Here is a 272,745-nt window from a genome sequence, read left to right as displayed (position 1 = left end):
CAGGGAAGTCCCTCTTAATTCCTTTTAGAAATGTTATACACAGTGTGGGCTTCCCTGATAGTTCAGCTGGTAAAGAATCCACCTGCAATGCAGGAGACCTGGGTTTGATTCCTGGGTTGGGAAGATCCCCTGGAGAAGGGAACAGGTTTCCCACTCCAGTATTCTTTTTTTTTTTTTTTTTCTCTCACTCCAGTATTCTGGCCTGGAGAATTCCATGCACTGTATAGTCCATGGGGTCGCAGAGAGTCGGACACAACTGAGCAACTTTCACTTTCACTTCTTTCATACACAGCATTGTGCTTATGACATAAATGCGATATAGATGGCAGAGTGAATAGAGAGGCACGTGGTTGTATTTTACCTAAAGGAATCCAATACCAATCATGTGCAGATTGGGACACATTAAAACGTGTACTTCATCTCTAGAGCAATCAGTGAAGGGCAGTATATGCAAAGACAGAGCTGGAAATCCAATAGGAAAATTATGGGATTTGAAGAAATATTGTGTTAACACAAAAGAAGGACTGGAAAGAGAAACCAAAAGGGATAAATAGTAAGTTAGTAGATCTAAATCTAACCTAACTGCAACTGAAATTCTGTGTAGATAGAATAAAACTCTAATTACAAGGTATGTACTATTGTACTAGATCAATGCAAAGAAATAGAGGAAAACAATAGAATGGGAAAGACTAGAGATCTCTTCAAGAAAATTAGAGCTACCAAGGGAACATCTCATGCAAAGATGGGCTCAATAAAAGATAGAAATGGTAATGGACCTAACAGAAGCAGAAGATATTAAGAAGAGGTAGCAAGAATACACAGAAGAACTGTACAAAAAAGATCTTCATGACCCAGATAATCATGATAGTGTGATCATTCACACTCACCTAGAGCCAGACATCCTGGAATGTAAGGTCAAGTGGGCCTTAGGAAGCATCGCTATGAACAAAGCTAGTGGAGGTGATGGAATTCCAGTTGAGCTATTTCAAATCCTAAAAGATGATGCTGTGAAAGTGCTGCACTCAATATGTCAGCAAATTTGGAAAACTCAGCCGTGGCCAAGGACTGGAAAAGATTAGTTTTCATTCCAATCCCAAAGAAAGGCAATGCCAAAGAATGCTCAAACTGCCACACAATTGCACTCATCTCACACGCTAGTAAAGTAATGCTCAAAATTCTCCAAGCCAAGCTTCAGCAATACATGAACCATGAGCTTCCAGATATTCAAGCTGGTTTTAGAAAAGGCAGAGGAACCAGAGATCAAATTGCCAACATCTGCTGGATCATTGAGAAAGCAAGAGAGTTCCAGAAAAACATCTACTTCTGCTTTATTGACTATGCCAAAACCTTTGACTGTGTGGATCACAATAAACTGTGGGAAATTCTGAAGAAGATGGGAATACCAGACCACTGACCTGCCTCTTGAGAAACCTGTATGCAGGTCAGGAAACAACAGTTAGAACTGGACATGGAACAACAGACTGGTTCCAAATAGGAAAAGGAGTATGTCAAGGCTGTATGTTGTCACCCTGCTTATTTAACTTATATGCAGAGTAGATCATGAGAAACGCTGGGCTGGATGAAGCACAAGCTGGTATCAAGATTCCCAGAGAAATATCAATAACCTCAGATATGCAGATGACACCACCCTTATGGCAGAAAGTGAAGAAGAACTAAAGAGCCTCTTGATGAAAGTGAAAGAGGAGAGTGAAAAATTTAGCTTAAAGCTCAACAGTCAGAAAACTAAGATCATGGCATCCAGTCCCATCACTTCATGGCAAATAGATGGGAGACAGTGGAAACAGTGGCTGATTTTATTTTGGGGGGCTCCAAAATCACTGCAGATGGTGATTGCAGCCATGAAATTAAAAGATGCTTACTCCTTGGAAGAAAAGTTATGACCAACCTAGATAGCATATTAAAAAGCAGAGACATTACTTTGCCAACAAAGGTCCATCTGGTCAAGGCTATGGTTTTTCCAGTGGTCATGTATGGATGTGAGAGTTGGACTATAAAGAAAGCTGAGCGCCAAAGAATTGATGCTTTTGAACTGGTGTTGAAGAAGACTCTTGAAAGTCCCTTGGACTGCAGGGAGATCCAACCAGTCCATCCTAAAGGAAATCAGTCCTGGGTGTTCATTGGAAGGACTGATGTTGAAGCTGAAACTCCAATACTTTGGCCACTTGATGTGAAGAGCTGACTCGTTTGAAAAGACCCTGATTCTGGGAAAGATTGAGGGCAGGAGGAGAAGGGGACGACGGAGGATGAGATGGTTGGATGGCATCACCAACTCAGTGGACATGGGTTTGGGTGGACTCTGGCAGTTGGTGATGGACAGGGAGGCCTGGTGTGCTGCGGTTCATGGGGTCGCAAAGAGTGGATGTGACTTGAGAGACAACTGAAGTGAACTAGATAAAAAAACAAGATTCAACTCTGTGCTATCTACAAGAGATGCACTTTATACACAAAAGCACAGATTGGCAGTAAGTAAAAGTGTGGAAAAGGAGATACAGACTGACCTCAGAGATACTGTGGGTTCAATTCCAGATCAACTGCAATAAGACAAATAACACAGTAAAGCAAATCATGGGAGGTTTTTTATTTCCCAGGGCATATAGAAGTGGTCTATACGGGGGGAAGGGTTAGTTAAGGAGTTTGGGAAGGTCATATACACACTGTTGTATTCAAAATGGATAACCAACAAGGGGGCTATCCTGGTGGCTCAGACGGTAAAGAATCTGCCTGCAATGCAGGAGACCTGGGTTTGATCCCTGAGTTGGGAAGATAACCTGGAGAAGGAAATGACAACCCACTCGAGTATTCTTTCGTGGAGAATCCCCGTGGACAGAGGAGTCTGGCGGACTACAGTCCATGGGTCGCAAAGAGTCGGACACGACTGAGCAACTAAGAACAGCACAGCCAGCAAGGACCGACCGTATAGCACACGGAACTCTGCTCGATGTTTTGTGCCAGCTTGGATGGGAGGGGGGTTTTGGGGAAGAACAGACATGTGTTTATGTATGACTGAGTCCGCACCTGTTTACCTGAAACTACCACAATATTGTTAATCAGATATATACCCCAATACAGAATAAAATGGCTTAAAGTTTGGGGGAAAGAAGTTGTATTTACACTGCACTAATCTATTAACTGTGCAATAGCATTATCTAAAATACAGTGTACATACCTTAATTTTGAAAATGCCTTATTGCCCCCCAAAATAAGCTAACAATCATCTGTCAATACTGTGTTGCCACAAACCCTCAATTTGTAAAAATTCCAATATCTGCAAAGCACAATAACGTGGGTACGCCTGTACCTTGCAAGCAGCCTAGGAAAGCTAGAGAGATTGTGTTTATATCACACAAAATAGACTTTAAGGCAAAGCATATTATTAGAGGCAAAGAGGGACAATTCTTACATCATCTTCCTGATGAAAGGGTCAGTTCATCAGGAAGACATAAAGTTGTAAGCGGTTATACACCTGAAAGCAGCTTCCCAACATGGGACGTGAAGTCTGATGACGAGAGGGCGGAGACAGGTCTGTAATTGCAGCTGGAGACTTGAACCCCCTGCTCACCAGACTGAGAACGGCTGGGTGTGTAAGTGACGCAGGACTCGCGGAAGAGGATTGGCAAGCCCACAGAGCCTGCGAGGGGCTGAGAACCCGGCCAGGAGGCCCTGCTGCTGGGAACTGCCCCCACCGACATCACAACCTAGAAGCACCTCCGTGGGGACCCCGCTGCCTTGGCTCCTGGGCAGCGACCCCCGCGGGCTGCACCCACCGCGGCCACTGAGGCCAACCCCCGGACTTGGAGCCACCTGGGCCCTGATACCTCCCCAGCCCTGGCTCATCCTGCCACCCGCCTCCAGCCTATCCCCTGAGCCCCCGACCCCCACCCCGAGCCTGTGCCCTGCCAGTGAGTTACTGAGACCGGAGTTTGGAGAGTCCAGCAGCGGGACGTGCTGAGGAGGGATTTCAGCCCAGGCCGGGTCCCTCCAGGGCCTCTGACCCGGGGGCCTCCCTCCCCACCACCCCCCTGTCAGGACGCGGTCCTCTGTGGGCCTCTAAGGCCCCCGTCTCTGGGACCTGGCTGTGAGGCCGGGTGGATGCAGCCTGGACGGGCAGAAACCTGAGTCTCCACGGCTGGCCAGGGAGGGCGTCTGCTTCCAGGGAGAGGTCCTGGCAGGAGGCGGAAGAAGGCGTCTAGAGGAGTCCCCGTGCGTTGTCCACCCTCTTCCCCCGAGGGCAGCTGTGCGGGGAACCCAGCCCCACGCCTGGGCAAGGGTTTGGATGGTAGTGGCATCAAGGTCTGGGGGAAGGAGCTGCCAGGACGGGGGCTTCGCCTCCATACCTGGGGGGAGGCTGGTTCTGGAAGGGCCCCCGGAAGGCAGTGCAGCAGCTCAGTGCTGGGTTGGGGGGGCAGCACCTGCTGGACATGGTTTCGGCAGAGACGCGGGCCCACCCGGCTCCCTGGGGAGGGACCTGAGGCCTACACGGTGGACACAGGCCTCCAAGGGGTTGCCTGGCTGTGGGGTGAACCCACCAAGATCTTGGGCTCCAGGAACTTCCAGAAGCACCCTTGGAGGCTCCATGTAGGGGGTGAGGAGGGGTGCACAGTGCCTTTGGGGCCCTTGCCATCCCCAAGACCCCCCCAGCAGGATGGGGGTGCAAAGTCCCCCAGAAGCCACTGTGGCGGCTCTCGGGGGGGGCCCAGGGACCCCAGGAGAAGTCTGGGGTGAATCTCTGCCCTGCCCTCAGCCCACCCTTGAGGGACATCAGCTGCGGGTGGCAGCCCCGAACGCTGAGGGGAGGGGCCGCTGGGGGAAGCCAAGTGCCCTTGTGCCGCTGTGCCCCCGAGGGCCCTCCATCCCTCCTGGACTGGCGGCCTTTGCAGCCTGGGCCCTGGGCGTGCAGGCGTGGGGCTGGGTCTCCAGGGCAGGGGGCTTCAGTGGAAGAGGGCGGATGGACCCTCTCCTCCTCCTTCCACCTGGACCTCTCCTGGGAAGTGGGCTGGGAGATCTGGCGGGGACTCAAGCCAAGGGGCCTGGCCAGTCAGGAGAGGGGGCGAGGGCTGGGTCCCGGGGAATGCCTGGGCCTCTCGGGGGTGTGCACCCCGCTGCCACCAGCAGGGCAGTGGCCTGTTGGGGTGTCCCAGGCCCCAGGTGAGGAGGCAGACAGTGAGAGCAGTCTCAAGGGGGTCCCTGAAAGATGGGCGCCGCCCAGGCCTGGTCCCTGAGCCTAGGCAGACGCTTCCTGACAGCCACCAAGCATACACGCCGTGCCCTGGGACAGAGCTAGCCCTGTCTGTCTGCTCAGGAGGCCTTGGCCGGGGCAGGGGAGGTGGTGAGGGCTGTTCTCTTGGTCCGCTCAGGACTGCAGGGGCCACCGTCTTCCTGGGGCCCAGACGGACCAGCTCGGTCACCTGAAGTGCCCGCTGGCAGGACGCCTTCTGTGAGGGCCAGGCCCTTCTGGGAGGCCTCGGGGGCAGGGGGCCACTGCTTCTCCCCGCCCCTCCAGCCTGTCTGTCCCTCTGCCCTGGCCAGGGTCTGCTGCAGACAGGGAGCCCACGCCTGCTGGCTGCAGCCTGGGAGTGTGCCCCCTGCTGCGGGCAGCTTGCCCGGTGCAGGGAGTGCCCCGCGTGACCGGCTGCGTGGGGACGCGTGTGTGTGCTGTGGGTGGATTTGCCACCTGGAGGGAGGGCGGCGGTCTTGTGGGGACAGGGCTGGGCTGTGGGCACCCTCTCAAAGCCCAGATTAGCCTTGCGAGTCATCAGCTTCTCCAGGGGGCACATGGGATTCTCCTGACTCCAAATCTGCACCTCCTGGTGATGGGCCAGGGGGCAGCACCCCAGCCCACGCCCTGCCCTGGCCGCATACCTGCCCCGGCTCCTAGGTGCCAGGCCACAGTGCTCCAAACCCAGGCCACGGAGCCAGGCATGCCCTCTGGCCACGCCGGGAATAGTCCTGGGGCGCGGTATTTTGAAGACATGAGCTGAACAGCAAAGACTGTGGGCTGGCCCTCCACTCTGGCGTCTGGCGCCCTGGCTGCTGTATTTTGGTGACCAAACCATTTTAGCCTCCAGAACGTGTTGCTTCCCAGAAGTTCTGGATGGGAACGCTGTCCAGCGGTAGCTTATTCTTATCAGTGGAGCGGGGACCCCAGGCAGGCTGGGTAGGTGCCGGCCCCGTCTCCTCTGCGCTGTGAATCATGCCCAGCTCGCATCCGCCTTTCCCACCCTGGCCGGGGAGACGTTGCCCACGGGGGACCAGGTCCTCCCTTGACCCCTGAGCCGGCTGGCAGGCTCAGCTGCCCGCTCCCTGCAGCCCCCCATTCCCATTCCCCTATGAGGACAGGCTCATGGTCCCTGAGGGCAGGTGAGGAGAGGCACCCTGAGAGTGCAGACGCCCCAGTCTCACACGGCCAGGGCCCCCAGCACTGGCTTCGCTTTGGAGCTGTGCTTGGCCCTCAAGCTGGAGGGCCTGTCCTGTCAGTGTTGTCTGTTGATTCTGGGTCTGCTCAGCCGCAAATATTCACGTATCACAAACCACGTTCCCTGCTGTTTGCCGGCTCATTCAGGCAAACCCCAGAACGTTTTGCCTGCACGCTTGCCCTGGATGGTGGACAGGGAGAGGGCCCGTTCTCTGCCCGTTCTGGGAAAACACGTGCCACTTACTAGGAACTGCCTGCTTCCAGGGCCCTGCAGGACGAGGGCCCCTGGGGATGGCCCGATCCCTGCTCCCTCGTCCCCCGTGCAGCTTGGCTCCCCGACCTGGGGTCCCGCCGCCAGGCTTCTTCTCTGCTGCAACCGGAGGGCGACCCCCCACCCCCACCCCGAGAGGTGCTGGCAGCCTGTGCCCACCACGCTGGGGCCTGTTCTCATCCTACCCCCTGCCGGGCGGCCAGGAGGAGTGGGTTCAGGGGCAAGGCCCCAGCTATTTGTAGCATCTCGGGCTCCGAGGCTGCTGTAAACACTGTCCCAGCCTCTCTGGGCCCCAGAGACCTCTCTGCCCGCAGCAGCACTCGGCCCTGCATCCCCCAGCTCCCGGGTCAGTGATGTCTTCTGCAGAGCTGGGCATCAGGGCCCAGCCAGCGTCTGGACCAGGCTGCACCTCAAGGCTGCAAGTGCCGCAGAGCCTGACCTGGAGTTGCTGTGAGAGGAGCAGGCTGGGACTTCCCTACCGAGCCAGCGGGTGAGGCTCTGTTTCCACTGAAGGTGGCACGGGCTCTATGCCTGGTCAGGGAAGTTCCACAGACCGCACACAAAAAATGTGGCTAAAAATAAACAAAATTAAAACCCATTAAAAAAAACACAATCTTCAAAAAAAAGGCAGAATGGTTTCCTTAGGAGCTCAGTGGTAAAGAATCCAGTTGCCAGTGCTGGGGACACAGGCTTGGTCCCTGCTCTCGAGCCCGGAGCCACGGCTGCTGAAGCCTGTGCTCCACGGCTAGAGAAACCACCGCAGTGAGATGCCCTCACGCTGCACCAAAGAGGAGCTCCTGCCGGACGCAACTCAAGAAACGCCCACACACAGCTACGAAGACCCAGCATGGCTGAAACTAATTAATCCATTAATTAATTAAAAAAAAAAAACTCAGGGCCCTGTGCGCCAGCTGCCCGCATCCCATGCTGCTAACCATTGCACCCGTGCACCGTGCCCGCCATAAGCAGCCGTGTTGGGCCTCCACAGGGACAGTGCTGGCTCTCACCCATTCTGCATACCCTCCTTGGCATGCTGGTGTGTCACGATTTATCGCAACAACCCAGGTGGCAACTGGTAGGTGCCAGTCCCGGGGGCTGGACCCAGGGGAGGGGGAGCAGTGAGGTGTGTGACTGCCCTGGGGTGAAAGTGAAAGACACTCAGTTGTGTCCGATTCTCTGTGACCCCATGGACTGTGTAGTCCACGGAATTCTCCAGGCTGGAATACTGGAGTGGGTAGCTGTTCCCTTCTCTAGGGGGTCTTCCTAACCCAGGGATCGAACCCAGCTCTCCCGCATTGCGGGCAGATTCTTTACCAGCTAAGCCACAAGGGAAGCCCAAGGATACTGGAGTGGGTAGCCTATCCCTTCTCCAGGAGATCTTCCCGACCCAGGAATCGAACTGGGGTCTCCTGCATTGCAGGCGGATTCTTTACCACCTGAGCTATCAGGGAAGCGCATCCCAAAGCCTCAGCGGCGCCTGCGTGGAGCAGGGCCCCTCCACTGCGGTCGGCTTTCTGAATGCCCAGAGCTGGCCGGAGCTGACCTCTCTGTGAGCTACTTACCCGCTGGCAACACCTTTCCCACTAATCGGCGCGTGTTCTCCTAGAGCGGGTAGGGGGAAGGGCCCTCTCCCTGTCCACGATCCAGGGGGCGAGCATGTAGGCAGGATGTTCTGGGGTTTGCTTGAATGAGCCGGCAAACAGCAGGGAACGTGGCTTGAGATACATGAATGTTTGTGGCTGTGCATACCTGGAATCAACAAATGATAATCAGCAAATCAACAAAAATTACACCAACAATCAACAAATAAGAATACACCAGGCATCCACAAATACCAAGAGTGAGCCTCCGCATTCCGGCATTCCTCAGCTTCCGTGTCTTGCCCTGGAGTTTGCAGGGCCCAGCACCCTGTGGTCACAGCCCAGGCCTTACCGGGCTCAGTTGTCCGAACTCCGGAGGTGGCCGTGCAGTATTTTATGCCCCCTTGTGGGTGAGAAGGTTGGGGCTCAGAGAGGTCCCGGGCCACAGTGAGTGCCTGGGAAGCAGAAGTTGAAAAAGAGCTTGAGAGCAAGCAGTTCTGTCTAGGGGATCCCGGGGGGTGGGGGGAGCCCACGGGCAGAGAGAAGGCCCTGTCGTCCCGGGGGCTCCCGGGGCCCAGGCTGCTGTGGACGCCCAGAAAGCGTGCGTCACACACCTCGGGATGGCTGGTCAGAAGGAGGGGAGGCTGGTTTTATCCAGTGGCTCCTGGTCCAGTTGGTTGAGGGTCACCCCTGGGGGGGTTAACACTGCAGCACTTTCTACTGGGAGGGGCAAGGTGGTCTTCCTGGCTTCTGAGAAACCTGTGACCCCTGGCGCCAGAGATCTGTGACCAGCTGGGGCGGGCCTGACACAGGACCTGGCCTCGCCCGGCACTGTCCACCGGGGCTGTGTAGAAACTGAGGTTCAGGACAGGGACACCCAGAAAACACGTCAGATCTGGGCCTTGGGGCCTGGCCCAGGTGGCCTGGAAAAGACGGCCATGACAATGACAAGGAGGTCTGCTCCTACAAATGCCCGGGGGGCTAAAGATCAGCAAAGCCCTTTGCTTTTCAGTACCAGGGCCCTGCAGAACTGGCTCTGCAGGGAGCTGCCTGCCCAGGACTCAGAGACCCCCTGAGACCTGGTCTCCCGTGAGCAGAAACAAGGAAGAGGCCACGGGTGACCTGCTCAGAGGAGGACAGACATCCCAGCGCAGCTCTAAAAGGGGCCAAACCGGGAGAGGAATCGGGGGGCTGGGGGGTCAGGGCTCCTGGAGGGCTCTGACGTGCAGTCACTGAGACCCCAGCAGCCCGTCGTGGGGTTGTTAGGGGCCAGGAAGACAGACCAAGCCCATCTCCAAGTGTCTGCTTTGATGCTGTGTGTACTTGCTGAGTCGGGAGCTTGCCCTTGAGCTCGGCTCACTGCTGGGGCCGCTGGTAATGTGCGCTCAGACCTCAGCTCCAGGGTTCAGGTGCTGTGTGACCCTGGCTGGGTTACTTCCCCTCTCTGGGCCTCATCGTTCTCCTCTCTAAAACAGAATTGATGCTAGCTCCTGTGGGGCGGCAGTGAGGATCAAGTGAGGTGATTCTGAGGTGCGCTCAGAGAGCTGGGCCCAGCAGCAGGGGAGGGGCAGCCTCTATTGTAATTATTTTATTATGATTAATGGTGTCCCCTGGGCAGAGGCTCTTCCTTCGCAGATGCACGTTAAGGCTTCTCTGGGACCCAGGCTCAGGGGCTCCCATGTCCCCTCCTGGTCCCTCACCACTCCCCTCCTTCCCCACGAGGGTCTGAATCGGGAAGAGCCACCTCGGCCAAGGCTGAGGCCACCACCGAGGACCACGTCTTCCTTCTCCAGGGACTGGGGGCAGGGCTGGAGGGTGGGGTGCGGGCTGAGGGGGGAGGGGAGTTGGGGTGCCCCAGGGTGTCGATGGGGTTGGGGGCCAGGGTAAGCAACCGGTGCACATCTAGGGTATGGGGACAGTTCTTTTTTTAAAAAAGTTTATTTGGCTGCTCCAGGTCCTAGTTGCAGCATGTGGAATCTAGTTCTCTGACCAGGGATGGGACCGAGGCCCCCGGCATTGGGAGCACGGAGTCCTAGCCACTGGACCACCAGGGAAGTCCCGGGAGGGTTCTTTTAACCCAGGGACAAATTAGGAAAATTGAGCATTCATGGTTTTTCTCCCAATTCAAGATGAAAATAACTTTACTGAGACCCACAGGCAAAAATCGTCCAGACAGATCTGAGATACTGTGGGTTCTGTTCCAGACCACAACCGTAACGCAAATGCCACCATGAAGGGACTCCCGTGAATTCCCTGGCTCCCCAGTGCATATAGAAGTTATGTTCACACTAGGGTGTAGTCTGTTAATATGGAGCAATAAATAGCATTATGTCTAAAAGAAGCACATGCCTTTATTAAAAAATACTTCACTGCTAAAAAGTTCTACACCATCGCCTGAGCCTGTGGGGAGTCACACTGAAGATCACTGAGCACAGGTCACCGAACAAATGATAATGGAAAGCCGGAACTATTCCGGAATTAGCGAAACTGTGACACAGACACACGAGGTGAGCAAATGCCGTTGGCAGAAGGGTGCCGACAGGCCTGCCCGAGGCAGAGTGGCCACAAACCTCGATTTGTAAAAAACGCAGCTTCTGCAAAGTGCAATCAATGAGGCGCGCCCCTCAGTTCAGTTCAGTTCAGTCGCTCAGTCATGAAAGTTATGACCAACCTAGACAGCATATTAAAAAGCAGAGACATTACTTTGCCAACAAAGGTCCATCTGGTCAAGGCTATGGTTTTTCCAGTGGTCATGCATGGATGTGAGACTTGGACTAGAGAGAAAGCTGAGTGCAGAAGAATTGATGCTTTTGAACCGTGGTGTTGGAGAAGACTCTTGAGAGTCCCTTGGACTGCAAGGAGATCCAATCAGTCCATCCTAATGGAGATCAGTCCTAGGTGTTCATTGGAAGGACTGATGCTGAGGCTGAAACTCCAATACTTTGGCCACCTGATGTGAAGAGCTGACTCATTTGAAAAGACCCTGATGCTGAGAGGGATTGGAGGCAGGAGAAGAAGTGGACGACAGAGGATGAGATGGCTGGATGGCATCACCAACTCTGGACATGAGTTTGAGTAATCTCCGGGAGTTGGTGATGGACAGGGAGGCCTGGCGTGCCGTGATTCATGGGGCTGCAAAGAGTCAGACAGGACTGAGTGACTGAACTGACCCCTTCCCCAGGGCTCTTTCAGAGCACCCAAAGGAAAGCGATCACTGCACACCAATCAGTTAGAGTGCATCCCTTTGCCGTGTGTGGGTCTACGATGTCTGCACTGAGAATGGAGCCTGCTCAGACCTCTGACCTTGTGTGGTTCACACACGGGGCTGCCCCAGAAAGGTTCCTGCTGTCCTTGTCCTGCTCTTGCTGGGAAGCGTTCAGCTCATGTGCTCATTTAACAGGGCGGTTTGGATCATGTGAGCATCACCCACAGACAACCTCTGGGTTCCTCCCTGCAGGCCCTCCCCTCCTCCAGGGATCTTCTCCCAGCCCCAGGCTCAGCCAGGCTTCACCTCCAAAAAGCCTCCAGGACCCTGGGCATTCCTGGAGGGCCTCATCCTGTCTGATTGGTGATTTTACCTCCGCTCGGGGCGGGGAAGTCATCTGGCGAAGGTCTCGGGTCTGTGTACTGCAGGGACCTGGGTGCTGATGGCCCCCCTCATGGCCCTGCCTGCACGGAGCCTGACCCCCACACGTCCTGGGAGGGACACCGCTGGAGGGACACGCTGTCCTGGAAACTCACTTTTCTGCTGTTCCCCAGCACCTGGCCCTGCCCAGCCCTTCTCGCACGGTCTGTGACTTCTCCTGAGCCCCCATTTCGGCGGGTGGCACCCCTGTCAATCCAGACACCCAAGCCCCTGTCCAGAACATCACCTGGCTCGCCAGCCCCCAGCCCGTCTGCCTCCAGCACCTCCCTAAACCCAGCCTTCTGCTCGCGGTCGTGTGCTGCCCCGAACCTGCTCCCTGATTCCATCTGCCCCGATCCCCTAGTCCAGCCTCCACGGGGCCCCAGGGACTCTCCAGGATGCCCATCAGCGTACATCCGACTGGGCCCATCCCTTCCTGGGGCTCCCTGGGCCAACCCCGCCTGTGCCCCCTCCAGCCCTTGCTCCTACCGGACCCCCTGCCTGGACCCCTCGGCCGGCTCACTCTGCTCAGGCCTCCCCTCCACGGGGGAGCCCCACTCGATGACCCCAGGCCCTGAGCCCTGGGCCCCCACCTGTGCTGACCTCACTGTGTGCGTGTTGGCTCCTTCCCCGCTAAAGCAAAGCCCTTTCAGGGTAATGCATGTGTGCTAAGTCACTTCAGTCGTGTCTGGCTCTCTGCGACCCCATGAACTGTAGCCCACCAGGCTCCTTTGTCCATGGGATTCTCCAGGCAAGAATACTGGAGTGGGTTGCCATGCCCTCCACCAGGGGATCTTCCCGACCTGAGGATCGAACCCGAGTCTCCTGCGGCTCCTGCCTTGGCAGGCGGATTCTTCACGGCTGAGCCACCAGGACCGTGTCTTATTTGCTTTTACGCATCCGCCCCCCAGAGGCAGACGCAGCCCCTGGCACTCGGCGTCCGGACTCCCTCTGTGAGCTCAGGAGCGGAGTGCCGCTCGGCGGCAGTTTCGGGAGGACTGGGCTGCGGGGCCGTGGGGGTGCGGGGAGGGCCCAGCCAGCAAACTGCACAGAAGCGGCAGCCCCTGGTTTTCCTATCAGGGCTCTGCGGGGTATCGCTGGCCCCAGGAATGAGAGCCTGAGTGGTCCAAGCTCTGGGCTTCTGGAGGTGATGAGCTGACTGGCATCCAGCGAGGTTAAATTCCATCTCCTAAAACTGCATTCTCAGAATATATATATAAACCCTTATTTCAGGATTGGCCAGTTGGCGTCAACATCTGATGTCGGCATGATTTTTTTGGGCCTGACTGTCTATCTTCAGGACGGTGGCATATTGGGAAGGTCACTAACTTGGCCAGTGTCCTTATGGACAACCCAGGACTGGAGAAGGAGAGAATGGATTTAGAAAGGCCAGGACTTTAAGCCAACTTCTCTGGGGACGGAGCACACAGAAGAGAGCTGGTGGCCCGAGAAGTCACTCGAGGACAGCCTAGAGCCAAACATGCCTTTTCATTTATTTTGATAGGTGGAATTTAGTTTTAATTATTTAAGAGAATACTTCATGAGATATTTTCAAAGAGAAATGAGATCTTAATAATCTAAGCTCTCATTACAGCCCTCAGCTATTAAATCTTTATAAATCTCTGCTGGAAGCTTGGAGAGGAGGCTCGGTTTTGGAGGCAGGAGCGAGCGGGGAGCAGGGGCTTGAACGTGGCCGAGGCTCACTGTCTCACCTGGGGCCTCAGGCTCAAGGGAGAGGGCTGCTCCGTGAGTGACATCGTGGGAGGGAGAAGGTCTGACGATCGCAACGGGTCACTGGGAGACGGAGACCGAGGTGCGGCCAGCTGGCCCGGCGGAGACCTGGACGGTCTCCCAGCGAGCTGGCTTCTTGCTCTTGCTGGAGCTAACTCCGTTCTAAAAGTGGGGAGTTCCAGTACCTCGGGGAGAAATTCAGTCTGAGTGATTTTTACCACCCTAAATTAAAGGATGAGTGTCCATGGGTGACGTCTGTCACTGAGGCCTCCTTCCCACGCTCCTGACTCTCCCCTCATCCTCTGAGGTGTTCAAGCTCACGGGAACCAGGCGAGGCCAGGGCTCACCAGGCCTTGGTCGACGAGTCTCCCTGCTGAGACGGAGCACCCGGCCGGGGCCCTGTGGGTGCATTTCCTGCATTGCAGGGCCCCTGTCTGCATGTCCAAGGCCCCCGGCCCTGAGCTCCAGCACCCTCGCTGCCCCACGGCTCCCTCGGGTCTCCCCAGGACATGGGACGGCAGCCTCAAACTGCCCACATCCAAGGTGGTGCCACCCGCCCTCCCCAGGCCCACTCTTTCTGTACCCCCGCCCTAGGCGCCCAGGCCAGAGCCCTCGAGGCCTCAGCGTCCACCTCGGCTTCTCCCTTGATGGTCAGGTGGTCACCAATCCCTGCTGCTGACAGAGCCTCAGCCCACCCCACATCAGCCCCGACCTCCCGCCTGCTCGCTGCAGACGCTCAGCTTTGCTGGCCCCAGGCCTGCTTGGTCACAGCGGCCCGCCCCCTGGCAGCCTCGGTTCACCCTCTGCCCAGAGATTCGAGCACCTGCCCCTCTTCTTTCATCGACCTGTGCCCGGAGCCCACAGGTAAGATGCAGAGCCGCTCTCAACCTTCCCACCACAGCTGGTGACGACCCCAGGGGTGTCCCTGCCACTCCCATGTCCAGAGTGCACGACACTGGTGTCTCTCCGCCCCAGCCCGTCTCGGGTCCACTGCCTGAAGACCCCTCCCCTCTTCCTGAGTCTGGATGGCCCCAGCTCGTCTGGGGAAGCAGTTGAACCATTGCTGCCTTTGTGGCGCCTAAGGAATCCAGCTCGTGTCACAGAATAAGTGAATGAATGAATGGGCTCTTCCCTGAAAGTGGCCCTTTGTTCCTCCTGTCACCCGCCACCATCACGGTGGAATCACAGCACACCTGTGAGAGGAAGGGGTTGGAAATCTTCCAGGCCTCTTGGTCAACAGGAGAAACTGAGGCAGAGGTGGAGCTGGCCCCCGCCTCCTGACTTCCAGGATGGACTGGGTCATGTGCTCTGTGCTACGCCAATCATTGGCTAGGAGAACCATGGGCTTAGCCAATCAGCAGTTACTCCTGAGGCAGCGGGGCAGAGCTTGGACTCCCGCAGAAAGGTGGGCTCTGTCAGGGAGGGTGGGCCCGTGGGCTCTGGGATACAGACCCCCTGGCTTGTTCTGCCAAAGGCTGTCACCAAAGCCACTTGTACCTTGTGGCAAAACTCTCAGGTTGGCTGTGCTCTGCCAGGGTCAAGGTCAGTCTGAGGTCCCTGAAGGAGGAGAAGGTTTTTTCTAGAAACTTATAGAAACTGGAAGGACCTCCATCGAGTGTTTCCTGAGGCCACCTTGTTTAAATGCCCTGATGTTCCCAAGCCCAGCTCCCCAGGTAGCTCCCTTCATCAGCTCGGCAGCTCCAGAGCTGGGGAGACGGGAGGGCAGAGGTCGAGATAAGTCACCCAAAGCTCCACAGTTGGTCAGTAGGGGAGCCGGGGCTGGACCCGGAGCTCACAGTGCCCACGCCCGTCCTGCAAAAGTCCTTTCTGAAAAATTGAATATAATTTGCATACCATACAATCCACTCTTTTGAAGTGTACAATTCAGTGGTTGTTGGTATATTTTGCAAGGTTGTGCAACCATCACCACACTCAATTTTAGAACAAGTTCATTACCCCCAGAAGAAACCACTCAGGCTTAGTGGTCGCCCCCTGTTTCCCTCCCTCCAGCCCCAGGCAACCACTGGTTTACTTTCTGTCTCTGTAGTTTGGCCGATTCTGGACATTTATATACTGGAATCCTACAGCATGTAGACCTTGGTGTCTGGCGTCTTCCACTTGACGTGGTGATGTCCAGGTTCATGCATGTAGAGCGAGTGTCAGTGTTTTGTTCCTTTCACCCGTGCCCCATGGCGTGGACACACCAGGCTGTGTTCATCCAGTCATCAGCTGACGGGCATGGGGTTGTCTCCGGCTTTTGGCTACCATGACTAATGCTGCTGAGAACAGAAGTTTTTATTCCTCTAGAGCAGAGACCCAGGAGTGGTGTCGTGGGTGAGAGTCCTTTTTCAGAGGTGGAAGCACATGGTCATTTAAGGGTTAGCGGGTGGGCTCAGAGTGTTCCGCGCACTAGAGTGGGAGTTAGGAGGTGGTGGTTTGGGCTGCGCCGTCTGGGGGCTCTGGAACCTTGGGCAGATCTCAGCCACCCGTGTTCTGGAGCGGATGCTCCCAGCCCTGCCCTGAGAGGGTACCTGCAGGCCCACTTCTTCCCCGATGCTGTGCTAGGGAGAGATGAAGGTGCCCGCCCGCAGAGGGTATAGAAGGCCGCAGAGGTGGACTTCTGCCCTGGCGTGGGCTCCCTCAACAGGCCCTTTGCTCCCAGAGACAGGAAGACCCTGCCCGCCTGCTGTGATCGGCACCACTTTCTCATTTGCACATTCATGTCTACACCGCTTTGCTCTGTGGTTTCCATTTAGACTTGCAAGTAAACCTTAGCTAATTCTCACAAAATAGCCGTGCTAAGCGCTGCCAGAATTCTAATTGTATTTACTAAATAGCTAATAAATATTTACTACAAATCTCATTGCTCCATAAAATTGAAGACTGCACCTTCTGCATACATTCTTGGCGGCAAGGCAGGGCTAGGGGAGAGAGGGAGAGAAGCTGAGAAGGGGAGGGAGAGGGCTTGACCTGTCTCCTTGTTATAGCATCACCGGAGTCCTTCGTTTGGGTTCTCGGTAATGAGATCTGATCACTCACCAGCGCCTTTGATCTGAGGTTGATCATTTGAGTCAGAAAGCAAGCTCTTACAATGGTTCATTTCAGTTGCAATTCCAAACCAGATCTCTTTGATTATGCATGGAAAGCTCACAAAATTTTCCACTGAGATGATTTTTGAATTAACTGAAAACTTAGCGGCTTCATAATTTTTGAATTGTAGATTTTCACCTCCCCTTCTTGGTCTCGTAAGTCCATCGCTGGGTCTTTTTAAATCTGAAATTTGCCATAGGCTGAGTCCTCGGAGAAAGATATATACCCTTGACATTTAAAAAAAATTAATGGAAAATCACTAAATCCCTTCAAATGCTACATTGAAATGTAGTTACAGCTCTTTCCTTGTGCCCAGTGAAAATCTAATCATAGCAAAATCTTAACGTTTAATATTGAAATCCTCATCCAAGAGACCCAAGAAACATTTTGCAAGGGGCAGCTTGGCATTTCCCAAACCTGCTGACAAAGCTCCCTGGGTCTAATTTGAAGCTGTGGCAACTAGAAAGATGACTCAGTGACCCTGACTTTTACCTGGATCCCAACTTTGGGGCCCCAGAGGTCAGAGACCTAAGGGCAAAAAGTATGGGCTTGGAGATCATTACTCTGGGAATTCCTTGAGGGCTTGTTCCTACATACCTCCTTAGTGCCCCCAAGCCTCTAACTTGGCCATGGGTTTCATTTATGGGGTGGTGGCCTCTGGCTGTGCAGTGAATAGCCTTGGTCTTTGACTCACTCTGCAGGTCAGTGTGAGTAGCATGCCAGAGTTAGAGGGCCAGGACCAGACCCAGGAGAAAATCCCTCTTTTTCTCCCTCCCTGCAACTATAGGGGGTTAGCAAGCCTTTAGGGAAGCTAGATTTCTGTAGTGGATGCTGCTGATGCCGGTATTAATCAGCTTTGATGTGTGGGAAACAACTGAGAAACTTAATCTCTTCAAATAATAAGCATTTATAGCATTAATAACAAGCATTTATAACATTATGATTCTATGAGTTGGCAATTTGGGCTGGGCTCAGCTGAGCAGTTCTACTGGTCTTGCCTGGGCTCACTCACGTGGCCCAGCTGAGGCTGCATGATTCGGGATGGCCTGACTCACGTTTCTGGCAGCTGAAGGCAGATGAAAGCTATTGGCTAGAATGCCTTGGTTCACTTCTATGTGGGTCCTTGGGAGTTAGCTTGGATTTGTTCACATAGTCTTGAGGTTCCAAGTGCCACAGGAGAGCATAAACCAATACACAAGCACTTTTTAAAAAAGGAGACAATGTGTTCTAATTTTTTTTTTTAATATTTTCTTAGCCATGCTACATGGCATGTGGGCTCTTAGTTCCCACAGGGGTCAGGAATTAACCCATGCCCCTTGCATTGGAAATGCAGAGTCTTAACCTCTATACCACCAGGAAGATCCCTACACAAGCACTTTTCAAACCTCTGCATGCATCATGTTTACTAATGTCTCATTGGCCAAAGCTAGTCTCATGGCCAAGCCCAGACTTAAGTAGTAGGGAACAGACTCCTCTTGATCGAAAGAGAAGGGCATGAATGCAGTGATAGGTGGAACTTGTAGCCATTCTGCAAACTACCACAGAGCCCCCAGGCCAGCTTCTCAGGGCCGGCACCTCGATTTCCCAGCTGCTGTGCACGCTGGCCAGGAATCCAGCCGCCTTCTCCTCCAGAGAAAGGCTTCAGCTCATGAGAGTCACACCCCCAGTTTATATCCCTCCTCTCTGCCTGGGTGAGGGTACAAAAGGCAGGCCCCCTTTCTGCAGGGAGCGGGTCGCTGTGGTGCGGTTTGTGCTCCCGAGCCCACCAGTCACCAGTCTGGGGTCAGACTTCACCTGACCCACACTTGTGCTGGGCTCCTTCCCCTTCCCTCCCACTCTCTCCTTCCTTCCCTCCCTTCATCTCAGGTTTTTATTGAGAACAGACCCTGTTTCAAAATTGGGAAAGGAATACTACAAAGCTGTATATTGTCACCCTTTTTATTTAACTTCTATGCAGAGTATATCATGCGAAATGCCAGACTGGATGAATTACAAGCTGGAATCAAGATTGCTGGGAGAAATACAAAGAACCTCAGATATGCAGATGATTCTACTCTAATGGCAGAAAGTGAAGGGGAACTAAAGAGCCTCTTGATGAAGGTGAAAGAGTAGAATGAAAAAACTAGCTTAAAACTCAGTATTCAAAAAACTAAGATCATGGTCCCATTTGGTCCCATCACTTCATGGTAAATGGATGGGGGAAAAGTGGAAGCAGTGACAGATTTCATTTTCTTGGGCTCCAAAATCACTGTGGATGGTGACTGCAGCCATGAAATTAAAATACTTGTTCCTTGGAAGAAAAGCTACGAAAAACCTAGACAGCATATTAAAAAGCAAAGACATCACTTTGCCAACAAAGGTCCCTCTAGTCAAAGCTATGGTTTTTCCAGTAGTCATGTAGGATGTGAGAGTTGGACCATAAAGAAGGCTGAGCATCAAAGAATTAATACTTTTGAACTGTGGTGTTGATGAAGACGCTTGAGAGTCCCTTGGACAGCATGGAGATCAAACCTGTCGATCCTAAAGGAGATCAACCCTGAATATTCATTGGAAGGACTGATGCAGAAGCTGAAGCTCTAATACTTTCATCACCTGATGTGACAAGCTGACTCTTGGAAAAGACCCTGATGCTGGAAAGGATTGAGGGCAGGAGAAGAAAGGAGCGACAGAGGATGAGATGGTTGGATGACATCTGACTCAGTGGACATGAGTTTGAGCAAACTCTGGGAGATGATGAAGGACAGGGAAGCCTGGCGTGCTGCAGTCCATGGGGTCGCAAAGAGTTGGAAACGACGGAGCGACGACAACAACTGACCACAAGCCCCCAGATCCCTCTCCGGTGCTGCTTCCAGGGAACCCTGCTGTGGCGAAGGCATTTCCAGGCTGGCCCAGTGATATTTCCCGTCCCACATGTGTTTCCACAGTGTGCCCTGGATGCTCTTCCTGTTGAGAGGTGGGGTCTGTGTCCCCTCCCCTGAAACTGGGTGGGCTGGTGACTTGCCTGGAATCGCAGGGAACGGCAAAAGTGGCCGTGTGTGACTTCCAGTGGAAGGTTATCAAGGGCCATGCAGGTCCTGCCTGCTGACTGCTCTTTTTTTTTTTTTTTTTTTGAGGCGTTTTGATTTATTACTCAAAAATGGTTCATTTTTTATTTAGCTTTCTGACTCTGTGCTTGTGCTTTCAATACTTTCACAACGATCTTCTGCTCTTCAATAAGGAAAGCACGCTTGATCCTGTCGCGGACACATTTAGCACACATGGAACCACCATAGGCTCGGCTGACATGTTTCTTCGTTTTAGACAACCTCATGAGAACTTTAGGTCTCACAGCACGAATGCCTCTAAGTCGGCCTGGGCACACACCACATGCGGATTTTGGTGCTTTCCCAACCTTCTTGGTGTAAAGGTAAACAATTCTATTACCAGGGGTTCGGGACAGCCTGGTTTTGTTGGAGGCTGTATTGTAGGACAGCCTACGGCGGTACGTTGCTGACTGCTCTTGATCGAAGCTCTCCTCCTGCCCAGCTGCTCCCAGGCTGCCGTGTTATGGGGAAGCCCAACCCTCCAGCCTCACCCTGCTCACCTCTGCCATCATCTGACTGTGCCTGAGAGAGACCCTACCCAGCTAAACCTTTCCTGGATTCCTGACCCACAGAAACCTTGAGAGATAATAAGATGATCGCTGTGGTCTAAGCTCCTATTTTTTAAAACTAAACTCTTTGTTTTGCTTTGGAGTATGATGGTTCAGATGGTAAAGAATCTGTCTGCAATGTAGGAGACTCAGGTGCAATCCCTGGGTTAGGAAGATCCCCTGGAGAAGAGAATGGGCTACCCACTCCAATATTCTTGCCTAGAGAATTCTGTGGACAGAGGAGCCTGGTGGGCTACGGTCCCTAGGTCACAAAAGTTGGACAGGACTGAAGCAACTAACATACAACACACACAGTCCATGAACAACGTTGCTAAGCCCCTACGTTTTGATCTAACTTTTGATGCACTGATCTTAGTGGAGAACACAGATAAGGAGGTGCTTCTCCAGGACTTGGGGTGTTGTGTCCAAATTCGTGTGTGTGTGGGTGGGGGGGTTGTTGCTATTTTGGTTTTTTGCTTGTTTTTGCAAAGAGATATTCAAGTTTTCTAGCGCCATTTGTTGTTCCATACCATGCAGTATGTGGGATCTTAGTTCCACAAACAGGGATCGAACCCATGCTCCCTGCCTTGGAAGTATTAATACATAGTCTTAACCCGTGGACCACCTGGCAAGTCCATGTGTGTGGCTTTTTTGTCTCATTTGTCTTTCTGCCCCCAGAGCCTCTCAATGCACTTGGCTCATGGCAGTGTCAGTAAATGTTGGTGAAAGTTTGTACACCTCAGGGCCCTCTGGTCTTTAGCCAGAAAGATCCTCCTAGTCTCCGGCAAGCCCTTCTGCCCCTCTAATGTCCTTTCCACTAGACGATGAGGAGAGGAACTTCCAGAACAGTAGGCGCCTCTGTGGTTGCCCAGCAGAGGGGATGGTGGTAAGGGCTGGTTAAAGATCTTCTCTGTCGGGAACTCTGGAAGCAGCCATTTCCAAAGGAACTGAAATTTGTCTGGACTTGCTCCACGCCTGCGGGGTGCCCTCCAGCCTGTTAGAATACATCTGCAGCCCTGGGAGGGAAGCTCTGCAAGACGGAAGGGCTTAGAGTCTTCAAGGACTAGGAGAGCCGGCAGGGCCAGGAAAGACGTGGATCCTGGGGTTGCGGCTTTCGGGGTGACAATGCAATCTAGAGCTGCTGGCATCTGTTCCCAGCCCACAAGGCTGCCTTCTCGTCAGCCTTTGCTTAACAGCTGGGGCTGGGACTGAGTGACACCCTTTACCACCCAGGAGGCAGAAAGTGGTGGACGGAGGAAGGGTCGGGGGAGAGAGGTGGGTGTGGGGGGACAGAGTCGGGGAGGGGAGGACAGGGAAAGGCGGTGGGAGATGGTGAGGGCAGGGCATTCAATAGGAAGGTGTGGTGAGGGGTTGTGAGTGGCAGAGAATGGCTTGGAAAAAATTCCAGTGCTTTTCAAAGGATGCTAACTAACTTCTACATGTGTAGCTAAATGATGCTACTGGATTTCGCCTGATTACAAAAGGTATCAGGAGTTGTACATTTAGAATGTCTTGTTTTTCTGGGCAAATGTCAGAGATGCTATTGCATTATTGGGGTTTCAGGTCTTTTGACAATATGGTACAGCTGGGTCCTTGTCCAGGGGCAAAAACCTTGGAAGACACAATTCTGAAGACAAATTTAGTGAGTTCATGGCTGCCCCGTGTCCAAGTCCATCCCAGGGGCGTCAAAGCTCAGGCAGAGTGAGGTTAAAAAGGAGGAGAGTGGGGGAGATGCCTTCCAAGACAGGCACCAGCCACGTTAGTGGGGCTCACAGGATGGGCAGCCGCAGTGCCCCCGGGCCCAGGGCTGGGCAGCTTTTGGGGGTTTACAGGTGGACCCAGCTTGGGCAAACCCCACTCCTCAACTGTCCAGTGAACATCATAGTGTCTGAATGGATGACAGAATAACTATAGAGATACATAAATGGATGTTATTTTTTACTGATCCTGGGGCAAAATCAGTCTCTTTTATCCTTAAAAATGGTGGGAAAAGGGGAATCAAGGCTCTGGACAAACTGGGGGGTTTTCCCTAATCCTTTCCTGATTTCTGTTTTCTTTGGGGAATCAACAGATGTCACGTCTGCCTGAGCCCGTCACCTAGCTAGCAACTTCGCCCAGACCCCTGCCTATTCAAATTACTTCCCGAGAGCGCGGGGTCAGAGCGAGGCCCCGGTCCGAGGGGCCTTTCCGGGGAGCCTGGAAGCAGCTGCCCAGGGCAGCCTGTGTGCCGGGCACAGTTTCTGCATTCGGAGTTGCAGCGTCAAGTGGTCCCTGTGAGGAGTAAACCCCCCAGGCGAGTGAGAGTGTCCGATTTTGGTTCCTTAACCATCTGTGGGGGAATTTTGTAGTTTGCCTCACACTCAAAAAGAAACAGCAAGGGAGGAAAGGCCATTTCCTGTCACACAGCCACCGGGGCAGGCGCCCCGGCTTCGGTGCCCGAGCGCCCCCCGCCCCCGCAGGCCTCGCTTCCACCGGGGCCTCTGGTCCCATGTGAACCCACTGACTTAAACCGGCGGGTGCCTATTATTATCGCCTGGAACAGCACCTGAGAGGTGCGGGGACAAGCCCCAGGGTCAGGAGAGAGCCCGGTGACCCAGCCCGCCCTGTCCCTCAGTCATGTCCTCAGGACCCCTTAAGCCAGCTCTGTGTCTCCTTGCCCCCTTCAGAAGGACAATACAGCTGGCGTCCTGCAAACTCTTGTTACACTGATAAAGCAGGCTTATTTAGGAAGCCTGTTAATTACAAAGCGAATTTTTACGTAAAGAAGCCCCAAGACTGTCATTTTAGGTATCAGCACATGGTACAGTTAGATTCCCCCTGCGAAATGAGCTTATTTGGGTCCACGCTGAAAAAGAGGGAAATTCACACTTGGTAGTTATGAAAAATCACCTACATTGCAAATCACTCATGGAAATTAGCATCTTAGAACAACTGGTTAGCTAGAGGTGTAAGAGGAACCTAAATTTATGAGTCTTCTGCTCTTTTTATCCCTGTTCCCCAGCACGGAGGAGATGTGACAATTACAGGACTATGTACATCCTTCTAACCTCCAGAAGTCCCACATCCCCACTCTGGAAGGACGGGCCGGACACATTCCTCCACCCACCAGGGGCTTCAGTTTATGCTTCTGGCCTTAAAACACCCCCTCAGTTTGGGAACTCTAGTTACTATTGACTTTGTCATCACAGATTTCAAGCGTGTCACAAGACTCATGTAAACTGGGCCGCCCCAGGCACAACCTGGGAAGAGAGAACGAAGTCAGAACTGGTCATCACGGCAGATCCCTGGAACCTGAAATCCACAGGGTTCTAGAGTGGATTCCTCATGGGCCTGGTTGGGAGAGGGTCTCGGGTTTCTCCTGAATCCACACTCAGTGGTGAGGCCAAAGGGGGGCCAAAGACCCCCCAGTCTCCAACAGCCCCAGGCCTACCCCCAATCCACATGTTAAATAAAGGACTCGTGCTTGTTACAGCAGTGAGGATTCAGAACAAGTCCCTCGGACGCTCCTCTAGACAGATGACCACACCATAAACCTTTCCTGTGTGGAGACCTGGAGTTGGCCCCAGTCCTGCGTCCATCCTCAGGCCAGAGTCCTACCTGGGGACTCAGTGATGAAGTGAAACGAGGTACATGGAGTGGACAGGAATGATTCAGCCTGGGGCAGGTGCCATGGCTCATTCATTCATTCATCCCTTCATTCATGCTTTGCTTCACTTAGTCACATGGTTTAAGGGCTGCCCAGGGCTTTCCACCAGGGAAAGAGCGAGGAAACCACTTTGGCCAAGTGGACCGAAGCCTCTGGCAGGGACATGGAGAAGTCACTTGTGGAGAAGTGGGCCCAGCGTCCTCCACTCAGGAATCTTCAGGAGGATGCAGGCCATTTGAACCGCACCGTCGTTTATTTTGCTTAATATAACAAACCTCATTAACTCAAACTCTACTAATTTTGAGTATTTCACCCAAAGCAGGTGGAAGTTCCAATTGGTAGGACACACAAAACAGATGTCAGCAGGTAACGAGGAAAATAACTTTTAAACAAGACATCCGAGTCGTGACTCCATTAGCAAGGGGGCGTTTCAAACGTTTGCTCCAGAACCCACAACAAGAAATAAGTTTTACCTCAAGACAGCCCAGCTTAGTTGTGTATACCCATGCAGAACAAAAAACCAAAGTTCACAAAACTACACTGATTCTAGTCACTCACACCTAGTAAGCGTGAAGCGTTTTGCTATTTCCTATTTTTATTTTATTTCATTTTTTTAACAAGATACTGGTCACACCCACTCAACTGATTTTTCAACCAATTAATAGATTGCAAACTACAGTTTGAAAAACACCACTTCTCCAGTAAAGGGGCAGGAGCAATTCTGACAGCTTGTTGTATCCACTGTGTGGGTCTGAGGACCAGTCCCTCAGAAAATCCTTTTCAGGGAACTGACAAGGAAGTTTGTCATCAGTTTAACATCACACAAAGGCCTGGCAAAGTGTGATGGGAAAGCATTAATAACATCCTTGAAAAACAGTGGAGCATTTGATCTTTATTCATGGCAACTGATCATGGACACCTGAAATTAAAACAATCCCTCCGGCTCCGGGAAAGCCGGGTGCATCCTTTATGTGTAATAAAAGCAACAGCATCAGAAATACAGTCCCTGCCTCCCTTCCGGGCACCATGGTCCCTCCCAGGGACACGCTGGCCGCAGGGTCCCTACTGGCACCAGCCGCCTTCTCAGAGCCCCCTGGGGTCGGGCAGGCCGTCATATTTCCGCTCTGCAAAAGGGGAAACCCAGGGCCAGGGAGGTGAAGTGCTTTCCTAACATCAGTTAGTCATGAGTTGAGTTCTGCTTTTTCGATTCCTGGTCTTGAATTCTCCTGCTTGAGTGAATTCATCCCATTCACCTTTCCAAAGGAGCTCATCACTAGGATATCTGGGGAGCCCGTCCCTGGCTTCTTCCCACTGTGTCGGGCCAGGGGGCATTTGGAGGCGCACTGTGGTAAGTCCCGGAGACAAATCTTTGATCTAGAATCCCCACAGCTGGCTCTGACCCAAAGGAAGAGGCAGTAAATCCTGTAGCTAGCTGGGGGGAGCGTTCTGGGCCAAGGCCCTGGGCTGAATCAGCCTGGGTCCACAAGGATCCCTGGAGACTAGTGTGGGGGGAGCAGGTAAGCACAGGCAGCCAGGGGCCCAAGGTGAAAACCACGGGACTCGGCCACGGAGAGCCGCCCTGCAGAGGCTGCTCTGTGGGGACAGCTGGGCTGCGGCTGAGGCCTTGGCTCCAGGCAATGGGCCATGGGTTCTCGCCCCCATCTGAGAGCAAGCCCAGCCTCGCCGTGCTGGCTGCCAGAAAAGGGCCCACTCCTTTTCTTTGGCTTTGAAGGTGGGAGGTGCCTAGTAGTTTCCTAGTGTGTGGTCATATTTCTTCGGAAGAGTCCCGGATGTGGGTCACTGGGTCCAGGGCTCCCCTCCCCCTCCAGGGCTCCAGTTGCGGACTCACACCTGTGTGCACCTTCGTCAGAGCTGAATGTCCTCGGCTGTGACCTTGTTCACCCCACAGCCAAATCATGCCCCGCTGTTTGCATTTGCCAGGTGCTGAAGGACAATGAAATAAGATCAGATATAGGACTTGTTTGGATAGAACGCGTTATCCATCAACCTTCACAGTGGCCCCCACCTCAGAGCAAGACCCAAGTCCTGTTGATGACCCCCACATGGCCCTGCCTCCTCACCCCCCCTCACCCCCATCCTCTGTGACTTTCTCCTTCTCACTGGCTCAGGCCACACTAGTCTCCCCAGGCCTTGCTGACCTCGGGATGTCTGCCTACGCTGTCCCCTCTGCCTGGATGCTTTTCCCACTCATATTCACAGGGCTCCCTCTCTGCCCTGAGGCCTGCACTCAGACGGCCCCTGATCCCCCAGGCCCCCTGGCCACTTGCTCCAGGCCTCCTTCTTCCCCTCCTGGCCACTTGCTCCAGGCCTCCTTCTTCCCCTCCTCGGCTCTGGCTGTCGCAACTCCTGTTACAGATTTCACTTGTGATTTGTTTGCTCAGTCTCCACCTGCTAGAAGGTAAACTCCCAAAGGACAAGCATGTAATTGGTTTCATGCTAGAAGAGAGCCGAGCACAGGTCACGCTCAGCAAGCAGGTCTTGACCACACAAACAGAAGGACCAGGCGGAGGTGGAACAAGCTGTCCTGATCCAGCAGCGTGTGACATTTCAGGCTTGCCGTCACCAGCCTTGAGAGATGCCTTTATTCCTAGGGAGATGGTGTATTGCATTTCTGACGGTTTAGAATCCTTGTACTTTTCAGACCGTTTATCTCATTAATCCAAGACTTGATTGGGACCCAGTCATCTTCTCCCTCCTCATTTCTAATGTGTGTGGGGGGAGCACCGCTCGCTGTGGAGCTGCCGGGGTGGGATGAGCTGGGTACCCCGAGGGGGTGGCTCCAGGAACCGCTGGGTTTTGTTTGCTGAGCGGGGTCTGCCAGCTAAGGCCAGAGCTTTGTTGTTGGGGGGGGGGCTGGTGGAACACAGAGGCTATGAGGAGCCCCCCAACCCGGGATGGAGCAGAGGGACGGTGATCACAAAGACAGGTGGAGCCTCTGATTGGGACTTAAGGCAGGCATCGTGATTTTCGTGGGTTTTGGGACTTTGCTGTGTGAGCTTGATACAGACCCTCTTCCCTGTCTTCCATGAGGCCTGAAGTAAAAAAAAATCCTTTTTCTTGGTGGAGTTGAGTCTATTTTTCAGAAGTGATGTATGAGAGTGGGGTTCCAATCAAGGCTGCCTGTGGGAGGCTGGCCTTATCTGGGACTCATGTTCTCCTGAATGACTAGGGGAAAGAGCCAGAGATGGTGGTGGTGGTGTGTGTGCAGGCGTGCACACAAATCCCAAAACAGATTTCCCTAAAATGAGGACAATTTCATCTCCCCAAGAGGCCCAGAGAATTGAGAGAAAATTAAAACCTTCTGTGGCCAGTTACCCAAACCTCCCACCTTGCCTTCCCTTTGTCTCATCACTTGCACGAAACCCACGGCTGTGTTTGCATACCCCACTTAGGCCTCCTGGGCCTCTCCAGGCCCCATTTCCTCTGCATTTGTTTTTGGCAGTCCTTGTCCAGCGAAGGGGCACTGGCAGCCTGCTTCTTCGCTGGTGCACCTCTGGTGTTAGCCAGGGCCTACCTGAAGGACAGGACTGGGCAGGAAGGGGGGGACTGGAGTCCTCGGCTTTGCAGCCCCACATTGCAGAGCACATGTGTGATAGAGCAGGAAGAAGAGGGTCCCTTCCCACAATGACCACCCCCAAACCCTGGGCCACTTCCACCATCTTCAGCAGCTCGTTTAATCTAATGTAGTGTTTTCAAACTTCAGGCCATGAACCCATGTTGAGTTGGGACAGTGAAAACCAGCATTAATAAATAAATAGAATGAAATAGAAAATATCAGAATACATCATGTTTGAGATGAAGCATCTGCTACATATGTGTATATATGTGTATATATAAATGCACACATGTTACACACAACGGGTTTGTAACATGAATTGCATTCAAAAGTTTGAAAGACACTTGTCTGAACAATTTAACGGTTTTTATTTTGCCAGGTGCCCAGGCGTTTGAGTGGGAGAAGCTGCCAGCACATTTGAGTCCAGTCAGACCCACCGGCCACCAGCCTTTGAGTGGGGAGCTGTCCCTTGCGGGTCTGACTGTCCGGGAGAGTCTGATGAAACCCCTTTAGAACCCTGACACCAACCAGTGGACACTTTCCCCTTTTCTCTGAAGAAAAACAGGAATGGCTTCTGAGCCATTGTACTTAAGTGAGTCACTCCGATATCCTGTGTGCACTGCTCCCAGAAATGCAGCAAACAGAACATGTAATGCTACATAAATTCCTGCGAGAAATTTCTTTGTCCAGAAATGGTGTCAGCTTGTTGTTCCACGTTGCCATAGGGAACAGCGAGCTCAGCCCTTGAAATGCAGTGAGGAGCGCTGTGATTGGCCAGCGTCGCTGTCCGTCACTGCTGCCCGGCGGCCGTAACTGCGGAGGACAGAACGCTCGCCCCCCAAAGCGGTTTCCTGCTTCGAGGCAAACTTTGCGCTGCAGGCCCCTCCAACTCCCCAAAGCAGCGGGTCCAGAACTGCTCAGACGCTTGGAGAAGAGAAAGAAGCGGGGAGAAGACAGGGGCAGGTCCTCACTGCCCAGCAGGGGGCTCAACCACGGCCGTACCTGTCTTCATCCTGCATTGCCGCTTGGCACCGCTTTGGTGGAGAACACACAGAGTTGTCCAAAACCCCTCTGACGGGTCTTTGAAACTTCAACCTTGTTGTCTGTGTTAAAAGAACCAAAAAACGGTCCAGTCTAGAGAATTTCTGGCAAAGTCCTAGAAAGACCCCAATATAGTGTGAGGGAGGAGGTGGGAGTGCGGCCCGAGCCGGCCTGGGGGAGCTGAGAGATGAGCAGATACACAGAGGCCTTGGAGCCCCGGGCCTGGCCTGAGGAGCCGCAGCTGCCATTAAGGCTTCTGACAGGCAAGCAGGGACACCCAAGGCTCCGGAGTAGAAGGGAATGCTCCCCTTGCCGCCGAGAGGGGAGCTCCTCTGGTAACTGAGGTTCCAGTCAGAGCCCAGCGGTCTGTGCGCAGGGCTGGCCGAGGCTGACCCGCCACCTCAACATGGTTGCTGGGGGGATGACAGCCATCTTGGGTTCTCCGGGCTGAACTCGGGGAGCTGTGCCCTCTCAGCGAGTGGCCCGAGCAGGGGCCCTGCTGCCGTCTGAGAGTCTAGAGAGCGCACCTCTGCGGCTGGAGAACAAGCACACACCGGCGGGCTGATGGCGCCAGAGCCGGGGTTCCAGCAGCCTGACCAGACTGTCGAGGGTTCTGGAGCGTTCCACAGAGGAAGCCTCTGGAGGAGATGCTGAACTTCTTGCCTTTATTCGACGAGTCACTGGAGAAGTATAAGAAGGGAGACTGGCTTAAGCTGGTGACACTGGTCTCGGCTCTGTCTGGAGATCTCTATGAACCTTCTGAGGAAGAGAAAACGGGGGAGACCATTCTGTCCCCTCCGTGTTGACCGTCAACTGATGCAGAAATGGCCTTGCTCTTTGGTTGGACTGGAGCCTCACGCATAGACAGGCCCTCCGCTGTGCCCTGTCTTGCCAGGCCCAAGCAGGTCGAACTCTCCTAGAAGACTTTGGGGAATCATCGATGGCTTTGCGGGGGGTGCAGAGAGCCGAGGCCTGTGGAGAAGCGGGTGCCCCAGAAGGCCTGGAGTCTAGGGCGGGGAGGGGGTTCACAGGGCTGTAGGCTCTGTCGTGGGGTCCCCAGGCCAGCAGGGCGCTCTGGGAACGTGTGGCAGACTGGCCACGCTGTTCACACTCGATCCAGACACAACTTCCTGAGTGTGGGAGGGGCCCCGGCAGCAAGGAAAGGCCAAAGGGTTAGGAGCCCCCCCTCAATGGGCTCCCTCAGCCCCAACACCTGGTCCTGTGTAGGAGAGGGAGCGGTGTGGAGGAGCGAGTGTGTATATGTGAGTGTGCACAGGCGCGACGGCGCATGGCTGTCGGCGAGTGTGTGAATGCACGTACATGTGTGAGCGCATGAGATCATGTCTGTGGCCAAGTGTGTCCTGGAGTGCGTGTGAACTGTGTGTCTGCGAGCGTCTGTATGTCTTGTGAGCATGTGTGTCTGAGCATGTGTAAAAACGCGAGTTGGCTGTGTGTCGGTGACTGTGAGTAGTTGGGTGAGCCTGTGTGCTCAATGTGTGTCGGTGTGAGTGAGGGTGGTCGCGCTGGTGAAACGCGTGACGCCATGGCTCCCGACCCTAAGGGGACCTGCACCTTTCGGGCCCCCACGCGGCTTGCGTGGCTTTTCGACCCGGAAAGGGGGGGACGCCCGGGGCTGGGGCTGCGAGGCGCCGGGGGCCGGGCGCGCGCGCGCGCGCGGGGGCGGGGCGGCGCTGGGGGCGGCCGAGCCCGCCCCCGCCCGCGCCGCGGCGCCGTTGCTAAGGCCGGGCGGCGGGCGCCGGGGGGAGGGCCTTAGCGACGGGCGGCGGGCGCGCGCGAGGCCGGGCGGGGGCGCGCGGGGCGGCGGCGCGGGGAGCCGGCCGCTCTCGCGGGCTCCCGCGGCTCCCACGCGCGCGCGCGCTCGCGGGCCGGCGGCGGGGGCGGGGCGCGCGCGCGCTAGGGCGCGCTCCGGCGGCCGGCGGGGATTTCCAGCGCGCGAGAGGAAGTGCCTGCGAGAGGGTGCGTGAGGGCGAGGGAGCGCGGCGCGGCGCGGCCGCCGCGTGCGCGAGCCGGGTTGCAGCCCAGCAGGGACTTTCCAGCCGGCGGCGGCGGCGGCGGCCGCCGGCCCTTCCCCGCCCCCCGACATGGGGCTGCCCGGGGAGCAGGACGCTGCGGACCGCGGCGGAGGACGGGCTCGGCGCTGCTGAGCCGGCCGGGCGGCGCGGACGCGGGTAAGGGGCCTGGCGGGCGGCGGGCGGCTCCATCCCCGGCGGTTCCATCCCGCGCCCCGGGCGGCGGGCGGCGGGCGGCGGGCGGGCCCGGGGTCGGTCGGCGCGGGGCCGGGGCGGCGCAGGCCCGGCGCCCGGCGGCGAGTGCCCGATGCGGCGCCGTCTCGCCCCCGCCCCAGCCCGCGCCCGCCCGCCCCCCGGACGCCTCAACTTCGGGAAACTTTGTCCTCCGGCCCGGCCCGGCCGGGCCGAGGGCCCCGCGGGCCGGGGTTCCCGCAGCTTTTCAGGAAACGGGGCGCCGAGGCCGCTTGGAAACGTGACCCCCCACCCCCCACCCCCGGGGTGGCGAGAGATCAGCATCTCCGGCGAGCCTGTGTGTTTTGTGGGGTGAGGAGCGGACCGTTTCGGGTGTCTCCATAGCCGAACGTGTTCACCCCGGGTTGGCTTGGGTTCTTTTTTTTTTTTTTTAAGCCATTATTTAAAAGTTTATACTGAGTCATTCCTCTGCAGATGAACCTCTGACTGATTCATAACCGAAGAGCTGCAGTGGCCTCGGAGGCAGGCGGGTACTGGGATCCAGCTTGGGGCGAAAGGCACACATTCCGCCTTGGGTTAATTGCTCACGCACACTTTGCCACGTTTTCACCCTGTTTGGGGACATCTATTTAATATTTAGGCCTTTAGAAAGAATCTCGTGTGGAAAAAGAATTCTTTACCTTTCTCTTGAAAACATAGCAACAAAATGGAAATGGATGGAGTGTTGTGGACGTGCTTTGAAATCTAAGAAGCCTTCATATAATTGTCCGTTGAAGGAAGAAATTTTATTTCATGGTTTTCGTTTTAAGCTGTGAATTAGTTTTCAGAATGAGATGAGGGTGTGTGTGTGTGATATATTCATTTATTTTTGTGGATTCATAAAGGCTGTGTTGAGCGTTGTTGCCGCTTGTTAATTTACATTCACAGCATACAACTGAGGAGAAGCCATAATTTTTTCTTTCTTTTTTTTTTTTCCTTAGCATTTCCTTAGCATTTTGGAAATGTTGTGTGTTCTGTAATCTTGCATTTGTATATAAAATCCTTATCTAAAGAAATGACCAAGTGGACCATCAGTTGGTGCTAAAATCTTCTGTCTTTCACATCTTTGAAAATGGCCTGTTCAAAAGACTGCATCATGTGTAGGATGTCTGGCAAAATAGTGTACGTTCGTTTTTCAAACGAAAGGAAGTGTTTGCTTTTTCACCATTGTGTGGTGACAGTATATACATACTGAAAATTAGTTCAAGACGAAAAATTTTTTGGCCAAAACAAAAATAAGCCTTATTAGTGGGAAAACCCTCAAATGTACAAGATTGGAAATCTGGTGAGTAGGTGCTCAGGACAGAAACCTTGACAGACCTCGGATTCCAGCACCACTAGTCAAAACCAGACCTTATCAGGGATGAGGTTTAAGATGTAAGGTGTCTCTCCCAGACGCCATCTGTTCCAGCTGTCACAATGCAGAAGCCTTGGAAGCAGAGAGCTGGCAGGGAGAATTCCAGCATTTTTCTTTTTTTTTCCTAAGACGTTCATGTGAATTTTTCTGTGAGGGAGAAGAAAACCAGTTATTTTTCTTGGATGCTGTCCATTCATTTTGGAACTAATAAGATGGCCTCACTCATTGTAAAGAAGGGTGTAAAGATATTCCACTGGAGACAAGCAGTAGCAGCTGGCCCGTTGTTTCTGTTAATACAATCAAAATATTCCTACTCTTGTTTGTGTCTTGAAGAGAGTCCTTAGTTTAACTGAAACATTTGAGCTGCTTCTAGCTGTTTTCCCCTGTGTTTGGGGTTTTGATTCCGTAAAGACCCCTACTAGAATCCCTTTAATTTTTCGCTGTGCAAAGCGGGAAGGACCTTGGTGGGGGCTGGGGGGGCGGAGGTTTGTCCGGATAGATATGCTAATACGCTGAAGGACAAGAATGATTTATCACTCTTTTTGATGATGTTAAAGCTGTACTTTAAGAAAAACTGTCACTGTGGTGTTGCAAGTCTGGGCTAGCTCAAGCAAACAAAGGAAATTGCGTTAAATTTGCCCGTCTCTATTTTCTCATCTCTGTAGAGCAAGACTCTACAAACAGCAAGTGATCTAACCTATCAAATATTATGCAATAGTTGAGTTTCCTTGTAATGGTCAATTTACGAACTGTTAACTAAGCAGAGGAGACCTCATATGGCCAGGGCCTCTGTGTCAATCCAATGGAATCCGGACCCCCCGCATGCTTCTTTACAAGTGTTCTGTGAGGAAGGAAAATTATTATTTTGCTGGTGGAGGAGAGTCACCATACTGACTTGAGATACAGAGAGAAACTGGGGGAAGAGCTCCAAAGTGAGAAAGAAGGCGGTGAGGCCAGTGGTTTTGGAAGCTGCCCAGAGAGAGGCAGTCGAGGCCTGAATGTGGAGACGATGCTCCAACCTGCTTTGGGTGGAGGGAGTGAAGCCAGCAAGAGGGGCCCCGACGCCTGTGGGCAGGAGGGCGGTCGAGAGGCGAATGGGGACAGGGTGGCTCGGTCCATCGCAGCAGGGTCTGGGTCCATAGCTGCTCATGGAGTAGGGGACAGTGCAGCTCTCAACAGAAAAGGAAAAACAATGTAAGAAAACATTATGTGTGCCCCTGTAATGTCTAGTATTCATAATTTAAAAATACAAAATGTTTTTCTCACTTTATAGGGCCTTCATTGACTGCGGTCTGCCCAACACAGTGAGGGGTGGGGGACTGACCACTCTAGGAAGGAGAAGGTGAGGTTTTTGTCATCAAGCATCAAAACCTCCTTTTGGGCCAGAATTGCTTGTCTCTCTGTGCAGAGTTGTTGGGGGTGAGGCTGGCAGGTGGTGAGATGTCATAAATGCAGGTGACTGTTGTGGGTTTCTGTCAACTCCAGAAATGAGGTTGGAATCCCTTGCTGAGTTCTGTACTCTGCAGGATAAGTAGATCATTGGCTGGAATGGGGGAGTCTTATTCTCCTTGAATTTGGCGTTCAGTGAGTGTGCCTTGACTTCCTATAATGCTCTGGTTCCAGTGCTGGGATGAGGGAGTTGCAGCACTTGCCTTTGAGAGTGTGGTTTCAGCCCCTGTGCGTGGTGGAGGAAGATGCCGGAAACCAGTGGTGTTTGACCAGGTAGCACCAGGACTGAAGCTTATGCCCGGAAGGGAGAGGGAAAAGGAAGATTTCACCATCCTGCCTTCAGGAAGTTGGCCGCTCAGCTAGAGAGTGCAGTCCCACTGGGAAGAGGCTAGAAACGTCCTGCAGAGTAGACTGAAGTGGATGAGCGGATTGTGCAGAGGGCTGGAAGGATGGTGGGAATTCAGGGAAGGGGCAGACAGCTCCTGGCTGGCGGGGGAGTCAGGGAAGGCTTCTGGGAAGTGGGTGTTGAGACCGAGTGCCAATAAGGCAGGTGCCATGGGCCCACCCTGAGATTGGCAGGAAGAGGACTTCTCCCTGCCCCACTTTGTTTTGGGAAGATGGCATCTGATGGTGTGCCGGTCCTGTTGCTTCATGCCAGTAGACACGGTCTTAGTGATGCTGGTGGTCAGTGGGTTTCCGGTTGTAATGATTCCCATGCTGTCCCCTGGCCCCTGCCAGACCCTTTGTGACCAAGAGGTCTGCCCTGCGGTGGGCCAGGTCTGGGGTGGGGGACAGAGCGGTGGTCCCTGACCTGGACGGCCACACTTGGCTGTCCCTGCCGTTTCTCACTGTAGGTGGATAGTCTCAAAAGGTGGTGGGGAGGGGAATAAGTGTTGGAACGCCCCTTCCCCGGGGGACGCCCCCAAACCCGCTGCTCTGTCATCCATGCTGAAATGACCTAAATCTCTTTAATTCTCAAGAACTAAAAAAGCTCCCTGTAAGTTCATTTCATGGTTTACTTTTTTGTAAGGTTTACTCCATGCTGATGTATAACTCCACGTTTTCTTGTTTGTTTTTGGCTGCAGTGCGCTGCTTGTGGGATCTTAGTTTGCCATCTTGGAATTGAACCTGGGCCCTAGGCAGTGAGAGTGCAGAGTCCTAACCACTGGACCATCAGGGAATTCCTGACTGCATGTTTTTTTTTTTTTAATGGAGGTTACTTCGTAACTTCTCATGAGGCCATTCTACCAAGAAAGATATCATGCCTGCTGTTCTGGTATCCTAATTTCTTTTCCAATTAAAACACCAATTCTGTGGCAAGAACCATAATTATATTTATTGGAAACTTGGTTTCTTTGAATGGAGAGAAAAGCTAAATTCATTAATCGATTGGGATAAAGTAACCTTCGGGACGACAGAAGCATCAAAAATACTAAAACGTTAGTTTCCAGGAGTCAAAATTGTAGTGAAGGTTTTCAGTGACTGACTGTACCCTGGAAGGTTAATGTCCAGTAGAAGACCTGCATACACTTGAAGTGGTGGGGTGCTGGTTAGACCCCCCTTCTCCCCGCCCAGGGCCTGGCACATGGTTGACTGATGCTCCGTCAGTGTTTGTGTCAGGAATCTGCAAGTTTGGGAAGGAAGAGGGACGTAACAGATGCTTGCCTGGTGGCTCCGTGTGGTTTGGCATATGTGTCTGCAGGTGGGGGTGCCCTGTGGCTGCGTCTCTGGACTGTGCCCCCTCCACCCCCAGTTCTGATAGCGCTTAGCTCCCAGGTTTGTTGTGTGAGGGGGCTTTTAAGATAGGGGTCTTCATCCAGCATCTTAACTTTCCTGGGTGCTTTGAATGACTTAAAGAGAAACGCAAGGAAATCTGTTCTCCTGAGTCCTGCCTTGCCCAGTAATGCCCGGGAGTCACAACTTTATTCTGGAAATTAAATTCTGTCTTTTTTGGATTAATATAGCCTGGTGTTTGAAATGTTATTATGGGGTAAATTAAGTGTTCTGGTTTCAGAAGGCTTTTCTCTGTGGGAAAGGCGTGGTTTTAGTCCAGTATGTCTCAAACCCTTGATAGGAGTCCAAGCCCATTAAGTTTTATCTTAAAATTTAATAGGAATTTTACACTGTACTCAGTTATATGTCTGTTTTTTCTTTTGCCGTAAACACACTTTGCCCCCTTCAGTTGTTGAGTGCATTGGATTCTCCAGAAGATGCATTGTGTTCATCCTTGACTCCCCCAGGGTTGGTAAGGGGTCCCCTGGCATTCCTGCCATGTGTCCTAGGGGCCATCCACCTTCTGGCTTGAGAAGTGTGGGCATGGTGGAAGGCACCAGCTTTAAAGATTGGAATCCCAGTCCTGCCTTTTTGCACACCAGCAGAACGACCCAGAGTGGCTTCTGGGCCTCTCTGAATTAGTGTCTCCATCTGTAAAATGGGATGAACAGCAGCAGGCACAGACTTGCTTCTTATGAAAGAAATGGACAAGAGAACCTTTTATTGATGTTAATTTTTATAGTAATGGACTGAGATCTAATAGAGGAAGAGGGTTGAGACCTTAGAATGTGTCAGCCCTAAACTAACGCGTCAGACGCACGTGGAGAGATGTCTGAGAGAAGTTCCCTCCTTTTATACTGGGAGGCAGCTGGCTGAGAGTGTTTGGGTAAGGAGGGCTCCCAAGTCAGTCCATTATCTGGCAGGCCGGCAAGGTTCACCCAGGGTAGAGGTGCTTTTTTTTCCTCCCTTGCCCCCTGCAGTCTTCATTTCCCCAAGATTGGCCCCAGGGAAGCTGCTTGGCCTCTATCCAATTTGGGATAATTGAAAATTAATCAAGTCACATTTTTGGGGGAGAACTTAGCCAGGAGCTGGGCTAGTTTGCCAGCGCTAACGAGTGAAGTGAGACGTGGTGTGGGCACTGTCCTCAGGGAGCTTCTGCCGGAGGAGTGGCCCGGCTGCAGCACCGCGTGGTGGCTCTGCGGCGGAGGGGCCGGGGCGCCTGGGCAGAGGTGGCCAGCAAGGGTGAGGGGGCGGGCCTCAGAGCCCGCGGGGCCCTCTGTGGCTGCCGAGCAGGCTGCCGGCCTCAGAAGGAAAGAGGCTGCCTTCGGGCGCCGCCTTGGTGCCAGCCTGGCTCTGGAGGGCAGACTTGTCCCCATTTTACAGGTGGGGAAAAGGAAGAGCCTCAGGCCTGCTGGACTCCAGAGTCGGTGTTTTCACCACTCCGCTCTGTGGTCAGTTTAGGCTGAATTTACAATCCGTTTTTAGATCTTGTTCTTATTCTAGACTTTGTAGTTTTGCTTTCAGATTCTAGATGTTTGGCATCGTGTGTTTTTCCAGCATATGCGTTTCACATGGCCCTTCCTCTCCTCCAGCATCTGTTCTGCCTGTATGGATTCTCTTCCTGCTGGTGCTCCGTCCCTTCTCTCCCTTTCATTCTCCTACAGCAGCGACCCTGCGTTCCATGTCCTTTTAATAAGATCAGTGAGGGCATTCTTCACTCTGTGGTTCTTGCCGAGAAGCGGTCCCAAACTTGATTTACTAATGTGTTTTCTTTCCCCTTTCTCTCTTAATTTACATTTAAACCGGAAGTCTAGTAATAATGATAGTATGTAGTCATTACATCTTTACAGGCTTTTACAAATGTTAGCTTGTTAGTGGTGAACAAGTCCCGGAGGCTTGGTCACTCTATAGAGCTGGTTACAGCCCAACATGGACAGATTCCACCCATTCATGTGGAATTTAATTATAACTGCGGATTGCTTATGGGAATATGAGTTAAAGACAAAGAAACCTCCACAGTTAGCAAGGAAGTGATGTCACTGGTATTTTGTTGAAGATTTTATGTGGCTCTTAAGCTAGAACCACTGTAAAGTTTTGAACATGAAACTGGTGATGACTGAGGGGCGGGGGCATGTTTCGTAGCCATCTGTACCTGCCAGGGGGAGGGCTGTGTACACGGGGTCACAGCTGGACCCTGAGGTCTCAAGGTCAGGTTCCTCAAGCGACAAGGGGTAGGTCCTCTTTGTCCTCATGCCAGGTTAGAGGCAGTGGGGTTAAGGCAGTGTGTGGAAGAGGTAGCAAGGGCCTGATGTTTCTGGGGAAGCCTGCCCTGCCTTCTCTAGCTTCAGGGAGGTTCTGGTGCATCTGGGATGGGTCTCTAGTGTTGTGATGACAAACTTCTTGAGGACAGGGCCGCTTCATCATATTTTCACAGTCTGGCCCAAAATGTTCTCAGGCCATCTCAGATGGGATGAATTTACATGTGGAAGGAGTTTGGGCCTGAAGTCAGACCCAGTTTGAATTCTGGTCCTTCCTTTAGGTCAGTGTGATAGTAAGTTATTTATCCTTTCTGAATCTCAGTTTTCTCATCTATGAAGGGGTGATTTGTGAGGACTGAAAGTGAGAATGTGAGTGGATGTGGGGACCTGGCAGGTTGTGAGTGGGAATTCCTTCCCTGCATGATTTCCTAAAGGGAGAACATGCTTGTTAACAAGGTGAACAGTACGCTGTCTTGGGAGTGGGCCTGGCCCTGGAAGGCAGGTAGGGGTAGAAGAAGCACATTATTGGACTGTAAAGAAATTATTTTTAACAAAGAATAAAATATCTGGAAACTAAAAATCACTATTTGCACAAAAAGGAATGTCTATAGATAGGCCCTCAGTTTTTTAGCAATTTTTACATATGATTTTTTTGATAAATTTAAAACTATATTTTAATACATTATTTTCTTCCATTATTTAGCATAATAATGTTAAAATTGTTCCAGTCTCTGTTCAAATGTCACCTCTTCTAGGTTTTCCCTCAACACCCTAGTTAAGATGGCCCCTGCTTCACTCTCTAGTCACTTACCTTGCATTTTTAATTTTTGTCCATCACCTTAACCCATTTCCTAGAAGAGTGCCTGGAGTATGTTAGATACTCAGGTGTTTGTGTGAGTTGATCAGTGGTTCAACCAAATTTTCTTTCATTGAGGCAAAATTCATATAACATTCAATTAACTATTTTGAAGTGTACAGTTCAATGGTATATAGTGTATTCACAATTTTGTGCAACCGCAGGGCTTGCTCTAGTTTCAGAACTTTTCTATCACCCTGTAAAACATTCTCTACTCAATAAGTAATCATTCCCTATCCCCCCTTTTCTTCTAACCCTAATAGCTTCTAATCTACTTTCCATGGCTATAGACTTGCTTGTTTTGAATATGTCATATAAAAAGGACCGTACAGCCCCTTACCTTTTGTGTCTAGCTTCTGTCACGTAGCATAATGTTTTTGGGGTACATCCATGTTGTAGTACTTACCAGTATTCTGTTCTTTTTTCATGGTTGAATAGTATTCCATTTATGTATATATCAGTTTATTTATCCATTTATCCACTGTTGGATGTCTGGGTTTTTTACCTTTTGGCTATTATGAGTCATATATATATATGTGTGTGTGTGTGTGTGTATACACACACACACACAGATACATGTTTTTGTGTGGACATAGTGTTTTCATTTCTCTCGGGTAATATACCTAGGAGTGGAATTGCTAGGCCATATGGTCATTCTGTGTCTAACTTGTCCCCACCTGCAATGTACTAGGGTTCCAATTTCTGCACATCTTTGTCAACATTTGCCTTTTTTTTTTTTGATTCAAGCTATTTTAGTGGATGTAAAATGGTATCTCATGGTGGTTATGTATTTCCTTAATGACCAATGATATTGAACATCTTTTCATTGTATATCTGCTTTGAAACAACATGTCTTCAAGTCCTTTGCCCTTGTTTTAACTGAGTTGTCTCTTTTGTTGTTGAGTTGTAGGAGTTCTTCGTATGTTTTGGGTATTTAACTCTTAATGGATTTATGATTGACAAATATTTTTCCTATTCTGTTGGTTGTTCTTTCACATTCTTGATAATGTCCTTTGATGCACAAAAGGTTTTAATTTTTATGAATTCCACTTTATTTTGTTGTTGTTTTTCCTTTTGCTTTTGGTATCAAAACTGAAAATTCATTGCCAAATCTGAAGTCATGAAGATTTACCCATATATTTTATAGTTTCAGTTCTTACATTTAGATCTTTGGTCCATTTTGAGTTAATTTTTATAAATGATGTAGGAGTCCCACTTCATCTTTTGCATTTGCTTATCCGGTTGTCCTACTACCATTTTTTGAAGAGACTTTTCTTTCCCCATTGGATGGTCTTGGCACCTTTGTTGGAGATAAATTATCATATGTGTTTGCATTTATTTCTGGACTCTCGGTTCTATTCCATTGATCTGTATGTCTGTCCTTATGCCAGCAGCACACCATTTTGATTATCTTAGCTTTTTGAAAAGTTTTGAAGTAGTAAGTTTGAGAAGTGTGAGTCTTCCAGCTTTATTTTTCTTTTTCAATATTGCTTTGACTACTTGGCACCACTTATAGCTCCATATTAATTTGAGGATCAGTTTTTCTCTTTCTTCAAAAAGGTCATTGGAATTTTGACAGGGATTGCATTAAATCTGCCTTGGGGAATTGCCATGTAGTACTGAGTCTCCCAATTCATGACTGTGAGATGTCTTTAATTTCTTTCAGTAAGATTTTATAATTTCAATATATAAATTTTTTGCTTCCTTGGTTAAATTTATACCTGGGTGTTGTATTCTTTTGGATGTTATTATAAACGGAATTCTTTAATTTTCTTTTTGAATTGTGCTGGTTTATAAAAACACAACTGATTTTTGTGTGTTGATAATATGCCTTGCTGAATTTAGTTATTACCTCTATTAGTTTTTTTGGTAGATTACATGGGATTTTCTACATATATAGTGATGTCATTGGCAAATAGAGATACTTTGTTTCTTTCTTTGCAATGTTGATACCTTTTATTTCTTTTTATTTCTTTTTCTTGCCTCATTGCTCTGGCTAGGAGTTCTCCTGCAGTTTGAATAGCAGAGGTGAAAGCAGACATCCTTGTCTTGTTCCTGACCTTAGGGGAAAACTTTTCAATGTGATTATGAAGTTATGTGTGGTTTAAAAAAAAAAAAAAAATAAGTGCCCTTTGTCATGTTAAGGAAGTTCCCTTAAATTCCTATCATACTGGTTATTTTGTGATGAAAGGTTGTTGAGTTTTGTCAGATGCTTTCTGTGTGTCTGTGGTTTCCCCCTTTCCTTCTGTTAAGGTGGTATGCTCCATTAGTTGATTTTTGTGTGTTGAACCTCCCTTGCTTTCCTAGGATATGTCTCACCCTGTCATGGTGCATAATCCTCTTAATGTGTTGTTAGATTTGGTTTGCTACTGTTTTGTTGAGAATTTTCTCATCTGTGTTTATATAGAATATTGGTCCTTCATTTTCTTTATTTGTATCTTTGGCTTTGGTATCAAGGTATCAGCTGCATTTTGACTGTACATTGTGTTTCTTCAGACTTTTGAAACCTGTCTTCAGTAGTGCGTAGAAAATTCTAGGAGGGTTTGAAGCAGACAGGAAAGCTCTCTGATGATGATCATACTGTATACCTCCTTGCTTTCCAACACGAGGCTTCCCAGTGGCTAATAGCTAGCAAAATCCTGGCTGACATTACCACCTTAATGCTATGTCAACCCTGGAGAATGGAGGAAGGGACTCTATTCCTGATGCCAGTGCCAGAGATTCTGTTATTTCCTGAAAAAACCACAGATTGTTCTAGATAATGATTGCTGAGTCACAGACCATCCTAAGCATCTGTTACCTAAAACAGTGATTTGTTATTGTTAATAGATAGTATGGTTCTGTGGGTTGGTCAGGCAGGGCTTAGCTGGATGATTCTTCTGCTCTATGTTAACTGCAGCATTAACTGAAGCTACTCACTGGAATTTATCTGCTCTCTGATCTGATCTGGAGGGTCCAAAATGGCAATGCTCACCTGTGTGGATGGTTAGAAGGCCAGGCCTAGTGGTCCCTCGCTCTCCACGTGGTGTCAGGGCCTCGTCAGGTGACCTCTCTGCTAGGGTGGTTGGACTTCTTCGACGGCAGCCAAGGATTCCTGGAGTGACTGCCGTAGGAGAGGAGGTGGGCTGACAGAGCGGCGCAGCGTTGCTCTTGCTGTGTCTGTTAGTTGAAGACCCCACAGCGTACTCCCACACTGAGGAGAGGGGACATAGAGCCTGCCTCTTGATGAGAGCTGTGGCAGGGAACTTGTGACCTTCTTTAATCCATTATATGTATGGTGGTTAGATTCTGCGGTGCTGTCAACAATACACGTATTGTGTATACTTTCTAAGAGAGGCTGTTGTGGGCTAAAATGGAAATTCCAGCTGTTGTGTGTTACCCTTTTTGGTGAGAAAATGCATTCTGTGTTCCGAACCAAGAATTCACGAATGGACACATCCATTCATAAAATGGTAATTGCCTATATAAAATGTGTGATTTATATTTATTCGGGCATCCTCGATCATCTCGTCAGAAGTTTCTCAGGTATAATTTTGGATCTGTGAAATTTCCCTCCTATTAGTTCATTTTAAAAAGTTACTTAAAATCTTCACTTTCATTTTGAAGAGTATTACAATTCTCTGTTTTTAAAATTTCATCAAGAATATATTAGTAAGCCTATATCCCAGATTTCCTTTTCTTCACTCTAGATCATTCTGGTAGGCATCTGTTAGAATAAACTTAGGGCTGTTTGTGTGTAAAAGTATGGGATAATTTGACAGCCTGTGCAGAGGTGTGTCTGCATTGGTTCTAACTAGAAGTCTCGTTTTCTGTGAATCTGCCTTCTCTGCCCATCTCAGCAGATGATTGCAACACTGTTTGAGTTGGGGCAAATGTGATGAGGTCAGAGAGGACGGAAGAAGTGGATTTAAATCATGGAACAAGGAATCTGCAGTTTTGGTTCCAGTGAAGCCACCCAATATCGAGATAATAGGGGTGCAGAGGGGTGGAGCTGTGTCCCACATGTGCCCTCTGCTTGCGCCTGCACAGAGAGCCCTGCCTGCCCAGTGCTGCCTTGGCAGAGTCCCGGCCCAGAGGTGGTGCCACAGAACCGCCCAGGTTCGTGTTTCCCAAGCGTGGCTTGCCTGTGTTCCCAAATGCCCACCACTCCCAGGTATCTAACCTTTGTCCAGAGTGGGGTGAGTGTCCAGTCACCTCCTTTATGTGGTGGATACACTGAAGTGACTAATGCATGGGATTTCAGGGAGTCCTGGGAGCTTCCGGACACCTCCCATCAAGCCTGATGTAAGAACCTCTGGTCTAGATGATCTGAGGCCTCTTATAGTAAAGTTTTATGTAAATACATGTGTGCTCATTCAGTCATGTCCAATTCTTTGTGACTCCCCTAGACCTTAGCCCACCAGACTCCTTTGTCTATGGAATTTTCCAGGCAAGAACACTGGAGTGGGGTAGCCATTTCCTGCTGCAGGGGATCTTCCCAACCCAGAGATCAGATTCTCCTCTCTGCAGCTCTTGGATTGGCAGGCAGGTTCTTTACCACTACTGCCACCTGGGAAGCCCATAAACACACACACATATACATATGTGTATACACACACTGCATACATACATATGTGCACACACACATACACATACATGTACGTACACCCATATGTATACATGCACCCATATTATACATAAACAGATACACACACACACACGCCCACACACACATTCATACTCATCAGGCTCCTCTGTCCATGGAGAATTCTCCAGACAAGAATTCTGGGGTGGGTAAACATTCCCTTCTCCAGGGGATCTTCCTGGCCCAGGGATTGAACCCAGGTCTGATCTCCTGAATTGCAGGCAGATTCTTTACTCTCTGAGCCACCAGGGAAGCCCCAAAACAAAATCCAGATCTTCAGGTCAGCAATCTCAGTTCTAAACAACTTTCCAAGACTGCCCCTTGTTATCATTTAGTCACTAAGTCATGTCTGACTCTTTGAGTCCTTATGGACTGTAGCTTGCCATGGGATTTCTCAGGCAGAAATACTGGAGTGGGTTGCCATTTCCTCCTCCAGGAGATCTTTGTGACCCAGGGATCGAACCTGTATCTTCTGTGTTGGCAGATGGATTCTTTACCTGCCAATGTAGGTACACTATACAGGTAACTCTTTACTGAGTCACCAAGGAAGCCCCCTCCCCCAGCACACACACACACACACACACACACATATAATTTTCTGGGTGTGGGCTTCCCATTCCTTATTCTTGGGGGGATGGTTCTTTCGATACTACTTACTTTTTTCATTCATTATTACCTGTAGGAGTCTGTACCAGAATGCGGTGACTGTGGCCCAGGGGTGGCCAACATAGGGGCTAAAGAAGGGTAATGAGACGAGTGGACTGGGGAAGATGAGGGGTCAGGAGGGCAGTGGCATTCACAGTGAAAGGTAGGACTCTGACAGTTTTGACATTGTGTTCCTCTGAGTATAACACTGCAGGTGTAAAAGTTTCTCAATTACACGAAGTGATGGGAAGCATGGAGGCCACCTGTTGGTGAACCAGGGTCTGGAGAAGTGGGGGTCAGAGGTAGGGGCCTCCCACCAGTGGAAGCCCTGCTGCAGGTGGACAAGATTCAGGCAGGTGTCGGGACCCGCGCACAGGACCCACGTCTTTGTGGCCTCCGGCAGCTTATGTTTACCCTTTGCAGCCTCTGTTTCCGTTCATGCTAGACAGGAATAGTGGTGACAGGAGTGGTGGTTGTGATAATGGAATAGTAAGCCTTAAAAAAGGAATTCACCAGAGACAGGAAATGCGGTATTTAAGGCTAAAGGAGCATGCAAGTTTCAGCCCAGGAGAGAGAGTAGAGGAGGTGCCCAGCAGACACTCACTGTTTGAGCACATGTTTATCTGCTGGGCGCTTGGCTGAGTTCAGTGCTGTGTGTGTGTGTGAAGAGTATAAGGGAAAACATTTAAATGAACACTGACCAGATTTTGTTCAGCTCAGCAAACTTTTTAAAAGAAATTTTATTGAAGTATAGTTGATTTACAGTGACGTATTAGTTTCAGGTATATAGCAGTGATTCAGTTATTTATATACACATAAACATTTTCCCTCACAGGTTATTATAAAATATTGAGTATAGTCCCCTGTGTTGAACAGGAGATCTCTGTTGTTTATCTATTTCATATACAATAGTGTGTTATGTGTTAACCCCAACCTCTTAACTTATTCCTCTCTCACCGTTTCCCCTTTGGAAACCATGAATTTGTTTTGTATGTCTATTGGTCTATTTCTGTTTTGTAAATAAGTTAATTTGTATTTTTTTTAAGATTCTACAGATAAGTGATATTATATGATATTTGTCTTTTTTCTGTATTGCTTACTTTGCTTAGTATAATAATACCTAGGTCCGTCCATGTTGCTGCAAATGGCGTTATTTCATTCCTTTTTTATGGTTGAGTAGTATGCCACTGCTTGGAGAAGGCAATGGCACCCCACTCCAGTGCTCTTGCCTGGAAAATCACGTGGACGGAGGAGCCTGCTGGGCTGCAGTCCATGGGGTCGCTAAGAGTCCGACTCAACTGAGCGACTTCACTTTCACTTTTCACTTTCATGCATTGGAGAAGGAAATGGCAACCCACTCCAGTGTTCTTGCCTGGAGAATCCCAGGGAAGAGGGAGCCTAGTGGGCTGCCGTCTATGGGGTCGCACAGAGTCAGACACGACTGAAGCGACTTAGCAGCAGCAGCAGCAGCAGTATGCCACTGCTTAGTATATACACACACACACCGTATTTTCTTTATCCGTTCATCTGTTGATGGGCGTTTAGGTTGCCTCCATGCCTTGGGTATTGTAAGTAGTGCTGCTGTGAACATTGGGGTGCGTGCATCTTTTTGGATTATAGTTTTCTCCAGATAAATGCCCAGAAATGGGATTGCAGGATCAGATGGCAGCTCTTAGTTTTAGTTTTTAAGGACCCTCCATACTGTTCTCTGGACTTCCCTGACAGCTCAGTTGGTAAAGAATCCGCCTGCAGTGCAGGAGACCCCGCTTCGATTCCTGGGTCAGGAAGATCTGCTGGAGCAGGGATAGGCTACCCGCTCCAGTATACTTGGACTTGCCTTGTGGCTCAGCTGGTAAAGAATCTGCCTGCAATGTGGGAGACCTGGATTCAATCCCTGTGTTGGGAAGATCCCCTGGAGAAGGGAAAGGCTACCCACTCCAGTATTCTGGCCTGGAGAATTCCAGGGATGGTATAGTCTGTGGAGTTGTGAGAGTTGGACACGACTGAGCCACTTCCACTTTCACTTTTCACACTGTCCTCCATGGTGGCTGCACGGTTTACATTTCCACTAGTAGTGTAGCAGGGTTCCTTTTTCTCCATTCTTTTAGATGATGGCCAGAAAGTCTCCAGACTTTTTGGTGATGGCCATTCTGACCAATGTGAGGTTTGGTTTGCATTTCTCTAATAATTAGCGATGTTGAGCATTTTTCATGTGCCTGTTTGCCATCTGTATATCTTTGGAGAAATGTCTAGGTCTTCTGCCCATTTTTAGATTGAGTTGTTTTTATTTTTTATATTGAGTTGTTTGAGCTATTTGTATATTTTAGAAATTAATCTCTGTTGGTCACATTGTTTGCAAATATCTCCTCCCAGTCTGTAGGTTGTCTTTTTGTTTTGCTTATGGTTTCCTTTGCTGTGTAAAGGCTTTAAGATTAATTAGGTCCCATTTGTTATTTTTTGCTTTATTTCCATTACTCTAGGAGATGGATCTGAAAAGATATTGCCACAATTTTATGTCTAAGAGTGTTCAGTCTACGTTTTCCTGTTGGAGTTTTATAGTATCTGGTCTTTATTTAGGTCTTCAATCCATTTTTTAAAGACTTTTCCTGTTTTGTTTTTTTTTTTAATTTATTTTATTTATGCCTGTGCTGTGCACAGGCTCTCTTTAGTTGCAGCGAGTAGAGGTATTCTCCAGTTGTGGTGCACAGGTTTCTCACTGTGGGGGCTTCTTGTTGCAGAGCGCGGGCTCTGGAGCGCAGGCTTCAGTCGCTGGCAGTGTTGGGCTCAGTTGCCCCGGCACACGGGCTCTGGAGCGCGGGCTTCAGTCGCTGGCAGTGTTGGGCTCAGTTGTCCCAGCACACGGGCTCTGGAGTGTGGGCTCAGCTGTGAGGCATGGGCCTGGCTGCCCCCCCGGCGTCTGGGGTTTTCTCAAACCAGGGATCAAACCGGTGTCCCCTGCACTGGCAGGCCGATTTTAGACCACGGGGCCACCAGGAAAGCCTGATCTTTCTTCTATTTTGAGTTTATTTTTGTAGATGATGTTAGAGAATGTTTTAATTTCATTCTTTTACGTGTTACTGTCTAGTTTTCCCAGCACCACTTGTTGAAGAGACTGTCGTTTCTCCAGTGTACATCCTTCCCTCCCTTGTTGTGGATTAATTGACCACAGGTGCATAGGTTTATTTCTGGGATGTCTGTCCTGTCTCATTGATCTATGTTTTTCTTGGTACAGTATTGTTTTGAGTACTGTAGCTTTGTAGTATAATCTGAAGTTAGGGAGGCTCCATTCTTCCAGCTCCCTTTTTCTTTCTCAGGACGGCTTTGGCTATTTCAGGGTCTTCTGTGTTTCCACACAAATCAAAATTTTTTCTTTTTTTTGGTTCTAGTTCTGTGAAAAATGCCATTTGGTAATTTGATTGTGTTGGCTCTCTGGATTGCCTTGAGTAGTATAGGCATTTTAACCATTTTCACTCTTCTAATCTAAGAACACAGTGTATCTTTCGATTTATTTGCATCATCTTCAGTTTCTTTCATCAGTGTCTTACAGTTTTCAGAGTACAGATCTTTTGCCTCCTTAGATAGGTTTTTCCCCCTAGATATTTTATTCTTTTTGATGCCACGGTAAATGGGGTTGTTTCCTTAATTTCTCTTCATTAGTATATAAGAAATGCAGTTGATTTACGTGTATTGATTTTGTGTACTGCAACTATACTGAATTCATTCATGAACTCTAATAGTTTTTGGTGATGTCTTTAGGATTTTCTATGTATAGTATCATGTTATCTGCAAAGAGTGACAGTTTTGCTTCTTCTTCTCCAGTTTGAATTCCTTTTATTTCCATTTCTTCTCTGACTGCTTTCGCTAGGACTTCCAAAACTCTGTTGAACAAAAGTGGTGAGAGTGGGCATCCTTGTTTTGTTCCCGATCTTAGAGGAAATACTATCAGCCTTTCACCACTGAGTATGATATTAACTGTGGTTTTGTCACATATAGTCTTTATTATGTTGAGGTATGTTCCCTCTCTGCCTACTTTCTGGAGTCAGCAAACTTTTATAAAGCACTTCATGAATGCCAGTCATGCTGTTACATGCTAGGGGTGTGTGTGCATATAAATATATGTGTGTGTGTTTGTATAAATAACTGAGACACTCTTGTTCTCGAGAAACTCAGACTGCTCATTTAAACCTGGGACTTTACACTTTATGCAAGAGGCATGTGTTAGCTCAGGCTGTCCTAACAAAGTACAGGCTGTCCTAACAAAGTATCATAAATTGTGTGGCTTAAGCAATAGGAATTTATTTCTCACAGTTCTGGACGTTGGACATCCAGTTCAGTTTCAGGTGAAGTTCCTGTTGCTGGCGTGCAGGTGTGTCATCTTTTCACTACGTCCTACATGTAGGGAGACAGACAGGAAGCAGGCTGTCTGGTATCTGCTCTTATTTGGCCCCTGATTATTTCCCAGAGGCCCGTCTCCAAATGCTGTCACATTAGGAGTTAGAGTTGTTGTTGTTCAGTCGCTCAGTTGTGTCCGATTCTTTGTGACGCCATGGACTGCAGCATACCAGGCCTCCTTGTCCTTCACGGTCTCCTGGAGCTTGCTCAAACTCATGTCCATCTAGTCGGTGATGCCATCCAACCATCTCATCCTCTGTCATCCCCTTTTCCTCCTGCCTTCAATCTTCCCCAGCATCAGGGTCTTTTCCAGTGAATCGGCTCCTTACATCAGGTGGCCAGAGTACTGGATCTTCAGCTTCAGCATCAGTCCTTCCAATGAGTATTAAGGATCGATTTCTTTTAGGATTAGAGTTTTCCTTTAGGGGTTAGAGTTGCAACATATGAATTTTGAGGGGGCATAATTCAGTCCATAGCCTTCTCTTCTGGACCCCAAAATTCATGTTTCCTGACATGTAAAATATATTCATTCCATTCCAACAGCCACAAAAACCTTAAGCTCGGAAGTCTAAAGTCCAAGGTGTTATGTATTGGATTAGTCACAAAGTTTGTTCGCGTTGTTAGATGATATGGAAAAACCTGAGTGAACTTTTTGTTTAGTCTGATAGATATCCTCTAAATAACATGTGGGTGAGTTGGGAGGTGTGATCCATCTTGAGCAGAATTCCTCTCCACCTGTGAACCCAGATGAGCTGTGTGCTTCCGACATACAACGTTGGGACAGGCGTCCCAGCATTCCCCTTTGAGAAGATACAGTGCGGAGAGAAGGAAGCAGGGACAGCCCCAGGCATGTCCACAGAGTCACAGGCAGATTCATTTGATCTTGAGCCTCGAGAGTCATCCTCTCTGGTTTGACGCCCTGCTTCCTGGACTCACAGGCGTGGAGGTCGCAGTGGGCAGCTGCCGTCTGGCCTGTTGAAACACAGGTGCTGGCCAGCCTTCTCTGAGACTGAGGAGGCAGCCCTGATGCCGTCTTGTGCGGCCCAAAAGCCATGCAACAGAAGTAAAAGGGGGTGAATGACAGGATGGGTCAGTAAGTCAGGGAGCAGAATAGGATTCTTGTTTTGTTTCTACAAGGACTTTTACCAGATGAGCCTCTCCAGCGAACTGGCAGCAGGACGGTGAGCAGGCTGGAGTGTGTCCATGTCCCGTCGCGAGTGGCCTGAGTCTGCGTGTGGAAGGTGACCGCCGACTTGGGATTTGGGAAATGGAATTGGGTTTGAGGTGGCCTTGGGGGCAGACACGTGTGACGGAGGCTCTTCAGGGGCCTCCTCATGATGGGCGCCTTCAGCGGGAGCTGGCCTCCCTGGCGGTGGGAAGAGCAGGCTGCCCGCACTCCGACGTCCCTCTCAGTCAGAGGTTCGGGAACATAGCACGATGTCTAGTCTGATGGGTGTGTGCGGGTCTCTCCCCGGTCACCAGTTCGTGCCCGTGGTGTCGCAGCCGCCTAAGCGTCCGAACCTCTATCCTCATCACCTTCTGCTGTTCGTCCCCCTGGCGGGTAGGCAGCAGCCACGTCTTGATTCTGAACCGACGTGTGGTTTCCCCGTGACTCCTGCCTTCTGTGGTGTGTCTAGGGTCTCACTGGTTTCGGGGGAGGGAAGACCCCTGATCCACAGAGCCCGGTGAGGCTGGACTATTCCATCCATCCCTGAAGAACTTCATAATGTGTCCTGCTTGTCCCTGGAAGCGTCCCAGGCCCCTCTGATGGGCAGTGGGGACTCGTCAGCCGCACTCCTGACGACAGCAGGCTGCCTTCTCGGAGGCTTGCGTTCTCAGTGACTCTGAGTCCCAGCTGTGCATTAGAACTGTTAGAAGGGACGGCAAACGTGGGGGCCACCTCAGACTGCTTCGCCCTCTCAAGGCCCCGGACATCAGATTTCCCGGGCATCTTTAAAGGGCCCCCAGCAGGGCTGAGAGCCTGTGGTGTAGTCAGAAGGCGCGCTTCTCTCTCCTCAGAGGACGGGTCCTGGTCCTTGGAAAGGCCGGATCCCAGGCCTGCCTCACACCTGTGAGTCCCAGGGGTGTCTCGGGGCGCTCAGGTGAAGCGCAGGCTTTGGGGCCGAGTGGACTTGAGCGGGCCCCCTGACGGGGACGGCACAGCGGCCCCTGGTGCCTCGGCCACAGTTCTGAAGCCGCAGAGCGCTGAAAACACACTGCTTTTGTCACAGGTTTGGTGCCAAAACCTGGCCTGAACTGATGTGATGCTTTTTATAATCTTTATAAATATGAAGTATTTTTAAGTATGAATATTCCTGTTCAGACTGTTCATGTGTGTTCTTAGAGCTGCCATCCCAGACTTCAGTGGGAGTGTTATGTAATGTATAATACATACACTGTTTCCTTTCTGAAATCCAGACAGTTCTGAACTCTGACACACATCTGAGTTCTGAACTCTGAAACATTTCTGGCCTCAGTTTGGGGTAAGGACTTGTGGAGCTGTAGAGACTCTGAATATAGGTGGTCATAGCCGGTGAATACAGATCATGTTAACATGTGAGTATGTGTGTAAAACTCCCCGCCACAAGCAGGCGTTCTGCAGACTTAGCTGTTAGTGCTCTTGCAATTCCTCCATCCGTGGGTTTACACTTTCCCCATTTGGTTCCTTTGTTTTCCCAGCACCTTTATATTTGTTATGCCAGACTTTATTCTTCAGGTAATTCAATATTTTCTACAAATCAGAAGTAAATTGAATCTGCAACTGTGTATCCATCATCTATTCTGTACATGTATCTGGGCTCTATGTCCCAGGAGAGTAAAAGTGCGTGTATAACATGGTCCCTGCTGGCAGAAGGCTTAGAAATTAGTCCTGGAAATAGGAAACATGGGAAAGTTTTTTTTTTTAAGGCACCTACGTGATCAGATTTCCAGCCAAGGGGAGAAGGTGTGTTAGGAGGAGCCTTTGTAGAAGGGGGTTCCTGTTGGGGATGAGAGACCTGAGGGCTTCAGGATGAGGGGTCCTCCCCTAGTGGCATGTGCCACGTGATGGCGAAGGGCGTGGACCCAGGTGCTAGCTGGCTCCCACGGTGGCTGCGGGCCGTCTCCGTCTCTCTCAGCCTGTCCTGTCGTTTGTGAAGCATCTGACCACAAATACCAGTCTTGACTTGGAGGAGGTGACCCTGTGAAATTGGCTGAATGTTCAGATATAGTAGTATGTTAACTTCTGTGCCTTTATAAACACTCCCTGACCCCTGCCCCCACACTGATTTTTCTCTCTGGAGATTTAGAACCTTGGGTACTCGGGTGTGTATCAGGATGCCTTCGATTGGTGACCGTCGCAGGCTAGGAACACAGGCGGGCCATTTTCAGTTCACAGTGGCAGATATTGAGTATTGGCGTGTCCCAGCCTTCCCACTGGGAGGCCCCCAGCGCCAGGAGAGACGCGCACCCTTCAGAGGGCTGAGGTGCGGCCCACGCTCTAAAACAGCGTGTTTGCCACACGGGGTTTTTGTGGTCTGTTTTTTTTCTGAAATCCGTGTGAATTTTGCATTTACCTATATATGTTCTAATATTACACACCTCTAAAAAATCTTTCTGTGTATCAAAACTGACCCTCTAGACAAGAAAATGTGCCCATGTTTCCTTGGCCCCCTCGCACGCCCCTGCGCTTTGACAGGCAAGACCTCCCTTGGACAGAGCAGTCTGTGTTGAGACTGACTTGTCTTTAATCCGTACATTTCTTGTCTTCAGTTTTCTTTCCTTTGGACCCTTAAGGGATTGTTTGTTCTCCACGTATATTTGGTGTCTTTTGCTCTAGATAATTTAGGTAATTGGCAACCAGTTTTGAGCTTACTAAAAATTTTGATCTGGGTACCAGCATCCCCAGTCGCCTCAGGGGGCATGTTGAGAAACACACTGGATGCTTGCTTTTGTGTGTGAGTGTTCTTTTAAGATGGGAGGGAAAAGTTAAAACCTCAAAACCCTGTGGTAAACTGATGTGGGAATCTGATACTACAAATGCCTCCGGTGATTTAAAGTAAGACTTACTAACCTTTATAGAGAGCAGTGAGCGTGAAGGCAGTGACAGGGAGAGCGGACACCCATGAGAGGCTGTCTCTGCCCTCAGTCTGTGGGTCCCAGGGTGCTCGCAGCCCCCCTTGAGGAGCGCCTCACCCCTGGGCTGCAGACAGCCCTCCTCGGGGTCCGTGCGGCAGGACCTGGAGTGAGAACCGCGGCTCCCCCTCCGGGCTGACGAGCAGGGAGCCACCCGTGTGCACGCTGACAAGCTTCCACCCGCTATGCACGGTGAGGAGACAGCTCCCCGGGGGCCGTGTTCCGGCGTGTGCCTAGAGGGCCTTGGGCACGTGGGCATCCTCCTCGGGGAACCTTCGTTGTGGGGAAGTGGACAGGCTTGTGCTGAGCTCTTCGGAGGAAGCAGGGGGCAGCCCTTCCAAAGATTCTCACGTTCAGAGTCAGACTGCCCCCAACAGAGGACTTGTTGGCCTCTTGTTGATGTCATGGTTCAGAATCTCACCAGGATGGGTGGGTGGGTGTGTGTGTGTGTGTGTGTGTGTGGGTGTGTGTGGGTGTGTGTGTGGGTGTGTGTGTAAAGATGGAATTTGGGTCAGTTTTTTTTTTTTGGGGGGGTCAGTTTTTAAGAGAGCGGTTAAAGCTTAGAATTTTTTCCCCATTTCCTTGGTTATGTCAGTAATATGGAAAAGACTATTCAGGATGGAAAGTCATTCTGAGCTGGGGAAGGGGTCTGCAGTTTTGTCCCCAGGGGACACTGGGTAGGGCTGGAGATTCACCAGGGGGTGGTGGGTGGGGGCGTGTTGCTGTCTCGCGGGCACGGGGCAGGGTGCTGCGGCCTTCTCCAGCTTCCAGGGCATCTCCGCAGCAGACCCTGGGCCCGGAGCATCAGTGCTGCCGAAGGCGAGGGTGTGTGATAATCAGCAGCGGGGAGGAAGCCCGGTGTCCTTCATGTCAGCCTGGATAAACCCTTTCACGATGCCCTAGTTTACACTGAAACTTTGGCCATCAGGATGGGAATTTTTTGGTAGCTATCATTAGAAAAATAAAAGAATTTTCCCACTGTGGTTCCCAAGTTCCCCAAATTCGTGTCTTTGACCCGTAGCTCTCTTTGAGCTTTAGACCGGCCCCACGTGTTGATTTCACAGATGTTGCTTGGGTCCGTGTGTACCAGGTACCTCTGAGCGCAGGCAGCGCCCCGTTGTCCTGAGGCCTGTGCCGTGAGGACCTAGAGGGACGTCCACCGGTGGGTTCCGGGGAGAGAGGGTTGGCGGGGTGAGGGGAGACCCAGAGCGGGGCACCTTGAGCAGCTGGGTGACCCGCGCCTGCCGGAGAAGGAGGGGGCACGTTGTCTGCGAGCCCCGAGCGGGCGTGGCCACACACACCTGAGGCTGCCTGTTTTCACCTGGTCCTCGAGAGAACTCTCGACTCCTTCCCGCCTCCCAGCAGCTGCTCCAGCCAGGAGACGGGAGCGGGCCTTGATGCCTCTCGTCCCCTCGCAGGCGCTCAGTCCTGCATCCTGGTTATCTGTACCTCCCGGGTCCCCTGCCCGGGCCGGGTCTCTTGCTGACGCTGGCGGCCCCTGACTAGTTCGCCTCTCCCTGGGTCACTCTGGGCCCTGCTCCGAACAGTGGGCAGAGAGGTCATTTAGAAACCCAGGCTGCCTCCTGCCCTTCACTGAAAACCCTCCAGTGGCTTCCCACTGCTGTCCAGAAAGTCAGCTTCCCACTCACCAGGCACTGAACCGTCCTCTTTGGCTGAGTCCAGACGGTCTGGCGTCCTGTGGACCTCTTCCCACACGAACCTGCCTGGCCAGGCCACGTCCATCCTCCCCTGCACCCTGCCTGCCCTGCCCGCGTCTTCCTCGCTCCTCCTCGCAGGGCACGCGCCGTGCCCCTGCGCCCTGCCTGGGCTCCTGCCGCCTTGTTTTCGTCCTGGCAGCGCTTCGTCCCCCACGTCAGAGGTTTTCAGGTGAGAAGTCGCTCACCTGCCGCGTTCACGGGGAGGAGGAGTGGGTGACTCCCGGGAGCCACCCCCCTCCTGCGGAGCTGGGGGTTTTGCAGAGGGGATTTTTCCCTCCCCTTTTGGAGAACTAACGGTTGCGGCAGTGGTGTGCGGGGCGGCGGTGCCCGCCTCCCGGGGGTGCTCTGACCCCTGTGGCTGGCTTATATCCCACCGTCCTCACAGCACAGGGAGATGGCCCGCGTGGACTTTGTTGCTGGCTTCTGAAGTAAAGCATGGTGAGCTAGCAGGCCTTGCCTGCTCCAGAAAAAGGAAATGGCAAGCTGGTGCCACAGCATGCCACAGTGCTCCAGCATGCAGACAGCTGCTGGGAGGAAGGCCGGTCATCTCCGGGTCTGCTCTGCTGGGCCCCAGCTGGGTCTGAAGAAGGGAAGGCTTGTTTTGTTAGAAAGAATACCCTCTTCAGGCGTTCCCAGCCGAGTCACGGTGTGTGTAACTGGTTCGGGTTTTCGGAAGAGCAGGATGTGGGAAGTGGGCACAGAGGGGCCAGTTGGCCCTGTCCCCTCTGCCACAGGCTGCGGGTGGAGAATTCACAAGTTTCCAAGGGGAAAGCTGAGTACGAAAGAAGGCCCGAGCTAGTCAGGAGCTAGAGGGATTCCCAGCCTCTGAGAAGGGAAACGGCAGAGAAGTTATGTAAAATGATTTCCTGCTCAGAGATGCTTCTGCGCCTGTCTGGCAGGTGGACCCCGGACACAGAGCTATTTTATAAGAAGTAATAAGCTGGAGATGCTGAAGGTCCAGTTTCCTAATGAGGCAGAGAGACATCCTCTAACACCTGATAGTTTCTAGAAGAATTCAAGTCCTGGTCTCAATTTGCATTGTTCTGAGCTTGTTGATAAGATTGAGGATTACATATCTCCTGGAAGCAGAGTGTGTATACCACAGGAGGATTATTTTTAGGTTTTATAATAAAATCTTTCACAGCACAGAATTTTAAAGACCTGTGTGGACAGAAGCAGATCTTTGAAGGTAAACCTCAGTTTGGCTTAGTAGTTCATCTCATTGAAATGAAACCAAGGAGGTTCACCACGTCTCCCTCCAGGCAGTCTTCACGTGTTGAAGCGGCTCAGCAGAACTCTCCTATACCAAAAACAAGTTCTTTAGCTACTTGTGATGGAAGATGCTGAAATAAGCAATTTAAAATTCAGCGTAGTCTGTTCAGAAGGGATCATTTTAAAAGGTTCCTGGACAGAGCCCCTCCGTGTGTGAGTATTTTACAGCAGGGCCGTGGGTGATCGAAGTAGACTGTTCTCGCCCCTGAGGAGCGGGGCGGCCTGGGGGTCACGGTGCTGAGAACCGCGGTTGGGAAACGACAGGCTTAAAGATGGTTTTTAGGCTGTTGAGAGATTGTAAAAATAAGCAAAGAAGAGTATGTGCCAGAAACAGCCTAAAATAGTGGCCCACGAAGCCTAAAATATGTATTATCTGGCCTTTACAGAGAATGTAGAGTTTGCTGACTCTTGGTTTAAGGGTCAGGAAATGCTGTACAAGGACTAAAATTTGAGCAGACATTTTATAGGATAAATAACATTTTGATTTTTAAGGTGGCAGCGGTGCGGTGCTGCAGGAGGGCCAAAGGGGAGAGAAGAGACAGGGTGGGGAGCACAGGTACCCCGAAACACACACAGCGTAGGTGGAGCCTGGGCTTGGGACCTAAGGAGGGGGCACGTCTTAAATAGCAGCAAGCTTGAACTTGATACTGACGTGACTTGTGAGCCCTCAGAAGCTTTTGAGTAGGAGAATGTTGATGTCATGATTAGACTTAATTGTAAGAAATTGAAATAGTAGTCCTTTTTTTTCCCCCCCCTGAGTCATGCTCTCAAACTGTGAAAGAGTTCTTCAGAAGTGATTGTACTGCTTAACAGGCCTCTGACTTGATGGCGGTCAATGCGCCCTCGGGTCCAGCATTCCTGGTCGATGTGATTTTCATGCTTGTTTACGTTTCCTGATCAGCAGCAGACACGGGTGAGGTCTCAGCGATCATGACTGAGGAACTTGAACGAGTCTCTAGAAAGGTGGAAAAATTCTTGCTGAAGTCCATAATTGTGCTTCCACTGTTAAACCTCTGCATGGAGAATTTCGGTTTTGTGTACTCTGTCATTCCACCCAGGTGTGTATTCTCTGAGCGGTGGAAAGTAGAAGAGATGCTCTGAGGAGGGCGGACACACTGGAGTCCCCGTGAAGGACTGGCTCTGAAGGCAGAGCCTTGACAGTCTCCTGTTTCCAGAGGGCGTCTCCCAAGACAAAGCTGGGTGGAGACAGCCTAAGTTTATAAGAACATGCACCCACAGAAAAATGCATGAAGATGAAAATAGAGAAAGTAAAATTTGTCATCATCCCCCACTGTTGACATTCAGGTGTGCCGCCTCTGAGCCCCTTTTCAGGATGTGTGCCCCTCAGTCGCATTGACTCACCCCCGTGTGTCCCCTGCCTGGCTCCCTGCAGGGGCGCACAGTGTGGCCCGCTGGTCGGAGGCAGTGCTGTGTTTCTGTGGTTCTCGCTGGAGCCTCCTCGCTGCTTGCTCTCGGTGGTTCTCTTCTGAGCAAAGGAGAGGCTCTCCTGACTGATTCTGAGCCCTCACTGACGGGGAGCCATTGGTGTGTAGACTGTTTTTTGCAGAAATCAGAACCCTGGTCTCTTGAGTATGAAGCTGGTGAAGGCCTGCCTTCTAACATCTGGATTCTCGGCGTCATCCAGAGTTGCTCAAGATGGGCTGACTTTGTAAAGAGATACTGTTCCAGCGAAATAGATGTTGCTTTTCTGAACCAAACTCTTCAGAAAGGTCTGTTTGCACTAGGGTCATCCCTGGGGAGTCCTGATGGCGAGTCCTGGGAAAGCAAGGCCCCAACACCCCCTCCTCCCCAGGCTCGTCCATCCGGAGCCTCCTCTGCACCATGTCCCCAAGACCTGCCATGGTCTTGGGATGCAGCCATCACCTTGGTGGGGCTGTGTGACCCAGTCTGCCCATGTTAGGACCCCTTGTCTGGGAGATTTGCCCCGCTGGAGCTAATAGTGCACACACACGGATCCCTGTGGACTTCAGAGGGGTTCATCCACACTGCCAGCCTCTGCTTACACTCACTGCTTTGCTGAGCTCCCAAGAGCCACACTGCCCCCATACCAGGACGTCAGTGCTTGAAAGAGTGGTGTGGGGTGTGTGTGTGTGTTTTGTTTTTTTCAAGAAAAAAGCCAGTGTAGTCATGGTAGAATACTTAGAAAAAGCAAATATTTCCCATCACCTCCCCACTGTTACTATTTTGATATGTAGTATGTGGTCCTTCGCACTGGGTATCGTTCATGGAGTCAAAGTTCATTCATGTTGTAGCACGTAACAGCAATTCATATTTGTAGGCAGATAATATTCCGTTGCATGGACAGACCACATTTGCTTATACATTCATTATGTTGATGGACACTGGGTCGTTTCCCCTTTTGGGGAAAATTATTATTAGTTTTATAATAAATAATGCTACCATGAACAATCCTATAAAAGTTTTTGTGAGAACCTAAGTTTTTGTATCTGTTGTAAACAAAGCTGGTAACTCTATGTGTAACATTTTGAAAGACTGCAAGACTGTTTTTCCAAGTAGCTGGGACATTTTCCTTTCCCGTCAGGAGTGTATGCAAGTTCCACTTTCCGTGCCTCTTTACCAGACACTGTTACTGTCCATCGTTTTTATTTTAGACATCCTAGTGGGTGTGAAATGATAGCTCATTTTGGTTTTGGTTTGCACTTCTCTAAGGACTAGTTATGCTAAGCATCCTTTTGTGTGTTTCGTGACCATTTAGATAACTTCCTTGGAAAAATGTCTATTCATATTCTTTGTCCATTTCTAAAGTTGGGTTGTCTTTTTGTCCTTGCCTATGAGTCCTTTATGTAATCTGAGTACAGTTCCTTTATTAGAAATATGGTTTGTAACTTATTTTCTCCATTCTGTAATGTGTCTTCTCACTTTCTCGATGGTGTCCTTTGATGCACAGATATTTTTAGCTTTGATGACATCTAGTTTATTGGTTTTTTCCTTTGGTTGCTTGTGCTTTTGGTTATGCTTAGGCAAATTGTTGCCTAATCCAAGATCAGAAAGATCTATTCCTGTTTTCTTCTCAGAGTTATATAGTTTTAGCTCTTACCTTTAGCCATTTTGAGTCAATTTTTGTGTTTGGTGTGAGGTAGGGGTCTAGCTTCATTCTTTTGCAGCTAGACATCCATTTGTCTGTTAGTTGTAAAAACGGTTCTTTTCCCCATCAAATGGTTTTGGTACCCCTGTCAAAATTAATAAAGGCTTATTTCTGACTCTAAATTCTTTGCTGTTGATCTTTATGTCTGTCCTTACGTCAATACTGTGTTGATTACTTAGCTTGATAGTAAGTGTTAAAATTGGGAATAATCCTCCAAATTTGTTCTTGTTTTTCAAGATTGTTTTGTCTGTTCTGAGTCCCTTGCATTCCCTCATGCATTTTAGGATCAATTTCTGCACCATGTAACTTTCTCTGTTTCACTTATTAAATCGTGAGCATTTTCCTTTTTCCTAGTCTAAACTTGGGCTAACGCAAGCCCTGACCCACGTGTGGCTGGTGAGCACGTGGAATGTGGCCAGTTCAGACTGAGGTGAGCTCTGAGTGTAGCCTGTGAAGAGTTAGTGTGGGGGAAAGCCACAACATAGCTCATGAGTAATTGTTTATATCGAGTACATATTGAAACAAATTTTATATTGGGTTAGATAATATTTATTACCTAAGTTGACCTATTTCTTTTTACCTTTCCAATGTGGCTACTAGTAGATTTAAAATTATGTGGTTCTCATGTTTAGGTTAGACGGAAGTGTTTTTTACTAGAAGGGCATCCTATTTGATAGGATGCACGATTACATGGTTGTGTCAGTTTTCTTGTTTCAGTTCTTGGTGGTTTGAACACTTAGGCTATTTCCAGTTTTCTCCACTTTACACAGTGTTGTGATAGTTGACCATGTAGCTAGGTCTGAATTCACAAGGAGGACTTTGGAAGTGTGTTTGCTGCACTGCTAAATCAGGGGCATGCAAACTCTTGTGCTAAAGTGTTGAGTGAGTGAGTGAATGTTTCGTATCAACAAAAAAAACAATCTTTCAAAATAAGACTACAGACAGATTCAATGAACGTTGACTGAGCACCCCTGCTGTGAGTTGGCTTCTGTCCCAAGAGTGGGAACACAGTGGTGACTGAGCCCCCTTGAAGCTGGTCTTCTAAAGGGGGAAGGGACAGTCATCCACCCGGAGGCTGTATCGGGCTGGTGGAGAGTGGCCGAGGAGGACGGAGCAGCAGGCTTACGTAGCCGGCGTGTGGCAGGGGCGTCCGGGAAGCCGTTCTGAGCAGGTAGCGGTTACGTAGGGACTGGAACAGAAGCACGGAAGGGAGTTATGTGAAGATCTGGGAGAGGACCGCTTTTAGGTAGAGGGGTCAAAGTTCAAAGACCTTGCATTGGGAATATGTGTGTTCAGGAAACAGCAAGGAGGCCAGGGGGGCTGGACCTTGGGGAGAAGTGTGGTTGGATTGGGAATATACTTGGAGCTGAGGGTCTTTGCCGGTGGAACAGGTATGGGGCGTGTGAGGGAGGGCCAGCTTTTATGACCTGAGTACTTGTGTGGGGCCTTTTTTTCCTGAGTCAGGGATTGCTGGAGGTGGGTCCGAGGGCAGGGGGCTCACGTGGAGATGCTGAGTTGGTAATGAGATGGACCAGCCTGGAAGTCACAGGGGAGGTGGGACTGGAGTCAGGAAAGCTACCGGACATCAGGCAGGCTGAGTGAGCGCCGCGCACTGGACTTGGGAACCTGGAGGTCTTTGAGGACTTCTACCCGAGCGGTGTCGGTCAGCTGCCCTAGGGTGGCAGGTACAGGGTTTTAAGGGAGGATGGGTTGTGTGTACTGACAGCTCCTTGAAAAGTTTGCTGTCTGTGAACAGCATGATGGAGGTGGGGAGCTGGGGCTAGACAGCCTCTTCCCCCCTACCCTGCTCACCCTGACTGGTGGGAGTGGTCCCGGAGAGAGGCTGAGACACAGGGGCTGGGGTCCAGGACCAGGGTGGAGGGTGGGCTTCTTGACTGGCTCCGGAGAAAAGGCTGAGTAGCCTGGCAGGCCTTCCATTCCGCTGGGGGAGGATGAAGAAAGTTCAGATTGCCAGTGTTTCCAACAGCTGAGAGTGATGAGGAGGGGAAGGGCATGGTAGGAGTTGCTGTGGGGTTAGATGTAAAATTTGCACGAATTTTTAATATGAAACCTCAAACTTCACTTCAAAATGCTTACCCTCGGGGTTCTCTCTCCTGTGCCTTGGGGTGTATTTTGGTGGAAAAGTCTGAGAAGCCACTTCATTATGGTATTCTATTGTTATGTTGTTAAATCTCACCCAAGTGAGCATTTAACCTTAAAGAGTCTGAGATCCACTTACCCATTTTGTTATCCTTTATAGAGCTTTTGCAACTGCTCCAAATCTCCCTGTTTGTGCATCTTAATGGTTGCTTGGCAGGCGCTTGGCTGTGCGTGGGGGAAGCCGCGGGGCGTCTGTCGGAAGCGCCACCCTCGGCTCTGCCCCTTCCCAGGTGAGGACCGGGAGGAAAGCAGGCCCAGCGGCGCCACACCCACCAGATTTAGTGAACCTTTTTCCTGTTTCTGCGAAACGGTTAAGGACGGCCCGGAGCGGCTTTTAATTCTGGCAGAGTGGTTTCGGGGAGCTGAGGGCAGTGCAGCTGCCAGCCTTTTAAGGGACTTAGTCGCGTGGCCTGCTTTCCTTCCTTCCGATACAGTTTGAGTATAATTAAATCCCCCTCCCGCAGTGGCGGCTCAGGCGGTGAAGAATCTGCCTGCAATGCAGCAGATACGGGTTCAGTTCCTGGGTTGGGAAGGTCCTCTGGAGAAGGGCACAGCAACCCACTCCAGTGTTCTTGCCTGGAGAATCCTGTGGACAGAGGAGCATGGAGGGCCACGGTTCATGGGGGTGGCAAAGAGTCAGACACACTGGGTGGCTAAAACTTGCCCTGTCCCGCCATTTCGGTTCTTCAGCCTCCTCAGCAGAAAGTGCTGTGAGCAGTGGGGTTCACTTCCCGGACGGGAGCCTGTGGGGCGTTCTCCTCCCGCTTTGTGTTGACAGATGAGATGGCCGGGGCTTAGAGGGAGCTTGATTTGTAACTGGAACGTTCATGTGCATGACTGGGTCTCCGGGCCCTTGCCTCCCAGTTCTCCCGACCTCCTGGGGACCTGCTCCTCCCTGAGCAGGGGCCTGCCCTGCCCCGCGAGGTGCCTCTGCAGAGTCTCCGCCGCGGCCGCCGTCTCCTGACCGCGGCTGGCATCTCTTCGCCAGGTGTGACTCGCTCTTTCCTCGCTGGTCTCCCCGTGGGGCTCTGAGCTCTATGAAGGCAGGGACTGCAGCCTCGTGTTCAGCTGGTGTGTCCAGCCTCTGCCAAGGGGTCTGCCAAGCTTGTGCCCAGAGAGTGCGCCCAAGAGACAAGCGTGTGTGTGAATCCAGACTTTGAGTCCAGATTGCTGCTGTCTCCTGGCCATCCACGGGGGCGCTCGAGTCACTGCAGCCAAGGCTGGTCCTGTCATCCTTTAATAACCCTTCATGAGTCTTGGGGGCCAAGGTGTTTGGGAATTTGGAATTTTTGAGGTTTTCGGGTAGAATGAGTGAGTGGGCCACACACTGTAGAACGTCCTAGGTAGTAAGTACCTTGTCATCAGGCAGTAAGAGCTTTGCAGCAGGTGTGTGACTGTTCCAGGTGAGTGGGGCGGACACCATGCCATGGCGTGTTGTAAACATGTTTTCAGAGCTTCCGGGATTTCGGGGCTCGGGTGAGGGATTGTGGGCCAGTTTGGGTGCATGTCTGATTTCTGGGCATTGGTGCTGGAAAGAAGGAAGACGGCCCCAGCCCTCCTGTGGTATGCTGGGAGGAGCACACGGGGAGGGTGCCTCTGGTGGTCACGGGGTTTGCTGTCCCCACCCGCCTCCCTTGCTTCAGGAAGCGTGTCCCCAGGGAGCTGGCTCCAGGGCACTGGATGGCAGTGCAGGTGTGTCGGTGCCAGGCTTGTAGACAGTGGCTGTCCTGTGTCCTCCTTCACTGTCTCCTGGAGTTTGCTCAAGCTCATATCCACTGAGTCGGTGATGCCATCCCATCCTCTCTCATCCCTTTCTCCTCCTGCCTTCAGTCTTTCCCAGCATCAGGGTCTTTTCCGATGAGTCAGCTCTTTGCATCAGGTGGGCAGAGTATTGGAGCTCCAGAATCAGTCCTTCCAATGAATATTCAGTGTTGATTTCCTCTGGGGTGGATTGGTTTTGACCTCCTTGCTGTCCAAGGGGCTCGGCCGTCCTCACCCGCACCACAGTCTGGAAGCGTCAGTTCTTCACCGCTCGGCTTCCTGGTGGCTGATCTCTCACATTCATACATGACTACTGGAAAAACCATAGCTTTGACTTTTCAACATTGAGTGGATTTAATAGGTGTTTTCTGACTTTTAAAATATGAGTATAGTTTTTCTTTACTGTTTTTAAGATGCATTTTTGACATAAATGGAACTCTTTAATGTAAAAAACTACCTGCTTTTTGGTATGGTGCTTGCATTTTGAAAAAAATGTTTAATTGCTAGGCTGCAGGAAAGGCTGCCCTTTTTTGTTAGAAAATGAAAACCCAATACTGAAATATGTCTCAAAATGTATATTTCAGGCATTTGAAACAGATATGGGGTCCAAAAGTTTATTCCTGAAGCAGATGTCACTTTGTGTTATTTCTGACAGTTTTCTGTGGTCTTTGATAAATTATGTAGATTGTATTAACTCTCATCTGAACATGTGTATTAAAGATTAGCCTTTCCAAAGATTTAGAATTATTTTTGTCCAAGGCACTGGACTTAAGATTTAATGAAAAAAAAAAAAAAGATTTAATGAGCCATGACACTGAATCAGAAACACGCTTTAAGTCTTTTAGATTTTATAAGAGAGATTGTAGTTTTCAAAAAGACTTGTCAGAACGATAAGAATAGAGTTTGTATTGTAAAATCTTCCTTCAAGACACGTTCTGGGGTTTTATGAGTGATTAATGTTGGCATTACCCAGAGTTTTGTGGTCAGTATTTGCAAGTAATTTACTTAACAGGGTTTTAAAGAGACTCCTCCTCATGTTTTATAATTACCCTTTTGGGGGGACTAACCTGTAACATAAAAAATATCTGGTGGTGTTATGTTTGCTACAGAGGTATTATGTTTATAGACTTGGAAATATTTGATTTCTTAGGGTGTGTGTATAGATAGATTATGTAGTTTAAAATGTTTGCATCTGTATTGCATGTATAAACAGATCAGTTTCCCAGTGTGGCCTTTAGAGTATCATAGAAGACTGAGGGGTTTTTAAAAGGTCAGAATAGAAAAGTTGTGTGTGTTTTAATTGCTTATGTGTTTTTTCCTCCTGGGATTGTTAAAAGAACACAACAGTGACCGTACCATGTGAGAAAATGTTAAATGTATGCAACACTATGTATAAGATTTTCCACAGAAGTTTTTATTCACGGTGAGGCACACTGGGAAGGCTCCATTAATTCACTCATTAGATGGTATCATAATTCTGGAAAAACCACTTCACCATAGGGGTGTTTACAAAAACTGAAGCCTCCTATGCCGGGTTTTGACATTGCTTAGCTATTTAGGTAGCAAGCGACGCAGCGTCAAAACCAATTTCAAACTACCTATGTTGTCAGCATGCAGATTTTCTTTATTCAGTACTTAAAGTATGGATTTACCAATCTGAGTAATTTGAAATGCATACAGTAGCGTTAAAAAAAAAATTAGATCTACCAAACCGAAAATGTGTGTATATCTGAGTTAGTTTCTTTTCTTGATTTTGGTTAAGTTAACAAAAGAATCATCACATCTGTAATTTCTGGTAACTTAATGAGAACATGCTGAACTTTTGGGTCACGATAAATTTTCCCATTATGTAAAATATTTTACACACCGGTTGACTCATTGTGAATTGTGAGCAGACATGATTCTCTTCCTGCGGAAAATAGAAACACATATTATCGTAATGACGGTTTCAGCCAATGACAGAACTGCTCAGATGGCGTGTTGCCTTCTGTTGACTGGGTTGTGGAGGACGTTCAGGTGGACACACAGCAACGGGAGTGAGTGGGAACGGTTTGCTGCGTGTAGAGGAAATAGTCTTTCTGTAAATCTGTTATTTTATACATAAGCTTGTTTTTGTTTTTACGAGTTTCATGTTCAGTTAGTGCATGTGTTTTCTTTGCCTGTATTGACTTGAACTTTCATAAATATTTCTGGGTGTTAAAAACCCCAGTGCTCATATTTATTTCATAGCGGAAAAAACTAATGAGTGCTTTTTGGTGATGGTGGTGGGGTGCCTAGTTTCCCTAATTAGCATCCTCCCTTGTGTTTAAAAGTGCTACATTTGCATGTAGGTGTGATTTCTATTTTACATTAAAGCTCAAATCAATTTACTTGTTACAAAACTGTTGGACTCTGAGATTTGGGGGAGAAAGAGTTACCAAAAACAGTTGTGAGTTCTGAACAGTGAGAAGCTTATTCACTACTATTTGGAAGGGGCACCCCCAGAATAATGCATTTTAGTGGGGGGCAAAATGAAGACTCATAACATTTTCCCTGTTACATTTCTTTTAGATGGAGAGCTGAATCTCAGTAAGGGAGGCCGACTGTCAGACATGTGGCCTTGTGCTCGATTGCGCAGCCACACACCGCGCAGTTCACCCGCTCCAAGCGTCCAGTCCAGCGGTGCTTAGTATATTCACAGAGCCGTGTGGCCATTGCCCGCTGTGGACATTTCATGGGACCTGGAGCACACAACATGTGGTCTTTTGTGTCTGGCTTCTTGCTTGCAGCATCATGTGTTCAGGATTCACCCGTATTGCGCTGTGTGTGGGTAGGCTGCTCCTTTTCGTGGCTGGACCGTGCACCTGTGTGTTGGGGCGGTGTTCGTTCAGCCCGCTGGTGCCTCTGTGCCGCGTTGCCTTTCTGGCAGTCGTGAGCAGCGTGCCCCGGAACACCCACCTGCAGGCGCTGGTGAGGTGGACGTCCTTGTGTCTCGGGTGCAGACCTGGAGGTGTTGGCATCAGCTGGGGATGCCTCTCTGCCGTGCTGTCCAAGTTCCCATTTAAATGTGAAAGGAGCTGTGCTGCTTCTAACTGGGGCCTCCCTGCCCGTTGTCGGTGACCTGTTGGCTCCTGTGTCATGTTTGAAGCCCCTTCTTTCCTGAGATCACATCACATCTGACACTCACCAAGTAAGTGTCGCCGAAGACTTTCTGCAGCTAATTAAGTCTGTTCCGCTTCTAAGCCAACTAACCCTTACCTGTGTTTTATACTTTTCTTGTTTTCTTCCCCCCGCTTTTCTTGAGGGACGCCCTTTGTTCTCTGGCCCCGGCTGCCACGGGGTGGCTGAGTGAGTGGTTTGTGTGTTTCCCCTTCAGGCAGCATACGCTCACTCCTTTGGCTCTTTTCAGGGTACCTTTGGTAACTGGGTTGTCTATTTTGAAGTAATAAACACCTTAAGGTAGTCGGGATGCTCTTGAGCATTTTGGCAAGTGTCCAAATGAGACCTGCAGGGAAGTTTTCATAATTTGTATGGAGTTCATGTAAATGTACGTTAACAGCATTAGCTAATTGCCTGAGTAGGTTGTGAATGTCATCACTGCTGTTTAGTAAAGGAGCAGGTTCTGTGTGGTCATTTCCGTGAATGGAGAGAGCCCTTCAGGTCTCTCATCATGTATTTGAACTGAGTTAAGCTTGGAGAAATGATCGAGTGCTTTGTGGATGCAGGCTTTATTTTTTTAACGGTTGTGTCTACGTTTTGAGAAGCCTATGCTTTCAGCAACTTTTCACGTGTGTTATAGCGGTGAATCGAATCAACACTAAGGTTCATAGGACAAGCCTTTTTCTGTCGGCAGGAAGTTCCAGAATCAGAAGGAGCGAGCAGTCGGTTAGGGGGACTGTGTCAGAGGGAGATGGGGCGCCCTTCCTGCCCTGCCCCAGCTCCAGGCTGAGAGGCGGTGGGCTGTCTGCCCGGCGCCCAGTCGTGCACCTGACATTGCTCCTCGTGTCGGAGCCTGGCTGCCCGCTCAGTGGATGGAGGAGACAGCAGGAAGCCGCTCCACGGGTAGGTGGGGGCCTGGCTTGCCACCCTTGGTGTTCAGGCAGTGACCCTGGCAGGCGGTCCTGTGTGGTCCCGTGGCCTGCTCCCCCCTCCTCCCCTGGGCCTGGAGGCACCGTCTCCCCCAGGGCACTGCCCTGAAAGCGCTCTCGGTGCTGGACTGGGGGCCTGGGTCTCAGCCCCGGGCAGCTTCCCCGGCCCGTCTTGAGGTATTGCTTGTTCCAGGAGGCACAGAGTGTTGAGGTGAGACCCCTGCCCCCTCCTCCAGACCCTCCTGGGAGAGCCCGCTCGAGCCAGAGCGCTGGGTTCTGGTGGTCAGACAGTGGTGCGGCTGCAGACAGCAGCCTTGATCCCCGATCTGAAAGGCAGCATCTAGGGGAGAGTCTGTGGGGAGCTCCCAACTGTGCCCGGAGACGTTTGATGGAAGTTCCTCCGAGTCCATTAAACCACTCCAGTGAGTGTCTGTAAAGTGTAGTGTTCCCACGCTGCCTCTCTCTGCCTTCCCTTCTGATCAGCCACCTCGTGCTGTGAGTTATCCAGCCAGTCAGAGCTGACTCGAGGTGATCTGGTTTGATCCAGGATATTCATTTATTCACACCACACCTTCCTGGGGAGAGATGGGGTGGGAAGGCTGTGGTGTTTCCATAAACTTGCTCCCTCCCGCTTCCCGGAGTGAAGCCCCTGGAAGCACCCTCTTCCCCAGGGGGAGCCCCTGGACCCGTGGGGTGACACTGGGGCTCCCACCTGGGCGGTGGCTGACATCCTCTGGGCCTTGGGCAGAGGTGACGCAGGGGGCATCTCCCGATGTGGGGCCAGGGGTCTGTCCTGGACCCCCCGCCCCCGCGCACCAGTGATGCTGGGCCCTACGGGCACTCAGCCTCATTTTCTCATGGTGTGGTCACTTCCAGGGCAGATGGGAGCCCAGAGGAAGGGCCTTGCTGCTTGCGGTGGGAAGGGAGTGGAGTGGTGAGGGCTTCCTGGAGGAGAGTCCAGAGCTGGAGGCATGAGGGGAGCCAGGTGGGCAGGGAAGGCAGAGCAGGACCCCCACCCGGGAGAAGAGTGGATGTCTGCTGGCAACCACGGGCCGCTTCGTGTCCCTGGAGGAGGGACACCTGCCCTTGGGCCCCGGCTCAGCGTGGGGCTCGGTGGGGAGCGGCTGGAGCCAGGGCAGACAGCTGGCGTCTCCGAGGGGTGGCAGCGTGGGGAGCCTGGCGCAGGGCCCCCACTCGGTTCGGTCTCAGCCCCCAGCGCTTGGTGGCCAGGCGCTCAGGGTGACCGTGTGCTTCAGGACCGGGTGCCTGGGTGTCTTTCAGGCATTGGTGGTGGCGGTGAGGGTCCCATGGGCTTCAGGGCAGAGACCGCTTTCGCTGGGGGTCACAGATGTGTGTGTGCACTGCACTCTTTTGAGGGCATGCCGCCCTCGTCTCCCCTTTCTCCCGGAGGTGCGTGTCTGTCAGCTGTGAGGCGTTCCTTGTCACGGAGCCTTGTCCTGGACCCCGGGCCGCCTCCAGCCCGGTCCCCCTCCAGCCCGGTCCCCCTCCAGCCCGCCCTCCCGCCCCCCAGCCCCCATGCCAGGATGACCTGGCTTGTGGGTGTCAGCCCCGGCGGGCCCTCGCCAGCAGGATGGTGGCTGTTCACAGACAGCGCGTGGTTAAGGCTCACGGGGTAAACCGAACGAAGCAGCGAAAGTTAAAGGTCACTTGGTAAGCGCGCCACTATTTTCAGTGTCTTCCGAGGCTGGCTGTGTGGTCGCAGTTCAGTCTCTCAAGGGCTCTGTCGGAGGCGGTAGCTGGGCGCTGAGGGTGGTTGCTGCCACCCGGGCACCCGCAGCGCCCGCACCTCCCGGCCTGAGTCCTCTGGCCTCCCGGGGCTCCCCTCAGGCACCGGGGCTGCAGGAGGCAGCGGAGGTGCAGGTTCTCACCGGGGCGCTTGGGCAGTGAAGACGGCGTGTCGCCAAGCGCGTTTCGTTCCTCTCCGCGTTTCCACCCAGCGCAGCACATGGTCAGAGCCGTTCCCCAGTGAAAGCCGCGAGCTCGCCAGCCTGCAGGAAACAGGTTGGAAATCTAGAAATGCTCTCCGCACCCCCCCACCACCCCAGGTTTTTGCAACATTTATTTTTTAAAAGATCTTTAGAAAATCTTTCTGATTCAGAAGGCAGCTTCCTGTGCTGGGGAGTCTCTCTCCGGCGTTCCTGCTTCTGAGCTTGGTGACTTGCTTCAGAAAGACTGCAATGCAGCGGCTACCAAAGTGCCTGTTAATATGGCAGCAACCGGCGGGGAGGTCTTCGGCCCCCCTCCACAGCCACTGCCCGCGGCCTGCAGTCTGAAGGAGGAGGCGGAGAAGGCGATGCCCCCCTGGACGTAGCCGGCCAGTGGTGAGGACGGAGGTGGGTTTTGTGGGCACTGTGGCCAGCACAGGCCTGTCCTGCAGCAGGTCTGTGAAGTTACTGATGCAGTGGGCTGCTGGGGGGCGTGCGGCTGGAGATGCCTCTGCAGTCTGCACGGCGGTTTTGCTTCCTTCTCTCTGCTCACGGTGTATCATGAGAAGGTAAGGGACTTTGTAAACCATGCATGATATGTATTTTAAATATTTATCAGTATCCCCGATGAAGGCAAAGAATTATGATTGAGTAGATGTCTTCTGAACCTGAGAGAGAAAAACTTTGGTTTCTTATTAAGGACAGTGTGAACAGCCACCTTATTTGTGTTGACAGATGTGCTCGAAATGAATCATAAAAGATGTTGTTTAAAGGGATCTCTTTTCTTTGCTTTGCTAATAGCCACGGTCGAATTTCAGGGATGTAGCTATGGATGTAATGTGCTGTATCTTTAATGTAAGGAGCGACAAGACAGTTCCATTGATCTGGCGTGGAATGTTTTGTTTTACAGAATCACAGCTGTCCGGTGCTGGATGGTGAGGTCTGGGGTCCTTGGTTCTCGTGGACCTTCAGTGGAGCATCTCCGTGTGTGCAGCCCCGTCCCATCCTGGGGCCAGCTGGATCTCCCTCCAGCTGTTCCTCTTTGTTTATCTAAGAGGCAGGCTGAGAGTCAGAACTCAGGTTTATTTTGCTTTGAATTGGTGGCCCCAAACTGTATTAAATGCATTATGGGTGGTAATTTATATGTGCAGCGGCCAAGAAATATAATGTCAGGGTTGCCATGGTGACTGCATGCATTCCGGAAAGCTTATGAATGGGTTCTGAACCTTCTGGCATTTTAAGTGAGATGTTCCAGCCGAGAGCCTGCATTCACGATGAGTGTAAATGAACGCAGCCTCCCCGGAGCCGCGCGTCCCCCTCTCTGTTACCAGAGCTGTCCTCCGGCTCCAGTCTTCCTCTGCCTTCATCGCCTCGGTCTCTTGGTTCCTGGTGACAGACTCAGGCTGAGAGATGGTTTTCCGACTTGCATGCATGTGTGTGCAGTGTCCTGTGCCTCGGCTTGCCGGTGGGCAGCGTGGCATGGGCTGGCTGTCCTGAAGGCCCCCAGCGTGGTGGCCGCCCCGTGTGCAGGTGCGGGCCTGCGTGCTATGTCCACCCGAGGCGCTCTCCAGCGACGCCACGGGGCTCCGGGAGCGCCCGGCTCCAGGGAGGCGGCCCCATCTGCTTCTGCTTCCTGGATGTCCCAGAGGTTAGTTTTGGAGAGGGAGGCCCCAGTTAGAAAGACCCGCGTTCAATATGCCAAGCTTGTGAAAATAATAAGCGCAGGCCTGATATGCCTAGTATCTTCATTGCTGGTTTTGGAAGTGTGTGCAGCCTGTTTGTTTGAACATCAGTTCCCCTGTGCATTGAAACTCTACTGATATCTTGACTGCATGGGACTGAAATGCCTGTTTGCTCCTATTTTGTGAAAGGAGTCTAGACAGCCTGCTGCCCGGGGGGCTGGGGTCTGAGGCAGCCTCGGGGCAAGGACGGCTCTTGAGAGAGGTGCTGGGTTCCTGGAGGACACTTCACCCTCCTCCTCGCTGTTGACAGACATTCGGGCCGTATAGTTTAAACTTTAATCCTGAAGGAGACGTGACCTTCCAGGCTCCTGCCGCTGGGTGTACGGCCCGCGGTGCCTGGTTAGGAGTCGGCACCTCACAGCCCTTCACCTCCCAGGGGGGGAGACTGAGGCCCAGGCAGGTGAGGCCGCTTGGTCAGGGTCCCAGGGCAGGGCACAGCAGCTCGGGGACCAGAGACCTGCTCGCTGTCCTCCTGAGGCTCCTTTGCTGACCGTAGAGGTGTGCTCTCGGGCCGCTGTTTCCGCTTTCCTTTTTTATCCAAGGAGACTGCCCATAGTGACTGGAGTAGTGCGCTCCAGTTTTCAGTTGTGAATATTCCTGCCTCCCCTCCTCCTCTCCTCCACCGTTCATTGAGCACGGTGTGCTGGAGGCTTCAGGGGTGGGGTGGAGGAGGGCGCAGCTCTGCCCCCAGACCACGTGGCATCCTGAGGGACCAGTGCCCTGTGCGTGGGGCATGCGGCCTGTGGGCCCAGAGGAATTCTGCCTCCACAGCGGCACTCTTCCTGTCTGAGGTGTTTTCCAGAGAAGCTTACGGCCCAGTGGTCACCAAGGGTGAACCTGAATCATCACCTGTTGGATCAAGGTCGCAATACTGTGTTCCCTGGGGCAGAACGACCTAGCAATATTGGGTGCAGCCTCACAGTTGCACCTTGTTACAGGTAATAAGAGGCTCAGCTCACGAGGCGTGAAGTACACCTTGATAGAGTCCTGGCGGCTCAGATGGTCAGGAACCCGCCTGCAAAAATGCAGGAGACCTGGGTTTGATCCCTGGGTTGGGAAGATCCCCTGGAGAAAGGAATGGCAACCCACTCCAGTGTTCTTGCCTGGAGAATCCCATGGACGGAGGAGCCTGGTGGGCTACAGTCCATGTGGTTGCAAAGAATCGGACGTGACTGAACGACTGACACATCATCATCGTGTTAGATGCTGGTTAACCCAGACTTTTTTTTTAAAAAAGATTTTGGTCACCTCACCTGGCATGCGAAGTCTTAGTTCCTGGACCAAGGATCAAAGCCACACCCCCTGCATTAGAAACTCAGAGTCTTAACCAGTGGACTTCCAGGGAAGTCCCCCAACCCAGATTTTTAATTTGCTGGTCTTCCAGAAGATTGAGATTGTATTACAGACTGTGTTTCCCTAAGTGGCCGCAGTGGCACCTCCCATCCTGCAGACGGTCTCACAGTGGGACTTTGGCCGGGAGGTGGGTCTCTGTTCCTTCTCTGTGACCCTGGGCCAGGTGTGTGACCCACCTCACCCACTGGTATGGCAGAAGTGATGCTGCGTGACTTCCAAACTAGGTTTTAAAAACATGGTTCAGTTTTTGCCTGGCTTCTCTTTGGGGACACTTGCTATGGGGAAAGCCAGCTCGTGCAGGAAGAGCACGTGCAAGGCCCTAAAGGAGCCGTTCTGAGGCCCCAGTCAGCAGCCTCCCGGCAGGCGAGAAACATCCTGGCAGGTGACTCTGCATTCTGCTCTTCTCACTTCTCAGCCAAGACCCCAGACACCGTGGAGCAGAGCTGTGCCGTCAGCGCTGTGCCTGGTCCAGATCCGCAGCCCACAGAGGCTGAGATGGGTGGAGGTTTAGGCTACTCTGTTTGGGGTGGTTTATCAAATCCCTTATGATTATGCAGTGGAGGTGATGAATAGATTCAAGGGATTAGATCTAACAGACAGAGTGCCTGAAGAACTATGGATGGAGGTTTGTAACATTGTATAGGAGGTGGTGACCAAAACCATCCCCGAGAAAAAGAAATGCAACAAGGTGAAGCAGTAGTCTGGGGAAGCTTTACAGATAGCTGAGGAAAGAAGAGTGAAAGGGAAAGGAGAAAAGGATATTCCCAACTGAGTGCAGAGTTCAGAGAATAGCAAGGAGAGATAAGAAAGTCTTCTTAAGTGAACAATGCAAAGTAATAGAGGAAAACAATAGAATTGGAAAGACTACAGATCTCTTCCGGAGAAGGCAATGGCACCCCACTCCAGTACTCTTGTCTGGAAAATCCCATGGACGGAGGAGCCTGGTAGGCTGCAGTCCATGGGGTCGCAAAGAGTCGGACACGACTGAGCGACTTCACTTTCACTTTTCGTTTTCATGCATTGGAGAAGGAAATGGCAGCCCACTCCAGTGTTCTTGCCTGGAGAATCCCAGGGACGGGGGAGCCTGGTGGGCTGCCGTCTATGGGGTCGCAGAGAGTCAGGCGCGACTGAAGCGACTTAGTAGCAATAGCAGCGGAGATCTCGTCAAGAAAATTGCAGATATCAAGAGAACATCTCATGCAAGGATGGGCAGAATAAAGGACAGAAATGGCAAGGACCTGACAGAAGCAGGAGAGATGAAGAAGAGGCGGCGAGAATACACAGGAGAACTGTACAGAAAAGGCCTTAGTGACCTGGATCACCATGGTGGTGTGATCACTCGCGCAGAACCAGACATCCTGGAGCGCAAAGTCAAGGGGGCCTTAGGAAGCTTTGCTACAAACAAAGCTAGTGGAGGTGGTGGAATTCCGGCTGAGCTGTTTCAGATCCTAAAAGATGATGCTGTGAAAGTGCTGCACTTAATATGCCAGCAAATTTGGAAAACTCAGCAGTGGCCACAGGACTGGAAAAGGCCAGTTTTCATTCTGGTCCCAAAGAAGGATGCCAAAGATTGTTCAAACTACTGCACACTTGTGCTCATTTCACATGCAAATAAGGTTATACTAAAAATCTTTCACTCTAGTCTTCAGCATTACATGAAGCTAGAACTTCCAGATGTTCAAGCTGGATTTAGGAAAGGCAGAGGAACCAGAGGTCAAATTGCCAACATCCATTGGATCATAGAAAAAGCAAGGGAATTCAGAAAAATACCTACTTCTGCTTCATTGACTGCGCTAAAGTATTTGACTGTGTGGATCCCAACAAACTGTGGAAAGTTCTTAAAGATATGGGGATACTTCATTGCCTTACTTGCCTCTTGAGAAAACTGTATGTGGATCAAGAAGCAACAGTTTGAACCAGACTGTCTCAAAATTGGGAAAGGAGTATGACAATGCTGGATATGGTCATCCTGCTTATTTATCTTATATGCAGAGTACATCATGAGAAATACCAGGCCGAATGAATCCCAAGCTGGAATCAAGATTGCTTGGAGAAATATCAACCTCAGATATGCAGATGATAACCATGGTAATGACAGAAAGTGAAGAGAAACTAAATAACCTCTTGGTGAAGGTGAAAGAGAAAAGTGAAAAGGCTGGCTTAAAACTCAGCATTGTGAAACTAAGATCATGGCATCTGATCCCATCACTTCATGGCAAATAGAAAGGGAAAAAGTGGAAGCAGTGACAGATTTTCTTTTCTTGGGCTCCAAGATCTCTGTGGAAGGTGACTGCAGCCATGAAATAAAAAGCATTTGCTCCTTGGATGGAAAGCTGTGACAAACCTAGATAGTGTATTAAAAAGCAGAGACATCACTCTGCTGACAAAAGATCCAAAAAGTCAAAGCTATAGTTTTTCCAGTAGTCTTGTATGGATGTGAGAGTTAGACCATAAAGAAGGCTGAGCCCAAAGAATTGATGCTTTTAGACTGTGGTACTGGAGAAGATTCTTGAGAGTCCCTTGGACAGCAAGGAAATCAAACTAGTCAATCCTAAAGGAAATCAACCCCAAATATCTGTTGGAAGAACTGATGCTGAAGCTCTAATACTTTGGCCACATGATGCAAAGAGCCAGCTCATTGGAAAAGGCCCTGATGCTGGTAATGATTGAGGACAGGAGGAGAAGGTGGTGGGGACCACAGAGGATGAGATGGTTAGATAACAGCACCGACTCACTGGACATGGGTTTGAGCCGACTCTGGGTGGTAGCAGAGAACAGAGGAGCCTGGTGGGCTGCCGTCCGTGGGGTCCCAGAGAGTCGGATACGACTGAGCAACTGAACAGCAGCGTTACGAAGCCCAGTTACTGTAGTCTGCACGGTTTCCATTCACCAGGATTAGATATGGTGTTTTGTTACATGCTAGATGTAGAAAAATTAAGAAATTGCTGTTTTTTAAAAAAATAATTAGCTATAGAAAAAATTTTAATAACAGCTTTTGGGAGATAATTTGCATAATGTAAGCTCTACCCTCTTCTAGCGCACAGTTCAGTAGTTTTCTCTATATTCCCAGTTGTTCATTCAGAGCAATTTTATCACCTCAAAATGATAATCAGACTCTTAACCTCATTTATTTAGCAGACAAATCCAAGCGGAAGATTAGACTTCCTGTGTGTTGTGTTAAGCTGTGGTGCTGCGCGTCCAGGACCTACTGGGTTCTCAGGCCGTGTTTACTGATACGCGTGTGTGCTCCGTTGCCCGGTCCTGTCCAACTCTGCAGCCCTGTGGGCTGTAGGCTGCCACGCTCCTGTGCCCATGGAATCTCTCAGGCAAAAATACTGGAGTGGGTTGCCATTGCTTACTCCAGGGGCTCTTCCCAGCCCAGGGCTGGAACCCGTGTCCCCTGCGGCTCCTGCATTGGCAGGCGGATGCTCTGCCGCTGGCTTCACCTGGCTTGTCCATGTGTGAATTCACATGGAAGGGTGGGGACATTAACCTGGCGGATTGAGCTGGGTTTGGCTGCAGCACTTTGAGCATCTGTTATGTACAGGGGTTCACACTGGATCTCTGGTGAGAGGGTGCCTGAAACTGGGTGTTCATGGAGAGGGGGTTAAGGAAAGTGCTGGAGACTGTGCTGCTGAAGGGTGGGGCATCTCTGGACGTGTCCCTGACAAGGGAGAAGGAATGTGGTGTTTGCCGGGTGGGGGCAGATTCAGACCACATTGTGCCTGCACCTGCCTCCTCCACGAGTACCACACGTGCTCATGGCCCGCGGTGGGCTGTAGGCACTGCTGTTCCCGCCCCACGGGCACATGCAGAAGCTGACCACCTGGGCGGAAGCCAGGACACAGCCCAGAGAGGGCAGGGCTGCTGACAACCCAGACCAGGGGTCAGCACACTTTTTATAGTAAATGTTTTAGGCTTTGGGGGCCAGCCCGACGCCTCCGCTGTTGGAGGCGATGAGTAAACCAAGGAGCATGGCTGAGTTCCAGCAAAACTAGTTGCAGGATGGCGGACCAACGCCTGCCTGCCCGCGCCTGCAGGAATCCGTCGGCGCCACCTGCTGGGTCGCTGGCGCTGCCCGTCTCCTGCCCAGGCTATGGGGCTGTTGGGGCTGTGGGTTCTCAGTGCCCGGCTGCTGCCCCAGCCCAGAGCCCTCAGCAAGGCAGCCTCCACCTCTTGCAGGTTGGAGCAGGAGCTCAGCAGTGTCTGACTAGCTGTGGAGCCCCTGGAAAGTGATAGGGCTGTCGGCTTTGGGGGTGGTGGGCGAAGATGACAAGCAGTTAGGACGGGGGGCAGGTCCCGTGGTTTCTGGACCCCGTTGCTTAGTGGGCACGCGGTGGAACGTGGGGAAATCTGGGGCGGTGAGGAGGTTAGCATGCGGACTGCAGAGATTTCCGCCAGAACCAGGGGGTCACTCACAGAACTGAGGTTAAATTACCTGTCAGAGGAACTGTGTCAGGAGCCTTTGAAGTAACCTTTCAGGTGGAGAACAATTCTGCTTTTTAGATCTTGGGAGATGCTGGTTTTTGTTGTTGTTTTAATGGAATCATGTAATCTAAATGCCTTAGCTAAGAGTCTGATTAATCAGGCCTCAGCACTTCCTGGTGATCCAGTGGGTAAAAACTCTGCACTTCCACTGCGGGGGGCGTAAGTTTGAGCCTTCATCTCGGATCTAAGATTCCAAATGCCATATGGTCAAAAAAAGAGTCTAAAATAATAATCAGGTCTCTAAAGCAAGTACCTTAGTGAACTGCAAGGTGTTCAGTTCCCCAGGAGTTTAGATGAGATGAAGCCCCAGGGAGAAAAGCCAGCATGCTTTTGGACTGTTGGCCTCTGTTCACGTCCTCCTTACGAGTATCAGAGTACGTGTGTCGGGCACCTGTGTGATAAGCCTGCGGTGGATCCCACAGCATGATCTCATTAAAGCTGTTCTTTGGTTTAGAAGAATAAAAATTACTTTAATTGAAGGAGGGAAGGTATCTTGGCAAGTCAAAAAAAAAAGATATTCAGTTAAAAATGATAAAGTTTCATAGCCCAGCCTGTGTTTATTTGTTGCCGTTGTTTAGTTGCCCAATCGTCTCTGACTCGGTGACACCATGGACTGTGGCCCGCCAGACTCTTCTGCCCATGAGGTTTCCCAGGCAAGAATCCTGGAGTGGGTTGCCGTTTCTACCTCCGGAATCTTCCCAACCCAGGGATAGAAGCTGCATTTCCTGCATTGGCAGGCGGATTCTTTACCTCTGAGCCACATGGGAACTTCCTTCATGTTACAAAATGGCATTTTACAAAATTCATTAATTAGGGTTATTTTGCAGGGGTCTTCAGATCCTCGTCAGCACAAGTACCCCTTTCACACACTTCCCCTGTAGCCTGTGGTCAGCGGTAGGACATCTGAGACAAGGTGACTCCTGTCTTCTGAGAGACTCCACTGTTGTACCTTAACTGTGTCCCTGAACTCCCAGCTTACAGAGGAGGGGTTAGTCAGGATGGGGCTTGGGCTTGCCGCGCCCTGAAGACACGCCTTTGATACGCTGGGGGATTGAGACATCGATTGTGAAATGTTAAAACCTCAGGACAGGATTTTGTTCCTTCTTTCCCCCCAGCCCTCTGTTTCACTGAAACCCACCCCAGGGTGCCAAGGGGTGTGTCTGAGCCCTGGCCTCTGGGCCCCCATCCTGCCTCCCCCCCAGCCATAGGTCTTGTTGCCCAGGGTATTGGAATCTTTCTTAGCCTGGAACCTCAAGTCCAAACCCACAGTTCCTAGAACATTGCTTTCCTTTTTGTTCTGCCTCGAACTTGGAGAATGTCTAGTAGCACTGGACAGTTTTGTCATTCATCACCAGGAGTAGTGTGGCTTGTTACACAGATTTGTTTTCTACATTCAGATTTGCTCCACTAAAAGTTCTGTTTATGCTATTAACTTAGAACAGGGCTTCTGTTATGAGTTGTTGAAAAACAGCTCCTATATCACTTTTAATAAAGATACTTTTGAAATGTAATTTAATGCATGAAAGTGAATTACTCTGGAGGTTTTAGTTTGTCCCTTGGAAAAGAATGTGAGAAGAAAAGTATCTATCTTTTTTTTTTTGGACATGCAGCATGGCTTGTGGGATCTTAGTTTCTGACCAGGGATTGAATCTGGGCCCTCAGGAGTGAAAGCACAGAGTCCTCACCACTGGACTGCCAGGAAATTCCCAAAAAGTATCTTTCCAATGAACATATTTTCTAAGCTCTGGCCAGCCACTCTTTCAGTTAATATTTGTTAGTATTTATCAAGCACTAATATTTGTTAATATAGTATATTATTATATTTGTATATGTACATACATCCTTGTGCTAAATATGTTAGTGTATATGTTTATGTACATATTATACCCTTAATATATGTATAAATATATATACACTAATTATATATACATACACACACTCATTAAAATCACGCAGAAGTATAGCAAAATGTTTGATGCCCTAGGATGATCATGGGATTTTTTTTTTTTCCCTATAAAACCAGAAACTGAGTTGATGTTCCACATGAGCCGCTTTGAGAATTTTAGAAATCGTGAATTTCTTCCGCTCCTTCAGATGAGGCACGCCCGCACCCGAGCAGGTGGTGTCCCCGACGTCACCGTGTGCCTCCCTTGGGCAGTTCTCACGTTGCTCGTGTCCAATCCCCCCGCGGGCAGCTCTGGAAAGCGGGCCCTCTGCTCCTTGCCCACTGCTCCTCGTGCTGAGCCTGCCCCACCCTGGGCACTTGGATGCTCGTGGAATTCCAGGGGAGACTGGGTCCCGGAGTCCTCCTCCTCCAAGGTGGTTGTGCTCTGTACCCATCTTGCCTTTGTGGGGCTGTCTTGGAGGTTTTCAAGTGTTTTCTGTCTGATTCAGCCAAGAAATCTTTTTTCCTATTACCAGCTTCCTATTTTTTCAAGTCTTTGAGTAGTTCTGTTTTCTTCCTCCTCCAAGGATGTGGAAACTGCTAAGAATAGACGACTCTGTGTGGGTTCTTCCTCCTCTCCTCTCCCTCAGGTTCTTCTTCATGTAGGTGGACCAGTGGATTGTAGGGGGGGCAGAGGTGGAGGGATCCTCCAGTTCAGTGATTAAGAGTCTTTAGGAGGATAGGGTAGTTTTGAGAAACTAGTAAAACCTGTCCTGGTGCTTTCTATACTGTATAGGAAATTCTCTTTCATTTTTCTCATGACAGATGCCAGATGGTGGGAAGGGACCGGTCATTCAAGAATATCTATCCGGCACCTGTGAGAATGGCCCCTGGGGTCACACAGGCCTCGCTTTTGCCCCATCTGCCCTGGACCACATGGGACCCGGGGGCTGGGTGCAGGGTGTGGGGCTGGCGCGGTGGGGCCCCTGTGTGGACATGTTTGCCCCCTGCCCTCCGTCAGGGCTTGGCTTGCTGGGTCCCATCTGTCCTGGCGTCGCTGAGCAGCACTGCTCTAACCTGCGAATCAAGATTTATTTTCATTTTATTCTGATGGAAAATTTTATTAATGTAAACATTTTGTTCGTATCAAAAGTGTGGACAGAGTTATTTTGTGTTCAAAATATTGATTAATTTGGGGGAAAACCTGAGAGATTTGATGTTGCGTAACAAACCTCTATTCAGAGTCACTGAGGAAACCGCGGTGAATCATAACTCTATTAAGCAAAAGCCAGCTTTGCAGAATGCAGTTTACCTGAGAGACCGAGCAGGTGAAAATTCCAGGGCGACTTGACAAGGTTTCACACTTCTGCATAATTCCAAATTAAAATAACGTAAACAGGCAGATGCCGCTTTGGAAACTTTGCACTGGGGGGGTCTAGCAATCTTAGCGACTGGGGTTGCATTTGATTAGGAAGTGTATTTATTCTAGAGGCTTTATGTAGGGTGAAGAATATTAAATTAAAAGTGATCACAGATATACTACACTAAATATTGATATCATAAATTTTCAACACGACTGTATAAAAATATTTCAGACTTTGTATATTTTAAGACTAAAGTGAGTATAGAGTGGTAATGGATGTTCATTTACCATTTTAGGGCAGTAAGAAGACTTCAGAGAAACTCATGACAATGTCAGAAACAAAACCAAACTCACCATTGCCTTATAGTTCCAAACCTTGGCTTGTTTCACCCAAGGGCAGTTTTAACTAACTCTGTTACCCGGTAGCATGGGGTAGTCATTTTACTCTTAGCTAGCTCCCTTCCTCCTTCTTGTTCAAATCTATTTGGATAATGGTTTTCAAAAGTAAGCAAAGTAATTCTATTCAGTTTTTATATTAATGTAGCTAGAAACTAAGCAAACAATTATTTAAATAATGTGAGAAAATTCTCTTTAGCCTAGGCAAGGTCTCAGCATCTTCCTTGAAGTCAGAACTAGCCTTGCTTGGTTCAGCTAAAGGTGCTTTTTTTTAGTCCATCTGGTCGTGAATGCCATATGTTAGTTGTAAGAGAATAAATAAACCCAGGGATGTCAGTGCTGACATTCTAAACAATGAAAAAAGATGCTTGGTTTTAAAAAGAGCAAATGCTTCCATTAGGTATTACTGACGTCTTGGGAATTTTGAGGTGTGTGTTTTGCTTCTTGCAGAGCCATCATGGCAAGCTCGCATGGAGGGAGCACTGGTCCTGATACCAGGCTTTAGTCCTGGTGACTCTGAACTTTGGACAGCTTGCTAAATGCCATTCTTTTAGTTCCTCAGTAGACCAAGGAATTTGGACTGTATTACATTTTACAGATAATTTGAGTATGCAAATAGCAAATCCGATTTTCTGGTATAAATCTGTATGGATTCCCATGACAACCTGAGTCAACTGCTATCCGGTGACAGACACGCAGGTGAAGAAGAGGGGCCCCGTTGTGCGTGGGGCTGGGTCTCTGCCGGGCCAGGCTGGGCGGGGGCAAGCGTGCCAGGGGGTGACTCTCCATAGGCCAGATCAGGACACATGGGGAGAGAAGGGTGTGAGGCGCTTCGTGAGTTTGAATTGTGTTGAGTTGTTACATTTATTTGAGTTTCATGAGTTCTAGACTGTTTCTTCAGAAAAATTAAAACTTTCCATTTCACAGTTTTTGATTCTTCACCAAATTTAACGCCATAATATTTTCAAAAACATCTTCCTTTTATTGGAGTAGAGTTGATTTCCAGTGTTGTGTTAGTTCGGGTGCCCAGCAAAGTGACTCAGTTGTCCGTGTACACGTTTATTCCTTTTCCGTACAGATCGTCACAGAAGGCCGAGCAGCGCCCCCTGCGCTGTTCAGCGGGTCCTTGTTGGTCACCTGTGTTTCATGGCGGCGGTGGCCCGTGTCCGTCCTCAGCTCCGCCACGTCTCCCCTTTGGGAACCACAGTTTGTGTTCAGTATCTGTAAGTCCGCGTCTGTTTCGTAGATAAGTTCATTTGTATCTTTTTCTTAAAACTAGATTCCACATACAAGTAATATCATATGATATGTGTCTTTGTCTGACTTACCTCACTTACTGCAGTGATCTCTAGATCCATAGTTTTTGCTGGCATAATGTTTTAAATTAAGAAAAGAAACTCTTTTGGAGGACATATCCCCAGAAAAAACAAACCATAATTCAAAAAGGCACACGAGCCTTAATGTTCACTTCAACACTGTTTATAATAACCAGGGTATGGAAACACCCTAAATGTCCATCAACAGAGGAGCGGATAAAGATGGGGGGGGTGTGTGTGTGTGTGTGCGTACACACACACACACACAATGGAATATTTCTCAGCCATTAAAAAGAACAAAACTGGGTCATTTATAGAGACATAATGGACCTAGAGACAGTCATTGTCATACAGAGTGACGTAAGTCAGAAAGAAAAAAACAGATGTCATTTATTCACACATATATGTGGAATCTGTAAAAAGCCTGTATAAACCATCTTATTCACAAGGCAGAGATGGAGACACAGATGCAGAGAAGAGACGAGTGGATACCAGGGGGAACAGGGGTGGCAGGAACCGGGAGACGGGCATTGACACATACACACTGCTGGTACGATGCCGGAAATACTGATAGCTAGCTAGCGAGGACCTGCTGTGTAGCGCGGGGAGCTCCCAGGGCGCTGTGGTGAGCTGGCTGGGCAGGGCCTCCAAGGAGAAGAGGTCATGTATGTAAGGGAGGTGTGGCCGAGCCACTTTTCTGTAATGGGAGAAACTAGCACCGCATCGTAAAGCAGCTACTCCAGTAAAAATCTTTTAAAAAGAAAAATGCTCATTTTGGTCGTCGCACTTAAAGGCATGTTTTTGCACCTGTGCCTTAGAAAGTTACATAAATCCTGTGTAGAAACTGGACTCTGTGTAGAGGTTCTTTACTTGGCACATGGATGGGGCGGTCTTCTGTCTGCCCAGTGCTTTTCTGCCCCATTCACTGTAGAGGCGCCAGAGCTGGGAATCCTCGGGAAATGAGCCGGCTGGTTTCCGAAGGACGGTGCTGCCACAGCACCAGGACAGGAATTTGGCTGGTTGATTTGCTTTTAGTTGAATTCGTGTATTCAGAGGCTGGACTCCTGCTTTCACCAATCAATACATTGACTCGGGAGCACTTGCTGTGGGTGGTTGCTGTGTTATGTGTCATAATGCAGATGTGTTGACTCGATGTTATATAATTATGATATTGTTTTGTAATCTCATTGTCTGTGTGCATATATATTATTTAATGATAAGTGTTTATATTCTTACACTGTGTTCCTCTCTACAACATGGATATGTATGGGAACTGTTCACAGAAGACTGCAGTTGCAGATAGAGGTAATTAGAGCAGAATGGCTCTTCACATTGCAGCATTTTCTGTTCCTGAGAAAGAAAGCATTGAAACCCTTGTAGTCGTAACACATGAGTATGATTCTGCTTGGCAAGAGGCTTGTTCCTGGAGTTGTCCATTCCCCCTTTGATGGAATAACAGACATCAGGTTTACTGCCCACCAGGATTGGGCTGGAGGCTTCCCAGGTGGCGCTAAGTAGTAAAGAACCACTTGCCCATTACAGGCAGTGTAGGAAACGCTGGTTTGACCCCTGGATTGGGAAGATCACCTGGAGGAAGCCATGGCAACCTGCTCCAGTATTGTTGCCTGAAGAACCCCATGAACAGAGGAGCCCGGTGGGCTGCAGCCCACGGGGCCGAGAAGAGTCACACAGCAGGAGGGCTGAGGAGAGTGAGGCCTCAGGTGCAGAATTTCAGGATGCCCGGAAAACTCAGTAATTGAGATTAGTAACATTTTAATGCAATACTTTGAGAAAATCGAATCTGATGCAAAAAAAAAAAAAAATCCATGATGGAAAAAAGTCAAATTTTAAATAGACAGGGTCAGTATTAATTTTTCCTTTTGCTTCAGCTCCAGTATGGCTTGGCTTCACACTATTACTGATACTATCCTTATTTAAATTTTTTATATTTTGCTTCATATAGATTTTTTGCATTAATTTTGATTTTACCCCTATTACTGAGTGTTTTGTCACTCCCTAAAAATTTGTACCTGAGGCAAGTGCTTCACTAACCTCACCCTGGTCCCAGAGCTGACTTTCACCTTAACAAACTTGAAAACCGGACACAATGTATGGAGCAACAGTTTTCAGACATTGGTTAACAGGAAGGTTAGGATTGTGTTCTCTGAAATAACAAACAAATGGAAGCAAATGGAATGAACCCTGTAAGTATTCTAGCTTATTCTCTAGGGCTAGGAGTAAACAAACTTTTTAAAATAAAGGGCCAGTTAGTGAATCTCTAGGCTTTGCAGACCAGATGGTCTCTATCACAACCCCATTCAACTCTGCTATTGTCTGTGGCTGCTTTCGTACCAGTTATGTAAATGAGTGGCCATGGATGTGTTCAAATAAAACTTTATTCATAAAAACAGCAACATGCATAAAATTATAACTAACACAGAGTAAACCTTAATAAATATGAATTTACTTTTTTTCCAAGAGAAGTATATTAAAAAAAAAAACAGCAGCAAGTTGGATTTAATCCTCGGGCTATAGTTTGCCAGTCCTGGTCTAGAGACAGTTTCTGCATTGCAGGTCAGGGAGAGAGAAACCACACAGAGCCCCCTAGCCTTACTGGAGACAAAACAGGTCAGAGTTGGGGGAGGAGAGGCAGCTGGGATTTGAGGGGCAACGTGTAAGAGAGTAGAGAGCTACTTAGTGAACCCCAGGGGTCTGCAGAAGGATCCCCACCCCCAGGATTTGGGCTGAGTGTCGGTCTACACCTGCCCCAGAGAAAGCCCCTCAGAGCCAGGAAGAGAAGCCCCAGAGAGGAGTGGACGTCACCCGTGCTGGGATGGTTTGTGTTCCCACTTCGGTGGTGTGTCAGGCCCTTTTAAAGCGTGGTTTTTAATCTTTGCGAGGGTGGATTCAGAACAGCTCTTTGGTTTAGGGCATCAGAAGGGTATCACTGTAGCAATGGGGCTGAATTAGTCAAGGACTGAAAGACCACTACACACCTGCCCTACCTGATTCCAGGTAACTTAACTGCATTTCCAGAACAAAGCCCCAGCTGTACTTAAAATGATGCTGTAAAATCCAGCACCCAACAATGTAAAAAAGTTTCAGTGTCCAGCATCTAATAAAAATTACCAGGCATGCAGAGAAGCAAGAAAGTATGATAGTAACCAGGAGGAAAATCAATCAGTAGAAAGCTGTGAGATTAGCAGACAAAGACAGTAAAGTAACTGTTATAAATAAGTTGTACAACTCCTGAGGAAAACAGTCATGAGTGACAGATGTGAGACAGACTGCACAGGACTGCAGAGGCGAGTAACACAGAGACCAAGAGCAAGCTGGCAGTGCAGAAGCAGAGATCAGTGGACTTCAAGACATAGCAATAGGAATTATCCAAAGTATGGTGCAAAGGATGAAGAAGAGCCACAGAGCGTTAGTGACATGTGGGACAAAACCAACTGACCCGTGTAACTAGAGTTCCAGAAGAAGAGGAAGGAATGGAAACAGTATTTGAAGACACAGTGGCTGAAGAATGTCCACATTTGATGAAAACTGCAAACCGTGAAGCTCACAAACTCCAAATAGAGTAAACAAAGAAAATCATACCAAGGTCCACACAGTCCAGTTGCTGAAAAATCAGTGATGAAGAGAAAAAAGTCCTAAAAAGCAGCAAGAAGACATGTTACAGAGGGACAAAAATAACATCAGTGACTTCTCATCAGAACCTGTTGCCAGCCAGCAGACAACAGTGCTGTGTTTAAAGTACCAAAAGGAAGAAACCTGTTAGTTTATCATTCTGTACCCAGTGAAAATATCTTTCAAAGTGAAAGTGAAATAAAAATTTCTGGACCAAGAAATGCTGGCAGGATTTATTGCCAGCTGAAGTGTACTACAAGAAATTTTAAAGGAAGTTCAAGTAGTAGGAAGATGATAGCAGATGGAAATTTTTACCCAAGGGAATGGGAAGAATTGGAAATAGTCCATGGATTGGTGAATATTCACACTTTAATCTTTTTTTTTAGGATATTTAAAGCAAAATTAACAGTGTATTTTAGAACTTACAATACTTGTAGAGGGAAATAACTGACAATAGGAGCACAAAGTTTGGGAGCGAAGAAATGAAAGTGCAATACACTGTGTCTCAAGTGGTATTATTTGAAGGTAAACTGATAAAGATGCATATTTTATCCAGAAAGATCTCTTGTCTGTAGGGGGAAAAAAAAACATTAATTATCACTGAAAGTGAAAGAAAGTCGCTCAGTCGTGTCCAACTCTTTGAGACCCTATGGATAGTCCATGGAATTCTCCAGGCCAGAATACTGGAGTGGGTACCCTTTCCCTTCTCCAGGGCATCTTCCCAACCCAGGGATTGAACCCAGGTCTCCCACATTGCAGGTGGATTCTTTACCAGCTGAGCCCCAAGGGAAGCATTAGATGGATGTGAAAGAGGACATTATTACAGATCCTATAGATGTTGAAAGGGTAATAAGGAGTATTGTGAATAATATTATGCTAATAAATTTGACAGCCTCAATAAAATGAACAAGCCCCTTGAAAAACATAAACCACCAGATTTACTCAAGAGCAAATGTATAACCTGTGTAACTATATTAAAGAAGTTGAATTTGTAGTTAAAATCCTTACAATCTGACAAAGACTCTTTCAGCAGACAGAAGGGGAGGGAATGCTTTTTGTCTCCTTCTGTGAGGCCAGCACTGCCCTGGAAGCAAAAGCAAACAGAGACATTATAGGAGAGGAAAACCACCAAGCAGTGTTTGTCATACTTTACATCCTCCTGAAAGTGAAGTCGCTTATTCGTGTCCGACTCTTTGCGACCCCATGGACTGTAGCCTACCACGACGCTCTGTTCATGGGATTTTCCAGGCAAGAGTACTGGAGTGGACTGCCATTTCCTTCTCCAGAGAATTAGCAAATAGAACCAACTTGGCAATATATAAAAAGGATATTATGTAATAATCAAGAAAAGTTTATCTCAGGAAATAAAGGTTGTTTTAACATTAGAAAGTCAATCAGTGTAACCCACCATAGTCATGGACCAAAAGGAGAAAAGGGAGAATGAGGCCAAGAGATGGGGGTGTGGGAAACATGAAGGGAAGGCAGGATAATTGCATACAACATTAATCATGACAGAAGCACATACACATACATGTATACAAATTCTACAACAGTAGAATTTAAGTTAGAAACTATGATAGATGGAGTTAATGTTTCAAGGCTCTTGGTGTCCAAGAGAAGGATAAATGTATTAACACTGGACTTTGAAAAGAACCTGTACATTAGAATATCTAAAGCAATTACTATAGAGTAGAATCAGTATGTAACTTGCAGACTACTGGGGGACTAGGATGATAACAAGTAATCCAAAAGAAGCAAATAGAAATTAAAAGAAAGTTAAATCTAAATGTGAATAATTGTTTCCAAGGTAAGTGGAATTAAACGTTCCAAGGAAAGTTATGACCAACCTAGACAGCATATTAAAAAGCAGAGACATTACTTTGCCAACAAAGTTCCATCTAGTCAAAGCTGTGGTTTTTCCAGTGGTCATGTATGGATGTGAGGTTGGACCATAAAGAAAACTGAGTGCCGAAGAGAACTGTGGTGTTGGAGAAGATGCTTGAGAGTCCCTTGGACTGCAAGGAGATCAAACCAGTCCATCCTAAAGGAGATCAGTCCTGGGTGTTCATTGGAAGGACTGATGTTGAAGCTGAAACTCCAATACTTTGGCCACCTGATGGGAAGAGCTGATTTATTTGAAAAGACCCTGATGCTGGGAAAGATTGAGGGCAGGAGGAGAAGGGGATGACAGAGGATGAGATGGTTGGATGGCATCACTGACTCAATGGACATGGGTTTAGGTAAACTCCGGGAGTTGGTGATGGACAGGGAGGCCTGACGTGCTGCGGTTCATGGGGTCGCAAAGAGTCAGACACGACTGAGTGACTGAACTGAATTAAAAGAAAAAGATATCAAATTAGGTTTTTAAAAAACTCAACTGTATTTTGTTTATAAGAGACCCACCTAAAATATGACGATTAAGAGATGTTGAAAGAAAAATGAAAAAAAAAAACAAAACAAAACAAAACCGAAACTGCGAACTGTAGCCAAAAGCAAGATTGTGTAGTGTCAGAGAAAACACAGTTGAAAGCAACAATTAGTTCTGGAGATGGTGTCATTTCACTTAATACAGTTGGCAGCTGGCTCCTTTAACAAAGCAGTCGGTAAGTTTAAGCAAATTCATGTGTTGCATGAAGTTCAGTACACATAGTCCTGGTTGGCAGGTGTTTTTTCGATGGTCGTTTGGGGATTCAGCTGCTTTCCCTGTCTCTGCCATCTCCTGAGGCCCAGGATACTCTGCAGGCGCCTCTTGTGTGGGGTGGAAGGAGTGAATCACACAGCTGTTCATTGCACCTGGGCTGGAGGGCGGTGTACATTAGGATTGCATCCCGTTAGGCGGAGCCCAGGTCATACACCAGACTTCACTACAGGGGAGGCTGTGCCCAGGAGGTAGAAGAAATAAATCTGGTCAACATGTAGTCTCTGCCGCAGTTTGTAATGATAATAGGTTCAATTCAAAGGGAAGTCATGATAATTCTAAATGTGGACAAGCCATAATATGACTTCAGAATATCCAAAGTAGAGATTGCCATAAGTACAGGAGGGGAAAAAATAGACAAATCTACAGTTACAGTAGAGATTTCGGCACTTTTCAGTAATGGATAGAATAAGCAGGCCAAAAAAAAAAAAAAAAAATCCTGTAAGCACAGATGTTTTACGTAGGATCAATACCTTTGGTCTAATGTACATATAAGTAACACTCCATCCAAAACTGCACCGTATACAAGGGGTTAGCTCTGGTAGACTCAGAGTGCCTGAGGCAGTGACCAAAATCATGCCCAAGAAAAAGAAACGTAAGAAGGTGAAATGGTTGTCTGAAGAGGCCTTACAAATAGCTGAGAAAAGAAGAGAAGCGAAAGGCAAAGGAGAAAGGGAAAGATATACCTATCTGAATGCAGAGTTCTCAAAGAATAGCAAAGAGAGATAAGAAAACCTTCCTAAGTGAACAATGCAAAGAACTAGAGGAAAACAATAGAATGGGAAAGACTAGAGATCTCTTCAAGAAATTTAGAGATACCAAGGGAACATTTCATGCAAAGATGGGCACAGTAAAGGACAGAAACAGTAAGGGCCTAACAGAAGCAGAAGAGATTAATAAGAGGTGGCAAGAATACACAGAAGAACTTACAAAAAAGATCTTTATGACGCAGATAACCACGATGGTGTGATCACTCACCTAGAGCCAGACATTCTGGAATGCGAAGACAAGTGGGCCTTAGGAAGCATTAGTGTGAACAAAGCTAGTGGAGGTGATGGAATTCCAGCTGAGCTGTTTCAAATCCTAAAAGATGATGCTGTGAACGTGTAGCACTCAATATGCCAGCAAATTTGGAAGACTCATCAGTGGCCACAGGACTGGAAAAGATCAGTTTTCATTCCAATCCCAAAGGAGGACAATGCCAAAGAATGTTCAAACTACTGCACAATTGCGCTCATTTCACATGCAAATAAGGTAATGTTCAAAATCCTTCAAGCTATTCTTCAGCAGTACATGAACCGAGAACTTCCAGATGTGCAAGCTGGATTTAGAAAAGGCAGAGGAACCAGAGATCAAATTGCCAGCATCCGTTGGACCATAGAAAAAGGAAAGGAATTCCAGAAAAACATCTACTTCTGCTTCATTGACTCTGCTGAAGCCTTTACTGTGCGGATCACAAAAAACTGTGGAGAATTCTTCAAGAGGTGGGAATACCAGACCACCTTACCTGCCTCCTAAGAAACTTGTATGCAGGACAAGAAGCAACAGTTAGAACTGGACGTGGAACAATGGACTGGTTCCAGATTGGGAAAGGAGTATGTCAAGGCTGTGTATTGTCACCCCATGCAGAGTGAATGAATCACAAGCTAGAATCAAAATTATTGGGAAAAATATCAACAGTGTCATATAGCAGATGATAACAACTCTAAAGAGCCTCTTGAAGAAAGTGAAAGAGGAGAGTGAAAAATTAGGCTTAAAACTTAACATTCAGTAAATTAAGATCATGGCATCTGGTCCCATCACTTCATGGCAAATAGATGTGAAAAAAGTGGAAGCAGTGCCAGATTTTATTTTCTTGGGCTCCAGAATCACAGGGACAGTGACTATAGCCATGAAATTAAAAGAAGCTTGCTTCTTGGAAGAAAAGCTATGAAAACCTAGATAACATGTTAAAAAGCACAGACATTACTTTGCTGCCAAAGCACCATATAGTCAAACTGTGGTTTTTCCAATAGCCATGTATGGATGTGAGTGTTGGACCTTAGGAAAGCTGAGTGCCAAAGAATTGATGCTTTTGAACTGTGATGTTGGATAAGACTCTCGAGAGTCCCTTGGGCTCCCAAGAAGATCAAACCAGTCAGTCCTAAAGGAAATCAACCCTGAATATTCATTGGAAGGACAGATGCTGAAGCTGAAGCTCCAGTACTTTGGCCACATAACGTGAAGAGCCAACTTACTGGAAAAGACCTAATCCTGGGAAAGATTGAGGGCAGGAAAAGAAGGGGATGACAGAGTATGAGATGGTTGGATGGCATCATCGACTCAGTGAACATGAGTTTGAGCAAATTCTGGGAGATGGTGAAGGACAGGGAAGCCTGGTGTGCTGTAGTTCATGGGATCTCAGAGTTGGACCTGACTTAGTAAGTGAACAACAAACAGCAGCAGTTATAGTAGAGATTTCAATACATGTCTCACTAATTGATAGATTTAGAAGAAACTCTGTAAGCACAGATCAATAGGATCAATACCCTTGGTCTAATGTACACATAAATAATATTCTATCCAAAACCTGCATCATATACTTTATTTTCAGGCACACATAGACATTTATAAAAATTACCCTAGACTGGGAGCCTTTCTGGTGGTCTCGAGGCTAAGACTTTGAGCTCCCAGTGCAGCGTCGCTGATGTAGTTCAGTCGCTCAGTTGTGTCTGACTCTTTGAGACCCCATGGACTGCAGCATGCCAGGCCTCCCTGTCCTCCACTGTCTCCCGCAGTTTGTTCAAATTCATGTCCATTGAGTCATTGATGCTATCTAACCATCTCATCCTCTGCCCGCCCCCTTCTCCTTTTGCCTTCAGTCTTTCCCAGCATCAGGGTCTTTTCCAGTGAGTCAGCTCTTTGCATCAGGTGACCAAAGTGTTGGAGCTTCAGCAACAGTCATGATTTGAAATAGCATCATGCCAGTAAACTTGAAAATTAGATGAGATAAACAAATTCCTTGGAAAATGTAAGTTTCTAAAAGTAGCTACAGAAGAAATTTCTGTAACCACTAAAAAAATAGAATCAGTAATTAAGATTTTTAGGCACAGATGGCTTCATTGTTAAATTCCACCAGACTTTCAAAGAAGAAATAATTCCAGTTCTACCCAAATACTTTCTCAGAATAAACCAGGGAACACTTCCTAGTTTATTTTATGAGGTTATCATAACTTTGTTACTAAAATCCAGCAGGGATGGTATGACTAGTGTGTTCGTAGCAGACAAGGACAAATACTTTACAGCTATTGATTTTTCATTCTCTTGCCAAAGAAACATTCAGAGTTAACTTGCCTTTTGGCGAGAACTACAGTTTGAGTGATAAATCATTTTGATTTATAAAATGTGATTGAAAAAATATTAAGGTTGTGTGTGTATGTACACATGTTGCCTTAATTGACCTGTGTGGCTTACTGAGTAGATTAAAACCCATGTTTTATAATGACTGATCATATCAGTGCGGGCTCTTTTGGATGTAACTGGACCTTAGCTGTTAACAGCAAAGGGGGATTTATTGGTCACCTAATTAAGAAACCTCAGGCAGGGCTGACTGCAGCTGGGTCAGTTTCCCTGGTATCTGCCTCAGAGAGCCTCTTGACGCCCATGTGCTGATGTTCAAGTTCTTTAGGAAAGAGGGAGAACCTCTTTAAGTCCCAGAGGAGGAAGAAAAGACTTGATTCATTTTGACTCGGGTTTTGTGTGCTCACAGAGATGAACCAACTCTGGCCAGGAATAGGGTGCGCTTACTGGCCAGACACACACACACACACACACACACACACACATCCCTTTGTCACACACACACACACACACACACACACACACCCCCCCCCATACCCATCCCTTTGTGCCTGGGGGTTGTAACCAGTATCTCTGGAAGCTGCTGGACTGAGAGCGTGGGGTCTCAGCTGGTCAGAAATTGGAGCGCAGTAACACCTGGAAAAGTGCACGAGTGTTTGGTTTCAAAATTATATCTCGCAGCAGTTGTCAGATGTAAAATCTCATATGAGTTTTCCTTCAAAATAATTATGAAATTCTACATAATAAAGAATTCTTAGGACCCCAGGATGGAGCCATCCAGTTACCAAGAATTAGCGAGTCTGACAAGTTTTGAAAACCTTGAGCAATGGAAACTCTCATACCCTTCTTGCGGTAGTGTAGATGACTGCAACTGCTGTGGGAAGTACTTTGTTTAGCTTTATGTAGTGCAGTTGAATACACACTTAACCTCACAGTCTAGTAGTCACTCTTGCATGTATATATGCGCTAGATGTATATATATGCCCAAATGCTTAAGAAATCTGTGCCAGAAAGATCTTAGGAGTGCTTGTGTTGGCTCCAAAGCAGAAACCGAATGGGTAAGTAAACGATGGTATGTTGCACAGTGGAATAATACACAGTAGTGAAAGTAAACAGCAGGGCCAGCAACAACAATGGAGCAAAACCAAAGCAAGACAAAAGGATATACACGACTTGATCATGTTTATGTAAAATTCAGGAGCTGGCAAAAATAAACCGTCAGAGCAACATGCCTCGGGGCAAGCTAAAGAAAAGCACAGGAATGATAACAGTGAGTTAGAGTGATACTTACAGGGGAGGGGAAGGGTTGGGGTCAGAGAAAGGCACCCAGCTTTTTGGGGATTCCAATAGTGCCCCATTCTGTGGCCTGGGTGGTAGTTGGGCTTTTGTTTGTGTAATAACCTTATGAAACTCTACATACATGTTTCCTGTGCTATACTATATATATAATATTTCATGATAAACGTGATTTTTTAAAATAAGGTATCTGAAGTTATCCAGCCTTTGTAATTTATGTTCACCGCAAAAAATGGAGAAAATCCAAAGCATATGTTTATATAGAATGGTTAAAAATGTTTCCTTCTTAAGCTTCTTACTTTATCACGTTTTAGAAATTTCCATTTTTGAAATTCTGTTTTTTAAAAGCTTTAAAAAATTTTCCACATGTGAGTTAACCACGTGTCATTCTTACTTCCCAGGTGAGGGACTCCACTACATTATCTGAAGAAGGATAAAGTTGACTCTGCTTTGCTTCTTTCTTTATTGAAGTCTCTTCCTGCCTGGTCAAGCTCAGATATATCCTCTTGCAGCACACGACACACAGGTATGTCACTGGAAATTTCTATCTGTGTAGGTTTTTCTTCTCCAGCTGTTCCCGGTGTGCCTTTGCATGACAGTGAAGTAATTAAATTCAGAAACTTCCTGAGCTTACTCATTTTCGGCATTAGCAGGTGTATCTGAGTGTCTTCTGGATACGTGGCAGCGTATTTGGGTGTGTGCCTCTGACTTCTTTTCTTTTAAACCAGCATTAAGCTCTGTAAGTCACAGACATGGTCCCTGATGGCTCAGCGGTGGTTGCTGAGATTGGAAACCGGGGTTGGCGGCGTGCCTCTGCGCCTCTCCCGGGAGGGTGCCGCTGCAGGAGAGGCGCTGCGCGTGGAGGCCTGCCCAGCCGAGGGTTGCATCTTTGATACAGGAACTGCATACTCCTTCACCGTCTTTCTCTGGGAGTTTGAAAGGAAACAAAACACCTTCTGTCTTAATCTCTTAATTTGTGATTGAGTGGCATTTTATTCTTGAAATTAAGAACTCTTTCATATGTTAGAATGTTAACGTGAATGTAAAATAGGTTTGAAATGTTTGCATCCAAAGTGAGATTTAAATACACAGCTATTTTTTATAACATTCAGAAGCATCAAGAAAACTGGTATTTAAAATTTTATTCATAATCACAGTACCATTCAGTTTTCCCCAATAGTCTCAGTTTTTTTTTAGTTTGAAACAGGGTCCAAACAATTACGTTTAGCTAATCTGCCTCCCAAGTCTCTGTCAATCAGCTGATTGCTCCACCCCATCCCTTTTCTTCCTGGCATTTTCTATGTCGTTGTTCTGTAGTCAGGGGTGTCCCTGTTTACATGGAACATGTTCTTTTCTGTCCTTTTATTTCCTGGAGGTGGGAAGTGGATCTAGAGGTTCGAGCGGCTCAGCCTTTGAGCGCGTGCGCTTGGAGGTGGCAGTACGTGCGTCTGCTCTGGTCCTAGTGGCGCTCGGCACCTGGACTCATGGTCATTAGAGGTTGTAGATGATGATGGTAAAAGTCTCATCCTTTACTTTGCCTTGATTCACTGAAATCCTATTTGGTTTCGTTAAGGGACAGTTCAGATAGAAGCAGTAGGACGAATGCCTGATTCTTTCTCTTTATGGGTTCTCAAAACAATGAGACAGTCTCATAGCCACTTCACAAGTGACCAGGGAAGAAGTGTCAGTATAAATTCGTGAATTTAAATGTATGTGACCTGTTTTAAAACACAGTAGTTATTCTAATAGATGCTAGGATTGTGCCACTTTTGCGGTGGAGCCTCTTCAAGTTGACTCTTGTCCTTTGCTCTCTGAAATGGTAAGAGCTTGTTGATTCGTTGTGTACTTTTTCACCCCAGACCTGGAACTGGCTGTTTCTCTCAGCAGCTCTGGCTCCCTCCTGTAGAACATGGTGTCTTGAGACCACAACCTGTACACTCGGGATCGTTGTTGCTGCAGGGCTGGTTACTGTCCTGGACCTTTTTGGTGGACGGCCAAAGTATTTTCAGAAATCTAGCTCCCTTTCCTGAGCTTTATAGCCTGTTTCTTCTCTCTTCCACAGGTAATTTTTTTTAATTGTTGGTTTATCTACTGTAATATGGGCTTCCCTTGTAGCTCAGTAGGTAAAGAATCTTCCTGCAGTGCAGGAGACCTGAGTGCGATCCCTGGGTTGGGAAGATCCCCTGGAGAAGGAAATGGTAATCCACTCCAGCATTCTTGCCTGGAAAATCTCATGGACAGAGGAGCCTGGTGGGCTGCAGTCCATGGCGTCGCAGAGTCGGGCACAACTGAGCGACGACTTAACACTTACTTACTGTAATGTAAGTACTTGTGTGTGTCTGTGCCCACAGCCCTCTTTCTTAAAATATAGTAGTGTATGGTACAAGCTTTTCTCCATATTTTTTGAAATTTAGCAGCATATCATGAGCTTGCAGCATAGCAAGATTCTCTTCACCTGTTTTAATGTATAGTATTCCATGTTGGTTATTAAATTATAGAAGAAGACTAACTTAAAAATATGTTGGCATTATTCAGTATGTGTTTCTCCTGCATATAAACGTCATCCATTTGTCTAGTTGCAGATTTCCCAGTAATTTTGGGACCTGGCAAGTACGTTGCTAATCTTGGCCTGGTTTTCCTTATGGGTAAACTAAAAGACTTGGATTAGAAACTCAGAGTGTTATTTTAGCTGAAAGAGACTGCAGATGAGAAAACTGTACCTAAGAGCATCTCATTAGCCACGGAGTGAGCACCCTATAACCAGGGTTGTGATAGTGCTGTGGAATTGGCAGGTATTGTTGAGTGAGTGATTGTGTGTCAGAATCAGGGAGGCAAGGGCAGGTCTGCCGTGGGAAGCTAGCCGGGTGACGGCGTCGCTCCCCAAGATGAGAGCGGGTTGTCTCTGAGTAGGTTGAGGCCTGCTGAACAGCCATGGCAAGCGCCGAAGACAGCAGATTCCGTCTGGGCTGCCCTGACCACGGGGCTCCCATGCAGCTGAGGGGGAGTGGGTTGTCCAGGAGCTCCGCGGTGGGGCTCGGAGCGGGGACTCGTCTGTGTGGGTCTGATCGCCCAGCAGGACAGAGAAGGGGCCTGGATCAGCACCTGAACAGCTCCCGCCTCTACACCACCGGTGGCAAAGGGGAGCTGGTGAAGGAGAGCTAAGAGCTACTGACTTCTGGCATCTCATGCTGTATGCTCCGAGTGATTTAGATATTGTAATCCACTCCTGAATGGCGCCACGTTTTATGCTTTTCACTGATTTCCTAGTAAAGTCGGTGCTTCAAGAAAGTGCGCCTTCTCACAGCCTGCAGCCCCAGAGCCTCCAGGCCGGGCATGGCTCGGGGCAGCCTGTCTGGGAAAGGTGCTGCCTGCTCTGAGTCGCTGTCAGGCGGACGGAGCCCTCAGCTCCTTCCTGTCCAGATGGCTGGGCTCTGGCCCTGGTCCAGGAGCAGCCAGAGTTGAATGAACCCTTGTTTAACATCCTGAGTCATTTGAACCAAGTGATATGGCAGTGCTAGGTCTCAAGCAGCTATTGTTTTCCTAAAGAATTTAAGACCAAGTTGCGTATTATGGTTTGATCAGGTTCCTTTCCAGCCGTCTGCCTGCGTCAGTCTCTCTCCCTCCCTCTCTCCTGCGCGGGGCTTTTTCATGTGCGATGAGGAGCGGCCTGTTTGTTTGGGTAAGAGTCCAGGCCCCTCTGTGCTTTCCCAGTGAGTTAGCCACAGGCGGCCCTGAGCAGAGTGTCTGGCGTCAGGTGTCCTGAGCAGTCAGCGTGCCGAAATGTCTGCATAACTGTGGACTGCCAGAGCACTTTCTTATCAACAGGGCACACCTGTCTGCCTGTGGCTTTCTCCCTTCCTTGGCCTCGCGTGGATGATGTTTTAATCTCCCTCCTGGGCTTGACATGGAGCTGGTTTTCCTGCATCTCTGTTGTTTAGCACTTTCTTGCTGGCAGGAGCCATTTTCTTTGTTTATCTGATGCTTCCCTTTTTTGGTTTTCCCCGGGCTTTCCAGCCCTTGGAACACCCTTTTGTCAGCAGATGTGCATTTGTTTCCAATTTCTAATCTCCCAAGTGTAGCTCAACTTAAACCACAAAAGCAAGGAACATAAAATAAATTATCAGCGTTACAGAGATGTCGAGCAAAGTGAAGAGAACCAGTCTGGCTCTTCACCGTGTTTCTGAGTACAGGTACACCTCAACTTGGCCAGCAAAGGTCCATATAGTCAAAGCTATGGTTTTCCCAGTGGTCATGTATAGATGTGAGAGTTGGATCGTAAGGGAAGCTGAGCGCTGAAGAAGTGATGCTTTTGAACTATGGTTTTAGAGAAGACTCTTGAGAGTCCCTTGGACAGCAAGGAGATCAAACCAGTCAATCCTAAAGGAAATGAGTCCTGAATATTCACTGAAAGGACAGATGCCGAAGCTGAAACTCCAGTACTTTGGCCACCTGATGCGAAGAGCCGACTCATTGGAAAAGACCCTGATGCTGGGAAAGATTGAAGTCAGGAGGAGAAAACAACAACAGAGGATGAGATGGTTGGATGGCATCACCAACTCTATGGACATGAGTTTGAGCAAGCTCCAGGAGTTGGTGATGGACAGGGAAGCCTGGGGTGCTGCAGTCCATGGGGTTGCAAAGAGTCAGACACGACTGAACAATTGAACTGACTGAGTGATGCCGCAACTGAGTGAGGAGCTGGTTAGAAGCTAAAACTTTATGAAACCGATTTCTCAAATAGAGACTTTTTTCATTTGGATAAAAATATGGCCTCAAAATGCAGTAAGTTCATACCTAAACACATAGCAAGCAGTAAATAATATAGTAACAGAGCAGTAATTCTGCTCCGTTGGAAGCTGCAGCATTGGAATTCTGGCCCTGTGCACACCGGGCCCCGCATTCCCTGCCCACCTCCCTGCAGTGGGGGCCCAGGATGCCCATGCCCAGGCCGCTGCTTCCTGGGGCTCCGGTCCTGCCTCCTGTCAGGGTCCTCTGAGCGCACGGACGTGGGGGCCGCTCTCGAGCCCACACTTGCCTTCACGGTCGCTCCCACGCTGTCTCCACCTGGCATGTCTGCTGTTCCTGTTGGGCAGAACGTTCCTCTGTGTGTGGGAGCAGACATCCTCTTTCCAGACCTGACACTGGGATGAGGCCGGGAAGGTGATACGACGACTGGGCCCAGGGTCCCACCTCCCCGTGACCCCATGTGCTCACTGGAGCCGTGTGCTTCCCGCCTGGGGGTGTGGGGTCCCACCTCCCCGTGACCCCGTGTGCTCACTGGAGCCGTGTGCTTCCCGCCTGGGGGTGTGGGGTCCCACCTCCCCGTGACCCCGTGTGCTCACTGGAGCCGTGTGCTTCCCGCCTGGGGGTGTGGGGTCCCACCTCCCCGTGACCCCGTGTGCTCACTGGAGCCGTGTGCTTCCCGCCTGGGGGTGTTGGGTCCCGCTTCCCCGTGACCCCGTGTGCTCACTGGAGCTGTGTGCTTCCCGTCTGGGGGTTGCAGCCCCTGAGTCGCTTTCCCAGGTCGGGCTGCCACCACCAGTCTGCAGGTCCCTGAAAGCCGCCTCCACCATCTCTTTGAGGCCTTTGACTGAGTCTGCATCATTTTTCTTCATCAGCACAATCATTGTTTTAAGTGTAATTTTTGTTAACCTGTAATTGTCACATCTAAACTTTAGGATTAAGGGGAAATTTACTCTTTCAGCCATCTTGGACCCGGTGGAGGCCTGCTGGGAACGGGACTTCTAAAACGACAAATATGTCTGGAAGGCTGTGGTCCAAGGCCATCTTTGCTGGCTATAAACGGGGTCTACGGACCCAAAGGGAACACACTGCTGTCCCGAAAATTGGAGGTGTATATGCTCGAGATGAAACTGAATTCTATCTAGGCAAGAGATGTGCTTATGTATACAAAGCAAAGAACAACACAGTAACTCCTGGTGGAAAACCTAACAAAACCAGAGTGATCTGGGGAAAGATAACTCGAGCTCATGGAAACAGTGGCATGGTTCATGCCAAATTCCGAAGTAACCTTCCTGCTAAGGCCATTGGACACAGAATCCGTGTGATGCTGTACCCTTCGAGGATTTAAACTTCTTGAAAATAAATAAAAGTGTGGATTTGTAAAAAAAAAGGGGAAATTTAACTATTTTATACCCACGTATAAGTAAGTGAAATAAAGGTATTTAAGTCAGGAACTCTAGTCAAAGGTTTCCACAAGTCCCCCATTTTAGAAGCTTCCAGAGATGGGTCTTTGCTTACTCACCAATGCTTCTGGTGGTCAGCCTCTGCATGGGGCACACGTGGGCTTCCTGGCCACCCCCAGGTGGGTGTGAATGAACAGATATAGTTGTAGGTGAGAAATGACCATCACAGGTATTTTAGATAAAATTAGCAAGTGAATTTTGTATGCTCGGTTTAGAGAGTGATAGTCAGAACCAAGGAGCTTCTTTACCAGTGGCTTTTAGTTCGGGGGTCTCTGAGCATAGTGTTTGCTGCTGCACTTAGAGCAGGTGTTGTTCCAGCCGAAGATCAAGATGGGGTTCTGCTGTTTTCTTTGCCAGGGTCGGTGTGGAGTGGTTATGAAGCTCAGTGATGAAGAAAGAAATCAGAGTGTCTGAGCTCTTTAGACTGCATACTTTTCATAAAAACTTTTTTTAAACAGTTTTTTATTATGGAAAATGTCATTTAAACCATTCAAAATGTACAGTTCAGTGGGTTTTATTTAGTATATTCACAGTGTTGTACAGCCATCATCACTGTCTGTTTCTAGAACATTTTCATCCCAAGAAGAAACTCCTCTCGGTCTCTGTGTTACTCTCCTCTCGTCTCAGCCCCTGTCAACCACGTCTCTACCCTCTGTCTCCATGGATTTGCTTGTCCTGGACATTGCACACAAATGGAATCATGTGATATGTGGCCTTTTGCTCCTGGCTTCTGTTAATTTAGCATGATGCTTTCAACATTTATCCATGCTGTATTACGTGTCGGTGCTTTATTTTTTTATGGCTAAATAATAGTGCATCATATAGGCATATATACATTTTGTGTATCCAGTCATCTCTTGACAGACATTTGGACTGAATAGTTTTGTCTATTTTGAATATTGCTGCTGTGAACATTCACGCGCAAGTCTTTGTGTAAACGTATGTTTTTCACTTCTTTTGGGTATATACACAAGAGTAGAATTGCTGGGTCATATGGTAACTCAACTTTTTTTTTTTTTCATTTATTTTTATTAGTTGGAGGCTAATTACTTTACAATATTGTAGTGGGTTTTGTCATACATTGTCATGAATCAGCCATGGATTTACATGTATTCCCCATCCCAATCCCCCCTCCCACCTCCCTCTCTACGCGATCCCTCTGAGTCTTCCCAGTGCACCAGGCCTGAGCACTTGTCTCATGCATCCAACCTGGGCTGGTGGTCTGTTTCACCCTAGATAATATACATGTTTCGATGCTGTTCTCTTGAAACATCCCACCCTCGCCTTCTCCCACAGAGTCCAAAAGTCTGTTCTGTACATCTGTGTCTCTTTTTCTGTTTTGCATATAGGATTATCATTACCATCTTTCTAAATTCCATATATATGTGTTAGTATGCTGTAATGTTCTTTATCTTTCTGGCTTACTTCATTCTGTATAATAGGCTCCAGTTTCATCCATCTCATTACAACTGATTCAAATGAATTCTTTTTAATGGCTGAGTAATATTCCATGGTGTATAAAAATATGGAACACTTCATGAATTTGCGTGTCATCCTTGCCCAGGGGCCATGCTAATCTTCTCTGTATCGTTCCAATTTTAGTATATGTGCTGCCAAAGCAAGCAACTATGTTTAACTTTTTTGAGGAACTGCCAAATTGTTATCTACAGATGATGAACCATTTTATTATATTCAGCAATATATGAGGGTTCCAATTTCTTCATATTCCTCACCAACACTTGAAGTTTTCCTTTTTTTAAAAAATTACAGCCACGCTAATAGCTGTGAAGTAGTATCTCATGTTGGTTTGTTTTTTTAATGGTAGTTTTTAAAAATTGACATGAAATTGACAGAACGTAAAACTAACCATTTTAAAGTGAGCAATTCACTCGCATATAGTACATTCACAGGTTTTAACCACAGCCTCCCTCTGGTCCCAGACATTCTCATTACCTCAGAAGGAAACCCTGAAGGCATTAAGCTGGTAATCCTCGTTGTCCTTCTCCTCATCTGCTAGGCAGCTACCAATCTGCTTTTCTGTCTCTGGATTTGCCTATTCTGTATGTTTCGTATAAATGGAATCATGTAGTATGTGACCTTTTCTTTTTGACGTCTTGCACTTAGCATAATATTTTCCAGGTTCATCCATGTTGTGACCTGTATCATCATCACTTGATTTCTTTTTATGGCTAATATTTATACTCCCCACCCCCCATTTTGTTTATCTGTTCATCTGTTGATGCACATTTGGGTTGTTTCTGCCTTTTGAGTACTGTGAATGGTGCTACTGTAAACATGTCTGTACATAAGTTGATTTGAGTACCTGTTTCAGTTGTTTGGGGGATACACCTAAGAATGCAATTGCTGGGTCATATTGGCAATTCTGTGTTTAACTTTTTGAGAAACTGAAAATGTTTTCCAAAAAACACCAATGCATTTTGTTTCCACCAGCAATATATGAGGGCATCAGTTTCTCTGCATTGTCAACAATGCTTGTTGTTTTACCTTTTAAAAAATCGTGGCCATCCTGGTGGGCTTGAAGTGATAGCTTACTGTGGTTTTGGTTTATAATTCTCTAGTGACTCATGGTCGGAGAACGCACTGGCGCCCCACTCCAGGACTCTTGCCTGGAGAATCCCAGGGACGGGGGAGCCTGGTAAGCTGCAGTCCACAGGGATGCTAAGAGTCCAGCACAACTGAGCGACTTCACTTTCACTTTTCACTTCATGCATTGGAGAAGGAAATGGCACCCCACTCCAGTGTTCTTGCCTGGAGAATCCCAGGGACGGGGGATCCTGGTGGGCTGCCGTCTATGGGGTCGCACAGAGTCAGACACGACTGAAGCAACTTAGCAGCAGCAGTGACTCATGGTGTTGAAGATCTTTCCATGTGCTTATTGGCTGTTTCTGTGTTTTTCTTGGAGAAATGTTTGTTCACATCCTTTGCCCATTTTTTAATTGAGTTGTTTGTCTTTTTGTTGTTGAGCTGTAAGAGTTCTTTGTATATTCTGAATATTAGACTCTTATACATGGTTTGCAGATTTTGTTCTTTGTTGTTTAGTCGCTAAGTCGTGTCTGACTGTTTGCAACCCCATGAACAGCAGTCCACCAGGCTTCCCTGTCCTTCACTCTCCCAGAGTTTGCTCATACTCAAGTCCATTCAGTCGGTGATGCCATTCAACCATCTCATCCTCTGTCGTCCCCTTTTCCTCCTGCCCTCAGTCGTTGCCAGCATCAGGGTCTTTTCCAGTGAGTTGACTCTTCGCATCAGGTGGCCAAAGTGTTGGAGCTTCAGCTTCAGCATCAGTCCTTCCAATGAATAGTCAGCATTGATTTCCTTTAGGATGGACTGGTTTGATCTCCTTGCTGTCCAAGGGACTGTCTTCTATAGCATCACAGTTCAAAAGCATCTGTTCTTCAGCACTCAGCCTTCCTTAAGGTCCAGCTCTCACATCTGTACATGACTACTGGAAAAAACACAGCTTTGACCATGTGGACCTTTGTCAGCAAAGTGATGTCTCTGCTTTTTAATGTGCTGTCTAGGTTTGTTATAGCTTTTCTTCTGAGGAGCAAGCATCTTTTAATTTCATGGCTGTAGTCCCCATCTTTAGTCATTTTGGAGCCCAAGGAAATAAATAACTTTCTCCCATTTTTTTTTGCATTTTTGGATTCTTGATAGTGTCCTTTTATATACAAAGTTTTCAAATTTTGTGAGGCCAGTTTATCTTATTTTTCTTCATTGCTTGTGCTTTTGGGGTCCTAAGAATCCTTTCCCAGATCCAGCATCATGAAAATCTGTCCCTATGTTTTCTTCTAAACCTTATGGTGTTGCATGCATGCTAAGTCACTTCAGTCATGTCCGACTCTTTGCAACCGTATGGACTGTAGCCCAACAGGCTACTCTGTCCCTGGAATTCTCCAGGCAAGAATACTGGAGTGGGTTCCATGACCTCCTCCAGTAGACCTTCCTGACCCAGGGATCAAACCTGCATCTCTTAGATCTCCTGCATTGGCAGGTGGGTTCTTTACCACTAGCGCCACCTGGGAAGCCCTTTACAGTGTTAGTTCTTATATTTTAGTTGTTCATCCATTTTAAGTTCGTTCGCATGTATGGAGTGAGGCAGGGGTCTAAGTTCATTCTTCAACTTTGTTTTTCTTTTTCAGTACTGTTTTGGCTCTTTGGGGTCCCTTTTGCAGTTCCATGTGAATTTTTTAAAATTTACTTTTAAGTGAAGGATAATTGCTTTACAGAATTTTAGGATCAGATTTCTCATTTCTGTAAAAGGCCACTGGAATTTTGATAGAGATTGCATTGAATCTGTAGATTGCTTTGGGTAGTATGTTTGTTATGGTTCTCTAGAGAAACAGAATCAATATGGTGTGTGTGTGTGTGTGTATGTGCGTGTGTAAAGAGATAGTTATTCTAAGGAATTGGGCCTCACACACTTATGGAGGCAGGCCAGTCCCAAAATCTGCAGTTTAAGTTGGCAACTACAAGAGCCAGTGGCTTAGTTCCAGCCTCAGTCAAAAGGCCCAAAATCAAGAGGGCTAATGTTTTAGTTCAGTTCAGTTCAGTCACTCAGTCATGTCCGACTCTTTGCAACCCTATGGACTACAGCACACCAGGCTTCCCTGTCCATCACCAACTCCTGGAGCTTGGTCAAACTCATGTCCATCAAGTTGGTGATACCATTCAACCATCTCATCCTCTGTCGTCCCCTTCTCCTCCTGCCTTCAGTCTTTCCCAGCATCAGGGTCTTTTCCAATGAGTCACTTCTTCACATCTGGTGGCCAAAGTATTGGCGCTTCAGCATCAGTCCTGCCAGTGAAGATTCAGGACTGATCTCCTTTAGGATGGACTGTTTTGATCTCCTTGCAGTCCAAGGGACTCTCAAGAGTCTTCTTCAACACCACAGTTCAAAAGCATCAATTCTTCCACGCTCAGCTTTCTCTATGGTCCAACTCTCACATCCATACATGACTACTGGAAAAACCGTAGCTTTGACTAGACAGACCTTTATCGGTAATGTCTCTGCTTTTTATCGGTTGTCTAGATTGGTCATAACTTTTCTTCCAAGGAGCAAGCGTCTTTTAATTTCATGACTGTAGTCACCACCTACATTGATTTTGGAGCCCCCAAAAATAAAGTCTGTCACTGTTTCCACTGTTTTCGCATCTATTTGCCATGAAGTGATGGGACAGAATTCCACATTCTTCATTTTTTGAATGTTGAGTTTTCAGCTGACGTTTTCACTCTCCTCTTTCACCTTCATCAAGAGGCTCTTAGTTCCTCTTTGTTTTCTGCCATAAGGGTGGTGTCATCTGCATATCTGAGGTTATTGATATTTCTCCCAGCAATCTTGATTACAGCTTGTGTTTCATCCAGTCCGGCATTTCTCATGATGTACTCTGCATAAAAGTTGAATAAGCAGGGTGACAATATACAGCCTTGACGTACTCCTTTCCCGATTTGGAACCAGTCCATTGTTCCATGTCCAGTTCTAACTGTTGCTTCTTGTCCTGCATACAGATTTCTCAGGAGGCAGGTCAGGTGGTCTGGTATTCCCATCTTTTAAAGAATTTTCCATAGTTTGTTGTGATCCACACAGTCAAGGCTTTGGTGTAGTCAATAAAGCAGAAGTAGATGTTTTTCTGGAACTCTCTTGCTTTTCCTGTGATCCAGCAGATGTTGGCAATTTGATCTCTGGTTCCTCTGCCTTTTCTAAATCCAGCTTGAACATCTGAAAGTTCATGGTTCACATAATATTGAAGCCTGGCTTGGAGAATTTTGAGCATTACTTTGCTAGTGTGTGAGATGATTGCAATTGTGCAGTAGTTTGAACATACTTTGGCATTGCCTTTCTTTGGGATTGGATTGAAAACTGATCTTTTCCAGTCCTGTGGCCCCTGCTGAGTTTTCCAAATTTGCTAGCATATTGAGTGCAGCACTTTCACAGCATGATCTTTTAAGATTTGAAATGCTGAACTGGAATTCCATCACCTTCACTAACTTTATTCGTAGTGATGCTTCCTAAGGCCCACTTGACTTCCCATTCCAGGATGTCTCGCTCTAGGTGAGTGATCTCACCATCATGGTTATCTGGGTCATGAAGATCTTTTTTGTACAGTTCTTCTGTGTATTCTTGCTACCTCTTTTTAATATCTTCTGCTTCTGTTAGGTCCATACTGTTTCTGCCTTTATTGTGCCAATCTTTGCATGAAGTGTTCCCTTTCGTGCAGAACGTACAGGAAGGGTGTGGTTTCTATCCAAAACCCAGGCTTCAGATCCAGGAAGAGCTGATATTTCAGTTTTAGTTTGAAGGCAAGAAAAAAAGCCAGTGTGTCAATTTGAAGACCGGCACAGAGACTCCTCCTTACTTGGGGGAAGGGCAGACTTTTTTGTTCTATTTAGGCATTTAATTGAATGAGGCTCCACATTAGGGAGGGCAGTCTGCTTTATTCAGTTTACCAATTTAAATGTTAATCTCTTCCAATGCCCTCACAGGAACACCTAGAATAATATTTGATCAGATATCTAGGCACCTTGTGACCTCAACAAGTTGACACATAAAATTAGCCATCAGAAGTAGTATTGCCATTATAATAATATTGTCTTCCAGTCCATGTACATAGATTTGTTTTGGAGCAGACAAATATCGTAACATTTAATGGTGTATTCTTTCTTTCAGCAATTGTGAACAAGTCTTTCACATATTGGTTAAATTTATTCCTAGGTAATTGATTCTTCTGGATGCTATCGTAAATGGAGTTGCTTTCTAAATCAGATTGTTGCTGTTGTATAGAAACAGAAATGATATTTCTTTGTTGGCATTTGTACCCTGCAACTTCGGTGAATTCTTTTATTAGTTCTAGGTACTTTCTTGTGAAGTCTTTGGGATTTTCTATGCCTAGGATCATATCATCTGTGAATAGAGCTGGTTTTATTTCTTTCTTTCTAATTTGGATGCCTTTCGTTTCATTTTCTTGCCTAATTGCTCTGGATAAAATTTCCGTATAATATTGAGTAACAGTGGTGAAAGCTTGCATCCTTCCCTTCTTCCTGATCTTTCACCATTAAACGTGGGTTTTTCACAAATACCTTTTATCCTTTATAATGTAAAGGAAAAGTGAAAATGAAAGTGTTAGTTGCTCAGTCATTTCCGACTATTTACGGCCCCATGAACTGTAGCCTGCCAGACTCCTCTGTCCATGGAATTCTCCAGCCATTCCCTTCTCTATTCCCTTCTTTGACTCAGGAATCAGATCCAGGTCTCCTGCATTGCAGGTGGATTCTTTTACCATCTGAGCCACCAGGAAAGCCCCATGTCAAGGAAGTTCCCTCTTATTCCTGGTTTCTAAGGATTGTTCTAATGAAAGGGTGTTTAATTTTGTCCACTTCTTTTTCTACACCAGTTGAGATGATCATGTGTATTTTACCCTTGTTCTATTACTGTGGCATATTACATTGATTGATTTTCTTATACTGAACCACTCTTACCTTCCTGGGACAAATCCTACTTGATCGTGGTGTAGAATACATTTAATGTGCTTTAGGGCTTAGTTTTCTAGTATTTTGTTTAGTCTTCTTCATTTTTGAAACATTTTGTGGGGGCAGGGACAGAGGATTCCTAGTTGATATTTTTTTCTTTCAGCCATTCAAATATATTATCCCATTGTCCTCTGTCCTCTATTTTTTCTGATGAGATGTCAACTGTTGATCTTATTGAGAAAGTCCTTTTATGTAAGGAGTCATTTCTCTTGCTGCTTTCAAAAATTTCCTTCTTTCTTCCAGCAGTTCAATGATAATGTGTATTAGTATAGATCTCTTTGAGTTTAACCTACACAGAGTTTGTTGAGTTTCCTAAATGTGCAAATTAATATTTTTCATCAGAAATAGGAAATCCTTGTCCATTACCTTTTAAAATATTCTTTTCACCTTTTTGTCTCCCTCCTCTCCTTTCTGGGACTCCCAGAATAATGTATATGTTGGTATGATTGATAGTGCCCCATAAGTCTCCAAGCTCTTTGCATTTATTATTTTTTCCTTCTGTTACTTAGACTGGATAAACTCAATTGTCTTGTCTTCAAATCTCAATTGACCTGTCTTCAAGTTCTCTAATTCTTTCTTCTGTCTACTCAGTTCTTCTGTTGAGCCCCTTTATTGAATTTTTCTTTTCCATTATTGTGCTTTTTCACTCCAGGATCTCTGTTTGGTTCTTTTTAAACTTTATTGATTTTTATTGATATTTTCTATTTCATGAGATATTGCTCAGATGGTTTCTTTTACTTTTTTGGACATGGTTCCCTTTATGTCTTTGAATGCGTGTACAATTTTAAGTCTAATGTCTGGGTTTCCTCCTAGACAGTTTCTATTACTTGCTTTTTTTTTTTTCCCTGTATATGGGCCATGCTTCCTTATTTCTTGCCCGACTTACAATTTTTTTGTTGAAAACGGACATTTTGAATATTACAATATGGCAAATATGGAAATGAGCTTCTCCCCAGTGTTTCTTGCCACTTGTTTTAGTTACTGTTTGCATAAATGACTCTTTTGAGCTGATTTTGTAAAGTCCGTATTCTTTATCACGTGCAGTCACTGAAGTCTCTGTTCCACCAGTGTAGTAGTCAGCTAAGAATCACACAGAGATTTTCTTAAGTGCCTGGAACCAGAATTATCTCTGAATTTCTTCATCCAGGGTATGTGTGAGTGTCAGGGTATGTTTTGAGCACCCAGCCAGGCAGTTGACAAGTTTGGCTTAGCATCACTTCCTGCTTGTACAGAACCTGAAGGTCAGCTGGAGGTGAGAGTTCAGGGTCTTCTCGGAACTCTCCTGAGCGTGCACACAGCCCGGAGCATGTGCATGGCCTTCAGGGATCCCGGTAACACGTGGAGCTCTCCAGAGCCCTCGTTTCCCAGCATTTCCTGTCAGTCTTTTGGTTTGTCTCTCGTTTTCTTCTCTTACTGGTTGGCCCAGGCAGCAGTGCCTCATCCATTTGCCTGTGAGTGTTTTTAGGACAGCACCCCAGCCCCACTGTGGCTGCCTCAGCGCTGGGAGAGTCCTGAGCCTACTGAGGTCAAGCCGTTGGAGCAGGTCTTCTGGGGGGCCACCAGAGAGGTGGTAACTGCTCCTGAAACTTTGCACGTGAGTCTGCTCCCCTCCGCCCGCCCCCAGCCTCCAGCCAGTCCCCGCATGCTCCCCTCCGCCCGCCCCCAGCCTCCAGCCAGTCCCAGCATGCTCCCCTCCGCCCGCCCCAGCCTCCAGCCAGTCCCCGCGTGCTCCCCTCCGCCCGCCCCCAGCCTCCAGCCCGTCCCTGCATGCTCCCCTCCGCCCGCCCCCAGCCTCCAGCCAGTCCCAGCATTCTCCCCTCCGCCCGCCCCCAGCCTCCAGCCAGTCCCCGCATGCTCCCCTCCGCCCGCCCCCAGCCTCCAGCCAGTCCCGTGCTGGGACTGCAGGCTCTGTCTTCAGGCCCCTGCCTCCTGGGGAGGGAGCCAGGGCTAGGGAAAGCGTGGCAGAGCTCACTGTCCTCACCGAGATACAGCAGGTTTCTGTTGATTAAGCATCCCTCTGATTGCTATAAGCTTTCTGTTTAGTTTTTAGAGTTCCACACAGGTTGTTTCTGACAGATCTCGCCATCTGTCTTCTTGCTTTTATTGAAGGATGGACTTTTAGAGTTATGTACTCAGCCGTCTTCACTGACATCACTCAACGTCTGTTCTTAACCTGGCGGCCAATTTTGAATTTCCCTCATTTATGTCCACCCTACCTGATTTCAGAAAGGAGTTAAGTTGGCTTTCAATGGTGAACAGTATGAGAGATAAATTTTCATTAATATTTGTGTCCTCCCTTGTTGCCTTTGAAAACTTTAGTCCTGCAGATAGGCGTTTTATTTCCTTTGGTGATCTTGTGGTTTTCATCCCCCCTGCTACAGAGATGGGAGGGCACCTGAAGTAGATTCACTTTGGTGGTTCTGCCTGACCTTGTGTGACAGGTCACACGAGGGTGACACACCCACGGGCATCCAGCTTTAGCAGTGCTCACTCTCACTACCATCTACCTCTGGGCTGGTTGTGGAAAATTTGCCTCCAGTGATGGTCTCCCTAAATCCAAAAACTTCCTTTTCCTCAGGACACAGTCGGTGGATAATTGTCTTAAGACTTAAAGATATCATCCTATTGTCTTAGTTGTTTTAGGAGGTGGTTAGGTGATTTGTATGCTTTAAATCAGAACTGGCTTCTTATAGTGACCTTGATCCTTGGTGGAGTCTGGGACCAGTAAACCTGGGAGGGTCCATTCATCCACCAGTCCTGGCCCAGGGAGGACTGTGGGCCAGCTGAGGCCCACATCGGCCATCTCACCAATAGAGCAGGGCGTGGGCTTGCCCACTGGGCCCTTCTTGGGGTCCATGTAATTTCTTAAACAAGCTCTTGTTTAGGTAGAATATTTCCCTTGAGTAATGTGAGTCTAGTCAGCATAGCTGGTGGCTCGTTATTTGAGCAGAATATCCTTTTTTTGGAAATGATTCTGTGATAGAAGTAGAACTGCTTTTGTTTGGTTCCCTATATATTAGGTTGTCCTTTTCCATCAGCATCACCCGTAAGCTCATCTGAATATTTTTAAAAGGCCAAGAGGTACAGATAAAGATATTCTTTAAAAGGATACATTTGACTACATTAAAATTAAGAACTTCACTTCATTAAAATGCAGAAAGTTAAAGTGAAGCCACAACCTAAGGGGAAAACATATACATATAACTAACAAAAGTAGCAGTCAGAACATATGAATCACCCCTACAAATCAATATTTTAAAAGACCAATAACCCAATTAAAAAATTCAGACACAGGCATTTCAACAGAAGGAAAAGCACAAGTGGCCAGTGAGCATATGAAAATATGCTAAACCTATTTAATTATCAGAGTAAGGAAGAAAAGGGACCCCCATACCTGCTAGATTGGTGGAAATTAAGCTGTCTAATGATGCCCAGTGTTGGTGAGAGGGTGGGTTAGCAAAGCTTGTGAACTGGCTGTGCCTACACCCTGCAGACCAGCCGTTCCTGTGAACTCTAGATGTGGAGTTCAGGGCAGCAGTTGGCAAATTCTTCTCTAAAGGCTGAAGTGGTAAATATTCCAGGCTTTGTGGGCAATGTTTAAGGTCTTGTCACATACTTGCCTTTGTTTCATTTGTTCGTTTGACTCTTTAAGAACGTAAAAAGCGTGTTAAGCTTGAGAGCCTAGCAGAAACAGGCTACTGACCATATATGACCCGCAGGCTACAGTTGCTTAAACCTAGTCCTGTGATCTCGAGTGTATACCCTAGAGAAAGTTCCCCAGGACAGATGCTCTAGGATGTTCACAACAGAGTGTCCATACTAGCAGAAAATACAGGCAGTGTGATAAAAAGATAGGTACACTGTGGAATATTATATTGTAGTAAAAATGAATGAAGCATGTCTACTACACACAGCACACGTGGCGTAACACTGATATGACCCTGATGGCAGAGGACTGCATATGGTTTATCATTTTTATGAGGTTAAAAAGAGGCGAAAATGTTTTGTTTAAGAAGAAAAATGTGTGATAGTAAGAGTGAGTACAAAGATAAGTACAGAGTTGAGGCTGACGTTGGCTTTTGGAGCGAGGCAGGGGATGGCTGAGGTGGGGGGCACGGGGCGATGGTGACTGTCATGTGGGTGCTGGGTTCTGGGGCTTTGTTGATGCTGTATTCTTAACCTTGTGTGAATATTGCACAGAATCGTTTTTATGTATCTGGTACACACAGTACATTTTCTTGAAAGACAGAGAAGGGTGTCAGCCAGGGAGGACTTAGAGCCCACCCCGCTGCTGTCCGTGAAGTGGCCCTTGTGTACCGGCGTTGTACTGAGTTGACCAGCTGGGAAGGAGGAGGCAGGTGGCCTGCAGGTGTTGGACAGTGGCCGCCAGCATGGCCTGCCAGAGCCGTGAAGAGACGCGCCAGGGTACAGCCCACTCCGTTCCGTGGCAACCGCGAGCTTGCCGGCCCGAGCACACCCTGCCCCTTCCCCAGCGATGGTCTTGGCGCCCTTGTCCGAAACCAGCTGGCCATAAATGTGAGCATTTCTGTCTGGACTCTTGGTTCTGCTTCATTGACTGTCTGTCTGTCCTTCTTACCACTACTACAGTATCCTGATTCATCTGTAGTAAGTTTTGAAATAAGGAAGTGTGAGTCTTCCGACTTGGTTCTTTTTCAGGATTGTTTTGTCTATTCTGAGTCCCTCATATTTCAATGTGAATTTTAGGTTCAGCTTATTAATTTCTGCAAGAAAAGCCCCAGCTAGGACTCAGTGTGGGTCGGGACGGGTTTGTAGGTCAGGCTGAGTAGCAGGGCCACCTGAGCCACATTGAGGGTTCCAGTCCGCAAGCATGGAAGCTTTCCGCTTAGGGTAAGAAGCAGTGTTCTGTCATTTTCAGAATATATTTATTTTTGATACTCTTATAATCGGATTGCTTTCTCAATTTCATTTTTGAATTGTTCACTGCTAGTGTATAGAAATGCAGCTGGACTTTATATGTTGATATCAAGCTCCGGGAGATGGTGACGGACAGGGAATCCTGGTGTGCTGCGGCCCACGGGGTCTCAAAGAGTCGGACACAGCTGACTGACTGAGCTATTATATCCTGCAGCTTTACTGAGCAAGTTTATTAGTTCAGCTTGTTTTTAGTTGGTTCCTTAGTATGTCCTATGCACAGGATTATGTCATCTGAAAATGGAAATAGTTTTACTTCTTCTTTCCAGTCTGGAAGCTGTTTGTTTCTTTTTTTTCTTGCCTAATTGCTGAGCAAGGGCTTTTTGACAAGGCTTTAAGCTGTCCAGAGTGAGGAAGGAGCTGATCCCTGTGGACTCCCCAACCCGGCGGGAGGAGAGTGTGTCTTCTGGGTGTAGTGCTGCAGTTTGCAGAGGGATCCTGCATGTAATACCTCAGTGATGCCTGAAAATGCCAGAGAATTAGGGGCGCCATCTGCTTTTCACGGGAAGGGAAAAACTGAGGCTTCAAGGATGAAAGCTGTGCCTGAGGACCTGCCTCAGGGCAGGAGCACCAGGCCTGCCTTCCCACCCAGGCCACTCCCAGCTCCTGCCTGTCCGACCCTGCCCAGAGCCCCCAGGACCTGGCCGCCCGCCACACCCACCCAGCCGTGCTGGTCTGTGTGTCTCTGCCTTTTCCCCCACCAGAACTGGGATCGTCCTGCCCCAGGCCCCGCTCAGGAAGCCCGTCTCCCCAGCACAGGGTGCAGGCCTCCCAGTCTGAGGGTCTGCAGCCTCTGCGAGCTCTCGGGGTGCTGCTCGCTCCTGCCGCTGTCACCCCCGCTGACCCCCGAGTGCCCGCCTTCCTCGTGACTCCCGCAGAGCTCCCGAGGGGCGGGGGCAGTCCCCTCACCCGCTCGCCCTGACAGGCGAGGCACAGTGCCGTGTATGCTGGAGGTCCCCAGGTACCTACTGGGATGAGACGCGGTTGGTCCGACAGCCCCCGCAGAGCCGCTCACCCGAGGCCTCTCCCGCCCGGTGGGAGGCCAGTGGTGTGCCGTCCTGCATGGTCTGGCCGCGCCTGCCGGCGGCTCTTCAGGACACGAGCACCCGTGGGAGAAGCTGAGACTTGCCCACACACGGCCAGCAGGGCCTCCAGAAAACACGGCTGAGGCCGAAATAAAGTCAGAGCTTCAGCGTTGGAGCAGAACCGGCTGTTGTCCTCTAAAACAATGTTTGTTTAACAGTTTACTAACCACTGGAGGAAGTATCCAATGGACAACCTTTTTAGAAAGATACTGGGCAGTGATTGTATATGGACATAAGTCTGAGCAAACTCAGGGAGATAGTGAAGGACAGGGGAGCCTGGCATGCTGCAGTTCATGGGGTCACAAGGAGTCGGACATGACTTTAACAACCGAATAACGGTGTATTTTAAAACTGACGTGATCTTTGACCCAGCAGCCGTGTTTCTGTGTCCTTGGCTCAGTGCAGAGACGCGTTCAGGAGTGTTCTCTGCAGGTCATGTATAGCATCAGCTGAAACCAGCCTCGCTGTCCGTGAGCAGCACTGGGGAACCCCACGTGGAGTGCCGTGTGGCCCTCCCCCGTGATGCGGTGCCTATTTACAGGCCACTGTGGAGAAATGCCCGGGATGCGTTGCTGGTGCTGACAGCAGAGCCGTAGGCTAGTCTGCATGTGTTGCACACGCAGCGTGGTTTGTGTGGAGGAAGGAGGAGACGCGTTCCCTCCACGTGCGTGTGCTGATTCTGGGTGTTTGCACGCTCGCACGGATACCAGCAGAGCGTCTGCCCCTGGGCCCCCTGGTCTTCTCTGCGAGCGTGTGCTCTTACAGAGAAATCTTCCCGAGGCCCTTCCCCAGCATAGGGCACAGCCACTTCTTACAACGTCACACATTAACCAAACCTAAATGGAACTGGCTTAAACACTTACTTTGAAATGTTCTTTGTTTAGATTTTAAATTGAAATGTTATTCACATACCATAGAGTCCGCCCCCTTTAAAGCGTACGGTTCACTGGTTTTTAGTCTCTACACAGAATGTGCAGTCACCCAGGAAGCCTGATTCCCATTAGTAGGTGCCCACTCCTCCCACCCCTGCCGACTGAGAACCTGCTCTGGGGCTCTGGGATTTGCCTCTTCTGGACGTCGTGTTCAGATTGTCTCCTCTGACCTCACTTGCGAATATTCAAGGAGGGCCGATGCTTTTCCCGTCTGTGCTGCGCAGGCGCATTCTTTCCCCTCCATCCCTGGAAGCTCGTTACCCAGCCAGCAGCTCAGCTCAGGAATGGGCCGTGCATGTGGTGGGGGGGGCCCTGGGCAGGGTTTTGAGGGGCCCTTAGGGTGTGTGGCACAGGTGCCCGGTCAGCACCCCACATTCCAGGGGAGTCCTGACAGGCCTGCACTCTGCCTTTCAGGACAGGCTGCAAGGAGCTTCTCCTCATGTGCTTGTGATTCTGGGCGTGTGTGCACTTGTCTTCAGTTCAGTTCAGTCGCTCAGTCGTGCCTAACTCTTTGTGACTCCATGAATCGCAGCACGCCAGGCCTCCCTGTCCATCACCAACTCCCGGAGTTTACTCAAACTCATGTCCATCAAGTCAGTGATGCCATCCAGCCATCTCATTCTCGGTCGTCCCTCTCTCCTCCTGCCCCCAGTTCCTCCCAGCATCAGAGTCTTTTCCAAGTCAACTCTTGGCATCAGGTGGCCAAAGTATTGGAGTTTCAGCTTCAGCATCAGTCCTTCCAATGAACACCCAGGACTGATCTCCTTTAGGATGGACTGGTTGGATCTCCTTGCAGTCCAAGGGACTCTCAAGAGTCTTCTCCAACACCACAGTTCAAAAGCGTCAATTCTTCCGTGCTCAGCTTTCTTCACAGTCCAACTCTCACATCCATACATGACCACTGGAAAAACCATAGCCTTGACTAGACGGGCCTTTGTTGGCAAAGTAATGTCTCTGCTTTATAATATGCTATCTAGGTTGGTCATAACGTTCCTTCCAAGGAGTAAACGTCTTTTAATTTCATGGCTGCAGTCACCATCTGCAGTGATTTTGGAGCCCAAAAAAATAAAGTCTGACACTGTTTCCACTGTTTCCCCATCTATTTGCCATGAAGTGATAGGACCAGATGCCATGATCTTAGTTTTCTGAATGTTGAGCTTTAAGCTAACTTTTTCACTCTCCTCTTTCACTTTCATCAAAAGGCTTTTTAGTTCCTTTTCACTTTCTGCCATAAGGGTGGTGTCATCTGCATATCTGAGGTTATTGATATTTCTTGATTCCAGCTTGTGCTTCTTCCAGCCCAGTGTTTCTCATGATGTACTCTGCATAAAAGTTAAATAAGCAGGGTGACAATATACAGCCTTGACATACTCCTTTTCCTATCTGGAACCAGTCTGTTTTTCCATGTCCAGTTCTAACTGTTGCTTCCTGACCTGCATACAGGTTTTTCAAGAGGCAGGTCAGGTGGTCTGGTATTCCCATCTCTTTCAGAATTTCCCACAGTTTATTGTGATCCACACAGTCAAAGACTTTGGCGTAGTCAATAAAATAGAAATATATGTTTTTCTGGAACTCTCTTGTTTTTTCAGTGATCCAGTGGATGTTGACAATTTGATCTCTGGTTCCTCTGCCTTTTCTAAAACCAGCTTGAACATCTGGAAGTTCATGGTTCACATACTGTTGAAGCCTGGCTTGGAGAATTTTGAGCATTACTTTGCTAGCATGTGAGATGAGTGCAATTGTGCAGTAGCTTGAACATTCTTTGGCATTGCCTTTCTTTGGGATTGGAATGAAAAGTGACTATTTCCAGTCCTGTGGCCCCTGCTGAGTTTTCCAAATTTGCTAGCATATTGAGTCCAGCACTTTCACAGCATCATCTTTCAGGATTTGAAATAGCTCAACTGGAATTCCATCACCTCCACTAGCTTTGTTCGTGGTGATGCTTTCTAAGGCCCACTTGACTTCACATTCTAGGATGTCTGGCTCTAGGTGAGTGATCACACCATTGTGATTATCTGGGTCGTGAAGATCTTTTTAGTATAGTTCGTCTGTGTATTCTTGCCACCTCCTCTTAATATCTTCTGCTTCTGTTAGGTCCATACCATTTCTGTCCTTTATCGAACCCATCTTTGCATGAAATGTTACCTTGGTATCTCTAATTTTCTTGAAGAGATCTGTTGTCTTTCCCATTCTGTTGTTTTCCTCTATTTCTTTGCATTGATCGCTGAGGAAGGCTTTCTTATCTCTCCTGGCTATTCTTTGGGACGCTGCAATCAAATGGGAATAGCTTTCCTTTTCTCCTTTGCTTTTTGCTTTTCTTCTTTTCACAGCTATTTTTAAGGCCTCCTCAGACAGCCATTTTGCTTTTTTGCATTTCTTTTCCATGGGGATGGTCTTGATCCCTGTCTCCTGTACAGTGTCACGGACCTCTGTCCATAGTTCATCAGGCTCTCTGTCTATCAGATCTAGTCCCTTAAATCTATTTCTCACTTCCACTGTATAGTCATAAGGGATTTGATTTAGGTCATACCTGAATGGTCTAGTGGTTTTCCCTGCTTTTTTCAATTTAAGTCTGAATTTGGCAATAAGGAGTTCATGATCTGAGAGTCAGCTCCCGGTCTTGTTTTTGCTGACTGTATAGAGCTTCTCCATCTTTGGCTGCAAAGAACATAATCAATCTGATTTCAGTGTTGACCATCTGGTGATGTCCATGTGTAGAGTCTTCTCTTGTGTTGTTGGAAGAGGGTGTTTGCTATGACCAGTGTGCTCTCTTGGCAAGACTCAATGAGCCTTTGCCCTGCTTCATTCTGTACTCCAAGGCCAAATTTGCCTGTTACTCCAAGTGTGTCTTGACTTTCTACTTTTGCATTCCGGGCCCCTATAATGAAAAGGACATCTTTTTTAGGTGTTAGTTCTAAAAGGTCTTGTAGGTCTTCATCGAACCATTCAACTTCAGCTTCTTCAGCGTTATTGATTGGTGCATAGGCTTGGATTATTGTGATATTGAATGGTTTGCCTTGGAAACGAAGAGAGATCATTCTGTCGTTTTTGAGATTGCATCCAAGTACTGCATTTCAGACTCTTTTGTTGACCATGATGGCTACTCCATTTCTTTTAAGGGATTCCTGCCCACGGTAGTAGATATAATGGTCATCTGAATTAAATTCACCCATTCCAGTCCATTTCAGTTTGCTGATTCCTAGAATGTCGACGTTCACTCTTGCCATCTCCTGTTTGACCACTTTGAATTTGCCTTGAGTCATGGACCTAACATTCCAGGTTCCTATGCAATATTGCTCTTTACAGCATCGGACCTTGCTTCTATCACCAGTCACATCCACAACTGTTTGTTGTTTTTGCTTTGGCTCCATCTCTTCATTTCTGGAGTAATTTCTTTACTGATCTCCAGTAGCATATTGGGCACCTACCGACCTGGGGAGTTCATCTTTCAGTATCCTATCATTTTGCCTTTTCATACTGTTCACTTGTCTTAAGCAGCCTGTAAAAACCAAGGATCCAAACCTGTGTTCTTCACTTGTCTGTACAGAGGACATGTGACCTCTACCTAGTTATAGGTAAACCAACAGTTATTGTTCGTCATTAGCTTCATCCTGAGTTGTCTCATATTTGAAATAGGAATTCACAACCAAAGAGTCAAACGTGTCTCACTGAGAACTGTTTATCTACGGAACACACGTTCCTCAGGCATTATAGAATAAAATACTAAACCACAGTTGCAAGTAGCGTCTGATCTAAGCAAAGGTTTTCAAGGCATGAAGCTATGAGATCAGTTCTGAAAACTGAAGTTTTTCTTTCTTTTTTCTGGCTTCACAGAAATACAGTTTGCTGTGAGTGGCCCAGACCTCACCTTTCCCTCTGTTAACTCAGCAGATGTGTAATGAGAACCTTTTACCTCGGGCCCCAGTGATTCCAGGTGCCCAGGGTTTGTTCAACAAAGCAGATCCAAACCCATGCCCTACCTCAGGGAGTGAGGCAATAAATAAACCATAGGCAGCAGTCTTGGGAGGGTGGACCGCAGGGGGTGGGCAGTGAGTGGGCTGACCAGGGTGGGTTCTGTGAGAAGGCGGGAGGCGTGTGGAGAGGAGGGCGGCGGAGCTGGGGTCAGCATTTGCAGGAGGGCAGGGCGGGGGACCCGTGGCAGCAGACCGACTCCTGGTTGACCCGTTTCCCAGACAGGCACCTTCCTACTTAGCATCTTGACAAACAGGATTCTGATCAGTGAATTGGTGAGCAAAGGGTTGCTGGTCTTTTTGGGTCACTTTGAAATCTTTTTTTTTTTTTTTTTGGTGTCACAAAATAGACGTCACAGGAGGCTCCCGCGCTTTGCACAGTAGTGTGTGTTTTGTTAAAAGTAACCCCCGTGTGGCTGGAACACGGGTCATGTGCCTGTCATGGGCACTGCCTCCTGTGTGGTTCCTGCACGTCCCGGCAGTGGGTACGCCTCCCTTCGGCCCTGTACAGGGGTGGGAAGAGGTGACCTGAGGAGTGAGGCTCGGGCAGCGTGGCCTCTGCCCCCGGCCCACCCAGGTGCCCTGGGCCCAGGGGTGCAGTGTGCCCCATTCCTGCAGAACCCGCGTCCGGCCCGGCCTAGCTGGCCGGGGGCCTTGGGCTGAGGGGGGCCGGGGGGTGGGTGGGTGGATGCCTAGCACCTCATAAGGAGAAGGCATTTGGCCCTGATTTGTGTCAGTAGCAGAAATAGATGGATTGAGCAGGAGCACAGCTGGTCTTGAGAGACCGGTGAGTTTTGAATGGAGCTCCGTTGTGTCTCCAGGCACCTCCTACTTTGCCAGGACGGGGCCTCGAAGGTGGGGACCAGACACGCATCACCGTGTGGTTGGCCAGTCCCAGAGTCCCCGCCGGCATCCAGTCCCAGGCACTGGGTCCCGCACACCCAGGGCGGCCTCCGAGGCTGCGGGGCGGGCTCGAGAACGGGGCTGGGCAGCCCGCCCAGGGGAGGTGGCGGCTGGGTGGCAGGAGCCGCACCATCAGAATGGTCTGTAGAATGTGAAGTGATGCAGAGCCTCATCTGCATTTTAAATGAAAGAGCCTTAACAATGCAGTCTGCACCTCGCAGCAGGTCCCCGGGTGGGGACCTGGGTGCTGGGGTGGGAGGCCCGCAGGGAGCCTCGGCCCCACCGCCCGGCGTCCCCGCTCTGATGGACCCCCTTCTCCTAGGATGGAGCCCAGTAAGAAGCTGGACGCGGCCGGTGCCCTGCCCGCCAACCCCCCGCTGAAGCTGCACGCGGAGCGCGGAGCCGGGCCGGCCGCACTGGCCCCCGAGCAGGGCGGCTACAAGGAGCGCTTCGTGAAGGCCGTGGAGGACAAGTACAAGTGTGAGAAGTGCCGCCTGGTGCTTTGCAGCCCCAAGCAGACCGAGTGCGGGCACCGCTTCTGTGAGACCTGCATGGGCGCCCTGCTCAGGTGGGTGCCGCAGACTCAGGGCGCCAGGCCTCTCCCCTGGGGCCCCATTTTGCTGGAGGCGCTCACGTTCTGGGGAGGAGCCACCCCGTCCACCACCGATGGTGGTGCCCTTCGGGGCGAGGATGGGGGTGTGCAAGGGGCTCGGGATGTGGGGGGCAGGGCCTCGGTAAGGACAGGACGCCCTGGAGCTGAGTGTCAAGGAGCTGCAGCCGCCCTTGCAGGCCTGTCCTCGTGAACTGACGCCACTCAAACCCCCTGCGTCAGGGAGGCTGGGGTTGTACAGCAGAGTGAGCGGGTTCATCCCACAGCTCTTGCCCGGCGGGGTGCTGGGCACCGTGCTCAGCCTGGGCCCCGCTGGCGGGCGGGAGCCGGAAGGCAGCCTCCCTCCCCAGGCCCCCTCTGGGGACGTGCGGCTGAGCTCACGTCTTGTTCCCCCAGACTGAGGACTCAGCTCTGGAACGAGCTTCGTGACGGCGCCCAGCCCCAGGGCGCCCGCTCTCCCTGCGGGGCGGCCCCTGTGGGCCGGGGCAGGCTGGGACAGGGTCTCTTTTAGTGTCCTCCTCTGCTCCTGGCGCTCCTCCTGCTCCGCATTTGGCAGGTGTCAGGGGATCCCGCCCACGGCGGAGCGGCGCCTAAGGACTCTGAACTCATGAGTCCAATGATTAAAACAGGTGAGCACAGGCTCCAGGCTTCATGCTGGTGAAGTCTGGATGAGCGAGCTGTCATTTTAAAGCCTGTTATTCGGGTCCCCCTGCCCACTTGCCTGCTGGTCCTGGAGCCTCCAGGGTGCCCCCAGGCCTGGACGCCAGGTGCCCTCAGGCTGTTGAGGGCGGGGGCCCTGGAAGGAAGGAGCACTCAAAATTAGTTTTTTATTTTTAATCTCTCGGAGGTGGTTTCCAGCACAGGATGGGGGTGAACGAATCAAGTCCAAAAAAGGGCAGCTAGGGAGCAGTGGCTCGTGTCCTGAGTTGGGGGACAAGAATCATGTAGGAGACTCGTGGTCTCTGGAGACAGGCTCAGCTTTCGATTCCCACAGGACTCAAGTCCGTGGAACTCCCATCAGCTTTTCAGCAGCTGTGAAGGAGACAGCCTGTGGATCCAGCACTGTTCAGAGGCCCTCCTGGGAGCTGGGGACACTCACGCCGTAGAGCACCTCCGCGGGGAGCTGCTTTTGGTTTCTGAAATGAAATTTCACTTTTAATTGAAAGGGACTTTCCAAAAGGGACTGATCTAAGCCGTTCTTCTAAAAAACTTCCTTATGAAAAATCACTACTAAAAAAGAATCTTAGCCCTTTTCTCCCATTTAGACCCTATTTAAGCCAAACTCATCCTGGCATTCTGAAGCTGCGCCGAGCTCTGCACAGCAGACACAACCCCAAAGCGTTCCCAGTGCTCCCAGAGAAGGTGCTCGCCCTCTAACACATTTACTGTGTCTCTCCCCTCAGCTCCTCCAGCCCGAAATGTACTGCTTGTCAAGAAGTCATCATCAAAGACAAGGTATTCCTGGTTTTTCATAAGCTGTTTGGTCACCGTGTTGCGCTGGGGGTGCCTGCCCTGAGGCTTGCGTCTCGCATGCTGGCTCTTGAGTTTCCTTGGCTCTGACTGCTGGCGGAGCAGGGTTGAGCACCCTGACACACCCAGCAAACACGCTGGGCCTGCGCTTCAGCCCCCGGGCCCGGCTGCTCCCCGGGTCGGTCACGATTTCGCCTTCCAAGGCCCCGGTGGGGGATGTGCGCCGTCACCTCGGGCCCTCCCCCCAGATGGCTGCTCTCAGCCTCCTGACGGCGCTGGTCTGCGGGCCCCATCGAGTGTGCTCTCCCCCTGCCTCCACACAGCATCTCGAAGTCATTAGACACGTGTGCTTTCAGCCCTCCCCTCCCCTGCGTGGCCGAGGGTGCCTCAGAGCTCGCGAGGGCCCTGCAGCCCAGCACCCAGGGGCCCGGGCCCTTCTCACCGACTGTGTGGTCCTCTGCATCTTGCCAAGCCCTCCTGGGCACACTTCTCGTTTGAAACCACTCGTTCTTGAAGTACTTAAAAGATCAATAAAAATGTGTGGTTCTGATATTCTGAGTAATGAACCTAACCATTAAATTGTACAGTGAAGTTCTCACTCGGGCTTTCCCGTGGCCTTTGCTGTCCAGCGGCACTGGTGAGCGTGGGGCTTGCTGGTGATGGGGGCCCGAGGGCTGCCAGGGTGGGCCCCAGCGTCACCTGCTCCAAACAGGTCAGAGACAGAATTGTCTGAAATTCGCATACCTGTGCCTCCTCAGCATTTACCTGCCCAGCAGTAGGGAGGGGATTGTTTGGAAGAAACACAGGTCACGAGCTCTACCCCTTGTCTTAGCACAGCAACCTGTTGGTGTGTATCTAACCAATGGGACAAGCTGCCCCAGTAGCTCAGTGGTGAAGCACCCCCCTGCCAGTACAGGAGAAGTGGTTTCGATCCTTGGGTCAGGAAGACCCCGTGGAGGAGGAAATGGCAACCCACCCTGGTATCCTTGGCCTGGGAAGTGCCTATGGACAAAGGAGCCTGGTGGGCTACAGTCCATGGGGTCACAAGAGTCAGACACAGCTGAGCAACTAAATAACAGCAAACCAATGTGACTGAGAGCGGAGGTTGAAACGACAGGCTGAGATCAACTTTTTAGTGCCTCGTTTCATCATTCAGAGTTGTTATCCCCATTTTTCAGTGGCATTGATAGCTGAAAAACAATTCTGGAATTTGATGAAGAATCGTGAGTGAGACTGAATAAGCCAGGAATCCTCATGGGGCGCTGTCGGTCTGGTTGGGCCGTGGGAGACTGACCTCAGCGGCTGGGCAGGTCACTGAGGTTGGCACTGCCCCAGGGCCTCCACTTCCCCATCTGTAAAGTGGTGCGAGCTCTTTCTCAGCCCTGAAGTTCTGTGCTTCTACTGTTCTTATGTTTTCAATCCGTGTTTTCTCCTCCTTAAGTTATGAAGTTGTGTTGGGCACTCAGTTGTGTCCGACTCTTTGTGACCCCATGGACTGCAGCCCACCAGGCTCCTCTGTCTGTGGAGGTCTCCAGGCAAGAGCACTGGAGTGGATTGCCATTCCCCTCTCCAGGGGGTCTTCCCAGCCCAGAGATCCAACTCGGGTCTTCTGCACTGCAGGCAGATTCTTTACCATCTGAGCCGCTAGGGGACCAAAGTTAAACTCAAGTGATTTAAGAAACTTAGGGAATTCCCTGGTGATCCAGCAGTTAAGGCTCCGTGCTTCTGCGGACATGGACCCGGGTTCAGTCCCTGGTCAGAGAACTAAGATCCCACAAGCCGTGAGGGGCGGCCCAAAGAAGAGAAAAGAAACTTAATGGCACAGAAGGATCACTTTCTGTGATCACACGATTTCTTACTGGTTAAAAATACCTGTTCTGTTGACTCAACATCTTAAATTATGGCCTTTTAAAAAAAAGTCATGTTTACCTAAGATTAGATTTGGTTCCAGATTAATTTATTTTTAACTCTTAGCAGCTGTTGATTCTATTTCTTTGCTTGTGAAGTCAAGAAAGGTCTGTTGAGCTCTCTGGTTTTCTGCTGTTACAGAGCATTAGTGCGTGGGAGTTTCTTAGAAGTGCCTGAGTACTTGGATGGTGTAACTTGTATTGTTAGAAGGAGGGAGAGTACTTGTTTTCTAAGGGAAAAAGAAAATTAACGGAAGGTTTTCATTTTCAAAGGAGAACATTTTCATTGTTGGATTAACTATATCTTTGCAACATGTTTTTAAAAGTTTCTTAAATAGCAAGCTAATGCCTTCTTTTTGGTGAAAAATGAGTTAGTTACAAGTGATACAGCTTTCAGAGCAGGAACCAAGATAAATGTTGCACAAACTGCCTGCAGCTCATTGTCTTTTCTGGTTGTTTCTCTGTTCCCCCAGCAAGGATCTAGCAAGGCCTCGACCTGTAGCGCCCGCCCCCACTGCCCCGTTCCTCCACGGGAGCTTCCACTCCCAGCAAGGCTGGAGCCTGGGAGTATCCAGGATCCAAGTGTGAACTCGGTCCTGGTGTGGGCTTGTCTTGAGAATGTCAGAGTCCATCTAAAACGTTTGGATGCTCCAGTGATCTTCAGTTGTTCAGTATAATTTGCTTTCTTTGGGTTTATCCATTAAAAGCTGGTAGTTAAGGTTGTATCATGTAAACTGTGTCTCTTGAGGGGGATGGCTCCTTCATTCTCACTTAGACGTTAAAACGGCCCTTAGTGCTTTCTGAGCCCTCTTCAGGGATGTGCTCATGACTTTTTAGAGTGGTTTTGCCTTGTCTAAAGTAGCAGCATGTGGAGATTAAGAAATCTTAATCCTCTAAAATAGCTATCTTTCAATTTCAGGTGTTTAAGGATAATTGCTGCAAGAGGGAGATTCTGGCCCTCCAGATATTCTGTCGGAACGAGGGCCGGGGCTGTGCAGAGCAGCTGGCCCTGGGGCACCTGCTGGTGAGTGCGGCGAGATGTCCAGAAACACCGGTCCCCGGTCAGCACGGCGGAGCCCCTGAGACCGTGTCTGCGTTCATCTTTCAGATACAGCCAAGTAGGGAAGCAGGCAGAGCTGCTTGGGTGCGAGTGTTATTTCTGTGGCGTCACAGACAGGAATGCCCGTTGGTTTCTGAGCGCCCTGCCGTATTTAGAGTAGAGAGAAATCTGAATTGAATGTTAATTATAGAAGGCCCGTTTAAACCTTCTCCTTTTTATAACCATAAAATTCCATGTAACTTTTTTTTAAATTACTATCATATTTAATCCTGGAAGGATATTTGAATTAGAACAAAACGAAGTCCTTGGTGGATAACTATTTATTTATCCAGGAGGAAAGGCTAATTGACTGAGTTCTTCAAAAGCAGCATGGTTTGAGTAATCACTCAGTGGAATATGGAGTTCAGCACCTCTTGATATGTTCCTCAGTCTCCTCTGAGAGGAACTGGTGGAGCAGCAGATGGAGACGCTTGTGTAGGATTTGACTGCACAGAGGCTAGAGTTGGTATTTCAGACTGGAGGTCTGCCTATGAAGAGCTCCAAACGAACTGTCTGCCTTCCAGGTTCATCTGAAGAATGACTGCCAGTTTGAGGAGCTTTCGTGTGTCCGTGCAGACTGCAAAGAGAAAGTCCTGAGGAAAGACCTGCGCGACCACGTGGAGAAGGCCTGCAAATACCGCGAGGCCACGTGCGGCCACTGCAAGAACCAGGTCCCGATGATCACGCTGCAGGTGCGTGTTCTCTCGCTCCCGCCGTGCGCTCCGTCCAGATGCCGCTGGTCCACACAGTGCAGTGTTCTCTCGCTCCCGCCGTGCGCTCCGTCCAGATGCCGCTGGTCACACAGTAGCTGGCCAGATGACTGTTCTCAGAAATAGAGAGAAAAGATAGGCAGAACTAGCAGTTTTCATCTGACTTTATTTCAGAGCTAAGCTGTATTTGTTTTGCCCATTTTGATTTATGCAATTAGCATTTGCCGTTGCCTTGATCGACTGTTATTTGGGGTGTCAAAAAAAAAAAAAGCATGAATACTGATTACTCAAAAAAAGGTAGAATTTTCCACTTGTCCCAGGGAATAGCCTCAAAATCTTGTTGGATCACTTAACCATTCTACGGCTCTGAGACTATAACCGTCACTCCAGCAGGGTGATTTATCCCGCAGCATTGAAGTACAGCTGTCTCTCTTGGAGAGAGAGGAGAAGTTAACATTTTTTCGTGCCTCCCTTGTTTCCGCACAGTTTTATATTGTGCGTATGTTAGAATCAGATCACTTCTGTGTAAATTAAAGAGAAGCAGATGTTGGGATGGAGGACAAGCGTCCAAAAGAGTCAGCAGTGTGGACACTGTCGAATATTTGCTTGTTGAGTACATATTTACTGCATACCTACTGTGTGCTGGGCACTGTTCTCGGGGCTGGGGGTTCAGGGTGACCTCATCTTCCAGTGGGAAGAGCTCATCAGTACGATAAAGATGGGAGGTGGGGTGGTGAGGGCAGGCCCCTCCGAGGCTGTTGGGATGATGCAGGAAGAGCGTCAGGGCAGAGGGAGCAGCCACGGGCAGCTCTGGCTCTGAGATGGAGTGAACTCGGCAGCTGGATTTCAGGGCCTGCCTTGGACAGGGCAGGGGTGAAGTGGGAAGTTGATGGGAGCAGACTAGAGGTGGGGGTCTGGGCAGTTCTGAGCGAGGGGCAGACGTGGTCAGCATTACGCAGAGCCAGTGGGATTAGCCAGTGGCTTGAGCATGGAGTGTGAGTTGAGCGGATGCCCAGCGCTTATAACTAGAGCAGGGGATGCTGAGGTATGGCTCAGAGGGTGAGGGCAGGCTCTGGGGAGGAGGGAGTGGTCTGGGCCACAGGGTGTGTTAATAGGTGGTCCTAGCAGCCCAGGGCCTGGAGCGAGTAGAGAGCAGGGCCAGTCAAGGCCAGAGGCCTGGGCGCATAGTGCTTACAGCCTGCAAAGCAAGGGGGGGGGGGGGTCATCCAGTGGAGGGGCGGCCAGCCCGGGAGGGCCCCAATTGTGATTCCCTCGAGGGTGACGTCTCAGAGGGAGACAGGGGGCGTGGTGGGGCGGGTGGGCGGTGCTGCTGGGGGTGGAGCCAGGGGCGGGGCTGGGCTTCTGAACCCAGCAGGCCAGTGACTGGTGGGTCGACAGACAGAGGGACCGTGGACAGGCAGCCAGGCCTGAGGACCACATCTCATTCCTGGCAGATGTTCGGGAGCACAAACTGACCCCGATTTAGAAACAGTTGTCTTTGTTTTTCTGTATGAAGTGAGAGTAATCACTGTAACCTCCACTTTACCTTCTTTGTTTAACTTTTCTGTGCCTGTGACTTTCTTCCATCGTGAAGTCTGTTTCCTGTGTGATTGTTGTTTCTGGTTATTAATAACCTTTAAGTGCCCTCCCCTTTGGAAAATAGCAGTAGTATTTTTCATAATTGAATAATTTCTTCAGTAATTAAATTCGAGTGAAGGCAACATGTACCCAATGAGCAATCCCCCTGACCTTACACATATCACTGTGTTGCTATCAAAGTTATACTTGGCTTCTTGCAAAAATCAATTACCTTTATTTGCAGAATAGAATTCAGAAATTAATTTTCATTTGAGAAAGAATTGTAGAGCATGTGAGTTAAACAGCTTGTCAGTAGCCGACTCTGAGCTTCGGTCAAGCCTGCGAAGAGGTGGATTTTGGAATAACAGCATTGCTCGTGGAGTCGTGAAATGCTTGTTGAATACCCACGGGGCACCAAACCCCAAGCTAGTGGCCCAGGACACACAAGAGAACAAATCACAGTCTCTCCCGTTCACTGCACCGTCTGGCGGGGGAGACAGCCAGTCACACAACTGTGTGAATGCTGGTGTGGGAAGGGCCGGTCCACCTAGCCGGACAGGGTCCATGAGGCTGTGGGGAGGGAGTGGCGTCTGCCCTGATCGAAGAGGAGACAGAGACAGCAGGTGCAGAGGTGCAAAGCAGTGCTTACAAGTTTGGGACCTGAGTTGTCCGAGTAAATATTCCTCATAAATCTTCCCGCCCTTCAGTGATGGAGATGTCCTGGCGTGTCCTCAGGGTATGGACCCTGCAATGCATCTCGGGGCAGATCTTACTTTCTGTCCTCTTGCGATCACTGTGGGGAGCACACCTGCTTGGGGGCAGGCTGGTGCACCCCGCTCTGGGCCCCGGGGCCCCGGCGCCAGCAGGCAGCCACACCTGTACTTCCTCCCCCGCCAGGAAAGGGCCCCCATCTTGTCGGCAGTGGCGGAATTCGACTCCCAAGTCTTAATCTTTCAACTCTCCTACAGCCTCGTCCTCTCAGACCTTAAGTCTGTTTTTAAAAAGCGCAGTTGTTTAACTTGGGCCCGAAGCCCCAGGTCATCCTGACTTTCCTCCTCATCCTGCATTCTGTGGTGTGACAAGTACATCAAGTGTTGATAAAGTGTAGACTGATAAAGCACAGAGACACTCAAGTTCCTATGAGCAGTTCTTTTCTATCTTTAAACCATGGTGTTGGCGTGTCAGGTCTTTTTTAGTTTGTTTTTTTAATCTGTTTGCATAAAGCATCAGAAAAAAAACTCTTCCATTTAGCCCAGAGATTATAGAGTATCATTCTCTTTGAGCAGTTCTGTTAATTTGTGAAAAGTCAAGAATTATAAAGGGTGGCCAAGGGTCACCTCTTAACTCATTACATCTGCAGAGACCCTCTTTCCAAACAAGGTCACATTCTGAGGTCCGGGGGGTATCCCCCGGGGTCACTGTTCGACCCGCTGCAGTGGGCAAAGCTATAAATGGCAAGTCACAGAAAATAGAAATGCTTAAGATAAAGAGCATGCTAATAGCTACACATCAAAGAATTGCAAGTCACACCATTGCGTTTTTCACCCATCACTGTTGGAGATGGGAAGGTTTGACAGAACTGGCAAAACCCCTGAAGTCCCATCGCTTACCCTCCGATAGCCAGGAAAGCCTGTTTTGATCGTCCTTGCTCAGGTCTGCAGTGCACGTGAAGCTCCTCACGGGCCTGGCGTGCAGGCCCCAGCCTCTCACCCCACGGCCCCCTGCCTGCCTCCTCAGCGCACAGCCCCTCCCCTGCGTCGGCTCAGTGCTGCCCCTGTGACCCCAGCCCCAGGCACTCTCCTCGCACCCCTGCCACGGGGTGACGGTCTGTCCATCCCCGCTTCTCGCTGTCCTGGGCCAGGCTGACCCAAGGCCAGGGCAGGCCCGGCCCGGTGAATGAGGCTGGGGTCACGGGCAGCTTTGGGAGGGAGGCATGGCATCTGGAGCACTGGCCACGTGCGTTCTCCAGGCCCGCGACTGACTCCATCCTTACCACTGCCCCCTGAGGGAGGACTGGTCACTCCCCGCCTACGGATGACGCTGTCTGGCCGAGGCGTCCCACTGAAAGACGCGTGAAGCCTTGACTCGGCACCAGGGAACTCCTAGGGTGAGGGGGTCCCCTCGCGGGAGGTGCTGGTCAGGCTCAGTCCAGCCAAGAGCTTTCCGATGAGCTCGAGACAGCCATGGGCTTGCCCGCTGCAGGTGCTGGAGGCTCTGGGGGCCTCCGGGGCCACACTCGGAAGCAGAGGGGTCCTGTCCACACGGCCCGCCTGCCAGGCTGAGCCAGACCGGGGACTGCAGGCGGCAGGACGACTGGCCTCTGGGCCAGAGAAGCGTCCTTGTGGGCGCCGTGTCCTTGGCCCGCACTCCTGCCGGTCAGACGGCATGTGCCTAGGGCTGCCCGATGCAGCATGCCAGCAGAACCAGAGTGTCCTTGGGCCCGAGGGGAGCCCACCATCTCTCCTCCTGCCGAGTGCTGCCCTCTGAAGCCTGGCCCCACAGTCGTGTTTCATGGCAGCTCTGGATCTGCCTGTGCGGCCTGTCACGTGTCTCGAGGTGCTGTCTCCAGGCCCGCTCGGGCTTGCTGGCCTCGGGAGCTCTGGCCTGTGTTTTGCTGGTGGCAGGTGTAACAGACGGGTGCCAGCAGGTGCCCGTGGCACTGAGTTCGGCAATGGCCATCACCCAGGCTCTGTGTTGAAATCTGTGCTGTCCAGAGAAGGGCTTCACTGGAACATACCTATGTTGCCCTTGCATTAAAGGAAATCCAGGCATGCTCTCAGCACAGTCATTTAAACTCCTGGGGATCACACTGTTTTCAGGCTCTGGAGAAGCATCATTTCCAGACTCCAAGCTGAGAAGCCAGAGGGGAAGTGTCCGCCCCAGCCATCAGAGGCTGGGCCCCGGCGTCCACCCCCGTGTGAGCGAGCTTGCCAGGCACAGGTGGCGGGGCGGCGTCGGGCTGATGCCGGGGACGCGGCTGGAGGGCACGCAGGTGGAGGGCACAGGCGGGCTGGGGCGGGGCCCATGGCCGGAGGAGCGCTGTCCTAGAGTGGCCCCTCGTGAGTCGCTCCGACCAGTCAGCTCTGGGGTGCTCTGGTGAGTGCCTGCCTTCTCGGCACTCACGCTTCTGTAACAGAGCAACCCATCCAGGTGTGATGGGAGCCTTGGGACCCGAGGACATGACTGTGGACAGAGAGCTTCCCTTGGGGCCTCATGGGGACGCCGGCGGCTTCTGAAGGAAGGCGAGTCGTGTGTTTCCGAGTTGGCAACGGTTTCTCTTTCTCCTCCAGAAACACGAAGACACGGAGTGTCCCTGCGTGGTGGTGTCCTGCCCACACAAGTGCAGCGTCCAGACCCTTCTGAGGAGCGAGGTGAGGGGTGTGGCTGGGCCCCTGGAGGAGCTGGGGGTCCTTCGGGTCCCCATTTCCCCCTTGACGCCGAGGCCCCAAGGTCGTCACAGATCATGGTGGTGATAGCGTAGGACGATGAAAAAACTCATGCTATTCTTGGAAATCAGATATTTCAGAAACAAGCAGTTAAAAGCTACAGAGTGGTGAATTCAGAGCAAAAATATCAGTAAGAACTGAGAAAATGGGGATATTTGTAGTGCGAGCAGGGGCGCCCCTTTTTAGGTTTAAATCTGTAGAGTAGGAATGACTCTACGAGCGGCTCAGGGAGATCAGTTAACTGAGAGATGCTCATGAGCTGTTTCGGCCACACAGGCTGTGTGCGGTCTGCCCTGGGGTGAGAGGGTGGCGGGTGGCAGGCAGTGGGGAGGCGCCTGGACGGTGGACTGGCGGACCTGGACTGTCCCTGAGGCAGGTGGACTCTGCGGTCGCCTTGTCTGACCAGGGTATATCCAGCTGCTGTTCTGGGAGCCGTGGGGGCGCCCATGGGCTTCGGGGTGCCTGCAGCCCTGGTCCCCACGCCCAGCGCCCTCGGGCCTGGGCGCTCTGGCCTGAGGAACCTGCTTACCTCAACCCTTCTCAGCCGCCTGGGATTTGACATCGGGACACTGCGGGGGTCGGGGAGGTCGGTCTCTCCCATCCCTGAGGCCAGGGACACGGGCGCGGGAGGACCCCGGACCCCCTCTCACCGAGGTGCCCCGTCCTGGACGTCCCTGCTGGGCAGGGGCTGGTCTCGCCAGGTGTGACGGTGGTCCCCGGGCCCCTGGCCATGCCTCAGAGAACAGCGAGGGCACTGTCTCCACAGCTGGGAAGTCCCTCTGATAAAGTGAACCTACGAAGAGGCTGCTGTGGAAATAACTTCTAGCATTCCATATACTTTCCTCAGTGTTGACCCACGCAGGGCTATCTATATTAGGAACAAAACTGTCTCCATTTGCCTTTAAGTTATCTTTATTTTTAAAAATCTTTAAACCTGCATTGATCTCGGGTTTCCGGTGAAAGGTGCCATTTTATGGATGGTTCTTGCTCTAGCCCCGAGCTCCCCTAAATTCTGTAGGTCTCTGAGACTGATGATGATGAAGCCAATTTAGGGGAAGTACAACCCTGAGCTTATAGTTGTAGAAAATAGCGCTAAACTCGATATGTCCCCAATTTTAACATTAGACGTGTTCGCTGGTTGGATTTACAACTGTACTGATGGCAGTGAAAAAAGTTTTGCGATTTCCAAACTGACGTCCCTGCACACACGGCTGCCTGTTGAATTTCTGTACCTGTCACCTGCCACATGCCTCCTGGCTGCTTCCTGCAGGTGCAGCCACCACCACCCCGCCCCGGCCCGGCCCTTCTTCCGGGTTGGCCTTGGCAGCGGGCAGGTGGGCCCCTCGGGCCTGTCCTGTAACTGGCACGGCCAGCAGCCTGGCCATGCTGTGAGCCTCTCCCTGTCGTCCTGAGTACGGACCTGGCAGGAGGGGACTTTGTCCCAGAGAACAGAAGAGAAGGCATTGAACCCACCTGCGCCCACCAGAGCAAGTCCTACAAGCGCTGGCTCCCGGGAGGACACGCTCCCGGGCCCCGTGCACCGTGCTCACAAACCGCTCTGCTGGTTCAGGGTCTGATCGTTTTTCTGTAAAGATCTGTCCCTTGAGTTTCCAATAAAGAAAGAGATTATCTTTAAAATTGTATCCGCCTAATGCAAAACGCCGTGTCTCTAAAATGCAGATGTTTCCATTTCCTCCTCTCCTGAGGGGCGCCCTGAGCAGTGTGTGTTTGACAGTTAGCCGACGTTGAAGCGGAGCACGGGCTTCCTCCGGGCCAGACAAGCTCCGCCCCGTCCCTCGTAGCTGTCCTCCGTGAGGTGGAGTGGAGCTTGTTAAGATCCATGTTGTTAAGATGACTCAGGGGTCTCTGAGAAGCCACGTGAATTTCTGGCCAAACTGAGGGAGGAGAGTCTTTTCAGAAGGAGAGTCCCCTCTCAGTTGTCGTGAGCATGGGGGGCTGGGGGCCCCTGTGTGCGCTTCCCTGGAGAGAGACCCTACTTCTGTGTACTGTATAGGAGGTGTGTGGCCCAGCTACATCGGAATGCTTTCTATTTTTTTGTGTTTCATGCAGTTTTTTTGTTTATAGTCTTTAAATGTGCTTTTCAGTTTATGTTTTTTTTTTCCTTTTTAAAATTCTGCAGACAGCATGTCACAAAAGTTCTAAAAAAAGCCGCAAGTGTAAGAAATGTTACAGTAAATGTATTTCTGTATATTGGTGTATATATGTGTATACACGTGATGATGCTGTATATTTACTGGGTAGAAGTCTAGGAAGCAGGTGGTGTAAACACACCTGTGGCCGATAAGCCCCGTTCATAATAGTGGAACCCAGATGCTACCTGTGCCCTTGATATGTTTGAACATTTTCATGCAAACGTTTGTGCCACAACTCACGTCTCTTTCCCGTTGCAGTTGAGTGCACACTTGTCAGAGTGTGTCAATGCCCCCAGCACCTGTAGTTTTAAGCGCTATGGCTGCATTTTTCAGGTCAGTATCCAACATTCGTCCTTCCCAGTCGCTGACATTCCTCCATGAGAGAAAGTTAACTGTGTTGACATTTTAACATGCAAGCTCTGGCTTTCCGTTTTGTTACGGCACCGAGTTGCCAGCTTCACACGGGTGGCAAACCGTGTGCGGCAGCCGTGGGGGCCGCTTCTCAGGCTGGGGGTGTCGTGAGCCTTCAGGTGGACGCCTGTGCTGCGGGGGAGTTAATGCCTCAGCAGAAGGATCCCATTCAAACCGGCAGGACCGACGTGGGGTGGGGTTTCTAGGTAGCCTGTGGCACCGCGGACATGGTTTCAACAGCGTGTGCACCAGTGCACCGCGGTGAGGGTTGCACACGCGTGTGTCCGTAGTGTGTCCCGTGTACATGCCACACCTCCCGGATTGCCGGGCGGAGAGGAGGCTCTTCCACTGCCACGCCTGTGCCGTGAGAAATCTGTTCCTGGTTTTTTTGTTTTTTTAACACACCTGAGATTGCTGGTGGATTTGAACTAGTTTTCATTTAAATGTGTATCTTGATTTTAGAACTATCAAAGGTCAGTATATACTCCAGTTGAAGCATTTTATATTTGATTTTTATGTATTACCAGTACATTATTGTGAAGTCAGTACAGGGATATTAGCATCTCAGCATTTTCTTAGAAAGTGATTTTTTTTTTTTTAACACACCTGAGATTGCTAGTGAATTTGAACTAGTTTTCATTTAAATGTATATCTTGATTTTAGAACTATCAAAGGGCAGTATATACTTCAATTAAAGCACTTCATATTTTATTTTTATGTATTATCAATACATTATTATGGAATCAGTGCAGAGATACTGGCATCTCAGATTTTCTTAGAAAGTAAAAAGCCTGGGAGTGAGGATGAAGGTAGCTTTCCCTCTGCTCTTCTCTTAAGGAGACAGCCCTCACTGCTGTTATGTCGTATGTACTTATATATCATTCATTCTGTGTATGTATATATATATGTTGATATATAGCAATACTTGTATGAACATATATATATGAATATTCTATGTACAGAGTATATGTTTTGGAGATCATCAAAATGCGTTCCATGGCTTTTAAAGTTTCCAGAATCAAAAACAAATTGCATTCTTATACCATTTATCTTCTTAGATATGTGAAGTGCTATTCACATGCTCATCATTGACTCCGAGATGGTCTACATCTTATGTACTCTGTAGATTGTTTATGTTCTGTACGTAACTTTCTAAGTATACTTAGAATAGATAGGGACAGTGCATTTTCTGATACTAGTATTTCACTAGTAAGTTAATATCTTAATAGATTACTTAGAATCCTACTTTGACTACACATTCACTAGATTATTGTAGCACCATCTAGCTACGACTTGCAGATGTCTCAACGTTTTCCATTTATATTTTAGTGCAGAAAACTTACTAAGGAACAAAAGGGATATGTCTGAAATGTAGTTTCTCAATGTTGGAGGTCTGAAGCGTAGGTAAATTGAAGGGTCAGTGAAGCACACGGCCTTGAGGCAGTGGGTGCGGAATTGCAGTGCTCGTCCTTGAGCCGCGCGATCCCTCTCGGCGCAGCCCCCTCACCTGCACATGGTAGATCAGGGGTCCCTGAGCGCAGCCCTTGGAGGCTGGTGATGCCCTGTGAGCCTTCCCCGCTTCAGTCCCCCCTTCATGTGCGGTGCTGGCGTGAGGTCATCTCAGGGTCGGAGCCTCTGACCTAGGGAGGCTGGCTGACCGCGTCTCCTCTTTGTTCTCAGGGGACAAACCAGCAGATCAAGGCCCACGAGGCCAGCTCCGCCGTGCAGCATGTCAACCTGCTGAAGGAGTGGAGCAACTCCCTGGAGAAGAAGGTATGTCCCGCCGTTCCCAGCCTCTGCTGGCTTCTAACAACTTCTTCCTGTTGTGTGAAGAAGAAAGCCTTCTTTTTATTTAGTAATGGGTTTTGGATAAAAGAAACAGCATGAAGTGTCAAAAAAGTAAATTCTTCTCAAGCAATCTTGAGTTTATAAATGCAGGTGTGTGGTTTTGCTGGCTTGCTCTTTGTTTTTTAGTTGCCAAGTGTGTATAAAGTGCTTTTTAAAAAACTCACATGGTGATTCTCTTAGTGTTGAGTTAGAACAGGGATTGTCACTTCCAGTGTCCACCCCCCAACCCTGTCTTTTTGTAAATAAAGCTTTATTGAAACGGGGCCACGCGCACTCACTTCCCTATTGCCCACGGCTGCTTTCAGACCAGGACGGCCGCGTTGATGCGGAGACCGTGTGGACCGCACAGCCCCCGAATACTACTCTGGTTGTTTACAGAAAGTCTGCCAGCCCCAGTCTGGAAGGGTACCAGTGTCGGGTGTGTGACCCTCTGAGAGGCAGGAGGAAAGGGCGTGTCCACATCACCAGTGTTACTGTTGTCCGGTTTTGTTTTTGGCTGTGCCGGGTCTTCACTGCAGTGCATAGGCTTAGCTGCCCCACAGCATGTGGGATCTTACTTCCCCGACCAGGGATACCGGGGTTACAGTTGATTGTGGAAGTCTGGGGGGCCACACAGCCCCTCCCCAGACACACCTGCTCTCCTGGGCGTCTCCTCAAAGCCCCACTATGGGGTCTGCACTCCCCTCCTTATTAGCAGGCGCCTGCCCACAGAACACTACTTCGGGCAGGGGGGTTGGTGGGGGGGATTGTTCTGTGGTGCTCAAATTTCCAGGCCTGCTTTCCCAAAAAAAGGATGAAAACCTCCAAGGCTTGACAGAGAAGAAGGTTATAGATCTCCCACTGTGGCTTGTGGCTTGTATACAAAAATAAGAACTTAGTTTGGTATTCAGCAAACACGTGTTGAGAACGTGTGATGGGAGGGAGCTGGAATGAGTTTCGGCAGCCCTGGGAGTTGATGTTTGCTTTCTAAAGGTTTGTCAAGATTTTAATATCTTGTTTTGAGTGTTAAACCCAAGCAATTTAAAATGTAAATGTCTTGACGGAGTGTAAAGTTTTAAATCAAAAGATGTTTATTAAATAGGACATTAAATATTTTTTAGTATAAATGCTCAAGCTGGAGCTGAGAAAGGCTTTGGGTGCTGTGTGCACACACGCGTGGGGCAGGAGGAGCCTTCTGTTTGACCGTGAAATAGAATCTGTGTCACATGAATGATTTATAACTTTCCCATGAGCACATATTTGCTCTGAGTTCAGCGACGGTTTACCTATGAATCCTTTTTTCTCCTCTTTTTGAAGAAGGCGTTTCTGCATTTTCAAACTATAGGCGTAGATCGCAGGGCTTTTGGTCTCTCACAGATACGGCTTCTCATTTATCTAAAAGGTTCTCCCTTTCCTGTAAAGTGTATTGGTTTTGTCCCAGCTGTGCTGGTTACATAACCTCGGGCTGGGGGTGTGCTCACCCCCTCGGTTGTAGGCGGGGCTGTCAGGAGGGCTCCCGGGATGCAGGAGGGGGAGATGGGGGTCATCCTGTCCTGCGCCCTCCTGCCCTGCCACCCCAGCACCCTGAGGGCATCCTCTTGGTACCGTTGGAAACCCCGGGACCCGGCTACACGGCCCACACCCCCTCCCCGGCGGTCCTCCCCCTTGCACAGCCGGGGGGAGGGCAGATTTGAAACGTCTGCTCCCGTGGCTTTGCTCAGGGGTGACCCCCTCCCTGAGCCCACCCCCCACTAGGGACAGCCAGGCCTCCGCCCTGAGCATCCTTCCTGTGTCCGTGAGAAGCTGGCATCTCTTCTCTGGGCCCAAGAGCAAACCTGGACAATGGAGATGTTTGTGTTTTCTTCAAGTGGGAATTTGTTTCTCATCATAGAACTATTCAGTTGGATCTTGAGTTATCTTGTTCATCTAGGGTAGAAAATAGAGCATTTGAGTTGATTCGGAAAGACCAATTATTACATGCACAGTCCAACTAAAAAAAAAAAAGAACAACAAAACTGTTTTATAAAGTCCGGACCTGAAAACACCCATCCTACATTTTAGGAAAGCTTAAGTCACAAGGAAGTCTTAGGGTGCCCCCGACAGGCGGGGGTGGAGGGTGTGCCCGGGGAGGAGGGTCTCGGGGGGACCCTGCTTGGTCTGCTGCGTGGGTTCTGGGAAGCACAGCTGCCGGTGGGCTCCCTCTGCCTGCAGTGTCACCTGGTGGGCGGGTGAAAGCGGGGATCTGCTGGCACCCAGGGGCTGGCATCCTTGATTAAAATATGTAAATAAAGGAAACTAAGTTGAAGGGCAATCCCTCTATAAAGACATCAAGAGTGTGATGTGGCGGACTCCCCTGGGGGCTCAGTGCAGGGGAAACAGCTTCAATCCCTGGGTCGGGAAGACCCCACGTGCCACGGAGCAGCTCAGCCTGCGCGCCCTGGAGCCGGTGCTCAGCAGCATCAGAGCCGCTGCAGTGGGAGGCCGGAGCCCAGGCACTGTGTCCATCTCCAGCGGAGTGAAGGAGTTGTAACTTTAGAAAAAGCAAAGTACCGCTGCCAGCCACCCATGCCCCAGGCTGGATGCTGCAGGCTGGTCCTGTGTGGGAGGCCGAGGCCAGTGAGACAGCATAGTTTAGGAAAGAGAGTGCATTTGTGCTGAGTGAAACCCTAGAGGAGTTGAAATATATATTGCAGGTTTTGTATTCTTTTGTAAATACATTTGTTATAAATAAAACAGACTGAGACAGCACCCGAAAGGTATTGCCTCCAGGCAGGACGCTAACTTTGGGCTGGTGGTTCCTCAGAGGGACGAGGTCAGGAATCCAGAAGTCACTTGAGATGCCCGTGAGCTGTCGCGTGGCCGGGTGGTCCTCAGGTGCTGGCAGTATTAGGGGGCACCTCTGAGAGGAGCCTCGGTGGAACGCACCATCTTCCGGGCCGGGAGAGGGCGATGGGGGGGGGGCCCAGGGCTTGTGGGCGGAGATGGCCTTTGGCAGAGGGAGCCCTTCCGAGGATTGAAGTGCCCTGGAGTCTCCTGCTTGGCAGGGTGGGTTCTTTAACCACTGAGCCCCCAGGGCCGTCCAGAGTGCCCCTTGTGGAAGCATTGTGAGAAGAGGCCTTATAGAGTCGTCCTTGAATTCCTCACCACAGGGCTTTTAAGTCCTGTGTAAATTGGTTCTTGGGAGCTGATTATTTTTCAGAAAGGAACTTTGAAAATGTCAAAGGTGGGCTTGGACCTGCCCCCAGCAGGCCCTTCCTGGACCGCCGTGGTCTCCCGGCATCCCATCCCCTGGTGCCCCTTCCATCCCCCCAATACCACCATCCCCTGGCACCCCCACTTCCCCCGACACCCCCTTCCCCCGGAATCCCCATCCCCTGATGCCCCCAGTTCCCACAACACTCCTGTCCCCCAGAACCCCCATCCTCTGGCACCCCCAGTTCCCCCGACACCCGTCCCCCAGAACCCCCATCCCCTGGCACCCCCAGCTCCCCCAACACCTCCGTCCCCCAGAACCCCCATCCCCTGGCACCCCCAGCTCCTTCAACATCTCGTCCCCCAGAACCCCTCTCCCCTGGTGCCCCCAGTTTCCCCGACACCCCTGTCCCCCGGAGCCCCCATCCCCTGGCAATCCCAGTTCCCCCAACACCCCTGTCCCCCGGAACCCCCTTTCACCATCTGCATCCCCTCTCTGTGGGGTGGCAGGCTGCCCCAAGGACTCCCTGCGGCACATGTGAGACCCTCCCCTTCCTGCTCCCTCATTCTGCAGAGAGCTTCTCATAGGATGGCGAGTGGCCCACTGGTGGCTGTGAAATAATTTAGTGGGTTGCAACTAGCATTTTTAAAAGTAAAATAGAATAAAATAGAAAGTGCCAGGTACGTTATAGTTGATTAGGACAGGTTTGGTTTTGTGATCCTGTTTTTAGGAATAGGCTTATGTGTTCATGGTACATAGCGAGGAGGTGAGGTGCAGGGAGGGGTTTCCCAGTGTTTGCTCATCAGAGTGTGAAAGCCACTCTGATAAAAGATTTATTTGTTTTCAGCAAAATCTTTAGAAAGCGTCCTGCTTATTCTGAAAGGCACTCAGCCCATCTTACTTGACTCCTAGGAAAGGTTCTGAGAACTGCGGTTCGTGTCCCTGTTGAACAGCCAGGACCCCCTTTCCCATGGGGAGGAGCTTGTTCCTGGAACTCCTCCCAGTGAGCGGACAGAGGCCTGTATTGCCAACATTTCATTACTTGTGTTAGAGTTGTTAATTCATGTTAAGGCCATGGTGTTTGCTTAATTGGAGGCTTTCTTTTTTCAGGTTTCCTTGCTGCAGAACGAAAGTGTAGAAAAAAACAAGAGCATACAGAGTTTGCACAACCAGATATGTAGCTTCGAGATTGAAATTGAGAGACAGAAGGAAATGCTTCGAAATAATGAATCCAAAATACTGCATTTACAGGTAAGAAGTGTAAGACTGTGGCTGGGTTGGAGGGAATGCGTCCGTGTTCTCCACCAGGACTTGCGCAGGGAGACGTCCGAGCCAAAGCCCTGACCTTGGTCCACAGGCCAGCTTGTTTCTCTTGCTTAAGTGAAACTTGGGGAAGTGGCCTGGGTTCGCGGGGTGGCCTCAGTTCACAGGAAGGCACGGGTTCGTGGGGCGCCCTGGGTTCACGGGTGACCTCGGTTCACAGGGCAGCCTGGGTCCACAGCTGGCCTGGAAGGCTGCAGGCACCCCTCCTGCCTGTTCCTGGAGGCCCAGCCCCATCCCCTCTCTCCTGTGCCTTTGCTTCATTGTTAGTGAAATAAGACCAAAGCCTAGGTTTTTTAAAATTAGCTTTTTATGAGTATTATTTAAGATTTCATGTTGTTCCTGAGTAACTGTGTAGTTTCACTTCCTAAAGTGAACTGAAGCCAAACTGTTCTGTTCTGAATCTTCCAATGACACAGGTACTCACATCACTTTATCTCACCATAGTGACCCAAAGGTACCTCCACCCCAAACACGGAAGCCCACGCCTAAACACGCCCGATCAGATTGTGGCTCCTTGTCTCTGTAACGCACTCGGGCTTCCATCAGGTACTTGCTGTAGGTTATTCTTCCAGACACTGTCCTCACATCGGCGACTCGGGTGTGCGTTCAGGGTCGTAGTTCCTGTGTGCATCACACACTCCAGGCGAGAGTCACTCCTGCACGGCCAGAACGGTCTTCCAGCGCGTGTGCCCAGGGTTTCCCTAAATTACCTAGAAGATACAATATTTCCAATAGCTCAGAGTCGCAGCATCTTTGAGATCATCTTGCCTCCCATCTTATCGTCGAGGTTATTTATAATGCTTTGAATTGCATAGGGACTTATTAAATTAATTTCATTTGTATTAAACTTGGTGGTTGTCCAGAGACGAGAAAAAGCACAACGAAACATTAGGTTATAGTAGAAGAGGTGCCAGGCGCAGGTATTGAATCAAGCCAGAAAAGCACGATGCCACGTGAAGCAGCATCAGGGCTCCTGCGGGAGGCCCCCCGCGTGCCGCCGCTAGCCCGGAGGCGCTGCTCAGCACGCCGGGACCGAGGCCGGCGTCCCGTGAGCAGGGCCCGCGTGCACAGGCTGGCAGAGGTGCGCGGGAGGGCCGAGGAGGCGACGTAGTGTTTGAAATGATGTTAAGCCTGTCAGCAACTGAAGGAAGGGTGAGTAGGCAGGGGTTTGTTTTTCTTTAAATTTAGTTCTTATTTTAATGTAATGGTTTCCAAAGTTTTTCTATTGAAGTGTAGTTGATTTACGATGTTGTGTTAGCTGCCGCTGTATTGCAGGGTGACTCAGTCATACACACATATGTCGTCGTTCAGCCGCTCAGTCCTGTCCGACTCTTTGCAGCCCCCATGGACTGCAGCACCCAGGCTTCCCTGTCCTTCGCCATCTCCCGGACCTTGCTCAAACTCATGTCCATTGAGTCAGTGATGCCATCCAACCATCTCATCCTCTGTCGCCCCCATCTCCTCCTGCCTTCAATCTTTCCCAGCATCAGGGTCTTTTCCAATGAGTCAGCTCTTAGCGTCAGGTGGCCACAATATTGAAACTTCAGCTTAAGCATCAGCCCTTCCAGTGAATGTTCAGGGTTGATTTCCTTTAGGATTGACTGGTTTGATCTCCTTACAGTCCAAGGGACTCTCAAGAGTCTTTCCCAGGGCTTCATCTGCAGATCCCTGCCATCCCCACGCAAGTAAAGGCACCTGTGAGTCTTTTGAACTCTTCTTCAGAAAGCTGAAGCTGATGGTAGTTTAAGTGATAGCCACGTGTCTCCTCCAGCCAAACGCACTTTGAAACAACCTGACTCTGTTTGCAAAGACAAATCAAAATCACGAACTACTGGTCAGCGAGAAGAATGGAACATATCAAGTGGACAGGCCAGGTTAACTTCTCAGCCTGGTGCTACATTACCAAACGGACATAGTAGCTTATCCCTTCGAAGCCATCCCCATCGAGGGGAAAAGAAAGGAGATGGGGACCTTTCTTGTATAAATGGTGACATGGAAGTCAGAAAAAGCTGTCGTTCCAGGAAAAACAGATTTGAAAGTGTGAACCAGAGTTTGTTATTTGATCAACTGGTAAATAGTACTGCTGAAGCTGTACTACAGGAAATGGACAACATAAACATCAGACGGAATCGTCGATCAGGAGAAGTAGAACGGCTTCGAATGTGGACAGATACAGAATTTGAAAACATGGATATGTATTCAAGAGTGAAAAGGCGAAGAAAGTCACTGAGAAGAAATAGTTACGGGATACAAAATCATCATGAAGTCTCTACTGAGGGTGAAGAAGAAGAATCTCAAGAGGAAGATGGAGATATAGAGGCTGAAGAAGCAGAAGGAGAAGAGAATGATAGGCCATATAATCTGAGACAAAGAAAAACAGTGGATCGATACCAAGCACCTCCAATAGTACCAGCTCATCAAAAAAAGAGGGAAAATACCCTTTTTGATATTCACAGATCTCCAGCAAGGAGAAGTCATATCAGGAGAAAGAAGCATGCTATTCACAGTAGTGACACAACTTCTTCTGATGAAGAACGATTTGAAAGAAGGAAATCAAAGAGCATGGCAAGAGCCAGAAATCGGTGTTTGCCTATGAACTTAAGAGCAGAAGATTTGGCTAGTGGTATTCTCCGAGAACGTGTTAAAGTGGGTGCAAGCTTGGCTGATGTTGATCCAATGAATATTGATAAGTCAGTGCGGTTTGATAGCATAGGTGGATTGAGTCATCATATTCATGCACTAAAGGAAATGGTAGTATTCCCACTTTTATATCCAGAAATTTTTGAAAAATTTAAAATTCAGCCTCCAAGAGGCTGTTTGTTTTATGGTCCTCCTGGCACAGGTAAAACCTTGGTTGCCAGAGCATTAGCTAACGAGTGCAGTCAGGGAGACAAAAAGGTGGCTTTTTTTATGCGAAAAGGAGCGGATTGTCTGAGTAAGTGGGTTGGCGAATCTGAGCGGCAGCTTAGGCTTCTTTTTGATCAGGCATATTTGATGAGACCTTCTATAATATTTTTTGATGAAATAGATGGATTAGCTCCAGTTCGCTCTAGCAGGCAAGATCAGATCCACAGCTCTATAGTGTCAACCCTCCTTGCTCTTATGGATGGATTAGACAATAGGGGTGAAATTGTTGTTATTGGTGCTACAAATAGACTTGATTCTATAGATCCTGCTCTTAGGAGACCTGGTCGTTTTGACAGAGAATTTCTTTTCAACCTTCCGGATCAAAAGGCAAGAAAACACATTTTACAGATCCATACCAGGGACTGGAATCCAAAATTGTCGGATGCTTTTTTAGGTGAATTGGCTGAAAAATGTGTTGGGACCTCCATCTCCGAAGCAGCATACCTCAACTTTTGAACCACAAAGACCTCGACATCTTCTGGCTATTGCGGAGCTGATATTAAGGCCCTGTGCACTGAAGCTGCCCTGATTGCCCTGCGGAGGCGTTATCCTCAGATCTATGCTAGCAGTCATAAACTGCAGCTAGATGTTTCCTCAATCGTGCTCAATGCCCAAGATTTTTACCATGCAATGCAGAATATTGTGCCTGCTTCCCAGCGTGCTGTCATGTCTTCGGGACATGCACTGTCTCCCATCATAAAACCACTGCTGGAAAGAAGCTTCAACAACATCCTAGCTGTCCTGCAAAAAGTGTTTCCTCATGCTGAGATTAGCCAGAGTGACAAGAAAGAAGATATAGAAACTTTGATTTTAGATGACAGTGAAGATGAGAATGCTTTATCAATTTTCGAGACAAGTTGTCACTCAGGATCACCAAAGAAACCGTCATCGGCTGCTGCTGTACATAAACCTTACCTTCATTTTACAAGGTCACCATATCATCAGCCAACCTCTTACAGGCCAAGATTATTGCTGTCTGGAGAACGAGGCTCAGGTCAAACTTCTCACCTTGCTCCAGCACTTTTGCACACTCTAGAAAAGTTCTCTGTGCATAGACTAGATCTCCCAGCACTTTATTCAGTTAGTGCCAAAACACCTGAAGAGTCATGTGCACAGGTAGGTTTGCACTGTATCAGAGTATTTCCAGCTTTCTTATTATTTATATCACAATAGTCTTTGATAGATAAATTTTTCTCAAAGAACAGTAATGTAAATATTAACTTTTTGTTGGTTGCTAGCATTATAATGTTAAGGCAGAGGATCCTTTTGGTTTTTTAAAATGAGATCAGTTTTTCCCATGATACTTCATTTTTTTCTGAAATTTTAATAATCCTATTTCTTGTATTAAAGCTCTATTAAACAGTATAGAAAGGGAACCTCTTTTTGCCTTTTTTTGACCCTTTTTACAGGGACTCTTTAAACTTCTGTCTGTACTTAAGAGCCTTATCACAGTAAGGGAGATAATATCAAGTTTGCGAAAGCCAAGATTTAAAATTAGTTTAGAAAACTGATAGCAATTTTAAAATTATATATATTTGTTTTAATAAAAAAAAAAAAAAAAAAAAAGAGTCTTTCCCAGCACCACCATTGGAAAGCATAAATTCTCTAGCACTCAGCCTTTTTTACGGTCCAACTCTCACATCCATACATGACGACTGGAAAAAACTCTCACATCCATACACTCTTTTTATGGCTGTGTAGTATTCCATTGTATGTATGAAGCAGTAGGTTCATTTATAACCAAAAAAAAGAAGAGAGAGAGAGTCCATAATGAGGTCGTGGATGCACTCCCCCACCGTTTCCACAGAGCCTGGCTCAGCCCTGCACCTCAGTCCTCACCTCAGAGCCTTCCAGCCGCCGGGGGAGGGTCACTGGCTGGACCCCAGCTCAGGATGCCGCCTGCCTGGCGGCCATTGAGCGCGGCCGCCTAGCCGCTCTCTCCGCGGCGGGCTGGACGTTCTCCCCGCCTCCTGTCCCGACTCTGGCTCCTCCTCAGACGGCAGGGTAGACGCCCCCTCCTCCAGGGAGCCTTTCCCCAGCCTGTGCCTCGGACCACCTGCTGGTGATAGGCCTGTAGCTCTCTGTGTCGTGTCCTCCCCGTCTGAATCCTGCGGACAGGCCTGGAAGGAGTCCACACGGAGGGCAGCGTCCTGACAGCCCCGGGCCAGGCAGGCAGAGGGGCTTATAGAAGTGGAACCAAAGAGTGTGTGTGTTCCCATCCTGGGAAGGGTAGTTTCTTAATACTTTACTTGTGAAGAACATTTCTCTTTTGTTTTCTTGCATGCCACGCGGCACGTGGGATCTTGGCTCCCTGACAGGGGTTGAACCTGTGCCCCGGCACTGGAAGCACACGGTCTTAACCACTGGACTGCTGGGGAAGTCCCTTTCTCCTTAAACAGTTGGATGACGTGGTGGTCCCCCAGTCAGCGGGTCCCACCCTGTCCCTGGGCCCCTTGCTGAGCCCAGAACCCACCCATGTCAGCCGAGTGACTGGCGGCGATGTAAGCACCAAGGGGCCCGAGCGCGCGACGGAAGGGCTGGCGCCCTGTGAGCAGGTCTCCTGACGAGGGTGTACGTATGTTGTGAGCGGTCTGTGCACGTGTCTCAGCTCCTGAGCCCTTTTCTCTAATAAAACCCTCACCTGCATTTAAGGTCTGTGTTTATAGAGACCCTGCGGCAGCTGGGCAGAGGCAGCTCGTCAACCATGAGGTGTTCGCTGCATCCTCCAGGGAAGGCGGGGCTAGGTCCGTGTGCTGCCCTCACCCACAGCCTCCACCCAGCCAAGGGGCTGCTTGACAGCCGCGCGTTCCCCTTGCTGTAGGTGGGGCGTGTGTGTGTGTGCACATTCCCCTTGCTGTGAGAGGAGCGCCTTCTAGGTCGTGGGTGGGCCTTGTCTATATGTATGTGTGCACATGTGCGTGTGCCTGTGGATCCCATGTCCCCTCCTGCTGGGGCCCGTGTGTGTGTATGTGTGCACGCACACACGTGTGCCTGCGGCCCCGTGTCCCCTCCTGCCCAGGCCCGTGTGTGTGTATGTGTGTGCACCTGTGGTCCTGTGTCCCTCCTGCCCGGCTCCGCCCGCTGACTCCTCGCCCCTGGTGTGTAGTGGGGGCGTTGCGGTCGCTTCTGTCCGCAGAGCACCTCGTGGCCTCAGGCCGCTGTCCCGCGCGGTCCCCGATGCGGGGCTCGGACGTGAGGAGCAGCTGGCCTCGGCCACCCCGCTCCACCCCACGCTCACCCTGGGCTCCAGCCACCCCTCGGAGCCGTGCTGACCATCTAGGTTTCCGTCAGCGCCCTCCGGCCTCATGATCACCCCTGTCAGCCTGGGTGGTCGCTTTGTCACTTGAGCGGGTGGAGAGCAGTCATTCATCGTGGCTGTGAGTGTTCCCACGTGTCAACAGCACTGTCCCCAGAAAACAGACTTTGTGAGCCAGCCATGCCTCTCGCCATGTGTGTTAAAATGAAGTGGTCGCAGTGTGGAAAGACGTGTTCTTTAGAGAAGTCATCCTCCCTTTTTAGATGTTAGCTGATATCAGGGTTTCTTGGAAAGAAGAGGAAGATTAACGCTGTACTTTTACCCAGAAAAGTAACCCATACTTACATGTTTGTTCCTTCACGGCTATTAAGAGCCAGCAAAGGCGCTGAAACCTCGAGGTTTAAAAATAGGGCCCCAAAAGGAGAAGTGATCTCGGCAGGCCCCCGGGGCTCCCCCTGCTCAGCCCGTGACCTCAGGGGTGGCCCCCCCGCCCCACAGCTCCAGGGGCTAAGCCGCCCCCCTTCAGGTGCTCTGTTTCAAAAACGCAGATTGTTTTCGAGGTGAAAACCCTTCAGGTCCTGGCTTCATCTACAAGTGGGCAGGCCAGACCTGCTGATGACCCCCCCAGTTCAGCCCCAGGCCCCCCTCCAGTGATGGCTACAGGTGTGCTGGTCATGTGCTTCTGGAAAAGGGGGTTTCTGTGTGATTTAAATCAAGCCTCACTGTCGACAGCCACGTGTTTGTGAGCAGAGCTCCTCTGCCACGGAGGCACAGGGCACTGGGCACCGAGCGCATCGAGGGAGAGACCCCCTCCCCCCATGGGCACCGGCCTCTTGGCTTCACCCGGGGCCCCAGGACCCACCACCCACCGGGGTTCTGTCCTGCTGGGGGGAGGGTTCTCTCTGCAGCAGGGGCAGTGCAGGGACCCAGGAGTTCTGGTTTTCCCAGCAGCTGCAGAGACAGCGGCCCCTCCGGCCCTGGAGGCTCACAGTTCCACCCCTGCTGGTCACTTGACCTTTCATGGGACAGAGGCCCTCACAGACCCAGCTAAGACGCTGGGAGAGAGGGACATGGGGGTTGTGTGCCCTGCAGCTGGGCCTAGGGTCTGGGTCCCTGAGGGCCCGTGGGCCTGAGCGGAGGCACCCTGTGGGGGCTGGCAGGGGTCTGCAGAGGCGCGGTGCTCACAGCAGGTCCTAACCGTGTTCTGCCTTTCTGACACTTTGATTTGGAAGCGAGTCATCGACAGCCAAGCAGAGAAACTGAAGGAGCTCGACAAGGAGATCCGGCCCTTCCGGCAGAACTGGGAGGAGGCCGACAGTATGAAGAGCAGCGTGGAGTCCCTCCAGAACCGGGTGACCGAGCTGGAGAGCGTGGACAAGAGCGCGGGGCAGGCAGCGCGCAACACAGGTGAGCTCTCGGGTCCCAGGCTGGTGCTGGGGCCGACTGTGCGGGAGAGCGGGGCGGGCCTGCGGGGTGACCAGCTTCCTGCGCCAGGCGCGGGGGGCAAGGGCAGACGCCGGCGGAGCGGGCCTGCGGGTGGAGGTGCGGGAATGCTCAGGAAGGCCAGGGGACAGAAGGCAACCAGCAGGTGGCGCGAGACCCGGCCAGCCCGGCAGCGTGGCTGATGCCTAGAAGCCGCCAGGCCGTTGGGGCAGGGAGGGGGGTTGCTGAGGGAGCATCTTAAAACCGCCTGAGCAGGATTAACTGGGAGGAGCGCGATTACGGGGATGCATGTGGGGCCGGATTAAGCCGGCCAAAGACGCCGTGCGGAGAGCGGAGCAGCTTCAATTCCGGGGGGATCGCCCCAAGCTGGGGAGCCGGGGGCAGCAGGCCGGTGCTCCGGGGTGTCCCCGCCCCGCAGGCTGAGGCTGGGGGTCTGGGGCGTGCGTCTCTGCCCCCCCCCCCCCCCCCGCGGGCGTGGGCGCCCCCACCCCGCGGGCCGGCCTCCGTGGGTCACGTGCGCGCGCCCGCCGTGTCTCCCGCCAGGCCTGCTGGAGTCGCAGCTGAGCCGGCACGACCAGATGCTGAGCGTGCACGACATCCGCCTGGCCGACATGGACCTGCGCTTCCAGGTCCTGGAGACCGCCAGCTACAACGGCGTGCTCATCTGGAAGATCCGCGACTACAAGCGGCGGAAGCAGGAGGCCGTGATGGGCAAGACGCTGTCGCTGTACAGCCAGCCCTTCTACACGGGCTACTTCGGCTACAAGATGTGCGCCAGGGTCTACCTGAACGGGGACGGCATGGGCAAGGGCACGCACCTGTCGCTCTTCTTCGTCATCATGCGCGGCGAGTACGACGCGCTGCTGCCCTGGCCCTTCAAGCAGAAAGTGACGCTCATGCTGATGGACCAGGGGTCCTCGCGGCGGCACCTGGGGGACGCGTTCAAGCCGGACCCCAACAGCAGCAGCTTCAAGAAGCCCACCGGGGAGATGAACATCGCCTCCGGGTGCCCTGTCTTCGTGGCCCAGACCGTGCTGGAGAACGGGACGTACATCAAAGACGACACCATTTTTATCAAAGTCATAGTGGATACTTCGGACCTGCCGGACCCCTGACGCGTCCCCGGGGAGGCGGATCGAGCAGAAGGCAACTCCTCCGGGGGGTTTGAACCGGCCGTCTCCGCTGAGGTCCTCGCGCTCAGAAAAGGACCTTGGGGGACGGAGGAAGCGGCAGAAGGCGGCTGCGGGCCGGCGGGAGGAGCCACGCGTGAGGCCACACCCAACACGTTTTGTAATAGACTAGCAACACTTCACTCTGGAGAATTATTTATCCTTCGACGAGATAAATACTGCTGTCAGAGAAGGTTTTCATTTTTAAAGATCTAGTTAATTAAGGTGGAAAACATATATGCTAAAGAAAAGAACCATGAATTTTTTTTTTCTTCCTTTAAACTTGAACACCAAAAAAAGAACATACCACACCACACACACACACACACACACACACACACACACACACACACACACCTGGGGATAGCTGGACATGTCAGCATGTTAAGAAGAATTTATGAAATAATAATGCAATTCTGATATATTCATTCTAAAATTCAAGAGTGCAATCTTGTTTCAAATATAGTATATTGTCTATTTTTAAGGCCTCATCTGGTCTCTGTTTTAATAATTTGTTTGTCAGAAGACCCTGAAGTATACCTAGGTCTTTTTTGAAAGTCTCTAAATTCAGAATCATTTTTTAATTTAAAGTTCTAAGATAATTGTTACTGCAAACATTTTATTTTAAAACGTTGATAGACTGATATTTCTTGGAAGAAAATGTAAAATATCAAACACTGGTTATCACTTGTGATAGGAAAGAGAATATTCAATCTGTTGTTATTTCTCGTTAGAAATGTAAACCTTCAATATCTGTCGTAGTTAATGACACTACTTCAAAATTACTATGAAAGGAAAATTGCTCATGGATGCTGTGCATCATTTTCAGATTTATAATTGTTTTCACCCTAAAATAGGGCATTAGTTGAACTTTGGAGTTCTAAACAAAATCCTGTAGGTTTTTAAAATTCTGCCCCATGTGTTCAGACACGCTCTCTCTTGCTGACAACACCGACTTCCGTGTCCAGTGTCGGGGGGGTGGGCAGGCGACTTCGCGCTGACGGCGGCCACAGCAGAAAACGTGTTCCCCATCCAGTCATAACTGCTGCATTCGCTCCAGCCTTTGCGTAGAGATGGTGGCATCCTGTACACGTGCCTTAGATGTGACTTGCTGCTTCTCAACCCCAGCTTTGTGTTCCCCGTGATTCCAGAAGGCGATGGTTCAGCCAGACTCTCTCTTGACCACTAACTAGACCTTTGCCTGCTCGGGGGGCCCTCCCACAGCCCCGTCCGCCGGGCCCCCAGGAGCCTCCGCCGCTTCGTCATCCCAGATTCCAAATCTCGGGCCCACGGGTGCAGGCAGTGCCGGGCAGGAGCTGCGCCTCCGTGTCCCAGGCGCGGGCGCCCCCACGCCCGCCGCGGGGCCCTCTGAGCATTCCAGAGACCGCTACCCCGGGCCGCAGAGCTGGGCCACAGGCGTCCCAGGGCCATCCTCTGGCAGGAAGGGCGGCCCCGGGGCCCGTTGTCCGGCCCGTGCCCGCCTGGGGCGCCTCTCACCCCGTTTCCCTTCTCTCAATGGTCCAACTGTGAAGAGCGGGCCTGCCCTGCGCCCCTGCTATGCACCCCGCTCCATGGGTGCTCTTATACTGATGGGTGCTACACGTGACGGGTGCTTCTTAGGCGAAACCAACGTGTGTGAGCCGCGCATCTGTGCCCGCGTCCAAAAGACGCGCCCACGGCGGGCCAGCCGGGCCGCGCGCCCCAGACTGCCTGCCGCGGGCTGCCGGCGGCCGCGGGGGCGGCCAGGGGTGCCCGGCGGCCCCGCGTCTCTGGTGCTGCCGACCGCCCTGGGTGTGCCTTCGCCCCAGTGCCTGCTGGAAGCACCTCCTCTCCACCGCGTCCCCGGGCTTCCATAAGTGACCTCATGGGTTCCCAGCACCCGCCCGCACACCCGCCGGCAGTTACCACTCTGTCGTCTTCATCTCCGTGTCTTTCCCTCCCCGCCCCCACCCAACCCCGCATTGCTTTGAGGACGGATTGGCGTCCTCGGTCCCGCCCCCGGGTCCTCACGGAGGAGGGGCTCCTGCAGTTGCTGTGGGACCACCGCTCCCTCGAAGGTGCCTGGACCCCCGGGGGAAGGGGGCCGCCTGGAGGCCCCCACCTGGCCTCCAGAGGGTGTTCCGGGAGGCCAGAGGTGACCGATGGGGACCGCCTGCCACTTCCTCCTGCTCCACTAGAAGGACGGACAATACTGACATAAGCAGCATCTCGGTCTGTTATAAAACAGTTCTTTCCTCGCCCTGGGTGGGGAGCCTGTTGGTAGCACCCCAGAAGCATCTGGCTGGGGAGCGGGGGGGCGCTTTCCAGGAGCTCCGTCTAGTGGGAGATGCCCCTCACCCCCACCCCGGGAGCCGTGGGACCCAGCTCACTGTGCCCGGGGCGGACGCTGGGACGTGGTGGGAGCTTCAGGCCGCGGTGACAGTCAGCGGGAACCCGCAGCCACGCGGGGGGGGGCAGCCCTCTCACGCTCCATCTGATGTTGGGCGCCCTCCGCCCGCCCCCTGGGCCCTGGTGACAAGGGGTGGGTGTGGGACGCGGCACGCGGGTGCGTTTTTCACATTAACTCAGTGACGAGTTCCCCACGGAACCAGCCGTTCCAGTGCTGTAGAAGAACCACGGTGAGTCCCACGCAGGGTCACCCCGCCTGCGTCCCGGCCCGTTGCCTGGCGTGGAAACGGAGACCCGCCTGGGCCTCTGTCACAGGTTTTGTCGGCCAGGTGTATCAGTGGCACGGAGATAGCAGGGACTCCTGTGAATTGTTCACAGGCCCACCCCACGGGAGGGCGGCACGGTCACTGCAGGTGGACGAGGAGGGCCGCCGTCCACCCACCAGCCCTGGAGCCCCGCTGCCAGCTGAGCAGGCAGCTCCCGGCCGGGCGGCCCCCCTTGCCCTCCAGTCGCACCCTCCATCCTGGAGGTGGGCTCCACCAGGCCCTCAGGTGGCGGCAGGGGGCCCACGTGGCCACCCTAGCTAGGAAGGGGCAGCCGGTCTCTGGACAGCTCGTCTCCCACAGGGTCCCCAGCCGCCTGGGGGCCCGCGTCCTCGTCGACCCCCCAGCACTCGGTGTCGAGGGGACGGTCTCCCGTGCCAGGCCTGGCATCCAGCCTGCAGCCTGTGAGCAGCCGGCTGAACCCTTAAACACAGCAGGCGCAGGCCCCCGAGTGTGCCCCAGGGGCACACACCTCCAGCCACCCAGGCCCGCTGCACCTCCCCCCCCCCCCCCCCGCGCTCGGAGGGGCAACCGTCACCCCAAGCTGGGCGCGATCTAGCCCCAGCGTCTCCGCCCGTCCTCGTGGCACGGGCTGGGGACCAGGAGCCTCGTGGGGCTCAGCCACACCTCCGCCCTCCGAAACCCACCCCTCTGCTGGTGCTGACCACCAGGGCTGGAAAGGGCTCGGGCAGAGCTGGAAACCCCGCTTGGTAACTTCTAGTCCAGACCGTCACTGACCGGGCCGCTGAGAAGGGCTGGGGGAATCCAGGCGCTCCTTTGTTCTGTGACCTGATGTTGGGTTGGGGGGGTCCGTCACCGTCTGCTGCTCAGCCCAAGACCATGGTTCTGCCTTCTGTTCGCAAATCTCGATAGCTCTGTTTCTTCCAAAGTAGATCATGTCCCCGCCCGAGGGTCCAGGTCGGACGGGGTCAGCTCGGGGCTGCAGCAAGGCAGCTGGCCCGGCCGTCTCTGCTGGCGGTCGGGCGGCGCTGGTTGCTCCCAGGGAGCTGGGGGTGGAGGTGTTTTCTGCTGGCCTCGATGAGCCGGGGCGCGGGGGGTCGGCCCCATCAGCAGAGGCCAGAGTGAGTGGCCCGAAGCAGGGCTCGCATTTCATTTCTGCTGCTGCTGCTGTGTCTAGTCTGTCTGTGAACTCGCAGCTAAAGAGGTGGAGTCCAGGATGGCTGCACCACTCCTGCAGTTAGTGGTGATCCGTTCCCAACCAGTCCCCTTAGACCAGTAAGATAACTTCCACAGCAAACTCAACGACTTAATTGGTAAACACAAAAAGCTGGCATCATTTTCCAGGATTTCTATGAGAATTACCTGTAGAGTTAACAGAGTCTGTGGTCAAGAAAGTGTACATCCACATAGACACTTTTGAGAATCGGTTCGTTCTCTGATGGCACACCTCTGCGTTCAGTTCTCTTACCCAAAACAAAGACCAAAGAAGGCCAATCTCTCGTGTGACTCTGTATTTTTAATCTGCCTGTTTTAAAAAAATTTAAAAAAAATTTGCGTCTGTACAACCGCTCGCTGTGAGGACCCATCTTGACAGTCCAAGTGATTGTGACCAGTGATCACGTCCCGTGTTCTTCTGCTCTTCTGAGAAAAAAAACACAAAAGGACCGTGTAAGTTATTGCCCAGCAATAATCATGTTGTTAACTGTGGGTCAACAACATGTCTGACTTCCTGATAGCATTATTATGTTTGATATTTTTGTTTACTGTATATCGTGTGTGGTTTTATTTGGTATTTATTTGTGTTTTGAGGTCTTGCAACGTTTTTGTGTTCCTGATGCTAATAACTGAAGTTTGTAAGAGTGTAGAATGCCCAACTTTGAAATGCTGAAACTGTCTCATTAGAGGAAAATAAACCTGATTGAGGAGTCTCGGTTTCTTTCTCAGCTCACTCACGCAGGCCCAGCACCACGGGGCCAGCCTCCCCGGGTGGTCACGGGGGTCCAGCCCTGGCGCAGGAAGCCCTGCTCCTCCCACGAGGCTCCCCCTGAGTCAGCAGGTGTGGGGGCTGCCTTGCAGCACCCCAGGCACAGAGCAAAGGCCCCAGCTCCGCCCAGCCCTCCCCACCACCCCTGCTCCTCCGTCACCCCACAGCCGTGTGACCCCCCGAACCCACCCTGCGCTCTGCCGTCTCCACGTGGCTGGCTTGTGGGGCACCGGGGCCTCACGGGGGTGCTTCCAGGTGAGGACTGGTGGCCTCTGCACCCCCCTCCACGCAGCATCAGTGCTGCCCCGGCGGCGGCCCGCGGCCCATGTCCCCGCAGAGCTCCAGCGGGCTGGGGGCCGCGTCCGGAGCCTGGGTCACTCCATCAGACGCTGGAGGTTGAGGGGAAGCTGAGAGGGGGCCGAACCCCGCGCCCAGCCTTGTTCCTGAGCAGCCGCAGGACCGCAGGCGGGGCCTCAGAGGGCAGAGCTCAGAGACCCGGGATCTGAGGACCGCAGGGCAGCTGGCCCCAGGCGGGGGTTCAGGGCTGCGGGCAGGGCCCCCGCTCCGGGCACCGCTGTTCCATCTGCTCCCAGACATTCGTGAGGCCGCAGGAGACCCAGGGCAGGGGCGCGGGGGAGGGGGGGCACGCTCCTCAGTGGGGCCCACACCCCTGGGCAGAAGCGCCTCGCGGCAGGCAACCTTGGCCCACTGGACGGGGTGGGCGGCCGGGACACGGGCTCCATCATTCAGCGGCTAGTCCTCCCGCCACCAACCCGGGCGGGCACGGGGCCCCCCGACCCCCTGCCGAGTCTGGAGCCTGGTCACCTGTACTCGGCCGTCGGGTCCACTGGCCTCTCGCAGCCCGGCCAGTCCCCGGGGTGGCTCCCCTCGGCCCAGCGGCCCGTGGTGTTTCCCCTGACGGAGGCCGCGGGGTCAGGCGACAAGGTAACCCGCGCTGGAGGGGGCGGGCAGGCGGGACAGTGCGGGCCCCTGAGCGACCCTTGCCAGAACCCTCCCCAAGGTGGGGGGCCCAGCGACCCGCTGGGGGCGTCTCCCGGGTGTCGTCTGCCCGGCGCCCGCGGGTGGAGAAGGGGCGGGCTGGCCAGACTTAGGCCCTCCCGGGGCGCCCCCACACGCCCCCCGCCCCCTGAGCTGTAAGCAGGCAGGGGAGGAAACGGGCCAGCTGACCCGCCGGCCCACAGCACTCACACCGGGCACAGCCTGCGTCCGCGCCTCCGTCTGAGCCTGTCCCCCGCCCCCCCGCCATGGCTGAGCCGCCAGCCGCCCACCGGGGCCCCCGGCTGGCAGGTGACCAGCTCAGCCCCTTCCAAGCCAGCCGGAGACCCTGGTTCACTCCCTCCTGCGCTCCCCCACGTGCACGCGGAGCCCCGCCCACCTCCGCGCCTCCTGCCTCAGGCCCTTCGCACCTGCTGTTTCCACCCAGGTGCGGCTGGCTAGCCGCCCCTCACAGAGGCCCTGCCCCTGCAGGCCTGGCGCCAAGCCAGGTGTGGATGAAGGAGCGGCCCACCGAGAGGCCCAGAGGTTAGAGGGAGGCTGCGGGCCACAGGGAGGAGTTTCCCAGGGCTCAGAAGCCCTGGGCTGGCAGGACTGAGCGGACCGCAAGGCCTGGGAGGTGCCTGGCCGGCCTCGGGGGAGGGCCAGCCTTCCCTCCCCCTCGTGAATATTTTGGAGGTCTGGTGTTTCAGGCGTTCCCGGCAGTGTGACAAAGCCCCGGGAGCCCCACGGGGCAGCGGTGAGTGACAGACGCTGACAGTGGGTGTGTGTGTGGCCAGGGTCGGGGGGTGGCCCTGTGCAGACACCTGAGAGAAGGGGGCCCTGCAGATGGGGGTCGTCCTCACCCCTCCCTCCCGGATCCAGGAACCGAACCGTGCAAGCCTGAGCCTCGGGCCCTCCAGAGGGACACTAAGGCCCAGAGAGGTGCAGGAATCCGCCCAAGGTCACACAGCTAGGCAAGGACAAAAATGCCGAGAAGGAGCGGGGGAACTGGCCTGGGGGTGGATCCGTGCCCACGGAGTCGCGGTGCGGGGGGAGCCTGCGGCCCATGGCTGCAGGCAGGGGGGCCACCCCCACCCTGGGGGCAGCAGGACAGTGGCTCGCGGCGGCCTCAGCCAAGGGGCGCTGCGGGGGCTGCTGCAGCCACGGGACTGGCGCTCAGCCGGAAACCGGACCCTCCGAGGGCGCCTGTGGCCTAGCCGGGGCGGGGGCGCTCCAGCTCTGCCTGGGGAAGGTGGCCAGAGAGGGCAGTCAAGCCAAGACAGAGCCGGGCAGACTCGGGGACCCTGGACCCGCCGGTGCCCGACGCAGCTGCGCGTGAACCGCCTAGTCCTGGAAGAAGCTCCTCCGGATGTGCCTTTTTCTCACTTCCGTTGGAGTGCTGACCAATCGGAAAGCACGTGCACACCTCGGTGCGTGCACGTGTCCGGGGCCTGTGCAGCCGCAGGCTTCCGGTGACCACGGGTCACCCGCACTGGGGTCCAGCCCCTCCTTGCCGCGGCCTTGCTGCTGGGTCATCCCGGGGACCCTGTGGCGGCTCTGGGTCAGGGCCGGTGCCTGCCTGCTGCCTCGCCGTGGGCACCTCTCCGGGCTGGCCTCCGACATCTGGACCCTGCCCTGCCTCCGCTCAGGATGGCGTGTTGGGCAACAGACGCTCCTAGCCCGAGCCCCGCAGCCCCGGCTCCTCCTGTGCTGCCCCTGTCAGTCCGACCCGAAACTGCAGCTGTGACCTCATACTTACAGTCCGGCCCCACGTCTTGCAGGAAGCCTGCCTTGACTGCTGTGGAGGATGGAGCTTCCCGTCAGCCCTACAGGTGACCAAAGTCAAACTCAGGACCACAAAGACCCACCTTCCCCATCCCAGGCTGGACTGGGGGCCAACCCGTCAGGCAGACCCTGCAGCGCTGAGCTCCGAGTGCCCATCCCACCCAGGAGAAAGGGTGGGACAAGCTGGGGGGCTTGCTCCCTCCCTCCCAGTCAGAGAAGTCCCTGTCCCATGGCAGAAAGTGATCTGAGTGCCCCCAGCGGTGGGCTCCATCCTTGGACGAAATACCTCGTGCCAGGGAGAGGCAGAGACCAGTCAGAGAGAAAAGCCCTCAGGACAGCAGGTCTGCAGGTGAGGGTGGCCTAGAGACAGGCAGGGGGAGTCGCTACCCTTCACCCCTTCACTCCGCCTACACACCCACCTCCGCAGTCTACCCTTTGACCCGTCCTTGCATATTATTCATCAACCACCAGGGCATCCTGAAGCCAGGGGCCCCACCATTCCTTTCCCTTCCATCAACCATAACCAATCAGGCATCATGTGTTGGTCTCCCACCATCCACCGATCACCCCATTCATCTCGCCATTCATTCACAGCCCGTCCCCTAACAATCACTTCACCATCCACCCGGTCACCCATAAACCCGCCGTCCAGTTTACCAAGCCCCATCCATCTGCCCATCCACTCCCTCTCTGTCATCCCATCATCTTTCCACATCCCCCATCCTCCACCCATTCACCCACCCTGCACTCATTCACTCTGCTCACCTGTCCACCCACCCATCCATTTATATCTGGTCATCACTCTGTTCACATCCAGCCAGCCACCACCATTCTACTGAACACCCAGGTTCATTCACCTGCATCCCATTTGCCATTCATTTATCTGCCATCAATTCATTCATCCACCATTCAGCTCATTTACCATCCATTTCCATCCTATCACCATAAAAATACCCACAAACTTTTTTTCATCATTCAGGTATGACCTAAATCAAATCCCACTATACAGGGGAAGTGACTGATTGAAGGAATTATATATATATATATTGTTTTAATATATGTATAAAATATACATTTATATATGTATAAAATATACAATATAATATATATTGTATATTTATATATATTTATAAATATATATAAAATTATATTTATATATAGATATTATATATTTATATATTATATATTATACATTAATATATAATGTTTATATGTGTATAATACACAAATATATATTATATTCTATATATTACATATATATTATATTCTATATTAAAAATAGAATATAATATAAAATAGATATAATATATAAATATATAATGTATATAATATATATTTTTAATATATAATATATATCATATATACTATATATATGTACATATACATGTATTACATATAATGTATATACATATACATATATATTGTATATAGATAATTATATAAATATATATAAAAATATATAATATATATAATATATATAAATATATATATTATAAATGTATAAATATATATTATAAATATAATATATATAATAAATATATAACATATATATATATATATATATATAATATATATATATAATATATATTATATATAATATATATAATATATATAATATAATATTTAATATAAATAATATTATATATTTAATATAATTTAATATAATTATATATAAATATATATATATTATATATATTATATATATATATAATATATAAATTTTATAAAAAATATATAATATATATATAAAATATATATAAATATATAAAAATATATAAAATATATATATATAAATATAAAATATATATATAATATATAAAATATATATAATATATATATAATATATATATTATATATATAATATATATATATATATAATATATATAATATATATATATATAATTATGTATAATATAATATAAATTATATATTATAATATAAATTATGTATTATAATATAATGTATAATATATATTAAATAACAATATATAATTATATGATATATATTATATTATATATTTATAATATATCAAATATTCTATATATTATATATTATATATAATAATGTATTAATTATATATAATATATATAATATATTGAGGATTGGAATGAAATTATATATTTATGAAAATATATTATGAAATATATTATAAAAATACATTATGAAAATATATAAATGAAATTATATATAATATATAGAATATTCATATTCAATTCATATTATTCATATATGAATATTATATTCATATAATATGAATATTCATATTCAATTTATATTATTCAATATTCATATTCTAATTATATGATAAATAATATATATGATATAAATAATATATACTGTGTGATATATAATATATAATATGTATGTAATATATATGTATATATATTACATATATTTATGTATTATATACATATAATATACAATGTATTTTTATTTTATATACTGTATATAGTATGTATATCATATATATATCATATATATTATATGTTATTATATAGGTTATATATATACATATAGATATTATATATAGAGAGAGAGAGAGAGAAAGAGATTCAAGGAATTAGATCTAATAGACAGAGTGCCTGAAGAACTATGGACGGAGGTTCGTGACATTGTACAGGAGGCAGTGATGAAGACCATCTGCAAGAAAAAGAAATGTAAAAAGGCAAAATGGTTGTCTGAGGAGGCCTTCCTTACAAATAGCTGTGAATAGAACAGAGATGAAAGGCAAAGGAGAAAAGGAAAGATACACCCATATGAATGCAGAGTTCCAAAGAATAGCAAGGAGAGATAAGAAAGCCTTCCTCAGCAATCAGTGTAAAGCAATAGAGGAAAACAAAGAATGGGAAGGACCAGAGATCTCTTCAAGAAAATTAGAGATACCAAGGGAGCATTTTATGCAAAGATGGGCAAAATAAAGGACAGATATGATAGGGACATAACAGAAGCAGAAGATATTAAGAAGAGGTGGTAAGATTACACAGAGGAACTATACAAAAAAGATCTTCACGACCCAGATAATCACGATGGTGTGATCACTCACCTAGAGCCAGACATCCTGGATGTGAAGTCAAGTGGGCCTTAGGAAGCATCACTACGAACAAAGCTAGTAGAGGTGATGGAATTCCAGTTGAGCTATTTCAATTCCTAAAAGCTGATTCTGTGAAAGTGTTGCACTCAATATGTCAGCAAATTTGGAAAACTCAGCAGTGGCCACAGGACTGGAAAAGGTCAGTTTTCATTCCAACCCCAAAGAAAGTCAATGCCAAAGAAACTTCAAACTACCACACAATTGCCCTCATTTCACACGCTAGCAAAGTCATGCTCAAAATTCTCCAAGCCAAGCTTCAACAGTACGTGAACTGAGAACTTCCAGATGTTCAAGCTGGATTTAGAAAAGGCAGAGGAACCAGAGATCAAATTGCCAACATCCGAGAAAGCAAGAGAGTTCCAGAAAAACATCTATTTCTGCTTTACTGACTATGCCAAAGCCTTTGTGTGGATCACAGCAGACTGTGGAGAATTCTTAAAGAGATGTGAATACCAGACCACCTGACCTGCCTCTTGAGAAACCTGTATGCAGGTCAAGAAGCAACAGTTAGAACTGGACATGGAACAACGGACTGGTTCCAGATAGGAAAAGGAGTACGTCAAGGCTGTATATTGTCACCCTGCTTATTTAACTTATATGCAGGGTACATCATGAGAAACGCTGGGCTGGATGAAGCACAAGTGGAATCAAGATTGCCGGCAGAAATATCAATAACCTCAGATATGCAGATGACACCACCCTTATGGCAGAAAGTGAAGAAGAACTGAAGAGCCTCTTGATGAAAGTGGAAGAGGAGAGTGAAAAAGTTGGCTTAAAGCTCAACATTCAGAAAACTAAGATCATGGCATCTGGTCCTATCACTTCATGGCAAATAGATGGGGAAACAGTGGAAACAGTGCCAGACTTTATTTTTGGGGGCTCCAAAATCACTGCAGATGGTGACTGCAGCCGTGAAATTAAAAGACGCTTGCTCCTTGGAAGGAAAGTTATGACCAACCTAGACAGCATATTATAAAGCAGAGACATTACTTTGCCAACAAAGGTCCATCTAATCAAAGCTATGGTTTTTCTAGTAATCATGTATGGATGTGAGAGTTGGACCATAGAGAAAGCTGAGCGTGGAAGAATTGATGCTTTTGAACTGTGGTGTTAAAGAAGACTCTTGAGAGCCCCTTGGACTGCAAGGAGATCCAACCAGTCCATCCTAAAGGAGATCAGTCCTGAATATTCATTGGAAGAACTGATGTTCAAGCTGAAACTCCAACACTTTGGCCACCTGATGCCAAGAATTGACTCATCTGAAAAGACTCTGATGCTGGGAAAGATTGAAGGTGGGAGGAGAAGGGGACGACAGAGGATGAGATGGTTGGATGGCATCACCGATTCGATGGACATGAGTTTGAGTAAACTCTGGGAGTTGGTGATTGACAGGGAGGCCTGGCTGTAGTCCATGGGGTTGCAGAGTTGGACACAACTGAGCGACTGAACTGAACTGAATTGATCCAGGTCAACGAGCCATCCATACATAGACACATCCATTTAACACTGACAGTTTATTTTTCACCCACCAACCATTCATTTATCCAATCACCATTCTACCTTCCACCCTTCCACTATTCTTCATCCAGCGACCATCCACCATCCATCACCTATCTTCCAGTCTACTCTATCCATCCATCCACCATCTGTGACCATCCATTTAGCCATCCATCACCCGTGAACAGCGATCTGCATTCACCTGCCACTCTTCACATCTGTTCACCACCAACCACTGAGCCTCTGTCCACCATCCACCATCTAGTCATTCATGCACCTCTCTACCTTCCAACACTCATCAATCACACACCACTCATTCTCCACCCACTATCACTCCATTACTGTCCACTCATTCATTCACTCACCATTTCCCATCAGTCCATTCCTCATCCATCCAGCAGCCAGCACAATACCATCCACCACTCACCATGCATCCAGGGTCACCTGCCCACCATCCTCCACACACCAGACACCAGGTACCGGCCGTCTGCCACCATCCACAGTCCACCAGCCTAGGAGGCAGGAGGGCCCTGCCTGGACCCGGCCAACGCAGGCAGCTGGGTGCAGCCCCAGCTGCATCTGGGGCAGGGAGGCGCCCCGCCCCCAACGCACCGTTTCCTTGGGAAGTGGTCCCCACAAGCCCCCTTTCTGAGCGCCCAAGGTCCTCAGGTCCTGGAGCTGGGTGTGTGGGAGGGGCCCAGGAGTCGCTGCGGGCGGGTCGGAGGTGAATGTGTAAGCCTCCCGGCCGCCCCCACCCCGCCCGGTCACGTGGGCCCCGCGGGGCAAAGTCTCAGGGTCCGAGACACCGAAGGCCGGCGGGATGGGCGCGCCGGGCCGGGTCCTGTTGTGGCTGCAGCTGTTGGGTAAGGGAGTGGGGGTTGCGCTGGGGGCCCGACGCACCCGGAGACCCATGTCCCCGAGGGGCGCGCGGCGGGAGCGTGGTGGGCTGCGAAACCCGGCCGGCCGCCGGGCCCCTCCTCGCGCAGCGCCCGCGGGGCCGAGCGGGGGGCTCCTCGGAGCCCCCGGGCCAGAGCGATGGCCGGCCGCGCCCGCCCCCCGCCGGAAGCTGCCGCCGCCCCGCCCGCCCCCCACCCCCCAGCCCCAGGGCGCTTCTGACCCCCGCGTGGCCCCTAGGCCGGGGCGTGTCCTCGAAGCGGCCCCCGACTCCCCGGAGCTTGTAAGAACTGCAGCCCGGTCCCCGGGCCCCTCTCTGAGACCCTGGCGACCCCTCCAGACGCAGCTCCCAGACAGAGCCGGCCTGCCGCCCGCCCTCCGCCCCGGACCCCAGTTCCTTCCACTGGGCCGAGGCCTCCCTGCCCGATGGCCTCTGTCCCGTGGTCGCCACCATCCTGGCAGGGTGAACTGGGGGCGGGCGAGGAGGCGATCTGCGGGGGCGGAGTCCCTGAGGAAGGCGCGTTTCTACGGGCTGTGCAGATTCAGTAGAAGGTGGGGAGCCCGCGGCCAGGCTCCCGCAGGGTCTGGTCCCACGCCTGGACCCTCCAGCTCCAGGTCTCTCTGGATAAGGTCGTCCTTCCTGGGCACGGGGGGTTCCGGGCGGGAACCCCATTGCTCAGCCGTCCCCTCCCCAGCCCTGACTCGGGCCGCCGACAAAGTCTGGGTTCCCAACACCAACTTTGACGATGCCACCAACTGGAGCCAGAACCGGACCCCATGCGCAGGCGCTGCTGTTGAGTTCCCCGCGGACAAGGTGCCTGACCCCACTCCTGGGGCCGTGAGGGGGTCCCCGCGTGGTCCAGGCCCCAGGAGCCCAGTGAGGGGGGCACTCGCTGACGTCCCTTCTGCCTGCAGACGGTGTCGGTCCTGGTGCGGGAAGGTCACAGCATCTCAGACATGGTGAGCAGGGCTGGGAATGGACCCCGGGTAAGAAGGGGGCCCGCGGGTCCTGTCCTGGCAAACTTGACGCCTCTTTCTTGCTTCCTGACTGGCATCCACCTGGGGGGTGGACCCTACAATCTGCCGGCCCTTAGCCTGTGGAGGGGTTTCTGGAAGGGTGGGGAACCACATGGGAGGGGACACTGGCCCCACAGTCGCAGCCCAGGCTGTGCCCAGCCTCAGAAGGGGTGTGGCGGGCACCCCCTGTCCCTCCTGCCCCTGCCTCTGGGCCCAGTCGCCCAGGAGTCTGTCCTCGATAAGGTTTGCCCCAGGGAAACCCCCTCCCTGCCCCCCCCCAAAGCCTTTCCCGGGCCTGTGCATCAGAACTCAGGGGACCTTTTTCTCAAACTGATTCACAGTGTGAGTTCCAGGGTGGGGTCCTCACCCGGAGGCCACTGGACTCTGTGGGTGAGTGGGGGCCGCCGGTGGCCTAGGAGGCCTGGGCACCACTCACTCTGCTGCCCAGATGCAGGGTCTGTGTGCTCCTTATTTCCACCTGGAGGCACCACCTGTAGGCGGCTCGGTTAATTGATGGTTTTCGAAAGCGGCACCAATTCTGGGAGCCTGGCCCCACTGGGGACAGGGCAGGAGAGTTAGAGACCCCAGCCCTCACCTGCAGCCCGGGAAGGGGGCCTCGGGCAGGATGTGCTGGTTCCTATAGATCCCAGGTCCAGACACCCTTCCCACGCGTCCAACCCAAAGACTAAGGTGTGGAGGGGGCAGTGAGGGGGGCCTAATAGCTGCACCCAGGAGCCCCCACAGCTCTGGAGGCCGTGGCAACCAGACAGGGGCCTGGAGAAGGCGGGGGGGGGGGGGGCGCCTGGAACTGGCGGGAACCCGTGTATAGAGGAGCCAGCTGGAGAGGGGGGTGCTGGGACCTGGAGGTCCCTTCTGGCCGTCTTAGTTGCCTTGATGATCTCCTTGGAGAGTGCTTGGGGATTTCAAAGGAGACAACAGTCATGCATTCATTCATTCTTCACTCCCTCTTTCTGCCCTTTCCTTCCCCTGGCCCAGCCAGCCCTCTTTGTCCCCACACGTCTGTACCCCTTGCACCGCCCCGTGGGGCGCCCCCCTCACTTCCCCTGCCCATGCTCTGCCTCGAGAGGGCAGCCCTGGGAGGTCCTGGCTGGGAACAGCCCAGGGGCACAGAGACGGGCCCGAAAGCACCCAGTGTGGCCTGAGGGCCCTCCCCCAGCCCCGCCGTGGGGCCCCAGTCCAGCTACTGAGATGCCGCCTGTTAGGGGGCACAGCAACTCAGGCATTTAATTTGCATTTCTCTCGGTGAGGGACGAGGGCTTCCCTGCTGGCTCAGGCGGTAAAGCATCTGCCTGCAATCCAAGAGACCAGGGTTCAATCCCTGGTTCAGGAAGATCCACTGGAGGTGGAAATGGCAGCCCACTCCAGTGTTCTTGCCTGGAGAATCCCAGGGAAGGAGGAGGCTGACGGGCTACAGTCCGTGGGGTCGCAAACAGTCAGACACAACTTAGTCACTAGCACTTTGACTTTTCACTTTGGTTTGGAACTTCTCTCCCTGGGATTTTTCTCTTCCTGAACACCTCCCCTCCCATTTCTGGGCAGATTGCCCAGGAATCTATTATTTTCTACCCATTAATTGTCGAGTTACTGCAAATGTCTTCTCACTATGGACTTTGCCTGTGTTTCCCTTTGCTGATACGAAGCCCCTGTTATTAATCTATCAGATGCAAGACCGGTTGCTTTATACCTGTTTTCCGTTTTGTTTAAGCATCTCTTCCCTGCTTCTCAGTCACAACCATAATCAACCATAGATTATGTCTGTCCGCTCATGGTTTTCCCATCAGGGGCACATGTCTGAGTTGGACACTAACTAGGGAACCAGCTATATTCTTCTCCTTGGATCAAGCCTGGTTTCTGATGTCCTCCTCCAACCACCAGCCTTGCCCCTTGCTTTGCGGCACTGGGGTCACTGTTCACCAGCTGCCCAAGGTGTGGTGGGGGTTCTCTTCCAGCTTTGCCTGCAGTTCCTTTGGTCTTTCAGCCTGTTCTTCTGCCAGCACCACAGTGTCCCCACTCTGAGGCTCTGTGAGTTGTCTTAAAACCCATTGGGTCAATTTCCCCTGCCTCTCCTCCACTCTGAGAGGTCAACCCTCAGAGGACCCAGGTGGAAACCACCCACCCTGCACCTTCTTCACCCTTCTGGTTCAAGGTTGACTAGTTCTTTGTGGATCTGACTGTTGCAGAGAAATCAAGGAGTAGGTTTATCAGGTAACATCACCACCACCCAAACCCTGGAATTTGATTGGGAATGAATGACAACTTTATATATGCAAGTCATCCACTTGAGAGCATGGATTTTTCTCTTCAAATATTTGAGGTCATTGGCCATAGAACTCTTTACTAGAGTCTTAAAATGGTGCACATAGAGGTTTTGTGTTCAGTTCAGTCGCTTAGTCGTGTCCAACTCTTTGTGACCCCATGAATCGCAGCACGCCAGGCCTCCCTGTCCATCACTAACTAGTTTACTCAAACCCATGCCCATCGAGTCGGTGATGCCATCCAGCCATCTCATCCTCTGTTGTCCCCTTCTCCTCCTGCCCCCAATCCCTCCCAGCATCAGGGTCTTTTCCAACGAGTCAACTCTTGGCATGAGGTGGCCAAAGTATTGGAGTTTCAGCTTCAGCATCAGTCCTTCCAATGAACACCCAGGACTGATCTCCTTTAGGATGGACTGGTTGGGTCTCCTTGCAGTCCAAGGGACTCAAGAGTCTTCTCCAACACCACAGTTTAAAAGCATCAATTCTTCGGCGCTCAGCTTTCCTCACAGTCCAACCCTCACATCCATACATGACCACTGGAAAAACCATAGCCTTGACTAGATGGACCTCTGTTGAGGTTTTGTGTAGTAATGACTGATTTATAAATCCTTTATATAGTTTGGTTCCTATTGTGAATGGTGCCCTATTTTTAAGAATGATATTGTCTATGTGGTTATCTTTGTAAATAATGACCATTGTTCCTCTTCCTTTCCAGTCAGTCCCACCTCCTTTTATTTCTTTTTCTTTCCTTATATCATTGTCCAGGACATCTACCCCTGTGTTAAACAAAAGTGACAAAAGCAGGCATTCTTGTCTTGTTCCAGCATCAAAGAGAAGACATGTCAAGTTTCTCCACTATGTGTAATGTTTGCTGTAGGGTTTTGTAGATGACTTTAATTGTGGAAATTCTAATCTATTGCTAGTTGGCAGGCAGCTTTTTGAACAGTCATAAATGGGTTGTTGAACTTCCCAGTTGTTTTTTTTTTCTTACATTGACTGAGATGTAGCCCCCCGTCCTGTAGCCTATTAATGGGGTTTTCTGAGGCAGAACCGTCCTTGTGAGACGTACGTCTTCCTGGCACCTTCCTTCAGGTGCAGGTCTAAGCGCGCCCCTTCGACACTTGCCTTCCCTGTCATGCTGGTTTTGGTGGCACGAGACTCTCCACCGCCATCTGCTGGGACACCGTCATACACACTGCAGAGAACGTGGGATGGGGGCTTTTCTCATCCCTTCCTCCTTCCTGCGTTCTTGGGACGTGATACATTATTGGATCCAATCAGCTAATATTTTCTTTAGAATCCGCACATTTTTGTTTGTAAGTCAGCTGAGCCTATAATTTTTTTTTCACTTCGTCGTCCATTTGGTTTGGGTTTATTTATTGTTGGTTGCCACGGGTCTTTGTTGCCGAGTGGACTTTCTCTTGTTGCAAGGGGGGGCTCCTCCTCGTTGTGGTGTGTGGGCTTCTTGTCGCAGTGGCTTCTCGTGTGGAGCCCAGGCTCCAGGAGCTGTGGTGCGTGGGCTTAGCTGCTCCGTGGCATGTGGAGTCTCCCCCAACCAGGAATCGAACCTGTGTTCCCTGCACTGGCACGTGGATTCTTACCCACTGTACCACCAGGGAAGTGCCTCGATTTGGTTTTGGAATGAAGATTACAGTGGCCTCATAAAATGGACTGGTGATTTTTCACTCTTTTTCTGTTTTCCAGAACAACTTCGGGAAGAAGAAATTAAGTTTTCCTTGGAGGTTTAGTAGAGCTCACCTATAAAACCCTTGGTTGGACTGGGAATTTGGGGAATAGGAGGTCTTTGACTGACATTTAAAATTCTTTAATGCTTACTTGTCCGTTCAAATTCCCTATTGCCTCTTGCATCAATTTTGATATTTTAAACTTTCCTAGAAATTGGTATATTTCATCTAGGTTTTTGGAAGTCTTACTGATTTGTTAACCTTTTCAGTATCTGTATTTTCCATTGAACAAGTGAGGTCTTTATGTCCATGACCTTGCGGTCTCTCCCTCCCCCAACACATTTTAGTCCTTGATTTAAACATTTATTAAGAGACAGCAATAAGTATTTTTGTTATTTCATCATGAAAGTATTTCACAAAAGTATTTCATCACCCTCGTTCCCATTTCTCTTCTTAGCATCTAGATTCTTTCCTTACTTCCTCCAAAGCATGTTTTCAGGGTAGGTCTCTGTGTGGCAATCCTTCTGAAGTCTTTCAGGCTTAGAGATCATTTTATTATCCTTTAATATATGACACACTACTCCGGGGGGCAGAACCATGTCCAGGGCAGTGCCTGTTCTGCAGACTTGGGATGTCTTCAGGCAGCCTGTTCTGCTGTCTGCATGCGTTGTTGCTGAGAAACCCAATCCTTGAATGTTTATCCTTCCTGGGTGATTTCTTTCCCTCTGCCGCTTTTACAGTGTTCTCTTTGTCTTTGATATTCACAAACATAGCATTCTGTGATTTTTCCTTATTTGGCATTCAATGAGACCTTTCCTTTTTAAAATATTTTTTCTTTTTTACATACATAACTGGCAGTGCTGTGTGTGTTAGTTCCTTGACCGGGGACTGGACCCCAGCCCCTATATTGGAAGCAGGCTTAACCACTGGACTGCCAGGGAAGTACCCAGTGAGACCTTTCAACCCGAGGTTTCCCAGCGTTGCTCAGATGCGGAGAATTCCTCCTCACCGTTTCTTGAGACGCGCCCTGCCCTTGTATCTGAAGGCTGGTGCGCGTGTCGAGCTCCCACCGCTCCTGGTTTCTCTCTCGCGCGCTTTCCTGCTGTCTTTCAGCTGTGGCATTCATCGTGTATTATTTACACTTCCCGCTTTGGTTCGGTTGAAAACCAAGTTCTTGTTGGAGCGTCACACTGCGGACACCCGCCGCCCCTCTCGAGGCGCCTGCGCCCCTCGGTCCCCAGGATTCGGCCCTGGCGCCTGCGGGGGGCTCTGCCTGGCTGGCACGGGACTCACCCCCAGCCGCGGACGAGGCTGGCCAGTGACCTCCACTCTGCCCGGCGTCAGCCTGCCGAGCAGGCCCAGTGCCTGGGGGGCTGAAGAGCGGACCCTGTGGAGCAAGCTGGGGCCTCTCCCCCGAGTTGTTAAGCGTCGGGGACCCCCACACCGAGCAGCCCCCCTCACCTTCCGCCCCGACCCCACGGTGGGGTGGGGTCCCCGGGCTGGGCGTGGGGCGGCGGGCGGTGCCCCCCTCCGCGCCTTCACTCGGCCTCTGGGCGTCTGTGGAGAAGGAGCTGCCCGCGCTGGAGGGAGGCGCGCGGCTCCACGGCCCCACCGCCCCGGTTCCCGCTTCCCCAGCCGCACCTCTGCCCTCCCTCACGGTCAGGGCTGCTCCAGGGGCCCCGGCGGCTTGGCTTTGTGGAGCCGACGCGCCCTTGAATTGCAGCTTCTCGGGGGAACGGCGGCCCTGACGAGAGCCACGCTGCCGCAAAGTAGCCCCTCCCTCGGCCAGCGGACCCTCAGCCGGGGTGAGGTGCCCCCGGCCCCGACCTCAGCGGCCCAGTCGGCGGCCTAGACTCTCCCGCCCACGGGGACGGGGCTCGGGGGTGGGCGCACAGCCGGACCCTCCAGTGCCCACCCGCCGCCTCAGCCCGTGCCTCCCGCAGCTCTTGCCGCTGGACGGGGAATTCGTCCTGGCCTCGGGAGCTGGATTCGGCGCCGCGGACGCCGGCTCGCGCCCGGACTGTGGCACAGGTGAGGGGGTCGCGCCGGGGGGCGCGGCCGGCCGGGAGGGCGCGTTCCCGGCGGAGCTCAGCGTTGCGCGCTCGCCCAGGCGCCCGCGCGCGTTTCCTCGACCCCGACCGCTTCCTGTGGCTCGACCCGCTCCTGTGGCGCCCCGGGGACGCGGCGAGCGGCCTCTTCTCCGTGGACGCCGAGCGCGTGCCCTGCCTCCACGACGACGTCGTCTTTCCGTCCGACGCCTCCTTCCGGGTGGGCCTGGGCCCGGGCGCCGGCACCGTGCGCGTCCGCAGCGTCCAGGCGCTGGGCCAGGTGGGGAGGGCGCGCGGGGGGGCGGGCGCGGGTCTCCCCGGAGCGCCTCCTATCCTGCTAGCCTGGTCGGTTCCGGGCGCTCAGACGCGGTCTCGTGCTCCGGCCGGTTCCCGGGCTCACCCGGCCACCTGCAGACGCTCGAGCGCGAGGAAGACCTGGCGGCTTTCCTGGCGTCCCGCGCGGGCCGCCTGCGCTTCCACGGGCCGGGCGCTCTGAGCGTGGATCCCGAGGCCTGCACGGACCCGTCGGGCTGCGTCTGCGGCAACGCCGAGGTGAGGGCGGCCCGCCGCGGGGCGGCTGGAGTGGCGGGAGGTCGGGGCTGTACCGCCGCGCCCCGCCGTCTCGCCCGCTCTCTCCCCGGGCGCGCGGCGCTCTCTCCTGGTCTGCCCCTCGCCCTCACCCCAGCTCCCCGTTTCCAGGCGCAGCCGTGGATCTGCGCCGCGCTACTTCAATCCCTGGGTGGCGGCTGCCCCCAGGCCGCCTGCCTGGAGCCCCTCCGGCCCGAAGGGCAATGCTGCGACCTCTGCGGTGAGCGCCCCGCCACGCCCCTCAGAGCTGGGGCGGCGCGGCCACCCGGCCTCGCCCCAGCCTGTTTCCTTGCCGGGCTCGGACCTACGGGGCTGACTCCTTCTTCCCTTCCTGCTGCAGGAGCTGTCGTTTCGCTGACCCACGGCCCTGCCTTTGACCTGCAGCGGTACCGGGCGCGGCTGCTGCACGCCTTCCTGTCTCTGGTACTGCGGCCGCGACCCCAGCCCGGCCCCCACCCTTCCGCCGCCGGGGTCTGGGAACACCCCCTCCGCCTCCTCCTTGATGCGTTCGCTCTCCGCCTGCAAAGCGCTTGTCCCTGCCCGCTTCGTCCCCTCAGGTCCGAGGGACGGAGTCCCCGGGCCAACTCTGTTCCCCTCCAGCCCCAGTACCAAGGGCTGCAAGTGGCCGTGTCCAAGGTCCCGCGGCCGCCCAGGCTCCGCGAAGCCTCAGGCGCGAAGGCGGACACAGAGATCCAGGTGGTGCTGGTGGAGGCCGGGCCCGAGATCGGCAGCGTGGGGCGCCTGGCCCGGGCCCTCCTGGCGGACATCGCGGAGCACGGTAACCGCGGCGCCCCTTTCCCAGTTCCCGCCCCGGTCTCGTCCCGCCCCGGGATTCTGAGCCGGCGCCCTCCGTTGCAGGCGAGGCCCTCGGAATCCTCTCGGCGACTGCTCGAGAGTCTGGCGCGCCTGTCTGGGGCGGCTCGGCGGCGGGGCTGAACGCGCCGGCGCGCGCGGGGCTGGCGGGCGGCTTGGCGGCCGCCGGGCTCCTGGTGCTGCTGGCGCTGCTGGCGGGGGCGCTGCTGCTGCGCCGCGAGGGGAGGCTCAGGTTCGCGGGGCTCGGGGACGCGGGGCGGGGGCTCGGGGCTCGGGTGTGTCGGGCTCACACTCGTCCCTGCTCCAGGTGGAGGAGGCGCGACGAGGCGGCCCCCGCGCGGGCCGGGGCGCCGCTGGGCTTCCACAACCCTGTGTTCTACGCGGCGGACTCCGCGGAGGCGGTGAGGGGCGCCCGGGGTCGGGGGTGCGCGACCTCTTCGCGATCGGGCTCCCTGACTCTGCGCTCCCGCAGCTCCCGACCCCGAAGTCGGACCAAAGGAGCTCCAGCCGCAGCTACTTCCTTAATCCGCTGTTTGACGAAGCGGAGGCCGAGGCCTGAGCGGCCGCGTGACCGACCCGTCGCACCCCGACCCCAGCCCCATCCAGGGGGCATCGCGGGCCCCGCGGGATCCCCCACCTTCTGCTGGCCTAGCCCAATAAAGCGATTTTTTGCACCTGCTGTCAGCGTGGACACCTCGCGCATATCCTGCGCCTGTCTGCCCCTGCCTGGTCGGAGATGGGAGGGCCAGGTCGGATGGTGAGGGGTGGTCCTCAGAGCCCGGTCCCACTGGTGCCTAGCCACCCAGGGCAGTCCTGGGTGTGCCTGTAGGCTGGGGCGGGCCGAGGCTTCCGGCCTGAGAAGGCCCTCCCAGAGCCAGGACGGCTTGCAGTGTTCCGGAGGAGCCCAGAAAGAAGCCCTTACTGGGGGAGGGGGGTTCGGGGGCTGCGCAGAAGAGGGTGGCGGAGCCGGCTGCCAGCTGCTCAGGCCCAGGTTGAGTGGGCTGCACCAGGGCCAGATAGTTGGGCCTGGACTTCCGTGGGGCTAGGGTGCCCAGCGGGTTGGCCCAGCAGCACAGTGGGTCTGTCCCCTCTGCAGGCGGGGGCAGAGCTGCCCGCTTACCGTGTTCGAGAGTGGCTGCATGCTGGCGTGTGTCCTGCGGGAGGGGGCTCTTTGGTGTTGGAGGCCTTGAGGCCAGGACTGGCCCACGCCCCCCTCCTGTGGGCAGCTGAGGTCCGCGGTGGGTGAGGGCTGAGCCGCTCTGGGTAGGACCGTGACTTGGTAGGTAATGACGGGCCGGCAGTGGGACGGTGATGTGTGTGTGAGATTGTACGGACAGTGTGACCAGCTTGAACTGTCAGGGAGACACCTCCGTGCCCAGCATTGGGAACACCCGCCCCCAGGGTGACTGCTGGTGACCTGCTGACGGTGAATTCACTCTTACGCTCCCATCTCTGTGCTTCGCGGCCAGCACCTTGTGAAGCTCGGCCACATCGTGGGTGGTGGTTACTCTTGGTGCTATTACAATAGCTAGTATTTCATTTAAGAATGGCTCACACTTGAGCACCTGTTTCAGACCAGAAACAGGTGCTCCTGTGGGTCAGACGTCTGGGTGGGTGGGGCAGGGTGGGGGGCAATACCCCACGCCCTCTCTGACCCCACTGCCCACCACCTGCTCACTGTGGGCCTGCACTTGCATTTTCTAGGTGCTGGACGTTGCCTCGGGGCATCTGCCTGTACCTTGTGTAGGGACGGCGGGGGGGAGGCGGTTCGCGGGGCTCCTGCTCCCCCTGGGGCAGTGGTGGGCCACTGGCCGCACTGACTGGCAGAGCTGCAGGGGGCCCGGGATGCTCCCCAGGAACTGTGTGCCAGCTCTCTGCATCCTGTCCATCCTCAGCGCCCCCTGCCTGCATGTCACCAAGAGCTTATTGCGGGTCAGTGTACCCAGCCCGCCACAGGCTCCTGGGTCCCCAGAGCCCCTGAGTGCCATGTGCTCACCCTACCTCCTCGTGAGCGCCCCCTCCTGGGGATGGTCAGGCAGTCCTGTTTTCTCTCTCTGAAGCCTAGCAGGGACACTGGCCAGACAGCCCCTCCCTCCAGCCAGAAGCCCACCCCAATCCGGGGCGTCCCCGAAGGCCCCCCGGGACCTGGGCAGGCGACAGGTCCTGGCCTCCAGCTCCTGCCATGTGGACTCCGACCCCCCACCACTGCAAGGCAAGATGGTTCTTCCAGCACAGGGGGCCTTCTGGTGCACCAGCTGACTACAAGTCCATTCAGACAAACCACCGAGAACTTTAAAACTGCCGTCTTCTGCTTTATTGACAGGTAAATTGTTCAAAAATGTTCTCACGATTCAATAATTACAAAGACTCAGACTTACATTAAAAAAGTAAAAACCAGAACCCCCAGCAGGTGCCAGCCCCCGCAGAAGGCCCGGGGGGCGGGCAGGCAGGTGCTGGGTGTGTGGCACGCACGGGCAGGCCGTGCTGCCCACGTCACTCAGCACTGACTCACGGCAAACGCACGTCTTCCACAGCGTGGCGAGGACGTCGGCTGGCAGGGGCAGAGGGAAGCCTGCCGGCGGCTCCCGGCAAGCTTTCAGAGACAGGCCGCGCCGGGAGGGGAGGCAGAAGCGCGCGGGGTGCTGGGGGTGGAGTGTGGCGGCGTCTACACCATCCAGTAGAGGGCACGAATCGCAGGGCTCCATGCGGGGCGGGGTGCCCCTGGCGCGGCCTCTTGGCCCGTGGGCACGGGGCCCAGCACCCGCCACCCGCTGGCTTCAGGGCCGGAGGCTGAGCTGTGGAAGCGAGCAGGACGCAGAGCACGGCTGACTTCACAGTAGTAGAGACGTGACACGTGTGGTTGTGACGGGAACGGGCTGACCCGAGAGGGCGTCTGTCCACGGCTACAAGGTCGGCAGGAGGACTTCCACCTCCATGTATGGGCTAAATGAACGAAAAGGCCACGAACTAACCTCCACGTTTCCTGTCTTCAAGACTCTAGTGACACTGGGAATGATATACAACTTCCTACCATGCTCCTAAGCGCCTAGGAAACGGCTTCAGGGAACAGGGCCGGACACGGCCCCAAGGCCGTCCTGAGCTGCCTGCATCCATGGGGGCCGCGGCCGGCCCTGGAGGGCGGGAGGGGCCGGAGGCATCCTTCATGTGCAAACAAGCTGTGTCGCCTCACAGCTGTGCAGAGGGTGATCTGGTCTACCGCCAGACAGTGCGGCACGGAACTGATTGTTATTATAATAAAGCATTTTCTTCATCTCCATATCTACACATCGAGTCCACATTTCCTTGGACAACACTGGAGGCTCAGCTCAGTCTTGGCACTGACACTGCAGACCACCTGGGCCCCCGGCCCTGTGGCGGGAGCCGGCGGCTTCAGGCATCGCAGGACGGCTGCTCCAGGCCTTCGAGGGGCAGCTGGCTCCTGTGGGGGGAGTTGGGGCTTGGTGGGCCGCTGGGGTTGGAGCTGTTGGATGGAGTTGAGTGTTTGGTGGAATCTGAATCGGGCTGTGAAGACAGAATGGGGAGGGCGTGAGAACCACCGCGGAGGGGAGCTGTCTGGGCCGGGCGTCTCCTTCCGAGTTACCGCGACACTCTCTACAGGCTTGTCACGTGGTCCCTGCAGGAGATCACAAACCAAGGCCCACCACCCCCGAGACTCGTGTAACTATTACCAAAAGGAGTAACTGCCATGAAGAACCCAGGCAGTGCTGCGACCAAGTGGGCCAAGGTCACAGACGTGCGGCTCTTTCAGGGAATAATAGGAACTTTCTCCACATGACACCCAGTGGTGAAAGGCAAAGCTCCCCATTCAGAGCAGGAACAAGGCCAGGTTGCTGCCGTCACTGCTGCTCAATACCATGCTACAAGGTCCAGCCACTGGGTGAGTAGAGACCGCATCCACCAGGGAAAGGAAGAAGTAAAAGCATCTCTGCTCACAGCTGACCCAACTCTAGGGATAAAAACACTAAAGCGCTTAACGAATTCAGTAAAGCTGCAGAATGCAAGGTCATCACAAAAATCAGTTCTGCTTCTAAATACCAGCAATAAGCAATCTGAAAAAGAAACTAAGAAAACAATTCCATTTACAATAGCATCCAAAAGGATAAAATATATCCAAGAACAAATTTAACCAGAGACGAAAGATCTGTATACTACGACTATAAACACTGCTGAAAAAAATTTAAAAAGACCACCTGAATAAATCGAAAGGCATCGCATGTTCATGGATTGGAAGACTACTGTTAAGATGGCATCAACTGTGATCAACCTTCAGATTCAATGCAATCGTTACCAAAATTCTAACAGACTTTTTGGGGCAGGCACAGAACTGGAAAAGCCAATCCTCAAATTCACATAGAACTGCAGAAGACCCAGAAGAGTCAAAAGAAAACTGCCTAAGAAAAAGCTGGAGGCATCACACTTCCCAAACTCACTGCTTCACAATGTACTGCTGGGACTTCCCTGGTGGTCTGGGGGTTAAGAACTCGTCTGCCAACTCAGGGGACATGAGTTCAATGCCTGGTCAGGAAACTAAGATCTCACATGCCGCGGGCCAACTAAGCCCATGCTCCACAGCAGAAGCCACTGCGATAGGGACTGCATACCATGACGAGAGAGCAGCCCCCACTCACTCACTAGAGACAGCTGGGCAGCAACCAAGACCCAGCGCAGCCACAAATAAGTCAGTCTGAAGGAGAAGCTAAGAAACTGTCCTCAAAATGGGGAACGAACAGATGTGTTGCGCTCCCGCAGGTTCCAGGTGCTGCAGCAGACGCTCCAGGAATAGCAGCATGTAGACAGAAGCAGGCAGCAAACACTGACGGGCAACCGGACAGGATGGAGGGAAGGAGGCGGCGCCATGTGCTTCAGAGGGAAAGCGGCTCAGATCCTCGCCCGCACACGCCAAGACACACTCTCACACCCCTCAGAACACGGTGAACAGAAAGGAAAAGCCTCCCAGGTTCTCAAAGAGAATTTGTCTTAATTGAAAAAGACTGTACAAGAACTAAAAATTTCTACATGTTATAGTTCTATATGACAACACCCTTACAATTAAAGACAAAATTAAAATGTCAGTGATACTGGGAAAAGTACTTGCAGCAGGTAACACCCACAATCTATGAAGAGTTAGGAGGAGACAGTCCCTCAAGAGCAGCCGGGTGAAGGGTGCAGAGGTGGACTTGGAAATGGCTGACCACACGCCTCGAGTTCTGGGCATGCCAGGAAGGTGAGGGACTCTTGGTGGAGCCCTGTTTCTGCCGTCACTGCGGCAGCCCTACGCCCCCGGCCTCCCATCACAGGAGTGCTGCCGGGGCCCAGCCCTCGGCACGCGGCCTCCTGCTCCCCCCCCACCACACGGGGGGACTGAGGACACTGCCATCTGGAGTGGGACCCCCGAGAACACCCGTAGTGACCCCCAACACTGATCCCACAGGGCTGCTGGAGGTGGAGAGAGGGCAGGACACACGAGGCCACTTGTGCACCTCCTGGGGTTCCAGCCATGTCTGTGAGACTACGCGGAAACGTCTCGACATAAGCAGCCTCCCTGCATGCTCCACACATCCGGCCGCCCGCCCAGGCAGTGCCCAGGAGGAGCCCTTGGCCGCACCATCCTCAGCGAGGCCAGGGGGCCAGGCCACTGGCAGCCGGGCCTGAAGGAGGCCTCAGTCTCTCGAGGCCACGACGCAGCGGGGAGAACCCTCGTCCTTCTCCAACAGACTCACAGACTCGGAGCCCGTGTCCTCCCGCTCTGGGCACAGCCCGAGCAGCCCAGAGAGGGAGGTTCTGGGGGGTTGGGGGCTGCGGAGGCCTGAGGTGGCCGCTCCAGGGCAGACGGAGCCTCAAGCCTGGGGGGCTTCCGCCTTCACCAGGTGAACCTCACCTCTTTGTCAAAGTCCTGGTCAGGGTCAGACATACTCCTTAGCGGCATAGCCACTCCAGGTTCAGATCCCCCTGCAAAGTGAAGATGGCCGTCACCCTAGGGGAAATAGTCGCAAGCAGAGCTGCAAGCCCTGGCCCCGTTTCCAGGCGCCACTGTGGCCCCTACCTGACGAAGGCCAAGAGACGTAGGGCTTGTTCCTGGGCGGAGGCGGGCGGGATAGGTTGGCGGGGGCCAGGCCCGGCCTCTCCTCCTGTGTGGGGGGCACGGCACTCTGCGCAGAGAGGAGTGTGTCAGCTCAGGAACACGCACCAGCTGCCCGGGGCGGGTAGCTAGGCCCCGGGCAGAGCGCACGGGCCACGTGCAGAGCCTGCAGCAGCACCAGGCGGGGGCCCTGGGCCTCGGTGGGGAAACTGTTGGGAAGGCCCTCTGGACAGCCGCGTCGGTCAGCTTTGCCCCAAGAACTGGCAGTGAGTGAGGGCCAAGCATGCTACCTGCCCTTACTGCGCTGTTTTGGCAGTCATTTTTGACAGCGATTTCCTCGTGACGCGGTAACAGACGGCCAGACCCTCAGGGCGCGTGGGGAGGGGAGCGGCGGGGCGGCCGGGGCTCACCAGAGGCAGGTCCATGAGCACCTGCATGCCGTCGCCCGGGCCCATGTGGGCCACGTGGTTGAAGTTGGTGGGGTTGGAGATCATCTTGGACCGCAGCTCCGGGTCTCGGAGCATCTCTCTGCAGAGGGAGGCGGCGGGGGCGGCGTGAGGCCCCGCCTCGCCCCGCCCCACCGGCCCGAGGCCCCGCCCCGCCCCCGCGGCCCCACCTCCGCTGCTGCAGCCGCTCCTCCTCCGGGACCTTGAAGACAAAGCGCCTCTTGCTCCGGGTCCGAAGCATCTGCTTCCGGCTGTTGTCCGAGGTGTCGGGCACGTTGAGCACTGTTCCTGCGGGCCGGGGAAGCGTCGCACGGCTGCTGCCTCCTAGGAAGTCCCCCCCACCCCCCCTCCATCCTCCGCTCCCTCCGCAAGAAGGGCTCACCTGAGGCCTTGCTCTTGAAATAGATCAGGCGGGGAGGCTCGCAGTTGAGGAGGTTGAGGCTGCCTTCCAAGTTCAGGGGCCGGATCTGTGTTGGAAACCAGATGGGTGAGGTGGCTGCCTGCGGGGGTCGCGGGCACCGCACGCGCACCCCGAGCCTTACCCTGCGCAGGCCGACCGTCTGCACCCACTCCATGGTGCGCACGTCGAAGACGTCCACGCCGTACTCGCTGTACACCGTGACGTGCGTGGGGCTGCAACCTAGCGCAGACGGAGCAGAGGGTGAGCCCTGGCCGCCCGCCGTGCGGAGGGAGCCTCCGCCCCTGACACCTGACAGCGTTTTAAACACCACGCCTATAAAGTGCTGGCGACGACCTGCTCAAAACTTCGTTTTTCATTTAGCTTGCTTGCTATTCAGCTACAGCAGAAACTTCTGTTACTTCGGGCAGAATGCGCCGCAAATCCAGGTAGGGGCCTAACGTTTTTTCCTTAAGGCAAACTCCTTCTTTGAGAGATACCGGCAAGTCAGACTTCTGAGTAAATAGTTAAAATCTCCCCTAAGAAACTACCGCTATGCTCCGGGCGAGGCGCTGGCCTTCCCCGAAGGTGTGTGCAGGCCGCCCTCCTGAACACACGCGCGCGGAGGAGACGATCACTCTCCTGCCACGGGCTGGGGACCTGCTGCTCTCCCCTCCCCCAGAGGGACGGGCCGCTGCAGGTCTGCATGGAAAACCCTCCTGGGACACCAGGGCTGGGAGACAGAGGCCCGCGGGCCCTCTGGCACCTGAGGTCCATGGGGACTATCCTGCCGTTAGGACAGCAGGGAGGATGTGTGAGCTGGCCCAGACAGCGCACTGCGGAGGGCGCAGCGAGATGGGGCCCCGACTCGGCCTGGTTCCTCTCCTCTCACGTCCCAGGGCTGAGAGTTACTCCTTCACCCTGTCGCACTTAACTAACCGAATTTCTAAAAAGCTTCTGCTATGTTGCTATTAGATTCCAAACGGGCTGCCTGATCACACCTGCTCTTTGGAGCACAAAAAAGAAAATACAGTAGGGTTCAGGAAACAAACAAAACATGCTGAAACCAGTCTCCAGACTGACCCGGAAGTGGCACTTCAGACAAACCGGAGGCCTCCTGGTGCCACACGTGAAGAGGCCAGATCATGGCGCCTCCGGGGGCTGCTCTCCTCATGCGGGAGCACGCGGGGCTCCGCCTGCAGGCAGTTTACCAACGGACTGGTAAACTCCGCTGCCCAGTTAAAAGACATAACTATTTAAGTCAGCAGGAAGGCCCCTGCTGTGTGGTGGGCAGGTCACCTCCCCGCGTGGCTCCCAGGCTGTTCCTTAGGATGGGGCTCCCGTGACCGGGGTGGGGTGGTGTGTGTGTGAACACACGCGTGCTCACACGCGTGCTCACGTGGGGCCCGCGATGAGCGGGAAGCAGTGCTAGTTCTCCACCCTGAGAGCTCCTGATTGCTCTAACTGCTCTGGAACTAGCTGGTGTCTGTACTGTGCATAGAGATGAACCGAGCACAGAGAACGAGAGAGGGCTGGACTTGGAAGAGAATGCAGCAACCTCAGTGCCAGCTCCCTCCTGGCCAAGATCAGAGAGCGCGGCCCCAGCGACCTGCATCCCGCTGGAGTTACCAAGTGGCCGTGAGCCCATTCCTGCACCGGCCGCCCACAAGGATGAGGGGGCGCAGCAGGGGAGACCAGGAGGGGAGGCGCTGAGGCCATGGCTGCCCGCACCGTGCCCGGGCCCCAGCCAAGCACGAACAAGGCTGGGGAACAGCCAGTTCCCCTTGGGCCCCGGCTCCTGGTCCCAGCGCCTGTGGGTGTTCTGCCAGTTTGGTGAGGTCAGTGACAAGGCAGACTCAGGAGAGTACTTTTAGGTAATCAGGGAAGAACAGAACACCCCCTCCCACCCTGCCAGCTTGAAGTTGATGTGTGACCCGCGGGTGACCACACAGACCAGCTGCTACACCCTGTATTGAGCAGGTGGAATCTGAGGTTAGGCTCTTTGACATGAGAGCAGACGGCAGGCCGGCAGGGCGCGGAGCACAGACTCTAGCGGCCGGCGCTGTCATCCTGTCAGAAGGGCGCTCGGTTGAGCCACCCGGAGCAGCTCCTGCCCGCAGCCTGGCATCTGTCCCAAGAGGACCCCGGCCTAGAGATCGGGGCCGAGTGCTTTCTGCCCACAGAAATGTTTAGCTTGTTGTCATGACTGTGTAAAGTTTACACGTCACCAAGAACGTCTTTTAAAGAGTAAAACAACGCAGGTCCTTCTCCCATCCACCTTGCCTTCCCCCCGCGAGGCCAGTCGTCTGCTCGGCTCCTCGGCTGAGGGCCCCCCGAGGGAGGGGTGGGCAAGCCCAGCTGGATGGCCAGGGAGTGGCCCTGGGCCCACCCTGTCCCCCGCAGCAAGCTGGGGAGTCCGCCTCTCCTGCTGCCCCCCCGAGCACTCGGCTGAGGGGCAGGAGGACAGACCAAGACAAAGAGGACACGTGCTGACGGCGGGCGGCAGCGGTGACGGGGTATGGCAACAGAAAACATATACATACTACAGGCAACGGGCGCCGCAGGCCACATGAGCTCCTGAGCGCGTGACCTCCGACCTTGTGGGTCCACGTACAGTCCCATGTGGCTGAAGCAAAGCAGGTACTCCTCACTTTTGAGCTCCACAGCACAAAGGGCATCAAAAGACTGTTGTGAGAGGAACGTGAGCGAGGGGTCATTGGGATTTACCAGGTTTAGAGCCTGCCCATCTCCCTGGGTGCTCAACAGAGAGAACCCGGAAGGGTAGCCAACACAGAGCTTGTCCTTGAGCACGGCCATCCACTGTACATTGCCAGGGGCCACAAGCTCGCTGAGCTTCCTGTGGAAAGGCTTAGTTCTCTGGATCTCATAGCAAAGGACCAGCCGCTTCACTGCCACGAACAGGCAGGTGGGGCCGCTCTTCTTCAGCGTCCCGGTCGCTATGAGCTGGCAGCCTTTTGTCTCTGGAAGCTTGATGTCCACGTTGCTCTCTGCCCCATCGAAGGAGGACCACGGACAGAGGTGGACGTGGTGGTTCCGGCCGCATAGGAGGACGGCAACTCTCTCTTTGGGGGCGAGCTCGATCTGGTACACCTTCTTGTAGTCAGCCACGCGGACAATCACTGCGGGATGCGGCGGGAGTGTGAGGCCAGGGCTCTGTGGACGCCCCCCCACCCCCCCCACCCCCAGGAAGCCCTCCTGGTTCACACGCCCCTCTGTCTCCGCTACTGCATCGTCTCACTCACATCCCTGGCCCAGAACCCTGGCTGGGAGGTGCTGAGTGCAGGGAGGCCCTGAGAATGCACCCTGGGTCCCCCCTCATCCCTGAACTCAAGACCCTGCATCTGGAAAACAAAGGGCTGTCTCCAGCTTCACTGGAGCCTTAGATACACGCACGGGAGGGATGCAGCCACCTGTTCCTGGGGGCCCAGATCCACCCAGGACCCTCGACACCCTCCCGAGGTCAGGACCACCACTGGGGTTTGAGTCAGAACCCTGGGTCTGGATCCCGATGGGGAACAGCTCTGCAAGAGCAGCTGCCAGCCCAGGGCCACACGTGCTCCCCATTCTTCCCTGGGGCCAGAGTGCCAAGACCCCAGGCTCTGGGGAAGGGGCCACTGCCCCCTCAGGGCAGCCCCCTGTTCCCGGGGGGACCCCCGGAGCCAGGCCCGGGCAATTTTCCTGAAGACTTGGGGATATTCCTGCTGCTTCTTCTGGGAGGAATGAAAGGTCAAAATGTGAAGCAAAGAAAGGAGTGTTTTGTCTGACAAGGCCTCGGTGTGCCCGGGAATTAAGGACCCGTCTCCTCTCGTCCCGTCCTCCCTGGGAGGACTCTCGAGGCTACTCTTGGCATCTCACTGGACCAGGCTGACCCCGCCTGCAGCCCATGGGGCGGGCGGACAAGTGTCAGACAGCTGTCCACCACATGCCTCATTTGTGGCCTGTTCCTCTCCTCTGTGAAGCTCTCTGACGCAGAGACTGGACTCTGCCATCCAGGGAACCCATATTAATGCTTGTGCATCCCCAATGCTGACCCTGCCTTTGGCACCGTGGACGGCCCAAGCGCCCCGCACACTCACCGTCCCGGGTCACCTCTATGACGTAGAGCCCTTCCTCAAGGCCAATGGCGATTCGGTCCCCGTCTGCAGACAACACAAAGGAAGTCACAATCCTCTGTCTCCAGAGTAACTACGACTTCCCACACTGCCCACCCGCCCCGGCCCCCTGCACAGGACACACACCCAGGATGGCGGCCGTGAGCACGGCCTTGATGAGGGGCAGGGAGCTGTCGTAGGCCTCCTGGGGGACGTGCACCGCCTGGTTCTGCAGACGGTTCTTCTGGAGGATGGCCTGCAGGCCCTCCAAGATGCCCACCCACTTCCGCTTCTCGTTCTCGTTCTCCGTCAGGATGAGCAGCGAGCTGGTCTTAGAAGGGGCACCTAAGAGAGAGGCCGTCACCTTCAGGACAGAAAACAAGACAAACGAGTCATAAGACAATGGCACACGGAGCCAGCGCCACGTGGCCTGGAGGGGTGAGCACGAGGCTGCTGCCTGGAGCGTACCCTCCAGGGGCCTCTGGGGTCCTGGTCCAGCCGCCCGCAGGGGCCGCAAGCAGCCTGACCTCTGAGTGCAGGGCACTCCACTCTCACCAAAACCGGCTGACTGTTCACGCTTAACTGCTCTTGTCACAGCCGGGAAACCCACTCTCAGAATGTGTCCAGCTAGGGTGGGAGCTCCCTGGCAGTCCAGTGTTCAGGATGCCACAATCTCACTGCCAAGGGGCCCAGGTTCAACCCCAGGTCAGGGAACTGAGATCCCAAAAGCTGCACGGTGCAGCCAAAGCAAAGAAAAAAGACAAAAAGAAAGGGGGGGAAAAACCATCCACGGACAATGGACTCCTGCACACCCACCTCCCTGGGTGCTGCCCAAATGCCAGGAAACGCGCACGACTCTCGTTGCTACAGAACCACCTGGGCGCACAGTGACGGCGAGTCTCTGTGTCACACACAGACGCAGGTTCTCAACAAAGACGTGATTTAACAGAAAATGATCCGTGGTCTTGGTTTTGTGGTCAACCAGATTTTACTGTAGCTATGACAATTCCCAGTGGAGGGGGAACTCAGTCTTCTGGAAGCTTCCTGAAGCCACAGCACCCACCACCAGCCCAGCAGGGGGTGCCCAGTGGAAGGTGCCCCGCCTCCGTCAACAAGATTGCTGACAGCAGCATCGACCAATTTCTTTCCTGCTTTGCTCAGGTTAATGGCCAGTGAGTCCCTGGGAGGGAGACTAAAGGGACCGTTTCCTTTAGAGCCAACCCGTGAGGCAGCTTCAGCGTCCAGTACCCTGGGTGGAGGAGCCAAGACAGACTGACCGAGGATGAGGATGGAGCTGGAAGGCCTGGCATTGGGGGACTGGTCGGGGGGAGGGGGGTGCAGTGGATGGATGAGCAGAGAGGCTGACAGTCTGGAGACACAGGAGGTCCCTTCACGCGAGTCCCTTGCTACCACACTAGGAAATGCTCATTAACAACCCTTTCATTTTAACCACATGCACTTCTTTAATGATTAATGAAACATGTTGAAAAACCAGGAAGAAAACGTACCCTGAATATACATGGAATATCTCGGCGTGAGGCGTGTATGACGTCTGAAGCCAGGACGGAGCTCACAGAGAACTCTTCATCTCTGTAAGAAATAACACGATCAGAACAGGGGCCTGTCCTCCACCCATGGGACCATGATGGGAGAGGACACCTCTGGGACGACCTTCCAGAACACAATGGCGGCTCCCTGCCTCCACCTGGATAAGAAACGCTGATACTGACAAGGCCAAGAGTAAGACTCTCGCGTGTGCTTCAATGGTGCAGGGTGTCCGGGACTAAACCCCTCCCTGAGTCACACTGTTCTGGCTGGGCCAGGCCACTCGGCAGGTGCACATGCCACGTCTCTGCCCTGTCCTCTGCTTGGCCATAAACAGGGAAATGAAGTCTGCTGCAGCAGCCAGGGAGTCACCCCAGCCGCTCTCGAGCCTGGGCTGCGAGCAGCAGACGCCTGGGACGCCCAGCACATCCTCAGCACGGCTGGGCTGGGCATACCTGTGTGTGCGTGTGCATGCATGTGGGGGGGTGGCAGCCACCTGGGGACATCTCCAAACTGCAGATACCCCTGGTTACCCTGCCCCACGGGCCCCCCAAGAACCGATGCTGCCGAGGGGGCCCCAGGGCAGATGGCTCTCCGCGTGGGGGATGTGGCCGCCACGGCAGCTGCACCCCCAGGCTCTCAGCTGAGCTCGCCCTGCCTCGTAACTGGCTCAGTTCTCCCAGAGCCCCGGGCCTCAAGCATTGGTATTCTGCCCATTTCAAGGAGCGAGACATTAACCACGTTGGGGGGAGGGGGGGTGCCACATCTTTACGTGTCGATGGCAGGAAGGTCCTGACGAGACACAAGGGAGTTACAAGAGGCGCCGCTGAGCGGATGCTGCGGCCACAGGGACTCAAGGGCTCGCGGAGACAGAGCGCATGGGCGACCCCAGGCTGCGCGGCGCGTGGGGTATGCTCTCTTTGCTGCGGGGTACAGAGTTTTCTCATTAGATGCCTGTTTGGCAAATCTTTCAGGGCAAAAACATCCAGAGAAGGAAGGTTTCTAGCGGGCCCATTTCAGAGTGACACGACGACTAAGGAGGTGAAGGAACGAACAAGGTTAACGACGACCAAGCAGCGAACCCCGGCTCACTACAAGTCAGGGGACACCCCCGGATGAGAGCGGCCGCACACTGACCTGAGGTCCAGGACTTGGCCGGCCAGGACGCCGGGCTGGGTGGACTTGCCCTCGGGCAGGTCGTACAGGAAAAGCCTGCAGTCACAGACCACCGCGAAGGCTCGCTGCCACCCCTTCTTCACCCCGCTTGGCTTGGGGATCTGCAGATCAAAGTGACCGTGTCCGCCAGGGCGCCGGCCACACGCAGTGGAGGGGCAGGCCCGGGAGACTTCTTAGAGGCGGCTGCCGTGCTGGGGTCCTCCCCTGCTGCTCTCGGCCGGCCCAGGCTGGTAGCAGAGCTGTGTCTGGGCCCAGCAAAGCTCAGGACGCCGCTGGGGAGAGGCCCCCCATGACCAAAGGGGTTGCAGGAGACAAGGTGGGTGACTCAGCGGACAGGCAAGTTCACAGCAGACGTGGAGTGTCATAGAATGCTGGGCCTGGCACAGCGCCTTCAAATGGCACTGGGCTTAAAGCCCATCAGCCCAGGAGGTGGGACGAGAGGCCTCGGATGAGTCTTTCTGCGGGGTCCTGAGGACCTCAGGAGGGCAGGGCACCCGGAACCGGCACATGGGGCAAAGGGAAGGATTTCCAGCGCAGCCGGGTATGGCTGTGGTCAGCAGGCTGGCTGCCCGCCTGAGCAGGGCCGTGGGTCACGTCCTACCTTCACGTAGCCCTTGTAGGCTGTTCCTATGCCTCTTTGCACGTCCACACCCAGAGGCCGCTTGGACTGCTCGGGCGGGATGGGGCACACCTGGGGGGCGCGGTCTCTGCAGGACACGTGGCAGGCGAACGAGCACACTGCAAAAGCACAGGCCATGCCTGAGACCTGCACCCCCGAAGCAGTGGTCACGGGGGACGTGTGCGCACCCCCAAAGGGAACGGTTCCCACAGACACTCGGGGACGTGGGTGTCGAGTAACGTCTCCACACACTCCCGCACCAGCCTGGGGCAGGCACACAACTCGGAGCCATAAAGGGCTAGTGACGACAGACCCGGGAGAACAGACACACAGGGCGGCGCTTCTCTCCAGACGAGTTGGTAGTAAAATATTTTCAAGTTTTTACCCTGCTTTCCCTTACTTCGGAGAACAGACGTGGATGTTACGTTTTACAACAAACAGGGGTGAGCAGGTGCCCTGGCCGCCCCAGAGCAGCACACTGTCCGTGGCAGCAGCACTTCAACCTTGGCTGGGCCCGGCTCAGCCAGCGGGGGAGCCTGTGGGGCCCCCTCCTGGTGGGGCCGCCCCGGGCTCCAGGCCTTCACCACACCCACCCCCGGGCCCTCGAAGCGGGCGAGGGGGCACACTCACCGTCGCAGGCGTAGCCCTGGCGGATCAGGCCCACCATCAGGGAGGTGCAGTGGCTGCACTGCGTGGGGCTGGAGAAGGACTTGATGCTCAGCTGGTGCGCCTTTGGCTGCAGGAAGGATGTCCAGGGTGAGACAGGAGGTGGGGGTGGGCCACCTGCTCGTGAGCAAACGTTTCAACCTCCCGGGCGCCACCTCGAGAGGCTGAGTCGCGTGCTTTCACCACGAGGTACGCCGTTCCCAGGGGCGCCATCCATGGAGAGGCTGACGCAGAGAACAAGTCCACATGCGCCTCCCACAGAGAGCACCCTCGCTGCCCACACTAGCAAGGCTGGCGGGCCGCAGAGACACCGCTGATAACACACTGGCGCGAGGCCCTCGCCTGCAGGGGCTCCAGGGCTGGCCTGGGCCACGGTTTGGTGTGCACAGCCCCCCACAGCAGCTCATTCCTCCCAGGAAGAGCCTGGAAAGACCCAATACTCATCGGGAGAGCGGACAGGGGACACCACGGATGATGAGTGAGACCCACAGCGCTGATGAAGCTCAGGCAGCAAAGAGGAGCAATCAGTTCCCTTCAGGCCACAGAAGATGTAGACCATTTGCCAGAACAAGGGCTTGACCAGCACAAAACCCAGAGCCTGGCCTGCTCTCTGCCTCCCTGAGAGCTGCAAGCCCAAAGCCTGGCTGTTGGCTAGTCTCAAATGAAACCAAGCGCCCTGTCTCTAGCAGGCACGGCTGTCTGCGGCTGAAGCCTTAAGAGAGGCCATGCCTACATTAAAGAAGAAAAGCACCCAGCACATGAGGAGGCCAGACGCCTGCTGGGCTGGGAACCTGGGACCACCTCACACCCTGAACGTCGGGCTCAGCTCTCCACGACACAGTGACGAGCAACACAAGTCAGGAAGTGGCACGCTGAGCAGCTTTCCATTTATGTGGAGGGAAAACTGCCTCCCATAAACCACATGGTTCTCTAGGGCTCCAAGTGCAGCCAGATACACGGGGATACATGTGAAGCAGGGACTGAACAGACACGGAGTGGCACGTAACCGGGGAAGGAAACACGGTCTGGGGAGCGAGGGAAGAGGACCAGGGAGACCAGACTCTGAGATTTTCCAATTAAAATGCGTTCATGTGTCACTGGTTTAATTAAGAAAACACAGGGTCCTGACCCTTTATGGCTCAACACGCTACTCAGAACAAAACATTACTGTGTAAATGAAAATATTAAGTTCGGCTTGTTTACACAGAAGTTGCCTAAAAGCAAGAAACCCCTGCCTCCCCCCAGGGAAGAGCAAGGCCCCTACCTTTGGTCCTGTCAGAGTGAGGGTCTGTGCGGTGGGCAGCGGTGTGGTGGGCAGCCTCTGAGGGGCCCGGGCCATGTCCTGGGGACAAGCAGGGACAGGTAAGCAGAGTCCAGCTCAGCACGCCCCTCACTCAGCACACTGATTAGCAGGAACGGTTCTGCGGTCTTGATATACTGCGCTATCGGGACAGTCGTGGAGCCACCCTGGGCAGGCTGAGGCCCCGACAGGAATTCTCAAATGAGCCAGCCTCAGAGGGACAAGCTGTCAGGGTAGTGTCTGCGAGAGTCCACAAGGCACGCAGACACGGGGCGGGGGGTGGGGGGTGGGCAGATCCCGCCTCTCCGGGGTTGATGGGCTGATGCTCACCTCCTGCGGCTCTGCGCCTGTGGTCACAGAAACCGCTAAGGACACCTCTGGCTTTGGAGCTTGTGTTTCTTGCTCACTAGTGGAGCTGGTCTGAAAACAAAGGCAGAGAAACACTGTGGGGATAAGGGAAGTCAGAGGCTAACTGCACATTTTTCATTTAAAAAGTGCGTTTCACTGGCGGCCTGGGGTCCCAGTTCAGATTCAGTCCTGCAATGTCCCACCATGGACCCCACCTCACTCACAACTGTCTTGCCTTCCCGAGACCACTGCCCTCAGCGTCCTGGGGTGGGGGGTGACCGTGAGGCAGGGTTACCACCAAGGCCTCACCCTCCAACCGCAGCCTGGCCCGCCCGCCCTCTGAGCTCACAGGCCGTGACCCACTCTACACCCGGGAGTCCTAAGTGGAAGTGGCCATGTGCTCCAGAACCTCATTTCTGGGACCGAAAATAAATTCTAACATCAAAAAGGGCTGTGGACCTATGACCAGAAGGAGGAATTTCCCTCTAAGTTCCATGACACAGGGAAGCAATGCTTGGTTCTAAGAATTCAAGACTCTCAAATTACTTTCACAAGCTGAAGCTATAGCAGCATTTTAAAACCACCTACAGATGACCTCAGGACTGCTCCCGACTCGAACGTTCCCTCGTCACCAGCAACTATGTTTTACGAACGCACACAATTTATATAGCCTCATCAACAGGTGACCCAGAGTGACTGGGCAGGTAGTTCCACACCGAAATCCCATCAAACCACATCCAAGAAGCATTTTCCAATGGCTTGAATGAGTCAGGCTGCTGCCCAAGGAGCCAAATTCACCCGAGAAGGCAGGGTGCACACAGAAACACATGCATGACTACGTAATGCAATGTGTGAATCTGTAAGCAAACTCGTAAGGGAAAGGCCAGATCAACCAGCCACAAATACAAGCAACTTTCCCCCATAAACGAGGTATACAAATGAGTTAGAGCTGCATTTTTAGCTAAACAAAGGGCAAAAGAACATTTCGTAATTTAACTGTAGCTGAGGAACAGCCTCCCTAGTTTCATTTAGCTAGACAACTAATCAAAAGGATGCAGATGGATGGGGTGGGGTCCGCCCTTGGAGGCGCTGAGGGCGGCCCGACGCTGGCAGTGACTGACTTCTTTCCAAGAGGCTGGCAGAGAGGCCGTGTGTGAGGAGACAGAGCCCTCGGCTGTGACGGACGAGGAGCGAAAACCGTCACCGCACCCGATGAAGCCTCCAGGAGAAGCTGCTGGTTCAGTGCTGCGGCCAGCACTTTAGTGTAAACTACAGCTTCACATGCGGAAAGCAGACCAGGAGCTTCTATCAGAAGATTCTCAGGCCTGCAGACCCTCCTAACACATCTGACTCTGACCAAGGAGTTCTCGTTTTCATCAGTAACTGTTCTTCCTAGCTAAGTCACGGGGTAGTGAGGGATGAAAATTAAACGTGAAAAACGGCAGGAGTGCTGGTTACAGGGGACGGGGTCTAGGGATCATGCACAGCCTGCTCCTCTGGGCACCCCTGGGGACAAAGGGACATGCTAGAAACCACCTGGCCCAGGGACTGCTACCATCCACCAGTTCTAGAGAAAAGCCACTGCCTTCTGGCCACCCCATCCTGTCGACGACCCGAGTCTCAGCCTCTCGGGAGTCTGTCTGGCTCTGCGGCGCTGGGAGGAGGCACGGGGCTGACCAGCAGCGGGTGTCTGGAAGAGCCGCCAACGTGAACAGTTACATGTATTTGCTTCTTAAAAACTGAGGACTTAAGGGAAAAGGCGGTATCACAGATTCAACAAAAACCCCTTGACAGGTGCAGGTAAATAGGTGGGTGCCCAGAACACTGTGAGCGACACAGCTCTGCTTGGGTTTTGTAACAACTGGTCTAGGCTAGGATCACAGTGGTCCGCCAATCCGAGGATGACCACTGGTGCCTCCTGAGTCCCTCTGGGGCAGGTCCGCAGACACCACGTCCACCTGAGGGCCAAGAAGCTTAGCATCCCCAGTGCTGAGCCAAGTGGCCTCCACTCGCGGGAACACACCATCTCCGGCACAGAGCACGTCAAAACGTCCAACCCATGTCTGATCAAGAGGAAGAGTGGAGGACAATCTATAAGACAACCGGTCTGGACACTACAAAAATATCAGGGTTATAAAAGCGGGGGGTGGTGGGGGTGCGAGTTCAGATGGAAGGGGACCAGAGAGGCGCTGGCTCCCAGGCAGAGGGGCGGCAGCTGTGCTCAGTGGCCTCAGGAAGGAAGCACCGGAGTTTGGTGTCCAAGAGTCATGATGCCTGCAACTCACGCTCAAAAAGCGCCATGTGTACACACAGGGAGAGCAATGGGCAGAATGCCAGGTGAGAGGCACGTGTATGTTCACTGTGTTACTTTCAGTCTTCCTGCAAGTTTAAAGTTTTCTGGTAAAACGCAAACAAAAGCAATGACAAACACACCAGAGGTCCCGTTAGTGAGACTTGCCATCACTATGTTCACTGGCTTGTCTCAGGGTGGCCAGGAAGGGTCCACCCTGCAGTTTGGAGGAAGATGGACCGACTGCCCCACCTCCCAACGGGTGCCGTGAAGAGCCTCAGAGGCCGAGGAGGATGGGCCAACTGCTCCCGGGAGCTGCTTCCTGCGCCACGGGGGCTCTGGCGGCCTCCGGTTCGGTCACCCCCGAGTGGAGGCGCTGAGCTGATTCACCAGGACCTCAATAGGGGGCCCGGAGCCGGGCTGTTCTTCCCTACCACTCACTCCATCCATCGGCGAGTCCACACAGAAGCCACTGTAAGGGTAACATGACTGGCTGCAGGGGGAGAATGTGTGTTTTAAAAACTGCCTGAAACACTCGCTACCCAGGCAGGGGCTGGCGGGGGTCTTCCCTGAAGGTGCCGAGCACTTCCTTCACCCCATGTGATTTGAGGAAGTGGGAACACTTCTCCAGGTTCACTTCAGGCACCTTAACCGTCTCAAATCTCACACATTCAGCATCCCTGTTCAACAGCTGAGATAACTGTCACATGTTAACTTACTGGTATGTTTGTGGTCACAAGTAGCCAAACCATATTAAACTATCAATATTTCTAATTTATCATAAATTCATTTGTCACTTAAAAAAATACTTACTCTAAATGTCAGATCATGTGCAAGAGGTGCAGTGTTGAAATACTCAAAGATAGAATCCTGAAAATCTGGAAGTTTGAGTCCTATAAGAATAAAATGAGACTTGTCAAGGTACAAAATTTAAGACTGTTTCTAAAGTTTTATGAGAAGACTCAGTATTATCAAGATAGCAATTCTCTGTAAGTGAACTGATAAATCTGACGCGATTACAGTAAAAATACCATTAGACTTGCCCCAGAGCTGGACATCTGGAGTAACCAAGGAAGAGTACCTGGGAAGTCTCTAAAAACGAGGGGGTGGGAGGGAGGAGACCTACCAAATACTAACGCAGATTCACTGAAGCACATGTTCTAATTAGAAGCATGGGTCCTGCCCATGGACAGTGAACAAGGTAGAAACCCAGAAACAGCCCCCAGCCCCCACGACAACTCATCTCATCTGTGGTGAGACTGACATCTGAAGTCAGTACCGAGAGTAACTTTTTAATAACTGGCATCAGACAACTAACAAGTCTCAGAAAAAAGGCAGAATGGGTCCTCCTCAAACTGTATGTCACAGTAACTTTCCAGTGGATCAGTAATCTAAATTTTAAAAATGAAGCCTTAGAAGTATCTGAAGAAAACATGGGTGAATTACTTGAACAACTGGGGATTTGGGGAATATTTCCCTATGACTTAAAAAAAGGGAAAAAACGAACAAATCTGACACACAAAAATTAAAAGAATAAAACAAAATGAAAACAGTAACCAAAAAAACACCTAATGCTTGGCAAAAAAAAAAAAAAAATTAGGGGGCCTCCCTGATGGCTCAGTGGTAAAAATCTGCCTGCCAATGCAAGAGGCACGGGTGTGATCCCTGATCCAAGAAGATCTCACTGGTTGAGGGGCAATCAAGTCTGTGTGCCGCGACTACCGAGCTCTGTGCTCTAGAGCCCAGGGACCGCAACAAGTGAAGCCCACAGGCCCAAGAGCCCATGCTCAGCAGCAAGAGAAGCCACAGCAACGGGAAGCCCATACGCAGCAATGAAGACCCAGCACAGCCAAGAATAGAAAAAATTAAAACAAAAAAAGCAAAGTAAAAAGACAAAAAGACAAACTAGGAGAAATATTTGCAACTTTTGTCAAACAAGACTCTAGTCCTCAATATATAAACAGCTTCTAAGAATTAAAAAAAGGCCACAATCTGAACTTTTAAAAATGGGTAGAAAATACATATCTATGAGCCACAGAGTGAGGCACAAATCGCCCTCAAACACATGAAGAGAGGTGCAACCTCGCTTGTATGGAATGTGAAGGTGGCGCCACATCTCACCCACTCCGAGCGAGGTCGTCCCTGGTGGGCAAGGCTGCAGGGCAGGGACCCTCGCCTGCCCGGTGCCGGGGACACAAATCCGCCGCAGAACCCAGACCTGGCACGGCTGAGCCTGAGTGTGCACATGCTCACCCTCCACCAGCAGCCCCGCAGCAAATGCCACATACATGCAGCACGCCCCGAGACACGGGACCGGAGCAGCAGGATGCCCAGCAGGCGCTGTGCCGAGCCGGCTGCACGAAGGACCTGGGCCAGGCAAGGGCCTGGGCCAGGCAAAGGCCTCTGTGAGGCCTAATGATACAGACACAGGTACCTGCTTTATATGTTCACGATGGAACAAAGGAAGAATACACGGAAAACTGTGGCTACCTTTTTGGGAAGGCATCTTTGGACATACCCTATTTCAGAATTTGGGCTTTGGGATTAGGGTAAGTGCTTTCCTTACAGAACTAAAAACCATTAAAATTAAAATAAGTTAAATCTAAAATAAAACCATTTCATTAAAAAAGCTTTATATGTAAACAATTCAGAAGCTTATGATCCTAATTTACCAGTATCTGCTCTAAACTTTTCTTCCATCTTCTTCTTCAAAATTTCCATTTCTTCTAGTAGTTCTCTGTTTTTGGCTTCAGAATCCTTTAGTTTGCTAAAATACAAAATAAAAGGCTTTAAGTGCCCTGAACTCAGGTCATCTCTGTGCTGGCTCAGAGTGTCGAGGTAGGTAGTAGGGTGTATCTGTGGGTGTGGGTATGGGTGATTTATCCCAGATGTCTGGGAAAGCAGCCGGGTGTGTGTGTCTGTGTGTATCTGTGTGTGTTTGGCTGGGGGGGGGGGGATTGGGGGTTTATCCCAGGTGTCTGGGAAAGCACCTGGGTGTGTGTGTGTGTATGTGTTTAAGTGCTGGGGTGGGGGGTGGTCAGGGTCGGTGTTTATCCCAGGGTCTGGGAAAGCACCCAGACCCACTAGAGAGACACTCAGGCCCACTCTCGGCATCAGCTGCCGCTCACTGCATTATGGATGATACATGATCTTCACTTTAAAGTCACAGTTTACAGAGTATCTCACGAGGCCTAGTGGAGTCCCTGACGGTCCCCATCTGTTTCTAAATGCGTCCTCTGAGGACATGCGGCTCAGTCACTCAGCTGTCAGAGCCCTAAGTGTCTTCCCCAAAAACAGCGTGACAGCGGGCTGCACCAAAGGGCCACACCACTGCCCGAGCAGCGGGGCCTCTGCTCCCAGCACTTCGAGGAGGGGCCAGAGCCAGGCCCCAGTGGACCCTGGCGGGGAGGCGAGTGGCACAGCCCTTGCTCAGAGCCCTGTGCTGACCATGGTGACGCCAGGAGAACCGGCTCACCGCCACCCCTCATCCCCCCCGCATGAAGAGGGGGGTGGTACACGCGCTTGCCTCTCAGGGATGCTGGAAGGGTCATGTGCTTTCATAGAATAACGGTCTCACTGCAGCTCCAAGCACAGAGGCAGTGTGTTTAAATAGCAGCTGTTACCATGATCAGTTTTTCAGCCCCTAACTGACTGTTAGTGTCACTGTCCTGTTAGTGACACCAGCTCTTCCAGGTCTCCGCCCGCACCCCCATGAAGACGTGTCAGAGCGTAGCCACCCACATGGACAGGTCCACCGCAGGCAAGGCGGCCCGGCTTTCCTAATGCTGCAGCTCATTACAGATCCTGAGGGAAGAAAAGAGAACCCGTAGACGGTGGGCTCTCATCAAACGTTTGCTGAATCCACTGCCTTGTCAGTGTTTTCTATGACTGATTGAAGGTGGGGGAAAAATTCTGAATATTTTAGTGTGTTGAGTTTAGCTTTTAAAGAAAAAAGCTAAGCTGAAGAAGTGGACAGGCCTGAGGTAGACAGGAAGGCCAGAGAGGTGTCCACGGACATGTGGGTCCTGTCACCCAGCTTAGGGCAGCAAGCACCCCGTTCACACTCAGAAGAGACACAGACGCTTCAGAACTGCAGACTCACACACGCCCATTCTGTCCTGAAAACCCTGAACATGCACATCCGTGCCCCAGGCCTGAGCACCAAGCGTCAAAAACAGCGCTCTGCTCGTCCCAACAGCCCCGGGTTGGCAGGCACCTTTCAAAGGAGAGGTTCATGTCCTTGACCTTCCTCAGCTCCTCCTGGACGAGCTGCTTGGCCCGGATCTCCGCCTCCAGGGCCGACTGCAGTTCCAGCCGTGCAGACATGTCCAGCTTTTGACTGCGGCGAACTTTCCAGAGGGGGTCCTGCAGAGGTGGTTTCAGATGTTAAAACACATTCTGAACCAACTCACTCCTTGAACAACATAAACACTAACAGGTAATTTATCTTCACTGAATCTTAAGACTTTATTATGTTTAAATATTAACTCTCGGATGTTGTCCATGGGACCCAATTTTAGTTTTGGTATTTTGTGACTTCTTTCTTAGAGGTCTTCTAAAGAATAAAATTTACTTTCTTAAAAATTAAACTGACCTGACAGGGTAATTTCTCTACATGGCTCCACTACACTCTTTTACCAAGTTAAGCTATATTCTAGGGTCCCAGTTACTCTTATTTTTGTACATCTTGAAACACTGTGCCATGTTATCATCTTAGTAGTTACATCATTAAAAGACTAAAATAATAAGAGAAAGGAAGAGTGATGGGATGAACTGAAGGATGAAGCTACAGTGAAATAAACTAGTTGAGGACAGCATTCTTTCTTATTGAGATGCCAGATGCATTTCACCGACTTTCAAGAGTATAACAGAAATCTGGAGAGACTGTCTTGGTAGACTTTTATTTAAGTTTTCATTGAAAACAGCTAAGAATTTTTCATTTTTCCTATGTAGGAGGAAAGAGGAGAAAGCTGAGTGAGGGAGACAGCCAGGAGACGGCGGGGGTGGGGGGCAGGGTGAGGAGGAGCAGAGCGGGGTGCCACCGAGTGGTTACAGAGGGACCAGCCACGAGGAGGCTCAGGTGACCAGACCCGCGAGAAAGTAGGTAACACACTTTTAAGGATGGAGCGGCGAGCGACCAAGAGGAGATACCCCACGTCCAAGGTCAGAGAAACCCCAGTAAGATGGCAGGGGGCTGAGAGAGGGCATGAGAGGGCAGAGAGACAGAAACCACAATCACAGAAAACTAACCAATCTGATCACATGGACCACAGCCTTGTCTAACTCAATGAAACCATGAGCCATGCCGTGCAGGGCCACCCAAGATGGACGGGCCATGGTGGAGCATTCTGACAGAACGTGGTCCACTGGGGAAGGGAACGGCAAACCACTTCAGCATCCTTGCCTTCAGAACCCCATGAACAGTATGAAAAGGCAGAAAGATAGGACACTGGAAGATGAACTCCCCAGTCGGTAGGTGCCCAATATGCTACTGGAGAAGAGTGGAGAAATAACTCCAGAGAGAATGAAGAGATGGAGCCAAAGCAAAAACAACACCCAGCTGTGGATGTGACTGGTGATGGAAGTAAAGTCTGATGCTATAAAGAGCAATATTGCATAGGAACCTGGAATGTTACGTCCATGAATGAAGGTAAATCAGAAGTGGTCAAACAGGAGATGGCGTGAATGTCGACATTTTAGGAATCAGCGAACTAAAATGGACTGAAATGGGTGAATTTAATTCAGATGACCATGGTGTCTACTACTGCAAGAATCCCTTAGAAGAAATGGAGTAACCATCATAGTCAACAAAAGACTCCAAAATGCAGTACTTAGATGCAATCTCAAAAGACAGAATGATCTCTGTTTGTTTCCAAGGCAAACCATTCAGTATCACAGTAATCCAAGTCTATGCCCCGACCAGTAATGCTAAACAAGCAGAAGTTGAATGGTTCTATGAAGACCTACAAGACCTTTTAGAACTAACACCCAAAAAAGATATCCTTTTCATTATAGGGGACTGGAATGGAAAAGTAGGAAGTCAAGAAACACCTGGAGTAACAGGCAATTTGGCCTTGGAGTATGGAATGAAGCAGGGCAAAGGCTCATAAGAGTCTTGCCAAGAGAACACACTGGTCATAGCAAACACCCTCTTCCAACAACACAAGAGAAGACTTTGCACATGGACATCACCAGATGGTCAACACCAAAATCAGATTGATAATATTCTTTGCAGCCAAAGATGGAGAAGCTCTATACAGTCAGCAAAAACAAGACTGGGAGCTGACTGTGGCTCAGATCATGAACTCCTTATTGCCAAATTCAGACTTAAAACTGAAGAAAGTAGGGAAAACCACTAGACCATTCAGGTAATACCTAAATCAAACCATTTACGATTATACAGCGGAAGTGGGAAATAGATTTAAGGAACCAGATCTGATAGAGTGCCCGATGAACTATGGATGAAGGTTCATGACATTGTACAGGAGACAGGGATCAAGACCACCCCCAAGAAAAAGAAATGCAAAAAAGCGAAATGGCTGTCTGAGGAGGCCTTAAAAATAGCCGTGAAAAGAAGAGAAGTGAAAAACAAAAGAGAAAAAGAAAGATGTACTCATCTGAATGCAGAGTTCCAAAGAATAGCAAGGAGAGATGAGAAAGCCGTCCTCAATGATCAGTGCAAAGAAATAGAGGAAAACAATAGAATAGGAAAGATTAGAGATCTCAAGAACATCAGAGACAGCAAGGGAACATTTCATGCAAAGATGGGCTCAATAAAGGACAGAAATGGTATGGACCTAACAGAAGCAGAAGACATTAAGAAGAGGTGGCAAGAATACACAGAAGAACTGTACAAAAAAAGATCTTCACGACCCAGATAATCATGATGGTGTGATCACTCAGCCTAGAGCCAGACATCCTGGAGTGTGAAGTCAAGTGGGCCTTAGGAAGCATCACTACAAACAAAGCTAGTGGACGTGATCGAATTCCAGTTGAGCTATTTCAAATCCTAAAAAGATGATACTGTGAAAGTGCTGTACTCAATATGTCAGCACATTTGGAAAACTCAGCAGTGGCCGCAGGACTGGAAAAGGTCAGTTTTTATTCCAATCCCAAAGAAAGTCAATGCCAAAGAATGTTCAAACCACTGCACAACTGCACTCATCTCACACGCTAGTAAAGTAATGCTCAAAATTCTCCAAGCCAGGCTTCAACAGTATGTGAACCGTGAACTTCCAGATGTTCAAGCTGGTTTTAGAAAAGGCAAAGGAACCAGAGACCAAATTGCCAACATCCGCTTAATCACCGAAAAAGTAAGAGAATTCCAGAAAAAACATTTATTTCTGCTTTATTGACTATGCCAAAGCCTTTAACTGTGTGGATCACAACAAACTGTGAGAAATTCAAGAGATGGGAATACCAGACCACCTGACCTGCCTCTTGAGAAACCTGTATGCAGGTCAGGAAGCAACAGTTAGAACTGGTCATAGAACAACAGACTGGTTTCAAATAGCAAAAGGAGTATGTCAAGGCTGTATACTGTCACCCGGCTTATTTAAATTCTATGCAGAGTACATCATGAGAAATGCTGGGCTGGATGAAGCACAAGTTGGAATCAAGACTGCCAAGAGAAATATCAATAACGTCAGATATGCAGATGACACCACCCTTATGGCAGAAAGCAAAGAAGAACTAAAGAGCCTCTTGATGCAAGTAAAAGAGGAGAGTGAAAAAGTTGGCTTAAAGCTCAACATTCAGAAAACTAAGATCATGGCATCTGGTCCTATCACTTCATGGGAAATAGATAGGGAAACAGTGGCACCCTTTACTTTTTTGGGCTCCAAAATCACTGCAGATGGTGACTGCAGCCACGAAATTAAAAGATGCTGACTCCTCTGAAGGAAAGTTATGACCAACCTAGACAGCATATTAAAAAGCAGGGGATTACTTAGCCAACAAAGGTCCATCTAGTCAAGGCTATGGTTTTTCCAGTGGTCATGTATGGATGTAGGGGTTGGACTATAAAGCTGAGCACCGAAGAATTGATGTTTTTGAACTGTGGTGTTGGAGAAGACTCTTGAGAGTCCCTTGGACTGCAAGGAGATCAAACCAGTCCATCCTAAAGGAGATCAGTCCTGGGTGTTCATTGGAAGGACTGATGCTGAAGCTGAAACTCCAATACTCTGGCCACCTGATGGGAAGAACTGACTCCTTGGAAAAGACCCTGATGCTGGGAAAGATCGAAGGCAGGAGGAGAAGGGGATGAGAGAGGATGAGATGGTTGGATGGTATCACCGACTCAATGGACATGAGTCTGGGTAGACTCCAGGAGTTGGTGATGGACAGGGAGGCCTGGCGTGCTGCAGCCCATGGGGTTGCAGAGTCGACACAACTGAGCGACTGAACTGAACTGAAGAATGAAAGGAAGTATTTTCTCATCAAGTGAGTCCTTAGACACAAAGAACTGTCCATACAATATTTTGCAACAAGAATCTCAACAATTCCATTTTGCTATAAGCTATGATAATATTCTTTCATCTTTTATGAAGTTTGTGCACAAAATGTATATAAATGAAGTTTTCTAAGTACCAGTGAATTTGTAAACCCAATGGGAAGAAAAAAGTAGAAATGAAGAACATAAATTGCTTACTCTAATTGGTGTTTATAAACATAAATATATTTTCCAATCACAAAGAACACAGTTGTTTTTTTTCCTTCAATAAGATTATGAACCATCAATGTTTTCCAAAGTATTGTGTTTTGATGATGGAAGCATAAGAAGAGTGAGAGGTGAGGATGTGCTGGAACCCGTCCGGGATGGACTCCCGAGGTTCCGAGTCTACAGGCCGGGTGTGCTGCGGGTTCTGTGTGCTGGGACAGGGGGCTCAGTCTCCCTGGCCCCCGCCTCAAATCAGGAGAACACGGAATAAAACTGTGGGTCCACAAAGCTTAATTCTAGCTGGAATTCTAATGAAGCTGTTCCTCTTTCCCTGCACTCTTACTCTGCGATTCTCACAAGATAAGTCACACGTGCATGTTTTAACCAGGGGGACTGAGGAGGAGAGAGGGACCAGCACCACCAGCCTGGTACTGGCCACACTCTGGGCTCGCAGAGTCACACAGGCCACCGGACAACGGATCATCACACTAACTAAGCGCCCTCTCCAAGGGCGGAGTCCCGTCCTAACTTCAGCCTGCTAACTCAACAGGGATTCGCTAAACAAGTGTATGGTGGCGAAGCAATGTGATCCCCTGACAACTGACAAGGTGCTGGCTGCAGGTGGTAAAAAATCCACCTGCCAATGCAGGGGACATGGCTTTGACCCCTGGTCTGGGAAGACCCCATCTGTTGCAGAGTGGCTAAGCCCGTGCCCCACGGGAGACCCGCCACAACTAGAAGCCACGCACCACAACGAGACAGCAGCCTGCACCTCGACAAAGACCCCACACAACCATCAATTATTAAAGCCACACAGCAACACAAATGCGGCTTCCAGACCCAGACCTACCAGTGTTCTCGACCCCAGACTGGAGCTCCGCAGCGTCTCGAGCTCTTCGGTCATCTTAGAGGCCAGGGCCTGCAGGTAGCCCCGGGCGTCCTTCTCATCGCTGACCCTAGAGGGGAAAGGGCCGTTCTGTGAGCGAGCACTGCCTGCTGTCCCTCCTCAAGACACGGAGGCTCAGCACCATGCCACCCCAAGCACCGTGACCACCGACTCCTGGTCAGGACAGTCCCAGCTCACTCTCCGGGCTCCCGGGCTTCTGGAAGCTCTGCTCCGGCTCTGCAAGCAGGGGCCAGCCCAACCCACACCATGTGGGTGTGCTGCCTCCCACCTGCAGTCCCATCTCACTATCACTGGACCGAACTGCAGCCCCCAGACATTACCGATTTGGGGGAGACCGAGGTGAGCTGGGTACAGAGCCACAGAGGAGCAGCGTGAGGTGTGGAGGCAGGGGTGGCGGCTGGGGAGCCGTGATGGGGCGTGGGCACGTACCACTGGATGATTTCCGCGATCTGTGCCTCCCAGTGGGCGACCGACTCCTTCTTGGCTGCCAGATCTTGCAGCTCGTCCTCCAGCTGCCTATTCTGAGCCGTGAGCTTATCCACAAAGGAGCACAGCTGGAGAGAAATGGTCAGGACACACGACTCATTACTCGTTTACACGTGACGTCAGCACCGCAAACTGCAGGCTCTTTCGAAGGGTCTTCACATTTTCTTTCCCCATCATGAGGGTTTGCCAACCTAACTTCCAATGTGGGGTTCCTGGCCATAGGTAACTTAAGCCCCGTTTCAATACAAATGTGAGTGTCAAAGTGATCAGAGCTAGTGGTTTTAGGTAATCAGCAGCTTGTAACTAGATGAAAACATCCCCCTTTAAAGAGCAAACATATTCCATCATTTAGAAATAAAACACCCAACTTCTAAGACTCAAGAGTGAAAAGAATGACAGCTTCCAGAGAGCGACAGCTCAGACCCCTTCAAGCACCTTCTCGTTCTCGGCAGTTAACTTCTTGTTCTCCTCAAACAGCATCGCCCTCTCCCGCTCATACTTGTCCCTGATGGTGCCCACGGCCTCCTCCATTTCGCTGTGCCTGAGGACGCAAACAGGCGTCAAGGGCCCCGCGGGCGAGCGCTCCCACCTCCCCCGAGCCCAGCCCGGCCCCGCCCTGCTCTGCCCCGGCCCCGCCCCGGCCCCGCGTGCGCACTCACCGCTCTCGCCTGGACTTCTCCAGCTTGTCCTTCAGCACCATCACCTCCTTCTGCAGGGCCAGCTGCTGGCTCTCGGAGTCGTGCACCTCCTTCTTCACATTCTTCACCTCCAGCACGTGGGAGGCCTCACGTCTCACCAGCTCCTCTTCATAGAACAGGACCTTCTTCTCGAGCTCAGACTTCATCTTGGAAATCTCCTGCTGATGCTCTAGGGCAGCGCCTGGCCCGCGGACCCCCTGCTTCATCTGAGAACAAAGGTTGGGGCAGATCACCTTCCTCTTCGAGGGCCCCACCTCACCCCGCCCTCAGCAGACAGTGGGCACTGATCCTTCCCACGGCTGCAGGGCAGGCTTTGTGGGGGGTGGGGGGCTTCTGCCCTGGAAAGGGCGAGTCCAGATCTGCCTGGGGCGCTGAGGCCCTGCGTCACAGTCTGCCGTGAATGGCCCTCAAGGTCTCCCTGTGCATCCCGCTAACAGGGTCACGCGGCCTCTGCGGTCATGGGCGGTGATGGGGGCACTGAGCTGTCAGGCTAGGAGGGTCTTGAGCGTGGGGGTGGGGGGCAGCTGAAGGAGGCTGGAGAGCAGGAGGGCGCCGCGGAGGCTGGAGGGAGGGGCTGGGTTATCCGAGAGCCAGGGGCAGCCATCAGCAGCCAGCAGAGACCCGACGGGCTCCGAGTCTGGAGTGACAAGCTGCCTGGAGAGGGCAGACTACAGAGGTGAAGAGAGGGACAGGGAGACGCGGTCACGGCGCCAAGTCCAGGCGAAGGGCCAGCTGTGAGGGAGAGGAGACCGCCGTCTCCACTTCACAGATGAGGAGACAGGCTCAGGAAGTGGAGGCCCGTCCCTGAGGTCTCCCAGCTAACAGAGAACGCCTACAGCCCTCCCCACCCCTCTGCGGACAACCAGCAGGACCTGGGCTGTGAGGAGCCCTTCCAGAATGACCTGCACTGAATTCACAGACCAAGACACAGAGAAAGCAAGAGGGGTTGGTGTACGAGGGCTGGCTCTAGGAGGTCAAGTGAAGGTTCTGGTTCTGAAAAGCGAAAAACTCCCTCGAGCTTCCACGCCGGGTTCCCGGGACTCCCACCCAGCGGCCGCCAAGGACCATGCCTGGCCCCGCTCCCTCAGTGGGGAGACTGGCGGCGCTACCTTGAGGGCCTCGAGCTCGCCCTCCACTTGCTTGGAGAATTTCTCGCTGTGCTCCCGTAGCTTGCGCTCCTTGGAGGCCTCGGCCACCGCGTCCTCCAGCTGCGCCTCCAGCTGCGGAGGGAGAAGAGAGCTGCTCACTGCCGCCCGCTGGGCCCACTGCGGCTGGCGCCCCCCCTCCCGGGGCGGGCACGTTCCAGGGAACCAAGCCTCCAGAAAGCTTCCTGATTCCTCACGCTCCCTCAGATTGCATCCTAAATTAACGGCTGAGAAAGGAATACACTTCCGAAATACACTTCCAGACTTAACTGGAATGGCTGGTTAGCTTAAATTCTAATTTAAACTGATAAACTGAAACTAAATTTCAAGAAAAAATACAAGTTTGTGAAAACAGGGACTTCTGATGCCTGCAGAACACAGCTTCATTGTCCAAATGGGAGATTCCAAACACACACAAGCGTGGAGAGTAATGAGGTCTGTGCATCATGACCCCGCCTCAAGCTGAGCGCCCCGGGCCCAGCTGCTTTGGCTGCAGGGCTACCCCCAGAACCGAAGGGCTGTGCCCAACCAGGGGTTCAGTGTAGAGAGCTGCAGTTGGCTGTGATTATTAACACAAATGTCCTGGGGTTGCAGAACCAGCTGTCTAAGAAGAAAACACAGGCATCTTGAAGCCAAAGGACTAAGAGCCCTGAACATGCATGGAACAGAGCAGGTACTTCCAGGTCCTCTTGGCAGCTTACTGAGGGAACCCCAACAGAAATTTACAGGAAGCCTTGCAGGAAATATGCTGCCTGTTAAGAGCAGAACATATGGAACCATCTAGGACAGCAGTTCTCAAAGTGGCGTCCTAAGACCCTTGAAGGTCTGCAACGCCTTCCTCCTCTAATTCCCTATCTTAGGAATTGGGTTTTCTTCATGTAAATTATACAGAAAAGGTTATCACTACAGACAACGAGAACGCATATGAGAACCTGGGTGCTTTTTACTAAATCAGACATTAAAGAAATGCACAAAAATGATCATGGCATCCAGTCCCATCACTTCATGGCAAATAGATGGGGAAACAATGGATACAGTGAGAGATTTTATTTTCTTGGGCTCTAAAATCACTGCAGATGGTGACTGCAGCCATGAAATTAAAGGATGCTTGTTCCCTGGAAAAAAAGCTATGACGAACCTAGACAGCACATTAAAAAGCAAGAGACATTCTTTTACCGACAAAGGTCTATCTAGTCAAAGCTATGGTTTTTCCAGTAGTCGTGTATAGATATGAGTTGGATCATAAAGAAGCCTGAGCACTGAAGAATTGATGCTTTTGAACTGTGGTGTTGGAGAAAACTATTGAGAGTCCCATGGACTGCAAGGAGATCCAACCAGTCAGTCCTAAAGGAGATCCGTCCTGAACATTCATTGGAAGGACTAATGCTGAAGCTGAAAGTCCAATACTTTGGCCACCTGATGGGAAGTACTGACTCCTTGGAAAAGACCCTGATGCTGGGAAAGAGTGAAGGCGAGAGAAGGGGCTGACAGAGGATGAGATGGTTGGATGGTATCACCGACTTGATGGAATGAGTTTGAGCAAGTTCTTGGAGTTGGTGATGGACAGGGAAGCCTGGCGTGCTGCAGTCCATGGGGTCGCAAAGAGTGAGGTACGACTGAGCGACTGAAATGAACCAAACTGAATCAGTCTGTGATTATGTTGAACATTTTTCAGTTTTAACTCCTAAGCTGTTAAACATTAAGGCCCATAACCACATACACAAAAGATCTCTGGGGCCTTGGTGACCTTCTGCGAGTCAGTCTCAGGACACTGCCCTGAGGTGAGCTGGGCTGAGACTGGCCCTCCACCCCTTCTAGCCTTCAGTTCTCGGAGGCCAGGCCACGTCACGTCACGGCGTGTTTCTATGGTACTTCTCGTGCACAAAGCCCTCTGCTTTACTTTAAAATTTTACTACTACAGGGACCTGTTTTAATAATTTCACAAATATGTATGAAGGGCTGAGAACCACAAGAGAAACACTTGGCAGAGCAACTTACTTGGCTTCACATGAAATTTAAGATCCATTTAACTTCCCAGTGATTTACGGGATGCAGCCTGAGCTCTCAAAGCCGCCTTATGGGGACCCTCCAGGTGCCCCACCAACACGGCCCTGACACCCCAAGATGCTACCTCCTTCCGGCCCTTGTCGGCCCTGCGGACGTCCTGCCGCAGCGCGTCGATCTTCTGCATGGCCGCCTCCACCTCCTCCTCCCGGTCCCGCAGCTGCCGCGACACCTTCTGCTTCTGGGAGCGCAGCTCGGCCATGCGCTCGTTGAGCTCCGAGAACTCCTGCAGGGCCAGCTTCCGCTGCTGGTGGGCGTCTTTTAGCTCCCGGGCCTGCGACTTCAACCGCTCGGAAGCCTCGATCAGTTGCTGAACACAGAGAATTACAGGCTGTTATGTTTGCCTAACAAGGACCGAAGGTGAGGAGCGTCACCTGTTGCTGTGGCGAGGCGCTGAAGTGACAGCAAATGCTGGTGAAAGGCTGCAGCCTCGGCCCCGAAAACTGAGCTCCCGGGAAGGCCCTCTGTCAGCCCCAGCACAGCTTGAAGGCCACCTGGGCCCAGGGAGCCCCCGTGAGGCACCCAGGCTTGTCTGCCGAGGGAGTCCCGACATCTCCCGTGTCATCACACGATCACAGAGGCAGATGAGGCTTGCAAGTCTCCGACACCCCCATGAACGCAACTGCATACTCTGCGAAACCACGCGCTTTCCCCACAGACGGGCCTGCCTACCTTGTGGAGGTCCTCCTTCTCCTGCCGCACTACGCGGTACTGCTTCTCCAGGCCCTTCAGCCGCTGCGCGGAGTCCTCGTGCTCCTGGCGGAGAGTCACCGTGTCCTCAAGCTGCCGCTCCAGCCTGCTGGAATCTGAGCAAAACAGGAAACAAGTCAGGTTCCCCTGCACACGCATGGCCACCGGCACACCTGACAGACCCAGCAGACTTGGCTCTGACGTGTGTCCACACGCTCTCCCTGGGGACGTGAGCCCAGTCCCGCCCTGGCTCCTGTGTAACGAGCACAGCTGGGTGGTGCAGGAGGGCTCCGGTGAGTAATGCTATCAATGGCAGCCTTTTCTCAGATCAGGGTGGTGGGTCCCAGAAGGAAGCAGAGAGACAGCCACTGACTCGGGTTTGATTTGAGATGAGTCAGGTATAGTACCGACCCACGTGTCAGGCTAAGGGCTGGGACTTATAGGTGCCTTGAGTCTTCTGGAAGTTTTGATAATTGGGAGCCACAGAATATGCACTCTGGTGACACCAGATCTAGCACTTTAACACTGAAGAGGAAACCCAGCCGTGGGTGAGAGCTCCAGAAAGAGAGGAGTTACGGCAGTTCTGTCTCAGAGTGACAAAGAGGAGAATTAACAGAGAAAAATGTAAATACTCAGAGAGGTCATAGATAAAGCATTGATTCTATAGACACAACTCAAACCAGTTTCTACAGTGTTAAAGTTAAGCACGTTAGAGAAATAATTTTAAATAAAGTGGCAAAACACCAGAACTCTTTACTAAAGTTTAACTTTCCCCACCCCTGCTTTCCCATCCAATGGAAAGGACTCCAAGAATGTTCTTTGCAGAAAGGAAGATCTGAGAATAGAGACTAAGCAGGGTGACCTTAGAACACTCACCTGCTATCTTATTCTTCAAGCGTTCGATCTCTTCGTTCAGCCTTTTGATCTCTTTGTCCCGGGCTGCGCCACCCAGGGCCCGGGCTGAGCCGTGGAGGGACTGGACAGTCTGTGTGGACTCTGGGGAGGAGATGTGTGTAAGCGTGGCGGGGGGAGGGGTGGGGGGGTGTCCCCCGAGCGGAGGCCCCGCCCTCTCACCCTGCAGCTTCCGGCTCAGCTCCAGCCTCTCCTGCTCCAGCCTCCGGATGCGCCTCTCGTAAGCCTCCACCTGCAGGCTGGCCTCCAGATCGCGCTGCACGCCCTCGTCTCTGGTCAGTGTGCTGGACTGAAGGATGCTCTTCAGAGAGCCCCGGTCAGAGAAGCAGCTGCAGATAAAGCAACAGCATGTTCTCACCCACCGAGACTTTACAGGGACTTCATCAGCGTTTAGAAACTTCCTGGGGTAAAAGATAAGCCTTTTCAAATTGGCAAACAAAATCAGCTGTGAAAAAGACTATTGTTTATGGAGCCAAAATTAGACAAGAGCCTTCCTTACTGCAAACCACTGGGTGACAATGGGCAGTGGAGAGGACTGGTCAGATAAAGCACCTCTGGAGGGCTGGGAAGTATAATTCCCTTTCTTTTTTTTATTGAAGTACAGTTGACTCTGGAGAAGGAAATGGCAACCCACTCCAGTACTCTTGCCTGGGAAATCCCATGGACAGAGCAGCCTGGTGGGCTACAGTTCGTGGGATTGCAGAAGTTGGACGTGACTCAGTGACTGAACAAACAACGTGGATTCACTTTGCTGTGATGACGCAGTGTAATCTCTAAGTCACCCCTGAAAGGAGAAGGCCTCCTGCAAGAGGACCTGGGCTGGCGGGGCTGTGGGCAGGGGTGCCCCGAGGCTCACCCCGGGGTGAGGGGTGAGGGTGTGCTGGCTCTGCCCTGGCCGTCCCCCGCAAACTGTCAACACCCGACATGGCTCCTTCAGGTCCAGCCCCTGGACCAGAGCCAAGGTCCTCAGCAGCCATCAGCGACTCACGACGCGCCTGCGCTCGAGCGCACTCTGATGCACAGATTCAGGCCAAGGAAGGTTTTCTCCATCAGAGCTGAACTTGGGGACAATCCACTTAGCTCCTCTTGCTTTTAACGTGATGACAATGTCAGGGGCGTTTCTGAGTTCCACACAGGGAGTGAGTGTGTGCACACGCATACACACACACAGAAGGGCAGTCAGGGGCGTTTCTGAGTTCTTCACAGGGAGTGCGTGTGCGCACACACACACACACACACTCCCTCTCTCTCTCTCTCACAGAGGCCCTGGCTGGTGTTTCTCAAAGGTGGCCCAAGGGTGCTGTGCCAGCCAGCACTGCCGGGGTCTGTTTCAGGAAGAGGTCCCTGGGTCAACCTGACAAACCTGGAGCCTCCCTGGGGGCCCAGGGCCCACAGGTGTGACGGGCACGCCGTGCTCCGAGTGCGGGGGAAGGGCCCACAGGTGTGATGGGCACGCCGTGCACCGAGTGCGGTGGGAGGGCCCACAGGTGTGACAGGCACGCCGTGCGCTGAGTGCGGTGGGAGGGCCCACAGGTGTGACAGGCACGCCGTACGCTGAGTGCGGTGGGAGGGCCCACAGGTGTGACAGGCACGCCGTACGCTGAGTGCGGTGGAAAGGTCTAGAGCCTTGCAGAAGGGCTAGTAAGTCAGCACGCCGAGCGCACCCAGAACGCCTCCTCTGGGCTGGAAGGCATCCGCCACTGCTTTGGCCTAAGTGCTACTAACTCCGGCATCTCACACCTTAAGAGCACTTTCACAGGCTCGAGCAGAAGTAGGCCGCTTCCGCAGAAACTTATACTAATTCAGGCACCCGTGGCTGGAAGCAGCCAGGAATCGAGCTCAGTGACCTCGCTCCAGGTGCCGAGGCAGCCCCATTTGTCTTATTTTACCGCCTCTCTTCCTCAGCCCCCTCTTCTTGGCGCAGTGTCCTTTTTATTTTTTTTGCAGTGTCCTTGAGTTAAGAGCACCACGGGCACCATGACTCTGCCAGAGGCCCCCCTGGAGACAGGCCACACACACGACCCCCAGCCGGGGCTCCCAGGGCTGTGCTCACAGGCAGGGCTCGGCTCTCGTCTACAGCCCCTCCCCGTTCCCCTGGAAACCCTGGAGCTGCAGTGAAAATCCCCACAAGAGCCAGCAGAGCGCAGACGAAGGGCACGCTCAGCCGGGTGTGACCAGACACCCCGCCGCCGCCGGCCACGGCCCCTGGTGTCCCACCCACACAAACCCTGCCCAGCTGATGGCCTGCAGCGGTCGGGGGTCAGCAAACGAGGGCCTGCGGCCGAACCCCCTCAAGTCTGAGGTAAAAACAGTTTTTACATTTTTAACGGGTTGTTAGAAGAGAAGCTCCCTCAAGCACGGAACACGTCAGAGTCCCCGGCTCTGACAGGGTTCGGCCCCACACGGAAGCTCACCCACCCCACGGGAAGACCCCCGCCTGTGGGGAAGGCAGATGACGCACCTTTCTGTGGTGAACGTGAACCCGATGAACGGCAAGTGCAATCCAGAGAAGCCCGTGTGAGAACCTGGAGGTAACACTTCCTGCAGGATAACACACGACACGAGTGAGACCACGTTCAAACAAGCGGAGAACAGGAGAGGAGAGGGTCACAGGGGAGTCCAGGGCGCAGCGGGAGCCCCACGGGGCCTCCCAGAACACTGCCCGCGTGGGGCCGGGTGCCGGCTGGTTCCCTCCTCATTCCCGGCTTGACCAAAGCAGGGGCCGTGAAGGGGATAAACACACTGCTTCTGAGACAGCCACGCACAGGCTGAACTGCGATCAGGTAACTGCGAACCTTCTAAAGCAGCAGGAGCCACCGCTCACCATGACCCTGAGCAGGGGGGACGTGGGACAGAGGCAGGGGCATGTGGGGCAGAGGCAGGGGCGCTGGGTTCCTGCCCTGAAACAGGCCACAGGCAGAAGCGGGGTCTGGAACCCAAAAGGAGACTATTTCACATGGGTTTACTGCTATTTTTCACTTTGAGGATACTTCTCTATTAAAAATAAAAGCAAAGTTATTTATCTGGTAAATTTCAGTGTGGAAACACGTTTATCTGAAGTTCAGGAAAAATCCTTTCAACAATAATATTAACACTTTCCTCAGTCTTTCCTCACATCATCTAAAGTTCCACTCTTATTTTACTAAGAAAGAGCCTCTAAAGCCTCTAAATCAAACACATTTTTCTTTTCCCTGGTTAAACCTCAGTTTCTCTATCCCCAAGACTCATGTACAGAGTAATGCGTACTGAATGCCGAGTCTGATGAGAACAAAATAATTTCACAAGACATGAGCAAAAACTCTCTGGGCCCAAAAGGTACAATGACGAGCTTATCAGCGGCCCCATGAGACCAGGTCAGATACCAGATGGGCCCCTTGGCCAGCGCCCAATGTGGAAAACCCACAATCTGAGACATCAGCGCCTCAAAATTGGCCTCTCATCCCTGTCGCTCCCGACCTTCAGCCGTGTGAGCAAACGGTCATGCACATGCTGAACACATGTGACAGCAGAAGAGCGGATGTGTCCTCAGGCACAGGGACAGTGAGGAGGAGTGGAGACCCAGAGACCCACACCACCGTGGGGCCGCAGGCAGGCTCCTGGCAGGGGGACAGGGCAGAAGGGACACTGATGCGGCAGTGCACGTGACACTGTTTGCAAAGGCACAAAGGCATCAAAATAATTCTGATGAATCCTAAAACAGAACAGCTATTTAAAATTGAGTAAGCCATCGCTTTAAGGACCAAGCTGAAGGCTAGAATGAGAGGTGCATTCCTTGAGACAACCGCCAAAGTTTCTGGAAGTTGGCACAGTTCTCAGATTCACCACCTTGATGAGCAAGCCATGCACAGGCAGACCTGTGACACAACGCAGGGGGCAGGGCGCCGCCAAACTTACGATGTTCCTCAGCACGTCGTCGTCCACGTCGAAGTTGGACGTGTCGGAAGGACTGCTCACGTCCGGAATGTAGGGCGCCTCCAGGTTCCGGATGTTCTCCCAGTTCAGCCCTTGGAAGAAGGCGTGTTTCTTGAAGTCTTCCACCCCGTTCTGCCCCAGCCGACGCTCCCGGCTGCAGATCAGCCTCTGGATGAGGTCTTTGGCCTCCTCGGACACGTCTGTGACGTGGGAAGGGAACTGAAACCGCTCCTGGGGGGGCAGGGGGGCAGTCAGAGGACTCCAAGGTGCACAGACATCACAGGGAACAGAGCAGAGGCAACAGCTCCAGAGCCACAGTCACTTTTATGTCCCAGTAACCAAGTGCAACCGAAGCTAATGAAGCTTCATTTCAGAAAACCCTTAGACTCGCCGGTTTTACTCATGGCAGCCTTGTTACCACGCTGCATGTGAACTAAAATGGTGATAAATTTTCACCTATCAAGGTGGCAAAGAACACCGACAACAGGTTGTAGGTGGGAGAAAAACGAGCACTTCCTTCAGTACGCATTTTGCCAACAGTATCAGTGAGAAAACACGACATGTTCGTGACGCCATTCTACTCTGACCAAAGAAATTGTAAAGTACCTCAATGCTCATCAAAGAGGGACTTGTTACAAGATACAGTGCACACACACACATGGTAAGGTCTGCCTCTGAGCACTGAGTAGAAAGATGGCTGGAACCCTGCCCATATGTGACCGTGATACCATTTATTTAGACAGTCCCCCGCTCCCACACGCTAGGAGGTTCACAAAGCCACACACCCACCATGGCACTGCGGACCGGCAGGCCGAGCCGCCCCTGCGGTCCCGTAATCTCTAGAAGGGACAGCAGTGCTGCCTCATGGTGTTCGAAGACCACCAGGTGGGCCCCACAGGTGGCAGACGCTCAGGGACCGCAGGTCTTAGAATGTAACCAAGTCCCACTTGTTACCTTAACCACGCTCATCACGAGAAGTTCACGGGGTGACTTTCACTATCAACTTACTGCATGCACTTCGGCATGTCTGAAGTTTTTAATAGTATGTATTAATTTATAAATAAATATGTATTTCTACTTTGAAAAAAACTTTTTTAAGGCATAACTTTCCTTGATTTAGAGTTAAACGAAAGATGCTTTAGGACTTTAATGTTAATCTGCTCCTTATCTGAGCAAATACTGGGGGGCCAGGCTAGGGGAAGACAGCAGACAAGTGAGCACCTGTCTGGGTGAGTGACCAAGCAGGGGTGAAGGGTGCCATGAGTCAACGGGCAGAGAGGCTGACCCTGGCGTCAGAAGGACATAGGGAAAGAGGGGTAAAAAGAAAAAACACAGATGACAAAAACATTAGACACAAGAATTAATAAACAGAAAATGAGGGAAATAGAAGTGAAAAGTGAATAGCTGGGTAAAGGCAGAAAAGCAGGAGGGAAAGAATAGGCTCAACAAAGGACCAAGAGCACTACTGTGCTGAGACGTGTGACCCACTCCTTACGACGACTTCGGGGCAAGCAGGCTGGAGCGGCAGAGCCGACGTCTAACGGAAGGGGCAGGCGCGCAGGCGACAGTGGCCCGAGAGCCCCCTCGGGCAATTCCCACCCACCTGGCCGCCCAGCCTGCCCCACGGTCCCTCTCCCACAGGGACTTGGACACACACGGGGGGAGTGTGACGGCTTACTTCATGGTTCATGATCTTCCCGTAGGTCTCCACAAGGGACTCAGCGTAGAACGGGGTCTCTCCATACAGCATCTCGTACATGCAGACGCCCAGAGACCACCAGTCGCACTCGGGGCCATACTTGCCCATGCCGTCCTCCATTGCCTGCAGGATCTCTGGGGAGATGTAGTCCGGGGTGCCCACGGCCACGGAGGACTGCACCTTAGGGGAGAGGGTGGGCAGGGTGAAGGGGAACCCAAGGACGTCACAGGATAAACCTGCACATGGTCATGACTTAAAAACCTCATAATGAAAAATTCAATGCAAATGATGTTCCTATAGCACTAAACCAGGGCTTCCCGTGTAACTCCGTCGGTAAAGCCTCTGCCTGCAATGCGGGAGACCTGGGTTCAATTCCTGGATAGGGAAGTTCTCCTGGAGAAGGAAATGGCAGCCCACTCCAATATTCTTGCCTGAAGAATTCCATGGACAGAGGAGCCTGGCAGGCTACAGTTCATGGGATCGCAAGAGTCAGACACAACTTAGAGCTTTATTTATAGCGCTAAACACCGGGCAGTTTCTAGAATGTGCCAGACTCTCCTGCCCGCTGGGTTTTTCAGTCCCTAGATGCCCACCCAGCCCTACAGGGCACTGGAGCCCCACATCTGCCATCGCGGCTCACAGTGTGGTCCGGGCACCCCGTGCATCCAGGCCAGGTCTCCTCAGACTTGTACGTGCATAGACACCACGCGCTTACGAGACAGAGATCCTAAAGACACTGCCTTTCTGACATGCTCCCAGGGGAAGCTTGGGCTGCTCACCCACACCCTACCCTCAAGCTCCAAACTGGAACGTCTGGCAGTAGGTCCAGGGATCAGCTGGGTGCTGGACACGCCCTAGGTGGGTCACAGACCGGCCTCAGAGCACGTGGAGTCCACAGGACTGGGGGTCAGCAAGACGCGACAAGAGTCAAGAAGGCCCGTCCTCGAAAAGGCCAGCCTCTCCCCAGTCACAGCCCAGGGCCCGGCGGCAGGACTCAGCGGGGAGTCCTCAGGAGTCAGACAGGGCAGCAGGGGACAGCTACCGGGAGGTAAGGCGGGTGAGCCCCTGAGAAAGGTGCCCAGCGCGCGGGTTCAGACCAAGGCCCGTGCTCCCTCGTTAGAAGACTGGCTTTGGGGACAGCACCAACAGACCCATCACATTAGAAATAAGAGACTGGCTTTGTGGAGAGAGAGTGAGTAAACCGACTCACTCTTTTTAAAACACCGTCAAGTGCTGCCAGCTTTACGTTCTTTTATTGAGGCTTGAAAACCTACAGCAAGGAGTGCGGGAGGGGCTGCTCTCTCTGGAGAAGCAGTGACAGTAGACTTTATGACGCGTGTAGATTTTAAAGAAAAGACTCCCAAAACACCTAAAACTCAAACTGCGACCGGGGCCACCGGGAAGGATGCGGACGAGTCCCTGACGAGCAGAGCCACGTGCTGGAGTCAGGGGGGGGGGGGGGGGGGTATCGAGGCCGCCCGGCCAGGGGGGCTCTTACCCGGCCCAAGCCCAGCCTCCTTGGGCCCTGACGGCCACTCCAGGGGCGTCCTCCCGCTCTGCAGTGGGAGTGTCCACTGGCCCTGGGAAGAGGGGGTATGGAGGACTCCCGTTCAGGAAGTCCTGCCCCAGGCAGGAACGAGAAGGCATCGACACCCGGTTCAGGAGGACCCGGGGCTGCCTCTCCCTCACCGCGGGTTGGCACACCAGGGGCCGCCTGGGGGTATGAGGACACCTGACCCCCCTCTGCAGAAGGCACACATATCACCTCCTCGAACACAAAAAGCGATCGAGATGTTTTAACTGTAAATAGAAAATTTCAACTGTTTTCTAAATGGACTTACCTTCTTAATTTACATTAATAAACTTGGTTTCTTAATTGTATCAAATTGAAAATGTAAATAAGCCCCTTCTAACTGCAAGCAAACCACAAGACCAAATGGAAGAGTGTCAACAAAAATACCTACAGTTCCATCGTCATTCATCTTCAAACAGGATCCAAAGTCAGCCAGGCGGATATGACCATTTACATCCAAAAGGACATTGTCAGGTTTAATGTCTCTGTTAGTAGAATAAACACACAAATTAACGATTTCCATGCAACACGTTAGGTAGGTCACAGCCCTCCACTAGCAGAGAATCACCAGAGGAAGCGCTAGTACGTCACGACAGGACCCAGGAGAGCGTCCCCTGCAGTGGTTGGTATGTGGGCAGCAGCGGTGAACCCCCCCATTTACCGCTGGGACCCAGCCACAGACCCACCCGCCCCCACCCACCAGCCCAGGCCTCCCCCGTGCTGGGCGCTGCTCTTGACCCGGGGCCAGGCAGGGGCTGGACCGCACCGCCTGTGCTCAGGAAGCCTCCCTCCAGCCAGGACACCGGGACATGAACACACAAGACATGCCACACAGGGCCTCGGCATCGATCACAGAGCACAAGCCGTGCGGCAGCTGCTGCGAAGAAAGAGAGAGACAGCAGAGCAGGCAGCCCTGCGTGCACAGGTGTGAAGGGGGCCCGGTGGCCGGGACCCAAGAAGAGACACCTGAGCGGGACGTGATGCCTAACGGAGTCGGGCGAGGAGCTGGGGCAAGACAGTCGGTGTCCTACGTGTACCCTGCACCCCGGGCCCTGCCCCACAGTGCATGTTATAGATGACGACAGGGAAGCTCGGAGCGGAGCAGTCTGCTGGTTACCCCGCAGCAGGAAAGTGAGCTCTATCTCACTCAACCCGCCATGCTACCGGCTGTCGTGTGTGCTGGCCAACACTGGGCGGGGAGTGCGGGGCGGTGTGGTGGATGTCAAGGGACTAGTCCTCCTTCCTGGCAGAGTAAGTGTGTGTGACTGAACAGCATGACAAAAGAAAAGGAAGGTGTTCACCAAGAAGAGCCAAGGATGCTCCCAGCAGCACAACTGGTAACAACCGCCAAGAGGGGCTGTGACAAGACCCACATTCTGCAGGGGGCTTGAGCCTGGACCACCTCAAGTCCACCTGCAGAATGGACAAAGAGGCCGGGCCACTCTGGCCTGACAGAATGCTACTCCCAACAACACAGGTAGGTCTCACAAACACGTGTGAGCAAAAGATGATTAATTCAAAAAAAGCACAGCAAGAAGAAAAAAAAACAAACCTCTAGCAAAGCACTCCAAACTGAAATAAATCTTAAATAAATACTCAGGAATATGAAAAAGAAAACAAAAGAATCCCTCAATGAGTCAGAAAAATAAAAACTACTTTCCTGGTGTTCTAGTAAGATTGCGCCTCCACTGCAGGGGACAAAGGTTTGATCCCTGGTCGGGGAACTAAGATCCCACATGCGGCGCGGCATGGCAAAACAAAAGAACAGACCTAGACAAAAATAAGGAGAAGAGAAAAGAGACTTGATTTAACCCAGGGGAGAAACAGAAGAAAAAGACAATCTTAACAGAAATGAAAACTAATGTGGAAGATGACAAAGAAGAGTCAATTTAAATAAAAATCTAGGGCCGCTCTGGTGGCTCAAGGTGAAGAATCCGCCTGCCAATGCAGAAGACACAGGTTCAATCCCTGCTGTGGGAAAGAGCCCACGGGCCTCAGAGCAACGAAGCCTGTGTGTGCGCCGCAGGTCCTGAGGCCCCGCGCCGTAGAGCCCACGCTCCCCAACCAGAGAGAAGCCTGTGCGGCAAACAAGACCCAGCACAGCCAAAAATAAATTTAAAAAATTAAAAAAAAATCTAATGAAAGGCACTGAAGAAATGGAGGAAAAGAGCTAAAGAGGTAAAAATGGGACAAATAATTCAAGACGGCCAGGGACAAAGCAGCTGAACACTGAAACGGAAGACGGAGGCAGAGACGGCACAGCATACACGTAAACAGCCCTGAAGAACCAAAACAATAAAACGTCACAGCTGAAGCTGGAGCCCAGGACAACTTTCCAGAAGTAAAAAAAAAAAAAAAAAAAACAAAAACAACCTGAATCTGCAGACTGAAGGGCCCATCAAATTCAAAAATAAGTAAGTAAGTGTCCTGCTGTTTTTGCAGCCAGACCAGTTGATATTGAAGTTGATATGGAACAACCAGCATGTTAGAATAGCTAGGAAAACACTGAAAAGAAAGAGGTGTGATGGGGGACTTAGCCCCCATGGAATTTCAAGCCTCCATGACGTGGTCCCAGAGCAGAGACAGAAAGACAACGGAACAGAATAGAATGTCCAGGACAGACCAAACACATATAGAAACTAAGCATATCATTAAAGACACTACCTCAGATCAGTGGGCAAAGACACAAATAAATTAAGTTCATGCTGGAACAACTGAACAGCCTTTTAATTAAAGATAAAATCAGATCCATTCTTTATATTAGAACAAACTCCAAATGGAGTTTATGTAAAAAATGAAACCATTAGAAGAAAACAACCAATAAATTTAACACATTTAAAAAATCTGCCCGTGGGACTTCCCTGGAGTGGCTTAAGACTCTGGGCCCCCAATGCGGGGGGCCTGAGGTCAATCCCTGATCAGGGAACCACATCCCTCGTGTCGCAAATAAGACCTGGCGCAGCCAAGTAAATAATTTTTTTTTTTAAACAAACAGTTGAATGGAAATGTTAAAATTAAAAACAAAACCCTGCCCGGCTGCAACCCCTGGGAGCCTGAGCCTCTTGGTCTCCACTCTGCTGCTTTCCGAGGCTGACCTCCTGCAAGGGCAGCGCCCACTGGGGAGCTCGGCTCTGGGTCGGAGGTCCCCGCTGCTTCCTGCAGCGGGCCTCGCAGGGGTCCAGCTGCCAAGGCCGGGGCGCAGCCGCTCTGTCTGCAGGAGCCGGGCTGGTGGGCACTGCCTGAAGAAGTCGCCGTGGCCCACATCCTCCCACGGGAAAGGGGCCCAAAGCTACGGTCTGCACCTGCCCATCGAGTCCATGGTTCTGATGGGAGTCACTCACTCTGGCCCCACCACAGGCAGCCTTAACTTACTCGGGCACACCCCTGAAGTGGGGGCAGGACTGAACTCCTGTGCTGTCTAACTCTGCGAGCTCGTCTGTTTTCAGACTAGGTCATTCAAGCACTTAGTCTGAATATTGCGTTGACTTTAAGGGAAAAAACGTCAAATTATGTATTTTAATTTTCCTACTATGCCCTAAAGTTAAAAAGATAGAGCAAAGCTTCTACACAACCAATTAAGAAAATGAGCAGAAAGCTATCTACTTAGGGAAAAATAGGAAAGAATAAACTGTTCAAAAGGCAGTCAAATTAATTTCCCTGGAGATCTGTGACAACTACAAATCTCTCTGTAGTGAATTAAGCAAAGTTCCATCAAGAAGAGTATAAAATCTGATGTTGAAAACAAGAACAGTGACTGTTATAAAAGCAGGCATAATGACATTACAGAACACAGGAAAGAGAAGAGTGACTCTGGCCCAAACCTCACTGCCCTGAAAGCAGCACCTGCTATGGGGGCAGCACCCTGGGCTGCCTGTGACATGGAGACCTGCGCCCTGGGCAGGACTGCATGGTCCCTGGCAAGCCGCCCCCTCCCAGGGCAACAGGGTCACACTCGTGGCAGGACTTGAAGGGCTGTTCCTTCGACACTGGGCACCATCGCATCGCTACCCCAGGAGCACGAACTGCATCTGGTCAGGAAAATCCCCGACAAGCTCAGAGGCATAGAAAGTACTTAGTGAAAGAAGCCAGTGTACAATCTGCGACCTGTGCAGTTCACACTCACGGTGTTCAAGGGGGGAACTACACATTAACTGGGACCAGGTGGGAAGGAGGGATGAGAGGGATGTACTTATGTAAAAGAGTCAAACCTCCACTTAAACAGACATGCTCTAAGACCCCCACCCCACAATATGCAGCAGCAACAGAAATACATTTCTGTTAGTTGTAAATATGAAAGCAAATACCAGAAGAAACAACTACAAATTGACGATAGTTACCTGTGGCAGGGGCGTCAGGGTGGGGCAGGACTGAACACGCATGTTTTGCTGTAAGCCCTGTACAACTATTTGAATTTCTAAAACTATCGCCATGAAACACTCTGATGAAAAGCAGTAAAACAGAACCAACAACCCCCGCCCCCTCCCCCCAACCCCACAGGACTGAATCCCTGTCTTAAACAGCAGAACGAGACGGACACAGAGGTGCAGGCTGGGCAATGACTAGGACTGCTGTCCTGGTGGCGGAGGGCAGGGGCCGTGTGGCGAGCAGGAGGGGGCCTGCTCCACGCTGCCACCCCCATCTGCCATGCAGGAGCAGTTACACTCGTTTGAGTCCTTTATGCTGCTGTGATAGGAGCCCCCTCAACTCAACCCCCCTAATGTTCTGTGGGTGACCAGGAAACGAGCTCTGGGGGGCGGGCAGGGCAGAGCACGAGCCAATGGCAGGCAGACACCAAAGGACAAGGTGACCTCAGCTGACAGCAGTGGCCACAGAGCTGCGACCTGGGAAGGCACCCCACATCATGGCAGCCAAAGGGAGGACCCCAACCTCCCAAACTCTCCGCAGAGCTTGGCACTGGGGCTCTGAAAGTTCTGCTTTAACATGTTAATGGTGGTTTCCATAAAACACATAACAAGGTGATTACCTGTGCACATAATGAAGCTGATGGATGGAATCGATGGCCAACACCATTTCACCAATGTAGAATCTTGCCATATCTTCTGGAAGTTTGTCCTCAAATTTACTGAGCAGGGTCAGTAAATCGCCACCTACGTAGTAATCCATGACCAAGTACTGGAAATGGGCAGAGAAGACAGCATCCATCACCACCAGACCTAACAGAGGCCACGCTCCCGCCGCAGAGCATCTGGACCCGCAGGGTCTGGAGGGATGGCTCCCGAGTGGCTCCTGTGGCCCAACACGCGCCCCCGGAATGTGGACCTTGAGATACTGCTAGGTGCGAAGTGACACATCCGCCAGGGAACAGAGCGCAATAAGTATCTATTCTTGCCAATAAAATTTCTGTCTGCACAACACAACCGGATGGCATCAGTATAGAAGCCACACTCAATTTACAAATTGATGAGAGGACTGTTGATTTCTTGATATTGCTACATCTTCCTATGCAAACTAGCAGTGTGTTAGTACTGATTTGTAGAAATCTTTTTTTCATATTCTTCGAAATGTTTTACCCCAATCCCTTGTTTTTATTGAATGGTTCTTTTATTCTATAGTGCTTCACAAGTTTCAAGTTCCATACACATAATTTCATACATACATTTTTACATACATATAATCTCATGAAAACTTCCCTTCTTAGTCCTGCTCTTCTATCACCCTTCCTCCTTCACTGTCCCTAATAGTGACCACTGGTTTGTTCTCTGCAAGACTGCTTCTTTTTTGTTATGTTTACCAGTTTATATTGTATTTTTTAGATTCCACATATGAGGGACATATACAGTATTTGTCTTTCTCTGACTTATTTCATTTAGCATAATACCCTCCAAGTCCATCTATATTCCTACAAATGACAAAATTTTGTTCTTTTTTATGGCTGAGTAGTATTCCATTGTGCGTGTGTGTGAGTGAGTGAGCGGGCACACACGACCACATCTTCTTCGCCCATTCATCTGCTGATGGACACCTACGCTGGCAACTATAGAAAAATTCTATGAACACCGGGGTGGGTGTGTCTTCTCAAATCAGTGGTTTGCTTTTTTCGGGATATATACCTAGAAGGGGAACTGCTGGGTCACGTGGTATTTCTATTTTTAGTTTTTGAGCGACTGCCATTCTGTCCCCCACAGTGGCCGCGCCAGTTCACACTCCGTCCCCCACAGCGGCCGCGCCAGTTCACACTCCGTCCCCCACAGCGGCCGCGCCAGTTCACACTCCGTCCCCCACAGCGGCCGCGCCAGTTCACACTCCGTCCCCCACAGCGGCCGCGCCAGTTCACACTCCGTCCCCCACAGCGGCCGCGCCAGTTCACACTCCGTCCCCCACAGCGGCCGCGCCAGTTCACACTCCGTCCCCCACAGCGGCGGCGCCAGTTCACACTCCCACCAACAGAGTGCAAGGGCTCCCCTTTCTCCACAACCTCGCCAGTACTTGTTATGTATGTTCTTTTCAATGACAGCCACTCTGACAGGTGTGAGGTGACATCTCGCTGTGGTTTTGATTTGCATTGCCCTGATGACTAGAGATGAAGAGCATCTTTCCATGTACCTGTTGGCCATCTGCATTTCCTCCCTGGAAAAATGTCTAATCAGTTCTTCCACCCATTTCTTAACTGGGTTAAAGAAGAGTAAACAATATTTGCAAAATATCTGAAGAATAAAAGAGAAGGAAGTCCCATATGTTATAAAGAACTGGAAATTAAAATAGTTTTTGATTCATAGATAACGTGAGAGTCTAATGAGATACAAACTTGGAAAAGAAAAGTGTTTATGGAAATTTCCCCTACAGCAAAGGCAGCCGAGGTAAGAGAAGACAGACACACATCCACAGCGTCTCACTGGAGGGCCCAGCCCACAGGCACGAGGTGAGCCTCCGTCTCCCGAGGGTCTGCTCCATGCGGGGCTGGTGCTTGCACACGTGAGTGGAGGACAATTCGTGTGAGAGATAGCACCTTGGGCTCCGGCCCCACATGGGCTCAGCACACGCTGCGGCCTGTTCACGGGCTGTGCTCCCTGGTGAGCTGAGCGGTCACCATGCCAGGGAAGCTCTGTCACCTGCACCTGACCTGCTTCCTCTGCCTGGGAACCTCGGGGGCAGTCACAGCTCATCTGAGTGATGCCAGCAGCAATTATACCAACTGCTGCTGGTGACTTGCCTGATTCTGGACTCCATGGGGGATTCAACTCCCCCAGGGCCAAGGGCAGTTAAGAGCTGTGAACAGTGCAAGGAGGGGAGCAAGTATGCGGGGACAGGGCGACAGGACGCCCAGCACTGGACACTCTTCGAACGGACCACAAATTGGCACGGGCAGAAGACGCCAACTTCATTTTTTAAAAATGTGGAAATAACAAACTTCTTTGATTATGAAAAACAGACTATCTTCTTCAGAAGATAGACCAGAATGACAACTTCCTAGAGGAAACTTTTTGTGAGAAATCCTCCCCCTCCAAAATTAGACAGACTTCACAAATAACGTTGAGAGGCGCACACGCCAGCACAGGAGGAGACACCGGCTCTCCAGGGGCGGCAGCACACGGAGGGGACAAACACCCTGGCTGCGACAGAAAGACCAGCGTGGCATCCGCTCACTCCCCGTCTCAGCAGCAGACTTGGCACCTGCTCGGCCACGGGTCCCTCATGGGGCTGGCATCACTCGGAGGGAGGGGAACATGGAATTCAGAGCGACGGGCCAGGAGAAACCCAACTGCAGGTGTCAGAGGCCCCACCGCTATTTACCCGCACAGGGGTCCCTGTGCAGATCCTGGGGGCAGGGGGCTCTGAGGGCAGGAGGGAGCTGGCCCGGCCAGGGGCTGCCTGCCAGACAAAGGGTCTGAGAGAAAAGAGCCAGCGAGTGAGGCGCGTGCAGGGGGGAGGCTGGGCCCCACTCCGAGCAACACAGATCGTGGCTTCCCCTGGCTGCCCTGTGCACGTGGACCGGCGGGAGGAGAGCAGGACCAGAGCGGGCTGGGCAGGAGGTGGGGCTGACGGCGCGTGGGAGGGTGGAAGCGGAGACCACCCGACAGAGGGCAGGTAACCCGGGAAAAGACCACGGCACCTGCGGCTGGACACGTGGGGTGAGGCAGAGCCAGGGAATGAGCGGCCGGGACCTTCGGTCCCTAAAGGTACCGGTGGGGGCAGGCAGCGCCATGGCTGGCCGGGCCTCCAATGTTTCCTTGTCCACCTAGAAATCTGAAGAGAAAGTCAGAAAGTGTATCACAGCAGAGCCAGAAATGACCAGTGGGCTCCTGGAAAACAAGTTTACAGGAAAAGGAACCTGCAAGGGCTTATAGGCAGGCGAATAGAAACTCATTTCTGGAAGCAGAGAAAGCGACCGGCTATTTCACCTGTCACGTAACATAGGACCCTGACTCCAGTCAACAAGGCAACGCCCTTTCAGACTGGTGAAACAGCTTTAATTTCTAGGAAACGCCCAGTTTAGATGTCCACAGCAGAAGCTGTGACACGGACGGGCTCTGCAGGTGGTCTCCCCATCACGACACCCCTCGTGCCCAGCGGGGCTCAGGCTGCCCGCTTCCTGCCTTGTTCCTCCTCACATCCTTCCCACAAGGCAATAACTGCTCGTGAAGAGCACCGCTGGGTGGTGGAGGTGGGAGCCAAGTCCGGCCAGCAGCCCGGGGTTCCCAGCAGGCAGCCCCGGGCCCCACCTGCCTCATCTCGCGGCCCTCCCTGCACCTCGGAAGGGGCAGCCCCCCACACTCCCCGGGAATCCCTAACTGGCCATCATGACTCAGAATAAGCCGGCAATACGCTGTGCTGGTTGCAGGAAAAGTATTAGGGGAAAAAAAAAAAATGTGGTCTTCCTTCTTCCTAGTACTCCTTAGAGACTTCATTCAGCTCTTAACAAAACAGGAAGTGAACTGGAGACAGTCCACTCGAGGCAGTGACACTCATCTGGAAGCAGGGGCTGATAAGAGAGACGGCCCCAGGCCCCCCTGCTGCCAGAGGGCAGGGACCAAGTCCCAGCACCGACCCTGGATCTGTGTGGTAACCTGGGATAAGTGATGTCCTCTCCCCTTGCCCCAGAAACTGTTCATACGGTGGTGAAAAACCACGGATGTCTGACTCGCCTGGCCACCGGGAAGACTGACTGATAACCCACAGGCTGTGTCCAATAAACCCCAGCTGTCCCCCCTCAAAACAAACATGTATGTTTTCAATTCTAAATAAAGAGTCTAACATACCATGTTACCTAGTTCTGGCCTACTGAATCTAAGGGATTTCTCTGAGGTCTGAAAGATATTATTTTAAGATAAACAAAAAAAAAAATTCTACATGACCCCACTTTCTGGAAGCACAGGGAGTCCACTACTGAGAGTGAACTCACATGTCACCTGAGGCCCTGACCTGCAAGCCCTGTGCGGCTGCTGCTGGGGAAATGTGCCGGCTGCTCCCCAGGCGGAGGAGCCGGGCTGAGACCAGTTTCCCAGGTTCAGGCAAAGCTGGAAAGTCCTTCTCAGAGTTAAAAGTCTTAACAAAGCCATCATGAGTCACTCGGGGCCCGAGCCAAAGGTCTCATTTACCTTTCACTCCAAACTGGTTGCCCTTTCCTGTTCATTTTTTAAAATTAATTTATTGTAACTGGAGACTAGTTACTTTACAATATTGTGGTGGTTTTTGCCATACACTGACATGAATCAGCCACAGGTGTACATGTGTCCCCACCATCCTGAACCCCCCCTACCCCCTCCCTCCCCATCCCATCCCTCTGGGTGGTCCCCGTGCACTGGCCCTGGGCACCCTGTCTCAGGCATTGAACCTGGACTGGTCATCTGTTTCACATATGGTAACATACATGTTTCAATGCCATTCTCTCAAATCATCCCACCCTCACCTCCTCCAGAGTCCAAAAGTTTGTTCTTTTTATCTGCGTCTCTTTTGGTATCTCACATATAGGATTGTCGTTACCAGCTTTCTAAATTCCATATACATGCATTAATATACTGTACTGGTGTTTTTCTTTCTGACTTATTTGACTCTATATAATAGGCTCCAGTTTCATTCACCTCAACAGAACTGATTCAAATGTGTGTTTTTTTAATAGCTGAGTAATATTCCATTGTGTATATGTACCACAGCTTTCTTATCCACTCATCTGCCGATGGACATCTAGGTTGGCTCCATGTCCTGGCTATTGTAAACAGTGCTGTGATGAACATTGGGGTACAAGTGTCTCTTTCAATTCTGGTTTCCTCGGTGTGTATGCCCAGTAGTGGTATTGCTGGGTCGTATGGCAGTTCTATTTCCAGTTTTTTAAGGAATCTCCACACTACTCTCCACAGTGGCTGTACTAGTTTGCATTCCCACCACGGGTGTAAGAGGTTCCCTCTTCTCCACGCCCTCTCCAGTATTTACTGTCTGTAGACTTTTCGACAGCACCTGTTGTGACTGGCGTGAAATGGTACCTCCCTGTGGTTTTGATTTGCATTTCTCTGATGACGAGTGACGTTGAGCATCTTCTCACGTGTTTGTCAGTCATCCGTGTGTCTTCTGCACCTGTTCTCCCACACGTGCGAGTCACCACGTGATGAGCTGACACGGCAAGTGAGCCCCAGCTCCAGTCAGAACAGATGACAAGAACAGGGGGACCAAGAGTCACACCCCAACCTACGCCAGCAGCCCCAGCGGGGAGGGCTGCAAAGAGCACCTGCCGCCCGATGTGACCGTCAGGAAACGCGACAGAAAAAGCCACTCGGTCCAAGGTTCCAACGTTCTGAATTTCCACAGTTTCTTATTCTTACATATAATTCAAGATAGAAAACCCCCATTTCATAAAAGACCAAGTGAAAAAAATAAGCATGTTATTTAATGATCAGAGAGAAAAAGTCCACCTGATGACCACACTGAAACCAACCCTCGGTTTTACCGTCACACACACTTAGGCAACGACAGTCCCAGAGAGCCGTACTCGTTTTCACGGCGGCACACACGAGTCAGAAGCCCTGCTTGATGTCACGGGACAGGGTCCGCGGGGCCCACACCTACCAGGTAGTTCTCATCCTGGAAGGCGTAGTGCAGCGTGGTGATCCACTGACAGTCCCCATTCACCAGCACGTCACGCTCCTCCCGGAAACAGGCCGTCTGTGAGGAAGTGGGGAGAAAGCCAGGCTGTGTTCACTGGGAAAACGCCTGAGGGCGCAGCCCCGAGCGGACGCAGGCTCCGAGGCCACAGCCCCTGCCCTCCAGCCCTGCAGTGGATGGAGGCTCTGAGCAGACACAGGCTCTGAGTGGACGCAGGATCTGAGCAGATGCAGGATCTGAGTGGACAGAGGCTCCGAGGCCACGGCCCCCGCCCTCCAGGACACAGGGACCAGGCGCATGGCATCGCCCCACGAGGGCTCCCACCTACTCCTGGGCGCCCACAGCAGCAGCGGGATCTCTGCTCTCTCCTGCCCCTGTGGCCCCACCCCGAGAGTGTCAGGGCTGCTGAGAAATTACCTCCCCACAGGGGGCTTGCACCCACCCCTCCATACGCCCCTTCCAGGGCCAACATGCGAGGTTCAGCCCAGCTCACACTTGGACTTGGTGCACAGTATGCCAATCATAGGTTCTGTGTAACCAGGTTTAAATTAAAAAGCAATATTCAACTCTTTAAATGTGCTCATGCACCATGACTAGTGTGATAAGGTGAGAGTCATCTCCCCCTAAAGCTTTTACAATTTTTAACGTTTATGCTACATGCACATTTCACTCTAGATTAACATAACAAGTTACATTACATATGGCCCAGGTAGCATCTTTTATAAATCAATCACTTCCGTAAAAATTTAAACTTCAATAGAATTTGCTACTAGTATTTCTTTCCCCAAGCACTTTATTCGGTCCCATAACTTTCATGTAATAGTAGCTTTTCCCTCTGAGAACTGCTCCAATGATTTTCCTGTGTTTGCCAACCTGCCAGCAATGACAGGAAGGAGGGCTGCTGGGGGCCGTTGGTGATGGGTGAAGACGGAAGGGGGATGCGGAGTGGGTGGGGAGGGGGGGACTCGGAGTGGACGGGGCAGGCCGGGGGGGACGCAGAGTGGACAGGGCGGGGCTGGGGGGGGGACATGGAGTGGACAGGGCGGGGCCAGGAAGGAGGCAGAGAAGGCCGAGTCATGGGACGCCTGCATTTCGAGTCTGGGTGACCACAACATCAGTGACAACGCAATCAACCAACACACATTTGAACAATGACATGTGTAAGACCTTGTGATGGGTGTTGCAGCCGGAAAGAGGACACCAGTGTGGGCAGGGGAGGCAAGAAGCCACATGTGGTTTAAGAGGACAGACCTGATGCCAGCAGGGTGTGAGGCGGGAGGGACAGCCTGCGCTCAGGAGAGCCGCGTGGCCGTCAGCAGCGGTGTGCACTGTCCACACAGCGTGGCCACTAGCGTCGGCAGGTAAACATCCAGGGAAAGGGCGAAGGGGCCACCTGGAGTGACCAGGAGGGCTCAGAGTGATGGGATGAGAAGGAATTTGCAGAGGAGGAGGTGGTGGTTCTGGAGGGGAGTGCCCGGGGCAGACAAAGGGCAGCCGCGGCCTGGGTGCAGAGGAGGCGGGTCTGCTGAGTGCCAGCGGGGAGCCTGAGCCCTCTGGGGGTGTCGGGGGGGGGGCGGGGAGAGCGAGGCCAGGGGCACGAAACAGCCGCCACCCAAGTGGACGAGGAAGAAAGAAACAGGCTGCCATGCAGCGGTCACCTACTTTTATTTCTAACCTTCCCTCCCTAGAGGAGGGATGGCAAAACATTCCCAGATTCAAGAATCCCTTCTGCACAAGGAGCAGAACTGAGACAAGACACCCGAGGGTTTTTTCCTGGCTGCGCCAGGCACGTGGCATCTCAGCTCCCAGACAGGGACTGAACCCACGCCCCGGGCAGTGGAAGCTCGGGAGTCCTAACCACTGGTCGCTGCCCCCGCAGACACACCCAAGGGGGCGCTCAAGAGAGAGGCAGCTGGTCAGGAGCTGACACAGGGAGGGATGGGTGTGAGGGGCTGAGGTCCTGACCACAGAAAGCAGCGACTCTCGTCAAGGAGGGAAGGACGGACAGAAGGAGGGAAGGACAGACAGAAGGAAGGAAGGACGGACAGAAGCAGGGAAGGATGGACAGAAGGAAGGAAGACCCAGACGTGTGAGGACTGTGGCTCTCACCTGCTGGGCTTCATCAGACCTCTCCTGACAGAGAAACAGCCTGTTTACCGATTTATTCAAGGCATCACACTAACCTCTGCTCTTTTCAGCATCTCCCACTTGTTGAGGATTTTCATGGCGTATATTCGTTCAGTGTTCTTCATTTTAACAACAGCAACCTGTCATACAAATGAGAGTTCAACAAAAATTCAGTTAACGAAGCACAAAAAGGTCAGCAGCACATTTCATTAATTACAGTGAAAACTCAGTTGCCTGGAAACCCTGGAAAACAAGCTGTTAAGCAAAGTAAAGTTTTCTATGTAAGTAAAGATTTGCCCTTTTAAGCATCAAAATTTGACTTTAGGACTTCCCTGGTGACACAATGGGTAAGAATCCACCTGCCAACGCTGGGGACACAGGTCCAATCCCCGGTCTGGGAAGGCTGCACGTGCCTCGGGGCAACTAAAGCCTGCGCGTGATAATCCCCAAGCCCCCGCCCCGCGCTCGGAAACAGGGGAGGCCACCACAGGGAGAAGTCTGAGCACCACAACCTAGAGCAGCCGCTTGCTCTCTCGCAGCTAAAGAAAGCCCGAGCAGCAACAAAGGCCCAGTGTAAACAAAAATAAAAATGAATTGATTAAAAAAAAAGTCGGTTCTAGCCACATGCGGCCTGGATGACCTCGGTTGCTGGCTTGGCCCCCATCACTTTGGAGCTGAAGCACCGGAGCACGCGGTCTGCTGGCCTCTCTGGGGTCTGGGCATTTGCATAGCGATGGCTTTGCATTCTGTCAGGGGCTCCCAAGCTCCCCTCTTGCATTCTGGGGCTTCATCTCCCTGCACACCCACCCCACCTCTTAACTCTCAGTCCCACGGCCAGCCCTGCATGCATGCACCAGGACTCGCCTCCGGGCGAGTAACTGGGGTAGGGGATGTCTTGCTGTATCTCAATGTTCGCTGAACCCAGTGTGGGCAAGGCACAAGTGGGGAAACTGGAAGAAAACTGGAGGAGCCGTAGGACCCACAGACATGTTCTCTCTGGGCTGGTGCAGCAGCCCCACCACAGACCACAATGTAGCTGCAAGGGCTTTTCAGGTGGAGCTTATATATGTTTATAGAACAAAAGTGGCCCATGAGGTGCGTCATGACACGCATGTGTGGTGCTGTATGCGATCTCAGCTGTTATATAACCATGTATTTATAAACGCAGGGTGAGAGGCTGTGGGACAAGAGAGCCTGACCACCACCGTCTTGGCTAATTTGCTCTTTCCCTACAGGGGGCTCCAAAGTGTAACCAGGGCAGATTCACCTCTTTGTGCCCCCGTTTCTACAACTAGAAAATGGACAACAGCAGGACCAGCCTAAGACTGCTGTGTGAATCAAAAGACTCGACATGTTCAACATGGCTCAGGATGGTTTAGGCACATAGTTATTAGCCCTCAAAATGCTGGCTGTCAGCCATATTCTTCAAGGGACAACTCAAATGCCACTTTGTCCAGGAAGTCCTCTTGGACTTCTGGTCCCCTTAGATGAATTCTTCCATTGAGGCACACGAGATGCGATGTCTGCACCGTCGTATGGCACATCCGACCCGATATAAATAAATCACTCACTCACTGCCCTAAGTCCCCATCACAAAACCATAAGCAGTGATGCTGACCCTGCACCTGGGCTCTGCTGCCGGGGGCTGCCACACCCAGGGATGGGGCCGAGAGTTCCGAAAGTGAGCCACTTATTCCCCTGCTTTCTAATCACCACCACACAGCCACAGCACTGCAGCGGCCACAGGAGCTGACACGCACGGAACACCGCCTGCGCCCAGAGCCGTGCCGAGCAGTGGACCCACTCTCTCTCAGCTCACCCTCTCCACAGTCCTAGATGGGGCTATTTCTCCTATCTTCACAGGTGTGCCACCGGAGGCGCAGAGGGGTTAAACAACACAACCAAGAAGGGGCAGAGCCTCACGCCCTCAGGCGTGTGCTGGGAAGGACTGTCTTGCAATGATGGTCACAATCAGATATAATCCTCCCAGAGCCTGCAGAGGGTCGGAGGTGCGTGCCCTGCACTGCTGGGCTCCCAGCCAGGGCCCCCTCTGCACGAGTGCCCATGACCACCCTCTGGCCCTCACCCCCTTCACCCCATCACTGCCACTCCAAGAGCTGCTCCCCTCACACCACACCTAAGCTGCTATCTGTCCACTGCCGGTTTAGAAACCACTGACCAAACTTGCTACAGCTCTGAATAAACTAATAATAACAAATAACAACAACAAATGAATGTTTAGTGGGCTCTCCAACTTGTCTAAGAACAGGAACTCTGGGCACACACTCTGTCATCAAGTGAGGAGTGTCTATTTCTTCCTGGGAATTATATAACTATATAATTTGGGTGGGTGAGATATCAAGTGGAAGAAAAACCCCCAAAACTATGTAGTACTTAGTACAGAAATGGTCTAACCTGACAAGCTGGGTAGAGCTGCTAACCTTTGAGGGAAAGAATGAGATTCTGAAAATGAGAAGCGTCAGTGACGATCCAGACCTTGCGGGAATGAGACACAGATCACAAGAGAATGTGGCTCTGCAGAGGAGCCCTGCCAGGGCACAGACCACTCTCAGATAACACGCACAACGGTTCTGTTAACACACACACAGAGGCAGAGAAGGAGGGCGGAGGGAGCTCAAGCAGAAGCAGCACAGTTATAATGTGACCGAGAAACTGAGATAAAACGTCAACAAAAGGGCATCTGAGCAAAGGGCCGGGCTGATCTCTGAACCGTTCTATGCACACAGCTGTTCTGTTAATTTGAACCTGTTTCTAAACAAAGCTTTCAAAGCTTTGCTTCTTTAAGTCATCCTAGGAACAAGGGACAGCAGGGCAGGGTGGCTGGACACACGGGCTTTGGGTCAGGCAGGGGTCAGTGCTGCCCCCCACAGCCCACCGTGGGGCCAGGCCCCCTGCTCTGCGCCTCAGTCTCGCATCTTCTCTGTGCCTGTGAAACCACGTGAGGCCTGTGGTGGCCGACACATGGTCAGGACCTGCCGTCACGTCCAAAGCCACGGCCCTGGGCACCGCACCTCGGAAGCTGGGGAGTGGGCCACACCCCCACTGCAGTACAGGGCTGGAGGAGCCTCCCGGGCCGCCTCTCCACACTGAGCGGAGGACAGACGTGTTCAGAGCCGAGAACAAGCGAACACCCTGAGACTCCAAGCCCTGGCTGAATAATAACCTAGAAATTTCGCTGAGCTCTGCCACAATTCTGAGATAAGAGGGTCATACTCCACTCCAGGCAGACTCTGCGAGTTCTTCCTACAGGCAGGGCTCTTGAATGGTGCCACCATGCTGTCAGAGGCATAGGTGCACACACCTGCTTGTGCAAGGTGCACACACACCTGTCTGTGGACAGTTGCACACACAGGGCAGATCTGCACACAGACTCTCCCCATGCCTGGTTTGTCACGAGGAAACAATCATTCAATTAGAACCACGTGTGAGGAACACTCAGGACACAGCAATGATTAGGGCATCCTCATTTCCACGATCCGCTTGGTGCTTTGGAGACAGAGAAACCGAAATGGGGCCACATTTCAGGCACGTGATGACAAGACCACCCCAGGGAGCAACGGGCGGTGGTGGGAAGGGGAGTCACAGAGCCCAGAACTCCGGCTGCGCTGGCGAGGGCGCCACTCGTGTGCAGGTGAGCCTGATGGACACAGGAAACCTGGCCAGATGAGCTGCGTGGGGAGGGCTGGTGTGGGGGCCCAGACCACAGGGCCCAGGGCGGGCTGACTGTGTGCCTCATACAGGGAAGCTGTTAAACCTGGAGAGGGAGCAAAGGCTGGACTCCAAGGATGCGTCTCTCTTGATCTGGGAGGAACTGAAAGGTGATCAGTGTTATCCTCTTTGAAAATCAGAAACTGACTTTTGCATTAAGTTCTTTGGCAAAGAAGAGCACTAAAAATAACTGGCAACTATTCTGGCACAACCATGCCCTCTCCTGAGCTTTTGTTTTTCCTCCCAAAGGCCATCCCTGTCCTGCCCTGGGGTCTCCTCCCGCCCTCCACCCTGAAGGGCTTGCTGGCAGCGAGGAGCTCTGTGTGGCCAGCGTGGTGCCCAGCGCTGTGCCCAGCAGACTGCCCGCTCCTGGTGCAGGGGAGACGGTCGGTGGAAGGATATACTGAACGGAGCTGGGTTTTAGTTTGAAGAGAGACCTGCTGTTTTTCTGCAGAGCTCTCCCTGCTGGGGGAGGGCAGGGCTCCCAGGAGGTGGGGGATCTGGGGAGAAAGGGGAAGGACTTCCCCAGGAATAGGATGCTCTGTACTGACTGGGGAGCTGGCTGCAGAGGAGCAGACGCCTGTCATAACTGGAACCGGTCACCCAGATCTGTGCATCTCACGGGGAGGTACACCTCAGTATCTGAAAGCAACAGCCAACAACCCCCTGTCCTGCCCCAGCCCACAGCCTGCTCAGGGTCGCCCCGGGTCAGAGCTGCCCCCGGTGGCAGGCAGCCCCCTCCACCTGCGGCCTGGAGAGTTCCGCTCTCAGGGCTGGGGGCGGGGGGGGGGGGGGGGGGAGTGGTGGAGAGGAAGGTATGAGGATGACAGGCCCCCCACAGAGCGTGGGGCTGGGGTCTGACCTGAGGCTGGGGGTTTCCAAAGAAGAAACAAGAGCAGGACACACAGCCACCCACATTCGCGCTAGCAGGCCAGGCTCTCTCACTCGGGTATTCCGAAGAGTTTTCCGGGAAGCACGCTCCTTCTGTGCATTCTACCGAAGCCCTGCAGCTACAGCAGGGCTGTCGGCAGGTGCTCGGAGCGCAAGAACCATCAGAAACGCTGAGATGCTTTCTAAAACAAACGCCAGTCCCCAGCAGTCATGAGGAACTCCAGAGCAGAGAAGCCGTCGCATTAAACCCCGCTCTGCTCCTTCCGCGTATATCTCGCCCCATGTGAAGTATACGCCACGCAAAGCGAACGCCGTCTCACAGTCTGCAGCACTCGAGTCATGTCCAGCGGGGCCGCCGGCGGGCAGAGCACACATGCAGCTGGGACGTGACCGAGCGCTTGGCTCACCAACACGCGTGGCTCCCGGCCCAGGAGCGCTGAGGCAAGACCGAAGGAGCGGCATTACTGCAGTTCAGTGACGGGCCCCCTGCGAACGCACCAGATCCTGGCCCGCTGTGGGCCGCCCACGGAGGGTGCTGGGCGCGGAGACAGGAGGTCAGCGGCTCCGGCCGAGGACCACCGTGGGTGCACAGGCTGCTCTCTGCACCCCCGAAACACACATACACGCCTGGACTCACAGCCCAACGAGGACTGACGGGCAGGCAGGCTACCAACAGTGAGCACCACCAAGACGGTGGTTCTTTTTTTTTTCTAAAATGACTGCCAAGACTTTTTTCAGCTGACAAATGGATAATTTTAAAAACTTACTCTGTCAGAACTATTCTGGTCCAGCCAATATTTAGGGTGATTCACCAGTACCACCTTTTGTTTTTTTTCTCCTTAATTCTATCTTTCAGATTTTATCCACCAACAACTTTCCAAATGATACCAATAATTACCTCATCTCAAAATCAACATACAGGACCCTAGAAACGCTAGATAAGAGTTGCTAGGCAAAACTGAAGGATGGGAGAGAGGGAGGGGAGGAGGAAAGTAAGAAGTCTACCTTACCTCACCAAAAGCACCTCTTCCAATCACTTTAATGATCTCAAAGTCTTCTCGATGAAGCTGCATTTCCTTCACCAGTTGTGTAAATGGTTTCGCTACAAATGAAAAGAAGTCAAATTAACAATTTATTAAGTTGATAACAGATAAAAATTTTATTAATTGGGGCATTCTAAGAAGTTATATTTATTTAGAAGTTTACTTTTTAAATGAATACTTTTTAAAACATGTAATATCTGTTAGGGTTTCCTTGGCAACTCAGTGGTAAAGAATCCACCTGCCAACATAGGAAAAGTGGGCTCAATGCCTGCAGAAGGAAATGGCAGCCCACTCCAGTATTCTTGCCTGGGAAATGCCATGGACAGCCTGTGGGGTTGCAAGAGAGTTGGACACAACATAGCGACTAAACACCAACATCTGAGAAGTCATGGACATATGGAGAGTCAGATTAAGGTGGGCATTCATACTGGACACGTACTTCGACATGTGTCATGACAAACACCGTCACAACAAAGGCCCCCTGGGAAACTCAGGGCAGTGGGGCTCTCCCCATTGAGTGAGCTGTGGACGATCGACTCTCCTGCAGGAACAGCAGAAGCCCAGCAGGCTAGGTCCGTGAGCTCTGGGTGCCACCCGTCAACCTGCGGGACTCCAGGCACTCTCCCGACTCCCAGTCACCACCTCGAGTCTCTGGAGCCCCTGGCGGTGCCGGGGGGACAGGGCTGGGAGCACTGCGCCCCCACGAGGGCCGCACGCCATTCTCGAGGTTCACTGTGTGATCACCCACGCTTCAGGGAGAAGAAAACGAGCCAGGTTTCTGTGGAATGTGGACCGGGTTGAACAGTGTCTCCCCAACATCTGTGGATGTGACCTGACTTGGAAGTGGGGTCCCTGCAGATGTCATCAAGCTAAGAGGAGGTCCCAAACAGGAACGGGGTGGACCCTAAACCCACCATGACTGGCGTCCGCATACAAAGGACCTAAAGCAGACAGATCGAGGGGAGTCACGTGAAGACAGAGGTCCGGAGCCCAGGGATTCAGTGACAAGCAAGGGATGCCCCCACTGCTGCCGCCGCCAGACGCCAGGAGAGGGAAGGACAGGCTCTCCCCGAGGGCCTTCAGAAGGAGCACGGCCCTGCTGACCTCCTGACTTGGGACTTCTGGCCCCAGAGCTGTGGGAGAACAGCAACTCTCTGCTGCTCTAGGGCCTCCAGCTGGTGGTGAGCTGTCAGAGCAGCCCCAGGGCTGGGAGCTCCACTGATGCAGGACACAGCGTGACCGTCCGCCCTGCCCTCGCCTGGCCCGTCACACCCCTCACACCCTCAGGCCTACAGCCCCAAGTCCCTGCCGACCTGGACTTGTTCTCCACAGCTCTCTTTCAGGTCCTCCATGATGACAGCTTCACCAGCACTCCCCTGGGGGGCGGTGGGCAAACGTATGAGTGTTCTCTCTGGGTTGTCTGTTATAACTTCATGTGCACCCACATTATCTCCCCCAAAACCTGCAAATCTCATCTTTTCTGGACTTCCAATTGAGCTCCACATTCTTACTCTAACTCAATTATTTTTCCTTAAATAGCTGCTTAGTCCACCAAGGTTTGACAAGCAAGGTTCGCTGATCCAAGGAACAAAGAGCAGCAGAAGGTTCTTGGCTCCTGCTGGTAGTAAATTACCGCCATCACCACTGTAAATATGCATCAGCACTGAAGTTAGGGAACAGAACCCACTGGGCCTGAATTATTTAGGGGGCAGAAAGCAAGGCTAAAGAAAACCCTGGAGCCAGAACTTAAAAGGTCACCTATGGTGCCTTGTGATGTATTTCAAACATCACCCAAAATATTCATTCCCAGGAATCCTCATGGAAATACAGACTTCAACAGCCACTGAAGACCATCATGTCTCTTGGCATCTTCTGGGGGAACCAAATGGTACCTTATTTTACCGTGAAGAACACACAAAGCTGATGTGCCCTACTCCCCCAGCAGCAGAGCAAGCCTAGGAAGGCGATGCTGCAGCGCTCCTGCGAAGGAGCCAAGCCTGGCACGTGGTGTGCCCCACAGACGCTCCTCCTGGCGGGAGTTCCACACAGCGCGGCACTCTGCTGCCAAAACCCCGGAGACTCGCGCAGCCTGCTGGCCGCTATCATAAACGTGCAGGTCCGTCAGCAGTGTTCATGGACATCAAAGACAACTCCACCCCTAACTGTGCCCCAAATCCTTGTAACTTCCCATGTTCTCATTCCAGCCCTTGATGGTAGACACAGCAAATATTCGTATAGCTATTTTTATGTTTTGCTTTTCTTACATTTTTCATGTTTCTAAACCACTCAACTATTATTTTAACAGTTGCATAATATTTCAGTAAGTTGACACACCCACAACTTAAAATTGTGTGTCCACCTAAAGGAGAGGTTTAAGGTTTAATTCTTTAAAATTATTTCCTTATGATGAATAAATTTGCAATAAACTTTTCATGCACACAGATCATCTTCTTCTTCTTCTTTTTTTTTTTTTTACTATTTTAAGTTAATTTTTAGGATGAAATTCAAGGACTCTCCTCTGGGTGCTAACATTTTATCTGGTTCCTAACCTGCCTTCCACCCCACACTGATGCCTCGTCTTCCTTTGAAATTAAAGTTCTTTGATGCCTGGTGAGGTAACGTTCTCCCATATCCGTTTGTATGCCCTGGGATGTTAACTATCCGTTCATGACATCTGCTCACTGACCTCATGATCTCATGACATCTGCTTCATCTTTTTTAATCAACTGCACTTCAGTACTTTACTCTGGCTTTGTCAGACATAACAACTGTAAACACCAGGCCTCCATTCTGCTGCCTCTTTTCATCTGAATTGTGCTATTTTTATTTTATAGCAATTACTACTTTTAATAAAACCAACTTCACTCTTCCTATAATTCTACTAATAGGGCTTAGAAAGTTATAACTCTTTAAAGATCTGATAGTCAACCCTACTTTTGGCTAAACGGTTTTTTAAAAGCCAACCCATCATTCAGCTGTTGTTCATAGAGAACTCCGGAACCTGGTGTGAGCGTCTGTCTTGCTTTCTAGTGGCACATGAATGGCAGGGAGCATTGCGAGTTCTGCCCGCCCTCCCGCATTGGCAGGGGGCAGCCACGCAGCCTCGGGGGCCAGGGACAGACCTGGTGTCCTTACATTCGGAACTCAAGTTCCAAGTGGGACACCTGGTAGCCCTGCCATCTTAGAAAAGGCATCTGCTCCTCTGACTAAATTTTCCATAAAACAGGCAGAAGCCCCTCCCCCTCAGGGACCCATCAGCAGTGAGGGCTGAGGCAGGGAAGCGGGAGGCCCTTGTGGCGGAGGAGCCCCAGCTGGCTTTCTCAGCGTCTCTTCTTTCCGCATCAACGGTTCTACTTGATGTGTTCCTCAAGTTGTCCTCTTACTCTCTGGATAGAACCTATTTTTACTGCTTATACATTCTACACAGCTCTGAACAACTTCCCTGAAATGCATGAGCACAGATTTATCAGGTCCACTCTGATTAACAGGCAAAGAACCATGGAAATACCCCACATGAAAGCTTGAAAAGATAAAGGAAGTAAGACTCAAGCAATAGGAAATTAACTATGAAAACAAAATCTAGTTTTTAAAATAAAGAGCACTAAAAAGAATCCAGAAGGAAAGCGTTATTTCTGAAGAATCCTAAATATTTGCAAATAGTTCTGAAGACAGAGTAAAAATACCACAATGCTAGGTAAAAATCATTGAGACTGCATTAGCTAGAACCTAAGCAGAAAATCACATCAGAGCAGCAGACCCCCTGTAACCACAGCAGCAGTGAGAGGCCAGAAACCACTTTGACGGGAGGGGCTGAGAAAGACACGGAAAGGGGAAGAGCCACCTTTCAAACAGGGCGCCGGTGTCAGCACAAAGACACGGGGCCCCGCCGGCCGGACCCGCAGCGTCTAGAGACAGAACGCACAGGGCTGTTTGAGGAAAATGCCACAGACAGGGCTGGTGGCTAGGTAACTGAAAAGATGGAAGCGCACAGGATCATCATGAAACAGCAGGAGCAGGAAGCAGCCGATACACCTGGGGACCAGGAGAACCGCAAGGAGAAGCTGGACTGGTGAGGCCTGGGCACAGGGCTCCGCGCAGCTGGGATTTGGAGGGTGGGCGGCAGCTGGGGCTGGCCGCCAGGGTCTCTGAGCACAAAGGCAGGCCGTAGGGGCTCGAGCCCCGGGAGCTAAAAGGGGCACTGGCCATCTGCTGCTGGGGTCTCTGCAAGCATGGGGAAACACCCAACCGGGACCCGTGGCCCACGACCAGAAGACACTTCCTGCCAGGAGGAAGCTGGGGGCCAGGTGTCCCCTGCAGAGCTGAGCCCAGATTCAACTCTGAAACTCGGGAAGGAGTCTCAGCTGCGTGGAGCCCTCTGCCCAGGGTTCACAAATCCCCCTGGAAGAAAGAGGAGCCGGCAGGAAGCTGCCAGGCCCTTCTCCCTCCTCCAGCCCCCTCTATCTCCCTCCGGTGCGCCCTGAGCAGAGCCCAACAAGGAGCAGGTTTCAGAGCCCAAACTGGGCGATGCTGGGGTGAGGAAGACATCCATGTGGGGGACACAGTGACAGCGGGCATAGGGGGCTTGTTACACACGGAAAGCCTGATGGCCTCAGTAACCAGACGCAGGACAATGGGAGCCAGGGTCACGACTGTCAGAAAAGGGAGAACAAATGCCCTGCAGAACTGGATTAGAAGTGGAGGCAGCGGTGAGAACTCATGGTTTTCAATGTGTGAACATAACGGGTGTGCACACACACAAAGAAGCCCCGCTGTCTCCATGGAGGGCCAGGAGGCCCTCAACAAGAAGCATTGTTAGGGAAAGATCTTGGTTTCTAAACAGCATTCTCCAACTAAGGAACCAGGGCTTCTCCGTCGATTCCAGAGCTGGGTCAGGCAGGCATGGGTGAGCCTGGAGCTCCCTGAAGTGCCGGAAAGTGAGCAAGCGCCCCAAGAACGAGAGGTAACCGAAACAAACACTCAGTCACAGATCATCCCGCCCAGTAAATAAACAAACTCAGGACACACACGGATAACAAATTAATCAAGAAGTTTTCAAATCTGATGAGAAATGGGATATTTACAGTTTCAAAGCACAACTAGATACTTATGGATCAGAGAGAAACAGCAACCTCACAGGGCAGCCTGGCCGACACTCGGGGATCGGAGTGAGACTGCGCCACCCAGAGGACACAACGAGAATCACCGCGCTCTGCGCCCTGAACTCCAATCACCAGGATACAGGAGGGAAGCCTAAGCTGTGGAGATGATCCACGAAATGACTGGCCTCAGAGGGCTCAGCCGTGACAGTTAGGCGAAGCCAGGCACATCCCCGCAGAGGGAGGGAGACACGACTGACGCGCAGGGGGCTGGGATCTTGGCCCCTCTGCTGCGGGAGAGGATGGGGCGGCAGGGCTGGGGGGAGCGCAGGGCTACAGTCCTGACCTGGGGGTGCAGGCTACAGGGTCCAGGAACACACACTCAACCTTGGGGGGGGGGTTGTAAGCAATTCCCCCTCAAATTGTTGAGCGAATTCCTTATACTGCTATCTGCAGCTTTTCTGTAAGTTTGAGACTGTTTCAAAAAAATTTAACGTCTTTTTAAAGATCACCCGTTGGTATCAGGAAAGCGGGCAGGGCTGTGGGGCAGGCATGGTGGGGGGGTGCTGGGGGCGCCGCCTCCCACCACGGGAGGGAGCATGGGAGAGGATGACGGTGCCACCCTGGGTCACCCTCTGGAGGAGCACTGCCTGCGATGTGGGCGGAGCAGGGGGAGACTGCAGGGTGACGGCCTGACTCAGGGGGAGACTCCAGGGCCAGCGGGTGGGGAGCAGTGATGGACAGGCTTCAGGGCTCCTGCTGCAGAGTCGGAGACAGAGACCAAACGGACTCTTCTCACAAGAGTCTACTGCTGTTTCTGGTTTCCTATTGGGAGGAAACTGGAGCTCCCTGGGAGGGAGCCGGGCAGCAGCATTTTGAAGGCTGCTCCACTGACTAAGCCTAGAGCTCCGGTGCTCCTCAGAATACAAGACGTTACCACCAGGATTCCATGAGCTGTGCCCACTGGGGAGCAAGCAGCTTGTCAGGACACTCTTAAAACAGGTTGCAAAGCAAAATCACAACAACCAAAACACCATTAGGGATCCATTGTAAACATAATTTATATTAAGATTCTCTCAGAAGTCAGATATTATGGGTCACTTGAAGAAAACAGATTCATTATAATGCTTAAGATAACATTAGCTTTTTCATGGTAATAATGAACCACTGGATTCTGAAGTAAGACAACACAACTACTCCGAATCTTAGAAACAGTAAGGTGACCTCTCCTCCCATGCAGCAACCGGCAAACACCGGGGAGGGGGGCCTCTGCACTGAGGCAGCATAGCGGGTGCGGGCTGGCCGGTCCGTGGGGACCCGCGCTCAGCGACTGCTGGGGTGGGCACCACTCGGAGCCCCACACCACATGCACGGCAACCTGCAGCTGCCGTCTGAGACCACCCCCAAGAGCCCATCCCATCAGGAATCACAAAGCCACCATCCCACCCTCAGGTACCTGCCTGCATGCACCCTCCAGCCCCCCAGCACCATCTTCTCCCAAACCAGCACCGTCCCATCACTTCCCTGCTGACGACTCCTGAGCATCCTTCAACAGAACCTAAAGGCTCACAGAGCTTGCCGCTGCCCCTCCCCCACAACACCCCGTGCGCCCCTCAGTCCCACGACACCCATCTTTCAGAGCCCCAGGCAGGAAGGTGGTGTTCCCAAGCAGGGCCCCGTCAGGGGTACCCCACTCCCCACACCCCCAAGTGGAACACAGGGAACCAGCAAACATAGTTGCCTCAGCAACCAGTCATTAGGAAAGGTGACCATCTCCACTGGGAATGCCTTTTTTTTTTAAGAATACATTCAACAACTTGGGATATTTTCCACCAAAAAACAAAAAAAAACCAGAATAAAGCTTAGCCCTTAGACAGGTAACCACTGATTAGGAAAAAAAACTTCCTATTCTCTTCCTTCTTCTACAACCTAAGACTTCCTACAGAACTTCTCATGATTCTAAAGGGCAATGAATCAATCAACCAAGCAAAGACAACCACTGGCAAATGTGAGGTCCCAACTGCAAGGGAAAACGGGGATCCCGGTGTTCCCTCTAAACAGAGAATGGCTTTCCCAGGAAGGTCTGGGGCGGAGGGAGACACTTTCGCTGAAAGTGACTGAAAATGTGAAATGAGAACTGATGTCCCGCCCTCTGGCTTGTTTATCTAGAGGAAAGAACAGACCAGCTGGAAGGGGTGCCGGGAGGCGCGGCCTGGTGTCACAGGGAGGGGCGGCCTGGTGGCGCAGGGTGGGGAGGCCTGGTGGCGCAGGGCGGGGCGTGCTGGGCCCCCATCCCCTGCCCGGCCTCAGCCCCGCTGCACTCACACTCGGGAACTGGCAACGGCCTTTCAGGTCACCTAGTCCAAACAGTACGCGTACCAGGGAGGAAACACGAGCCCAAGGGCCAGGAGACACGCAGAGGACGCGAGGGGCAGCTCTGCTTCCTCTGCGAACAGTCAGCCCCAATCCTGGGAAGGCCCCCCATCCCCACCACTCACGGGTGCAGCGATGGGCATCCCACGTGGGGGGAGGCGGGACAGCACCCCGAGGACCCAGGAGTGCGGCCACCGGAGGAGAGTGAAGCGCGGTGACTTCAGCCCCCTGCGCGCCCAGGGCAGGGCTGGCGCGGCGGGGGCAGGGGGTGGTCCGACCCCGCCAGGCAGGAAGCAAACGCTCCCCCCAGCGCCAGCTCCGGGGAGCTCACGCTTCCAAGACGGGGTGACGTCTGTCCCCACAGCACAGATCCGACACCTCGATGGGAGTCATACCTGTCCCAGAGTTTGTGGAAAATGTGCTTACGTTACATTAAATGGACTTGCTGTAGCAACGAAGATCTGTTAAAGGACAGAATACTATACTTCCTAAGGAGCTCAGAAAGGGGAAGCTTCCAAGAAGCCGGTAACTCCCAAATAAAAGTTCTCCAAACATGAACTCTTCAGATAAGCTGATAATCAGGGACTACAATACTGTGAAGTGAACAAACATTAATTTTAACCTAAAGCAGTGTAAGATTTTTAGAGGACTGAGAAGGAAGTCCTTTAATACTCTGACTCAGAAGACAAGTAAGGTTCAGATTGAGTCAGTGAAAATCTGAGAAGCAGGGGTGGGGAGGCTGCAGTGAGTCAACAGAAAACCAGGAAAAATCTCATTCCAACAGACTGCTGTCATGTGAAGGCGGCGAGCCTGCCCAGACGTACCCTGGGGTCAGTCACATGACCCTGCATCTTTGCCTCCACTCCAGAGTTGATGGACTGCTTTCCTCAATTCCTTTTCATGTGGTCCCTCCTGCTTTGCCATCACTGCAGTAAAACCCTGCTGCCTCACTAACGGGCATCACTCAGACCTGCCTGCCTTTCTGCCTGCAGCTCTCAGTCGAGGAGGCAGTGACTCAGGGACTACGGAGTCTTCCCGGCGAGCGGCCGCGGCCTTGTCCTTTGGGGTTCCTTTGTCAAAGCAAAGACCCGTGTAAAGTGAGTGACCTTCACAACACGTGTCTCTTTTCTAAAGCCGGATCCCTCGAGGATGTGAATACAAATATATCCTTTGTTTAAAAAAAAAAAAATCCCAGTGTACAGTGCCACTTTATGGAAGAGCCAACAGTCACACACGGGTGCCCCGCTACCCAAAATAGAGTGCTCCCAGGCAATCTCCCCTGGGGCTTCCCTGACGGCTCAGATGGTAAAGAACCTGCCTGCCATGCAGGACACCCTTCCATCCCTGGGTGGGGAAGATCCCCTTGGAGAAGGAAATGGAAATCTTTCCTAAGCTGAGAGGCAATCGTCTCAGGACACGTCTGCTAACTGATCCACAGAGATGATGCAGAGACGCTCACAGACACTGCTGGGTTGGGGGAGCTCCTGGGGAGAGAGCCTGGCGGGGCCCCCTCACTGCTGGGGGTGCTGCCTCTATAAATGGCGCTCTGCAACATAAATACTCATCAGTATTTTCACTTTTTGCCTTTTTTTCCTAAACATGAAAACTGTCCGAGAATTTCTCTTCGTTACCAAGAACAGGTACTAATGTAGGTCCTGCACAAAAACCTACTTTTTGATGAGCAAGGAACACCCGTGCACATGCTGCAAAAATGTGACCTAAGAACAAGAGATGACTGCAAGATGCTTCGATGGGTGTCCCAGGCAGGCCGTGCACGTCCAGGCCCTTCCATCAGAGTCACAGTCGTCCTGCCACCTACCTGCTAACTTTAAGGAAAAGAAAATTCAGGAGTCCAGAATGAAGAGTGGGTAACCAACTGGCGGGAGAGGGGAAGCTCGCTGAAGATCACTCTCCCGTCACTCAGTAACAGGCACACCCACATGGCCAGGCCAACTGCAACCACTGTGGGTCCAGGGGTGAAGCCCCAACACCACAAGCCGCTGTAGGAGCCCGGCAGACTCACGAGGCATCCCTGAGGCTGTCTCCTCCCCTGCAGGAGAGTAAGAGTACGCATCCAAGGAGTTACAGGAGCATTAGACCACACCAACCCACAAAGCTTTCAGCACTGGGCCAGCACACAGTATGTTCTCACTGCTCGGGAGCTCTGCCATTACTACTGGGTGACACTTCTCTTTTTGTTTTTGTTTATATGTCATATTTACCAACAGGTCCCTGGGACTGCAAGGAGATCAAACCAGCCAATCCTAAAGGAAATCAATCCTGAATATTCAACTGGAAGAACTGATGTTGAAGCTCCAATACCTTGGCCACCCGATGCAAAGAACCGACTCATTGGAAAAGACCCTGATGCTGGGAAAGACTGAAGGCAGAAGGAGAAGAGGGCAACAGGAGATGAGACGGTTGGATGGCATCACTGACTTGATGGGACAGGAGTGTGAGCACACTCTGGGAGACACTGAAGGACGGAGGAGCCTGGCGTGCTGCAGTCCATGGGGTCATAAAGAGCTGGACATGGCTTAGCGACTCAACAACTACAACCAGCAAATCAACAAATGATACCACGGCCTAAATTATCCTAGAACCCAGCTATATTACCAACCAAGAAGGGACACTCATCATGAACAAGCTCTACCAGGCAGGTTACACAACCACTGTGGGTCTAGGGGTGACTCCTGGGTAGCACTCAGTAACGGCCACTAAGCAGCCCTGTAAACCAAGTACTCCAAGAGGGCCCTACACAGCCCTGAGGATGGTCTCTCCAGAGAAGGGCGTGACGCAACCCACAGGCATGCCTCAGCCAGCAGGACTGCCGCGAAGCAGAGGTTCCTGGAGCTGCTTCATCAGTGGAGGGAGGGCAACTTCACCCGAAAGGTCCAGACCCCCGACAGCCTCCCTTCTGCCTCCCCCACCCCCAGGGAACTAGCCGTCACTGACCCCCACTTTAATCAGCTTTTCTATTGCCCGCCCCGCACACATCAGAGCAGCTGTGACCCGTGGGAGGCGTGGCAGAACCTTCTGACTGCTGTAATGACCTTCACATCTCCACACACGTAACTTACCTTCTTTCAGTTTAAGAACCTATTTCTAAATGTAAAACGCAAAGGGTCACTGAAGTAAAATTTCTGCCTGAGGCAGAGACCAACAGGTCCCTGGGTCAGGGCTTTCAGCCGCTGTCAGCTTCCCAGACCTGCTCAAAATTAATTATAGTACAGCGACCAGCAAAACGCAGGTGCTGAAGGCAGGCCTGAAAGAGCACAGTAGGTATGGCGCCTTTCTGCTTTTGGGGAAAATGGGACAAAACCTTTTAAGAGATTCGTATTTTTTTTCTGCAGTAAGTAGAATTTCTGATATAAGAGTTTTAGCTCTCCTTCTGTTCTGTTTGACCTCATTTTGGTAAGACAGGTAGAGGGCAGAGAAGAGAGTGAAGTCCCAACCCAGGTTGGGTGCATGAGACAAGTGCTTGGGCCTGGTGCACTGGAAGACACAGAGGGATAGGGTGGAGAGGGAGGTGGGAGGGGGGAACGGGATGGGGAATACATGTAAATCCATGGCTAATTCATTTCAATGTATGACAAAAACCACTGCAATGATGTAAAGTAATTAGCTTCCAACTAATAAAAATTAATGGAAAAAAAAGAGAAGAGGGTGAAGTCTACAGGGAGCGTGACTCTGAGACAGGACCCCACCGACCCAGAGCCTCTCCTAGTGCTCGCGCGGCTGAGCCAGCAGCCCAGTGGCCACTGAACGGAGCCCTGAGTGGGCGCCAGGCCTAAGCAGGTATGGGCTGAGCCCTGCGCCCGCTGCCCCACAAGCCTGGCGGCCTCACCCCGTCCTACAAGCAAGAGGACTATGGATCTGCACCCTCACCCAAGAGCTTCTTGAACCTAAAGCCGGAGCAGGGCCTCAGGTCTGGGTCTTCTCAGGGCCCTGGGGTCAGGTTTCTGGGGCTGGTGGGGAGTGCTGTCTTGTCCTTCTGTGTCTTAGATAATCCAACAGAAGAAAAACGAGGCGCCAGCTGGAAGCTTAGAAAGTGCTAGGACCGTGTCAGGAGGGTCAGTTCTAGCAATTGTCCCCAAGAGACCACCTAAGCTACCATCTTTTTTATCTTTGGGGGATACACTGGAAAGACAGATATAAACGGAGAAAAGCTTTAGGTTTTGCTACCCTCTAATGTACCCCATTCCAGAATGTAACTCATAAAGTTTTCATAGTTTAACAGAATCAGGGAAACAGAGAGTAGACGGTGGTTGCCAAGGGGGAAGGGGCTGGGAGAGGGCTGGACTAGGAGCTTGGGATCAGCAGGTGTGAATTATTCTGTACAGGATGGACAGACAATGAGGCACAGGAAACTAGACTCAACATCCTGTGACAAGCCGTCCCGGAAAAGAAGGTGGGCACTTAGTAAATTTCTAGTTAATTGATTGTGGTTTTGTACCGTGTGAACAAAGCCCCTTGGGCTCTTACTGATTAGGTGGCAGTCACTGTGTCACCACAGCACGGAGGACAGCATGCTTACACAGGACTGCGCCCACTATTTGCAGAGAATGACGCTAAGCGGCATGAATAAACCTGTGAACAGAAATCCCTAACATCATCAAGCTTACATTTTAGTGGAATGAGACAGAACAGAAAACACACATATAAGGAACAAGTAGATGATACAGGAAATAGTAAACCCTTCGGATTAAAAAAAAAACGCAGGGAAAATGAGAGTGTGGTGGGGCAGGGAGATTCACACACAGCTCGCAAGGTGACAGTGGTCTGAACAGTCAGATCCTGGTTGTATTTTGAAGGTGGAGCGGACAGGATTTCCGCTGGACTGGATGTGCACCGGGAGAATTATCCGAGGAGTGGCCTAAGCAAGCGGGAGGAGGGAGCTACCTCAGACGAGGCGGGGCCGGCGGCGCACGGACCACGAGGTGAGCTGCTGTGTCCAGCGGGCTCTCCAAGGTGGCTGCTGCAAGAATCTGGATTCTGGAAAGGAGACCAGGCTGGGGGTGGGAACTGGGATCTTGGGACCCGACTGCATTAGGGTCGGGAGCCTGGACGAGGCCCCGGGGAGTCAGTGGGGCAGAGGAGGGCAAGGACGGAGCCCAGGGAGCTCCAGGAGGAGGAGGACGGGAGAAGAGAATGGAGCCTGGGGAAGAGAAGGGAGCCTGGGGGAGCGGTCAGCACGGGCGCAGGAAGCCAGGACTCCAACCTGAGGCTGAGAACTAAGGGCCAGGGGCGGCCTTGACTGAGGGAGCAGGGAGGGCCAGCAGTCTGATTAGACTGAGTCTGAGAACGGGGAAGAGGGAGTGGAGACACAGAACAGAACGCCACAGAGCCTGCTGCTTTAAAGAAAGAAAAGGGGTGGGGGGAGCCCAGTTTAAATGTTTGAATTCTTTTTCACCAAATGTTTTGTTAAAAAACGGTGGGACCTCCCTGTGGTCCAGTGGTTAGGACTCTGCTCTCACTGCCAAGGCCGGGGTCCAGTTCCTGGTGGGGATCCTAAGATCCCTCAGGGCACAACCCCGCTCATCTTGGAGTGGGGGTAAAGTCCGTCTATTCCAAACCCGTGCTGGCATCACAATGACCACCTAGCCCACCGGCATGGGGCTGGGATGAGTACCACTGACATATCAGAAGTTGTAAACAAAAAGTTCATTTTCACCGGCTTGGCTGTTACCAACCAACCACGACTCTAGATCACAAAGATCAATGTCTCAAGCTCCCGCCATAGTAACCCACAGAACACAGCGATTTAAACTCAACGGCCTGGGATGCGTCTCCGGCTAGAGCCAGGGCCTGGCAGTGCCCTTCCCTGATGAGCCTGCTCGCCTGCATCAGGCTCCTGCCCAGGCACCCTCACAAGTGCCTGGGGGGAGAAATGAGTGATTATACAGAATGGTTTTCCTTCAGCTTTTCCTATTTGATCTCCCGGTTGGGAAGACCGCCTGGAGAAGGAAACAGCAGCCCTCTCCAGTATTCCTGCCTGGGAAATCCCACGGACAGAGGAGTCTGGCGGGCTACAGCCCGTGGGGTTGCGGAGTCACATGGGAGCCACCCCTGAGCTATCAACGCTACCCACGAGGGCAGAAGGCAGTGCCCAGTGCACCCTGCGGTGACAGGCGCCCTGCAGGTCCTCCGGTCAGGGCATGGCACACGCCCAGTGCTCAGACGCCCTTGGAGGGAGAGGCCGTCACCAGGAAGAGGGATCAGGAAATGTGCTGAGCTGCCGTGCGGAGCAGGAAGAGAAATCCCTGAATTCCTCACCCTTTCCCAGCACACAGCCAGACCGGCTGCACTCCCACGCACTGACAACTGGGCGGTGACCCGCGGGCAGGAAGGAGGCGTGAGCAGGACAAGGAAGTGGGTGTCTGCAGCTCTTCCTCCCAGGATGCATGGATTCACAAAGCCTGCAGGACTGAGACAGGACAGAGAGGAGCTCAAAGCTTCCACCCCCAGGACCCTGCACCAGGGCGAGTCCTCATTCGCTCTTCCTGGCCCCGGGTCCCAGCCTTGCTGGCACATTCCTAGAAGACACTACTCTTCAACAAAGGGCGTTGACAAAACCAGTATCTGGGAAAGAAAGGGCAACTAAGAAGGGAGTGGGAAGAGTGAAATAAGAAGTTTGCAAATCACCAGCAAATTGATACACTGAAAGGAAAGCAACTTATTTTCACTAATCAGTCATTTGGGGGAACTTTTAGCAACCAAAAATATCCATTGGCATTCCGTTATGATTAAATCAAACTTACAGCATGGTTCAATTTAAGAAGCCTAAGAACATAAAATCTTGACTTAATACTTTAAATTTGTCTTTTACTTTCTCTTGCACCCCAAATAGTTTATAAAATCATCACCACTTTCTGAACAGCTACATATGTTTCAGAAATTTCATAAAATAGTCTCTAAAACCTGCAGGATAGATATCATCTGCTTCTGATAAAAAAACCAAACTGAAACACAAAGCCCAAGTTCATATAAATATACAGCATTTTTATCCCCTTCTTATTTATCTTTATTTCCCACATATGTGACTCTTCATGTTTCCTGTAACATTAAAAATCTTCAATGTTAAAAACCAAAGGAAAAAATTAACTCCACTATTTTTCCTGTTGTTCTTAACTTAATCATTGAGTAGGTAGTATTTTATCAAAATTTTGTGTACTATTGCTGGCAATTCACAAAAGCCTGGTTTTCTTTCTGCACAGGAAAGCACTAGCTGCTTCTAATTTCATGATTAGTAAATCTCCTGAGGACTAAGAGTCAGTGGTAGCCAGTATCATTTTAGATGAAAGTGAACTGTCTCATTCAAATTCTTTGAAAATTGGTAATCCAAGTAAACTATTCTTTCACTATCCTCTAAACAGAGTATTTGATTTACTGCCCTTCCATTCCCCCATTTGTGTCTGTATCTCTTAAGTTAACATACCCTATGACCTAGTTAGTTACATCTACCAAAAAGATACAAGAATTTCCACAGCAGCTTTATTTATAACCCTCAAAAACTGAAAGCAGCCCAGATGTTCGCTAACAGGGGAATGGAGAATAATCTGTGATAGTAGATTATTACTATAATAATAATAGTAATAATTATTACTATAATAATATTACTATAATAATAATAGTAATAATAGTAATATTATTATTATAACAATAATTCCTGTGATGATAATAATAAGCCCATTCCTGCAGTGGGATACTTCTCATCAAGAAGAAAGAGTGACCCGCTGCGGCACACAGCACTGATGCACCTCAAGGACAGAGCGGGACGCTCAAGAAATCAGACACAGGGCTTCCCTGGTGGCTCAGTGGTAAAGAAGCCGCCTGTCAATGCAGGATACACGGGTTTGACCCCTGGTTTGGGAAGACCCCACATGCCACAGAGCAACTGAGCGGGTGCGCCACAACTCCTGAGCCCGGGAGCCGCAGCTACTGAAGCCTGCGTGCCAGAGAGCCCGTGCTCCATGCTGAGAAGTCACTGCAAGGAGCCCAGGGACCGCCACTGGGGAGCAGCCCCTGCCCGCTCCAACCAGAGAAAGCCTGAGAGCAGCAAGGAAGACCCAGCACCACCAAAAATAAAGCACACACTATGATCCTAAAAAAAGAAACAAGTCAGACACAAAATACTCATAATTTCATTGTATGAAACTCAAAACAGACACAACTTCAAGAAAACTCAAAGGGTTCAAAGAACAGTCTCTTCAACCAACGGTGCAGGGACAGTGGACAACCACACACAGGAGAACAACTGTGCTCCTACCTCAGACCAAAGATGAAATCAACTAAGAATACTAAGAGTGGGTCAAAAACCTATAAGTAAGAGCTAAAACTATCACCCTCTTAGAAAAAAAATGCTATAAACCTTTGTGACCTTGGATTAGGCAATGAATTTTTTAAAGCACAAGTGAGAAAATTTTTTTAATTTTTTTAAAAATTTTAATTAGACTTCATCAAAACTAAAAATGTATGCTTCCAGTCATAAGATGAATAAGTACTCTGGTGCAATGTACAACATTATAAATATAACATTGCTGTACATTATATATGCAAGATGTTAAGAGAGTAAATCCTTTTTTTAAATCTTTTCAGTTTAAGGTGCAGAGCGTAATGATCTGACTTACATACATTGTGAAATGATGACTGCAACAGGTTTAGTAAACATCCATCATCTCATGGACATCTCAGTGACAGACTTTCTTTTCTTGGGCTCCAAAATCACTGCAGATGGTGACTGCAGCCATGAAATTAAAAGACACGTGCTCCTTGGAAGTAAAGTTGTGATAAACCTAGACACTGTATTAAACTGCAGACACACCACTTTGCTGACAAAGGTCCTTAAAGCTATGGTTTTTCCAGTGGTCGTGAGTGGATGTGAGAGTTGGACCATAAAGACGGCTGAGTGCCGAAGAATTGATGCTTTTGAACTGTGGTGTTGGAGAAGACTCTTGAGAGTCCCTTGGACTGCAAGGAGATCCAACCAATCAATCCTAAGGGAGATCAGTCCTGAATATTCATTCGAAGGACTGAAGATGAAGCTGAAGCTCCAGTACTTTGGCCACCTGATGCAAAAAACTGAGTCATTAGAAAAGACCCTGATGCCGGGAAAGATTAAAGGCAGGAGGAGAAGGGAATGACAGAGGATGAGATGGCTGGATGGCATCATCGACTCAAGGACATGAATCTGAGCAAACTATGGGAAACAGCAGAGAAAGGAGCCTGGCGTGCTGCAGTCTAGGGGTTGGCAGAGAGTTGGACGTGACTCAACAGCTGAGTAACAACAATCATCTCATATAGACAGGACATTAAACCAATTTTAAAAATGTATTTTTCCCTGTGATGAGAACTCTTAGGATACATAATTATACATAATTACTGACTATATTCCCCATAGTGTTCATTTCATACCTGTGACTCATTTATTTTGTAACTGAAAGTTTGTGCCTCTTTATCCTAAAGAAAATTTCTTTTCTATTTCTTTAACTGGATAAATGTTGTCTATGCATACAATGGAATATTAGTAAGCCATAAGAAAGAAATGCTGATATACACTACAACACTGATGACCCCTACAAACATTATGCTAAGTGAAAGAAGCCAGTTTCAAAAACCACGTGTTTTATGATTCCATTTATATGAAATGCCCGGAACAGGCAAACCCATGGAGACAGGAAGTGGACTACTAGCTGCCAAGGGCTGGGGCAGGGGGGGGATGGGGAGTGACTACTAATTAGTGTTTCTCTGCAGGGTGATGAAAATGTAGGCAGTGGTGATGGTTGTACAACTCTGTGAATATACAAAAAAAGAAAAACATCACTGAATTGTATACATTTGGAAAAAAAAACTTAAAAAAAAAACCCGGGAATGAACTACTGTGTGATGCAGGTCACGCAGGGCTCCCCACTCTGGGGAGGAGCCGTGCACTGAGGGGTGGAGAGCGCACAGCAGGGCCTGCTCGGGTCCCTGACTCATTCATTCAAAAGGCATTAGGGGTATTTAAGGAAACTACTGGGATTTCCCTGGTTAAGGATCTACCTTCCAATGCAGGGGACACAGGTTCAGTCCTGGGTTGGGGAACTAAGATCCCACATGCCGAGGGGAAAGTGGGCCACTGCCTGCCACAACCAGAGAGCCTGTGCACTGCAACAAAGATCCAGTGCAGCCAAAAAAAAATTACTGAGATGAAGCAGATACAGTGACTGACAGCACACACTTAAGACTTCGAGGGCCCGCTGATGTCACAGTATGCTTGATCCGAGCCCTGGCTTCCTCAATGGTAAATGAGGGATAATGCAGGACTGAAGGTCATCAGGAGAATTACATGAGCTGTGGATGGAGACCATGAGCTCAGTGTCTCCAGACGCGGGTCACTGTAAGCGTGTGCGATCGCAGGCTCAGCAGAGAAGACTCACTGTGCCCCCCACCTGGACTTGCCTCCCAGGGTGAGCCTGCGCCCAGGCAGGCGTCAGGCCTGGCCCTCTCCCGGATACGGGCCCTGCCTGGCCCCACGGCACCGCCTGCGCTGCTCCTCTCCTGACCACGGCGCTCAGCTAAGGGCTGCTCCCTGCCCGGCCCTGAGGAAGGGCCCCTGAGCACTGACCCAGTCCGAATAAAGCAAGCTCTACTGCTTCCAAGAAGGCTGTCCCAACACCACCGTGTAACCCTCCTTACACTCTGTACTTGTGATCTGTGCGTGTGGCGTGGACTCTCCTGTCTGGGCCCAAGTGTGTGGAATTCTTGGTTAATGGGAGTGTTATTTATTCTTAAACTCACAGACTGAAAACAACAGAGAAACAAATTTATGTCACAGTTCTAAAAAAAAATTCTAGCACACATCCCGAGACCAACAGGACATGTTATTTAAGCTCCTAAACCTTCTCCACCTTAACATCAGTGTTCATAACAATTGTACAGAGCTGAATACTAAATAATCCAAGTCCAATCTGACAAAGTCTCTGAGTTGGACAGCTGATATACAAGGAGTACTGTGATGTTTAAAAAAAAAAGTTAAATCTTTTCACAGGTAATCTTCTCTTATCCAAAATTCATTCAAGCTGTTTACCATACTTAGTGACTAGTTTTGTATATTTTTACACAAGGAATAAATGTCTCCGAAGGAAAAGAAGTGTTTCTACCAAAAATTATATGCCTTTTCCAGAACCGAATCCTATGCCAGACATTTCAGGAGACAAAAATACTGTAGCCTGAAGCCCTCCATGGCCAGACATGAAGAACAAGAACAATCAAAACGGCAATAGCAACTCACCCAGCAACTGCAGTACTTAACCTACTCTCAAGGCAACTGCTTCTGAACCAGGGGAAGAACCAAGCAAGCGGCCCTCCAAGCAACACATTCACTTCCCTTCCAAAAGGGGGAAATGGGGAGCAGCCGGTCTTTCCGCCTGCCCCAGCGGCTCTGACCTCTGACCTGCTGTCACACACCTCAGTCCCACACAGGCTTGTGCTTCTGGGTACTGGAGGTAGTTTCAACACCCTTGCCCTGTAAGGTTAAGATGGAAACCGTGCATTTTCAAAATGCTCATGAATGTACAGAAGAACCAAACTGTGTGATTTTGTTTTTTTTTTTAAAGAAGCTTAAGGAGAAGTTGTATTTTAAATGTGACAAAAATAGCTTAACTCATGTTCAATGCGGTTTATTTGAACATCAACAATTAGATGTGTCCACGACTGGATGCCACACTATCTGCACTGAATTATCCAACTGAACCCATGCATTTATGAGGCACTTTTTAAAAAATAAGCAAACAAGCCCCCTGCTTGATATTTTTTCTATAATAAAATGTCAGCATAAAGAGAATGAAACACAAAGGAAAATTATCAAGCCATAAAGTAGAGAAAGAAGGTAAATGTCTTCCTTCGTCTTTTATCTTTAGCTCACCATCACAAAACGAGTTAGTAAGTACGAAGGAAGCTGTTTTGTACGTAAGTCTTTTTGAAGTGTCACTCTGGTTTTATCCAGCCATTGGTAAATTGGTCATCTTTCCACTAGCCGGCCAGAGATGAGACACAGTGAAAATCAGCAAATGACAAAAGCTTCCCATAAATCAGCAGAATTTTACTGAAAGGTTGGCACGTTTAACATTTCAAAAAAAGAGCTTTGTGGAGCCTACTTTTGCATGCTCTAAGAACCAATCAAAAAACAGCCTTCTTCTTAAACAATCCTTCAGTAAAAATGAAAGATTTCTATTACAAGTGTTATTTGATTTTTTGTTGTTGTTGTTTTGTTTTTTAATCACACCTTCTCAGAATGTCTGGTGATTCCGAGTGAACTAAATTTGCACACACACTCCTACTTAGTTCTTTCCCTGAATGTTCTCAGCAGGAAGCTGCCTGGCTCACCTAATATTTCCAGAGCACAGTATTTGTCCGGCCTGTTGACTTTTCAGAGCTGGATTAAAGAAAAAGTAAGACCTGGATGAACCGGAGGGCACACAGCATTACACCTACACCAAGCAGGAAATACTTTTTCGGAAGTCCAATTAAAAAAACCGAAAAGTTAATTGAAGATATATTAAAAACTGAGAAGTCACAATGTTAATTCTGAAGTGTCTCCAGCAAACAACTGTTACATTCTATGTAAGACCTGTCTTATAATAAAAAAATATCTGACACTCTGAGCCCAAGGTCTCTCACAGAGCTCCCTGCCGGTCACCGAAGCTGAATGAGCATCTGAAAGGGCAGCGTGGGCGTTTCTGACACGAAGGACCCGGGAAGCGACACTGCACCTCTCACTTCTCACTCTGCGGCTTGGTCTCAGGACGCCATCCCAGTCCCCACGGGGAGGTGTCACTTCCTCCAGTGCAGACGACACGCACAAGCCCCCAACCGGCCTCGTAGACTCGTCCCATCCCAACCCTAACCGTGCGAGCCCCAGTGTAAGAGGAGAGCCTGAGAGTCACCGTGACCTCCCTGTGGGACGAGCGCCCGCACACCGAGGCCCGGGACTTCTGCAGCGGGTCGGGGAATGGGGGCACCCGACCAACACAGGATGCTGAGCGGCGGGGTGGGCAGGCGGCACAGAGGGACCCAGAGCCCCGTCCACCACCGCCTCCGGCTGGGCTCCGGTCTGCCCTGCATCCCACGCAGTCCTACAGAATCCTAGAGGAAGACCGGCGGAGAGGGCGGCCGCAGGTGCAGACCCGAGGGGCCACACTAGGGTAGGTGGGCCCCAGTGAGAGGGCAGGTGGTGAAGGGAACGTGCGAGGTGACGGGAAGGCCAGAACGCCTCTCTACGAGACAGAACTGGCCAGAGGGCCGTCTGGAGTTGGGTGAGGGCGTATGCGGTGGCACCTCCTCTCCCATAACCCCAGGGTCCCTCAGGGAGGGCCTGCCAGGGGACGGCTGGTGGGATGACCTGGGGCTGGCCTGGCTGCGGCAGGGGGGCCTGAGGCAGGCAGTGACTTCCAGGCCAGACCTGTCTACACCTCCTTCCGCTCTCAAAGTGGCTGCCACCCTCTGAGGACGGCTCTCGCCCCTCCGTCTGGCCCTGACCCACCTTCCCTGCCTCAGGGTTCCCGGCTCCCAGCCCATATCTGCATGAAACTCTTCAGCACCTTATAGTCACAGCCGCCACCCCGCTCCCCACAAGTCCTCCCCTTCACCCAGCGAAACTCCATCTTTCTCTGCGACCAGCTCACCTCAGCGAGGCCTCTCTTTCTCCAGATGGAGGAAGCTGCTAAGGGGAGCAGGTAACAGAGCCTAGCTTACCCACCATCCGGCACAGAAAAGGAGCGGGCTGCACCTGGCACAAAAATGGGGGAACCCACCACATGAAGTGGGGCCTCTGGCACAAGAAGTGGGGGAACCCACCCCAGGATGTGGGGCATCTGGCACAGGAAGTGGGGGAACCCACCACAGGAAGTGGGGCATCTGACACAGGAAGTGGGGGAACCCACCACAGGAAGTGGGGCATCTGACACAGGAAGTGGGGGAACACACCACAGGAAGTGGGGCATCTGACAAGGGAAGTGGGGGAACCCACATAGGAAGTGGGGAATCTGACACAGGAAGTGGGGGAACACACCACAGGAAGTGGGGCATCTGGCATAGGAAGTGAGGGAATCCACCACAGGCAGTGGGAGCATTCGGCACAGGAAGTGGGAGCATAAGGCACAGGAAGGGGCCAGCACCGGAAACGTCAGACCCTGGCACCCTCCACTTCAACTTGCAGTATTAAAACTAAGAACAAACCACCAATAAGTGCTGACAAAAACCAAAGTAAAACTATCAAGTATAGAATACAGAAAAGAGGCTAATTCCTCTAATATAACAGGGACATATCAGGGAATGTTAGAACATAAAAGTTCTAAGAAATTTCTAGCAACAAACCAATATGATGCGTGGAGAAAGGGCAAGGATACCAGCTAGACATTAATCAACTATTCAAATAGTTACACAGTGTTCATTGGGGGAGGGGTACAAGAGGACAGGAGGGGCAAATCAGACAAGTGGGCTCCAGAGAAAGGCAGGTGCCCGCTGTCAAGTTGGTGCCTCCACGTCTCCACAGGGACCGAGCGGGAGAGAGGCAGTAACTACCCCAGGTCCCACCAAGCCCCTGCATCACCACCCAGACTGCCAACCACTGACCTCTGGCACAGCACCTTCGGGCACCCAGCCCACACTCAGCATCTTAGGCCAAGTCAGGTACTGACTGTGATACTCCTCACAAAAGGGGGATTTCAAATGAAGTAAGAAATATCTAATTTTTTACATCAGTTTGGCCCCCTAATAGCTCTATTTTCCACAAAATATACAGGGCCAATAGTATAGGAATGATGTGTCAAAAGTCAAATTTGTCCAGCTAGAAATAAATTCAAATGGTAGGAGCAGAATAAGACAAGCAGTCTGGTTGCTTCAACAAATAAACTGCAACTGGGGAGAAGACGGAGAAGAAACCTATAGGTTAAAGGAGAACGGGGAGGTGGGCAGTCCAAACGCCATGAGTAACTTTGTTTTGGCCGCTACAGAACAAATTTACTGAAAACAACAGCAGAAAAGGAGAAATTTAAACCCTGACTGCATATTTGATGGTACTGAGGAATTATGGTCATTTTTTCAGTAACATAATACTGAAAAATATGTTTCAGTAAAACATAATACTACTATGTTTTTGTTATATGCTATGTTTATATGGCTAAGGCCTTATCTTCCTGAGGCATACAGGGAAATATTTACAAATGAGATGACAGATGTCTAGGATTTCCCTGAAAATCACTCTTTTTGGGGGAAAAGGGTATCAAAATGAAGATGGACAGTGACTTAACAACTGTTGAAGGGAGTGACTGAAACAAGGGTTCACTAGTCAATTATCTCTACTTTTTAACACATTCGAGATTCCTATAATAAATTTTGTTTTTGGTTGCACTGGCTATCTGTCGATGTGCAAGGCTTGCTCTAGTTTCGGTGAGCGGGGGCTACCCTTCATGGTGGCGCGCAGGCTTCTCACTGTGGTGGCTTCTGTTGCAGAGCAAGGGTTCTACAGCACATGCTCAACAGCTGCGGCACATGGGCTCAGCTGCCCCATGGAGGGTGGGATCTTCCTGAACCAGGGACAGAACCTGTGGCTCCTGCATTGGCGGGTGGATTCTTATCCACTGTACTACCAGGGAAGTCCCTATAATAAAAATTTTAAATGGAATTATAATCAATAACTATCACTTTTATTAACACTAATTATAAAAATGAAGAGCATCAATATATGAAAAATTCAAGCCCCTCCAAAAACGAACAATGACATTTTCAAACACAGTGTCCTTGACTATTTCGTATCTAAATGGAGGACAACTGAAGGCATGACAGGGATATTAGGTTAGAAGTTTCTGAAAAATTAGTTTCCTTTTACAAATACTCAAACCAATTGCATTCCAAACAGAAAGAATTCAAATCACCAGAGCTCTTCTCTTGTCACAAACCACACAGCAGTTTTCCTCACTGGAAGCGTATCTGGGCACAAAAATCAACTACATGCCCAGGTTATTTGTTATGAGTTCGTTTGCTTTATTGCTGGAATTCCTTCTGGGCCATAAAACAGGTTTATGAGCTGGTAAACATTTCATATGAACTCTGAAAAGCTGCCATGACGAACAGCTTCAGTGTTCCGTGTAGCAGGTCTCTCCCCTGACCTGACCGATGCTAGTACAGCACTGAGTATTCTAAACTCCACCTTCAGAAGGGCCAGGTGATGCTCTGACTGCTGAACGCTTACCGAAGGATCCCCTTCACTGTGGAGAAATGAGAACACTATGGGAAAAGTGGGAAAAACAGTTAAATTTCTCCACTCCAAATTTCATTTTAAAAAACATTTAAAATCCATTTTATTGCCGGATATTTTTCTCAGATAATAAATGTAATATTTTAAGCATCATTAAACTTACAATTCAAAATAATTGCTGTAGTGGGGAAAAAAATAAGCCATAAGAAAAGATAACACGGGTGGTACTGTGAAATGGATATTAAGAATGGTATGAATTTTTTGTTTTTTTATTCTTATGAAATCAAGTTTTATATATATTAATATATATATAAACAAACTAGAGTTGTTACAAAAATGCTATCAGAGAAGAAAATTATCAAACCTGATGGACTAAGGATCTAGCGGTACTCAAAAACATCACCCCTCAACAGGGACAACTAGTAACTCAGTATTATTTTTAGGGAAGCTTTCTAAATACTCCAGGACAAAAAGAACAACCAAGGATTATCAGTAATTGAAGGAAAATCATTAAGAGGAAAAGTTCCAAGGTGAACAAAGAACTGACTCCAGAGGAAAGAGATAAATCAGGAAGAAGAAAACTTTAAAAAATTCTAATTAATGGACTTCCCTGGTGGTCCAGTGGTTAAGAATATGCCTGTCAATGCAGGGAACATGAGTTCAGTCCCTGGTCTGGAAAGATTTCACATGCTGTGGAGCAACTACGCCCATGTGCCATGATCCCTGAGCCTGCACTCCAGGGCCCACCCACAACTACTGAAGCCTATGCACCTAGAACCCATACTCTACAACCCAAGAGAAGCCAGCAGCTAGAGGAGCTCCCATTCACAACTAGAGAAAGCCTGCCTGCAGCAACAAAGACCCAGTGCAGTCAAAAAAAAAAAAAAAAATCGGATTAATATTCTCAGAAAGAGGAGAGAGTCTAGCCTCCTACCACCCTGCACCTCACCACAATCAAAGAGCAGTGTCTTCTCCAAGAGGAAGACATTCTGACCCCAGAGTTCCATTCTCAGTCAAACACACACCACTAAAACGAGGGCACTGGAAGACATTTTTAGAAAAGGAATAACTTGGAAAGATTACCACCCTTGAATCTTACATGGGGGAGAAATGCTATATACACTTATGTGTGTATGTATAACATATGCATATCCCCTCCACAACCATGAAAGTCTTTCCAGGTGGCGCTAGTGGTGAAGAATCTGCCTGCCAATGCAGGAGACCTAAGAGACGTGGGTTTGATCCCTGGGTGGGGAAGATCCCCTGGAGGAGGAAATGGCAACCCACTCCAGTATTCGTGCCTGGAGAACCCCACGGTCACAGGAGCCTGGCACGCTACAGTCCATGGGGTCACAAAGGGTTGGACATGACTGAAGCAACTCAGCATTAGTCCACCATGTAAAGACTCTAGCCAATCATCAAAATGGAAGAATCCAAGAAAGTGACGTGAGCATAAGAAACAGAGGCAGCTGTGTATGACCCAGAAGCAGCAAAGGAAGTTAGGAAGAAGCCCAGGCACTCTTCAACACCAGCACCTGGATGACCCTCTCGCTCAAGACACAGGATAGGCGCCTTCTCTCTGGGTCCATCACACAGCTGGGTTTCACAGTGAATACCAGTTGCATACCTATAGCTATTTTAAATTCTGTTTATTAGTTTCCAAATCATACAACCAACTTAGACAAAACAAAAAAGATTTCTGTAAGTTACAACATAACATAAATGCTATAAACTCTAAAAACATAAAATTGGTGAAAGTGAACTGAAAGTGAAAGTCGCTCAGTCGTGTCCAACTCTTTGCAACCTCATGGACTACGTAGAGTCCATGGAATTCTCCAGGCCAGAATACTGGACTGGGTAGCCTTTCCCTTCTCCAGGGGATCTTCCCAACCCAGGGATCAAACCCAGGTCTCCTGCATTGCAGGTGGATTCTTTACCAGCTGAGCCACAAGGGAAGCCATATTCCAACATTAATTTCTTATGAAACATTTTAAATAAATATAAACATATTTTTATGTTAAAAAAACCTTTCAAATCAATATTCAATTTCAATGGAAATTCTAGATTATGCTCTAAAATCTAAAAAGAAGTCATAATACAACTAGAGGGAAGAAGACTTTTTCCCTCTGTGACATACCCTTCTATACTGCTTGAATTCACTAAATTAGGAGCATACGTCATTTTTTATAATTTTAACACTACTTAAAATAAAAACAGTACTGGCCAAATACAATTTCTGTGATACAGGTGCTGACATTTTTAATGCTTGGTACAAAGGACAATCCTAAATGACAAAGAACTGGACCATCTGTGACCACCCTCCATGAACTATAACAGAATTCAGCGTTAAGGGAAACAGGCAGTGGATTTAGAAAAATCATTCTCTCTGGAGAATTTTAAAAGCCAAAACAATTTCTGGTGGTATCACTCTTCATTAATGGCCCCAAGCTGGATAGCTGAGATGTACACTGAATGAATGGATAAACCATGGGGAAGGAATTCAGTGGAATTCAGCAACCAGAAAGAACTAGCTGTTGTTACTTACACTCAATAACATGGATGGATCTCAATCACTTTCATTTGCAATTACTTTTTTGTTAGAGTAAAAGATATATAACATAAAATTTGCCATTTTAATCATTTTTTAAAAATAAAAGAGACTCAAATGGCTAAAACTGAAAGAAGGATATTACTGTAGATCTTATAGAAATAAAAGGATTAAGAAATACTACAAACAACTGTATGCCAACAAACTAACCTGAACTAAATGAACAAGTTCCTAAAAAGACAAAACCTACCAAACTGACTCAAGAAGAAACAGAAAATGTGAACAGATGTAAAAGTACAGAGACTGAATTAGTAATCAAAAGACTAATCACAAAGAAAGCCCAGCTGGCTTCATAGCTGACTTTTATCAAACACAGAAAAAAGCATAATTAATGGTGAAAGATTTGAGATGCTTTCTCCCTAAGATTAGGAATAAGAATGTCCATGCTTGCCACTTCTATTCCCCCTGTCCTAAAGGTTTTAGTCAGGACAAATAGGCAACAAAAATAAGCAAAAGGCATCCAAACTGGAAAGGAAGGAATAAAACAACCTCTATTCACAGGTAACATGAATTTGTATATAAAAATCCTAAGAAATCCACTTTAAAAAACCATTAGAACTAATAAAAAAGTTAAGCAATTTTGCAGGATACAGAATCGTTATTAAAAAAAATTGTACTTGTATAAATTTGCAATAAACAATCCAAAAATGCGATTAAGAAAACAATTCCGCTTATAATAGAATTTTTAAAAAGACATTTGGGAATAATTTAACAAAATAAGTACAGATCTGACATTTTGCATTGTGAATGAAATTAATGCAGTAAATGAACACTTAAAAAGCTAAAATCACAAATTTTGTATCATATGTATTTTACCACAATAAAAAAGTAAAAAAAAGTTAAACTCTGAAAACTACAAAATATATATATATACATTTCAATTTGGAGATCTAAATAAGCAGAAAGCCATATCATAATCATGCACAGCAAAACCTAATACTGTAAGATGACAATACTCCCCAAAGTGATCTAGAGATTCAGCGTGGTCCCTCTCGGAATGACAGACGGCTTCCTTATAGAAACTGACACATTGATCCTAAAATGCATATGAAAAGTCAAGGAACCCAGAACAGCGAAACAATGCTAAGAAAGAACAAAGTTGGAGAACTCAAACTCCCTGATTTCAACACTTAGCAGAAAGCAACAGTAATCACGAGAGGATGGTAGTATATAGTACAAAGACAGGCATATACATCAATAGAACATAACAGAGAGCCCAGAAATTACACATTTATGGTCAAGGGGGCCAAGACTATTCAATGGGGGCGGGGGGGGGGGAGTCTCTTCAATAAATGCTGCTGGGAGATCAGGACAGCTACATGAAAAAGAATGAATTAGAACTTCCCATCTCACACCTTATTTCTTTAAAAAAAAAAAAAGAAACAGATCAAACACCTAAATGTGAAAGCTAAAACTATAAAAACTATGAAATTCCTAGAAGAAAACACAGGTATAAAATCATTGTGACCTTGGATTTAACAAATTCTTAGATATGACACCAAACGCAACAAAAGCTAAATTGGATTTCATCAAAATAAATAACTTGGGCCTCAGAGGGAACCTGTAAGAACGTGAAATGACAACCTACAGGAGAAAATATCTGTCAATCACAGGTCTGATGTAGGATCTGTATCCAGAAGGTAAATAACTTACAACAGAAAGCAGACAGACAACGCAACTAAAAAATGAGCAAAGAACCAGAACAGACATTTCTCCAAAGAACATATACAAACGGCCAATAACAAAACAATAAACAAGATACTCAACATCATTAGCCTTTAGGCATAAGCAAAACAAAACCACAGCGAAACACCACTTCACACACACACCAGGACGGCTAGAATAAGAAAGACAAATAACGACAAGCATCTGTGAGGATGAGGAGAAGCTGGAACCCCACGGCTGCCAGGGCGAGAATGTGAACTGGGACAGCTGTTACGGAAAACCACCTGGCAGGTCTTCAAAATGCAGAGCATAGTGTTACCAAAGGACCTACCAACTCCACTTCCAGACACATGCTCAAGGGAAATGAAAACACATGTCACGTAAAAACCTGTACGTTAACCGTTCACAGCAGCATTACTCAGAACAGCTCAAAGGTAGAAAGAACCCAAATGCCCATCAACCGAGCAATGTGTAAACAAAATGTGGAATATCCATCCGATGGAACATTATTCAGCAATAAAAAGGAATGGAACACAGATATACCCTTGAAAATATTACAGTAAGTGAAAAGAATGCCATCACAAAACATCACGTATTACATGACTCCATCTGTAGGAAATGGCCAGAATGCGCAAATGTATAATAAAACTAGATGTTTGGCTGCCTGGGGGTGGTGAAGGAAAGAAGGAGTTAGGACTGATAGCTAAAGGGTTCAGGATTTCTTTTTAAGGTGATGAAAATATTTGAAAATAAATAACACAGATAGCTACCAAATTCTGTGAAATACTAAAACTACTTAACTCTACAATTTAAACAGGTAATTTTCATGTGGATTATATCTCAATAAAACTGTTACAAACAAAAGAAATCATTTGGTAACTGTAAATGGCAGAGAAATCTTCCTTTTTCACTAAAATAATCAGTTAGCTGTACAGTTCAATTCAAGCTTCATATTGTCGACAGACCTCTGGTTTCTGTTCAGTAACCTTCTTAATATATCATTTCACAAAGATTATCAAAACTTCACGAACACAAACCGTGCTTTAAAAAAAAAAAATATATATATATATGTATTTGTAGAAGAAAATTTATCCAGGCTTATCACTTTGATTACATAAAACCACAATAATGCCTGATGTCTTGAGAACATTTTTTATGTCCTAATACAGTCTAATATAAATGCTACCCTTGACAGCTTAATTGGTGAAACTGGCATAGAGCATTCCCAATAATTTCCCAATCTGCTGCCAATTAGACAATATATCCTACATATTTGAAAGCAATACCTCATCAGCATTCTCCCAGATTCATCTGAAAGATGATTTGTTAATATACTTAAAGATGTTTCAACAATCTGATTTCAAATACTCAGGGCTAAAAAAGAAACAAACCTGAGCTGCAAAATTATTTTCTTAAGAATTGCTGCAAACCCATTAATTATAAAATCAACATCTTTCTCAACAAAGAATACAGATGCTATTTCAAGTTAAAAATAGTAAGTTAAAAAATTAAATTAACCCCCCTAATTTAAAATTTTTAAACAAAAAAGAGAGAAACCCAGTGTTTTCAATTGAATTCTTTCATGTGAATGGGGTAAAGTACAAGAGAACAACAGTCTTAAAACGCAGTTTGAGTGTCATGGTTAATTAAGGGAGGTCTGTCTACCTTTGGATTTCATTTATTTATGGTTTTAGAAAATCATGACTGGCAAGAGCATTTCTCATTCTATTCTTTGTTTTAAATTAGCGATTTCTTCCTACGTACCAAAAGCCTTGGAGTTAAACAGAACCAGCCTGTGTCACTTCAAGAAACATCAAGTTCGTGCACAGGGTCCCTGAGGCCCAAGAGGCCAGCTCAGACACCGCCCCTGCCTCGCCCCGAGTCCACCCAGGGTGCTGCCCCAGCATCCCTCCTGCCACTTGTCAGCTCTCAAAACATCCAAGTCCCCCGTTTTCACGCCCTTTTACCCATTCTCCTTTCTCTCTCTCTCTCTCCTTTCTCTCTCCAATGCTGTCCAATTACTGGGAAAAAACGCTGCCCTCCCATATCTGCATTTCTCCCTTCTACTTACAGGGGAAGCTTTCTAATACATGAGTCAATATAACAGAAAGACAATCCAGCCAAAAAAACTAAAATGGTAATTGTACACCCTGACTTCATTTAGAGATGAAAACCAGGGTACCTTTCAGTTACTTCTAGTGTATAGAACAGCCTTATCTCTGCATCATCTGGAAGCTCTACTAAAATGATAGCATGGATTACAACGGGACGTAGCCTCAAGGATAACACGAGCTCCAGAGAACAGGAATTCTGTTCACCACGGCAGTGCCTGGGCACCTCTTAAGTCCAAAAGAGTACTTGCTGAATCAAAGACAGACGACGACAGTAGACTAGAAAAGCCAACACAATTTTGTACAGAGGAAATGAACAAGCAGCAACTAATTCAGCCAAGATAGAAAAGCGCAAGTTAACTATGTGAGGGAGGGATAAGAAACAGGGATCACCAGCAGCACCAGTGTCTTGCAAACTAAACAGAAATGAGTGTCACCAGGCGGCACAGCAGGGAAGAATCCACCTGCCAACTCAGGAGACACAAGAGACGCGGGTTCAATTCCCGGGTGGGGAAGATCCCCTGGGGAGGGAATGGCTACCCACTCCAGTATTCTTGCCTGGAGAATTCCATGGACAGAGGAGCCTCACGGGCTACAGTGGGTCAGACAGGACCGAGTGACTAAACATGCATGCAAACAGTAAGGGACAGAGAATAAAACGGGCTTTAAGTCTGCACGACCATACACAAAAATAAACTCAAAATGGACTAAAGATCTAAATAGAAGACCAGAAACTATAAAACTCCTAGAGGAGAACATAGGCAAAACACTCTCCGACATGAATCACAGCAGGATCCTCTATGACCCACCTCCAAGAATATTGGAAATAAATGCAAAAATAAACATATTGGACCTAATGAAACTTAAAAGCTTTTGCACCACAAAGGAAACTATAAATAAGGTGGAAATTCAGCCCTCAGATTGGGAGAAAATAATAGCAAATGAAGCAACAGACAAAGGATTAATCTCAAAAATATACAAGCAACTCCTGCAGCTCAATTCCAGAAAAATAAATGACCCAGTCAAAAAATGGGCCAAAGAACTAAACAGACATTTCTCCAAAGAAGACATACAGATGGCTAACAAACACATGAAAAGATGCTCAACATCACTCATAATCAGAGAAATGCAAATCAAAACCACAATGAGGTACCATTACACGCCAGTCAGGATGGCTGCTATCCAAAAGTCTACAAGCAATAAATGCTGGAGAGGGTGTGGAGAAAAGGGAACCCTCTTACACTGTTGGTGGGAATGAAAACTAGTACAGCCGCTATGGAGAACAGTCAGGAGATTTCTTAAAAAACTGGAAATAGAACTGCCATATGACCCAGCAATCCCACTCCTGGGCATACACACTGAGGAAACCAGATCTGAAAGAGACAGGTGCACCCCAATGTTCATCGCAGAACTGTTTATAATAGGCAGGACATGGAAGCAACCTAGATGCCCATCAGCAGACGAATGGATGAGGAAGCTGTGGTACATATACACCATGGAATATTACTCAGCCATTAAAAAGTATTCATTTGAATCAGTTCTAATGAGATGGATGAAACTGGAGCCCATTATACAGAGTGAAGTAAGCCAGAAAGATAAAGAACATTACAGCATACTAACACATATATATGGAATTTAGAAAGATGGTAACGATAACCCTATATGCAAAACAGCAAAAGAGACACAGATGTACAGAACAGACTTTTAGACTCTGTGGGAGAAGGCGAGGGTGGGATGTTTCAAGAGAACAGCATGTATATTATCTATAGTGAAACAGATCACCAGCCCAGGTGGGATGCATGAGACAAGTGCTCGGGCCTGGTGCACTGGGAAGACCCAGAGGAATCGGGTGGAGAGGGAGGTGGGAGGGGGATCAGGATGGGGAACACATGTAACTCCATGGCTGATTCATGTCAATGTATGACAAAACCCACTGCAATGTTGTGAAGTAATTAGCCTCCAACTAATAAAAATAAATGAAAAAAAAAGAATAAACATAAAGCACTTGGAATAATGTCTAGAGATAATAAACGTGGTGTTAGCTCTCTTAAAAAAAAAAAGTCTGCACAAGAAGCAGTTACACTCCAGATATCTCCCACCCTCATCCCATTGCCCGCAACCCCCCCCCCCACCACCAGCTCGCCCACCTTCCCAGAATGCTGGCAGCTGGGCCTGTACCACACTGGCCACCATCCAGGCTGGAGACCAGAAGCCCTGCTCTGGGAAAACCGATGGGCCCAGAGAAGGAACTACTCTAGCAACTCTGCTAGTGCCCCGCAAATGGGCCAGGGCCCCATCCTACTTCCTAACGGTGAGGCTCACATGTAAAGTTTATGCACACACAAGAGTTTTCAATCAGTCCACTCATAACTGTGGGAGACAGCCAATAATCACCAGGCATTTGAAGAAGAGCTTCTGACATCAAAGACAAAGACGAAAGTAAGAAACCAGATAAAAAGGACTCAGAAGAGACAGAAGACAACACAGGAAACAAAAAGAAAATGCCTACATAACTCCAATGTGCCCGTGTGCAGAGTACGTCATGCGAAACGCTGGGCTGGATGAATCACAAGCTGGAATCAGGACTGCCAGGAGAAATATCAACATCCTCAGATATGCAAATGACACATTTCAATGGCAGAAATGAAGAGGAACTAAAGAGCCTCCTGGTGAAGGTGAAAGAATGAAAAAGCTGGCTTAAAATTCAACATTAAAAAAACAGTATCATGGCATCCGGTCCCATGACTTCATGGCAAACAGATGGGGAAACAATGGAAACAGTGACAGACTTCCATTTTCTTGGGCTCCAAAATCACTGTGGATGGTGACTGCAGCCACAAAATTAAAAGATGCCTGCTCTTTGGAAGAATAGCTATGACCAAACTAGACAGATATTAAAAAGCAGAGACATCACTTTGCCGACAAAGGTCCATCTAGTTAAAAGCTATGGTTTTTCCAGTAGTCGTCTATGGATGTGAGACTTGGACTATAAAGAAAGCTGGGCGCCGAAGAATTGATGTTTTTGACCTGTGTTGTTGAAGACTTTTGCAAGTCCCTTGGACAGCAAGGAGATCGAACCAGTCAATACCCAAGGAAATCAGTCCTGAATATTCATTGGAAGGACTGCTGCTGAACCTGAAGCTCCAATAGTTTGGCCACCCAATGCAAGAGCTGACTCACTGGAAAAGACCTTGATGCTGGGAAAGACTGAGGGCAAGAGGAGAAGGGGGCAACAGAAGATGAGACGGTTGGATGCCATCACTGACACAATGGACATGAGTCTGAGCAAACTCTGGGAGATACTGAAGGACAGGGAGGCCTGGCGTGCTGCAGTCCATGGGGTTACAAAGAGTCGGACATGACCTAGCGACTGACCTAGATGACTGCCTTCATGAAACAGAAACAAGATGTTATAAAAAAGGGAATACTAGGGACATTAACACTTAGAAATGAAAGATATGATGATGGCAGAAAGAAAAATGCAATGTACAGACTAGAAGATAAAGTCGAAGATCTCTCCCAGAAAAAGAAGGATAAAAGGTCAACAACTAGAAAAAAGCAGGAGAAAGGAAATTAACAGAAAACTCAGAAGATCCGACATATGAATAACAGGCAATCAAAAAGGTTAGAATAAAGAAATCAGAGCTCATAGAGAAATAATACAGGAAAGTTTTGGACAGCCAAAGGACCCAAGTGCCACCCCCAGAAAGGACCCCCAAGGAACACTGGGGATGAACAAATCTCACCAAGGTGTGGGGATCACAATGGTCTCGGGCTTCCCCTTGTAACAACAGCCAGCAGACATCCGAGTCCAGCCTTCAAACTTCTGCAGGAAAATGAGTTTTAACCTAGAATTCAATACCCAGGTAAACTACCATTCAAATACAAAGGAAGAAAAGGCATCTTCAGACAGTTCTCAAAAAAATTTCTCTCTGATGAACTCTTTCCAGGGAAGCCACCAGAACATAAAACACTGGGTCCCGGAATTCTCATTCAATAGAGGAAGAGGCACAGAAAGAATTCCCATAAGGAATGAAGAGAAATCCCAGGATGGCAGCTAAGCAGCAGGCCTAGAGAAGACACAGCCTCAAGTGGAACAGGAAAATGAAAGGTTCTACAAGGGCTAAAAAGTGAGAGATCACTCGAGGTGGCTGACTGCACTGGGGAGTTCTAGTTGAAACCTGCACTGAAATCATGACTATACATTTGCATCCACGCTAAGGGAGAGAAAAAAATAATTCATTCCAATTAACACAAAAATAATTCCTTGTCTTAGTAGACTGGGACGGAATTAATTGCATCCTATGTGGCTTAGCCGTTAAGATGTTTACCCAATGATAATAAACACTGAATATCAATTTAAACAATTATTATATAGCCAGATTTGGAAAAACGAAGAGGAAGGAAGGGTGTATGTGTCTCAGCAATGCAGGGCAGTAGACACCTAAAGTTCTACGGCCTTCTCTTCCACAGAGAAAGTTAAAAGATAACATATAAAATGGAAAATCAGAAATAAGCAGCATAGGCATGCTACAGAGACACATGAAATTTGAGGCAGGAATTGCTAAATAAGTAATCATCAGTGCCAAAGACCTGATGCTTTCAAATTGTGGTGCTAAAGAAGACTTGAGAGTCCCTTGGATAGCAAGATCAAACCAGTCAGTCCTAAAGAAAATCAACCCTGAACACTCACTGGAAGGACTGATGCTGAAGCTTCAATACTTCAGCCACCTGATTCAAAGAGCCGACTCACTGGAAAAGACCCTGATGCTGGGAAAGATTGAGGGCAGGAGGAGAAGGGGACGACAGAGGATGAGATGGCCGGATGGCATCACCGACTTGATGGATGTGAACTTGGGCAAAAACCAGGAGACAGTGAGGGACAGGGAAGCCTGGCGTGCAGCAGTCCATAGGGCTGCAAAGAGTCGGACACAACTTAGCGACTCAAGAACCCCCACCATCAGCATCCACGGTTCTTCTCCCATCCACTTAACACCTTCGCCCTCTGCCTGGAATGTAGGTAAGAGGGTCACCCTCAGACCAGACAGTAGACTGGGCAGGAGAGGGCAGGTCCCTGAAGACTTCTTGGAATGAGGCTGTCAAACCAGCCCTGGACTGCTCAGAAGTCGAATGAAAGGCAAATCAACCTTGATTTTGTTTGAAGTGAGTGAAACATGCTCAGTCATGTCCAACTCTTTGCGCCTCCATGGACTACACCGTCCATGGAGTTCTCCAGGCCAGAATACTGGAGTGGGTAGCCTTTCCAGTCTCAGGGCATCTTCCCAACCCAGGGATCAAACCCAGGTCTCCCACACTGCAGGCGGATTCTTTACCAACTGAGCTATCAGGGAAGCCCTGATTTTGTTTAGGTCACTGTTATCTGATTCTCTGTCACTGGCAGCATAAGCTGATTATAAGGAGAAACAGAAGGGTTAAAACTGGTTGCTTCTGAGAAGTGAGAACCCAGAGCAGGCTGGCTGGTAAAGGGACTTTTGTCTTTCATCCTAACTCTGTAGAACTACTTTACTTTTAAAACTGAGTAAATGCATTACTTTGATAAAAGTAAAATTACATTTAAAGAAAATCACTCCACAGGGTATGGTCAGATGTGCCATTCATCTCAGCCTCTAAAACCAGGCTTAGCTGTATCTTTTTAGGTCTTTATTCTTTTATTTCTTTTTCTGTCATGCTGTGCAGCGTGCAGGATCTTAGTTTCCCGACCAGGAATGGAACCCGTGCCCTGCCCTGGGAGTGCAGTATCTTCATCACTGGACCAGGGAAATCTCTCAGGTAAGTTTTATTTATTTACTTTGAAAGAGTAATGTTCGTTTTTTTTTTTTTTTTGGCTGCAGCAGGTATTAGCTGTGACACGCAGGATCGTCGTTGAGCCTGCAGGATCTTCTGCTGCGGCTCACAGGCTCCGAGCTGGGGCATGCAGGCTCAGCAGTTACGGCCCACGGGCTAAGCCACCCCACAGCACGTGGGATCTCGGTTCCCTGAGCAGGGATGGAATGCAAGGCCTTGGCGTTGCAAGGGGATTCTTAACCTCTGGACGACCAGGGAAGTCCCCTTTAGGTCAATTTTAAATTCCAACGTTGGACCGCAGATTTCAGATCTGATTTTTCTCAAGGCAACAGAATCCAAAGTCATGGCACAAGTTTCGAAAAGGGGAGGGATGAAATGCAAGGCAGTGTTGAAGACTAATCAGGCAGAGATACTGAAATCTTCAAGGGAGAAAGGCTTTCATTTAGTTCTTGAGACCTTCAGCTAGGCCAGTGAGGATGGGAATGAAGGAAAAAAAAAGGTTAAAATAAAACTGAGATATTACATAGCAGGTGCCAGCAAGACGGCCCATGGCTGACCAGGAGCCCATGGAGGAGAGGAACCCTGGCTAGAGGGCTAGCTGCTCAGAAATGATCAGGGGAAAACTCCAGAGCCTGGTTTACCCAACAGAGAGGGGAGATGGGGGTGGAGGACAGACCATGCGCTCTCTCAAATTCCCAAAAGTTTTCGAACCCACAACTTGGAAGCAAGAGGAAGCATCACGTCAGTAATGTCAGCAGTCCCCTTAGAAGAGTAAATCTCATATATCTACAAAGATGCTCCAGTATAAGAAATTATATAATTAAAATTTTCTTCAAATCTCTAATTCTTTCCTAAAGATAACAAAATATCCAAGTCTATTATATTACATAACTGATCCTTTTCACAAAGTTTTAATCTGAAAACAATTTTGTTGCCAGTTACCTACCACTCAATAACACTGACCAAATATCTAATATGGAACACATTTAAAATCATACTATAACGTGTGACCTTCATCTCATAGTACCTGTTTTATTGTCTTAACAAAATTTCTCTGATAGATTTTAAGCCTAAATAAAGCCTTCAAAAATTACCATATGAAGTTTACATTGGCCAAACACTCATGATTTTGTTTTTTTTTTAATTTCTAGCTACAGCCCCAAGGACCATGGGACCTCAGTTCCCCAACCAGGGGTCAATCTGCGCCCCCTGCAATGGAAGGTGGAGTCTTAACCACTAGACCTCCAGGCAAGTCCCCAAATACTTACGATTTTAAATCTAAGGAAAGTGTATTTTCCTCTCATGCATTTTCATTATTAAGAGAGCTTCTCACACAAATTTCAGATGACACTAACATACTGTCATTTGGAACTTAAGAATCAAATTCAGGGCAGGGACTAAAAGATGTCATATTATGGGGGTTGGGGTGAGGGAATTACAGGGAGTTTTGTCTCCTTAATTCTTTCAAAATCTTCTTTACTTGCATTTTATCACCTTTTTGATGATGGGGGGAAAAAGGGTAAAAATTTGTATTTGGTTTCTTCCAGCATGATCCTTTTACTTTATTACTCTCAAAAAAATATATTTTGCCTCTTTACCAGGAAAAGAGTTCAATAGTTTTGTTGTACTTAATATAGTTTGGAATTAACAGTCCTGTTTGCTCGCATGTTTATCCGGCATCACCGACGTCAGCACAGACAGGACAAGACTTCCAAGGGAGTCAGGTGCTACAACAGGAGGCAGGGCAAAGCCAAGGGGTGCTCCTGTCCACACTGGCGCCGTATTTGGAGTTTTTACCTTATGTGCATTTGCAATTGAAGATCAATGCACTGCACCTCCTAAGCTCTTTCAGGCAGTGGGATCTTCAAGTGAGGGCAACTCACTCCAACTCCAGTTTCATTTACCGCAGGTCTAGGCTTAACAGAGACACCGCTGTCTATTTCAAAGCCCAACTGTCAATGGAGGAGGTTTCAAGAGAGAAAAGGTAAGGCTGGCTGGTTAATGTTTAATGGTTTCAGCTGTTCCGTCACAGTGCCATAATCAATATCACTCTGCACTTCAAATAGCTATTTACAAATCCAAATTGTGTTAACCTAATTTTTATTACACAATCCCAGTATTCCTCTACTAAGTTACATCTTATTATTCAAAAGATCTGTTTCTTAAAACGTTACTTTAAAAAAAAAAAGTGTTCCCATGTCATGCAAAAATTCTCTCTCGAGAAGCCACTAAGATTAAAATGCATGTTGAGCTATTTAGCACCATCAGTTAAGCCCCGAACACATTCAGTTTGGTAGAGACATCCCACTCACACTGGGCGCTGAGCATCCCTGTGCCAAAAGCTACAGGAATTCACACAGATGAGAGAGAACTCCAGACAAGGTAATGCTTCATTCCTAAGAAAAATCACCAATGAGGAAATTAAACAGAGGGCTACAGAGATGAATTCTACTGCTTCCAGAGGAAGTATGGTGGCACAGAGCGAGAAGCGGGCCTGGACTGGGAATCGGGGAACCAGGCTGAGGTCTGCCTCCCGCCTGGTCTGCAAGCCACATGGGGGCCGGGGCAGAGGACCACTGTGGTCCATCTAACGCCAATGGGCTGGAACTTCCAACATCAGCTCTGTCCAAACATAATACCCGTCATTATTTTTTTAAGTCAGGGAAAAAAAATTTAACACATGTACGAGTATTTTTATATAATGAAGATGAAAGACAACTTCACCTCATTTAGTTGTCCATATTTGTTGCTGTTTACTTGTAGAAATTTCAAAGTGTTTCACATGCTCTGCTTCAAACAGTATCAAATTTGCATTTAAAAAATAGCTTAAAGAAATACACATGCAAAGCAGGGTACTTCCAACTTTTAATTAAAGTCCAGGATTTCATAGAGGAGACTAATCAAACTATAAACATAATCAAGGGAAAATTAAAGGCAAAACCTACAGTGAAGGCTAGGATGAGTCTAGTCCCATGCAACCACTGTGGAAAATTCTCTTTTAAAACGTAAAACTTTATTACTTATACCTTCCAAATTTCCTCAAAGTCCCCAATAATTCTCAAATCTGGGCTGAATCGGGTATTTTTCTTCATTGAGCTTTAAGACTTCTACACAACTGTCAGCAGATACCTACCAAGGTTGGTCCTCTGCATGCCAGGACTCGACACATTAGAGGTTGCAAACATCATGCAGAGTGTAAATCTACAACTCGCAGTGTGGCAGTCTATATATATGTTTCTTGAGTAGAGTAGAAGTGATTCCCCCAGGAAGTCAGAGTACCTAACAATGCTCCGCAAACAATTCCACTCTTTGCTTTCCAACACAGTAACTAGGTGTTCCAAGCAACACTAAATAATGACTGCCCACATCCTAACGAGTGATACACACTGTGGCGTTACAATGGTGCATGTGTCAACGTATGTGACATTAAATGCCGCTTCTCAAATATATTACTAGTCCACGAAAAATGCCACCTAAATTAGAGTTCATTCTCTTATCTGTAATTTAAGCTCAGTGCAGACTGAATTCTTAGGAGGTAATGTCATTTATTTGTAATCATAATTTCCAAAGAGTCAAAATATTTCTATATGACAGCACACAGCTTCTATTTAGACTTGGGGAAAAGTCAAACCTCACAACATAAGACCGCCTCACATGCTGAGAGCTTCCTCCAATGAAACCCACCAGTTCAGAGCGGCTGGTACTGTTTGGTTTTAAGAGGGCTACACGGGAACCCCTGGTTCGGCCTTGGGATGAGTAAGCCCCTCCTGGGCACTGCAGGTTCCCAGGCCAGAGGCCTTTGGGACCACACCTCACCTGCTAACTCAACCTTCCATCTGCTTCCTCCTTTCAGTCACACATTGACTCACATGCCAAGCACTGAGTTGAACCTGATTGTGAAACTGTCTGGATTCCAAGATCAAATGCTCAGCAAGGAAGAGCAAACAGGATCCTCAGAAGGCTGGGATGTAAGAGGCCCCAAAGACTTCACTTTCAAAGCAACTGTGAAGTCAGGTTAATTATTCAGCTGGCGATCACATCACTAATAAATGACGCCAGAAAATGAACAGTACTCTCATTTTATTGATACTGTATGTAACCAGGAAGGGTGGTCAGCAGCAAAATGAAGCCCAAAACAAAGCGAAACAGGCTGTCTTGGGGCTGTGGGCCTCCTTTTCCTGCTGCTCTCACAAGACTTCAAAATTTCGCTCAAGAAGGAAGAAGAGAAAGCTCTCTAAAAAATGTAACAACGTAAGTTTTATTTGGTAAACAAAATCCCAAATTCCAATTACCATTCTGGCAGACCAGGGGTCCTAACTACAGAACACATTCATTTCTTTATGTAAAAAAGTCAGCTTTATCAGCCCCAAAGGTTAGAAATTACTGGTTCAAAACGGCACAGTCAGAGCCCAACGACGAAAAAGACCCAAGAATAGGATTTTCATACATTTGACCTGAACTCTGAACAGAAGCATCTCATCTTCCTTCTAGGTAGTTTTAAACGAGGTTGAGGGTCTTGACAAGACGCCCAAGTTAGAGAAAGATAAGATGTCGCTTTACACGTGTAGTTGTTTCTGGGGTTCTAACCGTTACACAGCTTAATCAAATTTCTGTCCTAGTAGAACATAGTAACTTAGCTGACCAATGATTAAAAAGCATGCAGAGGTCTGATGAAGAAAGTTTTACAGTGACTTCCATAGACTAACAGTTCCAGCTGCCCTCCCCTCCGCCCCCCCAAGCATTATCAGGGTCTGGCAAAATTACAATGAAAAAAATCAACCGACTCTCGCATGGCGTTTCACCACAAGGCTTTCGACTTTAAAATTCCCTTGGAGGTGGTACAGTAAAATGGATGTTCAGGCCCTGGACACCGAGGGATGCGGACAGGCTGTCACCTAGGAGGGGCTCCCAGGAGACGCGCGGGGGTGGGGAGGCGGACGCAGAAGGCACGCGCCGCTGCCCAAACGACCCAGCAGGGCGAGTTTGGGGGGAGGGAGGGCGAGGAACTCGACTCGGACTCGAGACCCCAAAGGCGGGGGCCGGGGGCGGATATCCCGGGGAGGGCTGCAGGAAACGATATCCAGGCTCGGGGAGGGTGGATCTAGGAAGCGGCCGGGGCGCGGGGCGGTGAAGGCGGGGGTGGGAACGAAGGATGTGGCTCCGAGGGGCAGGATGAGGGGGCGGGACGGCCCAGCGCGGACGTGCGAAGGCCGGGGAGGAGGGCAGGGCCGGGCCGAGAGCCGCGAAGGGGCGCGAGGAGCGGCCGGGCGGGCCCGGGAGCGGTGACGAGGCGGGGCGGGCGGCCGCCCGAGGACAGGGAGGGCGCGCCGGGGCGGGGGTCGCAGGGCCGCCGGTCACTTACCCCACTCGAGGAACTCGGCCACGTACTTGTCGCGGCGCAGGGCCGAGTGGCTGCACTCGGTGTACAGGCAGACGAGCACGTCGAGCAGCGTCTCCACGCTCAGGGCGCTCTCATTGCGCCAGGGCCCGTCCAGGAGCAGCTGCTCCAGCTTCTTGAGCCGCACCTTGGCCGACATGGTGCCGCGCGGCCCGCTCCCAACGCGCCGGGCCTCTCGCCGGCCCGCTCCGGCCGGTCCGTCAGGGCGCGCCCGCGGGGGCCCGGCGGCCGCGAGACCTGGCAGCCGCGGCGCCTCGCCGCCGCCCCGTCCGCGTCGTCGCGCCCAGGCCTAGGCCGACCTCCTGGGCTCGGGCCCGGCGGCGCAGCGTCTGGGGCGCCGGGCCCCGCGGGTCCATGGGCCGCTCCCCTCCCCTCGGCGCCGCCGCCCGCCCCGCCCGGCGCCGCTCGCCTCGCCCCCGCCGCGCGCCCCGCGGCCCCCCCCCGCGGCCGCGCCCTCCCTGCCGCCCACCGCCGCTGCCGCCGCCGCTCGCCGTCTGCCTGGAGCAGCGCAGAGCCCAGCGCTACTGCGCAAAGCCCGGCCGGCGCCCGAGCCCCGACCCCAGGCCCCGACCTGGCGGCCCAGCCCCGCGGCCCGCAGCCAACCAGGGCGCGGCCAGCGCGGGCGCAGCCAACCACGGCGGGGCCGGCCGCCGCCGCCGCGCTGACCTCAGCGCGCCGCCCCGCCCCGCGCTCCCGGCTCCCGGCTCCCGGCGGGGCCGGACCTCGCCGCTTGCCGTAGCGGGGCCGGGATGCTGGGAAGGCCGGGCGGGCGGGGTCGGCGGGCAGCACCGCCCGGCGGGGGCGGGCCGAACGAGCGGCCAGCGCGCCGCCGAGATTGCGGTGCCGGCGCGCGCGCAGGGGGCGGCCGAATGGCGCGCGCGAGCGTGTGGTGCGGGACCCGGCCTCTGTGTGCGGGGCCCGCGCTCCCGCCGCGCGCGGGCGCGCGCGACGCAGCTCCAGGAGGGGACCCCGAGGCTCGAGGAGACGCCCGCGGGCTCTGGCCTGCCCGGGGGCTTCGGGGTTGGTGCGCTGAGGCGAGCGTCAAGGCTACCCTGCTGCCGCAGTGCTGGCGACCTCGACCGCACGACGGGGTGTTTTAAAGCCGGGCCTCCTCTGAGCTGGGAGCGGCCTTTGGCAGAAGGCGGGCCCTGCTCCGACTTGACGGGCGGGAGACTGAGGTCCGGGCTGGGTAGGGGCTGCCGGAGAGGGGCCACCCAGCGCCCCAAGAATTCGTGATGCACCCCCAACGGCCGCTTCAAACTCTACTGCCCACCGTCCCCTCCACGCGAGCAGATGCCCTGGGGTGGCAGTTTGGTAGGAAGCGGCCTGCCGTTCCCTCTGGGCTGGTACTAAGATTGCAGGTTTCTACGTGTGTCTGGGGAAGGAGGGGGTGATGGAGAGTATCTGCACTCTGAGGAACCCTTGGCGTCGGAAGAGGAGGGGCAGCCTAGAACTCGTGGGGGCGTAACTGAGGCCATGGGGGTGAGCAGGCAAGGGCTGGGGAGCCAGGATGTAGGTTCAGTTCAGTTCAGTCGCTCAGTTGTGTCCGACTGTTTGCGACTCCATGGCCTGCAGCACGCCAGGCTTCCCTGTCCATCACCAACACCCGGAGCTTGCTCAAACTCATGTCCATCGAGTCGGTGATGCCATCCAGCCATCTCATCCTCTGTTGTCCCCTTCTCCTCCTGCCTTCAATCTTTCCCAGCATCAGGGTCTTTTCCAACGAGGACGTAGGCTTAGGGAATCCCTTAAGTGGGAGGAGGGGAGAGGGGGCAGCTTCAGGAGGAGCAGGGCAAGCCAGGCGGAGATGAGGTTGAAGATGGAGCACTAAAGAAGCCTGTGAAAAAACTAACCTATGAACATAAAATCAAATTAGCGGCTACCTCTGTTAGGGAGGCATTGAGTGCCATGGGTAGCAGGGAGCCCTCTGGGCTTCTAGGAATGTTCTGTAATTTGACTTGGATGGTGGTTATGCAGGACTCCATAGAAGGAACATTCTTAAACTGTACACTTGAGTAGTGCATGTCACTGCATCCCTATCATACCTTAATTTTTAAAAAGCAGGCATACAAAATCTTTGGTGTCAGAGGTCAGAGTAGTGGATACGTCAGGGAAAAAATGTGCTTTGGGACTAGGAACATTCTGTATCTTGACCCATCTTGCTATGTGGGCCTATACATACATGAAGTTTAATCAAAAAAGGAAAAAATAAATTAAAAAAAGTCACTTAGTGGTGTCCAGCTCTTTGTGACCCCATGGACTGTACCCCACCAGGCTCCTCTGTCTGTGGAATTGTCCAGGCAGGAATACAGGAGTGGGTTGACATGTCATTCTCCACGGGACCTTCCTGACCCAGGGATCGAGCCCAGGTCTCCCGTGTTGCGGGCAGACTCTACCAGCTGAGCCACTAGGACACAGAACAATAAGCCATGCCCATAAGTATCTGTACACTTCTGTGTGTCATGGAGCTTCCCCAGGCGGCTCAGTGGCAAAGAAGCCACCTGCCAATGCAGGCGATGCGCATTCAACCCCTGGGCCAGGAAGACCCCCTGGAGGAGGGCATGGCAACCCACTCCAGTGTTCTTGCCTGGAGAATCCCATGGACAGAGGAGCCTGGTGGGCTACAGTTCATAGGGTCACAGAGAGTTGGATGTGACTGAAGCAACTCATCACACAGACACATGTATTATACCTCAATTAAAAAAATAAAAAGGCCAAACCGACAAAAGTGGCCCAAAACCAAAGATGCCCCACTGGTTTTAGGGTAAAGACCAAATTCTTCACTTTATCTTTTTTTTGTTTGTTTTTTGGAGTATAGATGATTTAAAATTCTGTGTTAGTTTCTGCTGTACATCTTACATTTTAAGTGATCAAGTGTCTGAATTTGTCTGGGACAGTCCCAATTTTTGCCATTGTCCCAGTGTATGTATAACAATGTCCCCATTTATACAGTCTATTCTCTGACCCCCAGACACAGCAGGGTTGGCCTGGGCCTGCTCAGTCCTCTAGCCCTGTCCTTACTCTCCTCTCTTGAATCTCCGACTTCAGTCTCACTGACTGCCTTGTTCCTCTACTGTTTCTACTCCCTCCTGCCTCAGGGCCTTTGCACTTGCCAAGCCCTTTCAGCTTGGATGCCCCTCCCTGACCATTTTCACTTTGTCTGCTCAGCCCAAATCTGTTTCAGAATTGTCCTTTCAGGGCAGCCTTGCCTAACTCCCCAGGCCCCACTGCATAGTTTTCCTTAGCACTTGGCAAAGTGGGTACCTGTGAGTCTCGCCCATTAGTCTGGATACTAGAAATCTTCCTGTGCCTCAGTGTTTTCAAAGATAAAAAAGAGGAAAAAAAAGATAAAAAAGAGAATGATAATAGGACCTACTCCAGTATTTCAGTAGGTTTCTGGAAGAATTAAATTAATACCCCAAGAGCACCTTGAACTGCCTTTTGGCGCACGTGCTCACACACTGATAGCTGGTGTCATGCACTAGAATTGTTAGATCTAAAACCAGG

The 272,745-nt window shown here is 50.8% G+C and overlaps 5 protein-coding genes, 1 long non-coding RNA gene, 1 other non-coding gene and 1 pseudogene across 9 annotated transcripts; 5 read left to right on the top strand and 3 right to left on the bottom strand.

The window, feature by feature from the left end:
- Positions 1 to 19,818: 19,818 nt before the first annotated feature.
- LOC110150544 (large ribosomal subunit protein eL34-like) lies at positions 19,819 to 25,122 on the bottom strand. Its single transcript, XM_070478377.1, has 2 exons — positions 25,074 to 25,122; positions 19,819 to 20,255 (listed from the first exon to the last, which is right to left on the bottom strand). The coding sequence occupies exons 1-2, from the start codon at positions 25,120 to 25,122 to the stop codon at positions 19,879 to 19,881; spliced, it is 426 nt and encodes a 141-aa protein (XP_070334478.1). The 3' UTR covers positions 19,819 to 19,878.
- Positions 25,123 to 25,160: 38 nt separating this feature from the next.
- LOC139038605 (uncharacterized) lies at positions 25,161 to 28,277 on the top strand. Its single transcript, XR_011491625.1, has 2 exons — positions 25,161 to 25,355; positions 27,964 to 28,277. It is a non-coding gene; the product is annotated as an uncharacterized lncRNA (long non-coding RNA).
- A 2,279-nt stretch (positions 28,278 to 30,556) lies between these two features.
- TRAF3 (TNF receptor associated factor 3) lies at positions 30,557 to 150,608 on the top strand. 3 transcript variants are annotated; one of them, XM_070477782.1, is made up of 12 exons: positions 30,557 to 30,814; positions 92,312 to 92,436; positions 117,831 to 118,076; positions 119,522 to 119,573; positions 122,415 to 122,519; positions 123,119 to 123,286; positions 128,173 to 128,253; positions 130,740 to 130,814; positions 132,573 to 132,665; positions 137,023 to 137,163; positions 144,631 to 144,805; positions 145,385 to 150,608. In XM_070477782.1, exons 3-12 carry the CDS (start codon positions 117,832 to 117,834, stop codon positions 145,954 to 145,956), a joined length of 1,707 nt encoding a protein of 568 aa, XP_070333883.1. In that variant the 5' UTR covers positions 30,557 to 30,814; positions 92,312 to 92,436; position 117,831; the 3' UTR covers positions 145,957 to 150,608. The 3 variants fall into 3 exon arrangements, with proteins under 3 accessions (XP_070333883.1, XP_070333885.1, XP_070333884.1); XM_070477783.1 differs by lacking the exon at positions 30,557 to 30,814 and adding an exon at positions 80,688 to 80,854; XM_070477784.1 differs by lacking the exon at positions 130,740 to 130,814.
- Positions 97,600 to 98,044, top strand: LOC110150501 (large ribosomal subunit protein eL33 pseudogene; annotated as a pseudogene).
- LOC139038891 (U6 spliceosomal RNA) lies at positions 99,636 to 99,738 on the bottom strand. The gene has a single exon (XR_011492023.1). It is a non-coding gene; the product is annotated as a U6 spliceosomal RNA (small nuclear RNA).
- Positions 138,306 to 144,657, top strand: LOC110150498 (ATPase family AAA domain-containing protein 2B-like). The gene is given in 1 exon segment (XM_070477781.1): positions 138,306 to 144,657. A coding segment is annotated over 1 exon segment (2,088 nt). The 5' UTR covers positions 138,306 to 139,227; the 3' UTR covers positions 141,316 to 144,657.
- Positions 150,609 to 158,809: 8,201 nt separating the features above from the next.
- AMN (amnion associated transmembrane protein) lies at positions 158,810 to 168,035 on the top strand. Its single transcript, XM_020913457.2, has 12 exons — positions 158,810 to 158,898; positions 159,625 to 159,743; positions 159,845 to 159,889; positions 165,851 to 165,938; positions 166,018 to 166,235; positions 166,370 to 166,507; positions 166,655 to 166,763; positions 166,884 to 166,966; positions 167,144 to 167,321; positions 167,402 to 167,588; positions 167,664 to 167,757; positions 167,829 to 168,035. Exons 1-12 carry the CDS (start codon positions 158,856 to 158,858, stop codon positions 167,913 to 167,915), a joined length of 1,389 nt encoding a protein of 462 aa, XP_020769116.1. The 5' UTR covers positions 158,810 to 158,855; the 3' UTR covers positions 167,916 to 168,035.
- A 1,620-nt stretch (positions 168,036 to 169,655) lies between these two features.
- Positions 169,656 to 269,627, bottom strand: CDC42BPB (CDC42 binding protein kinase beta). The gene is made up of 37 exons (XM_020913531.2): positions 269,203 to 269,627; positions 227,913 to 228,004; positions 222,339 to 222,422; positions 220,120 to 220,215; positions 214,085 to 214,233; positions 209,492 to 209,585; positions 207,507 to 207,707; positions 205,811 to 206,059; positions 204,378 to 204,457; positions 202,079 to 202,245; positions 201,881 to 202,000; positions 200,987 to 201,120; positions 200,382 to 200,624; positions 198,215 to 198,325; positions 197,067 to 197,311; positions 196,843 to 196,948; positions 196,351 to 196,475; positions 195,865 to 195,970; positions 190,572 to 190,720; positions 189,028 to 189,122; positions 187,169 to 187,248; positions 184,048 to 184,137; positions 183,682 to 183,759; positions 182,382 to 182,487; positions 181,734 to 181,870; positions 181,094 to 181,233; positions 179,920 to 180,001; positions 178,559 to 178,775; positions 178,397 to 178,459; positions 176,843 to 177,439; positions 174,445 to 174,542; positions 174,285 to 174,369; positions 174,073 to 174,190; positions 173,867 to 173,984; positions 173,421 to 173,526; positions 173,256 to 173,326; positions 169,656 to 170,878 (listed from the first exon to the last, which is right to left on the bottom strand). Exons 1-37 carry the CDS (start codon positions 269,375 to 269,377, stop codon positions 170,747 to 170,749), a joined length of 5,139 nt encoding a protein of 1,712 aa, XP_020769190.1. The 5' UTR covers positions 269,378 to 269,627; the 3' UTR covers positions 169,656 to 170,746.
- Positions 269,628 to 272,745: the final 3,118 nt, after the last annotated feature.

Source organism: Odocoileus virginianus, chromosome 16 (assembly GCF_023699985.2).
Source record: "Odocoileus virginianus isolate 20LAN1187 ecotype Illinois chromosome 16, Ovbor_1.2, whole genome shotgun sequence".
Classification (NCBI taxonomy): domain Eukaryota; kingdom Metazoa; phylum Chordata; class Mammalia; order Artiodactyla; family Cervidae; genus Odocoileus; species Odocoileus virginianus.
This window is presented reverse-complemented; position numbering and strand designations above follow the sequence as displayed.

Coding starts and splice junctions, on each gene's coding strand:
- LOC110150544 (XM_070478377.1), bottom strand. CDS start 25,122: ATGACGGCCTGCCCGACCCCAGGGGGCTCTGAGAAGGCGGCTGGTGCC. Junction 20,256..25,073: donor TGAGAAGGCGGCTGGTGCCA/GTAGGGACCCTG, acceptor GCCTGGGAGCAG/CTGGGCAGGAGGAGAGCTTC.
- AMN (XM_020913457.2), top strand. CDS start 158,856: ATGGGCGCGCCGGGCCGGGTCCTGTTGTGGCTGCAGCTGTTGG. Junction 159,890..165,850: donor GTCACAGCATCTCAGACATG/GTGAGCAGGGCT, acceptor TGCCTCCCGCAG/CTCTTGCCGCTGGACGGGGA. Junction 167,322..167,401: donor GGCGGACATCGCGGAGCACG/GTAACCGCGGCG, acceptor CCTCCGTTGCAG/GCGAGGCCCTCGGAATCCTC.
- CDC42BPB (XM_020913531.2), bottom strand. CDS start 269,377: ATGTCGGCCAAGGTGCGGCTCAAGAAGCTGGAGCAGCTGCTCCTGGAC. Junction 180,002..181,093: donor GGCCAAGTCCTGGACCTCAG/GTCAGTGTGCGG, acceptor TATTTCTTACAG/AGATGAAGAGTTCTCTGTGA. Junction 174,543..176,842: donor TGCGGCGCCCGTTGCCTGTA/GTATGTATATGT, acceptor CGTCTGCGCTAG/GTTGCAGCCCCACGCACGTC.
- TRAF3 (XM_070477782.1), top strand. CDS start 117,832: ATGGAGCCCAGTAAGAAGCTGGACGCGGCCGGTGCCCTGCCCGCCAAC. Junction 122,520..123,118: donor TGGCCCTGGGGCACCTGCTG/GTGAGTGCGGCG, acceptor TCTGCCTTCCAG/GTTCATCTGAAGAATGACTG. Junction 137,164..144,630: donor CCAAAATACTGCATTTACAG/GTAAGAAGTGTA, acceptor TTGATTTGGAAG/CGAGTCATCGACAGCCAAGC.